General features: G+C 37.3%; 1 protein-coding gene across 5 annotated transcripts; it reads right to left on the bottom strand.

Annotated features, from left to right (window-relative positions):
• Nucleotides 1–98,336: 98,336 nt before the first annotated feature.
• Nucleotides 98,337–260,830, bottom strand: MPDZ (multiple PDZ domain crumbs cell polarity complex component). 5 transcript variants are annotated; one of them, XM_036021592.1, is made up of 47 exons: nucleotides 260,584–260,830; nucleotides 230,485–230,552; nucleotides 228,886–229,052; nucleotides 202,427–202,633; nucleotides 201,615–201,754; nucleotides 199,995–200,208; nucleotides 199,031–199,159; nucleotides 197,390–197,584; nucleotides 194,657–194,771; nucleotides 194,219–194,307; nucleotides 188,199–188,382; nucleotides 187,340–187,411; nucleotides 181,006–181,115; nucleotides 178,700–178,846; nucleotides 177,667–177,831; nucleotides 177,119–177,304; nucleotides 175,768–175,977; nucleotides 173,090–173,206; nucleotides 170,678–170,845; nucleotides 163,072–163,356; nucleotides 162,700–162,823; nucleotides 158,705–158,903; nucleotides 151,650–151,754; nucleotides 147,910–148,002; nucleotides 141,430–141,607; nucleotides 138,398–138,508; nucleotides 133,827–133,925; nucleotides 130,676–130,835; nucleotides 128,322–128,518; nucleotides 126,952–127,043; nucleotides 126,641–126,731; nucleotides 124,431–124,511; nucleotides 118,401–118,493; nucleotides 118,238–118,312; nucleotides 116,845–117,019; nucleotides 114,751–114,896; nucleotides 113,882–113,965; nucleotides 113,523–113,716; nucleotides 111,082–111,229; nucleotides 107,546–107,632; nucleotides 106,607–106,697; nucleotides 105,676–105,719; nucleotides 104,493–104,615; nucleotides 102,773–102,877; nucleotides 102,104–102,216; nucleotides 101,187–101,310; nucleotides 98,337–99,360 (listed from the first exon to the last, which is right to left on the bottom strand). In XM_036021592.1, the coding sequence occupies exons 2-47, from the start codon at nucleotides 230,498–230,500 to the stop codon at nucleotides 99,214–99,216; spliced, it is 6,195 nt and encodes a 2,064-aa protein (XP_035877485.1). In that variant the 5' UTR covers nucleotides 230,501–230,552; nucleotides 260,584–260,830; the 3' UTR covers nucleotides 98,337–99,213. The 5 variants fall into 5 exon arrangements, with proteins under 5 accessions (XP_035877485.1, XP_035877486.1, XP_035877487.1 ...); XM_036021593.1 differs by lacking the exon at nucleotides 133,827–133,925; XM_036021594.1 differs by lacking the exon at nucleotides 173,090–173,206.
• Between the last annotated feature and the right edge of the window lie 27,528 nt (nucleotides 260,831–288,358).

The raw sequence follows: 288,358 nt of genomic DNA, 5'->3' as shown, positions 1-288,358 counted from the left end.
AAATATCTGGACAAATTACAACTAGTGAAATTGAAGCAATAGTCAGAAAACTCCCAACAACAAGTCTTAGACCTATGGCTTCACAGGTGAATTTTCCTAAACATTCAAAGGAGAATTAACACCTATCCTTCTCAAACTATTCAAAAAAATTCAAGATGAGAGAAGATTCCCAAGCTCATTTTACAAGGTCATCATTATCCTAATTCCAATACAAATAAAGACACTACAACGAAAAAAATGTAGGCCAATATCCATGATGAACATAGATGCTAAAATCCTCAACAAAATATTAGCAAATCAGATCTAGCAATACATGGAAAAGATTGTATACCATGATCAAGTGGGATTTATTCCAAGGATGCATGGTTGGTACAATATTTGCATATCCATACCTGTAATACACCATATAAACAAAATAAAGGATTAAAAAAGAAACCTGATTATATCAATAGATGCAGAAAAAGCATTTGAAAAAATCCAGCACCCATTTATGATAAAAATTCTCAACAAACTGAGAATAGAGGGAATATACCTCAATGAAATAAAGGTTATATATGAAAAACCTACAGCTAACATCATACTAAGTGGTCAAAAACTACAAGCATTTCCCTTAAGCTTGGGAACAAGACAGGGATGTCCATTTTCACCTCTCTTATTCAACAGCTGAAGTCCTAGCCACTGCAATCAGACAAGAAGAAATACAAGGCATCTAAATTGGAAAGGAAGAAGTAAAAATTGTCATTATTTGCATATGACAAAATATTGTATATAGAGAATCCTAAAGATTCCACCAAAAAACTACTAGAACTGATGAATGAATTCAGTAAAGTAGCAAAATACAAAATAAATATCCAGGAATCAGATGTATTTTTATATACCAATAATGAACTATCAGAGAGAGAAACCAAGAAATGAATCCTATTTATAATAACATCAAAAATAAATAAATAGATAAATAAATTAAAAAGCCCTGGCTGGGTGACTTAGTTAGTATGAGCATTGTCCTATACACCAAAAGGCTGTGGGTTCAATTCCCAGTCAGGACACATACCTAGGTTGTGGGTTCAGCCACTAGTTGGGGTATATAAGGGAGGCAACTGATCGATGTTTTACCCTCACATGGATGTTTTTCTCTCTGTCTCTCTTTCTCTCTCTCTCTTTCCCACCTTTCCTCTCTCTCTAAAATTAATAATCATATCATGGGGTGAGGATTAAAAAATAATAATAAAATTTTTTTAAAATCTAGGAATAAATTTAACCAAGGATGTAAAAGACCTGTACTTAGAAAAATTGTAAGACACTGAGGAAAGATACTGAAAAAGACACTGTGTTCACTGCTGTCTCCCTTGTCTGTGATCTCTTACCTGGATTATTGCAGAAGCCTTCTTACTGATTTTGCTGATCATACCAGTCTCTCTGAAAGTCTATTCTCAACAAAGCAATAAAGAATATTTTAAAACATACATCAGAACATGTCGTACTTCTACTCAAAACTATATTTAACTAAAAGGCCAAGAATTTATTATGGCTGACAAGGCCCATATGCTCTAGCTTTTCATGACAACTCTGACCTCATTTCCCACTGCTTTACACCTCACTTGCTCAACCCCAGCCACACTGACCTTGCTGTTGATGGTACCAAGAACATGCACCACAGAGCACCTGGTGTGCTCTTACCTCTGTTCGGAGCATTCTTCCAGCAGACACGGACACGGTTTAGTCCTTTACCTCTTTTAGGTTTTTGCTCAGGTGTCTGTCATCTTCTCAAAGAGGTCTTCCCTAGCTGCTCAAGTAATAACTGCAACTTTCTCTGTTTTGTTTTTTCTCCATGCCATTTATCACAATCTGCACAATCTCCACTAAATGCCTAATGAATATTGCATATTACTACCATTAGAATATACATTTAATGAGGGCAGGGATTCCTGCCTGTGTTGTTCTCTATAGTACCTTCAACATCTTAAAGCTCAACAAATAGCTGTGGAATAAAAGAATAAAAGAAAAAAAGCCTGAATTTTGAATAGGTAAAAATTATGCATTAAAATATCTCTGCATATGTATCTAAAACTTCTCAAAACCACAATTGTGGCCTCTGTGTTGGGTGATCGATTATTGTAGATCGATTAGCTCTGTACATTGTTGTAAGGATATTTAAGAACAGAAAGAAATGAGATGATATTAATTTTAAAAACCTTCCCATGGTTTTTAAAATTAATTGTGCTCTCCTCATCTATAAATATACATCCCCAAACAAACCCATTTTGGGAGAGAGCACTAATTACACACCTCCCACTTCACATAAATGAGGTCTATCCAGAAGGTATCCAGCTATGTAATATGAAAAATAGAGACATTTATTGGAGAAGATACAAGTTACAAGAAATATTGTACATAGGAAAATGACACCTCAATCCCCTTCAAAGTAGACACCTTGGGACCTCACACAGTTCTCCCAATCACCTTCAGCTGCTCTGTTGTTTTTTCCTCAATCTCATCAATTGTTTGAAATATCTTTCCTTTAAAAGGTAATTATTAGCTTTGCGAAAAGCCAGAAGTCACAGGGTGCCAAATCTGGGCTGAGGGAAGGGGGCTGAGTAACTGCGTGATTTGATATTTAGCCAAAAAAAATTTGCACAAAACGTGATGCATGAGCAGGCAGATAGTTGTGATGAAGCTACCAATCACCAGTTGCCCATAATTGTGGCCTTCTGAATCATCTGAATAGTTTCCATGGAGGAACATTCAAGTTTAATGTAAAATCTGAGGGAGATTCATTGCTCTACTCAGTCAGTCATTTTGAATGTGAAGGGCACACAGTACACATGTTCACTCAACGGCATCTACTGCTCTTGACTAACTAGTACAGTGAAGTCATTGTTGATGCACACACATTCCAGTCCATTCTCCTTGGCTGTCAGGTTACATGGATGTCATGCAAACCATTCTTGTTATATTAACAATGGCTGTACTGTTTCCAGGCAGACCTTGTATCCATGTGTTATTTTCCCTTCTTCTGTAGTAGCAGATATGTTAGCTAAACACACGATCTCTGAGCTGAAGCTGAAGACCCCAGTCTGAGTTTCTCAACCTTCTTTCCATCTTGATGTTACACATGGACTAGGGTCTTGAAAACAGGGTGAGAGAGAGAGAGAAAGAGAGATTGATTTAAGTAAATATAATAGTCCTTAAAAGAAATGGACACAGCCATACATTTGTCTTTTCCATGTTTCACTGGCTGGAATAAAGATATGTGTTCGCCACCTCACTCTCAAGTATGGGCTGAAGATAACATCTGAGGAGAGCACAGTTATGACGATGGGAGAACCTCATCTCACCCATTCCATTAAACCATCAAATCTGTTACTCTGAACTGTTACAGCAGAGAAAAATGAAATAAACAAAATTCTCTTCTGTTTAAGCCAATTTTTTATTAGAGCAGTCTAGACTGGATTCTAGATAATATATTAAAAATAATCATCAAAACTCTAAAAGAAATAAAAATTCTAATACTTAAGGTAGAGAAATTATGGCAGTGATTTATTTAGAAGTAAAGTGTAGAAACCAATGTCAACTGGAATTAGAAAATTTTTAAAAATATAAATATAACATTACTCAATAGAATCCATGTGCTAGAACTGTATGCACATTATGTCATTTAATCAGTATAATAACTTCCAAACGTAGGTGTTACTATATGTGTTTCACAGGTGATACTCACAAGGATTCGAGATGTTTAGATTTTTTAAGGAAGCACTGCAAGTAAGTGCTAGAGCTGAGCCCAGTTCTGTGAGCCACTCTTCGATCTTTAGATCAATACACACTCTCCCTCCAGAGGTCTTTGAGAATTTCAAATGGAAAGTAGTTGATTAACCACTCAACAAATAGATCTCTACTCTTCCTGCTCTAGAATGGAGTTCTGCAGAAGCAGTGTGATTCAAAACCCTGAGCAGTAGATGGAATAACTATGAAGTTGAAGTCTAACCCCCAGTTTGTACGTGGATTTTGAGAGTAAGATATTCAACCAGAACCTGAACCTGTTGGCCTAGTGCCTGCTATAAGATAATTCCAATAATAAGTTGCCCTAATTGAGCTACAAATGCATTGGCAATAAGTAGAATTCTGTTCCCCCAGACACAATCCCTACTCATTTGAGCAGTCTGGAGTCAAAAGCAGAAACTAAATCCAAAAAACACCTACAGAGTTGAGGTTCAGTAATTCTACAGATATGATTACAAAGTGGATTCAAAATTCTACTGTATTTTTTTCCTGGCTAGGAAGAAGGGAGGTTATGAAAGAAGTTTAACAAAAATAACAACGGAAACTAAACTTACAGTCCTGAGGCATGGATACATGTACATATGTGTGTGTACACATACACAACCTGGGGAAGTCCTTGCATCCAAGTAAACTACAATTGAAGAGTCTAAAGCCCAGTCTAACTAGTAATCAGTGCACAATGTGCTAAGCTACCTTTAGACCTCAGAGGCAATTTGAATACTCAGGACAACTTACCTCTTTTTTAAATTTAATTTATTGCTGTGACATTGGTCGATAAAATTATATAAGTTTCAGGTGTACAATTCCATAATGCATCATTTGTATATTATATTGTGTGTTCACCACCCCAAGTCAGGTCTCCTCCCCTCACTGTTTATTTCCTCTTTACCTATTCCACCTTCCCCATCCCTCTTTCCCTTTGGTAATTAACACACTGTTTTGTCTGCCTATGAGTGTGTTTGGTTTTTTCTTAATCCCCTCACCTATTCTCACCCAGTCTCCTAACCCCCTCCCTACTGACAGCTGTCAGTCTGTTCTCTGTATCTACAAGTGTGTTGCTATTTTGCTTGTTAGTTCATTTTGTTCATTAGATTTCACATATGAGTGAAATCATATGTATTTATCTTTCTCTGACTGGCTTATTTCACTTAGCATAATACTCTCCAAGTTCATCCATGCTGAAGTAAAAAGTAGTATAGCCTTCTTTTTATGGCCAAGTAGTATTCCATTGTGTAAATGTACCACAGCTTTTTAATCTACTTTCTACTGATGGGCACTGGGCTGCTTCCAGATCTTGGCTATTGTAAATAATGCTCCAATGAACTTCGGAGTGAGGAAATTTATCTCTGGAATCTGGGTGCTTTCTCCACTGGTAAGAGCTCAATCTCAGCCTGTGAGAGTACTAATAAAGCACATAATACTTGACTTTTTATATAGATGTACCAGCCAACACCATGGTTCAACATCCAATTTAGAGTTGAACCTGTGGGCTTAACATTGCACTGCATAAAGAGAAAAAAACAAATTTTTCACTTTGAACTCTCGAATTCATCATTATGTCTGTTGTATCAAGGCAGGAATTTCCCTTCCAGACCATTTGAAGAAAATTGTTAAACCTCATTTCTCCTCCCATATCTTTTCTTTTCTCCACTTTTCCTGAAATTTCTGTTTACATTCTCAGTGGTTTGGGGTTTCCTCTAGATCGTACCAAATCAAGGAAATGTTTGGGGGACAAGCTGAAGGAATAATATGCAATGATGGACACTTAAGATTTTCTTTCCCTTCTGAAATGATTAAATTATTTGCATCATCTTCCAAAACCAGTTAGTATTTATCCAAAGTGATTGGAAAATGTAACTTACTATTTTTATTCAATACTGTGCCCTCTCTATTCAGTCTGCACTGGGCGTCTCCTAGGTAGGTGCTCATGATTACCTGGTCAATGTACATCAGATAAAACTAGTACATTATTCCTGCCTAATTCATTATGTGAGCTCTTATATGTATTTAGAGCAACTAAATTTGTTATTTATTAGGGGAAATTACAAAAATTCTCTGAGGATTAGTAAAGGTGTAAAAGGTTTCCGGAGTCATTTTCTCATTGGGAAATTCTATCTTGCTTTTGATATATGTGTGTTTAGGAAGTGAGAGGCAATTTCATGTGTACAATTCCCAAGGTGAGAAAAGACTGTAGAAGATGTAAAAAATGGGTTAAATTTTTCCTAAGCATTTTCCTCACATCTTTCAATATATTCAAATTACTTGATAAATTTAGACGGGGCTGGATAGGATTCTTTCTTCAAAAAGCTGTACACTTGGGGGAAATGTCTAGATAGAGCTTAAGAATTCAAGCGTGTCACTATAGAGATGCAGTGTAGTACATGAGAAAGAATATTTTGTGTGAGAGTTAACAATATATACAAAGTACCTTGTGGATGCTATACCTTACCTGGCAACTATTATTATAACTAGTTCTCTTATGTTTTAAAGTAGTTACAATCTATTTAGACCTCTGTTTCATTTACCTATAGTCAAGTAACAAATCACACCCACAATTTATGTCTTAAAACACCAATCACTTAGTATTTCTTGTAAGTTTATGGGCTACCTGTGTAGTTCTGCTGGCCTAGGCTGGGCTCAGCTGATCTCAGCTGGACTTAGCAGCATTCAGCAGATAAGTTAGCTGGAAGCTAAATGCTCTAAGATGCCCTGAGCTGTAGGACTGGACTCTGCTCTACTGTGGTGGTCTCTCTCAGGGCAAAGGCAAAGGTTCAAGACAGTGAGTGAAAACTTGCATGGTCTTTGGTGGCCACAGTTAAGAATTGGCATACCCTCATTTCCACTGTATACTTTAGCCTAAGGAGGTCATAAGGGCAGCCTAGATTCAAGGGGTATGGAGGTGGATCTCACCTTTTATGGGAAGAGCTGCAAAGTAAAATGGCAAATAGCATGGATCCAGGGAGCAGTGGACTACTGTAGTCACTTCTGCAATCAGTCTACCAATCCATCTCTAACATCAGACACCAAAAGTTATTAAAAAGTTTGTGAAATTTCCATGTTATTTTACATAAAATTATTTTCACCACATACCAAGATTCCTCAAGCTTGAGAGCTTTGGATAGCAGCTTTGCAGTTCAGGTCCATTCAGTTCCCTCTCTTGAAACTGGTCCTCTTCTTTAAGGGGGAAAAAAAGATGTTTCTGAAAATATATCACTGTAATTTTAGCCTTCATATATAATTTACAATTTTCACTCACCAAACAATTTTCTTGACCAAAATCCTCTGAAGTGTTCAATCTTTGGGATTCTTGGTGCTTGTTAGATATATTGTAACTATTGATTACCTAAGTGTGTCTAGCAAAACCAAAATGCGTAGGTTAGAGAAGAAATTTTAGAACTGGAAGAAATATAAAGTTTGACCTTTTAGATAGAAAAGTGTGTTAAATTTTATATAATTGTTTCCATTTTGTTAATCGTGTATTTTAAATTGACACCCATGAGTCCTCAGTGTCTGGACCCACAAAAGGACATAAGAGCAAAGAGAAGTGGATCTCCTCCAGCTGGTTTTCTCATCAGAGGGAGGCTGTGCACCGTGACCATGCAATTGTCTCTCATGATGCCTGCCCCTTCAATGGCTACCAACCCATATGAGTGAAGAAGTGAAAAATCCATATTATGAACAAGAGGTCTTCTGAGCAGAAGTAAATCTCAAGTGTGCTGCCTGTTTCCAGATGTCTGCAGATTTCTATAGGCAAAGCAATTGGAAGACACGGTCACCATCGTATCCTGCCACAGAAGCACGTTTGTGACACTGGAAATCCCACGCAACAGTCCTTTCTCATCTCTTCATGAAGTGTCAGTCTGGCAAAAGAGACCTGAGTGTTTCAGCAACATCAACTACACTGATCATAGGACCCTCAAACAATAGACTTACCTCCTCATTCATAAAAACACTGAATGAATATATTCATAAGACTGAATTTGCCAAGGGGGTGTGTGCTGGGATGGGAGTAAAAGACAGAAAACTGTACTTGAACAACAAGTAAAATTAAGAAAAGACTGAATCTGTATATAAGCCCATGTTATGAATTAAGTAATTATGGTTGAATTATTCAGAGGCATTTTGTGAGATTCAAAAAGAGTGGGCCTTCTGCCCAAAGGTCAGTGAAGCACATTAAGACACAACCCATGAGAAGTCACTAAACGTCTGTGAAAAAGATGAAAACTGTTTTTCTTGTTGTTGTTGTTCCATTTATTTACAAGATGATGATTATGGCCCCAGTTTCCACATTGCCAGCAACTTTCATGGAAGGAGAAGAGACTTATTTCAGGGTTGCTGGTGGTAGTGTTTTTATGACAATGTATACCAATGTAGAAAAGTCTTAAGTCACAATGGTGAGTGAAACTTTTTCTTCACAAAATTCATGAAGATTCAGACTGCTATGCTCTTAAGTTGCTACTTCACACACAAAATATCAAGAGTTTCATCCAGACCAAATTTTGCTTGATAAAGAAACTTTGTCCCATTTGAAAACCTTTGAATATCCCCAAAGAGATGCACAAAAATAGGAATTCTTCCTTAATGACGTTAGTATGCACATAGCAGATGAAAGTTAGAAGCTGGCTTCACTCAGAGACAAAAGCAATCTCTTTCAATTGTTGCCAATTTTAATATGATCTTCTTCTAAGTTATAAAAGAAATGTCACTAGTTCTGCAGTTGATCACACCAATTGATCAAGGTCATACTTCCTATTTTTCTCTTGCTCCCAGTTACAAATCACCCACTACTCCATCAGGTCCTTTCAGATTGGGGCTTCCTCCATTAAGGGATGTTCTGAGCAGCATTCACAATGCAGTTTGAATGCTGCGACAAGTCTGAGATTTTTTTCAAATTTTAAATTGAAAATTCTCATGGACACAATATGCACAAGTCGATATATTTCAAGGGTGGAGAAGCGTGTTGTATACAAGCAGTTTCACTGGTGTCCTTGTTCCCATTGTCAGGAGCCTCACCTTATGTGCTTTTTGGTGATAGACTATGTGAGTTTCTTTCCTATTTCTCTTTTTAACACGTTCTAATTAAGTTTATCAAATGCAAATAAAAACAGATGGCCACAAGCAAAATGTCAGGATACGTTCTAATTAATTCCTGTAAACAAAAATCTATTGTACATAGTGTTGCATCACAACATGGCGATTACAATTAACCAGATACAGAGTAGCTGCTCCTAGCATTTCACAATTGTCTGGGTGAAAAGTTGCTTTCACAGCATGATTTGATATAGAAGTAATTTATTTCAAGAAAATTTTACTGAAACAAGAGAAATATCAAGAGAAAAAATACATACAAATGACTGTGGCTTGGAAACTCCCAATTAAGAACCTTGGGCCTAAGACAAGCCTTCTATTCTTTTATTATCTAATATTTTCAAATATTTTGAAGCAAAACAGGCTTAAATATTTTAACTAATTCCTCCCTCTATATTCAGGGTCATACAATACACTGCCTATAAATTTTGGGGAAAATAATAACTCTTTTATTTTAACTGGCTTACACCCATATACAGGAAACTCTCGAGCCTTGTTATAACGGGATCTTCCCAGACCAGTATTGTATACTAATAATTGATAACCATGATAATGACTATGTGGTTCACAAAGTTTATACAAGGTCAGTGATTCATCAAAAGAAAAAAAACTGAATTGTGCACAACATATTTTTAGCTTGGAAACTCTCAAGATTTCAAATACTGCTGGCACTCCTTACCCTAATGTTTTCACCAGCCACAGCTGCTTAACCCTTTCTCCTCGAATGGTTACTTCTGGGAAAAAGCATCTAGCAAGTGCTTATTTCTTTTTTAACATCCTGTAGAAATGTGCTCTGCAAACGTTTTGACCATGATGCCCAATGAGTAACACATTTTATTTACCTATTCAAAACACACATGTGGATGTGTATATAATTTAACCCATAGAACCACTCCTATCAGTAAGTGAAATGCACTACAATATTTTCTATTAGATGCTAATCGATTATATTATGTTAACACCAGTCTTAACTCACTAAATTTATTTCAGCAACAAATAATGGGCTGCAACCTATAGTTCAGATGAAACCAGCCAAATCCCAAAAGAACTGTTTATTTCTTCCTACAAGATTAGTGGATTTACTTATTCAAATGTGTTTCTAGAGCTTATCATTTGAAAATGAGGAGTCTTCATTCTATTTTTTTTAATTTACAATTCTGAATTAACAAACACATTCTATTATCCAGAGCACATTATTCTTTGCTGGTCAGTCTTAATAAAATAATTATCATTGCTAGGAAGGAATTTTGTATAATTATTTCTAATATTCATAATAAGCCTTACACATAGGATGTATGATCTCCATTTTGAGAAAATAAGGCTCAAACAGGTAAAGTACCTTGCTGGGTCATATTGCCAGGAGATGACAGTGCCAGGGTGTGGCCTCAGGTCCCTCTGACTCAATGCCTAAAGTGCCCCTGGCATTCTCTCTCCTGCCTCCAAGATTGCCCTATAAAATGCATGCCTACCATTTTCATGAGCACTCACCAAATAGGTCTCTAGGCCACAGGTTAAAGAATCTAGGATAATGTCTCACGTGTTTCTCTCTTCCTTTGTTCAAGACACTTTTAGGCACCTTGATGAAGAACATAAAAACCCTTCCACCAAGAAGCTAAAATCTTTTAATTAAATCCCATGATGAAAGGACCAGGCAAGTGACCTGGGAGCACAGAGAAGGACTGACTTATGGATCAATTAGAACTTTGTAAAAAATGTTTTACCATGACCCATATTGGAAGGAGTGACATCTCGTCTGAGCTATAAAGGATACAAAGGATTTCAAAGGGTAAAAAATAGGGACAAGATTAGTTTAGGTCCATAAAAAGAGCTTGAGATAAATCATGGGAAGAAGGGGAATGCACTCTCTGGGGCTCAAGCAGGAAGCCAAATAAGTGAGGAAGACAAAGGGAGGGTAAAACGGGGGATGAGTTGGGAGGTTCGGGAGTCAGCCTCATTCTTGAAAGGACGGAATACCATAATAAGAAACTTGTACTGTATTCCCTGTTTTTTTATTTTGAAAGTAATATATATTGTTTCATGTTTTACAAACTTCCCTTTAAAAAGTAGATTCTGACTCTACTATCAGTCTTCATTTAGTCAGAAAAAGCAGAATCAATCAAATACAGATTTATTAAATTTGAACTATTATAAAGAGTGGATATAAACTCTAGAAATGGCTGAATACATACAATGGTATACCCACACATGTAGGTTTATCGGTACTACAATACATGTTTTAAATAACATCATATTAACATGATTTGCCAGCCTTGTGAACATTCAGTATTACGTAGGTGTACTCCATAGTTTTCTGTGGTTTTACATCAAAATACAGATATTACTGCCTAAACAACGTACTCATTCACAGTGGAAAAAAAAATTCATGCTCTAGTCTAAAATTTGAAGTAGAAACCAAACAGCCTTTTAATTTCATATAAGCTCATAAACTCAAGGTTCAAAAAAAGCTATGTCATATCTCAGAGCAGCAAACTTGCTGAGATTTGGGAACCAAGTTGAAATTCAGCCTCTCTTATCAAAGTTTTCAATTTAATCTGTTATTTACCATAACCAATCTGTTGTCTAATGACAACTGATACAATTTTCAATCTTTTATAATACCCTGTTTTTAAACTTTTTAATGTTTTTACTATTCTAAAGCGGTCCCCAAGGCATTTTCCCCATGAGCATGCTCAGAGTGAAATCCCAGCCTGGTTTGCCAGCCATGGCTTCGTCCCATGCTCGAGCCAGAGTACACAAGGATGCTGATGGTGCTGCCAGGAGTGTGATGGTTGGTCCATTTCAATGTGCAGACAAAGTAAATACTTCACTAACCAGGTATGAACTTTATAAAATCAGCCATTACTTTTTTCAGTAAAATTATGCATCATATCCCTACCACCTAACACAACGTAAGCACAGAGTATAAACACTCATTAATATCTACTGAATAAAGAACTAACTGAAATAGTATAATTTTCAGCTGGGGTGACTCTATTGTAATACTCTTTAGAAGTATGAACATGTACAGGACTTTCAAAGGGATGAAACAGACAGACCAAGAAAGAGAAACAGATTAACTATGTCTGCTTTCATTTTTTCTTATTTTAGGAAGCAAATGAATAATTTAAAGCTAATAAATGCTCTGTCATAGTGATACTTACCATTGCAAAAAATTTGGATTTTGTAAAATAAGAATGCTGTCTTTCCATCTGAGCTCTTTCCATCTTTGCTGCCCTCCTCTGGAATTTTTATATCTTCTTGTTCTCTTTTCCAACAATATATGTGTGCTTCACATTTGCCTTTAGAAAATGACTAAAGAAGGAAATTCAAACTTTTTAATTTCTATTTTGAAGTGCATTTTTATCCAAATTTATAGCACAGTCTGGGGGAAATAGCAATGTAAATAATTGCATATTTGTGCTACTTTGTAGGAGTTCCAAAGACCCCTTCTGAACAATCTAGGAAATGGTTTGTTATTTTGAAATACACATTTCTTTCCTACCATCTTACATTTAATAGTCACTTTCTTTTCCCTTAATCATATGTCATCTGCATTGCATTATGTCTGATTATCATTCAGTGTTTTAATTATGATCAACAACTTTAAAAAGAATCTTAAAACTGTACAATATTTATTCTCTAAATGTGAATTTTCATGTACATTTTTCTGCATGCTTACTGATCACAAATATATTTCTCAATTGTACCCTGTTGAACAAACTAATACACAAGAGCACTTAGAACAGTGCTAAAGCAATAGTAGCAACCCCACTCAGTGAATTCCCTGAGAGATTATTTTCCACTCTCCTATCTCCCTTGTATCATAACTATCATCTTTTATGTCCCATAAATCACTGCTTCCTAAAGCTTAATTTGCATATAAGACACGTACTTGGGGATCCTGTTACAACGTGGATTCTGATCTGAGAAGCACTGCCATTCCTCGTTTCCAACAAGCTCCCAGGTGTTGCTAATCTGCTAGTCCAAAAGAACGCTGTGAGAAGCAAGCCCTTGGGATAGTGCTGTTTAATAGAAATAGAATCCAAGCCATGTATGGGATAAATATTTTTCTAGTAGCCACATTTGTAAAGATTAAAAAAATAAAGGAAAAATTGATTTAAATGATATATTTTACCACATTAACCCAGTAATATATCATATATTATCTCACAGCATATTATATCACAAAATATTAATCCAATACATTGTGATTTCATTATGTAATTAATATAAGAAGTTCTTGAGATATTTTACATTTCATATTATACATTCTCTGCCACTTGAAGCCCAGACACCCACCGCCCAAAGGCAGAACCACCTTGCCAAACAGCAGCTCCCCCGATGCATGAGTGAGCCCTGAGAAGAGCAGAGTTGACCTACTGAGCCTGACCCACAGAACTGTGAGCTAAAAACATGGCTGCTGTTTTGAGCCACTGAGTTTTTGGTGTACAGTTAAACCAAACTGATACAGAAAGGGCTGGGGTTTTTTGATATTTTTTATTGTTTGCTTCAACGTGGGAGGTATTGTAGCATATTTGTAAACAGAAATAATGCAAAGGAAAAGAAAAATTATAATGAGAGATGGAGAAAATGTTAAGAGCAGTGTTTGGAGTGAGAGAGCAGAGGTACAGTGCAGTGCACCAGTGTGAGTACTGGCCTTGCAGAGGAGCGAGGACAAACCGCATGTGTGGAAAGGAGCTGCAGGAATGCCATGGACAAGTGAGTGCTCAGTATGATTTACGAGTTATTACTATCCTGGAGGACATGAACTTCAGACCCAGCATTTGAAAGGGGTTTTTCTAAAACCACTGCTAAATGCCACAAATCTGTTCTTTGCTTTGATTGGAATTCTGTTTTCCATCATCTCTACACATCCAACCTCATCGTTCTTGAAATACAAACGTCACCTATCCATAAAGTCTTCCCCGCCTTTCCCACCTGGAATTAATCTTATGTACCTCTGAGGCCCATAACAAGAAATTTCATATTCAATTTACAACTCTCTAACTTGTTTTGTAATTATTTGGGTTCATAGCATCTCTGCCTTAATGAGTTATAAATTGTTGAACATAGAGTTTATATCTGACTTATATTTGAATATCTATAAGATCTGCCTGAACACACTATACAATGCACAAATATGAGTGAATGAAAAAGTTAAGGTAATCAAACATTATATTTAATGAGACATACAGAACCAATGGAGATAAATTTAAAGGCTGACACAGTTTAACAAATTATTTTAGGTAACTACTGATAGTCTACCTTCGGACACTGGAAAAATATGCTAATTGGTTTCTGTACATGAATGGTCAGATTAGATAGTGTGGAATAGTTTCTCTGCAATTTCCTGCAAATGACAACTGCATTTTAATTTCTGAACTGGGGAATGTTAAATCCAGCAACATTCCTTTTGCATTTTTTTTGTCCTTTGAAAGAGCGACTATTGATTCTCTAACTGATTCCTTACAGTTCATTTAAATTATCTCGATGTGGCAGCAGCTGAATGTAGAAAGCTACCTTTGTGGACTTCAGCCAATTGTGACACAAGTGTACACAAAATATGTATAAAATAAGCATGCAAAATAGTGAGTATGATGCCTCCCACACACAGAATTTCTCCTTTTTTCACTTTTGCAGTAGAAATGTATTCTAAGCATTAAATTATTATAGAAGTAAATCCCAAATAATTCTTCTCAAGGCCTCTGATATCTACCTAATCATGAAAATTCCTCTAAAAAAGACGTTACTCATAAAGAAGAATGACCCAGTTCAGGTCTTTAGGGAAAAAGAAATCCTATTCATCTGTTAGCTGTTGAACTGACTAGTGGGGACACCACTTGAGGGACCAGAGAGGTGGCACCTGTCAGCTGTAGAGAACGCCATTTCACATACCTGTGTTGCACAGACTCGTCTTCCAAAAGGGCTATCACATATACACGAAGCAGTAAGATGAGTTCCCCCCAATAGGTGTGTCTATATGTCCTTCAAAACTTGAAAATAAGCTCCTGTAGATTATTTTCTGGTCCATTTTCTGACTATCTAAAAATGGGTACTGGCCATTCAGGATGCCAAAGCATATTGTGTGATAAAAAGGTGGGAAAGTGCCTATAGTTCAAGCAAGAGAAAACAAAAACTAGATGATCTGAGCATCCAAAGATCCAAGGTCAAAGAAACATTAGAAATTCAGTGAGATGGAAACAGGTTATCTATAGACTGAGGAGAAGAGTCCCTGAGCAGGGGAAGGACGTGAGAGAGGAGGACAAAGGGCATCAGGCATGGAGCTGCCCAGAGATGTGAACCTTCCTTTATCTTTTGCAGTTGCGGTGAATTCTTAAAGACCAATTGAGGGCAAGATTGACAGTTCGCATCTCTGGGAACCCCAGAAATTTGGTGTCCATATCCACTTGTACAATCTTTTCCAAGATTTCCCCGCCAAGCACTCATGAGAAACACAAGAGCCAGGGCAATGGTGGGTGCCTCCTTCAGTAACACAAGGTTTGTCATAGATTGAGAGTGGAGCAGATGTATTTTCAGAAGCCAATCCATTCTCCACAAACTCTGTGAACATAAGGAAATGACTGGCTGCTGCTATGAATGGGCACAAAACCTCATGTGTCCTGAACCCCTTTTAAAGTACAAAGCAAAAGCCACCTGCCACTGGAGAGTGGGAAAGAAAACATGCCTGAGCCCCAAAGCTGATCTTTCTTAGCCATGAGGCAAAGCTGACTTCCTCTGTGGTCGGGGTGGGGGGGGGGGGCCAGGTAGGATGGGAATCCTTCCACTCCCCATCCCCAGCACAGATCAGCTGCAGCTGGGGGAAGTAGTAAAAATCCTCTTTGTGCATAAAATTCTGCCCTTTGCAAGGCAGTATTCAGCTGCCAAACAGGAGAGAGAGAACCTTACTCACACTCAAGGTGTCCCACCAATAAATGACAGAGTGCAGTTGACACCAGTGGGGAGAAGCAGGACATCTGCTTGCACTCTCCAAGTACACAGAGAAGCAGGCAGGACTGCCTAGGAAAATGCTACTCTATAGGCGCAGGTGTACAGGATCCAGCTAAGACTGAGAATGGACTAGTAGGAGAGATGAGAAACCACCCCAGTTTCCCCCAGAAGCCTTGCACCAAATGACAAGGAACATTGCTGTGCTCTAGAGGAGGGGCAAGAGCATGGAGAAAGCAACCTTCTGTGATACAGGTATACAAGGCCTGCTGCGGGGGCTGATGCAAAAACACTGGAGAACACCCTCCTCCAGCACCCCAAGCTTCACACTAGCCCCAGGGAATGTAGCCAGAGGACATCTATTTGCAAAAAGGATGAACCTCAACACTTATCATGAACAAAAAATTAACTCAAAATGGATCATACACCTAAATGTAAGAGCTAAAACTGTAAAATTTCTAGGAAAAACCCCCGTGACTTTTGAAATTCAGTAAGAAGGCAAACAACCCAAAGAAGATATAAGAATGGCAAATAAGCACATAGCAGATGCCCCTCATTTCTAATTGGGAAAATACAAATTTTAAAGCTATTTTGAGATACTACTATCCAAATGCTAGAATTAGTAATATAAAAAGACTGATCAAACCAAGTTTTGGTAAGGGTGTAGAAAAACAAACTTTCATTCATTGGGAGGGGGGGAATGCAAAATTATAGTCACTTTGAAAAAACAGTCTGACCATTTTTAATCTAAAGGCAAACATACATTTACTACATAAGCCAGATATGTAGCCAAGAGAACATCAGCCTATAAAGATCTGGGTATATGTTCAGGGCATATTGCAAAGCGAGACATAACATTACTAAAACATAATTTTAGGAGAAAAAACAATGCACTGTTTGCACTGTTTGCAAGGGTGAGGGTATTTAGTGGTATATGTAAAAGAACAAACATTAAGTTGTTAACTGTGGTCATCATTTGGTTGCATTTTAGGCAATAGTGTTTTTATTTACTTATATTTTCTCACTCTTATGGTAAACATGAAATAGTTGTGAAATCAAAACGAGTATCTAAAACTCATTAAAACTCTCAAGTTAGATCCCCAGACAAAAAAAACTGACCAAGACCAACATATATTTAAAATAAATACAGAAATCCTTATTTTTAATCTGTAACTGCTACATATATGCTGAATGATTTATCAAGGAATTGTTCTGTATAACTAAATATAAAGTCATGAATTTGGTACAATAAATATGTTTGTTGAAATAACAAAAGTAGTTTAATGTCTAATTAGCATAAGGCCAACCCTCCAAAAATTTTCTGTGTAGTTTCACAGAAATATTCACAGAATATTACCAATGACACGACTCTTTCTTCTTAATAACCCTGGGACTATCTGTTGATTAAAAATAAGGTACAACTTCTAACATGAAATACAAACTTATAAAGTTTGTAGTTGTAATTATAAAAGTACTTGTTTAGCGACTCACTATATGCCAGTTCATTTAGGCAGCCAGGGTCTGTTCTTAATCATCATGATATACTACTTTAAAAAAAAAATATATATATATATATATTTATTTATTTATTTATTTTTAGAGAGAGAGGAAAGGAAGGAGAGAGGGAGAGAAACATCCATGTGAGAAACATTGATGGGTTGCCTCTCATACGCCCCCTACTGGCGACCAAACCTGCAACCCAGACATGTGACAGAAAATTATATCCACATGAATACACAAATGTATTGGTAGTAGAAAATGATTTCAGTGGGCTGTCTGTAATTTCAGACCCCCATCAAGGAGTCTCATGTGCTGGTTCTTGGAAGCTTCTGTGTTAGTTCCCCATTTTCTCTTTGCCCAGAGTGACCCAAGGCCCTCATGGGGCTTGCAGTTTCCAAGGTTAGATTAACCTCCTGCAAGGTTTCCATGCTGACTACAACTTCCCTGGGTATTTTCTATATTCTACTCCTTAGGAGATACATTCCAAACACTGTGGCTTAATGAAATATTATTAATAAACAGAATAACTGAAGGAAAGAAGAAAGTGGTCTCTCCCATGTAACTTTTGGGGAAACTGAAATGAATTCTCTCACTGACCTTTCTCCCACATTCCTGGTCTTTCCACTGGACCCAGGAGATGAGGAAAAAAAGGTCCCACCACGCCCTCTGCCTGTAAGAGTCCTGAACTTGACTAACACTCTCAGTAACAGCCTAATTAATCCTACCCATTTTTTACTGGATTTCATGTTACAGCTCAAGGCCAAGTCTGACTAATGGTTAAAATCATTAGCATGGTAAAGCCTGGCCCTTCTAAAATCCAGGCATCAATAGTAACACTGATTTAAGTAACTGAGCTACTCAAAAGGTTAAACAACACAATTTATAAATACATGGATGCTCTTCTTATTAATTATCTCATTTTTTTAGTCTTTGGGTAAAAAGTTCACATTTAATAATCTGCAGAAATTCAAAATAACTTTCGGTATATTTCCCTTTGGTCATTTCAAGGTTTGTAATGTCCCAGCACCAAATTTTTATAGTATTATTTAGCTAGTGGATTCTGATAAATATTCTGTCAGTGTTCCGGATACAATAGCTGGGATGATAAATGCCTGCGCCTCCATCTCCCTGATCAACCTTAAATTTTCTGGCCCTGTGTGAGTAAATTCTGTAGCCGGTACAAACAGAAGAAAAGTTTGGGGAAATGTAGCAGCTCAACGAATTTCTCCCTGTTTCACTTTAACCCAGAGCTTGCTATAACCAATTGTTGACGCTGAACAAGCTCCAGTCACTCATTTCAACTAATCTAGGTCTGGGTAAAAATTTCAGAATTCGAATTACTAGTTCCCTGTAGATAAAGTACAAAATCAGGGAGTAATAGATCTGGCCTCATTGTTTTTGTCTGTGTCTCTGGCCTGTTCTCAGTGTGCCCTCAATTCCACCCCCTTTCTCAAGGTCAATACTGAAGGCAATATTTAGGATCAGAGATTCATAAAAAAATCTTTACTCCAACACGTAGATGACTTGAGCTTTCCTTTTTCTTTTCTACATGACAACATTTGAAGTCCTTGAATTCTTTGATACCCTTTCCCCTAGATGATTGAGAAAATCTGTTGATAGAACAGAATACTTACATTTTAAAATCTTGTGTAGTAAATACAGAACAGAACAACTTTTAAAAAAAAGAAATATGTTTTTTTAAAGATTTGAAATTTTCTCAGTGACAAATGCTCTCTGATCTCTGGGGCAGGAGGAGTAGCCAGTAAAAGTGGGTTAAACTGCATAGCTATGCAGTTCTCACTGCTGTCTCCCTCCCTCAGTCTGAGTAATGACTACAATCACACCATAGCCCAAGTCTTCTGCCTCCGAGCAGAGTGTCTGTCCTAAGGCTGTTGCCAAACAACAAAATTGCCTCTAGTGACTATGATCCTGTGCATGAAATTATTTTCAACAGCCTACAGCATAACAGAATGTTTTATGTGACAAGTTTAAGAAATGTTTCTTATCAAGTGGCACAGGAGTCACTTTTTACCTCTGTTCCCAATCTGATGTGTCAGGTTTGAATATTTGTAAAAAATTTAAAAAAAAAACCACCAACTTTCATCATAATTTCTCTGCTTCTTCCAGATAGAGTGTCAAACTAATACATAAATAAAGTTGCTTTTTAAAGTATGGATGCCATAGTTTTGACACTGTCCAATTGTGCCTTAGACATCTACCAGCTTCCCTTGGATTATTACAAACATCTGAAAAACAGCTGAGTCAAACCCTGTCCAAGAACAAGAACCAAACAATTACAATGACAGGTAACTAATTGATAATGATGTTTTAATCCTCAAAGATACTAATTTGATGCTTGACAATATTCAGATATGTAGCAGTACAATTTGGATGAATCATTTAAGTATTGACTCTGCCCTAGAATTACATAGCACCTTTAGTGGGAAGGCTCAAAACATTTCCAAGTGTAAACCTAGACCAGAACAACAATGGGACTAACAATTGAGAATTAACAGGGGCCCATGAGTACATATGCTGTTCCCCCTTCATGATACTTGGCAGGTGGTTTACCTCAGGAACTTTTTGACAACGGGAAGTAGAGAAGGTGCTAGGCAAGTGTCATTTGAAAGAACTTAGCTGAGTTTCTTACGGTCAGGTTATGATTGGTATCAACTAAACTATTTTAATCTTATCAATTTATCATGTATTTATTCAAATGTACCCCAAGAAAATATCTATAAAGGGAGAAATTGGGTATCCTGGTAGTTTTATTAGTCAAAAATTTCCATAGTTAGCTGGCATGTCAACTCATGATAGTTAATAGCACCTTTCCATGAGGTTTTTATTTTTAGAAGAGAAAATAAGAAAGAGAGAAAATAATGAAAGGAAAGAGGAACAACTGTGAATGAAAAAGGGTCTATGCAATAAACCCACCAAGCTCAAGGGGCTGCAGGGAGGTGGCCAAAAGTAACTACACAGGCTAGTCTTATCACAAATTCCTAACTGGTCAGGCCACTGCGGGCAGTCACATCCCTTGTCTACAGCATCCTTAGCAAAGGTCAATTTTTACCTTACTTGAGCCCTGCTTGTCGTTCCTAAGCATCTAGGATAACATACTTTTGAAATGTCAGGGTAACGTCAGGCCTTTTGAAGTCATAACCCCCGGCACCAGAGCAGCACAAGAACATTCCTGAGACCCACAACCCCTCACTGCTATCTTGTTGCCCGCAAACCATCTCTGTGTGCTGTAAAAGTTAAAGGTTCACTATCTCGTACCCACCAATGTAAAGGAAGCATGTGGTTTTTTTCATTTTGCTCTTTTCCCAGTCTTAGAGATTTCTCCATTTTGCATCTTTTTTCCCCTTAATCTACCATCAGTGGATTTCATGTTCCCAATCCATGGAAGTTTTGCTTCTGGGCATGACCTCAATATTTTGGATCAAGTAAACTCTTATAAGAATTTTCCATATGCTGGAAGTTCTTTCATCAATATAACAACACAAAAATAAAAAGGAGATGAATGTGGGCACAGGAATAAGAGCAGGGGTGTAACAGCAGATTCTCTCTCTGGCAAGCAATCAGCAAAAAGGCCATATTGATTCAGGCAAGACGATGGTGGGAAGTTAAAGTGGGTAGATATGAGAAAGCTGCTAGTGTATCTGACTTCTGTATGGGGGTTTAAACCTCATGCAAAGCATTAGTTTTCCACTGCTGTGGTAGTAAATGACCACAAATTCAATGGCCTAAAACAACAGCCATTTATTTTCTCATGCTTTTGTAGGGGAAGTCCACATACAGCGTAGCTCTACTCTGTCCCTGGCTTAGAGTCTCAAAGGCTGAAATCAGGATGTGTTTGAAGGCTGTGTTCTTATTTGAAGATTCTGGGGATAAATCCCTTTACAAGCTCACTCAGGTCATTGACTGAATCAGTTTCTTGCAGTTGCAGAACTGAGGTGCCCCTTCCTTGCTGACTGTCAGACAAGAGCCTGTCTTTGCTCCTACAACGTGTCCACATTTCTTCTCATGCCTTCCATGTGGCCCTTTCAACAATGGCAACAGGCCTTCTCACATCCCACATTTCTCTGACTCCCCTTCTGCCACACTCCTCTACTTTTAAGAGCTCATGTGATTAGATTGGGTAGAACCAGATAATCCAGGATACTCTCCCTATTTTAAGGTCCATAGCCTTGATTCCATATGTAAGGTCCCTTTGCCATGTAATATAACATACTCACAGGTTTCAGAGGTTTGGCCATGGACATCTTTGAAATGCCATTATGCTACCATAAGCACCTTTGCAGATTCTCTTGTTGGCCGCTCTTCTTCTTCTTCTTCTTCTTCTTCTTTTTTGTTTCTCTTCTTCTCTCTCTCTCTCTCTCTCTCTCTCTCTCTCTCTCTCTCTCTCTCCCCCCCTCTCTCCCTCCCTCTCTCCCTCTCTCTCTCTGTCATTCATGCTGCCCTTTCATGTTAGGAATAAATGGCAACCCCACACTAAGGCCGCTGACATCAGGTTTTCTGAATAACTATTGGGGGCCCATCTGATACAGCCTGAAGTGTGAGGAGGTGTGTTTCCCATAGTTCAAGGGAAGACACCAGTATACGCCAATCTCCCTGCTCAGCGACCCCTGGGTCTCTAGCTACTGGGAAGTGGTAGCAGTATGGTATCACATCATGTTACTTCACACCTTTATTAGCTTCATATTCTTTTTCTCCCCCTTTTTATATACCCTCCACACTGGGTTCGTATCTCCTAAATAAAATATGAGCCTTTTAATCCTTGCTACAGGCCCTGCTTCCCAGAGGAGATTGACTAAGAACATTCCTTTTACAACCATCCCCTTCACAGAGGTGGACTGTGGTGTATTTATAAGACAATATTTGATCTATTGGATGGACATTCAGAGAATACCACTGCCCCAGAAATAAACAATTGGGCTAGTAAACACTAATCTCTGTTTCCCTGCAGCCAAAATGGAGGTGATGGGGAGAACCATGGACACTGAAAAGCAAAGAAAGCTGGACTACTAAGGGAGAAAAATAGATAAGAGACCACAAGATAGCACACGGATATGCTGACCTACAGACAAATGGAGTTAATGCTTACCTTTGTTCCTGATGAATTTTCAGCTTCTGTTTTCAAACCCTTGTGGTAAGATGCACTTGTATCCTTACAAAAATTTTCTCCCCTTGAATTCAGCTTGTTTGAAATGTGGCTCTGCTACTTGGAATTAAAAAGACTCTTCTAGTTATTGTTGTGATGTAATAAACTATCCCCAAGCCCAGTAGCATAAAGCCACCCTCTGATGGTACAGATCCTGTGGGCAGGAATTTAGACAGGGTGCACTGTGGGCTGCGAATCTTTTCCTAACAGCACGTGGGATCTCTGAGGGGAAGACGGGGAAGCTAGAGGTGAATCAACAGCTACAGTCTGAATCGTTTTTGAGATACCACCATTCATTTGCCTGGTGGGAAAGGCTGACTATGGTTAGCACAGCCTCCCTGTGTGGCCCTGCCACGTGGGCTGCTTGGGTTTCCTCAGAGCATGGCTGAACATTCCAGAAGATCAAGGAAGTACATGGCACGTTTGTGATCTAACCTCGGGAGTCACCTAACAGCACTGCTACTATGCTCTAATGGCTGAAGTAGTCACAAGGGCCCACCCAGTGTCCAGGAAAGGGGACACAGGTCTCACCCCACCATGGGGAAATGTCAAGGTCACATTGCATAAATAACATGTGCCACGTGAAACCTTGTTACCCTAAGACAAGAGGTGAATTGAAGCCAGGTTCTGGAGGGTTCAGTGACACGTGGGAGGTTTGGAGTCCATCCTGGAGTCAAGGTGAAGAGGAATGTTGGAGCAGAGAAGTGAGATAAGTAGCGAACTGGAAGAAGGTGGCCAGATAAAAAGTGTGTGAGAACTGTAGTCTCCTGAGATTGTCCTATCTAATACAGCCAGGACTTGTACTGTGCTTTGAAGGAAAGGCAGACCGACCCTATCATTATCTGTATCAAATGCATTCCCAGTGACTTTGCATTACTCTACCAGTGTTGCTTCACAATAGTGCTAAAAGCTAATCTGAACATGCACTTCACAATATGAGCATGCAGAATAAATCAGTAGTACCAGGGTGTATGGAATCAATTTAAAACAGTTTTACTCTGTTGGAAAGGTAATGTTTCACTGTTTATCATGGCACTGACGGCACACACAGTACCACTCCCTCACCCCCATTCAAGCTCCACATTCAAGGGTTTCTATGGCACAGGAAGCTTCAGCTTAATTAGAAAATGTTCAAATGATACATGATATTCCCTCTCTTTCTCTCTCTGCATATGATTTTAGATTTGGAATGAAAGCTTTGGGGCCAATGAGGAAAGGCAGTGAAGTAGATTATTGGTAAAATCTTCATCAAAGAAAATAGGCCAAGATAGTTCCCCAGCAGCATTACCTTTTCATTTTTCCTGTTTGCTAAAATGCTGTTTATTTTTTGTGCCATAGAAACATACATTACATCCATCAGTAATCTATAATATGACATCTGAAGACTTTTAAGAGACTCTAAAAGAATAACATCAATTAAAGAAACCATGAATTGTTCTGTATCCAAAATTTTCCCTAATACACTTATTTTACTCATATCAAAAGCTGTTTATCCAGCTTTCAACTTACTAGAAACTTCTGTGCTTAAGTCTATCAATTGCATTTATCCATTTTTTTTTGCTTAATAAGAAGGTAGAGTGATAAATTTGACGTATTGTTTTTAGGTACCCCTCTTAAAATATCACAGGGAATAATTCTGGAATAAAACAAAGGTTAAATGTACCTTAGATTTTTCCTGTTCAGTACTTATATGAAAAGAGACCTATTGTTTTATAAAAAGACTGGCTAAATGGGCTCCATGGAAGCAATATTTCATTTCCTAAAATAACTCCTCAGTTTTCATAAGGGTTTCAGTTCTGTACTTGTCATGTGCTTTACGCTGGGGAACTCTGTCATTTCCCTAGGCCTGATTGGCACCGTCTCCACTTCCTGGGCCAAGGCAGCGAACATTTCGCAGAACACATACACAGAAGGACACTACACCCTGTTTGTTTCACGTCTTTCACGATCATCTTCATCTTCCAACTGTTTTACATTTTTAAGTCTAAGTATCTCTTCTTCATGCAGGTATTAGATAAGAACTTACCGAACTGACGATTTTCATATGGCAATAAATACCTAAGCTGACTGCAATCCTACTATCAAAAGGACAAATGCCGTGCCTCCACTATCTGATCACTAAACTTTTTGAGGACTTGAACGAAACTTGCAAAAGTACGTCAGTGAATGTGTGTGTGATCTTTAACAGGCACCTTGGAAGATGTATGCATCACAGTTGTGTTACTGAGTCAAAATAGTTGATTTATCTTGGGCAGACTGTAACTGAGACATTAAACTTCATTAAACCAATCAGCAGAAAATTAAATTGTGAATAAGAACATTAGTCTTTTCTTCTTTTGTCATTATTCATTATTGTTACAAATCTAGCTACCATGTAACAGAGGGTCCCAAATTTTATGCCATGGCTGGAGTTTTCCATTACTCATTCCTTATAACTCCTGGAATTCTTGGGATTTTTTAAAATGGGGAAAACACATAAATGAGCCATTGTTTGCAATATGAAAGCAGCCTGATCTGTGGGGAAAGCACAGCTGGGTTCATCCAACTAGGCCCCTTCCTTGTTGGGTAATCTGTGGCAAGTTACTTATTCTTGCCAAGACCCACTTTCCTCAGCTAAAAGAGGAGCATAATATACCTCCCCCACACATCTTCAGAGTGAGTGTGAATTAAGACCCTCCTACATGTAAACTGGCCAGTATAGTGCCTGGGTGCTACTAGGTTTTCAATAAATGATATCTGTGATTATGATTATGTTTACCACAAGGAGATTTTATTCATTCATTATCAAAGATTTATGGATACCCACTTTCTAGGTCATGGAATGTGGAGCTTACATTCCAGAGAGTAAGTCACAAAATTAATGCCTTAAATAACCCAACCGGATGTTTTTCTTTCTGTCTTAAAAGTGAGGTCTGAGACAGCAATTAAACAACAGGGGCTGCTTTCTGCTGTGGCTGCCTTTCTGGTCTCTGCCACAGAACCAGAGGCCTCAGCCTCATTCCAGGCAGTGTGTGTGAAGCTGTGGAAATAAATCACTCACCACTGGTTTGTGGGACGGAAACGACAGAGACCCCGAAGCTTAGGCACACTCAAGAGCTCATGCATGAAATGCACTAAGGGGTTAGTCAGTGGGACAACAGGCAAACTGGAAGCAGAGAAGGCACATCCAGCAGCCTGCCAGAAATGTGAGGCAGATGCCTACCTGAGAGCAGACGGAAGCAAACACGGTCCACCCTCACATCCTCCGTCTCTGTCCCCCACGTGTTCATGTGCAGCCTCACACAAACTGAGGAGCAGAAGATACAAACGCAGGTGAGCAGCAGGCTTTATTTTCTGTTCCAATGAGTTGAAACAGTGAAAACAGTGTCATCGAATTTCTGAGGTCAAAATGTTAACTCACAGTTTTTCAACCTGTACATTTTTCTGTGATACTCAGTGGCTACAAATAAACAGTGACAGCATTTGAACCCATTTTGGGTACACAGAGGAGACTTGATTTTTCTCCTATCACTGCCTTCAGAATGCAGTGGGCACCCCCTTTTCCACACCTTATAGATATCTCCTCACTTTCTGGCCACATTCAGATATTAAAATGTCAAGTCTGATCTGATTTTATTCAAAGTGGGCTCTGTTTGTATGTTCATTTTTCATCTGCTTTGAACAGCACAGAGGACAAGGGATGATGGGAAGGGACAATGGGATAATGGGGCACCTGGGTGGGCTCTTTAGAGTCCCTGATGTGGACAGTGCACTCATTAGCAGCCCTCTTCAAATCCTTCTTTAGCTTAGGTACATCTTCAACCACTTACAGCTAGGGGCCTGCAGGCAGGACCTACCAGGTGGCGCAAACACCCACAGCATTTTTTGCCACACCAAACACGGACCTACAGTTTCCTCTACTGTGAGCCTCTCTCTTTCCGCACGTCTATTTCAGCCAGTTACTACTTCTCTAGCTAAAAGCAGGCACTGATGCACTGTCATGCTCCCAAATTTCTGGGGACATGTCAGATTCTCCAGCAAGAACTCCTGTCACCCAGCAGCATCCTGGTGGCTTCACAGGAACTGGCCTTAGTGTGGCTAATCTCACCCCTTCTCATCTAGAAGGGAGAGGTCAGGTCCTAGTTTCCCTAGGTAGCTCCATCTTCTACATTGTATTCTCTTAGACCTTCCCAGATTTTGGACTGCATGGGAGTGTGATCAGGTAGACAACTCCCCAGTTCTCTACAGGGGAAGAGAAAAGTCAAACCCTCTCTACTCCTAGGAGAATGCCTTTCAAGGATCCTCCTCTTTGAGTCCCAGATGTGGGTAATAATCACTAGACCAGTTCTCATTTATGAGTTCCGTATAAATGCATCTAGCAGCTAGTTCTTTCCAGAATATGGACTTATCACTGTATGTTATCCTAAATTTGAGGCTTAGCTGAAATTCCAAGACAGCAAGAAAACCTCATTCTGTACTCTATTACTTACTAGTAGGTTTACTTGAATTATGATCTAAATTGAAATACTGTTACAGAACAGAAGGAGTTCATCCACACAATGCTAGCAGAGCCAAACACTAAATGCTGAGAATTACAGTGGAGAAAGTTTGGCTATATTACTGATGAATGACACCACTCAGGACAACAGAAAGCTAACACTCAAAAGACCAAACTCCCCAATGGCATGCAGGTCACAGATACATAGGGTGAAGTCACAAAGCACTGTGAGTTAGGGATTCAAGGTTGTGTTGGGAGCTGATGGGTTGAAGGTAAAATCAAAGTAACAAATCATATTTCTTTAGATCTTGAAGACAGTTCTGAGGCCTTTCTGACGTCTCTCTGTCCAGTCTCATGGGAAAGGAGCCAGGACATCACCCCACCTTAAGCTCAGGGACTGAATCATAACTTAGGTCAAGATGTTATTTCCAGCCTGCCAGAGGTCCTCACCACGTGATTATTAGTCAGGTCCAGGCTATTGTCATCTGCCTCAAGGACTGCTGATTATTCAGGGTAAAGACTGGGTTTCTAAGGGGTTAGAGAAAGGTTGGGGGTCTGGATATGGTTTCTTGAGCTAGGATTTAAAGCTCAATTAAATCAAAGTCATAAGGACCCTCATTTCAATACCAATCAAGGATTCTAAAGACTGAACACTATAAGAGTTGATAAGACTTCCTTGATATTTTCTTTTCTTTAACAGGGATTTGTTTGAATAAAAAGCTGCTTGCACTCTACCGTTTTTCTCAGCAATGGGTCCCCTTTTCTTCTGGCATTTCTTTGTTTGTAACACCAGACTTTCATCTTTAAAAAGAGAAACAGAGAAGCAAAGGCTCATGGGGGAAAAGATGAATTTTAGATGATAATATTAGCCTATTATTCTGAATTTTCCATGCTACTTTTCCCCCAAAGAAAATAAGATCTCAGCTGATATATGATGGTTCTCACTTTTCATGATGTGACCTACATCTTTCAATGGATATGTGCTTGTAGGAGGATTAGGGGGGAATATATGTGAATTTATCCTGAATAAAAGCAGAAGTAATCTTCTCAGAAGCAGTATCATTCTATTCTACATACAGCAAAGTTTTCCCAGCTGATCCTGAACCAGCACTGACACACACAGCCTGCCTGACGTGGGTGGGTTGGGATGACACCCTCAGGTATCAGTCTGCAAAAGTAGATAACCTGAGGACAGAGAACCTTTGAAGCTCTATGCTAGGTGCCTGGAGATCTGCAGAACCCAGGAAGCTGAGTGATAAAAAACATCCCTGTCCTAGCCTAAGGGCAGGGTCAGATCCCCATCATAGAGGTCTGCATTTCTTAGAGGATTTTCATAACCAGTCTGTAGTTTTCTTAACCCTGCTTTTAATCACACACTATGGCTGCATTATGTATTAATTGTTTTCTTCTAATATACTTACATTCCACATTTGAGTTGGAAAGACTATAAATGTTGTTTTCTTACCTTGAGACAAATATCTTGCCTGCTGTAGCTACAGTGTGTTAAAAGTACAACACAAAAGAATGCTATGTACTTGATTATAAGATGGACACTGGCTTGTTAAAATTTTATTCTTTAACACCCTGGCACTGTGAACAGTTTTCACAGCTGTTGGTGAACTAGGCCTTAAGCAGGGGAGGGTGGCCGTGTGAAGCACATGTAACTGTGGCACTTGTTTTCATTAACCAGAAGTAGCGGTGCTGTGGGACTTAAGCCATAATTCATGCCTGAGAACTAAAAACATCTACATAAGGGCAATGCTCAAATAATCCAATTGTCCTCAGGCCCCACCAAGTATAAGGTAAAATGAGTGAGAATAAGGTAATATTAAAAACCACTGTCTCATTTGAATTCCTCTTCAGCTTTTCCTGGTGCCACCGCACGCTCGCAGCTGCCACCATTGCCCTCAGCCCCTGCAGCCTCCTTTCTCTACTTTCCTCTTGTAACAGCTTTCTTTTTTTCAGTGTAGGTTTTTTTATTTTGGTCCCCAATATAACAAAAAATAAAAAATAAGATCACGGAGAACTTCCAAGGTTTACATTTTACAGCTTCAACTATACAGAAAAAGATTAGGCCAACCATCTCTTGAGCCAAATGTAAACTCTAAAGGCACAAACTTATTGGACCAGTTAGGGTAGCAACCAGCCCCTGAGCCAGTTAGCTGTAGCATCTTGGACACAGGCTGCTTCTGTCTCTGTGGTAGCTTGAGAATTATGAGAGGTGGATACCACCTCAATCCAAGGAGATGTTTCCTAAGGAGCAATAAGGAATTAAGTTTTCATTCTTTCATTCATTCATCTACTATTTGCCAGACATTTTACTAGATTTGGGAGATAAAACCATTAATGAGGAGGATAATTCCTGTCTAACAGAAGCTATGTGTTAAGGTGGAGAATGATATTAAACAATAAACAAGAAACAAAAATTCAGTAAAATAATAGTTACCATGAACACTTTTTAAAAAGATATTGACAGGATCATTTCTTGCCTCTTCTGACTTCTGGTGGCCCCAGATGCCCCTTGTGGTAGCGTAAGTCCAGGCTCTGCCTCCATTTTTTCCTGATGTTCTTCCTTCACTTTTACATGACCTATTTCCTGCATCTTCACTTGGCCATATTCTCGTAAGGACATCAGTCATGTTGGATGAGAGGCCCACCTTTCTGTAGGAGGGCATCCTCTTAAACAAACTAATTATATCTGCAATAACTCTATTTCTGAATAATGTCCCATTCAGAGATATTGGGGGTAAAGACGGCAATATAACTTTCTGGGTGTGGACACAGTCAACCCACAACACTAAATAATTTCAAATTGTGCTTTAAACAGGTTGTACCAGTGTTCACTTCCAGTAACGATGTATTACAATTCAGTTTTCCACATCATGAACATTAGATTTTATAAATGTCTAAATTTATGATGACAAAATGGTACTTCCCTGTCATATCCTTTTGATTACTAATGAAATTGAACATCATTTTATATGCATATGGGCATTCTAATGTCCTCTTTTGTGAATTGCTTGTCCATGCCCTTTATCTATATTTGTGTTGGGTTGTTTGGTCATTTTTAAATTGATTTGTAGGAGGTCTTTATAGTTTGGGGATGCTAATGGTGGCAACTTAAATGCCTGCTGCATTTTTCATATTTAACAACTTAAACTTAATCTTTAATGCCACTGACCTACTCTGTTAACATAAAACAGGCAGAAATGAGAAGTTGGAGAAGGGGGAGTAATGTGTAGCACTTGTCAACTACGGTGCGAGCATAAGAACAGAATTGGTTCACACACACACATCTATACTGACTAATTATTCTTATTTCCAAGGTGAAAGTGCCACTCCCAGACAAGCAGACAAGGTTCACATGAAGCCAAGTCCCTGAGTAGAGGGCCCAGAGGGATCTTCATGACTAAGAACAAGATTCAGGGGAGGGCCAACCCGAGCCTCAATAACTATTTTCAATAATTTTCTCTATTCTTCATGTAAAACATTACTTTAGAGCTAATGAAAAAACCTGAGTGTCGACATGCTGAGAAATACCATGTGTGTTTAAAAAAAGACTGGGGTATTTAAAGAAGCACATGGAGGAAGACACCAATAAGAAATCTGAATTCGGCAATAGATAAAAGCCAGCTGACTTCCAGAGTCGGACCTGTTTGCAAATATTTAGGAATGTGACTAGAGGGAAGAATATAAAGATCTCTAAGAGAAAAAGGTGGTTGTCTTCCCTTTGTGCTCAGGAGGATTTTAGAGATAATGACTTCTTAAAGTATGATTTGTCCATTCATAAAAGTGCATAATATATAGATATATATTCAAATACAAAACTGAGAAAGTATATGCAAAATTATACTACTAAAGGGGAAGTATATTTCTTTCCGGTCTTTTTATAAAAATATTTTTTACTTTATTTTTAGAGAGAGGGGAAGGGAAGGAGAGAGAGAGGGAGAGAAACATCAGTGTGTGGTTGCCCCTCATGTGCCCCCCACTGGAGACCTGGCCTACAACCCAGGCATGTGCCCGGACTGGGAATCAAACCAGCAAGCCTTGGGTTTGCAGGCCGGCATTCAATCCACTGAACCACACCAGCCCAGGCATTCTAATCTTTTTTAAACATAAAATTTTGTTTGTCTATTTACATATTTGGTTGACTGGTATATTAATCAGGGAAAGTCACAGGTTATGCTGTAGTAAAAAGAAATTACTATATATTATTCCTCAGGTATCAGTAATTTTTATTATCTAAAAAATTACCTAAAAATTATTATCTTACTATAACAAAGGCTTATTTTTTGTTAACTCTGAATGACAGCTCACTATAAAAAATGTGGTTTCAGAACTCCTTTCAGTGAAAAAGTAGAAACAGAAAATTGCACTGAGGCTTTTTTGTTCACATTTACAGACACGATCTTGTCAATTCTCCCTCCTTCCCCGCCCCCACCCCCCACCCCCCAGTTGCAAGGGGTCTGGGAAGGGTAATCCTCCATATGCCCAAGAAGAGAAGAGAACTGCATACTGATAAGCATTATAATGCCCATCAGAGTCAGTATGGTTTTTTTTTTTTTTTTTTGGACTGGTGGTGTTTGTTCTTGTAAATGGTTTCTAAGAAATTTGGCCTTGTATCTTTTTATCTTACACAATCCAGACTTATCTCAGAATTGTTGGGAATGTCCACGTGTAATTTCATGTTGGTACTTTTTAAACTAAAGCATATTATGTACTAATTCCTTTCTGGACAGGACTGGCGTAATGTCCTATCCAACATAACTGACTCCATGAGCAGCAGGCAGCCCTGGAAGGTTGTAGGCAAGGAGTGCTCCATGGCCATGACCTCTGTGAGCTTACATCTTATTGAATTCCAGCCCTGACATTCCAACTACACAGGAGTGTCACAGCCTTTAAGATTAGAAAGTGATGCATTTAAATTTATTATGAATTTGAACTCTATTCCTCCTCCACAAATGGGTCTTCCACATTTGATTTTACTTTTTAATAAATATATAGCTCTTTCTTCTTTCCTCTAAAGAAGTAATTAATTAGCCACAAGAAAAGTTGAAATAATCCAAAAGATGTATGGGGTGGGAAAAGTCATTTTCAGATTTAATAATGTCAAATGTGCATTTTCACACCTTTGGGAAAGAAAAAAAGAAAGCTAACACTAAATTTTAAGAGACTGACTTTTGATCTGTTCTATCTATTTTAAGAACTGTCACTTTGCCTTTACAAATGGAGAGATGTGATGGAAATTCATACCTTTATCACTGGACACAATAATCACTGCTCATAGCCCTACCTAGCATCTAGTGATACTTCAGTTTAACTTCAGTCTGTTTCTCACACATATTTTTATTTGAGAAGAAGAAAAGATAAAATGTATTAATCATGCATTTAGGGCTTTGTCACCTAAAATTTTTAAATGTTCTTAATTCAGCCCTGCCTGGGTGGCTAAGCTGGTTGGAGCACCATCCCATGCACCGAACTCTGTGGTGCAAGCCCCAGGCAGGGCACAGGCCCAGTCTGTGTGTTCAGTCCTGGTCAAGGCTCATACAAGAGGCAATCTCTCTCTCTCTCTCTCTCTCTCTAAATCAATAAATATATCCTGGGGTGATGATTAACAAAAGAGAAAAAGAAGAAAATATCCTTAGTTCAAACTAAATGTGCTTGATGCCATGGTTCAGTCTAATGCCATCTTTACCACAGCTTTAGAACTCACTAGAGGAAGTTATCTGTTCATTCTCCTGTCAGTTTGTATCATTTGTTAACCAACCTCTTTAATAAGGAAATGATTACTTCTTTTAATTTAATTGGGTGTTTAATGTTCTCATCTAATTGATATTGAACTACCTGGGAGCAGGAAGTATATTTTACTTCACACCTAAAAGGAAAACTGTATTAGTTTCCTATGACCATTGTGACAAATCACCACAAATGGTGTGGCTTAAACCACCAGAAATCTATCATCTCAAAGTTCTGGGGGCCAGAAGTTTAAAATCAGTTTCACTGAGATAAAACTGACGTGTCAGCAGGGCTGCCCCTCCACCACAGTCTCTAGGGAAGGATTTGCTCCTTGACCCTCCCAGCTTCCCGTGGCTGTCAGCATTCCTTGATTTGTGGCCACATCATTCCAATCTCTGCCCTGTGGTGACACTGCCTTCTTCTCTTCTCTGTGGGTCTAATCTCCTTCTGCCTCTCTCTATAAGGATGCTCCTGAAAACATTCAGGAATTCCTCAGATAATCCAGGATACCTCCATCTCAAGAGTCTCATCACATCTGTAAAGATCCTTTTTCTAATAAGGTAGCATTTACTGGTTCCAGAGATTAAGACATGGGCACATGGTTGGGAGCTGTATCAGCCTACTACAGATCTCACTCACTGCCCACCTGGGAGCACAGTCCCTGGAATACAGATGGCACTCGGGAACATCTCAAGAACTCTATCTTCCTGTTTTCCTGTCTCTCTGGTTGCAGTGTTTCTTATCTCTACTTCTCCTGGGTGTTTTCTACTTCTGTGGCTCATTATCAATGCCAACCAAATATGGCAGCCTTCAACCTAGGAACTACATAATTTTGCATTCCAGTTCTCCACAAATTACTAATTTATTCTTTCACTGGTCTTATTTCAAAATTCATGAGAAAGATCATCTCATCTACTCATCCTTTCTGTCTGGTATTCACTACTTATGCAGACAGTTTACGCCAGAAGAAAGATCTCAGGATTATAGACTTTTCAGATTCTCCCCTAAGGAAGTGGAGCTGGGAGGGACGATAACTGTACTTCTGCTGTGGCAGAGGGGCACTTCTCTAATTTTGGAGATGCAATACTAACTTCAGAGGATAGGTTTGCTAATCAGAGTTTTAGGACCTACATTAGAGGAAATTCCCTGAGTCACACCCCTTCCCTTTGTTTTCTGCACACCATCTCCAGAAATCTGGGGACTCTTCCTTTTCTGGGTACACTTTGCTGGGCATCACAAAGATTGAACCTTGGAGTCTCTATAGGTTCAGGGCAAGATGCCTGATTTCTATCCCCATTAAACTATAGAGATAGTTTAATCTCTATCTCTATGCCCATATATGACACCTTTCAACAAAAATACATTCTCCCTGCTTCTGATTTTTCTAGCTTCAGTAGGGGAACATTGTATCTTAATGTATCATTCCCCACTAACTCAAACAACTCTAACTAATGTACAAATATACTTTTAATGAGTAATTAAGAAGTACTATAAATTACTACATGAATAGATTTTATTTTCACTCCAAAGTAAATCATATGATGCACTGTGAAATCCAATAATAGAAACAGAAACAGGAATTTAAAAAGACAGAGAAATTCTATTTTTTTGTTGCCAACAAGCTGGAAATCCCCTTCAAGAAATATTTTTAAATTAAGATAACAGCTGGAAGCATTTAGATATTCCAAAATACTTCAACATTCCTTATAGACTAACATTTGCAGAAGATTTTTAATAATGTATTTTAAAAAGAAACAAAGAGTGGGCCCATCAGCAAAGTGATATTTAGGAAAAAATGCTCTCTTATTTCTAAGTAAAGCAAAGATCATAGATATTTGGCTCCACACAAGCCTTTTCTTCTGAATCTTCAAGAAAGTACCTATGATTTGTGCCTGCTGCTCCTTGGCCCTCCCCCTGGCCCCTGCCACCTCCACTGCTATTTTCAAAGCGGTATAGGCAAGAGAGGAAGGGCATTAATCTCACATATATTGAACCAGTAATGAAGTAAAAAATGTTTATGGAGTTTCCTCTAAACATTTTATACATGGTTTTGTCTGCTATTTTACAGTTTGGACTTTTTAAAACTTTGTTTTCCCAAGAGACTCATAAGCCTCCTCCTTAAAATGCTTCCATCCTCTTTGCTTAATTCCTCTTAAAATTTCCCAGGACATTCTTAGGCTCCCTGAGAGCAGACGTTAATTTTCAGGAAGTTCATTAGATTGCTGTGAGTGAGAGCTGTCCTGGGCACTCAACACAGAATATCTGCCTTCTAGTTGAGATGGTGCCTAGTCTGAAAATGTGTGTTACTTTAATGCCTCTGGTTGCCCACCTCTGCACTGAACATAAAATATATGTCGCCTCAAGCTTAATTATTGTTAATTAAGCATGCTCACTTCCTCTTATGAAAGGTAGTACTTATGGCTAAACTATAACATTTATATGTTAGTTATAAATTTACTTTATGAGGAAAGCACTACAAATTCTTTGAGGAAAACAATTTTTTCCTGACAATATTCCACTTTTCTCTCCAATTTAGAAACTTCCCCAACAAAGACTGATGTAAGAACAAGACAAAGAATTCATAGTTTAAGAATTCTGACTAACAGGAAGAAAGTCAGGTTAGGGGACAGACACCTTTTATTTCTGATTTACAAATTCCAAGTTCTTAAATTTGTTTTTTGTTTGTGTTTTTTATTAAGAATATTTTATTGATTATGCTTTTGCAGTTGTCCATTCCCCCCTTCTTGGTCTCCCTCTGCTTGGTACCCCCATTCTCTCTAGCTATCCCCCACCCTTGGTTAATGTCCATGGGTGGTGCCTGTAAGTTCTTTGGCTTCTCTACTTCCCTTACTATTCCCAACATCCTCCTGTTTATTCTGTACTTACCAACTATGCTTCTTATTCCCTGTACCTTTCCCCCCATGTTTTCTTTTCAAAGCTGGGTGTTTAGGTTGCTGTTAGAACACACCTGTGTCCTTCCCCTTCAACATTGTGTTGGTTACATGGGGTCTTGTACCTTTCCATGTAAACTTCAGGGTCAGTTTGTCAATACCCAAAATAACTGGGAGAGATTTTGATTGGGATTGCACTGAATCTATTTATCATCTTTGGAATGAGTGAAATTTTGACATTATTGAGTTTTCATATCCATGAGCATTAACCATTTCTCCATTATTGAGGTCTTCTTTGATTTCATTGATCAGAGTTTTGTAGCTTTCATCATACAGATCTTATAAATATTTATTAAATGTATAACCTAAGTGTTTCACTTTGGGGGGTGCTAATGTAAATGATATTGTGTCTTCAGTTTCAAATCCCACTTTTGCATCACTACTGTATCAGGAAAAGATTGGCTTCTGTTTATTAACCTTGAATCCTACAGCCTTGCTACAATTGCCTGTAAGATCAGGAGTTATTTTGTTAATTCTCTGGATTTTTGACATAAAAGATAGTCTCACCTGTGAACCACAATAATTTTATTTTTTCCTTCCCATTCTATATACCTTTTGTTTCCTTTTCTTGTCTTATTATATTATCTAGGACCTGGCTGAGCTAGGACTGGGCCAATTTTAATGTAATTAAGTAACTCCATCTTTTTCCTTATAATATCTAAATATAGGACAAAACAAAGAAAATCATGAGCATGAAAGAGGTTCAAGTTTATAAAAATATGGCAACAATAAAATCTCTTTTTAAAATTGTATGTGTTCTACCATCTGTGTTTTTTGTTGTTGTTGTTTATGTTTATAGCTGAACCCTGCTTTTGAGGCAAAGAAATAGTTTTGGGCTTGCACTCTGACCTGTGTGAGGCCACTCAGTCCAATAGCAGTTTTCCCTATCATGCAAGTGGGAGACATCCAGAGCCAGCACATTCTAAAAGGAATAAAACATGAATGACTCATATTATGCAAATGCCAACAAGACTTCCAATCAAATGTATTCATTTAAACTGGGAAATAAGTTCATGAATGATCATTTAATCTGTCAGCGGTATGCAGCATCCCTAGTATGTGATTACTGTGGAGGAGTGTAAGAAGCTCCTTAGAGAAGGCAGAATTAGGTAAAAAGGAGTTTGGAATGGTCTGTAGCCTAATGCCTGCCTGGAGACGTACTGAGTGAGGTACAGTCCTTAACAGGATCTGAATAGATGATTGTGTCTTAATTACTATGAATATGAATAAACTAATAATTTCCCTTCTCTTACCATCATTACTATGACTTTTAGCATAGTTTTTATTCAGTAAATACTCAAAATATTTGATGAAATTGTTTTCTGCCTTTTCAAAGGTATCCAAGTCAAGTGTCAGAATCAAATTCTTCTAAATGAATTGAATTGTTAGTTTTGTGGTTTATTTGGGGGTTTCCCACACATCAAGTGCCATGTTGAGCAAAAATTACCCCTAAGGGGCAATTTTATGAGGATGATGGATAGGTAATGCAGGTGTGTGGAAATTTTAAAACTAATTGAAAGATAAATGCTCTACTGCTTTGCCCTGGAGCCACACACAGAACAGCAGGTAATTCATCTTTGCTTTTCTTTATTCCCTTTTCCAACATTTTCTTTGCCAATAGATAAATCTCTTTATTTCTTGTGCATTTATAGTTTGGCATTTTAAAATTTTCCCCTATTCATTTCCAAACTCTATTAAAATTGCCAGTTTTGTCTTAGCCTGTTAAAAATATTGGTTTGTGGTTGCTTGCGGCTTTATATAAAGCAGTCACTGGTTTTCAACATAGATAAGGATGGTATATAAAACTTCAGTCCTAAGTAGAAATATTTCTCTACCACCAGCCAATAGTCCATGTGTGCATTATCAGAACTCACCAAAACTTGGTGATGAGTGATGATGGTTAAAACTTTCAGTTTCCAGGATATCCTTCTACTTAATGATTGGAGTATCTCTTATGGTGAGCATTATATTTAGCATTTCTAAGAAAGAAAGAAAATCTCTGTGCTCAAGATAGTTATAAATTCTTTGAAAAGATGTCCACATGTGAAAAGTTGAACAATAGGAGAATTAAATAGCTATTAGCGCTGGCTGGGTGGCTCAGTTGGTTGCAGCATCATCCTGTAAACCAAAAATGTTGCCAGTTGGATCCCTGGTCAGGGCACATACCTGGTTGGGGGTTTGATCCCCAACCAGTCAGGTGTATGGGAAGCAACCAACTTGGTGCTTCCCTCTCACATGAATGTCTTTTTTCTCTCTCTCTCCCTTTCTCTTTCTCTAAAATTAATAAAATAAAAACATATCCTTAGTGAGGATTAAAAAATTAGCCAATCAAAAAACAGTGGAAGAGATGTTTCCAGGAATCACACATTAATATAATATAGGCAACAATACAAAGACATTCAAATAAATTCAGAGAAAACTGTAAGGAAACTCCATCAGAGAATGTTCCATTGCTGGTCAGACTTAAAAGGTGGGTAGGATTTAGAGAACAGAAGATAAGGGTAAATATGTGACTGAATGAAGAGAATAAATGGTCTGAAGAGAAATGTTGGAAATAAGAATGTATTAGAAGAATAACTTTATCATACTAAATAGGGAGATCAAATTTAGAATGTTCTCTCTAATATCTAATGGCACATTTAAACACTTCTTCCTTTGTGTACTGGGGAACTATTTTAATAATGTTATAATAGAGCATATCATATAGCTCAATATTGTTTTATGGACTCATTCTTCAGTTCAACTGAGATTTCCCAGAGGCTAGGGCTGGGATCCTTCTCTCCATCACTACGAGTATCAGTATACAACCTGGTACAGAAAAGTCACTCACTAAACCTTCGTTGAATGAAAGAAGGCAAAAGAAATACTGATTGATTTTCCTATTAGTAAAAGTCATAGTTTTCCATTAATTACTGGAGTTTACATTCTCACTAAGAAAGGCATAAGATATTTGAAGAGTCTTTGGTTTCAAGTGAAAATCTATGTCTTTTCACTAAAAAGGAATTTATTGAAAAACATTTGAAAATGTTAAGTTAAATATATTTAAGTAAGTCTATTTTTAGGTATCCATTCACTCAACAAATACTGAGTACATCCTATGCACTGGGCACAAATCTAGGGAAGTTGAATAAAGATAAAGTAGTTAACAAAATAGATTCAAGAAATCTCTGCTTTCTTGGAGCTTATATTCTAGTAGAGGGAAACAGAACAAATTTAAGTGAAAGTTCCAATGTGTATGATCATTTGAAAAAAATGACTAAAACTGTTTATCTCATCCTGTATCCACATCCTTAGTTGTATGCCATCATAGTGCATGCTCACTCTGATTCTGTGCTTGGCCATGTGACCTGCTTTGGCCAATAGAACATTAGCAAATTGAAAGATGAGAGATACATGCTGTAGTGTGAAGATGTGCCAGTCGTTCCGTGGGTGTCCTCCTACATCAGTCAACCTCCAGGAGACCTGTGAACAAGCCTAGCCTGTACCAGTAGAACAGTCTAGATGACCCATGGTTGGCCACAGACACAGGCATGAACTCAGAACAGATTAGATAAATGCTATCCATTTGAAGCTTCATAAATGTTGACAATTACATCCCATGAGAATTTGAAGTTGTGTGTTAATATAGTACTATTGTGATAATGGTGATTAGTGTGACAGAGAAACAGAAAGCTGAAAAGGTCAACAGGAAGTACCAGCAGGGAATAATATGCAAGATTAAATAAGGTAATCAAGGAAGTTTTTACTAAAAAGATGAAATTTCACAAAAGACAGAGAAAGTAAGAGAGGGACCCAAGTAGGTGTCCAGGAGGCAAGGGGGAGAGTTTCTGGTGGAGCGAACAGCGTGAGCGGAGGCAGCCTGGTGTGGGCTGTCTGAGGGCTGACAAGGAGGCCAGTTTGGTCACAGACCAGAGGGCAAAAGAGTGATGAGGGAGGTGAGGTCAGGACTGTAAAGGGAACCAGGCAGACCCATTTCTATAGAGCTCTAGAAATGTTTCAAAGCCTTAATACACTGATAACCTTGTGAGTTTCCAAAAGGTTAAAATTCCACAATTCCTCAACTCGTTTGATGATCCTATACCTTTTTCACAGAGTGTCTCAAAGCGCTAGAGCTCTGCAGAACCCACCTGTGGGAAGTTTCCATTTTAGGGTCCCAGGCAAGGGGGAGACGGTATGAGAAAGGCTGAACTGAGCACCCGACCAAACCTTCCAGAAGAGGTGGAGTCTGCTCCAAATCACGCTCCTGCCGTGATGGGATCTGACATGCAGCAGATATATTGGCTTTTTTCATTAGACAAGTTTCATATGTGGCATATTACATCATCACATAAATGTTCCAAATGAAATAAAAATTCAACTGAAGAAATTGGACAGTGTGTAAAAATGCACAGAAGTTATAAATCACTGAGCCTTCCAAGCACTCCATGAATAGAAAACAAGGGTAAATTCTCCAGATGTTCCTAATCCACATCGTTAGGATGGAGGGCCAATACTTTAACCTGTCTCGGCAAAGAACATCTCATTTCTAAATAAAAGGCAGAGATGAAATTGCTGCAATGATTTTAAAGATGGATTAACATTTAAGTAACTTACATAAAAATGCACATGGCCATTAATTTGTTACAGGAAGGAAGTATCATCTCAATTCAAGGTCCCTGACATCAGAGCAGTTTTCTTGTTTCTGCTGAATGTAAGACTATGTTTATGTGAAAAGAGACTTTTCGATCACACTGTATTCCTGAATCCCAAACTCCCCTGCCCCCTCCCTCTTCATTACACCATGTTGCCCCCACTCCTTCCATCATAGCTGCTCCTTCTGAGAGTAAGAAAACATTTTACAGGTGTGAATGAGTAGCATATGCCCTCAAATAGAATCCATTGTGTTATGTTTAATCTGTGAAATCTCTTGGCCATCAGAACCACTTGATCACTTAGTTATGTCTCCCATATTTTCCCTGTCATATTATATATGAAATAATGTGGGTAGAAACACTTCACTGTAAACCAATCATTTCATAAGGAAACTCGTTCCCTAAACAGCACACCCCATACATCTAACAAAATTGCTGTGTAAGTGCAAAGTACCTAGCTGGAGGCTGAAAGAGGCAACTTTTCCTTTGCTCCCCTTAAAGATCCACATCCCCTCCCTCGGTGGCAAGTCACACTCCTTCAGTTCCTTTTCTGCGGGACAGAAGGAAGACTTCTTCTCCCTGCTCCCGTTCCACATAGCTAGTGTTCCACATAGGTACCGACTTACCAAACACCTATAAATGTCAGAAAGCAGGGTATACAGGAGAGCCAAATGCAAGCCCCTCAGATTCTCCTCTGTAGAAACCTGCTGTCCACCTTCTTCCCAACACGGGTTATATACTGCCTCCTAGGATGGGGCCCACCCAGCCCCTCTACACGTGAGCAAGGCACTGCCTCCTGCCAGATGGTGGACTGGGAAGACCTGCTTAATCAAGTAGAAGATATTGATTGCTTACCTGAGAAACCCTGTCTGCTATGTCCTCAGAGAAACCTAAACAATGGCACTGATCCTGGCTACAAGGCAAATACACTATAGTTAGGGGAATAGGATAGTGTTCCCGTGTACAAAACATTCATTAACTGTTCTAAATAGAGTTGTTCAGATACTAACATTACAGAAGTTCAGAGACTAAAATCTGTTACTTTGGGATAAGTCAGGCCATTGGGGAAAACATCAGAGATGAGGAAACTTATTTCAGCCTCATAACATAAGCCTAAATTCAGTTTGGTGGGTTGAGGGACACACAGATGGGCACAAGCAAGGCTTTTGATGGTTATTCCTTCAAAACAGAAAACTGTTTTAAGTGTGTCAGGAACTATCTTAGGTGGAAAGAGGGTAACAAACCAGCTAGAATGCCAGTTCCCTTGGATCTTAATCTAAGAGGAAAAAACAACAGACAGGCAACTTTTTTAAAAAAATAAGCATCACATTCAATTGTGATAAGTATTATGAAGAAAATAATAAGCCCAGGCAAGAGATAGCAGCTTTAGCCAGGATGGTCAGGGAAGGCCTTCCTGTGCAGGCGCCGTGTGCGTGCCACCAGGACCGGGGCGCGGAGGGTGGGAGGCAGGACTCCTCAGCTCTAGGTTGCAGAGCTGTGACATCTTGAGAAACATTGAAAGGTGGTTGAGAGGGAAATAAAAATACCACGTTCTTTTCCATAGAGACTCCTTTGGGGGCTTCATGACACACAGCGTGGTAAAGACCCTTGGGAGCCCTGCAGTGAAGAGGACCTGCCCATTACGACGCTTCTCCACTGTGCCTGAATGTAACGGCCACGTCTGGGCAGTGGTGTGGATCTGTGTGTGGGGTGGGGGAGTGGAGGGGCAGGTTGTGACATAATAACATTTCTGCTATTGGTTCTCAAAATACCACTTAAGACTAAACTGAGTTTGAAGACTCCCATAGACTAAAACCTGAATGGGGCTCCCTATAGTCAAGCCGTACCGCAGCTTGTTTGGAGTTTGATCTATAGTAAACGGGAACTATTTTAATTGTTGAAGAGGAAATCCACAAGGAAAGACTATGTGTTTTGAAATTGTTACCCTGACAGTGATGGTGCTGAGTGGGGTTTAATGAAGGAGAATATGGGACTAGGAACCCTAGTCAGGAAACTACTATTCTGGCTTCACCACGCACGCTTGAACCAAGAAACGGTGAAGCGGATGAAGATAACGGGGCAGATGTGAAAAACTAGGAAAAAGACTTTGCCAGCTGAGTGGGTCTCTCATCCTGAACGTGGGAGAAACGCTAATTAGTGAGTTGGAAGCAATGGACTGGTATTGCGATGATGGGTCAGAAAAACCAAAAGAAAATTAAATAACATTTTACAAACAAACAAAGTATAGGCAAAGATAGAAAGATGAAATGGCAATGAGGACTGAAACAAAGTGTGACAGAAATGACCAGGAGTGGAAACCTTGGAGTTTACTATTCCTTTTGTACAAAGAAGCTACTGGGGTCTTCTCAGCAGGAGCAATGTGAAGTGTTTTAGTAAGCTGCACTGGGTACCAGTGTGCAGGGTGGATCTGGGCATGGAGATAGGAGGTGCCATGAAGGTAAATTTCCAGAGGCCAGGTTGAAAATGAGCAGTGTCTAACAGAGAATGGAACGTGGGAATAGGAGAGGAAAGAGAGGCTAACGCTATCTCACAGGTGGAGTCTGGGAAGGGGTTGGGACCAACCGTGTAGCAGACACTGGTTGGGAAAGAAGAGACAGGTATGATGGCATCTTCATCAGAACTAGGAAGGTAGGTTACACAACTGATTTACAGCTAAGGGTGGGGGCCACAGGTACCTGGCACAGATTCTCCATCCAGCATGGATGGAACATGCTGAGTTTGACTCTCTGGCGGGTTATTCAGGGAAGATGCTCTGCAGCCCAGTCTGCAGTGGAAGGGACCTGTCAGGCCTGGAGCTAAAGAGGGCACAGAGGATGAGTTTAGCACAGAGGTGAAGACTGTCTGACAAAACTCTGTTTTGCCTCTATGGCAGGGGTGTCAAACTCACTTTTACCGGGGGCCACATCAGCCTCAAGGTTGCCTTCAAAGGGCCAAATGTAATTTTAAGACTATAAATGGAACTACTCCTAAACTAGGGGCAAGGAGCTCAGCGCTGCCACCAGGTAGAAACGAGGTTCCAGGCTGGATAAAACAAGGTGGAGGGCCAGATTCGGCCCATGGGCCTTGTGTTTGCCGCCTCTGCTTTATGCCCTCTGTGTGATTCTGCACATTACTTCTCCTCTCTGTGACTTGCCTTCCTCTCGAATAACATGGGAATAATACCAATTTCATAACACTGTTGCAAGGGTTAAATAAATTAGTGTACATTAGACATTGAAAACAGTATCTGGCTTGCAGGGTTTTCTAGGACCACAGTTATGCTATTGTTTTTATTGTTGCAATCATTTCTATTAAATGACATGGATGAGGGACTTTTAAAGCAATGAGTTGAAGTAAGAGTCTGCAAATAACTTTTTCTACTCTCAGTATTTAACTATAGAAATCTTTATTCTTCATGAGAATGAGTCAATACTGCATATTGCTATGGAGTTTATATTTTGATTTTCAGATCCAAGCTCAGAAAAAAATAGCATATTAAAGGCATGATATACTATACTGCTGCCTTGTGAACAGAACAGTGTTAGTTCTTTGTGACAGTTAATTAGACCGTTATTGTAACATATAAGGGTTCAAAGAGATGAGTGGAGGGGAAAAATCACTTTATTCCTGAAGATTCTATTTCAGCTGTTTACCTTATTGATGATCTTCATCAGACTCAGCTCAGACACATTAGGGTTAGAGTCAGAGCAAGGGAAATTTTAAAGCAATAAGTTCTCCAAAGATATATGACTATGAGAACATTTGCCATTTTTTAATAGAAAAGCCTGTTTACTTTACACTGGAATGTTCACCAGCTATTGCTGCAGCAAAACTGCGAAGCTGGCTGGGCGCTGCTGCTTTAAAAATTCATGCCCATTAATCCAGACGGGCTGTCAAAGTGGCCCTTCCCAGAGGAAGGGGTGGCTGCGTCAGTGCACCCTGTGCTGTGGTGCAGCGAGGGCGCTCCGTGGGTCCAGCTGGTGATGGTCTTGGGAAGCAGCGAACACCCTGAAGGACAAACGCTCACGTGAGAACAGCACGGCTTCTCTTTCAAAAGGAAAAACAGTTGGTTCATGTGTCTTACATGCAAAAACCTCAAAAATAAAGTCACAAGACCTGCTTTGGGTGACTTTTGAGTGCCTGAAAAATATTTTTAATGTGTATTTTAAATGAACACTCAGTTCTTTTACTGAACCTTTCCTATTAGTGACAAATCACATCTGTTTAAAATTCTGACGACACATTAACTGTTCTATCCTATACATGAGCATATACAGATTAGATTTCTGTCTCTTTAAGGGTTTAAAACAAAGGTACATGAAATAATTTTTAATACCTCAATCTTGTTATCAAATATATGTAGACTGTACATGTTTTAGTAACTGCAACCAGCTCAGATAAATATAGAAAGATGCCCTGGTTGGTCTGGCATGGTGGATTAAGCACCCGCCTGAAAACCAAAGGGTTCAGGTTCCACTCCCAGTCTAGGGCACATGCCTGCGTTGTGTAGTTGCCGCTCGTGAGCCAGGTCCCCAGCAGGGGGCGCGCGAGAGGCAACTACACATTGATGTTTCTTTCCCCCTCCCGTCCCCTCACTAAAAAAAAAAAATAAGTAAATAAAAGCTTCAAAAAACAATTGAGGCAGAAGATATTTCCCGTTGTTGATCCTAAGTTTCTACTTTGGGGCTTTTTAAAAAGATTATGGGGGTTTTTTTCCCCACTTAAGTAGTACTGTGAATTTGAAGATGTTTTCCCTTTAAATTCATACAAGGCATAAAGATGGTTTGGTGTTTAATGTTTGAAACACCTGGAGCTAAAAAAACTGCTACGGCCTAAAATTTATAATTATATTTTATATGAAATAACACATGACCTCTGCCTTCAGTTTAATAAAAATCTCCCTGCAAATTTGAATGGAAGATTCTTTTCGGAATCTTCCAGGAAGCTGACATGCTTACAGGCATAAAGGGCACTGGGCTGGCTAGTTTGGGGTGGGAGGGGCGGGGGTGTCATTGAGTCTGAAGGGGAGGATCTGGGCTTCCTCGTGCCCTCTTCTTTGACACGAAGTCCACAGTGACTTAGCACACGCAGGAGTGAAGGAGTATTTTCCAAAGTCTTAGTAGGGAAGATGATCTTTTTCTAAACGACAACTATGAAGTCTGAGCACCGGAGAACAAGACCTGGTGAGAGGATCCTAAGGTGAGATGCACTCATGGTTTCCTCAAGAGCTTCAACTCCTTGAGAGCAAACCGTATAATAGATTGCTTTGTCCAGTAAATTTAACAAATATACATACTCTGCTCACACACACTATCTTTTTCTAGCTTGGTTGTGAGACCAGTCAGATTACTCACATTTTCTCTCAATTTTAGGGCACGAGAAGAGTCCCTCTTTCCTGCCCTGACTCCCCAGTGTTGGTGCAGAAAGAGAGCCAGCTCCCTGCCTGCGGGGCCGAGGCTTCGTCCTCTCCTGGTGCCTGTGACCACTGAGGCCAGAGGCCAGTGTGGACACAAGTTTGCTGCCAACTGCCTGGAATCTTCTCACCTGATTATAAAATTCTCAGACTGTTCATATGCATCATTTGCATGACTGTGAAGCAGTCAGGGGAAACTGAGATTGGGAGGGGGATCTGACATATGAAACATTAATAGAGTCGAAGTCAGAAGTCTCATCCTAACTTCCCACTCTGTGGCTTAAGGGATAAATAAAACCCAAGTGCCCTTCAGAGCAAAAGGAAGTTAATTTACCAAAACCCCTGAGGAAGTCAGGTTGATTTCAAATCTTAAACTAATTTGAAATAGTTCAAAATAACTGTTTTGTAATCTAATAAGTGGGGAATGGACAAAATGGGTGGGAGATACATAATGAAAGAAATAAACAGGCTAAAATGTAAAAAATAGCTTGTTTTACACATGTCATACATAACATTTTTTCCCTTGATGGTTCACTTCCCACACATAAGTTTAATGACAGAAGAAACGTGGTCTGTCTTTCCCCTCAGTGTTTGTAAGTTCTGTCCCTTATAAGTGTGCCTAATGTACAGCAGGGTCCCAATAAATAACTATTGAATTGAATCAATTAATTAACAATTATAGCCAGGTTTTACAAAGGGTATGAGCAAGTGACACAAGTAACAGGACCGACACAGGCTTTCAAGGCAGCAGTGCGATTACAGCGCGGGGTGAGGAAGGGGGTGTGATGGCTGCTTCGACAAACCTTAGATGCTCCCCTTGGGCTCCTGGAGCAGGCTGTCCCCATCCTTCCTGCATTGACAATATCATTCTAAAGTTTAGTCCACAGGTTTTACTAATGAAGATGTCAGGAATCCCTTCTGCTTTTAGATGAAAAAGAATTACAGGGAGATATTGTTCTTGGGGTTTTTCAGGACCTTAGGATGGCTTTGGTTTATTATTCTGTTTTTTTAACGCAGTGGGGAAACAACTGGTTTCTTCCTCTGAAGTTCCAGCGATGACCACATGATGGCGCTGGCGCTGCACCATAAACAAGCAGTTAAGGTGTGGATTCTTAAGGTCCCTCCAGGTGCCTCCCGCCTCCTTTCCCTGCCCCCACTCTGGCTGTTTCCCTTCAGGTCCTCCTTCATACACATAATACTTGCCAAGAAGCTGTCAGGCCGGAACTGGGTGCTGCCCACCTGAAGTTGGTATTTTCTTTGTTCTCCAAAAGGCTAAATTCTATATATTCCTCCAATCTGAAAAAGTATCCAAGAACATTTTGAATGCTGTTTAAAGCTGTGCACTCAGTTTGAGGTATTAGTCTTTTTATTTTGCACTCAATTGGCTCTTGCCAGTGACCTATTCCTTCCTAAACAAAATAGCCAACAGAGTAAATTATGTCCTGATGAGTTATTAAAGTCTTCCCAACTAAGGAAATTGAGACCCAAAGCTTTGATAATGTATAAAAAGTGTACTCTTGCACAGTATAAGGCATGTGGTTGTCCACATTTAAGATAGATTAGAAAAGTGATAGAGCAAAAATAAATTACGTAACAATCACCTCCTTGCTAAGAATTAAGAGTTCAGAAAGCAGATACCTAATGTGATTTTCAAAAACAGAAAAGGGGTAAAATTTCCTTAAATTAAACTAGGACTGTCTTTTATTTTTTAATGAAGATAAACATATGGAGAAATGTTCCCAGGTTTGTTTTTATTAATAATTGTATCCACTTAGGTAAAGAGCCCAGTGAGTTTCGACAAACGTGCACACACTACGGTGAGCCCCACCACAGTCAGGCCCAGAACCTCCTCGCCGCCTGGCAGAGCTCCTCTGGGTCTTCTCAGATCCGTCCTGCCCCTCACTCGCCTGACCTTTATTTCCTGAGCAAAATGTTGCCTGACCTTGACTTTTACATGAATAAACTCATACCATGTAAATACTCATTGTGTCTGGCTTCTTTTGCTGTTTTTGTTTTGTTTTTGATCCTCATCCATGCTATGGAGTGTATCAGCAGTTCACTCTTTTTCATTGCTAAATAGCATTTGACTATACATATATAACACTTTTAATTCATTCCGTTCTTGGACATTGGATTTGTTACCAGTTCTGGCTAGTGTAACTGAAACTGCTATGAACATCCTTATATAAGTACTTTTGTTGACATATGATTTCATTTCTTCTGGTTAATGTCTAGGAGTAGATTTGCTGGGCATGGAGCAGGTGTATATGTTCGAGGTTAAAAGAAATTGCGTTTTCTGAAGTGGTCGTATTAGTTTCCTAGGACTGAGAAGACAAAGGACTACAAACTGGGTGGATAAAAACGACACAAGTGTATTGTCTCGGGGTTCAGGCAGCCAGAGCTGCTCAGATCAAGTCGTATGATGTCAAGATGCTGCCGTGGCCAAGCTCCCCTATGAAGGCTCCAGGGAAGACTCCTTCCTTGCCTTTTGCAGTTGCTGCAGTTGCTTAGAGTGCTCGGCGGAGGAAGCGGAATTTTAGTCTCTGCCACCATCGCCACACAGCTTCCATCCCGTGTGCTTCCTCTGTGTCTGTGTTTCAGTTTCCCTCTCCTCCTAAGGACATCTATCACTGGATTTAGGGCCCATCTTAATCCACTGTGACCTCATTTTAATTTGAACACATCTGCACAGACACTCATTCCAAATAAAGGTCAAATTGTAAGGTTCCCAGTGGACATGCATGTGGGGGTGGGGAGGCTATTCAACCAAGCAGAGTGGTTGGTTGAACAATTTTACACCTCCCGTCAGTGCTTGCGGGTCTAGTTGTTCCACATCCTTGACAATCCCGAGTGTGGTCACTTTTAAAATTTTAGCCATTCTCATATGTGAGTAGTGTAATCTCATTTTTCTAAATCCTCACCTGAGGAGATATATAGACACACACACACACACACAAATATATATATGTATGTGTCTATATCTATTTCTACATCTATATCTATATCTATATACATATGAGAAAGGGGAGAGAGATATCGGTTGTTTCTCTTACACACCCCAACAGGTGATCAAACCCACAACGGAGGTGTGTGCCCTACCCTGGGATCAAACCCACAAGCATTCAGTGTATCGGATGATGCTCCAACCAACTCAGCCACCGGCCAGAGCTCATTTTGGTTTTAATTTGCAATTCCGTTATGACTCAATGTTGGGCATCTTTTCACATAATTGTCATTTAGGAATCTTCCTCTATAAAGTTATTTAAGATATTTTCCTTTTTAAATTTGGGTTGTCTTATTTTTACTGATTTGTAGAGAGTTATTTATAGAGTAATCAGGCTATGAATCATGTCAGATATGTGTATTGTCCAACATTTTCTCCCAGTCTGTGGCTTTACTTTTTATCTTTTTATTTTCTTCCTTTTTCATGTCTTTTGATGACTAGAAGTTTAATTCTGATATAATACAATTTTAAACTTTCATTTTATATTTAGTGCTTTTTGTGTCCCCCACCCCCCAAAAGTCCACTCAAACCCATGGTTGTGAAGATGTTATGTTTTCTTCCAAATATATAATAACTAGCTTTTTAAATACTTAATTTTTAAAAATTCATTTCTTGCTAAACTTTTAAATTTTCTCTAAATTGCCTTAACTTAGAAAAATATGTATAACAGACTTAAACCAGATAAAATATTATTTTGGAAATCATCCAATCCATTTTAAGCTCCTCTTCCTTGGGGGGGGGGAACAACTTTTCAATAATTCAAGTCTGGGAAAGAATTTTTCTGACATTAGAAAAAATGTACATACTTATGATAAGTAAAAGCATAATTTCAAAAATGTTTTAGAAGATTTACTAAAAAAAACATTAATTTCCACATTCATTTAACTGTTAATTTATAGTCTTATTAGACTAGATCTGATAAAAAAATACTACCTAGTTATTTTAATTCCACATATTCAAATTCTTAAGAATTAAAAACAAATCTACTTTAATCACATCACTCTCATTCCTCGATCCACTCTAATTACACATCTGCACGATATGTGCGCAGAGTGCCTGAAAAATGCACCAGGCCGAAGGAAACACGTGCCACACTTCATTCTTCAAATGCATTCCGTCTTAGGTAGTTCTCAGTCATTTTTGTGCTTCTCTCCACATGAAATATTTCAGTGTCCAGGAAGTAAAAACCTGCAAACAAATCCTCCATTGTTGTCCTAGCTCCATGTTTCTTTACAACTTCTTGTCCCACAGCAGTGGTGCATTTTGAAGAAAGCAATTCAGCCCACAGCCAGACCTTACCTGATATTACGTCACTTTAACCTAACCTCTCCCAAATGTTCAGTGCATAAAATACTTGGATTATAACATTACGGTTTTTTATCTTCTCAACTCCAAAGTGATGAGAGCTGCAAAATTAAAGAATTATTGTTTACAGCATCACAGTGATTCAAAGAAACCTGCAACTCTTGCCTGATCGTTTGCACCGTAGTGCCATGTAGAAGGTGCCATCTTCTGGGATTTTCAGGGTGCACAGAGCTACTTGCGATGAAGACTGTCTCCTCATTATTTGGGTAAAAGAAATAGCACCTTTAAAAAAGATGAATTTAAATTTGACTCCAAGCACTCATCCCAAAAGGCTTTCTGGAAATGCAATCCCAGTTGGAATTGCGACTTTCTTCTCCAAGGTCAAAAATATTGCCACAGAGCTCGTAGTTTTGTTTGGCATGAGCACGGGGAGCACGTGAGCACCAGTCACCTGAAAGCAGCTCAGAGACTGCGACTGGGGCTCTCTCTGTCATCGCTGCATCTGTGCGGTCCATGAGGCACATGACCTTTCACCCAGAGTGGGAACCTCATTGCCAGGCCACTTTCCCCTTGAAGTCCCTCTCTGATACCTTCCGGTCACAGTCCCTCAGGCTGGAAGGCTGGCTTTGGGCTTCCCATTTTTTACATCACTTCGCCCCTGTTTGGGGCATAAAGTTTTATGTTTTAATGTGGGAAAGATAAAAAGAACACGGGTAATTTTTTCCATTCTCAATAAATCTTGTCTTTCTGTTGCCGGGATGAGACCTCAAAACTTCTTAATCGAAGTAGCAAGGCTAAATATTAACTCTCCTTTTATGTTACCAGAATACAGTTCTTACGTTTTTCCCCACTCCTCTTGCCCCTAACACACACAGCTCACTCGGCCCGGCAGGGGTTAACCCGAGGACCGCGTGAGCACCGACCGCACAGCACGCAGAAGGCAAACACAAGCAAGCGGAGCACTCATCTTTCTAAGTACGCCTCTCACGATTTCTCTCCTTCAATGCCTGCCAGGACCAGTTGAAAGTTTTGCAGGACCATGCAGGTGAAAATGCAGGGTCCCTTTTAAAAAAAATTGTTAAAAGTTTCAAAAGGTAGCAACAGAGCATAAAGCGAAGGGCGAGTCCTTCTGTGACTGCCTGGCTCACAAGCCCTGCAGCGCCTTAGTTCGGGCCTTCATCCTCCGGCTTGTTATCCAACCACCTCTCCTACGACGTCACGTTTTGTCTTTAGACTTGCTCCCTTCCAAAGCGTCCTGTACACACCCTCCATATAAAATGTCCCCAAGCAGGCGTATGGGTCTGTTACATCCCTGTTTAACCCCTTCAATAAATCCCCTACAGGACAATGTCCAAGTTATGCACATGGACTTCAAGGCGCTCCTCTATCCGGCTTCTTGTTGGCTGGTTATCTCCATCTTTCTACTTCCTGCTCCACACGCTAGGCTCCTCCTCCGTGTCGAAGTGCAATGCCATCTAGGTATCATGGGCTGAATCTTCAAACCACCACAGACAGTAAGAAAGACAACACTGGACCGTGCTACACACAGAGGCTCCATTTCATGTTGACAGACATCTGTCCTTCTAGAAGACACACAGCTAGCACACATGTCAATTTGTCGGTACAGGAAAGGTCAAGAAGCAGCAAATCAAATGATGTTTTAAATATGCTTGAGATTTGTAGACACTATTGATATTCTTTCCAATCCTACTATAGTACAAATTCTCGAGTGGCATAGATTTAGAGATTTCATCATTCATATTTGTTTTTACTATTTTGTTTGGTAATCCTTTGAGCAAATTTTTTATCGTACACTTGTATGTGTCAGCTACTTTGCTAGGTGCTAAGGCCAGAAAGATGAACACGATAAAAAGTATGTAATTCTTTTTTGCAAGGAAATGATAGTTTAAAGAAGATGAAGAAGACAATTTGGTTAACAAAGCAGTTACAATATAATATACTGTGGCCAGCATTTACTGACCCCTTACAATGAGCCAAGTACTGCATTGGGAATCTCATATGTGCTATTACGAATCCTCAGAAAAGGTGGGCAGGAAGGGGTTTGGTGGGGACTGGTTGAAAGAAGGTGAAGGGATTAGACAAAGAACATATATGCAGGACCCATGGGCATGGACAACCGTGTGAGGATGGACTGTGGGGGTGGGCTGGGGGTAGGGGAGGGCAAAGGGAGAAAATCAGGACAACTGTAATAGCATAAAAATAAAATATTTTTTTAAATGTGGGCATTCCTATTCTTATGTGACAAATTGAAAAACAAGTTTCCTAGAAAATAAGCTTGTACTTAAATCCAAGTGTTTTGATTCCAAAGCCTCTGTTCTTTGCACTACGTTACAAGACTGTGTCTTATGTATATTAAGAATGGCACCCTAAAGCTAGTAGTATGTAGTGACTAGCCAACCCTATTCCAGGTTGTCTAATAAACTAGACAGAAGATACAGAGTGACAGGCCTTGTGGACAGGAGTGAAGAGAATGTACTGCCAGCCTCCAAAGAATGTCATTTTCCGCAACTGCAAATAGTGTGGAAGGAACAGCCAACATACGAAATAGTAACACGTGGAGCGAAGAAGTGAGGCAAAGAGCCACATGTCATAAGGGCTTTTCGGGCCACAGAGCGAGTGTGGCCTTTTTTCGGTAAGTGATGAGGGGTCCACTAAGAGAATTTAAGTGGGAAATGACACATCAGGTGAATTTTAGAGAGATATCCGCTGCCAATTTGGAGAGAATAGATTAAAGGAGAAAGAGACCACAGGCAGAAAGATCATTCAGCAGGCCACTGTATTCTAGGCAAAAAATAAAGTTAGCCTGAACAAAGTCAGTGGGAGGAAAAGAGGGAGCCCATTTCAAGAAATATATAGCAAGAAGAGAGCTTTGGTGTCCAATTGAATCAGGAGTTTTTGATGTATGCAAAAAAAAATCTAAGAAGACTCTAAGGGTTACTAACTTAAATATTTGAGTGAATGGTTTTTTAATCTAATTGCTCCCTCAGACCTACAACCCCACGTGGACTTTTAAAATTTTATCTTCTGTTATAGTCTTCCAGTTAAGAACTCATAACTGCCTTATTGTTTTCTTTATGATTGAAGCAAACCATCATCCTTTCTTTTCAGAATCACATTATTTTGTTGCTGTTGTTCCTTTTGTAGTGGAAGGCCTGCGTGAGTTCAGTAGGAATACCTTCCTCTCTTCTCAGTTGTTCTGTAGGAAGCCAGGTGCTGCTCCAGGACAAAGGCACCCACAGTTCATCCATGTGGGAAGTCCTTCCATTGCTACAGGTCCCCACAGTGCCCACAGCATCTCCACAAACGTTTTCTGTCTGACCCCCTGAGACAGCTAGAGAAAAATTAAACTCCTTATTCCAAACTGGAGACAATGAAGCTTTCAGAGAGTTTGTGCCATTCTTGTTCAAGTAGGGACGCACCCAGGTTTTCTGAAATCATGTCCGTGAGCCTCTCTTCCCTGTCCCAGACAGATCTGAACTTGACTGACAGGAACAAAGTCACTAACATGTGCACCGGAACTAATCATGAGACTTTAAAAAAAAGACAATAAGGGACCAACAAATTTTAGAATCTGGAGAAGCTAAGGCTCAAGCCAGTTTCTATTAAATAAGGATTCATCTGGTTACTTGAATTTTCTTCTCGCCCTCCTGAGACATGTTGTGTGGTTGGATTCAGGCAGTTTGCACAGTGTAGTGAATCCACTAACTGCTCCTCTGCTCGCTATCAGCACAAATGACTGCGTTGGTGGGAACTCCAACCCAGGGAATAGACTATGAAATTGGTATTGAAGCTTTGGCAGCAGACGGACTGATCAGGATCCTGAATGAAAAGCTCAAACACAAAGCACAGCTTGTTTTGTTTTGTTTGGTTTTTTAGACAGTAATTTCTAGTGGCGGAGACAGATGTTTCTTGAAGTGGCAAGAGATTTGCAAAGCAGAATGTTATAGCACTTACTGTAATTGCTTTATTAATATTGTATGTGTTTACAGCTTCTATCTTTTGGCTTGTGGCACCTCTTACTTTAAATGACTTTGGGTTTCCTGATGACTGGCAGTTAATCTTTCCTTCAGAGACCCTTTGAGCCACATACCCAGCTTTGCTCTGCAGAGTGAAATATTTCATGTGCAGCCGTATTTTTGTTTGCTTTTATTACACCGAGAAGCCCTCGGGGGGCACTGGAACACCATCAGAGACGGCAGTCCTATACATGCAGAAAAACCCCTTTGCTGAGAAATGAACACCCAGGCAGGTACATGTCCACCCCTGCAACACAAATGATCTACGTCTCAGGACTCAATGTCAGCTACAGTAGTGCAAGAAAGATCTAGGAGGTTCTAATTCAGGGTCTTGTAAACACTGGATCCATTTGAAAGAGTCAAGCGTGCAAGGGGTGTATCCTAATAACCCTCTTTTTGGAATTTGGCTTATTTTGCTTTGAAAAGTAAAGACTATAGTTTAATTCTCTTCCAATGTGTTACTAAAAAGAGGGAAGAAAAATGAATACAGATATAAACCAACAAATGAACATTAAATGTGGTGTTGATACTTTCTGCGGTTGGCTAATTGCCCATCAGCGTGGCTTCTGGCCATCCCTGCTTATTCTCTCCCAGGCTCTCTCGCTTCCCTGTGAACTGCGCACTGCACTTTCTGGGAGGGGGGAGGGGGAGAGGCTTTTTTAGGGGAATTTTAGTCTAACTTTTGTGGTTGACATCATTATTGTTGGAATTTGCATCAGAATTGCCCCTAATGACAGCTTGTAGGTTAAATGCAAGCCCCACTCAACCAAAGGCCAGAAGAGGTGAGTGAAAAAGTAGCAAAGCCACCAGAAGATGCTGAACCCTCGGTTATTTCTGAGAGCTGCTGGGACTTCCCTCTGAAACCAAGCAGCCACGGAGGCCTGAGCTGGGCGGGATGCATCTGGCACTGCCTTGTGACAGTGAAATTCCTCTGTGCAACTACAAGTGAAGGCCTCCATACTTCAGTCTTGAAAGAGAAGCATCTTTCTTTAACTCATGTCTCTAGGAGAAAGCCTTCTCAATATTTAATTTTAATTGACTATGTCACTCTTTTTCATGCAAAGAAATCGTCCTCCAGTTATGCATAATTCATTGCAGTGGACAAGACCTACATCAGTTTTAGAGGAAGTGCTGTTGAGAGGTGCAGGAGGTGCAGTTCTTCCCTGTGATATTCGGATTGAAGCATTTTTAAATCAATCAACACAGATTGTTCATATATAGACAAATTATTTGATAGAAAAAGAAAACACTAAAATGGCATAGGAACGTAGGGGTTTGAATATGCACCATGTGCAAGCAGCACAAATAAGTGCAGCTTAGAGCCGAGCGCAGACACCTTCCAGTGCTGCAGAACCTCGGTGCCGCCGTGGCCCTGCAACAGTGTGTGTGAACCGGCCTTCAGAACAGTGAGAGGAAAAGAAACAGGACCGCGTGTAGCATATATATTTCACAGATGCCCCATTATTTATTGGTGCCTTTCATTTGCAAATATGAAGAAACTGAGTCAACAATTGTTTTTAATTCTTATGGTCACAAAATATGAAGTGATGAATAATTACTGGACTCTATATTCAACCATGACAACTCGACAGTCACACTGTTTTTATTCTTCCATAACATCCCTCTCCCCCAAATTTAACTGAATTCCTCTCCTTAGAAAAGACAAATGCTACCCTGCTAACACAAATAATAAACAACAGGAGATAAATCTCTCTATTGAAGCTACATTTCAGGTACTTAAGCTAATAACATCTTGCAGGTAAACAGATTATTTATGAAGGCCAGGTTAACATATAATATTATTAAAATACTGCCATTCCCTCAAGCTGTTCCACCACACAACCAATCTGACACATTACCATACTGCATAGTGAAAAGGCAGCGCTTGCGACATTCTCCCCAGATTTTGTTTCATTTAAAATATTGTGTACAAAAAAAGTCATATTCAAGATACTGCTTATCCACATCCCTCAAGTGCTTTGACAGCTATAGACTTTTTTTTTTAGTAACCGAGCCATGTATACATGCATTTGCCACCCCCCTTCCCTTTTTTTTTCTTTGGGTATCTCATAGCAGCATTCAATTTCACTTTTCCTTATGGTTATAGTTGGTGCTTACATTTGTACTTTTTTTTCTGTGTGATAACCAATTTTACAAATGGGCACTACTGAGCAGAAGCTACCATATCTTACCTGTGTCTTGTATCTGGTGTCTTCCTGGTATACAGTGAACATTTTTCCAGGAAGGAAGGAAGGAAGGAAGGAAGGAAGGAAGGGAGGGAGGGAGGGAGGGAGGAAGGGAGCGGGGAGGAGAGAGAGAAAGAAAGAAAGAAACTCCTGGATATTTTCCGTCCACTTTCTCATTTTTTTCAATTCCAAGATGTGATTTCTCAAGAATACTATGTTCCCTGGGCTGATGAGGATTCTCTTTCAGTGAAACCACAGGACATAGCTGTTGGGCACAGAAACTAAATGTCATGAATTCAGTGCCCTGCCACTTGGCAGGAAACTCTGGCTGCAAGCTTTTCATCTAATGTTTTTTTCACCTTCATTCTCTTATTGTGCTTTTTTTTCAACAAAATTTAGACAGTAATAACTAGTACATTTACACACCACAGTTAATGATTGTAATAGTATAAGGTAAGAGGATAAATACTTATTAACACAAAAAAGTACAGTATAACCCTACAATGAATACAAAAAATTATTTCAGCAGTTAATGAAAACATGGATACATTTGACAGAATTACTTAAGGGAAGATAATCACTCACATGCCTCCTGGGGGCAAATTAACTGGGTGTGTACGTGTTTAATCCTTTCAAGACTGTAAAGTATAATTGTTATAAACTACCAACCTCCCTGCCTCCTACCCGAGTCTGACTAGGCACCCCCAGTTCTATCTTACCTTCTGGTAGCTAATTTGAGTTTCTCTTCCCAAGATGCACCACAATATCTGCAGGAAAGGAGGCTAATAATGCTTTCCTGGGAAATTCTGGATTCTGTTCCCTGGGGTTAATTGTTGATCGAATAATGGACAATCAGAGCTGTAGCCATTTGGATGAAGATGAAGGAGGCGGGGCCTGTGGAGAGAACAAAGAAACAAAGGACGTTTTCAGAAAATGTTCTATAAATGATAAAAACTTATTTCTCATTATTAATACTTTGATGTCCTTTGCTACTGAACTCTGAATTAACTTGCTGGTCTATCCTTATTAAGTAATGTATGTATAACTGGGCTTTCCACCATCGTCTTGCTCCTTGCTAAGCCCGCCACTGACAAAGCTTTCCCTGGAATATCCGGAATATGTGCCCTCAAGGCAGAGGTATTCATCATGTAGAGGAAGCTAATCTATCAGTCCTCAGTGAGTAAAATAATCTTATTTAAATATATTAGAAGGTAATTTAATAAGATGAGTAAATGAGCAGCTTAGTGCCAGGATCTGACACTTTCTGATTAGAAATGTCAGGAGAGTGAAGAAGTTCTCTCGAGACAATTAACTTGTAAAGGAAATTCATTTTATAGTTCTAGCAATTTGAGATGAATCACTTAACTGCTCTGGCCCTCAGCTAAATCATAGCATCTATAAAAGAATGAGGTTGGGCAAGGAGGCTACAACTCTAAAATTATTTAAGTTATATTTAATATTTGTGATGATTAGCAAAAAAGAAAAAAATATCTTAGAGTTCTGATCATATAGACTAGACTTCATAAAAGTAGATTTCAGTAAGTTATATATAAAAATATGTGGGAGTCTACTGTCAGAATATATAAAAATGTCCCCAGGAATGGATGGGAGACACTTAAATTTTCATGCAAACACAGAGAGGAAGAAAAGAGAAGTAACTGAAGGAACTGTGCCCTTGCAAACAGACATTTCCAAACTGAAAATGGGATTCAGACAGCAAGAGGTTTACTTGGGGAGAAGGCTCGGTGATGCCTGTGAGAGGCAGAAGGAGAAGGAAGTGGGCAAGGAGAGCCAACAGATGGCAGTGCAGATCTGCACCTGGTGACAGAGACACAGGGAGAGGGCAGGGAGGAGGCAGGGTGCGGCAGAAGAGCAAGGGACACACTCTCAGCTAACCCAAAAGGGCCTGTGAATAGAAGATTGTTGATTGGCCCCATCCCACCAAAATGGCCAGGTCCGAGAGCCCCTCCGCATGCTCAGTCCATTGGCTGGGGGCTTCCCAGACTGTGCAGCCTTGGCCCAGAGCTGAGGTGGGGATACCCCAGTTTTCTTCTGATTGGCATTTCCCTGATGACTAGTGGTGCTTTGCATCTTTCCATCTACCTGGTGGCCATCTGTGTGTCTTCTTTGGAGAAGGGGGGCTATTATTTTTTTTAAAGCAAGTTTTGGAGAGAATGTGGAGTAAAGAGAACTGTTGTGCACTGTTAATGGGAATATAAACAGGTATAGTTGCTATTTAAAAAACAACATAGAGGATCCTCAAAATATTAAAAATAAAAATGGCCTTATGATCCAGCAATCCTACCTCTCAGTATATGTATGTATTTTAGGGAATTGGAATGAGGGTCTGGAAGAGAAATCTGCTTTTCCATGATCATGGCAGCATCATTCACCAAGTCATGGAAGCAAAGTAAGTGTCCATCAATAGACAGTGTGAACTGTTTTAATTGCGTACAATGCTAGTCTTCCATTGTGCTCTAAGTGTTGAATCGTGTCCTATATTGTACTGGGTGTGAGGTGCTGGTGCAGCTTTTCTAGTATAAGCACATTGTTGACAGAGTCAGTGCCAATGGATTCAGTTCAAATGCCTTTTTTTCTTATGCACCAACTCCACACTATAACATGTTTATTTGAATACCTTAAGAGAACATTATAGGTTATTATATCTATGCATGCCCAGTTGATAACTAAAGTCAATGCTTTTATCATGATATTATTATTTTTCTAACTTAGCTATATAAATATGAAAAAAATTATAATTTAATATAAAGACATAAGCAGAGATATAAAGTTAGTAATATGACTGGAGCAATAAAGAGAAAAAGAAGATTGATCACAAATATTTTAAGTGGAAACTGAAGTTTGCTGGGGCAAAACAAGAGTTATATAAAATAAAAAAATAAGACACATGACTGTGCACTTGTCAACACCTGTACAGAGTGGATGTTTCAGTGAAGGCTCAGGTGAATAAGATTAACATTTGAATTAGTGCATTTGAGAAAGAATATCGCCATCCAAAATGCTGGTGACCTTCATTCAATCCCTTAAAGGACTTGAGTAGAACAAAAGACTGACCACCCACAAGCAAGAAGACATTTTCCAGCAGATGGCCTTTATTCAGAGTTGAGCCACAACATCAGGTCTTTCTTGAATCTCTAGCCTGCCAGCCCACCCTACAGATTCTGCGCTTGCAGCCTTCATAATTCTGTGAGGCTATTCCTTAAACAAATCTCTGCACATGTACATGTCCCATTGGTGCTACTGGTCTGCTAACTCTGACTAATGCACACTGAATCTGACACCCTCAGTGGGCCACCCCACTGCGCAGCTCCATCATTCTTTCATTCCTACAGTCAGAGCAAGGAATCTGAGAATGTCCTAGGTGCTAATACCCTTCCTTTGAAGTTCCCTTCTGGCGCCTTTGTTTCTGAGAAAGGCTCCCTCTAAAAACTGTCCTCTCTGAGACTGAGGACCTGGGTTCTCATGGAAAGGAGAGTTTAAGGTTAACATTTGCAAAGCAGAGAGTTGAATGGGCAGAGCTCTACTTGTTAATGCTCCACCTCTGATCCTCCTCCTGGCTCTGGGTAGATGCTAAAAGACAAGACTAAATTTGTGACTAAATTCTCACTCCTTTCTCTCTAGGCAAACTGCAGACATTCATTATTCATGAATAATAGGCTTTTCTGGATTGAATTAATTATGATCATGTTTCTATCTCTGCTACTCATTTTTAAAGTGGATACAAATATCTTCACATTGTTTCTTCTCTGAAAACTCAAGTAACAAAGGTTTTCCTGGATGGGGTCCTCAGCTGACATTTCCCGCAGCAGCCCTTTGCTGAAGGGCACAAATCCCCAGGTCTTTACAGACATACATGCTCTATTCAGTAGGATTTGGTTCCTTGAGCATAGACTGATAGCGTCTGATCAGAGGTTTTTAGACTCAGAACTACCTTCCGGGTGATGAATATATTTATTACCTTGATTGTGGGTATTGTTTCCCATGTGTATGCCTATGTTCACACCTATCAAATGGTATACATTAAATATGTGAACTTTTTGGATATCAGTTACATCTCCATAAAGCTGTTAAAAACAGCTGATGGGGTCATTGATATTAAGGTGCTCCCATTTCTGTTTTGTCTACCTGTGTTAGTCAGACATTTAAGAGATTCATACTACTTATGGTCTTAAGTCTTAAGATTTTAAATGGAAAATTCAAGCACTCTATCACTTTCTTACTTTGACTTTTTTCAATTCCTTTGTTAATGCTAACGAGTCACCTTGCCCAGGATTCTCAAACCTTTCCCATCCCGGGTGAAGATTCCACAGAGTAGACGGCTCCCCCTTTTCACGGTTTCCTTCTGTACGATGAGCCTCTTCAGAGTCACCTGCCCCAAACGGCTTCCATTTCAGGTTCTGTTCCTCCATTATCAGCTCTCCCTTGAGTGTTCCCCACACACACCCTACAATTTCTGGCACTATCCTTTATGGTCTAACTCTACCCCTGACTGATCTTAAAGGCCAAAAGACTCCCATGTTTAAAAAACTTCAAAGTTTAAGCAATAATGAACTACAGGAAATTATGTCCAGATGAGAAGAGGAGGCCCTAACAATGGCCCATTGACCGCATTTAAAAAAAATGCCAACATTATAAAAGATACACCTGAGGAAACTAAAGAGACACACTTCAGAGGAGACTGAAGGGACACAGTAAGTAAGTACAATGAGTAAACTTTGAGTGGATCCTGCGCTGGAGAAAAAACGTGCTGCGAAGGATATTTCTGGGTGGGCAAATTGACAAAACTGAAATTGAGATGGCAGGTAAGTTAAAAGTAGAGGGCTCATGTTGATTTACTCAAGGCGATAACTATGCTGTGGAATTTTCTTTTTCGTAGGAAATACACACTGAAGTATTTAGAAGTAAAGAGTCATGATGTATGCAACTGTATTTCAAAATTTGGGACAAAGAATAATTTTCATAAGATAGAAAGAGGGCAAATAGAAGAAATGATAAACACTAAGTGAATCTGGGTAAAGGGTGTTGGTACAACTTTTCTGTAAGTTTCAAATTATTTTCTAATAAATGGTTTTAAGAAATGGCCCACCTATCAGGCCCAGCAAGTTTAAATCCCTTTGAGATGAACAGATTCTGATGCCCACAGCTGTCACCATCACACCCAACTCCTCAAAGTGAGAAATTTCAACCTGTAATCAGTTTTATAGGTTCTGTCTCAGACAAAAACATTGGGCCCTTCTTCTTAAAACCATGGCTCTAACATTGTCAACATGGGTTTTAAGTAATATTGGATAAAATAAAATAAAAATAAAAATATACACTATATATAAAGATGCAAAAATTTAAAAAATCACATTAAGCCCTGGCTGGTTTGGCTCAGTAGATTAAGTGCCAGACTGCAAAGCAAAGGGTCACCGGTTCAACTCCCAGTCAAGGCACATGCCTGGGTTGTGAGCCAGGACCCCAGTAGGGGGAGTGTGAGAAGCAACCACACATTGATGTTGTTCCCCCTCTCTTTTTCTCTCCATTTCCCTCTCTCTAAAAATAAATAAAGAAAATCTTTTTTCTAAAGATCATGTTTGAAAAAATCACATTAATATCATGATTTGAAACCCTTACTCTGTAACATGCCAGCTGCATAACTTGAGAAATGTTATTTTACTTCTTTCTTTTTCAGTGTCTTTATCTGGAAAACAGAGATAAAAATCCTTGGTCACATGATAAACAGTAATTATGATTAAGAATACTAATAGAACCAATGGCAGCTTTACTGGACCTGAAATGTCTCTATTCAGAAGAATCCATGTTTTTTTCTTTTTTCTTTTTTTTGAGTGTATCTAGTAAGCTCCTAGCTCCACCATCCATGGGACATAGTCTTGTAAGCCTCCAGATTGATTCTCCTTACCAAGGCGCAGTGCTCCATTCTTCTGTTTCTGCAGGTAAGTATCAGTGCCCTGTAAAGTGACCTACTGAGGACCAACCCTGAGGCAGACACGATCCACATGATCCCCCAGAGAGCCCTTTCCCTCAGGTTCTTCCCTTCCTTGGGCCCCCCTCCCAGTCCCGGGTTAGCAGATTTGACTTACCTTCTATTTCTCTTCAAAGCTTTTCTTCATTAGGATAACCCAGCCCTATTTTCCTTTACCAGGTCTCTTGCTCACCTTTGGTATGTCTCCCTTAGTCTTCATTTCCTCTTTTAAGAACCAATTTATGATCATCACTTTCTTCTAACAGAAACGTTCTGTTGCCAACCTTTTACAAAATAGAAACAAGTACACAGCACAGGTGTCCGATACTCTGCACTCTCTGTGCATTGATGGAAACATCTAGAAAGAAATCGATGGTTGCTCGAGGAGCATGAATTGCATTTGGAAACTACAGACTGCAAAATTCAGGGAGGAAGGATGGGCTTCACCAGATTTTTGAGTGAGGAGGTGGAAATTCCCAGTTTGGAAGCTTAAGACAATGAAACACAAGGCTCTATTCTGTAGCCCCAGGCTAAATATTACGGAATGATTTTCATTAAAAGGGAAAGAACACAAAGGTTTTGGCACTTGATATACATACTTGCAAATACATATCAAAATACAGACATGTTTTTACAGAAGTTTCTTTTTAAGTGATTTTTGTCTCAAATCCATTTTTCCAGGTGTTACTTTTAAGAAATCCTACAGACTTCACATTTTAGAATAAAATGACATTGAGAAACAAGAAAAACTTTTCAAATCACGTCTCTGGAAGAGTAATATAATGACCAATATTTCTTTTCTCTGCCTCCTTTCTCTAGAAGAGAAAATAATCATCTTTATTTTCAGGAGTTAGACAAGGGATTTCAAGAATGGAACACAGGCATTGGGAAAATGTACATCAGACCTTTGAGAGGATCTAAGGGGTCAATTAGTTCAACTCTCCCTCCTACATAATAAGAAACTGGGGCCCACGGGTTTGTCACGAGCTCCACGGCCTGCGCATTTCACCCGTTCCTCAGCCTTGTCTCCAACATGCCTGCCCTTCATCGAGGCCTCTTTGGGGCTTTCTAGAATACTATATTAAAGCACTTATTTCTAGTCTAACTGTTTCCCTCCTGCTATATCAAGATTCTTTTCAACTCTAATGAGAAAGATCACATTCTTGTTCTCTGATATAGAATTTGACAGCATTTGCATCTACAAGTCCCTCCTTATTCCTTTTCTTTACCTCTATTTTTCTAACATTATTGAACTGCTAGTACTGAATGAGAGGAATTATGAAAGATGCTGAGGACATAAAAATGATTAAGTTAACATCCCTGCCAGAAGGAACTCAGAGTGCTGCTCGAGCTACTCCTACTGTCGTTAGTGAGGGTATAGCCCATCTACCAGTTTGCAATTCTCTTGGATCTTCTTGCTTTCCTCTATTTGATGTGGACATGATCTAGCTCATATTAGGTTGTATTTGTTTACATGAGTGCTAATACTGTCTGCCATCTCTTTGTTCTTAAGTCTGTCCATCCAACCATTCATCCCATCATTCTGCTGCCTAGGGCAGCAAATTGCCTGATTTATTAGTTGGCCTAGCATAGACATGTTTAATTTTATCACCTATTTCTCACAATAAATGGTCTTTTGTCCATAGGGTAAATAGTTCTGAGTTATGTAAAATGAAAATCTGGCAAACAGTGGTTTTCCACTTGTCCCCTCAGGGATGATCAGTTTGTTAGCTTCCTCTGTCATTTTTAAAAAGCTATAACATGACATTTAAAAATAGTACCATACAATCAAAGCTTCTCAAAATACCAGGAAAGAATTGGTAAACCTCTAGAAACTTGAGTCTTCATGTTCTTAATGGTTAGTCTCTTAATTAACAGCTTAGAGATCCCACCCGCTGTCAAAATAATTGTGCCATCTTTTCACTTAATTTTTATGTGACCTCAAGGGGCTCCCAGTTCTTTTTTTCCTTCTTGGAAAGAAGGAAACTCACTTTACTTGTCACATTACCGGTCTCATAAAGTGTTTCAATACACATTTTGACTCAAGGGACAACTGAAAAGAAGGACTGTTTGCTTTCCTACAATGCAAGAGCCTTGTTGACAGGGAGGAGCTCTGGAGAAAGGGAGCAGCCTTGTTAAAACTTTGAGCTGTGCTTGAACACATCCTAAAATGATTAAATTGTCCGTTCCGGTTATAAATTATAAGCTGAGTAGTATAAAGCCAACTCCCATTGACCAATAAAATGAAAAATATTGGGGTAGGCCAAGTACTAGTCTTCTGTGAACTGTTTCTTTATGAATTTTGAGGTGAACTGTTCTTTACAAGTGATAGTAAACAAAAGTTAGATTTAAAAAAATGCCTGGAGGATACGTGATTCATAAGAATTATGGAATCTATTTCTGCCTCCAGATAAAGACTACTGATAAATTATATGCACATCAAATGTAGCTACCGATCCAGTAATAAGTGTTGATGTAAAACAAAACTCAAAATATCTTCTTCTGCAGCCTGCAACTTGCAGTTCATCCTGATAGCTCTATGTTACTCAGACTTCAATCAAGGGGGAAAGTCTTTATCTTTTTAGATTAAATAGCAACAACAGAAAGCTCTGTATCTATCTAATAAGAAGGTATCACAGTTCCCATGAGAAAAATGGGTTCTGGGGGGGACAAGATTTTCCATGATCCTGTCCTCCAAAAGGTTGAACAATTGGTACTGCTAAAGAAACTATCAGATGATAACAGCAATAAAAGATGATCTTAAATGCTTGCATTCACGGTGTTTTATGAAAACCACAAAATTTGTCTACTTTCACTTTCCTTTACATAATCATATCTGGTCTTTTATTTCTACCTGAATATTTCTATGTTTGTTCTTTGTTTTCATCCCCAAAGTACTCTCATTTTGAAAACTTTGGTGAAAAGGCTAACCTTTTGTGACTGCCTTAGGTTTTCACTATATTCTGAAAATCTAGAAAATGCTATGTAATAACAGGGCCCCCAGTTTGGAAACTGGAAAGCTGGTTGCATGTCTGCCTTGAGTGAGCTGTGAGAACGTGGGGACTCACTTACCATCTCTGCATGTGAGAGGACTGGCCAGGATGACCTGACCAGTTCCTCAGAGTCGTAAGTTATGTCTTTGTGAGCTCTATCCTTGCACTTCTAAGGCTCATTAAAATTACTTCAAGGAAATAAAAATAAGAGAGACATGTCCAAGCCCCATCCCCAGACTTTCTAATCTGATTTATCTAGGGAGGGACCTAGCCAAGTATATTTTTAAAAGAGTCCCAGATGATTCTAATGTGCAGCCAGGGTTGATAACCACTGCTCCTTGGACCCGCTCAGGCCTCTCACTTCTCAGTACTGGCTCAGTTCTCTAAAACCCTGCACAATACTCTGGATCATCCAACTTAGCATTTCTTTTTACTGCTTATTTCAGTTTTCCTTACCAGATTATAAATGTCTTTTTCTGTTTGATCACGGAGTCTACCACTGCTCACAGAATGTTCTGGAAAAAATTCTGAAGAACAAACCTTTTTATTGTAAGTATTTTTGAATGCAAAATCTATATAGTTGTTGGTTTTATAAAGTCTAAATGAGGTTAAGTTTGTCTGGGTTTCTATCCTCTCTTAAAGCCACCCCCATTTATTGTAGGCTACTAATGAGATTCCTGGCTAGACTGTGAGCTCCATGATAGCAGGGGCCAGCACTGGTCACCTTTGGGTCCCTACCACCTAGTGCCTAGTCAGACCAGTGGAGAAAATGAGTAAGTCATTGTTGAATAAATAATTTAATGAAGGAATAAGTACTTGGATAAATACTCATATGAGTCTACTGATTTGTTCATGTAAAGTGAGCATACAGTCATCGGTATCCTGAGGTGGTGTGTATACTATGTGCATGTGCTATACATGTACATGTGTGCACACACATGGGTGTATGTGCATGCATGTGTCTATATGCACGTGATAGTTGTGTGTGTTTTTCATATGCACAATCACTGTGAGCATCCTTAAGAGGATCCAAAACTTGCTGAGTATTCGAAAGGATCCCTCAGCACCTCTTGGTTCTGCACAGCTGGTAGCTCTGCTCTCTGTAGCTATAGTCCTGGGAAATATGGTATTAATACTGAGTGAACAGATGGCGTAGGGTGTGTTACTTAAGACAGTTTTGCCAGGAGGTAAATTTATGCTTTATAAATGTACTTCAAAACTATGTTATTTGATTTAATCACTTAATGCAAAGACAGCTGCATACTATATTTGCCTTAACTGCAGTTATATGGGTTATCTGCCAATCTGTTAATTATAGTATTTTGAAAGGCTTCAGGAAAACAACAGTAATTATACAGATTGGGGTGGGGGAGGAACATTTTTGAAGCCTAAATTCAGACATTCATTCCCAGCTAACACAAACTTATTGAAGATTTAGAAAACCTGTTAGGAAAGTGGGAGTAGATGTGATGGTTTTCTTTTCAAAGCAACTTACGACTTACGTGTGTTCCCATCCTGCATTAGTTACCAGGGGTAACCACCGGGGGAGAAGGGAAGGGAGTGACACTCCAAGCGGACAAAGCTCCAGCCCACTCTTGGGTCTTTGAGCAACTGGTCAACTCCTTAAAATTAAAAAGAGGGGGGAGGTGAAAAAGAGGACAAAAAGAAGAGGAGGAGGTTCCACTTTAAGTATATACGCTACTCACCCTTGACTTCTCATACTTTTCCCTGATATGCTAGCTCCCTGAGCTCTTTGTACCTTTCTCTGTGAAACAGTTGCAGTAATGATTAAGCAGATGTAATCAATACTTTATAAAGGAAGAGGAATATTTTTAAGCTCAGTCTGACAACTTCCTTTTCTTGCCAAGGACTAGATACCACATATTTGCAGAAGTCTGGCCCATTTCCCCTATCCCCTGGGAATTCATGTTCAATGAATTTCATTGCCATTTTGAGAACAAGATTTACTGTGGGCAACTGTACTGGCATAAAAGGATTAAAGGGGACCCAGGCTGTCGATCAGAGAATTCTAGAAAAAGCATTACAGATCATCTGGTCTAACTCTCTCATTTGCCCAATGAGAAAACTGGGGACCCAAATCCTTAACTGACTTGGATTCCCAAATTAATGAAGAAAAAAATGGGAACTTTGACTAGGGAACCTCTTCTATCGGCTTAGGTTCTTTTTAAATGCATCATGCTGCCTATGGAGGCTATGAAGTGACAGTAACTAAACAGCAAGAGCACCGTTTATTTCCCTATGCTAGTCCAAAGGAGAAGCCAGTAATAACAATATGTGCCCTAGTTGGCTGCCAAGGGCCTCCCTGTTCCACAGCCTCCAGTGCCATCCACACAGAGAATGCTACCCTATGCAACTGTGCATCCCAGGCTGAATGCTGTCTACTGTGTGCTAGACACTATATGTAAGTACTTTCCAAACACCATGACAATGAAAACAGTGAACAACTTATGGTGCAAACATCGTTTCATACATGCCACAGAGGGAAACTAGTTCCAGAGGCTGAGTACTTTGCTTACAGTCACATAGCTGATTGCTAATGCAGTCTCATATTCAGATTTGGAGTTACTGGAACAAAGGCACTGCCTTCCCAAGAAAGATTCTGGTCATCTGAGCAGCTATTTCCAAGTGGATATGCTGATACACAGCTGCCCATCTGACCTAGAGGAGCATCATTACTTCTGACTGTGTCAGGTGGAAGGAAAGGTTAAAGCCAAGGTTGGCAAGTGGAGGAGGATTAGAGGGGGATGGCTTGGATGTTGATACTTCTTAAATCTTATTTAAGTGATTATTCTGCCTAATCTACAAAGGAGTTCAGAAGTGCTTCTATCTTCAGCGGCTCCTAGTATTTCCATTTCCTTGAGGCTATTTAGACCAAAGTCATAAAAATGACAATCTATCTGAGCCTTCATACTTCTGCTTTGATGGATTTTTATATAAGAGGGCAAATATATTTTTTAAGATTTTATTTATTTATTTTTAGAGAGGGAATGGAGGGAGAAAGAGAGAGAGAGAGAGAGAAACATCAATGTGCGGTTGCTGGGGGTCATGGCCTGCAACCCAGGCATGTACCCTGTCTGGGAATTGAACCTGTGACACTTTGGTTCGCAGCCCACTCTCAGTCCACTGAGCTACACCAGCCAGGGCTAGAAGGCAAATATTTATTAAATTTGTAAAATGCATGCCTGTGTTTGATCCCAATTTTCATATATTTGGGGCAATATTTTTATTACTATTCTTTGGCTACTGCTTTCTCTCTTCCTTTTCTGACTTTTTGCCATATCTCAAATTTTAAAATAATTATTAGTCATCTTTAAATGAAGCAAGTTTATCCTCTACTGGTTATTAAAGAAGTTCATACATGAGAGGCCAGCATTCCAAAATACGAGAAATTCTTTCTGGTTTATACTGAACTGCTTAATGGCGCAGGACTGAGTGCGTGTGTGCTTATTTCTTTGTGGACTATAATCACTTGCAGAGAAGTTTCTCTTGTTCCAAAGAATGCATTGTCCCTAAGAGGCTGTGTAGACCCTGGGGAATTCAAGCTGTTTAGACATTCACAGCCCCATGTAAAAAAATCTAGGTGTACTCTGGCATCCTCATTTAACCAGCACTACATCTGGCAATCCTTTTCTTAGACACTGTAATTTAAAGTAAAAAGAAAAATCTCCTACTGTCATCAAAGTTATAACCTGTGTCTGCATCTACCATTATCGTTGTTGGTTTGGAGTGACTTCTGAAACAAGGGAGCAAAACCAACTTTATTCAGTCTACCAAATGGAAGCCTTCGCTTTATAAACCACTTTGTTTTTCTTATTTATATTTCATTTTAAAAAATCTAGTATCTTTTTTTAAAATACAGAAAAACACCAGACCCACTCAAATGTAGCCAACTGATTTTTATCCAAAAAAAAAAAAAAAAGGCAAAGGCAATTCAATAGAAATACTATAGTCTTTTCAACAAATGGAGCTGGAACAATTGGACATTCATATGCAAAAATGTGAATCTAAACACAGATCTTACATCTTTCACACAAAAACCCTCAAAATGGATGATGATCCTAAATGTAAAATGCAAAACTGTAAAACTCCTAGAAGATAACATAGGAGAACTTACAAATGGCCTTGACTTTGGGAATGAGATTTTACATGCAACACTAAAAATATGAGAAAATACAAGAAAAAAATTGATAAATGGATTTTACTAAAATTAAAAACTTCTGTTCTCTGAAAGATATTAAGTGAATGAAAGACAAGGCACAGACTGGGAAAAATATGTGCAAAACACTTATCTGATAAGTGACTTGTATTCAAACTAGACAAAGAACCCTTGAAATTCAACAATAAGAAAACAATTCAATTTAAAAATGGGCAAAAGATCCAAATAGACATCTCACCAAAGAAGATATACAGATGGAAAATAAGCAGATGAAAATACTCTCAATATCATATCTCATCAGAAAAAATGCCAATTAAATCAACAATGAGACACTACTACATGTTTATTAGAATGGCTAAAATCCAAAATTCTGACAACACCAAATGCTAGTGAGGGTACAGAGCAACAGGAACTCTCATCCATTCTGGTGGGACTGCAAAATGGCACAAGCCTAGTGAGAGAAAGTTTGGCAGTTTCGTACAAAAATAAACACAGTCTTAAAACATGCCCAGCATTTGTACTCCTAGACATTTACTCATTTGAGTTAAAAACTTATGCCCAAATAAAAAAACTGCACCTGTGTGTTATGCACATTTATTCATAATCATCAAAAACTGGAAGAAACCAAAAAGCCCCTCAATATGTGAATGGATGACCTGTTTGTGAAAGATGGAGTCTAACAAGGTTACAAGCAATGACAATGTTATTAGCATATTGCATAGTTTCCCAAGATAATTATGTGGAAGAATGCCTTCATTTAGATGTTTGAACACTGATTTTAATAAGAAATATTAACCCGTTCCCTCATGCATACATATAAAAAGAAAGAATGGTTGAGAGAGATGAGGGGCCAGCTAACAGGAACCTGACAGAAGAGATAAGGTGAAAAGAGAGGAAATGCATGGGATAGCAGTAGAAAGAAGGGGAAGGGAAGTAATACCTGTTTATTTGTAAGCCTTCTTATTCCTGATGAAATAAATAGTGTTAGAACTAGGTTAAAATTAAAGTATTATATTCATGCTAAAATCATTCTTCTGTAGAATACAAATGATACTCTGCTATAAATTTCATGTGTACAACAGTTTTGGGGTGATCATCTCTATTGTTTAGTACAGTCTGCAGTCCAAGCTTACATAGCCTTTGTTCACAAAACTCCGTTCTCATGGATTCTGCTCACACAGAGCCACGCCTTCTGTACTTTAAGTCACCTTAGAGTGCCTCTTAAGTCTTTACACAGAAAAACTTCATATAAGTGATTTAGAAATGGATTAATCAAACAAAGAGCATTAGTTACCTAGTGCATGCCCGTGGCTGCCTGAAGCACAAGCTAGAACAGGGAGTTTAGAATGCAGCTTCTGTCTCAGTAACTCAGTCTCCTTGCCCAGATAGTAGAAAGGATGCTATTGAGAACAACAACACTCCTTCTGAAGAATGAAAATGGCATTCAGCCATGGAGGCTTCAGGGCATTAGGGCTTGTGCTGCTTATGGTCCGAACAAAGTACCTTATCATAACTGAACCCCATTGGATTCTTGTGGCTATAATGTATATTAATAATTCTGAATTCTCTACAAACTGCAGAGACCTAAATATTCTACTAACACTTACATTCATTGGCACTACTTGACTTTTTTCCCTGTCTTATTTCCCCAACTAAATAGTAAATTTCTTAGATTCAGGAAACATGTGTGTTCTATTTTTTGGCTAATAACACCACAGTTATTTAAACACATTATGTGCTGAAGAAATGTTTAATTGAATTTTTTAAAGTTTCACATAGATTCAATTTAAATCTAACTTAAATATATTCAAAAGCATATGTGGTACAGGATGTAAATTTATTCTGTTTCTCCTTTTCCTTCTTAAAAGTATTATTCTTGTTTTAAAATCAATTTCAAAACTATACCTTAAAATAAACATAACTGCCCTTCTCTTTTTATTTTCACCAAGATTATAAATTCTCTTGTATTAATAATGTCATGGGCTATTCACTGTTTACTTTAGTTACTGTTCAGTTCTGTGTGAAGATAGTTATTATGATATATAATCATATGGATTTTTAAAATTTTGATATACCCTATAAATGAACACTTAGGTGTACTTTTTAATTTCAGTATTGATTCATATTTTGACATATCTGTAAATGTATCTAGAAATAAAACAAAATCTGACAAAGACATAAAACAGACTTTTTATAGAACTGTTGTCTTTCCATAATACAATTTACACATACATTTTTAAAAATGAAATCATAGTTGTAGGCTTCCAAATTCTAGCCATGTTGAAGTAACTGGAATTAGACTTGCCATCCGGCTGTTCAAGGAGAAATAACCTATAGACTGGACAAAATATAAGCCTCAGCTATAGTCAGATGGTAGAAAACAGACAGTACAGGACTATGATCTAGGAGGTGAAAAACAATTCTGATGATTCCTATGCTCACCCTTAAGCTTTTTTTTTTTTTAATGGACCATAGTGCAAGAAAACAGAACACAAGCAGGGCACACACAACAAATCCGGAGTTTGGGAGACTAGAACAACTTGAGTTTTGATGTAGAGAGATGGGAGCTATGCAGAAAATATATCCAGAAATCTGAATGGGGGACCTCCCGAATCTGTTCCTGAATGTAACATCACACATGCGTAGGACAGAACTCCGCAAGGGAGCTGCTGGAGTCCTGGAAGATGAAGGCTTGTCAGAGGTCCATGGGCTGGGTGGCAACACACCATCTGCCGGAGTCTGGTCCCTGTTGAAGCTCCAGGCTATTCAGTGTGGACACTAAAAGATGTATGCTTTAGCAATGGAGTCAAACTAGCCACAGAGTAAAAGCTATTCTAGACCTGTGCTAATAGTGCTTAAAAGCAAGACTCTAAGGTCTCAAGTTGACAGTAAGTTACTTAACTACCTGTCAAAACCAACTTCACTAGTGTTGAAAAATGGCAATGAAATCAAGCATCTGATTATATGTAAAAATAACCTATAGTAAACTTCTAGAAAGGAAAACAATGATTTTGAGAGGGCTACCATATAGTCAAAATTTATAAGACAGCAAAGAAGCAAAACAATACAGCCTTTATCCAGGAAAAAACATGCAGAAACAAAAATAATGGTAGAATTAGCAAAGACATTAAATGAATATAAATTTGCTCAAGATTTAAAAGATGATTAATCTCATAAAGGAAGAAAGGGGAGATATGAAAATATTGCTTTTAGAATTGAAAAATATCTGAAATTTTAAAATTCACTGGATGTGGTTAATAACAGACACTGCAGAAGAAAAGGCCACTAAAATTGAAAGTACAACAACAGAAACTGACAGAAGCACAAATAGGGGAAAAAGTGGAAAAATAAACTGAGATCAAAGGACCTGTAGTATAACAGTAAGTGATCTAATGTACATATAAGTGGAGTCCTGGAGGAAGGGTGGTGCAAGAATATTTCAGTAATAATGACCAACTTTTTTCGAACTTGGTGAAATCTATAACTGTAACACATACCAAGCACATAAACCAAAAGAAATCAGCAAGGCAGGGAACCCTAATCAACTTGCAGAAAAACAGCTATAAAGAGAAATTCTTAAATGCAACTACAGAAAAAGTGATCACACTACATATTAAGCAATAAAGATGAAAATACTTTAATATTTCTGGGCAGAAAATGCACAAAGGAAGATGTATTAGTTTGCTATGGCTATCACAACAAAGCACCACAGACTGCAGGGCTTAAACCACAGAACTTTATTTCCTCACAGTTCTGGAGTCGAGAGGCCCAAGAGGAAGATGTTGACAGGTTAGTTTCTTCTGAGGCCTCTCTCCTTGGCTCATAGATGCCATCTTCTTCTGGTATGTTTACAAGGTCTTCTTTCTGCATGTTGGTGTCTGCATTTCCTCTTCTTATAATGAGTCCAGTCATATTGGATGGAGGCCCATACAAGCTCATTTTCCCTTAACTATCTCTTTAAAGGCCCCGTCTCCAAATAGAGTATTCTAAGGTGCTGGAGGTTAGGACTACAATAATGAAATTACATCTTTGAAATAGGAACTGTAAATTACAACTTTTAATCTATAATTGTAGAACCATTGAAAATTGTCATTTAAAAGTAAAGAGAAAATAAGAACTTCTCATACAAAGAAAAGCTAAGAGGATTCCTTAATCCTGTGCTATGAGAAGTTCTTCAAATATAAAGAAAACAATACAAGATAAAAATTCAGATACACAAAATGAAGGAATTCTGCTTCTGGCAAAGATGCAGTAACAGATCATATTTATTCTCCCACGTGAAATTACATGAAGTGGACAAAATGTAAAATAAAGGTTTATAACACATTGTACATGAGGTCAATGACCCTGAGAGGTAGGAATCCAAGGAGGTGAGTTTCCAGGCTACAATGCAGGGAGGGAAAGCCAGGCATCGCCCAGTGGATTCTCTGAGTTAAGAAGACAGAGGTGAGAGTCTAGTGAGACCAAAGTGGCTATAATTTTCAGGACAGAATACCTGAGAACAGAGAGCTACACAGAGAGAAAACTCGGGAATCTACCAAGCTACCTTCAAGTATTTAGCTGAGTACTGACCAGTGTATATGTGTGAGAAACTACCTGAGGTTGTGGAAAGAATTACTTGAAAGAATTAAGATAATAATGCCTGGGACTCCCTCAAAGATGGGAGTGTTCGTATTCCCACCAGCCATATGGAAACCCTCATGATTCAGGAGGCACTGGGTGAAGTACACAGAAACAGTAATTAGCTCTGAACTGAGCACTGTTCCATTGTCACCTAACAAATCTTAAAAAGCAAGACCTGGAAGGATCTACCTGTTTCCAAGTAAATTAACTGTGTCCAAGACCAAAACTCAAAAATATTTATATAAAATATAAAAAACATCCAGCACCTCACAAAAGAAAATTCACAATGTTTGACATCCGACCAGAATTACCAGGCACACAGAAAGGTAGAAAAAGATGACCTTTAATGAGGACATCAATCAATCAGTAAAAACTGCCCAGAACTGACTTAGAGAAAAGAGACTTTTAAAATATTAAAAGAGCACTACAGTAACTGAGGGACAAATTTGAGAACCTAATATCAATAGTCTAATTAGAGTCCCTAGAGGAGAAGGCAAGTAAGGAAACATTTTTGAAAAAATAATGACTAAAACATTATTTAAATTTTATTAAAATTACAAACTTATAGATCCATGAACTCGTGGTATAAGAAATATTAAAAATATTGCTCAATACCAGTAGTAAAGAAAAAAATCTAAGAAGCAGTAGAAAAAAAAACATTTTCTGTACACAGGAACAAAGATGACAGATAGCATGTGTCTGATCAAAACTCGCCTATTTGGGAAAAGAACTCGGTAAAATTCTTTCAAATAGTAAAAGAAAGAAAAAAACATGCAAACTTAGAATTTTATATCTAGTACAAATATCTTCAAAAGTAAAGGCAAAATAAACATTAAAAAATGATCAACAAACCCATATTACAAGAAATGTTAAAGATATCCTTCAAACAGGAGAAAAATGATACTAGATGAAAGTATGGATTTATAAAAAAAACCTAAAGAGCAATGGAAAGGATAATTACATGAATAAATATATATACACTTATAGTCATTATAATCTATACTTATGATTTATAAATATTTATAATTATACTATATATATAAATATTTGAGGTTTATTTGTATTTAATTTTTTCAAAGATAATCAACTGCTTAACAAAAATAACAATATAGTGGGAAGTTCATAGAATATGTAAAAGAAAATTATGAGAATGTTAGCACAAAGGTCAGGAGAGCAAAAAATGAAAGTATACTACTGTATAATTTTTATACTAAAAATAAAGTGGTATAGTGAAATTTGAAGATGGAGAGCAGTAAGCTGAAGATGAATACTATAAATCACTGTGATAACAATATTGATACTTATAGCATATAACTAACAAGGAAATAAAATGTAATTATAAGAAATGTTTAGCTGGTATAAAAGGAGGTATAAATAAACACTACTAAAAAGATTATTCAGAATTTTCAACCTTATAAATAAAAGAAGCCCTTTATGCATAGGGATATGGTACATTATTGTTTTTTTAAAGAAACAATGATAAACCCTTTAACTTGCAAACAGAATTTTTAAAAAATCACTAATGTTGAAAATTGTGAAAAAAAAAAACAATCATTAAGCATTTGTCTACTATTTTTTATGATTACAAAATGGCCAAAAAAAGTCCCCCTTCATCCCCTTTTTGGTAATGTGATCATATGTGAGACAGGCCCAAGTTTACCAAGCAAGGGGAGGATCACAAGTAAGCAAGATAATGGATTGAAAGCCAAACAAATGGTCTAAATATACCAAATTAAAGGAAGGGATTGTCTGATTTGATGTAAAACTAATGCCCACTATATGCTGTCTACAAGATATACACTTCAAATAAAAAAGACAATTAGACCCTGAAAGGACATACCTGGAAAGCTGATGAATATTTTATTACCATCTTCTCCTGAGATCTCCCCTAGAATCCCCACCCTTAAAAGCCCTTAGGACAGAGGACCCAGGGAGGTTTCCCTCCCAGGAGCACATCTACTGCCTTCCCCTCCCTCCCTCTCCTCTACCCCCAGGAGCTTTACTTTTACCTAAACTCTCTTCTAAACTCCAAGAGCCCCTGCTTTTGCCTCTGTAATTTGTTTCCTGGGCCATTTCTTTTATCCTACACTTCTACCTCTGTGACTTTCTCAACAAACTTTCTCTTAAAGCTTAAAAAAATAAGACAATTAGATTAAAAGTAACATGATAAAGAAAGATATGTCAGCACAAATAAAAAACAATCTTAAGTGGCTGTATTAATACCAGACATCATGGATGTCAGAGCAAAGAATATCCCCAAGAGGACATAGCAATCTTAAATTTTCTTACACCTAACAACACGGCTTCAAGATATAAGAATCAAAAAGTGATAGACCCTCAAAGAGAAAATAGACAAATCCACAATTTCAGTAAGACACTGAAATATCATGCTCTTAAAAATTAAACAAAAATGTAAACAGAACATCACTAAGGGTACAGAAGACCTGAAAAGCATTATCAACCAACTTGATCTATTTGACATTTGCAGACCACCATCCCCCCCCCACCCCCCCGCCTGTAAGAACAAAAGCCTCATTCAGTCATCATTGATGGCCTTTCCACCCAATACACACATGCACAACACCCAGGCCCAGATGACTTCATGGGCAGATTCTATTTAACTGACAAGGAAGAAATAATACTGATTCTACATAAACACTTTCAGAAACTTGAAAGGAGAGAATATTCTCCAATTTATGTATTTATTTTTTCTATCCAAACACAAATTTAATGGAAATTTCTTGTGTTCTCTTGGGTTAATAAATCACACCAGAAATCACAAGTTAAAATTAAAGATATTGGTAATATTATAAATTAAAATTCCATATCATTAGCCAAATGTTCTCAAAAAATAATTCTTAGTCTTAAATAGAAACAAGACTAAACATTTTTAGAGATTTCTTTTTTTACTTATAAAATTTTTATTGTGTATTCTATTACAGTTGTCCTATTTTTTTTCCATTTCCCCCCCTCAACACAGCCGAGCCCTCTCTCCCATAGTCAATCCCTTCTCTGTTGTCCATGCCTGTGGGTCATGCATACATGTTCTTTGACTAGTCCCTTCTTTTTCCTTCCACCATTCCCTCCTCACTCCCCCCTCCTACAGCTGCCAGTCTATTATGTTAAGTCAAATCCAATTTATTTTATGAGGGCCATGTTACTATGATATCAAAACTCATATCAAAATATAAAGACATTACAAGAGAAGAAAATTATAGACTGATATCCCTCATGAATATGAATGCAAAAATTCTAAAAAAAACTTTTTCAAGTTTAATTGAACAATATATAAAAACCATAATACATTATAACCAAGTTGGGTTTACTCCAGGAATTCAAGGTTAGTTGAGCATTTGAAAATAAATAAAGTTAATTCACCATATTAATAAAGTTAATAAAAAAGATCAATTCAATTGACTCAGAAAAATCAATGGATAAACTTAAAAAAATTGATAAATATTCCCAGAAAACTAGGGGGAAAAAATAAACCTCCTCAGCTTGTTAAAGAACATTAACAAAAACTTACATCCAATATCATGCTACATTGGGAAAAACCAGACACTGGGACAGGACAACAGTATAAGCTCTCACCTGCTACTTACCATTACAATGAAGATTCTGCCTATTGCTATGAGGCATGAACAAGAAATAAAAATTGTCTGGATTGAAAAAAAACAATAAAACTTGTTGATTTACAGATGACATGATTATCTATATAAAAAAATTAATGAAATCTACAAAGAAGCTCCTAGAACTAATAAGTGATTTAGTAAGTTTGCAGAATACAAGAGTAACACACAAAATCAATTTTATTTCTATACACCGGCAATAAACAACCAGAAATTCAAATTTAGAAAAAAACACCAGTTACAACAGTATCAGAAAATTTAGGAGAGATAAATGTAAAAAAAAAAAGATGCAAAAGACTTGTACTCTGAAAACTATAAGACTACAAAAGATTGCATATAGAAATCAAAGAGACTTAGATAAAGAAGAAATATAGCTTTGTTCTTGAGTCAAAAGATTCACTGTGGTAAGGGTATCACTTCATCCCAAATTGATTTACATATTCAACATAATTCCATTCAAAATCTTCAAGGGCTTATTTTATAGAAAATAAACATTTAATTTAAGAACTCATATAAAAATAAAATGTACTCAGAGTAGCCAAGAGCATTTTGAAAATTAAGAAACAAAGTTGGAAGATTGATGCTCCCCCATTTCAAATGTTATTTTAAAGCTAGAATAGTCAACACAGTGTGATATTAATGTAAATATAGAACATAAATAAGCTCACATGTATGGGAACAACAATTTTTCACAAAGGAGCAAAAATAATTCCATGGGAAAAAAAAAGACAGTCTTTTCAACAAAAGTTCTGGATCAACTGAATATCTATATTCCAAAATGAATTGGGATACATTGGGATATTTCACACAATATGTAAAAACTCAAAATAAATCATAGATTTAAATATAAACTAAAAACTGTTAAACATTTAGCCCTGGCTGGTGTGGCTCAGTGAACTGTCAGCCTGGGAACCAAAGGGTTGTTGGTTTGATTCCCAGTCAGGGCACATGCCTGGGTTGTGGGCCAGGTCCCCAGTAGGGGGCACAGGAGAGGCAAACACACATTGATGTTTCTCTCCCTCTCTTCCCCTGTCTCTAAAAACAAATAGATGAAATCTTTGAAAAAACCTATTAAACATTTAGAAAATAAGACAGAAGAAAATCTTTGTGACTTTGGGTTAGACAAAGACTTTAAAATATATACCCAATTCATGAGCCATAAAAGAACAAATTGGTAATTGAACTTCATCAAAATTAAAACTGCTACTCTTTAAAAATTACTGGGAAGAAAATAAGGAGAAAAACCATAAAATAGGAGGAAGAATTTATAGATATATAAATGTATTTATTTCATATGAATATTATATGAAATAAAGAACTTGCACCCAAAAATATATGATATATAGAAAGAACTCTCAAAACTCAATAATAATAAAAGAAGCCAATTTTTTAAATGATCAAAAGAGATTTGGACAGACATTTCACCTAAGAAGACATACAAATAGTAAATAAACACATGAAATATTGCTTAAAATGACTATTCATTAGAGGAATACAAAGTAAAACAGCAAAGTAAAACCACTACATACCTATCAGAATGACTACAATTAAAAAGACTGACCATATCAAGTGTTATTGAAGATACAAAGAAACTGAAACTCATATTTAATAGTGTGGTACAGTTTGGAAATTTCTGATAAAGATATACATATATATTAGAATATATAAATGCTACTATATTTCCATTTTATATATACATAAATTCTACTATATACAATTCTGTTGGGAACTGCCCTGCCTGATTTCAGAAGCTGTAACCCCCTCCCCCGACCCCCATGGCTAAGGCTGAGTGAGTGACCTTCGGACCAGAAGCCACTAAGGAGACAAAGCCTATCTCCCTGGCAGGAACATTCCTTCTGCTCCTTTTAGATCACCCTGCCTGGCCCCCAATGCTTGATCGGTTATCCAATGACAGTTAAGATTCCTCAAGGGGGGGAACGACCTAAGACAGGCACTATCACAGGGAGCCCCCAGGGAAGGACTTGGGGGGCTATAGCAAAAAGAGGTGATAGACTCTCTCCCCTCAGCTTTGACATAGCCTGAGTCCTCATTCTGTCTGCAAGAAGTTTCCTAATCTCTTGGCTGCCTTACTTCCCCTTCCTGACTTAAGCCTGAAACAATGACAGAGGGTGGTACAGCTCTGTGCTGGAAAGGGCAGGTTTACCAGGTGATCAGGCCTAAAAAAGAATATATAAAATCCTGTGAAACCTGCTTTGCTAAGAATGCTCTCAATTAAATGATAAGGGTCTGAGCAGGAAATTAGTTTGTTTCCCAAAGTTTTGTAGCCCTTTAGCTAGCAGACTCTGACTCAGCGTAAGCCCTAGTAGTTCTTTGTATGCTATCTATTGTTTGATCTTTACTGCCTGACAATGACTAATGAGCTTTACCTATATTCCTGCGCAAAATGAACTCAATAAAAACCCATTGAGGAAAAGGCTCCTGACCCTTCTCCTTTGAGAGGTCAGCCACCTCTCCTCCCCAAGCAGATCATGTCTTGGTAGATTTATTCTCATCTGTGGTGGTGGCCAGGTGGGGGCCTGTGGGTGGAGCCCCCCCTAATTCTACTGTAGGTTTCCACCAAGAAAAATAAAAATGTCTTATGGACACAAAACTTTTTTGTGAATTTTCTTAGCATCTTTACTCCTATTAGTTGAAAAGTTGAAATGAATTATTTTGGCTACAGTCTGTCTGATTCCTGACCACAGCACACATTCAATAGTGAGACCTACATCATTTCTATACTTAATGTAGCTCAACTTGTCCTTTACTTAAAATAAATTAATGTCCAGCCCTGGCTGGTGTAGCTCAGTGGATTGAGCGTAAGCTGCGAACCAAAGCATTGCAGGTTCGATTCCCAGCCAGGGTACATGCCTGGGTTGCAGGCCATAACCCCAGCAACCGCTCATTGATGTTTCTCTCTCTCACTCTTTCTCCCTCCCTTCCCTCTCTAAAAATAAAATAAATAAAATCTTTAAAAAAAATAATGTCCATCAAAGAAATAATAGAAAAAAATCCTTCTAGGGATGTGCCAGTTTGCTTTCAAAACAATCATTTATATAACTGAGATTAAAATATAACTGGCCTTTTCAGCTGAAGCAGATAAAGATCTGGGCTGCTGAAAGTTGCTTGGCTTCTGCTCTATTAAATAGCTGCAGCGTCACTGGCACTCACCAGGCGTGAATCTTTGCAACCCTCTAGTTGGAAGACTAGCAGGACAGGTGCATTCCCAGTTTTAGTGATGTGGTTGAGGGTATGGTAGCATCCGTAGGTACAAAAAGGCTATGCAATGTTTCCCATTAGTAACAATGATCCTTTAATTTGGCTTTGTGCTTTTAGTCCCTGATTTAGTCCAGGCTATACCATTTCCCAGCCTTGGGGTGCAACTACAGCTACAGTTTTAGCAAAGGCAAGAGTGAATATGAAGTCAAAGCTGTGGCTTTGATTCTCACTTTGGCCCTATTTAAACTGTAAGACCTTTAAACAATTACTTACCTATATACTCTTTATTTTCCTCTTCTGTAAAATGGAGGTCGCTGTTCCTACCACACTAGTGTTTTAAGTATTCAGTTTTATAATGCATGTGAGTGAATCAAGTCATCATAAGCCCAGAACAGGCAATGGTTGGACAGGAAATCACAGTCCTGTGCAAAAGGCTGACATGTTGGATGACACCCAGGAAGAATGCTGCAGGTAACAGAGGATGACTGGAGGACTGTTCTGTGCCACGCTCAAAGAGGACTAATTGACTGTTACCCCAGGGAAGGCTGGACCTCAAGTTCAACAGAGGGAACCTGGGTGAAGTAGTAAAAGTTGGAATGTTAAACTGGATTAAACATTGGGTCAATCAAAGTCATCCCCTTTCCAGTTTAATGTTGTGAAGTATCTCATTTAAGCATAATCTTATTAGTAGAAAGGAAGAAAGACTCTCTACCCCTACCCCAAACCCCAACCCCCACAAAAAGCCTTCCTTGGTAAAACTTGCCAAATAAAAATCTTTTTCAAACTGGCAACATTCATGAGATAAACCCGGATTCTAACAGGTTTCCATTTCTGGAAAAATCACTTCACCTAAAATAGCAATGCTCTCTTTAAGGTCTAAGGATTTGTCTTCTGCTCTAAGGAGACATAGGGGGCACATTTGAGGTTAACTTGGGTTTTTAAAAAAGAAGTGTTAGAATTCTCTGTAGCTCTCTCTCAGAGTGTCTTTTGAGAATACTACAGGATTGCTTTGATATGAGCACTCTGTCTCTTTAAGATCATGTCCTTGTAGTTCCCGAAGACGGCCAATGCAAACTGAACATTGCATGACTAATAACAGACTTACACACAAGGGAGAAGGTTGAGCTGAGACAGGATGATTTTTGTCTAAAAAGCTCTTATTGCAAAGCCTTTCAGGAAGTTGCTTGTCAAGCCGTAGGCTACATCCAGAATCAAATCCCTTGCAAATCTCCAAAGTGAACTAGTGCAGGAGGAGCAGGGTGCCAAAACTCTCTGTGGGAGTTACAAGGAAATTTCGGTGACCAGATATAGGGAATCCAGAGAAAATTCATCACCACCACCAGTAACTGACAACACTGTCTCTAAAACACTCAGTTTGCTTGCAATAACCTCAAACTTTGTTTAAAAATTCCCCACCAAAATAATTCAGTTCATTCTAACTGGAAAACAATGTATCATGGAGCACTTTTGTGAGGACAGTGGAAACTTTAACAAAAATTAGCAAATGAGAGTGCTAAAATTAATTTACCTTAAAAAATGCTAGCAATAACAAGCATTTATTAATCTAGAAAATTTAGCTTCTGTAAGGAAGGGATAAGAGTTCCCAGCATAGTGACTGGAATTCAGATACATCTAACAGATGCTAATTTTTGTTCCAACAAATTGAGTACCTGCTCTATGCCCAGCGCTGTTGGGGGGAATAAACATGCAAAAGTGTAGGTGAAGGTCTAACCATGTGCAACCTAGTTTTCTAAGGAAAGCCTGTATTTCTTCAAATGTCTCTATAGGAATCCATCTTCAGCAAGAAAACTACTACTTCTTTAAGTATATTTATTCAAAATAATTAATTATAACTATTTCAAAGCCAGTGATCCCAGATAAGTTTACCTTTTTTTTCCTGCAGAGAAAATCTTATGCACAAAATGGTGAAGACTGCTGTGATAATCACTGATAGAGCTGGAAGCAGAAACTAGAAAAATGATTTTACTTTTATTAGTGATGTGTCACAACATAGCCATTCTTTATTGGATCAAACACAAAATAAGCACTCATAAAATCTATTTTCAACTGAAGTCAAAGAAAAATCTCAACCAAATCTTTCATTTTACCAGAAATAAAAAAGTCATTTTTTCTTCTAAATTCTAACAATTAAAGCAACAATAACATCAATGGAAATCCTGGCTTCTAAGTACCAAGTATTTTCTCAGGCTATTATTTTGTGTCCTTCACATAAAATTTATTCTTTGGAATACAAAAAGCTTGGCTTTATCCTTTTTATATTTTCTTACTTTAACGTTAGATTTTCAGGAAAGGGAGATTTCTTAAAAACTGACTTTAGAATGAACTGACGTACTGCTTGGTATTATAATTGTTTCAATAGCCACAGGAAAGCTTGTGGATATACCCTTCTCTATGCTTTAAGTATTTACTTCAAAAAGGACTAACTTTAGTCAAAACAAAAAGAATATAATCACATCCTCAAATCTGGAAAAAGGTATGTCTCACATTCTACTGCATTGTACCCAGGTATGTTTATGAGAAAATGTAATATATTTTGGAAATAAAAAAACAGCCTTTTTTCTGAAGAGTCCATTCAGCCACTCCAAATGGGAAGGATGGGCTGGGGTTGTGGGGCAGAGGGGCGGGTAATGTAGAGCAAAGGTGAGGCACCATGGACTCTACTGTCCTCTGGTGGTTGTACTCCAGAAAAAATAAAAATGTTTCATAGATTCCGTTTATTCTGTGGTGGGTTTACTTTCCCTTTGAGAGTTTAAACTAAACGGCGAGTTTTTTATACAACTGACAACATTTCCTAAAGTTTCAGGGACAGCCATGTTTTGCTTCATCATTCATAATCATTACTATGATTATTACTTGCTCCTTTATTTTTTCAGGCCATTGAGGAAGCAAACTGGATACAGACTCAGCACTATAAAGGCAATGCTGGAAATCCCTCCCAGCTAGTCTAGTTTTAAGCAGCTTAGTTTTATAACCATGTACATATTTTCCCCAACTGCCTCTATTTCTCATGAATATCTAGCTTCCTGTGTAGACCCTGCAGCTCCAGCAGTGAGATGCTCCAGCCCAGTGGGGTCACTGTTGCTCTACGTGTGCACAGGGGAACCAGCCAAGGCTGTTGACAACAGAACTAAAGGGCTGATGCTCCTGGGTGAGCCGATATTTTAATGTGGGTGTGAGGCTCTTTCATCTGTTCCATTTATTTATTGAGTCTCAAAAAATGTAGGCTAATCCATAATTTATTTATTCCTTGTACTTTAAAAAAATTACACTGCAACATCTTAATAATATTCATCACTAATCTAAATTTATCAATTTGTAATACACTTCCATTTATTGAATGTCCTTTATAATCACATTTTTCCAACTGACTATACATGCCCAGCTACTTCTTAAACTGCACAAAAAATGGTTCTGTCTTATAACTGATAGTGCAATAGCTATTTCATCAAGCTTTTGTAAGGGACTGGTTATCAACAGTAGCCACAGTAGAAGTTTCTGGTTAAGATGGTGGAGTAGAGAAATACTGTATTTGGTTCTTCCTATGACAGCACCAAAATCACCAAAATTACAACTAAACTAGAGAACAACCACCATCAAGAACTGCCTGGTATAAGGGGCAGAGATGTATAAAAATGGGCTGGCCTCACACCCACATGGGGTGGTTAAATAGTGGAGGGCTATCTCGGCTATGGAGGTACGCCCTGAGGAGTGAGGAATCCCAGTCCTACACCAAGCTCTCTAGCCCAGGTTCCCATGTTAGAAAATAAATGCTCCCTTAACTTCTGGCTGTGAAAACTGGCTGGGAGTGTGGCTGAGTGAGATGGAGGCTTCTTAAGTCCCAGGCATTCCTCTTAAAAGTCCCACACATGGACTTACTCTCACTTACTCACTCTGAGTTCTAGGACTGGGGCAGCAGCTATAGAGGTACCAGGGACATACAGGAAGGAACCGAATTGTCTGGCATCAGGGTGAGAGCTGGAGGGGAAGCTTTCTTCCAGATAGAAGTGCTGACAGAGGCCATTGCTTATGTGCTGAGCCCTCCCCCGACAGAGCTGACAGGCAGGATCCATATCTGCATCTCCATCAACCTGGCTAACACTGTTAACTCCATGCTTAGTCCCTAAGACCCTGTCCTACCCAACTTGCAGGGCTCACTCAATCCACTTTCAGTGGCTTTTTCTACACAAAAGTACTATCTTGACTCATGATACAGAATTTATTAAAATCTCTCAAAGGTCCATAGATCCCTCACAAGAGGCGACTGCCCTTGCTTGGTGTGCCCTAAACTTCCTGTGAAGCAGCCCCAAGCATAGCACTAATGACAGTTGGCCTTGGTTTTCAGCTTGGCCTCTCCTGGGCACCTCCCAGCTCAGCACAGGCTCCATACCATCTGCAGATCACTTTGTAGCTCATACCATGTAGCCCTGGGCAAGGCAAAGGCAGTGGCTGGGAAGCCCCAGAGTCAGCACACCCAGTGGACAGCTTCAGACCATGTCAAAGAACCACCCAATGACCTCCACAAGTGACACACTGAAGGGGTGGACTCAGCGGGCACCAGAGCCCTGATGAAGAGTCCTGCTCTGTGGGGTGGGCTCCTGCACATCCGCTCCTCCACTGTAGTTGTGGCCAGTCCTCACAGCTCATGGGCCTGGGGGATCAATCCCTCCCATTGATGTACCAACAGCAATCAAGGCTCAATTACAATAGGAGTGTGTACACAGCCCACACAGGGGGCATACCTGAAGCGTCCAGCTCAAGTGACGAGGAGGTGGTACCACTGGACCCTATATAGGACTCCTACTACATGAAGCCATCCTACCAAGACCCAGAGACATAGCAGTTTTACCTAATACACAGAAACAAAAACAGGGGTATAGCCAAAGTAAGGAGACAAAGAAACATGTCCCAGATGAAAGAAGAAGACAAAACTGCAGAAAAAGAACTAAATAAAATGGTGACAGGCAATCTGCCAGATGTGGAGATCAAAACACTGGTTAATAAGGATGCTCAATGAACTTAGGGGAAGAATATATCAACTCAGTGAGGGCTTCAACAGAAAGATACAAAACATAAAAATGGGCGTAGAAAACAAAGAAGAACCAGTCAGAAATGAAGGATACAATAAATGAAATGAAGACTATACTAGACAGGATCAATAGATTACCTGAAGCAGAAGATCAAATCAGAGATTTGGAGGATAAGGTAGCAGAAAACACCCCAAAAGAAAAAAGAATCCAAAAAATTGATGAAACTTTAATTCCAAGCACACCAATATTTGTATCATGGGGATACCAGAATAAGAAGAGAGAGCAAAGAAATTAAAAACCTATTTTTAAAAACTATGACTGAAAGCTCTCCTAACGTGGTGAGGGAAATAGACACACAAGTCCAGGAAGCTCACAGGGTCTCAGACAAGATTAACCTAAAGAAGCCCACACCAAGACACATCATAATTAAAATGCCAATGGTTAAAGTCAGAATTTAAAAGCAGCAAGAAAAAGACAGTTAACTACAAGGGAGCTCCTATAAGACTGTCAGCTGATTTCTCAACAGAAACTTTGCAGACCAGAAGGAATTAGCAGGAAATATTCAAAGTGATGAAAAGCAAGGACCTACAACCAAAATTACTCTACCAAGCAAAGCTACCATTTAGAATTGAAGGACAAATAAAGAGTTTCCCAGACAAGAAAAAGCTAAAGGAGTGTGTTACCACTAAACCAGTATTACAAGAAGTGATAAAGGATCTTCTTTCAGAAGTAGGAAGAAGTATGAAAAATAAAATGGCAATAAATTCATATCTATTAACAATTATTTTAAATGCAAATGGATTAAATGTCCCAATCAGAAGACACAGGGTGGCTGAATGGATGAGAAAACAAGGCTCATGTACATGCTGTCTATAAGAGCCTTACTTCAGAATGAATGACACACAGACTGAAAGTAAAGGAATGAGAAACACCTATATTTCACAAGAGTGGAAACAACAGCAACAAAAAAGCTGGGGTAGCAATACTTACACTAAATAGACTTTAAAACAAAGGCTACAACAAGAGACAAAGGACTCAGCAATTACACTTCTGGATATTTATCTGAAGAAACCCAAAACACTAATTTGAAAAGACATATATATCCATATATGTTCACTGCAGCATTATTGACAATAGCCACGATATGGAAGTAACCTAAAAGCCATGACTAGATGAATGGATAAAGAGTATGTGAAACATATATAGAATGGAATGTTACTTGGCCATAAAAGAATTAAATCTTACCATTTGTGACAACATGAATGGACCTAGAGTCTATTGTATTGAGTGAAATAAGCCAGGAAAAGACAAATACCATATAGTTTCACTTATTCATGGAACCTAAAGAATAAAATAAATGAACAAACAAAAGAGAAACAGACTCAGAGATACAGAGAACATTTTGATGGTTGTAGAGGTGAGAGTGTTTGTAGAAATGGGTGAAATAGGTAGAGATTAACATGCACAAATTGATTGTTACAAAATAGTCACAGGGATGTAGAATATAGCAAAGGAAAAATGGTCAGTAGTACTAAGAACTATGTATGGTGCCAAACAAGTACTAGATTTATCATGGTCATCACTTTGTAAGTTATATAAATGTATAATCGCTTTGTTGCATACCTCAAACTATGATAAGATTGTACATCAACTGTAGTTGAAAAATAAAAACATTTAAATTAAATAAAGTGTAACCAGAGTAGTAGTAAAAGTACAAGGTATGTCCAGAAAAAGTCCAGCCATTGTTTCTATAACTAGAATGTTTTGCACGACATTGATGTAACCTGGCAGCCAAGGAGAGAGGACTGGAATGCGCATGTGTGAAGAAAGACAACTTCACTGTACTAGTCAGTGCGGGCAGTAGATGCTGTTGAGTGAGCACATGTACTGTGTGGCTGTTGCATTCAAAATGACTGAGTACAGCAATGAATCTGTATCAAATTTTGCACTAAGCCTAAACATTTCTCTGCAGAAACCATTCAGATGTTCAGAAGGCCACAGCTATGGGCAACTGGTGATTGGCAGCTTCATCACGACAACATGCTTACTCATGCATCACATCTTGTGCAGAGTTTTTTGGCAAAGAATCAAGTGACCCAGATGACTCAGCCCCATACAGCCTAGACTTGGTACCCTGTGACTTCTGGCTTCTCCCAAAACCAAAATCACATTCCAAAGGAAAGAGATTTCAGAACTTTGATGAGATTCAGAAAAATATGAGGAGGTGGCTGATGGTGATTGGGAGAACTGTGTGAGGTCCCAAGGTGCCTATTTTGAAGGGGACTGAGGCATCATTGTCCTATGTACAATGTTTCCAGTATCTTGTATCTTCTTTAATAAATATTTCTATTTTTCATATTACATGGCTGGATACCTTCTGGATAGACCTCATATAATTTGTTTAATTTTTTTTTATGTAATTGTCCCAAGACTTAGTACCTGAGATGATAATAAACTGACAGGAAGATTTGCCTTATAATGCCATAAGGAAGGCAAACAACACTTAAATCAAATCCAACTCACAGATTCCATTCAAGAAACAGTAAACTTTAATACTTGCTGAGCAAAGAAAAAGTTGAATCTAACAGATCTTTCAGGTAGCTTCCTGCTGGAAATTTGTATATACTGATGACTATGATGTCTAATGACTTTATGCTTGAATGTTTTAGAGTAAAGCTCAATAAGTTAATAATAATAATCAGGTATTATTCATGCATCTCCTTTATCCCAACTTCAAATGTACAATGTTAATGCTTGGCTAATTTCCTTCAATTAAAGAAATATGATAGTATTATAAATTATTTAAGTATTAAATTCTTTTGAAAACCACTTTCAAACATACCTGTTAAATTAAAAGACTCACTCATTGTCAGAAAACCTGAGTTTTAGTCCCAATTTTATCACAGATTATTGGTAACTTTGAGGATGGCTCATCTATATTAGTGGATTGGGTTAGATTCTTCCCAAATTTAAAAATTTTTATCTTATTGAAAATCAAGATTTTTCAGGCTTATTTAGTATTGTCTCTGGAATGATACCATGCCAGACCCACAGTAGATGAGCAGGGTTTGATCAAATATAACAAGCCAGAGAGATGTAGGGTACTGGAATACTAAACCATCTCCATGCACAAGTACTTTCCAAATGAGAACAGCCAACTTGGAAACATACTTGACCATTAAAGGACTGGCTTCTACTCTACACCCTAACATTACAATATCAACTAACTCATTTTGTTGCAACTCAGTGGGTATGCCAAAAGCTGACTCAGTATCTCTCTCCCTTTCCAAATCCACACTTCCTGCAGAGTGGGGGATGCACAGAGGGTTTCCTTCTCACCATTCACAGCTCAGCTAACTCCTCAAAAATACCTTCCTTGCTTTCAACTATACAGTTCCTTTAGAGGGAAAAACCCCAACACTTTCTCTTTAGATAAGAAAAATAAAACATATTATGACCATCTGTGTGATAGATCTTTTACATCCTATGGGGGTAAAAAGCTAAACAAAGCTCAATCCTTCTGTCCAGAAGTTCAAAATCTGTTGAGAAGAAAATACATAGCTAATCAACTTTCTCAGATCAAAATCTGGTACAGTAGAGGTGTGTTTCCTGAAAATGAATTCCTTGGAACTTGAGTCTCACCAGATATTTTTGGTCAGTTGGGTTTGGCAAGTAGTATTCTATATTTAGTGAAGGCTTATAATGTATTGCTTTTTTTTTTTTACCATTCTGATAAGTCTGACATGTAATAAGTCACTTTAACTACGTTTAACCAATGTCCTAATAACTTATCTTTGGACTACAGAAGCTTTTTGTTTTATAATAAGTAATATTCCAGAGATAAAAAATTTTATAAGCATTAGAAGATGAGTTCTGACTAATAATAGTATTTTCTGAGTGTTCTAGGTGTTTTCTGCAAGAAGCACTTTAACACATATTAGCTCATTAAATAGAAAACTTTGTGAAGAATAAAGCATGTAAGCTAGGCCTTGAAGGATGAAAAACTCAGGGGCATGCTGAAGAAAAGGACATTCCAGGAAAAGGTAAGTACACATAAAACATGGAAGGGAGTGTATACGAAATGCATCTGGGAATGTTTGGACAGGAAGAAGCCCACATTTAGCTTTCATTTGCAATGGTAGAAATTTTATCAGAATAGGTTTCCTCTAAACTAACTTTTTCCCTTCTTTATCCCTTCCTTCCATTTTCTGCCATCACTCACATCACCACTGGTACCAAAACTCCTGTGCCAATATTATTTTCAGTATAGTAATGGAACCCAAAATGTAAACAAAATAAAACAACATAGTGCCACCATCTTTTATAAAATGGGTAGGTCCAAGATAGTGATGATAAAAATGGTGGAAAGATCATACTTGAGAATGAGTATAGGTATATTCTCTAATGAATCTATTGTGTGTGTTTTAACTTTTAATTTATTGATTTTAGAGAAAGAGGAAGTAAGGGGGGAGAGAGGGATAGAAAGATAGATAGATACATCAGTTTGTTTTTCCACTTATTTAGGTATTTACTGGCTGATTTTTATGTGCCCTGACTGAGGATCAAACCCATAGCTTTAGTGTATCAGGATGATGCTCTAATAAACTTAGCTACCTGGAGAGGCTATTGTATATATATTAAAACTATACACCTTAAAACAAACAAAAATATATATCATCTCACAGTTTTGGGGAAATTAGATATATGTTATTCTATTTGTTAATAAAGTCTTGGATTAGTAAAATGATTCATTTCCAGAACTATATACCAGGAATGTGACAGAATATATGTTTAGATATTATTGGTTAATTCGATAACTTTTAATGAAAATAGTCATAGATATATGTTTCAGCTAATATGTAATAACAATGATATATGCTTTAAAACTTTACAAACTTTCATGTTCATTAACTATTTTGACTTTCAAAAACATGGACGATATCCCCACAAAGAAATACAGGGTCCATCACAAATAACACCCCCCCTTTTTTTTTCTTGCAAAATCTTTTATCACAAAATCATGAGCATATAATTCTGTAACATAATGATATCACACTCAAGGACACTGTATGACATTTTTGTGAAATGTTCACATTAAAACTATAAATTATACACCCATATTATGACCCACCTAACCACACTCACACAGGTGTTACTTCTGCCAGACCTTGTGTATTTAGAGAAACTAAATATCTGGCCCTAGTACAGAATAGGTTCATGGCTTACAATCACATTTTTTTCCTCCTTCAAATCTGGAACATTTTTTGCAATCCCATTCAAAGTTTTTAGAAACAAAATTTCTAGTCTGTTCAGTATTCAGAATCCCCATCTGAAAAGTTAAGGTACTATTAGTGACTTCTTTTTTTCATTTGCAAGTTGAAAAACAGACAATCTCTCTGAGTAGCAACATGTTGATAAGGGTATCATAAAAAATTAGCTCCACGGTCATAAAGAAAACCCCTTCTAGAAAACTAATCTACCAAACTAATTTATTTTTTGTTCACTACCTTTTGAAAAGGGATTGTACTTAAAAAAGAAGGATGAAAATAAAATTTATCCTAATTAATTTAACACAGAGGACTGGGGAGATTGTATGGGTAATGGGTATTGTACAATTTCCTGTTTACTTTTAAAACTAAATACTTGGTTTATTATACAAGCAATGGGGCTTTTAGACTGACTATGAAACCTCCTAGTAGGTTTAATAACTCCCATTCCAAATATATCTTATTTAAAAAGTTAAAGAGTGGCACATTCACTTCACCAACCAATGAGATTCTGCAGTTCTCAGTTCTGCTCAGATCATTTTTGCTTGCTGTTCTAGTAGAAATTGAGGAAATTTCTAGAATGAGAAAAAGAGGGCACTTACAAGTTTATTATTAAAGTCGGGATGTAAATTAACACTAGGGATTGCATACTCAAGATCATCTCCACAGTTCCACTGTGTGGATCATCACAGCCCTTAAATTATGCTGTCTTCACTATAATAACAATATTTCTGCCATTTATCAAGCATCACCACATGCAGATTCTTCATCCCATTTGATATTAGTGGAGCTGTGAGAAAGATGTTCTCGATCCCATTTTACAGTCAAGGAGACAAAGGCTCAAAGAGGTCAGCTGCCTTCTAGTCAAGAGCCAAGCCAGGGTATGAACCCAGGGCCCTGAGATTTGGGAACTCATGCTGTTCACACTACATTTCAGAAAAAATCTAGTTCCTTTAGCATAAGGCATTAATCAGCTATGACTTACATTCATGCAAGGGAGTCAACATGCATGTCGAGACATTCATGACTTTGTTACATAAATACCTATAATGTACATAAAGGAAAAGCTTTAGGAAAAATTTAACTACTGAATTGAAAGAATAATAGGTTCCTACAAATAAATGCAAATGGATGGGATGAAAATAATTCTCATAGTTTTAGTCCTCCAAATGACAGTAAAAGCTATAAAAATTTAAACATATAATTTATTTATTAACCCTGAGATTAAAGCAGAAAGGATGAAGAAATTCTATGTTCCTTACCCTTTAAAAGAAATAACTTCTTACAAAAATGAGCCAGCATCTTTCATCACAAAATGAACACCCGCACCAAATCTTCTTTTTGATGGAAACTGTCTGAAAAAGAATATTTAACTTTTCCTTTGTTTTTAAAATGTTAAGTAACAAACCTAAGAAAAATAATAGAAAAACAAATACTATAAAAAATTTAAGATCACCCTCAAGCTAAAAGGAGAGGTTGCTGGTTGTGCTTTCACCGTCATAGGGATCCAAGGGCGCCAAAGGGAGTCCATAGAAATTCGGATTCCCTGGGAAAGGAACTCGTGAACTTTCAAAACGTGCAGTGACATCTCTGAAAGATTTGTAGCAAAAACACATTATCTATATGCTAAATTATAGCAACATATTTTCTAGAGTAATTACTTCTTAAAAAATTTAACAAGTTTATAAATACCTGAGTAATAATTGGCCAATTCAGTTTGTGCCTAGAGTAAGAAATCAAATTAACTTATATATGATTCTATTAGTCAATCTATCTTTTCAACTCATGTATAAAAATGTAAACTTACATACTTCCTTATTGGTTTGTTAAGAAAATTTTTCTAATGGGACTGACACATTTTAATACAGAAAGGACAAAGACCATGATAATAATAATGACTTGTTTTAAAAATCAGGTATTTATTTCATTTAACTTACAGAATTGTGGTTTCTCCCTTTAAAAAATTAGGATGCTAGGCTGTGTTCTGTGTACTGTGTTGGTATACACCTGTGATTTTTCACCGGGTACGCTGCGAGAAATTTTAAAACATGTAGTACCTGACCGTTTAGTCAGGGGCACTGAGCTCTTCTCCCTTAGAATGTCAAAAAATTACAACACCCAACACAACAATAGCCGTCTCTTGTGAATTAATCAAAATTATGCCTATTTTTTTTTGCCAGATTGGCCAAAAATGTATTTTTTTGGTGTGCTGCAGAATTTTAATTAGTGTATGTGTGCCATAAGATGAAAAAGGTTAAAAACCACTGCCTTACACAGACTTGTCTGGGGCCGGTGAATGAACATACTTTATACTCAGTTGAGAGATTTTTATCAGTACACTTAAAGGCAGCAGGGTGCATAATTAGGTATGCCTGCCATCTGTATAGCCCTCCAGGTGCAAGAGGCATTAGCTTTATTTAATATTACCACAACATTAATTTTACTCCATTAATTTATGTCATTTCTCCTTTATTTCAAACTCAGATTGCCAAAACTAAAGCATTGAAGGTGATGCCCAACTCTGGTTTTAGTGAAAGCCTTAAACAAAATCGTCAACAATCTCATTAACTAAGAACACGTTTAAGAACAGACATTGATCAGCTCGGATTCGCCTTTTCAAAGAGTCTATAAACAAAACCTTTCTGATTTTGGTATAATAAAGTTTTTCCAAAGAGAGAGTAGATCACGTGGTCATCATTTTAGGAAGGACTGACAAGGCGCTAGAAAATACTGAATCACGTAATGAAGAAAGCACGCCACTTCAGTTCCTTCAAGCCCAGGGAGACTCTGCGTGAGTCACTAGCAGCCTTGTAACATGTGCCAGTCACCCGTCGTGACAAAGTCCTGATCCTTGTTGGGCAGCAGTATTCTTCATAGAATTTAAGAGCATGATCACTGCTCATAGTTACTTTATATTTATGCAAACGTATTTATTTTTAACTTTTACTGTTATTTTTTTAATCCTCACACGAAGATATTTTTTTTAACATTGATTTTAGGGAGACAGAGGAAGTGGGGTCGGGGGGAGAGAGAGAGAGACACTGATCAGTTGCCTCTTGTGCTTGGCTAGATGGGGGTGGGGGCTGAATCCACAACCTTTGGTGTATAGGATAACGCTCCAACTGGGCACCGGACCAGGCCATGGTTTCTCCCAAATGTATTACTTTTTCACTTATAGTAGTGAGATACAACTCCTCTTTTAAGCACATTTAAGTTAAAAAATTATTTTAAGTAAAATATTTAATAATTAATAAGTCTTATATAAGGATATGAGAAACACCAGGAATGATGTACACAAAGCAAATGAAACTTTGGCCCACTTTGACTTGCATCCCAACTTCAGAAGAAAAAGATATGATCACACGAAAGTGAAAATTGAAGGCAATTGAATAAAACTATTGAATTTATACTATTCTATGTCTTCCAAGATATAATAGGTACCACAACTATGACCATTTCTTGATAGCTAATCCTGTATATTGTATTAATGCTCTATATACAGTAGTGTAATTTCCAAAGCAAGGTAAAAGCACTTTATTTTATTAACTTTTAAGTTAATAAAATTTAGGGGAGTGGAACTTTGAATGCCAAATATTTCAAGGTAGACTCAAGTGAAAAAATCTTGATTTCCACTACATTGATAACAAAAGAAGAGAAAGTATGTTTTCCCAGGGCAACTGTGTGTGTTTCTGAAAATATGCACATAAGGTGGAGGAGAATGGGAAGTTACGAAGAAAAGATCAGAAAGTATTCTCAAACAATACAACTTTCTGAAAAAATGTCCAATGGTAAATGAACATGTAGAAGCTCTCTCCTTGAAGCTGCGTGAAACACTCTTGATGGTAGTACTTTTGGAAACTTCAGGACACATTTTCACTGAGAGAATTCTGAGATCATAATCATAGATTTTCCTCCTTCTTGACAGAATGCTTTCTAAAGGCCTACTATTGAACTCTCTTTACTTGACTGGTAAGTATAATTCTTAGACTTACAATTGTTTTCTAATTTACAAAAAAAATGTATACTGTGGAATACCTGTATTTTGAAGGGAAAAATGAAGCTGCAATGTCAAAGTATACAAAAATCATTCCAAGAACTTTTGCTATGCTTAACTTTCATGCTCTTGCATTTAGAAATTTTCTTGCTGCCAACACTTTTTTCCTCTTGAGATAACTGAGACCAATCCCGCCTTACAAAAAAATCTCTTTAGAAAGGGGTAAAGTTAAACATTGATTCCTAATAGACAAAGTTGAGGAACATCTTTGCACAAATCAAATGCATTCCAGAATACTCGCTGCTGACATGAAACCACACACCAGGACTGCTGAAAGCAGGTGATGATAGTTTCGACATTCCCACACTTAGACCAAAAAAAAAAAAAAAAAAAAAAAGCCTATTTACTTCTGTCTCCCTGCAGGCATCCTTTCGACTGCTCCATTCACTCTGACAAGAGATCTGAATAAAGGCTCTCTAAATCACTGCAAAGCATTCATTCTCAGACAATAAGCTAGCTGACCAGATTGAAACTGTACATCACAGAGCAGGGAAGAGCTTCCTTTGCTTCTTCTAATCTATCAAAATCTGCATTATCAAGATTCTTTTTTTAAAAGACTTTATTCATTAATTTTTAGAGGGGAAGGGAGAGACAAAGAGAGGGAGAGAAACATCAATGTGTAGTTGCCTCTCACGTGCCCCTCACTGGGGACGGACGTGGCCTGCAACCCAGGCATGTTCCCTGACTGGGAATCGAACCAGCAACCCCTTGCTTTGCAGGTTGGCACTCAGTTCACTGAACCACCACACCAGTCAGGGCTGCTTTATCAAGATTCTTAAAAACAAAACAAGAGAACAAAACAAACCAAAAAACTCCCCCAAAACTCTCCTTTGGCTTGTTTTATCCTTCACAACTTTTAATCTTTTTATGCTTCCAACTCAATCTTTGTTCTCATATGACTGGCTATATACCCCACTGCTACTCTTGCTGTTACATATCAGTCAGTGTTTAAGTTAAACATATAATCATCATCTTTTAGGAGGGGTCTAAAAGAACACCAGAAATGTGTGGTATTCTCTATTGTGATACAATTGCACACACAATTCTATGGAACCAATTGTGGTCAATCCCGTACTGAGTTGTACATGACATTAACACTGTAACATTCATGTCTTCGATCTCTTTACTCAGGTCCTTTCTTCCTTCACTAGCTAGAACACTTTTATTTCCAGAAAAAAATAATAGAGGATGTATAAGCTTTTGTCACTTCTTTCCAAAGCTGATGAATCTATATTCTTTTCCTCTCAATCTTTTTCTTTCTCCTTTCCTCTCGGTTCCTCCCTCCCTCTCTTCCTTTCATGTGCTTCAGTTTTGTTAATTAACAGAAATTCAGGAGGGGAGCTTTCCCTGAAGTGGTTTTATATTCCTATAGTAGCATTCCACTGCTCCTTTTTTGCATTTAGTATGCAGACTGTAGCTAGCTAACTTAATGCCATCAAATTAATCATGATCTACAATTTAATCATTCATATGTTTGACAAAAATGTATAGAGCCTCTATTAGCCAGACACAATGATAGCAGCCAAGGATTTAAAAATATTTAAAATACTGTGTTACATGTAGTTTCCCAGGACTCCCATAACAAAATGTCACAGACTAGACAATTTATAACAAAAGAAACTTACTCTTTCACAGTTCTGGAGGCCAGAAGTCTGAAATCAAGGTGCAAACAGCCAAGTTCTGTCTGAAGACCTTAGAGAAAAATCCTTCCTTGTTTCTTCCAGCTGCTAGTGGCTCCAGCAGTTTTTTCTCCCCATGGATTTACATGGATTTTCACTGCAATGTAGTATGACCTCACCTTCACTAGTGTATCTGCAACGACCCTATTTCCAAATAAGGTCCCAGTCTGAGGGTACTGGTGGACATGAATTTGGGGGGATGTTATTCAGGCTAGTAGATACCCACCACGCTGTTCTCCTTGGGATACTCCCTCATATTTACTCAAATTTTAATTTGGTTATACCATAGTGTCCTTCATAAAAATCTTTGCTAGTTAAAACTTATAAAAGAGGGTAGCCCAGCTCCAGTGGCCTACCAGGCATACCTTCATGATGAGGGACCAGCAAGTGATGACTAAGAAGCTAGATGTGTCACTGGGATAATGAAATGAGTTTTGCTACAGTGAGTATCTCGGTGTACAATGATTGGTTAAGGGGAGTTATCTCCCAAGTTGCCGCACGTGTAGTTTTGTCTATTCATTTTGTACAACTAAGAACTACAGAGTTTTTATTAAAAAGAAAAACTGGATACAACTTTTGAGATAAAACAACCTATCCTTTTACAGGTGAGATGAACAAAAGGGAATGCCCATGTTCATGAGCTAACTAAGGATGGCCTCAGCAGAACCAAGGGTGCCCATCCATGCTCAGTGTTCAAATCAGACTTCTCAGGCTTCTGAATATAAATAACTTTATTATGACTTTTCCATCTGAGCACTTCAACTCTGACTACCCTAAAGAACAACTTATAATATCACTACATTAACAGCATCTCTGAAAAACATACACAGACAGAAAGGAGACCTCTCTTTTTACAACGCTGCTTGTCTTCTTCTGCTCCACGAGGAGTCTCTGGGTCTTTAGTATCAGTAAAAACTCAAGATGTAATGTAGAGAATATTGAGCTTTTCATAATAATGTTGTCTGAAGCTCCTCTCATTGTAACCGTGGACACCGCATGTTCAGTTAGACATGATGAAAAACAATTTTAAATTGTAAGCTTTGAACAATGTAATAAAGCTTTTCCCCAGTAACAAGAACAAACAAAAAACATGCCTGCTTCTTTATTCGTGCACCATGAAACTTCTTTATTCACTTCAATTCTGCATTCACACAAAAGTGCTGTAATAAAATATCTGTACACTACTTCTGTTACAAATATAGATAATATTTAAAGTGACTTTATATATTCTAATGTAGGAGTTTCACGCTCTAAAATGGGAATGAACACATGATAATTTCTCACCAGTTGTCTCAATAAACAGCTCCATCTGTTTCCCTTAGTCTTAAACTATTGTATTATAAGATGTTAATATAGAGCAATGAAATGAAGTTATGTTAATTCTGTTAATTTTTCTATCAATTTTCTAATGGCATACAACCAAAATAATTACTAACACATTGCTTTTTTCCCTGTCATTAAGATTAATCCTAACGGAAAGCCAACTGCGCAGTGCGCTGACACGGTTTAGCATTGCGTCAGTGAAAGCCAGCACTGAAGGTTCCGAGAGCTTTCGCTCCTGCACAGTGAGCACAGCTGCTTTCCAGAGAGCACCAGTGGGTGCAGGGGAGGCATCATCATTTTACCTGCAGAGTCCTGGAAATACTTCTAACAGGTCACGAATGAAAATGAACACGGAGATATGCATGAAATGTGTTCTTACATACTTAAGGACATTGCTTTTATCTGCTCTTTACACCACACTAGAAACCCACTCTAGGAAGGAAATATTTATGTGTATATTAAAGGTGGGAGATGCGACTTTTTATAATTGTCAAAAATTTTAAACACTGAGTATTTTTAAAGATTTTTAATAAAAATTTTTTAAGTTAGTAATAACGAGAGGGGTAGATTGACAAAATATAAGAAGCTTTTATAAAGCTTGACATTTTCTTCTTTATTTTATATTTTCACTTTCACCCTAACTTACTGAAGCCATTTCTCTTAGGTTAGCTTTAGAATTCTTTTTTCTCCCTTTACTAACCAGTTCAGCACACAATAATTTTCACCCATGTTACCATGAAGTGTCAGGTATCTTCCTGGAGAAAGAATGATTTAACTAGGCAGACAGTCCCACCTTTGAGTGCATGTTCACAATGTACAAGGAGAGAGGGGACATGACGCTTAGCTATCAGTGAGAAAGTTGTTCCCCTGTGAGTGTCACACACCTAACTGGTGTTTCTCCCTACAGTTCTGAAGAGCAAGATGAACACAGTATGGGAAAAGCCTCCTGAAGGACCAGTCCCTTTCTCTTTACAGTGTGACATGCGAGTGAGCGGGGGTGAACTTCAGGAGAGAACCACCAGCGTGACAGTGCCTTTCGTCCGCTTGAGGATGGCAACGGCTTCTTCGTGGGTTACCCCTTCCAGGCTCTGCCCATTGACAGCAATGATCTGATCACCCCTTTTCAGACGCCCATCTTCAGAGGCTGCTCCCTGCAATGACCAAATAGGCCTGTTTACTTCTCAGAAAATGCTGCACAACAGAAAAAGATCTAAACCAGAATTCAAACTGCTCCGCATGCGCGCACACATGGCTCTTGGGGCTCCACGGGTGCTCCACAGCCATTGGGCAATGATGAACACACACAAAGGAGGTCTTTCTCCTAAATGATTTCAGCAATGAAATTCCTATTTGAGAGAGAATTTAGCAGTCAACGGATTAGCTGGTTTTCTGGCTGCTCAGCATAGCAGGTGGGAACCCAAATTAATGAAGAATATTGGGAGTTTGCCTGATAAAATGGTTTCATAGAATCTAGGATTTCCGATCCTATAAAGAAGACCTACGAAAAGGAAACAAAGGATCAGGTGGGAACAAAAGCAGGTTTGCAGGACAAGGGCATGAGGTTTGCAGAAGCAAAAGCCCACATGTATGTTGACAGGGGCGGGACAAAGCCCAAACCCCGCTAATTCTAACACAAATGCTCTCTGTGATTTCATAAAGGCAGCTCCGACTTGTTGGCTCTTTACTTCCCAAGGGGGTAGATGGAGTCTTCATGTTCTTTGTGGGCCTAATGATTAAGTTTAAACACAGACATTGCTGTTTAAAAAGGACCCTATCTTAAGGCATGCTGAGGGTAGGCAATTATGCAATTACATATAAAATTAAAATACAAAAAAGTTAATGAGGAATCCATAATGATGAAATTCTTAAAATATGTTCTAAGCAGCATGCCTTAAATAAACTGTTCCAAGGCTGAGGAAATGACTGCATGCCTCTTCTATTCATTGGCAAATGCTGTTTGTATTTTTGGACCTACTAGTGGCTTTTAAAAATCTCATAAATTAAGGCTATAGCTTGACTGCTGTAGATACAGCACTTTAAACTGGTTAAAAATAATATTTTTTCAAAGTGACAGAATGAAGCCTCCATTGGTGGGCACTTCATAGAACCACAGCACTAATCTCCAGCCCCTGTATCACATCTTTCCAAAGGTTTGATACATTTTACTCCTTTGGATTGTAAAACTTTGAGATTCTGGATTTTCTCCTGCAGGAAATTTTGTCCAATTTTGTAGTTCCTCAAAAATGCCTTAAAATATATTAATAATAAATATATGGGTTTAAATTATTTTAATAGCTTCACCAATGTTGCAATAACTTCATTCTTATCCTAAGCATTCTTAACACAGAACAGGTTACTATATAATTACAACTATATACTAATGGGTTTCCTTTTTTTCAATTAAATTCCTTAACTGTAAGTGCTGGTTTAATGTAGGTGATGGAGCTTCTGGATACTCTTCAAATTATTTTAGTTACTATTTCTCTACTTTACTCAATGACATTAACTGTAAAATAAATGTTCAATTAGTTAATCTGCATATCCATTTTGTGTACTTTTCTGTTCCTGTTTTATATTGCACAACAGTAAAAGAAAACAACACACACAGTAAAAGAAATGCCAGCACTTTATAGCACACATATTTAAAAAGTCCTATTTTCAAAAGACATGCAATCATATGCCACTTATTTTTAAAAATATAAAATCAGTCATTACTGTCTAAAGTTCATTAATATTTTTATGCATATTGTCAAGAATTCCCACGGAATTTCAATTTGAGCCTATTTTCCTTTAAACATAACTAAGCCTCAAATTGGACAAAAATATTTAATGACCTGTTCCTGTAGGGAGCTCCAGAAGAAAATGACCAACTGTTAACCATTTGGTGTTACCTCAGGCCATAAACTAATAGGCCAGCTGCTGACCACTATTAACGATTGTTTAGGGAAGAAGGGGTGGTTAAAATCTGCAATCTTACCTTCGCAAACACTGTTTTAACATAAATGGGTAAGTCTCCATGAGGGCTGCCATACCCTCCTACTATACTGAAGCCCAAGCCATCTGGTCCGCGGTCTAGTGTAATAGACTTACACTGAGGAGGTCTATAGCAAAAGAAAGAAAAAAAAACAGTTTTTGGATTTTAAAAAAATATATATATTCTTGTGAACCAGCAAGTTAAGGGTTATCTAACACCAACCTAGAACGAGTACCAATGTCCATGTTACTGGCGAGTGTATTACGGGTGTTTTGGCAGGCTTAAATTCTCAGTCATTGCTCAGTATTTTATATTTACATACTCTAATGAAATTCTACTCAACATCCTAATTCTATTACTCACTTAGGGTTCTCTTAAACTAACATATTCACAGCATGTGCTCACAGCATGGAGAAGCTCATTCTTTTCCCAAGTTATTCAAAGTCAGAGGTTTACGGTCCAGAGGACCATCATGGAATAACCCACAAACATCAGCACTCCCATACTCAGAGAGGAAAACCAATTATGAAAAATGTAAAAGCTGCACCAAATTATTTAAGAATTCTAATCCACTCCTCTCTTCTCTTCTTTCTATGTTCTAATTCTTTTGTACTCAAGCATTAGATACTTGTGATTTTTTTAAATCAAAAAAATGATTCAACGAGTAGGAAACGTTGAATAGATCTAACTTGCTCCATGTCACACAGGGCAGTGATAGAATAAAAAGTGCTCCCCAAAAACTCAGAGCTGAAAGTGTGGGAAGGGCAGTGACATGTCTATCTGTCTTTGATAAACTAAAACCATACCACAATTATTTAATAGCTTAGAAACACTTGATTTTCATATTTCACACCTCATCTCTTACTATTTCACCTTTATGTGAGCAGTAGGGACATACAAACCATAATATATGAGCTCACCCCAGATCGTCCTGAAATATACCGCTTGACGTCAACCCAGAGAAAGAAAGGCTGGAGCTGGCCGGCTCCTGCTGGTGACCTGTGACCACGCTCACGTCTCCTCCAGCAACCACCTGAGTGCAGGAGAAGCACAGAGAGAAAAACACGTGTTCATGTGGCTGGGTAATTGTCCTTCAAAAAAGAGCACTTGGATTAAAACATGTATTTTATTGTCCACTTTATCAATTCTGTTAACATAATATACAGCCAAAGAGAAAGAAATTTCACAAGGTCGGGAGACCTCTTCAACTGGCAATGAAAATATTCTCCTAGTTCAATTTATCAAGTTCCCTGATGGGTTTCAAACATGGCCTCACATGCCATTAATTTCTAAAGATCTTCAGAATACAAGCCACTCACACCACTTAAATTCTACAATTGATCATTCGCCGCTGAGCCCTGGTATCTTTTTTCCTTTCAAGTGTGAAACAATAAATACACTGGGATAAATGTGACAGAACGAGTTTCTTACTTACTCTCTTGGAACTCTCAACGTAATCATTTATGTTCCAGGGAAATAGTAAATGAAATCATAGCAGGAGAGTTAAGAGTTTTTACTGGCTTAACATCAAAGCTCCTGTGTTTTCGAGCTACCTGTATTCTGAATAGTGCTTGGGAGAAAAATCTTACCTGCATTTCAATGGAGCCAGGGGTACTTTTCAGTAAGTTAACTGCTTGGGTGTGAGTCATGCCCTCAGTGGATGTGCCACCAATAGTGACAATCCTATCCCCAACCTGCAAGGGGGAAAAAGACATAGCCATCTGCTAAAGCAGCTACGCGGAGAGGGACACTGAGACATGAACAATCATTTCCTTTTCTACCGTGCACATCACATATGTAGCGCTATCAGCAATGAAAATCGACCCAAGGAAACCACTAATTCCCATGAAGCTGCAATCATAAAAAGAAGATACGCATAATGACTAAGTTCTACGGTCTCTGGGGAGGGGGGGAGATCACTCTTCATTTCTCCTGGGTAAGACACTGCTTCCTATTAAAAGAAAAAGATATCTGATGTCATTTGGAAACCAGATTTTCTCTGGAAGTTACTCTCATGCACATTATATGTGACTCTAAGGGGCGTTCAAGCCGAGATCCAAAGGCCGAGTTGGCCCATGGCCTCTTCTGGTGAACAGAGTTTGCTATGCTCATTTGGATGCATTTATGGGGCAGAGCTCAGGAGTTGTAACAGAGAATCCTACGTCCAAAAAAGCCTAGTACAGCCACCACTTGGTCTATCATAGAGAAGTTTTCAGATCCCTGTGCTGTCTAACAAGCTTTGTAAGTGTCAGTCACATATTTAGATATCAGAGGAGACTGAACCATTCCCAATTTAAAGACTACTTAAACTAAGTGAAATAATCCAGTCAGAGAAAGACAAATACCACATGATTTCACTTATATGTGGAATTTAAAGAACAACTGAACTAACTAACAAACAAACAGAGACGAACTCATAGATGGACAGCAGGATGACAGCTATTGATAGCGGGGAAGGGAAGGGAGGGGAGGAATCTAGCAAAAAGGTAAAAGGATTATGGACAAGAGACTGAAGGGGGGAGGAGGGTATAAATGGGTTAAATGGTAATAGAAAAATATGATAAAAATTTTAAAAAATAAACTAAAAGGTAGCCATGTTTCAAGACCATTTTAACACATGAGGCCACACAGATTTTATTTTGTAGAAAATTAGTTAGTTGCTAGTTAGCATAAATTCCATCATGGTGTTCTACATTTGAATAATCCCTTGACTTTGAAACAAGTTTTATATAGTTTTACAATTTATGTCACATTTACAAGGTGGAAAGCAAAAGGAGTTTTACAGTTGTAGGTACATCAGTTTATTCTTGTATTATTATTTATGAATCAGTGTATTATTTATTTGTATTATAACTATAAATAGATTTCTATCCCCACCTATATGTTGAACTTCTGCAAAATTGATAGGGCAATGAAACATAAAAAATCATTTTCAACTTCATAAGGTTAAATCAGCATTTAAACAAATAAAAATGTGTAAAAAAATTTCCACCTCATACTGTTGTTCTGAAGCACTTTGTTTTCTTTTAACTTTTATCAGAGTTTCAAACAAGTAAAACAAAAAAAGGTACAACAGTAAATCTTCCCACTTCATTTGCTTGAAAATTTGTATACAATAGCAAATTCTCTCTTCTAAAAATTTTCTTCACCTTTTACTCAAAGCAAAGCTGAGGTGTGCTGTGAGTGGATTATCTGATTTACAAGCAGATAAAAACATTTAAAACCATCTGCAACCTGTGGTCAGATTCAAAAGGTTTATCAAAGCTTGCCAAATGTGCTGGGACTACCAGAGCAATTAGATAAACTTACTCTGAGTTTCTGGGTCTGAGCTGCCACTCCATTCGGGTGCATCATGGCGATAAATATAGGAACATCGCCAAGTGGGCTGCCTACTCCTCCAGCAATGCTGATTCCCAACGAATCAGAAGGCCCCTGCCATGGAAGAGAGAGTTTGGCCACTGTGATATTTTTAATTGACTTTTGGTTTCTTTGGCACCATATTCTATCGTTAACTCTGATCCTCTAGGTGTGAGGGTGGAAAATGATGCTCAAAAAAATTGCATTATTTTATTTGACACAGGTCCTTAGTGTAATTTAGGAAAATAAGCATCTGTAGAAGAAACCATACATGTTAAGTGAAAATCATATTGTGGGGACTGATGAAGAGCAGGTAAGCTGATAAAATGAAAAAGGCACAAATTTGGAAATCGGAGGGACTTGTGTTCAAAGCCAGGAAGCTGCAGTTACAAAACACTGGAACCTGGAACTTGTCCTCTCCTTCCAGTGAACCACCAGGTCTTCCCTGACTGAGTAGAGACGACAGCGCCTCTCACAGAGCACTGCAGTGAGCTCCAAATGAGAGGGTGGCAGCACAGAGGATCTACATGAGAGTTCAGCATGTAGTAACGGCTCAGTGAGTTGTGGCTGCTTTTACTGTCTCTCTTGTACACAGCTGTCAGGGGAATCTGCTTCAGGAAGACAGGACATATCTGCCAAAGGCAAAGGCTGACTTATTGGTATGAGGTCAGGCAGACTTTGTGTGGGGCTGAGCTGATGCCAGTCTTGACAATACAGAACGTGCCAACAGTGACTTTTTTTTAAATTTATTTATTTTTAGAGAGGAAGGGAGGGAGAAAGAGAGAGAGAGAGAGAGAGAGAGAGAGAGAAAGAGAGAGAAACATCAATGTGCAGTTGCTGGGGGTCATGGCCTGCAACCCAGGCATGTACCCTGACTGGGAATCGAACTTGCGACACTTTGGTTCGCAGCCCGAGCTCAATCCACTGAACTATGCCAGCCAGGGCCCAACAGTGACTTTTTAAACAAGGTACTATGATGAGAAAATTCAGCAAAGACTGCATTGTGTTATTCTAACTGTGATTCATAAATAAATTTTCAGATGGGACTATGAAAAAGTAAGATAGCTTAGAGAAAAACATACACAGATGCCTCTAATTTCAACACAATATTCATTTTCCCAAGTCCCCGAGTTACCTTTTTTATTTCAACTGTTCTTAATCCCTGTATTTCGGATGCTACTATAAAGATGAAAAAGATAAAATGTGGTTATTAAAGCATTTTTTTTTTCATTTAAATTTCAGTGCATGTCTGGAGCTGGCTGGGACTAGATGGCATACACAAAATTTTTTGAAAAGGTTCTCACAGTTGCTGGTACACATGATTACATCTGTCCCACAGAAACACTCTATTTCTCCAGTTGGAAAAACACACGCACCATCCCATGCCTTCCTTCTTATTTTAAGCAAGATTATATAACTGTATAATCCACTTTGAGTGAGACGAGGACAGTATGTGTTCTGGACAGAAAGACACATGTACACAGCTGAGGGGAATAAAGCCATGGGTGCACTGAAAGCACTCATGGATGTAAGTGCCTGAATTTCTAGAATATTAGTCATATTGCAAACAGAGACTGCCATATGGTTAGTTTCTTCAATTTGAACAACTTTCAACGAATGCTTCAAGCCAAAAAACTCTCTGCATCATGATTTCATGTAATTAAAACACAGGAGGATCATATTAATTTTCTCAATCAAACTTTTTGCAATTCTCATGGAAAAAGAAGGCTTCACTTAATGGCCTTTTCTGATTTACTGGTGTTACACTAAACTGAGAAAGGAAATAAAAATCAAACACACCAACAGGCTGAGGGATTACAATTCACAGGAGCCTGATTCTAACATCCGGTGTATCTCACCGGGCAAAGCAGCAGTGGGAGAAGCAGCCACAGGCACAGCTTCCTGCTGTTCAGAATTTTTGCCGGCACACATCTCTCTGCCTGTGTTAGCATGTGGAATGATTTGGGGAAGAGAGCTCAGGGGTAATTTAAAACAGGGAAGAAAATCTGTGTTGACAGCCAAAATTCAAACCAGTAAATCATGTTTAAATGGCAGGCCCATCTTACGTGCATTCTTCTTCGAGCTCCTTTCCAGCGACTCAGATGCACTGGACGCAGAGGGCGGGAAAGTGAAGGATGACAGGCTGCATTCGCTCATCTACAAAGACAAAACAGTGACCTTAGAGAGTTTTGGAAGTGATGATACCCCTTAAATGCCACTTATTTCAGAATTCAATTATTTTAATGCATCGAGAGAGAAATACCTGTTAAGTAATACTGGCATTTGATAATTTGATAGGCATTTAAACAGCTTCTAGTGATTTTTTCTTAAAGGAAGAATTTGCATAGTGATCTAAAATTGAAGTGGAAAGGATGGATGAAATTGATTCCAACCTACCTAAAGTTTTGGTGTATTTTCATAATCTCATTCGAGGTAACCCTCTTTAAATGTCAATTGATGCTGTACACAGATGGGGACTTACAAACAGTAGCACTGGGACCAGTGACAGGATACCAATGGCAACCATCAAGGGGTCCATATGGGGTTTTTAAGGACAGGTCGATGAAAATGGGCTGCTGTCATCAGAAGACAAGACCAAGGAGGGCTTGCCAAGAGACTTGAACCATGTTAACGCTATACTTTCATACATGTGGAAGCATCTACAGTATACTGCTTGGTAAATGTTTGTTATAAAACATTTTAAAATATATTATTTTGGTAGACTTTCATAAATTAATTGGTATGAGATTATGGAAAAAAAATCATGTTAGAAAAGGGATTAAGTTCCTTCCAATTCTTACAAACTACTCAAGAGCTACACCTTGCTTACCTGCCCACTTTCAGCTCTTGCTTTTCCCTGTCGCAAACTCTGCACCCCACTCTGCCAGGCTACCAGAGAGCCAGGCCTGTGTCCATGACCCTGGACAGACCCACAGTCAAAACTGTTCTTGAGTTCCTTTTGGCATGTGAACTGCATTCCCCTGATGAATCTCCCGGCTACCTACCTGGCTGCTCTGAGAGGGCCTCCTCTCTGAATGGAATGGTCCAGCTTTGATTCTTCCTACTTCCAAGGTCACTGTGCCTAGGGAACACTGGGGGAGCAGTTGTTTTATGAAAATGTTTAAATAAAATGCCACAGTCCTCTTTTGGAGCACATTTTACCCTTCAAAACTGAGTTTTGAAAAGGCTTACTCCTTTTGGAATTTCCATAGGCAAGGATACCCCCAATGTTTTGTAGAAAGAGGCTTTTTAAAACAAAACTAGTCAAAATAGTAACAACATGCAGCAACAGCAACATCAAGTATCTGTCTTACCACCTCTTAATTTACATGGGTACTCTTTCTGACAGGTAACAAGAAAATGAAAATTGGGCAATTATCTCAGGAAGCATACTGATTTAGATCAGCTAAGTGAACTAAATAACTCAGGTTTGAAAAAACAAAACAGAAACAATAAAACAACATGTTTTGCTCTCAACAGCAGACATGCAGACACACAAACACACACATGTAAACTCTCTATTGTTACAATGTGCCCAAATAAACAATACCTAAATTAGCCATTCTGCTAGCAACACCAAACAAGGAATGAGGATGCTACATAGTCTCATGTGGAAGTAGCACAAGGAGGCGTGTAAGATGTTGGGCTTCTGGACTTCCGGCAAGATGGAGGAATAGGTGGACGCACCGTACCTCCTCGTACAACCAAGATTAGAAAACCAATAATTTACAACAATAATTTACTATCAGAATAACACCCAGATCCGGCAGAGGATTTATCTGAATGGAAGTCGGGCAGCCAAGAAGTTGAAGTAGACGCATTCATCCGGACCGGTAGGAGAAGATAAGCCAGGCGGGCGCGGGGCTGGCTCGGGTTGGCGGCGCGCGGAGGTCGGGGGAAGGTTTGGCGAGAAATCGGCGCAAAAGCCATCCGGCGCACAAGAAGGCAGCGGTGATCCCTGAGTACGCAAGCTGCGGCTGGCAGACCCAGAGGGGTAGCGATTGTGGACCAGGGCAGAACTCGCGGCCCAGAAGCCCAGACAAGGGTCTGAGTCCAGGGGAACGGAACTACCGCCATTGTTTTCTCCCGCCCCGCTCCCGCCCGCCCCCACATATAACGTCACAATCTAGCGACTGGGGTGCCCATCCCCGGTGAGCACCTAAGGCTCCGCCCCCCACCGTAACAAGAGCAACCAGACCGGAAAAAAAAAAGAGAGACGGGGGGAAAAAAACCATGTTTTCAACAGAGCAGATCAGTCCCCCAGGACTCATCCTTTTGAGCGACCAAGAATTAGCCAATCTATCAGATGCGCAGTTCAAAACACTGGTGATCAGAAAGCTCACGGAACTGGTGGATTTTGGACGAAATTTAGATGAAAGAATGCAGATTACCATAAAACAGATGCAGGAAGACACGCGGAGGAGAGCCAATAGTGAAAGGAAGGAATATGAGTCTCAAAACAATACAGTAGACCAGAAGGAAGATAGAATCAACCAAGAAGGAAAGCATGATGAAATAAGAATTCAAAAAATTGAGGAAAAGATTAAGAGCATCCAAGACACCTTTAAACGTTCCAATATCCGAATTATAGGGGTACCAGAATCAGAAGGGGAAAAGCAACAGATTGAGCATGTATTTGAACAAATAATAAAGGAGAACTTCCCCAATCTGGCAAAGGGAACAGTCTTCCAAGAAATCCAAGAAGCTCAGAGAGCCCCAAAGAAGTTGGACCCAAGAAGAAACACACCAAGGCACATCATCATTACATTAGCCAAGGTAAAAACGAAGGAGAGAATCCTACAAGCAGCAAGAGGTAAGGGGACAGTCACCTACAAAGGAGTTCCCATCAGACTGTCAGCTGATTTCTCCAAAGAGACCTTACAGGCAAGAAGGGGCTGGAAAGAAATATTCCAAGTCATGAAAGACAAGGACCTACATCCCAGATTGCTCTATCCAGCAAAGCTCTCATTTAGAATGGAAGGGCAGATAAAGTGCTTCTCAGATAAGGTCAAGTTAAAGGAGTTCATCATCACCAAGCCCTTATTTTATGAAATGCTAAAGGGACTTATCTAAGAAGAGAAGATAAAGAAAAGACATGTATAGTAAAAGGACAGCAAACTCACAAATATCAACAACCACACCTAAAGCAAAACCAAAAGAAACTAAGTAAACAATTAGAACAGGAACAGAACCACAGAAATGGAGGGCACATGGAGGGTTAGCAGCAGGGGGGTGGGAGGAGGAGAGAGGGGGAAAAGGTATAGAGAATAAGTAGCATAGAATGTAGGTTGAAAACAGATAGGGGAGAGCAAGAATAGTACGGGAAATGTAGAAACTAAACTACTCATAAGTATGGCACATGGACATGAACTAAAGGGGGAAATGTGGGTGGGAGGGGGGTAAAGGGTGGAGGGGAGAGAAGGGGGGAAATGGGACAAATGTAATAGCATAATCAATAAAATATATTAAAAAAAAAAAAAAAAAAAAAAAAAAAAAAAAAAGATGTTGGGCTTCTGCAGTCAGACACACTGTTTTAAATCAGGCTATGTGATTCACTAGCTGGGTGACCTTAACAGATGACTAGCTTTGTAAGTCCTTAGTCTTCATTTTTAAGATGGAGACCATTACAGGCTATTGTGATAAGATAATCCCAAATATAATGCTTATGACAGTGCCCAGCACAAAGCAGTACACTTCCATAACTACTGGGCACTGATATTATTATGCTCCTGCTGACAGGGGCTACAAGAGCTGTTTTACTGTCAAACATGTTGATCATGAATCAAATTTTGAAAGGTCAAAACTGGACATGCAATATCCCTAAGTTGTTCTGGTTTCTTTGGGGTAGGAGGGTATAAACTTAATCAAATGCTTTCTGAACCTAGTCTATTTCCAGCTTACATAACTGCAAAGATTAACAAATTCTATACATTAATTATTTAATGTGTAGACTGATAACTCATCTACTTCAACACAGTTCTTATAAACTTGAAGGGTATCCATTACAAAAATATTTCAAGTCAATTTTTCTGTTATAAAAGCAATTCTTCCTAAATAGAATGTTTTGAAAACAAAATGAAGAAGGAAAACCAAGGATTCCATGGTTCCAATCATCACTTTGTAATTATTGTTAAAGGACTTATAAGACTTTATTTTACATAAATGTTTCTATATTGCAAATACAATTTTGTTTCACATTCTCTGCTGCTGTTTTTTCATATTAATATAATTTTCCTAAACACGATTTTAAACAGATACATTTGCCATGCATCTTTGCTACATTTACCAAAGTCTGTATAGTTACGTCAAGCTCCAATTTTTCTATTACAGATAACATTGCAGTGAGCTTCATGTGCAGCATGAAGACTTTGTGTATTGAGGATTATTTATCATGGAAATATTGTTTCTTACCTAGTATATCTTTCTTGAGAGAACATTTTAAATAAAGAGGAGTCACTGCTTTTTTTACTGTGATAGCTCCAAGTCAAAGTCCCCTGTTTTACATTATGGCACACAATTATTTTTGACATTGGAATTTTACCTTTAGCAAAGCAGCAACAGCTTCCTGGGTAGCATTACGAACATCTTCTCCATTCACCATTAATATCTGGTCTCCCTGCATCAGTCTTCCATCAGCATCTGCAATTCCTCCTTTGACAATGTCTGACACAAATACTCCGCTGTCATTTCTACAAACATAATTTGAACCTGATTTTGACTTTCAACAGTATTACTTTTTCTCAACTGTAATACAGTATTTATTTAATAAAAAGCTGACTTTTTAAACTTAAATATTTTCTCTATTTTTATGATTCATAAGCTTTATTGTTTTCAAAGCAACACTGGGGCAGTATTATTAGAATTAATTTTTGTGGTAAATAATAGCTTACATCTACACTATGAGTTCCTCAAAAAATTAAAAAACGGAATTGCCTTATGACCCAGTGATTCCACTTCTCAGAATTTATCTGAAGACACCAGAAACACTAATTTCAAAGAATATGTGTACCTCTATGTTCACTGCAGCATTATTTACAATAGCCAAATTTTGGAGGCAGCTCAAGTGTCTATTAGAAGATGACTGGACAAAACAGCTGTAGTACTTTTACACAATGGAATACTATTTGATTGTAAAAAAGAAGAAAGTTTTACCATTCAGGACAGCATGGATAGACTTGGAGAATATTATGCTAAGTGAAAGAAGCCAGCCAAACAAAGATAAATACCATATGATTTCACTCATATGTGGGATCTAATGAACAAACTGAACTAACCAGCAAAACAGAGACAAATTCAGACATAGAAAGCAGGCTGACAGATGTCAGTTGCAGGGTAGGTCTGGGTGGGAGACTGGAAGAATTGAGCAAAAAAAAAGAAATGAATGAAAGAGAAAAAACTCATGGACACTGACAGCAATGTGATGACTGCTGGGGACCAAATGGTACATGAGCTTGAAAAAATATAGCTTATGTCTTATAACATTTTTAGATTAAACATATCTTTCATAAGCATATTTATTTAACAATTATATACTGTGAGCAGAAGTGGCTTCTATTATACTTATTGTATGGATCACATGGCTACCAAATGGCAAAAATGAGATATAGGAGTCAGTCCTTGGGAACTAAATCTATTGCTATTTCTACACCACAATGAAGCCTTGTATGCATATTTACCTGTGCCTATCAAAATGTGTTGCTATTACCATCAACATCATTAATGTCATTGAAAATGAATAGCAAATGTGTATCTCAAGCTAAAACCATTTACTGCCCAGAACTTAAGTACCTGCCTTTGCTGTGCTATCTTTTATTTTAAATCATTACAAATCTAACTTCCAATCAAGAGAGATTTATGCATAATGAACAAATACTAATCTTGTTCTAATCTTTCATTCAAAAACTATAAATAAACCAACAACTTCTTGCTGAGACACAAAGGTTACTATAATTGGCAATGTTTAGTGAAAGGTGAATTGCATCACTTGTTTTTGCCAAGGTGGCAACCTCAGGCCATTTCACCATCTGATCGTGTGCTTCCCCAACTTTATTTTTTTTTTAAGATTTTATTTTACTTATTTTTAGAGAGAGGAGAAGGGAATGAAAAAGAGAGGGAGAGAAACATCAATGTGTGGTTTCTTCTCACGCACCCCACAATGGGGACCTGGCTCACAACCTAGGCGTGTGCCCCGACTGGGAATCTAACTGGCAACCCTTTGGCTCCCAGGCAGACACTCAATCCACTGAGCCACACCAGCCAGGGCTGCTTCCCCATCTTTAGGATAAAGGTTTAGAACTTATTGTACTATATATTTGTTAGTATTTCCTATATATACACACATATTTAAATAAGCTTGGTACTGAATTTACGTATATTCACCAAACTACCACCCTGCCTCTATCTTTACAGTGTTCCCTTTCGATGGCATACTCTGTTCAAGCTGATCCTCCTCCTGGAATGTCCTCCACCCTCTTCCATAAACCATCATTTATCACTTTTAGCTTCAGCCTAGGCACCTCTTTTTAAAGGAGTTTTCCTAATCTACTTCCCTTAAATAGGATTGTTTGGTCCATTTCTCCTCTGCTTCTGTGGATCCCCACATACATTTCTGTCACTAATCAACAGGTTTCTTTGTTGCAAGAATATATTTAATTCTCGCCAAGCTGTGAGTTTTCAGAGGTTGGGAACCATGTTTTAGTCGTACTTAACTCTGCTCCCCAGAACCTAATATATTTCCTGGCACACAGCAGGTACTCAGAAGTAACAAATGACTTTTTTTCTGGTGCCTTCAAAAGCCCTCAAAATACTGACTGAAAAAGTTCAAAACCAATGTCTTTTGATGTTTCACACTGAGTGGGCTGACAATAGCTACTTACAGAACACTAGCTGTTGATAAAAATTCTACTATAGCTAGGACTCTTTAAAAGCCCTTAAATGCAATAATTTCCAATAGGTCACTGGACTTGCCCTTTTCAGTCTTACCTTTTACCAACAATGCTTAACCCCAGGCCTTTCCCAGGTTTCTTCTGCAGCTCAACAGTGAGGGTGTCACACACGTCCTCCTCTTTGTATGGGGCCTCGTCTCTGTAGAGTGTCAGGCGTACTCTTTGTGGTGTCTGTCTCAGGACATTTATCGCTTCATCGTGTGTGGCCTTTCTCAAGTCAATTCCATTCACCTGTATGGAAATGGGACACAGGACCAGGTGGGTTAAGGAAAGGGAAGAAAGAAGGCAGAAGGGTGTGAGGGAGGGAGGAAAACAGAAACAAACACAGTAGGAGCCCCCTGCCCAGAGTAGCCGTTTCTTTGCTAGCTGTAAAGGCCAAGCACACAACATTTGTACCTCTAAAATCTGATCGCCGGCCCAGAGTCTTCCATCTTTACATGCTGCTCCTTCTTCATAAACTTCATGGATAATAATGGCACCCTAAGGACCCAGACAAATCATACACGTACTTTATTCCATTTTCCATAGGAATGATGAGCAGAAATGAAACCAAAACACACTGCACTTTTTACAGACAGTGATAAGGGTTATACACTCACTGGATTCATATATGAGACACATCAAAATTCAAAGAAAAATATAACAATATAATTTTTGCTAAAAAGGTTCACAGGAGCTTATACTTCTAATGATAGGGAGGCTTAAAAATTATAAAATATATAAATCACACACATATATTATGGATACATATCATCTTTTGTATCCCATATGAAATGACAAAGCATATTTGACATTTAGAAAATTTGCCTACAAATTATCCACAGACTCCTCTCAATATGGGTCTAACTGAACCATATCGAGTCAGTAAAAAGAAATTAAGATACAGCAAGGACTAGTGAACTCATAGAAATATTCTGAAACTTAAAGGCTGCAATCACAAGTTGTACAACAGAATCTTCTGTTTGTTTTCTTTTTTTAAACTGAATTTATTGAGGTGACACTGGTTAATAAAATTATACAGGTTTCAGGTGTACATTTCTATCATACATCATCTGTACACTGTATTGTGTGTTCACTACCCCAAGTCAACAGAAAATGATTGAGTCACAATTGGCTTACTCAAAATAAAAATATAAGTACCTATCCAGTTAAATATTTGCTCTGCAAATTAAAATAACAAGAATGGCACATTTTTGTAAGATGTTCTCTGTCATTTAACAGACTGAGAGGAAGCCCCCAGAGGACGACCTCGGGTGTGCCCTCACCAGCAGTGTGTCGGACCCCCCAACGATGCTCAGGCCCAGCCCCGTCCGCCCTTTGGAGATCTCAATCGTCGTCTCGCAGCCTGGGATGATGGGGCAGGTGGCAGGGTCAGAAGCAAAGACTGCTGGTGTCGATGACCTGCTTGTACCTAAAAACAAGTTAGAATGAAACAAAACACAAATGAAATTGATTTGAAGGCACAGAGAGTAAACCCGCCACCTTTGGGAGATGAAGCAGAAAAATGAGCCCAAGACTGGGACAAGACTTCAAACTCACCTTAATCTTCTAGTGACTAAACTATCAAAACAAATATGATTAAATTCTCATTGTTAATTTAGAGTGGCAGGCACAAAATTACCTGTTAAATTATTTCTTGCACTATTTCTGTATTTTTAAAGTTGCTAGAGATAACATGTGTAAAGGAATGAGAACAGAAGAGTTGAACTAAATCTCTAATTTCACCGATATTCTACATTTCACCTGAGCCAAATAAACTTCTTATGAAATCATGATTTGTAAAGCTCAGAAGTGAGATGTGTGGCAGGCCCCACAACACAGTCAGGGAAGACCACAAAACGCACAGAATATCAACAATTTTGTCATGGTGCCTGCCTCTCAGGGCTTCTCTGTTTCTGTTCTCCACTTCTTGTTATTGTAGAGCATCTCTTCTCATGTACTCAAATCTGAGCATTATGTAGCTGCACTTGATAGCTGAGTTTATAATCAAGTGAGATCACTTGTAGTATCTTTCCTGTGTCTTCCATGATGTCTTATAAATACATATAATACATCTTGGTACATACATGCTCAGAATTGAAGCAATCAGAATAGAGTATGAAAAACTGAGGCTAATGTAAGTTCACATCTCATTTTATTATAGTCTTCATATCTTATGATTTATGATATGCCAAAGAGCATAAAGCGAACAGCACATTTTAAGCAAGCTGGGACAGTTGGTAAAGTAGCTTTAGACCAGATGCTCTCTTTTAGGAAATCAGAGACAGACTAGTTTCCTGCTCCTGAAGTGGTAAAAGTAGGTGTAAGATATTTTCTTTTATGCTAGATTTTTGTTTAGCTTTTCATATTTTGATAGACAATGCTATTTGGGGATGAATATAAAATTAAAAATGAGAAAATTTCCATGAAAAATGTTTGACAATTCAGTGAACTATCCATTCTTTTGAAATAAATACTTTAATCAGATATGTTACTTTAAGACTATTTGTCCAACTATATTACAAATGTTTTAAACTGTTTCCTTTTTTAAAAAAGATTTATTTATTTTTTAAGAGAGGGAAGGGAGGGAGAAAGAGAGAGAGAGAGAGAGAGAGAAACATCAATGTGCGGTTGCTGGGGGTCATGGCCTACAACCCAGGTATGTACCGTGACTGGGAATCGAACCTGCGACACTTTGGTTTGCAGCCCACGCTCAATCCACTGAGCTATGCCAGCCAGGGCCATAAACTGCTGTTTCCTTAAACAACCTGTCAGAATAACTGAATGTTACCAAAAGATATCTTTTCCCCAACTTCAGAAAATGTTAATGTGTTTAATTACTTTTCTTCAATGCTGCAAAGCTTGAAATTTATTAACTACTAGTGCAATTTTTCTTAAAAATAACTGGAAGTAATAATTTGTGTCTCGACATACTAGAGTGGCATTGAAATGATAACGAAAGAGTGTTGTCCCATGGACCACATACAACCCTTTCATCTGACAAGACCTATTGTTACATCCCAATAACGGGACTCAGATCGACCACAAACATGCACTACAAGGTCTAGCATTTTTAAGAGTTTCTTGTAGTACCAGGCACCAACTGATTCCACTGGTGAAGTGGTATCATTGTATCCATTTTCTACTATATCCATTTAGAACACTGAGGCATAGAGAAGCTAAATTACTTGCTCAGTGTAAAAAAAGAAATGTGCAAAATGTTTTTAAATCATCAGTCAGATACCTGGAATCAAGGTACCGAGTCCTCTGACTGTGGCCTTTTAAACACTGAGCTCCAGGCAGGAGCTGGCTCCCAGGGGAAGACCTGCTGCCGGATCTCAGTGCGCGGCAAACGCAGGACTCACACGGCCAGTCCTTACCTCGGACAGGCTCCGGTTCCGGGGAGCCAGCTCGTGGAACCATTGCAGACTGGGGACTGTTCTTTTTTTCTTCACTGGTTGTACCAGCTGCTGAAGCAAGAGCCTGGGAATCTGGATTCTCAGAACGAATGGTAAGTTTCACTGTTGTCTTTGCTGTTTTCAAAAGGCTAATAAACTGGCAGGGGATGGGTGTGGAGGGGAAACAATATTCAAAGGCAAATTAGTACACTTATGCAAATAAGCCACTGTTATAGTTGGAATCTAAAACTGTACAATTGAGAGAGAAGTCAGAGGCAAATCCTTTCTTTGTCAAGACTTGAGGGGTCAAGCTAGAATGATCATTCTTTCTAGTTTCTCTACTTGCCTCATACTGATTAAGGCCACAGTTAACTTCTATTTGCAAGTCTAGTTCTCAGTCATCTTCCTTATATAAGTATACAGATTTCAAGTTTTTGTATTTTCAATTAGTTTCATCCATTTTTTTGGAGCACTGAAGCTTAGAATATACATGGGGTATTTTACCCACATCCTGATTCTACAGAGAATCTGAAGTAGCTTACACAAAAACTTTTAATAAAATAGAAACCCTTATGTTAAAAGTAGAGTAAGGAAAACTATGCAACAGAAGAATCAAGCCAAACAGAAAGTTAGAACATAGACATCTGAGTTAAAGGATCAATGCATACAATTATTAAAACAGAATGAAAAAAAAAATCAATTTAAGCTTCTTGCTGGCCAATGGAGAAATGGAGACATTTGCACAACAAATCTCGAGAGAGACATAGTGCTTTCCCTGGCACTTCTGTATCAGAGGCCTTGACTGAGGTTCCTAAGGATTATGAACCCTTTTGAGGAGGAAGAATCTCAGGCACAAATAACTGTTAACCCCAATTAGAATTATGCATTTTTGTGAACTAACTTCTACTGGCTTTACTTCACTTAGTGACTGAGTGCTAAACTCTGTTTATCAAGCAATATACACAGTGGCTAGTCAGTTATGGGAACAAACATTCATAAAAATATCCCTTTGGTCTTAAAACTAAGTTGACCTTTGCTTAGAAGTTTATACTTTTCCTAAGGGGAAATGGAAATGATAGGAAATGGTATTTATATAAATGTCCACTGAATACCAAATTTTTACCAGATAACAGAAATTAGCTCAACATTGCCTTGACTGGAAAATAGAAAATAAAAATTGAAGAACTTCCAAATAACCTCCTCTCTTCCATAGGGTGTCTGTGTAATACAGCTACACAGCTCCAACTCCCTGGGACCAGCGAGCGCACGCGCGTGCACACACACACACACACACACACACACACACGTCAGCCATGACCAAGGGCAGCTTCACAGCACCGTTTGCTCTCTTTTTTTTTTTTTTAAGAAAAAGTACCTTTTCAACAGGATAGCCAACAACAACTTCATCATCTATAGCCAAGATTTGGTCTCCAACTTGGAGCCGTCCATCCTAAATGGACACATGGAAGATTTGAGTGATTTTGCAGAAGTAACTTCCTCCTCCACCACGGTTAGACATGATAAAGTTGAAGCCTCACCTTGGCTGCTACCCCATGCTCTGTTAAGCTCTTTATGATGACCCCGCTGAGCGTGTCCTCCTCACTGATAGCAATGCCCAAACCCCCTTGATCCTAGAGAAATAAAAACAAGACCAGGCAGAAAATTTGAAACACTAATTTTATCCCAATGGAAATGGCCCCTAAGTTCTGAATGTCATCTTCTTTCCAGGGACTAAGAAAGAAATTTAAACTGTTCTAATGTCCTTTACTAGAAATCTCTTTTTTTCTTATACAAACTTTCAAATTTTTTAAATAGGAATAAATAATCCTCCATCAAATATTTAAATAGATGATGGAGCAAAAGTAGGTTTATAGTTGTTCATACGGAAAATAACACAATAATATAAGAGTAAACCGTGTTTTGCATACTCATAATTGTAAACCTGCTTTTGCCCCACTCTGCATTTTCATTCCTCCTATATGCCTACTATCTATAGTATCTTTAGCATATATATCCAGCAACATATCTCTAGTACCTTTAGCAAAATATCCTGCAAACAAAAAAGCATTCAATAATTCAATGAACATACAGTGTTTGAGAATTTAATTGGGTGTAACTCGCTAAGTCAATCAAAACCAAAGTATCCCCTGCTTTCTCTTTCTGGCCCAAGCTTAGAAAAACTACCAAGACGGGCTCCTCCTCCCCTCTGCACATCTCTTTCTTTAGCGGCTAGACTGCAATGACTGCTGTATGCTCTGTCCTTTCTGCGGCTCAGTAGGTTTCTCCAGGGATTTGTGTTTTGATGGGGTACAGAATGAGAACATTCTCAACCCTGAGCCCAAAGATGTGCACTGGAAACCTGGCAAAGCTAGGCAGCAGCATCTACTGTGCATTTTCCACATTTGCTCTTATCAAAACCAAAAGTTCAATAATACTAGCTTTTACCTTTCTTTACTATTTATGTTCATAAAATTAAATAGGGTTCTGAACATTTTTGTTCTGGTTTGAGCTGGGATCCTCTTCTACTACAGTCTCCATCCAGGAAAATACGAAGCAACAAGATAAAGGGAGCCTCTGCATATTTCCTCTGGAAAGTTGACACAGCAGCCAAAGCTCGCCCTTGGGCATTTCGGGTCATGACCAAGACACCCAGGGGAGGCTTCACTGACATTGTAAAGAGTACCAAGGCTGGCTTTTCTGAGGCAGACTATTATTGCCTGAAGACTTTCAGACTGTCACTGTGCATCTCTCAGCCACTGCTCTCTTCCCAGGCAGTGAGTCATGTGTATGAGACAAAGCTGCACTTTTAGGGTGAACAGAGCTTGGTTCTAATATACTTCCTGCCTAGCTGTAGAAATTTGGACCCGCCACTTAAATCTCTAAACCTCAATTTTCTTTTCTAAAGACAAGCCAAAAAAGGAATAGTAATACTTGCCCAATAGCAAGGTGGCTGTGAGGATCAAATGTAGTAAGAAAGGGCTTGAAAAGTTGATGCATTATACAAGTGTTGTTATTATACATACATTTCTCCCACTAATAACACTACAGGATATACTCAAATTTACCTCAGATAAATTCTTTAAACATGTCAGTATTTTCAAACCCTGAAATCTGATCTAGTAGTCAAAGAATCAGGCTTAATAAATAGGAAGGTCAAGGTTCTACCAAACTGACATAATCCCAATGCCAATGCTAAATATAAATAATTCAGTTAACCTCTATTTGGGAATTTCCACACTAAAGGTCTTTCTAATTATTACAAAAATACATTTGTTTGAATAAGTAACACTCTGTATCTACAATGATTGTATGTATTCAAGTCAGATCTGATTCTATTATTGTCTATTCACTTAAGTGTATTCAGTGGGCATCAGCTGGTTGTTTACCTAATGATCATTCTCATCTTACTGCCTTAAACAAACTCACAGGTTTTCAGTAGAATATCCAGTCCCCCTTCCCCTGCTGCCTCAAACAACATATATATATATACGCCCCCGCCCCCCTCTTTGCCTATGTGTTTACTGGTGGTGTTCAAACATGTTCACAAACCCTTGGATATTCTTCCCTTCAAGATGGGATTCCTGAGTGTGAGCTGGACTTGGCAAATTAATGCAATAAATACAGTAAAGCAGAAATGATAATGTGCCATTTCACAATGAAGTCAAAAAGGGCCTAAGAACCTCCTCTTGCTCCTTCTCTTGGATCACTCACTCAGAGAAAAGCCGCTGCCATATCATGAGGACACTCCAGCAGTCCCGCACAGAGGAAATACGGACTCTTGCCAATAGCTGTCAGAGTAACAATTGTGACTGCATATGGACCCTCCCGCCCCAGTCAAGCCTTCAGGTGACTTGCAGCCCTTGCTGGGAGTTTGCTGGCAACTGTACAAGACAGTCTGAACCAGATAACCCAGCTAAACTGCTCTCAAATTCCTGACCTGCAGAAACTGTGAGAATAATAAATGTCTATTGTTTTAAGTAGCTAGTTCTGAGGTAATTTGTTATGCAGCAATCGATAAATAGCTCCAAGGATGGCGTTTAAGTCAACTGCACGATGTTATTTCACAGCAACAGTCTCAGCTCAGGAGAATGTATGTGATCTGAACTGGTTCAGTTAGGATGAATCTCGGGACTTTAGCTCAGAATTTTGGGATACTTGGGATACTCTCTCCCTCAACTCCTAATTATATGTGAAAGAAGTAGCACCTGAGCCCAACTATGGTTCACAACCATTCTAGAACTATGAGGAAGACCCACCTTGGGATCTAGCTGACACGGTGGATGGCTATGGGGGGAGAGCAAAGGACTGGTTCTGATGACCCTGCTGCGCCACAAGATCAACCCCCCGGAGCCCGTAAATGTCCTTCTTTAGGAGTGAGGAGTATGTTTTTTGTTATTTGCAACAGGCAGTCACAAAAGGAACAATACACTACACATTTACATGTATAAATATGCCCCAATCCCACTTAGAATATTACGAAACAAGTATGTACACATCTCTAGACAATTTATTGATATCAAGGCAGGAGGACATATAAGTGAAGAAGACAAGGTGAGAGTGTGCAATTTCTCTTCTAGCTGCTCCACTTTCCACCCTGCTTCTGCCACAGCACATTTAGTCCTTAATAAAAAAAGATCTGAGAAACATTGTTTTGAGCTAGTTATAAAAACACCACCATAAAGGGAATGTGAAACAAATTAAGGAAATATATAAAGGAACAGTTGTATAATTAAAGAGCTAAAAATGAGTAAACAGGAATTAAAAGTCAAACTAAACTAAACATGCTACTCCATTATCAGGAGAACTACTCTGAAGTTGGAAGATATCCTAAATTCAGAAGAAGAAAAACTTTTAATTGTATTTGAAGACTTTCACATATAAAATTGAATAGATATGAAACATATCTCTGGCAGTCATGTAAGTCTGTTACTTGCTTTTATGCATATGTACTTTCCTACAGCAAAGTGAGCTAAAGATAAATCTTTAACCAAAGATATTTGTCTCTTAAATTGAACTAGCATTTCAGTCAGTCCACTGAGTGTTCATTTATGAACACATATACATTATGAACTTTTTGTTTATATTTCTAGTTTCCCACTTAAAAAAGAATTAAAAGAAAAAAGAAGATAATCGACCTGTCAAAAGAGTTTCTAAGAAGTCAAAACAGAACTCAGAATGACCTGTTACATTAGCTCCCATTTTGAACAGTTACAAGAACTGCTCTCTCCTTCTCGACTCTCCTGCCTTGTCGTCTTTCCCCTGTACACACACTCCGTGTAAGCGGCTGTCATTCTTCCCTCACGAATGCTTAGTATGAACTAGGGTACACCATACTATGTAAGGTAATAGGAGAGGGAGTTTAAGAGTTACTTCTCTCAATATGCAATTTAGATGTGTAGAAAATATACCCACATGGAAGTTCAGCATAAGGGAGACACTGTTGGGCCATGCATGGTTAAATGACGAATAAATGAAGACATCAATAATAAGCATTATATAGGCCAGAATATTGAAGAACTATTTCAAAATAAACAGAAGATCATGCTAGGTCTTGAGTCATGTGGGATTTATTTAAACTAAACTAAAAAAAAAAAAGGCAGAAGGACATTCCAATGTAAGCAAAGACAAGGAGGGATGAATTCTGAAAATAATCTCCACAGGCTCTTGATTCAAGTTAACTGTAATGAAGTAAAGCATCTTATAAAGGAACTGCAAAAGGCAATGCAACCCTGAAATCAGCAGTGGGAAGAGGAAGGTGCTAATTAGCAGTGGAATGAGGGATTCTTGAATATGCAGACTTCTTGGTAGAAAAGAAAGAAGCTTCAATGACTTTTCTTCTTTTCCCTCTGCCTATAATATAAGTGGCCCATTAAGAAAGACTTCTCTTAAATGAATATGCAGGGTTATAAAAACAAAAAACAAAAAACAAAAACCCCAGCAAAGTCACAGTATTTTTTTCTCCTAAATGCTTAACAAGGTCTGACCATGTGCCAGGCATTATGCCAACCACTTTATAAAGAACTCATTTAATACTTAAAGTTATTTACATCAAAGATCATATTATCATATCCAATTTACAGGTGAAAAAACTGAAGAAAATGTAGATCACACAATGTGTCAAGTATACAAGGTCTATCCAGAAAGTACCCAGCCATGTACTATGAAAAACAGAGACATTTACTGAACAAGATACAAGATACAAGAAACACTGTACACAGGACAATGATGTTTCAGTCCCCTTCAAAGTAGGCACCTTGGGACCTCACACAGTTCTCCCCATAGTCATCATCTACCCCACCATATTTTCCTGAATCTCATCAAAGCTCTGAAATCTCTTCCCATTCAAAGGTGATTTTAGTTTGGGAAAAGCCAGAAGTCACAGGGCACCAAATCTGGGCTGTAGAGGGGCTGAGTCACCTGGATGATTTGATGTTTTGTCAAAGAACGCTGCATGAGATGTAATGCATGAGCAGCCACATTGTTGTGATGAAGCTGTTGATCACCAGATGCCCACAGCTGCAGCCTTCTGAATCATCGGACTTAGTATCCATGGAGCAATATTCAAGCTTAACACAAAATCTGATGCAGATTTGTTTCTCTACTTGCTCAGTCATGTGAATGTGACAACCACTCAGTACACACGCTCACTCAATGGCATCTACTGCCCCCACTGCCTAGGGCAATGAAGTAGTCACTGTTCATGCAGGCACCCTCCAGTCCACTCTCCTTGGCTGCGAGGTTACATCTATGTTGCACAAACTGTTTTCATTATATTAACAATGGCTGGCCTTTTTCTGGACAGCCCTTGAATACCTGATGAAGAACAGATACAACTCTGACAGACTGCCGCTAAATCTCAGGTGTTGTGGCATCATGCTGCACTGCCTCACAGCTGGAGAGTGGCTGCATTTTATGTGAATATCCTCCTATCCCTCATCCCATCTCCTTCCTTCCTCTTATCCCTCAGCACTTCACTACTCTTTCTGCTCCTACTCTCATGCATCCTGTCCACCTGCAGGCTAGCATGAGCCTACAGCACCTGAAAGCATTTATAGGTTTCTATTCAGCAAACCACTTCTTGAAAACCATCATTTGAACCTAAGGTTTAGATCTTTTCAATAGCAAATAACCTCATTGGTATCTATCAGTGAAAGTTCTAGTAATGTGAGCTTTCAGTTTTATGAAGGAAAAGGACTATAGCTTCTCTTTCTTTATTCTTTGCTTTTCCCCACTGCAGATCCTTCGTAAATAAATCAAAAGAGGGACCATGAAATTTCAGATCTTGGGCTACCATAAAGGAGGAAAAGTGGGGTCCCTGCTAAAGTATCAGTTAGCAGAGTGCTTCTGACATGTTAGCATTCACTAGAACACTGAAACATGGAGTGTGGGGCCCACCCCAGAGTTACCCATTCCGTAGGTCTGAGTGGCCCCAAACAACTGCATTTCTAAGAAGATCCCAGGTCATACTGATGCAGCTGGTCTGGAGACCACACTTTTGAGAACCAGTGGGTCAGAACAGTGGTGTGAGGGGACTCGCATAATTTCATTCTAATTCAAAGCAGATTTACCTTGGGAAGCTCCAGGTGTTGGACATTTTTAAATGAACTGAGGTCCACAGCTGCCTCAGAAGTTGCAACACTTGGTTCAGCCTGACAGAGAGAAAGAAATGGCAAAAACAGTAAGTGTTACGCGTTCTTGTTTGTTTAAATACAGGGGCCACTTATTCACAATTATTTCATATATTGCAATTCATTATTACTATTTTAACATTTTATTACATTTATGAACAGTACATTCTCTTCAAAATACTAATGAGGTGTGATTAGACAGCAATTATTTTAGATCACAGAGACACAATATGGTTTTCAAACTGCCTGGATTGACTCTATAATGCAATCTACTAGCAATCCAGCCACCAAACAGTGAAACTCACCGACACACAGAACACCAGCAGGTGTTTCTTTTTTTTACTGTGTTAGTTATGAAGTGATTTTAGAAGCTATTAAATGTTTTCCCTGAAAATTACTAAAATACTCTTCATTAAGGAATATATTTGGTACAATCCATATGAAAATAAAATTTTCTCCTTTACAATCATAAAAAACCGCTTCACTCAGTTTACCATTAGGGGCAATGACTCAGTTCCCCAGGATGAGACAACAGGTTACACATCTATCTGATATATAGACAAAGCCTCATGTTTATATGTTTATTTAGGGAACAGTGTTTCCTTTCCTATACCTTCTCCCACTGATAATCATCATGGTTCTTCTAATTTTCAACTTTTCCTCTTTCTATTATATCCTTCTAGTCATCTGAAACATGCCTCCAAAGCTTAACAAATAAGAACAGAACTTCCACCAAAAAACTCTGCATTTTTTGTGTCACCCCCTAGCCACTGCCTTTTTTTCTAACTTCTTACTCATATTTTGCTTTCTCAGGAATCACTAATAATTTCCTAACTGCCAAGTCCAATGGACTTTCTTTATTCATCTTCTTATTGGGCCTGTTTGCAGTATCAAAGTTGTAGGACATCCTCTTCTTGAAATGTGCTCTCATCAGCTGCCATGCAACATGTCTGTCTGGTTCTTCATCATCTCTGACCACTCTGTGTGAGACAGGAACACATAATCCTGTCCTTGGCCCTCTTCTCTCTAAATGTTCTCTGTAGGTAAGAACCTTGGCTTTCATGCCAAATCTGCACCTAAGGTAATCCATCTCTAAGCACTAGGTCAAATGTATACTATACTTCAATTTTAAGCTGACTCAAATACATGAGTTCTAGTTTTATGAATATTTGTTCCTCCTTTAATTTTTAAAAAAACTTTAGTAAATGTCAGCCATCCCTCAAGTCACCAAGTCAGATATCTGGAAGCCTTGTACATCTTATCTGTTTCATTCACCAGTCTGTCCCCTGCCCAAAATATAGGACCTATATATATATATATATATATATCCCAATAAATAAACAAACATATATATACCCAATAAATATATATATGTATTTATCCAGTAAATATTTGTTGGATAAATAAATTCTCAACCATTCATCTTTCCCCAATGAGTACATTTAGCTGTGGATGAAGTATCTAGCGAGGTCTTACTCATATGATGTATATGATGTAACCATTCCTTTTTTTTTTTTTTTTTACATTAGTTCAGGACCTTGTTATCCACTCTGATAATTTTCTTACTCCCTTTAACTTAACTTTTCTTTCCTGCAACCTCTGATTCTTCTCTGCACCACTTCCAAAGAAGTTTTAAAAAATACAATTCTCATTCTTTGAGTACCTAACAACATGGCCTCAAAGTAAAGTCTTCATCACAGTCCCATAATCTGACCCTTCTTTACCAGCTCCCATTCCCCACCTCTTACTGTTCAGTATGCCCTGCAGTGTTAAGTGGTCTGCATTTGCCAGAGTTTCTACACCATTGCTCATTCCATGCCATCTACTTGCAATGTTTTGTCCCCAAGTCTTCTCTTTCCTACCTACAAGTAACCTCCTCTCTGAAGTCTTATTCTCACTTTGTCTCCAGGGGTGGAACTGACACCTCGTCTTCTACCTTCATTATCCTTAATGTAAACTCTACTACTAGCCTTCATGTAAGTGGTGAGCTTACTTACTCGAGTGCTTCTTGTACTAGGCTATATAAACTTCATGGGGGCTGAGGCTATGACTTATTTATCTTTGATAGCCTGTAAGGGTTCTATACTTGTTGAATTAATAAGTGGTATATCAATTAAATCTTCCCAGAGAAGCAAACATGTGCTACATACCTCCTTATTTTGAAGATTCTCTGAGGTAGAAGACAAAGCTTCCACTGTATTTCCAGGACATACAGCCATCTGACTCACTGCATCTTTATTTCTAAGAGAAAATACAATGACCTGTCATATCGCAATGATTCACATTATTTTCAATCTTTTACTTTGAGATTCAAAAGGATTACTAGAGAAAATTCTATAATTCCAAAGACCTGGAACTGTAACACAAACACATTTATATATGCTTTATTTTCATTCAAAAGAACTCAGAATTGAAAGGCTAACACAATGTATTTAGTAAATCAGAAAAAGAAAATGCTCACCTGATAAAAATTATTTTTACTTTAGAAGGGGCACATTTAATGATTGATGAAGCATTCTGATGACTTCTTCCATATAAAATTTGACCATTGATCTATGGGGAATAAATATCATTAATTGAACTTGTAATTTTAATTTTGGAAATTGTTATCATCCTAGCTAGCTCATGAAAAGCATATTTATTTCTTACTTTAAATATTATATATATTTTATGTTTATATATACACTTGTATAATCTCTTTCTCAGAACATGAACTGACTTTGAAAAAGCTCATATTAAAAGCCAACATTAACCTGGCTGGCGTAGCTCAGTGGATTGAGCACGGGCTGGGAACCAAAGTGTCCCAGGTTCGATTCCCAGCCAGGATACGTGCCTGGGTTGCAGGCCATAACCCCCAGCAACCGCACACTGATGTTTCTCTTTCTCTCTCTCTATCTCCCTCCCTTCCCTCTCTAAAAATAAGTAAATAAAATCTTTAAAGGCCAACATTAAAATGATGTCATACAGTCTGACCTCCCTGAACTAAAGAGGCAGTAGTTGGACTGAGAGTACTGTAGGAGAGCAGAGAGTAAATTTCTTGGCGGGCATTGGGCTTCAGCATGTTCTGTATAAAGCAAGGGCTCTGTGGAAGCACTTGTGACCTGCACAGAGCATCCCAAGAAGTCCCCTACTGTTATAGTTTCTACTTAGTCCCAAAACTCAAGCCCTGGGCACAGGCCACTGGGAGAAACAGTGCTCACAGATCCAGGATTTGGGCAGCACATTGTGTCTGTGAAGCACAGTACAGAGTACTGAGGCAATATAAAAATATGTGGATCCCAACCTACAGGAAGCAAGGACAAACAAAACAGGCAAATTAATGCTAAACACTATAAAGTATGATCCACAAATTTATTTTGTGTGGAGGGCTAAGTTACTGTTTTAGTTATTTAGCCTTAACCTTGACCCCAATGCACCCAACATCCATCACTCTACCATTAGGAATTCAGCTTACAGAATGTCTAATGGGTTAGTCTCATTACTGAGGAATGATTGGTCATTTGGCTTTTCAAAAGCTCCTAATAAATGCAGCACACACAAAAAGGTTTGTTGAAGTGTAATCTTTATTACTGTCTTGAGGCAAAAATTGTTTCTGGTGCTACACAGTCATGACCTTTAAATGTAAGTTAATGGGAACATGGACTTTCCTTAGCAGAGATTTGGTTTAGTGTGAAATTTGCTGTAATGCATCTATTTTATTAGGCAAGCAATAGTTTTCTCCATTACCATATGAGGCCCAGGTGAATTTTCTAGAAACTGCTGATTCCATTGCACTGATTCCACTGCACCGATTCCACAAAAGTAAGTTCAGCATTTTCCACAAGAAATTACCTCTAGAAGCTCATCTGCAATCTGTAATCGACCATCTTTCCCAGCTGCTCCATTTGGATCAATCCCCACTATAAAGACACTCATTCTGGATCGGTCTTTGTTCCCAGCAAGACTGAGACCCAAACCACTACGACCTTTCTCCAGTTCAATCATATGTAGCTCGCCTGTGAGAGTTCCATAACGTTCTCTGATATTTTCTACACACAACAACAACAATAACACAACATTATAGGTGTTGAGAGTTAATTCACAGTCAAATACTTTACTACAGAAGGTTACCTAGAATAGCCTCAAAAGGGCATCATTTGTACTGGAATAATGCTTGGTAGTTAAGAAAAGCTAAATATGGCCACCAGGACTCAAGACTGGTTTCTTGGAATACCCACACTTTGAGGCATTTTTTCCCACTCAGGGTGCAGAGAGTACAGTATCTGATCAATTGGTTTACTGGGGTGAACAGGTCCAAGAGTGATTCATATTAACAAACTCAGACTATGATTGATTAAAATAGAAATTTAACATTTGCAGAGAAGAAAACATCCAGAATATTTATCTTCATTGGTCAGTGGAAGCCTTTCTCCCATAGGAAAACCTACAATGCATGTCATATCATGTTGGGCAATTGCTTGGCCCACATTTCCAGAGAAAAGGGAATGAAATTTGTTGTTGTACAGAGTCATGAGGCCAGGACTCATCAATGTATCTGCCCCAGCTTTCAGACATACATCCTAAATAGATGAGACCAATCCTATCTCCCATTCCCCAAATTCCAAATGTAGGTGCCCCGTGTCATGAGCCCAGATGAATAATCAGCCAGCAGCAACACTAATTGCCAGGTATGTGACAGAGCCGTCTTCAAGGCCCAGCCCAACTGAGCCTTGGTAGAGCCCAGTCTACCATAGCACCTTGGGCAGATTAATAATAAACTGCTTTCTCAAGCCACTAAGTTCTGGGGTAGCTGGTGATATGACAATAGGTAACAAACATTCCATTTAATGTTTTCCTCAGAGTATATTCTGGCCACTTTGGTGGACTAGCAATATATGCTAATTTCACTGGAAATAGACTGTGAACCGCCCCCCCCACCCCCAGTTTTTGTCCATGTATCCTTTATACTTGTTCCTGTAAACTCTTCCCCCTTTCCCCTGAAATTCCCTTGAAATTCCCTCCCTTCTCCCCTCTGGTCACTGTCAACCTGTTCTCTATTTCAATGTCTTTGGTTATATTTTGCTTGTTTGTTTGTTTTGTTGTTTAGGTTCCTGTTAAAGGTGAGATCATATGGTGTTTGTCTTTCACTGCCTGGCTTATTTCGCTTAGCTTAATGCTTTCCAGTTCTATCCATGCTGTTGCAAAGGGTAGGAGCTCCTTTTTTCTTTCCACTGCATAGAATTCCATTGTGTAAATGTACCATAGTTTTTTGATCCATTCATTTACTGATGGGCACCTAGGTTGCTTCCAGAACTTGGCTATTGTAAATTTTGTTGCTATGAACATTGGGGTACATAGGTTCTTTCGGATTGGTGTTTCAGGATTCTTAGGATATAATCCCAACAATGGAATTGCTGGGTCAAAAGACAGATCCATTTTTAGTTTTCTGAGAAAATTCCATACTGTTTTCCATAGGAAATAATTATATATTTAAAACAAAACTTTTTAAAGCACTAACACATTTATAACTCTTGAGTGAATTTTTACTATTTCCCTGTAAAATGTTTTCTTTCCTCAGAAAACAGAGACACCTCAATCATCCTAAAAATAGCTGCTGCCTTTGAATGTTTTCTGTGCATCAGGAGTTGTGCTCAGCACTCTTGAGACATTTAATCTAATTTACAGTGAGCAAGTGGAGATAAAACTGCACTTTAAAAAGAGGAATAAACCATGAAGCTAAAACATAGAGGTGGTTAAACAATTTGTCAAATGCCCCAAGTTTTTATCTCAACAATTGTACTACATTACCACCCTAGTAGAGAAAGCAGCAGATTTCAAGGCATAGTATCAACGACAGTCGAAGCAATCTGAGGCCTAGAGAGGGGCGATGACTTGTTGAAGACCACAAGGTCGTTGGCCCAGTAACAGCTTCTGAGAGAGCGCCGTGTCCTTTCTAATTCTCATATAAATGGCCAAGTGAGCTTTAACAGAAATGTGGACTTGAATAAAAGGAGGAATATGACTTCATGCCTTAGGAACTCGTGCTATATTCAAGAAAAAACAAACTTATTTTTTTCTCCACTCAAAACTGCAGTATTTATAACTAAAGCTGAAACATCTCTTTTCATTTAGGGCATAAGCCTTGAGAACCACAGAGCTCTTTTAATACCTCTTACAATTAAATGCATTACAAAACAGCAACTTACTCCAGCTATACCCAAACTCATCCTCTTTGTCCACTTCTGAGACTTTGCTCGCAGATGATGGGGCTTGGTCACTGCTCATTTCTGCAAATGCTGAAGGAGGGGGTGGAGGCACACTGCACAATGGAGCCTTTTCTGGCTCTGTTTCAGACTGACTGGGTGCCTGTGGGAACAGGAGGAATGCAGTGGTTATGTGCAGCTTAAGGAGAAAAAAGTTAAGGAAAATAAGAGAATAATGTCAAAAACAAACAAAAAAAACTGGCTTTGAAATATCTGACACATAAACAGTGGGAAATATAAATACACATGTAAATAAAATGGTAGACAGGATTCAGGTACAGTTTACAAAAACAAAGTGGGATGTTCACAGAACAATTCATTACATTATTATTTGGTATTTTAAGGTGATGAACTATTCAATTTTAAGGCTTAAATAACTTAAGATAAAAAATTATACAAACTTCCCCCTTTGGAAAATTTCATTCACAATTTATTATGAATGTCCAGGGCTCTGGGCAAGATTTGGGAGGGGTCTAGAAAAGGTTTCCAAGAAACTAGAAAAAAATAAAGACAGTAATCAAACAACCAAAGATGTTCAAAGCTTGCTAGTGAGACTGTACATAAACAATTTTCTATTGCTACCTGAATCCTCTCTCCAAATGACTGTGTGAACAAATCCACGAAAATGAACATCACACATGCATGTTCATCTCCCAGGGAGCTAGCTTGTTAGCAGAGAGCACACAGACTTGGATCTGAGGGGCTCATCTTAAGGGACAACACCATTGTTCCCTTGCCAAGGTAGCTTGCAAGGTGAAGGAGAAACATGGGAGAGTATTTTATATAAACCCAAAGTATGGTATACTTGCTGTCATAGGTCCTAATCCAAAAAAGGACTTGGCTTCATCAAGTTATAGAGCATCATACTGAATATTAGAATTTAAAAGGATCTTAGGTCACTGAGTTCACTTTGCAGATTAATAAGCCAAGACTGTGTGAAAAGTCAAAGATTTTGTTCAAAATCACACAATGGTATGTTCTTTTTGTTTAATTCTTAACCCGATCTAATGCACTTTCCATTACACCAGGTTGTCTCCTCCAATTTCCATAGTAAGACCGCACCTGGTCCAAGAGTCAGACATACCCAGCTGATGTTCTGACCCTGGCATGACAGTGTCCCTGGAGCCTATGTTCTCCTACCTTCTTTATTTCCCCTTTCATCCTATGTAAAAATCCCTCTAATACACCTCTAATACACTTTATTTGATATGTGTATATTTGGGAAAAAATGTGAATTAAAAACAAAAAACCTCTTACAGAACACACTAAAGGATAGGCAAGCACAAATACTTGGGGATCATTAAGTGGTGTCAAGAATCAGAATACCACAAAATATACCAAATACTAAAACTATGGCACTGAGTGTAATCTTTCTTCAATGACTCAGAAAGCACTTCAGGATTGTAAATTAGCCCACAATGATCACAATAAACATGATTTACTATTTTCCTGGCAAAGCACAGGAAAGATGAATGATAGAGACTTACGGGACAACAGATTTTCAAGTTACAGAATGTTTTGTATTAAAATGTCCAGCTTACACACCACTGGTCAGACAGACAGGAATTACTAGTACAAACTATACCCTTGTCATCTTTTAAAATGCTGGGCCATAAAACTCTCAGATTAACAATATACAAATGAGAAATGAAGAAACAAAACTCATTTGACATACTAAGGTTCATTAAACATACTAGGTTGGGGAGTATGTAATTTAAAATTTTTCTGGCTAAAATAAAAAAAATGCTTTTCTGTAACAATGAAAAATGTTAATAAGCATGAATTAAGCCCATTTCATTTTTAAAAATTAGAACAAAATCTAATGTAAATTCATAATTTTAATAAATTTATGGGTACAAATTTTTAGATATTGCTTGCTATGTAACTTTTCTGAGTAAGTATTTTCCTTAACAAACAAATAAAACCTATGGTGTACAAACTGTTCAGGACCTTAGACTGTGAGCAAACTAAAATGGTTCCCTAACATAGCCAACGAATTGTAAAACAAATACAAGTTTAAATACATTTACTGAAGGCAATTAGGTGTTCTATTTTACTGCCCCTAAGACATTCATTCTGAGATTGAATAATTGGCTTGTTGCTAGCACTTCTTAAAATTTTTTTAATAAAAATACAACTCTTTAACCAAGATCATTCAGTGTTCACTGGCAACAATGTAAATTAAGTGCACCTGAAATCGCGCCATGCCATGTATGCACATGGTATGATGTACACACACAGCACACTGTAACACACCACTTACTCATGGAAACTTCTCATTCAGACAAACCTTAAATGGTGTGGGAGCAAAAGGGTTAGTTGGGGAACAACGGAGGATAACTCTACTTGAATTCTGTAATTCCTATAGTAACAGAAAATATATTCCTTTAGATACATTATCTTTGGTTTTCTTCGTTACAATAACAGGAAATTCCAATGAATATTCATAAAATGCTTCCTGAAAGAAATTGTTTACAGCTTTCTTCCTTTTCATGATTAAATTATACATTATTAGTTCTCGTAAGTTTTTGTGTGAGTTTCGGACTTATAATTTCAGCAGAACGTGAGAACACCCAAGCACAGTTTCACATGTGCAGCAGTGGTTCCCGGGCTCCTGACTCAGGTACCCACATGGACACAGTACATGAATATTCATGGGACTCTTGTAAACACATGACTTTCTGTGTTGTGATTAACTCACAGTGGGGATTTTAGGGCAACCTTGCATAAGTCTATTCAAGACTTAAGCCATTACAAGGCTTTTAAAAAGTTATATGTGACAGTATTTCATATATTTGGCAACTAGCAAAAACTTAAATATCAGAACATTTAACTCACACCAAAACACAGAAAAGGCACTGCACTCACAATTTTCCCTTACCCTTCGGAAGGACCATCTAATTTCAGCTACAAAATGAATATGCTCTGGCAAGAAAATGTACTTAAGAAAGGATTTACATGCCCACTCCAAACACACAGTTGTTTTTTTTTTCCTGCTCCAATTTTGTAAACAGTGAACTGGGACAAGGCACAATAGTAACAAAGAACAAAACATTTGCAAAAGGCAATGGCAAGACAATGGGCATTATCCAACCTTGTCAGCGTTGAACTGCAGAGAGTCAGCAAATGGGTTAGTGCTGCTGAAGCTGAACTTAGGGTAAAGGTTGTGCGGCAAGGAAGGCAAGGGGGGTTTCTAAAAAGAAACATAACAGGCGCTAAGCGCAAAGAAATGTATTCCAGACAACTCAGTTTTAAGAACAAAGTACTTACTGATTTCAGTAACTGCAGAAAACTAGATCCTGTCATATTGTCAGATCTACTATAACACCACCATCAGTCTGAAAAAATGTTTACCTCTAGTGACCTGAATCTGCACTTCTATCTAAAGCTGGCCACCATCCCCACAGGAAATGCATCTGACAGATGGGTTCCTGAATTCTTTTATTCTCACTAAGCGTCTTCACTGCCAGACAGATGCATGTGTATTTGTCAACTTTATATACTAATATATATTCTATGCAGATCAATAAACACGTTTCAAACTAAAATCAAAAGTTTTAAAAATGTACGTTTAAAAACAAGTATTATGCTTTTTTTTGATAAAACAAAGAATGGTTTATCTGTTTCAGAATGCAAATTAAACACTTGTCTGCTAATTCACCAGTAATCTTCATTAGCCTTTTATTTTGTTTCCTGGTAAGGTAATTTTCATACTTTGACTAGATATTAAGATTGCTTAAAGTTAATATTTTTTTTAGTTAAAAAAAGATATCAATAATTTCTAAAAAGTGAATCACTGTACAGTGATGTTTCTATTTCTGCCCACTATTTAAAGTAGAAATATTATATATACATATATTTAAAATTCCCTATAAAAGTTCCCAATTCTTATATATTGGAGAATTTATGGGGCTTTGCAGGACACTTGAAGCCCTGCCCCAGAGTGTCTCTCGTAGATGCTAGGGCTCGCCTGTGTGTGGCACATGGAGCTAGGACTGCTGGGTTTGAATGTACTTATTAAAGGCAGGATGACTGCCAGACAGAATTTAACATTTTCATAGTTTAAGGGAAAGAAAAGCAATTTCCTTACCACAATAAATTCTCCTTCTCTTCATACCCGCTATCTTTTCCTTTTATTGACTACATCTTTCAAGGGAAAATGCAGACATTTAAAATTCATTTTGGCTCCAATTAAATGTTTGTGTTACTTCTCTCTATAAAAAAGCTCTACTGGCAAGCATCGAGAGTCGGGAGACTGTCACGTGACACCACCCTGCCTGGGAGAGCACTCTGCGAAGGCTACCCTCACTCAGTACGCCTGCACTGAAGTTCACGCCACATTACCCTTTCAATCTGCTCTTCTGCAATGTTTTTCCTACAGAGAGAAGACAGAAAAAAGAAATGGGCACAATGACATTTCTGTTCATCTCAACGTTTGCTCTGCTTTTCAGTTTAAAATGTCAACTCCTGCTTTACAAAAAAAAAAGATCACAAATGCCAAGGAATGTGACCATATAGTATGATGGAAGAAATGACTAGGCAGAGATTAAAAACATATCCTAGGCAAAAAAAAAAAAAAAAAAAAAGTCAATGCTACGGATGGTAAAGATTATTTCTAATCCTCATATGAAGAAGTTTTTTGGTTTTCCATTTCCTTTATAATTCTGTAGAATAATATAAAATAAAACCATACTGTCAAGAAATAGAATATTTAAAGAGAGCTCTAGTTTTTTTGCTTGCCTGCCTTCCTCCCTTCCTATTTTTTCTTTTAATTTGCAGCTCTTATAGGATTAGAATTTGGCCCTGAGAACAGAATGTAAAAGTAAAGAATGAACACAGCAAGGGAAGTGGTAGATCACTATTATTAAAGAAAGATTTATAGAAACAGACTATATTTCTTATTAAAAAATCAATGATGAAACTTCTGTTATAGCTCCAAGGGCTGATAAAAATAGAAATGTTATTAAATAAGAAGCAGCACAGGGAAGACAAAAACATTCTCTGGCCCATATTAATAGGGCCCGCCCTTTCCTACAATATAGTAGGACTGAGTTCTGGAAAGTGTCACACTGGTGGAATTATCAGGGCTAGAACTCTGGGAAGTTCTGGATCTTGAACAGCCTAAGAGCCTATGTATGAGATTTTCTTAAAGCTTTATTATATCCATAAACAAAACATTTACCATTAAGAAACTTAGTTATTTGTGATTTTTTCCTTTAGATTATAGTAGATTCAATTTATTTTCATAGGAAAGTAAATCATTGAATACAAAATATATCTCATTTTAAATGCAAAATTAATTACAATTTCCTAAAACAAAATGCATATGTAGAAAAGGAAAAAAGCTTCCTGTACCCATCTTAGGTTTTCAGCTGGATCTCTGTAATAAGAGACAGATTAACAAGAGAAAAGTGTACATACTGATTTAACATAAGTTGCAAGTGACATGGAACCTTCATAAGGAAATAAAGACCAGGAGAAATGGTTAAACCTGAGTGTTGTTACACTAGGCTGGATGAATAGTTGATAGTCGTGGAAAGTATCACAAAACAAAAGAATAAGAACTTAGTGGAGTGAACTGTGGGAAACTTAGCACAGTCTGTCCAATCAGTTCCCTCTCAGCATCCCTCCATCTTTTCTCCGGGGACAGGAAGGGCGCTCTCACAGGAGGACCTTACAACCTGCTTCAGTGTAAAGGGGAGGTCAGAGTCATGCTAGCACCTGTCTTTTCCCAAATTCCTTTAGCTTAAATATTCAATACCCAACATGCCATACTTTGGGGTGGCATGTCCTGAAACCTTACTCAAGCAACATTTATCCTGGAATAATTGGTACAAAATCAGGCATCATTATAACTCAGATAATAAAATAGGAATATTTTCCAGGTGCAGGAAAAAAAACCCTTCCCAGCTCATTAGAAAATGTGACTGGCACAGAAATAAATATTTGTAGTTTAAATTTTTTTAGAAGTAGCATTGAGAATCCTATTCAGCAGTTTATAGTATCATCCTAAATGATATAAAAGTTTAAAATTAAAAATAAAACAAAAAAGAAATACGGAAAACCCACCCACACAAAAAATAGCTTTAACTTAGACAGCCATTTACCAACACTATCATGCTGTGTCTATGTTTAACACAACAAATGGAAACAAATGTAGAAAGATTTATAGTTATTTAAACAAACTGAATAGCATTTGAAAAGAATGCGGTATGATGCAGCCCCACCATTTGGCAGATTTTCTCATCTGAATGAATAATTATTACCTAACAATAAACAACTGAATGATTAAAAACTGCAGATGTGAAGATAAATGCTTACATTATAAACAACTAAATTCATTTCTTACAGTAAACTCAGAGCAGAGCCACACACCTGTCTCAACAACAAAAGGAACGACCAATAGGATACATCTAGTCACTTTATTCAATGACACAGATTTTGACAGTTACTTTGATCTCATCTACAGAGCTGTTTGCTACTTTCCTACCATCATATTAAATTCTTAATTTTAAATTCTGAAAACTACCTTAAGTTCTTAATTTTAAAAGTTAAATGTATTTTATATAGTTACATATTTTAAGTTTTAGATAATCCTTTTAACTCCCCTCACATATGCTGACCTTTTTCTTTAAAACACAATTGACTCTCAAAGCTAACACGCAGGTATCTCAAAGAGAGTCAGCAGGTCAGGGGTTCTCAGCTTCGATCTGGAAGTGAGCCTCTCTCTCAGCTTCAGGACACTCGGGAAACTCTGGCAGTGGTGTGCAAACCTTTCAGTGAACATGTGTGTCTCTGAAGAACTTTCTAAAGGCTATGCAGCCCAGATATATTTAAGAACTGCTGCACGTTAAAATATTTTCCTTTTTACTGAGGTATAAAGAAGGAATAGAAAAATAGTTTTAATTCTTGGCACAATTTTCATCTTTGGCAATATTAGGGCATATCAAACATACAAAGCCTCACTTAGTATCTTCTCCCTCCACAACATTCACTAAATGCCTTAGAGTTTTAGAAATAATTTTGAAGCCATTTTACCTGTGATGGCTGATGGTAAAATGGGTTAGTAGGTTTCTGTCCACCAGGGATGAAGCAGCAATGTAAAGCTATACAGTGATTGAAGCTGGGAATCAGCAGTTATGAAATAACTCATATAGAGACATACAGCTTAAACAAAATCCATCATGTGTAAATGTAATGTTCAGTGGGACAGATAAATACATTAAGATCATTCACTGGTGATCATGAAATTTCATAAACTGAAAATTCTAAGGAAATCAATTTGTAAAGAAAATGTCATCTCTCTGGCTTGTAAGGGACTCCACTGAAGGTCAGAGACTATTAACCTCAAAGACTATACCACATTTCTCTTAACAACTTACATACTTTATACCTATAATGAACATTAATAATTGTCCATCATTGGCCACCAATGAATCCTACTTCTGCGCATTTAAAATAAGCTTCAAGTGTTTATTAAACATGGTAGAAGGGATTTCCAGGACAACCCAATTAAGAAAAACAAGCAAAACAAACTTTTAACAAGTCTCCTGAGATTCCAAGACTCAATATCTTTGGGTTTAGAGACAACTTGGCCCTTGATCCATTAGATTCCAAGTTGAACACTGTTTGGACATGCCTACCTTGCCCTTTGTGTTTGCTTACCCTTGGTCTGTTTATAATGCTCTGTACCATAAAGACTACGGGGTTGCCTGCTTTCCGAATGGCTTCCACAGCTTGTTCGTGGCTTGCATCTCTGAGGTCCATGCCATCCACCTGCAATGGAAGGCCTCAGCTTAACATTTCAAGAAGCTATAGAACAACAGAACAGTTTGTGGATCTGGAGTTCTGAAGATCCTTGGAGGAGGCTCCTGGAAAATCAGTTTCAGAATCAAAAATAATTGAGACTGTATGTGAGGCTTTAGAAATTTTAATGTGGTCAGCAGACTGTGGTCCCTTGTTTTGGACACTGATTTCTGTCTCCAGTAATCAACTGAAATAATAACCAATTAGAATGAAGGCTCTGCTTCTGCTTTCCTTACACTGCTTGGCTGCTCCTTTAATAAATGTGCATAATTAAATAAATAATGTAAGGGAACTGCCTAGTAGCACTGTCTTCATCATGAATGTCATAGAAATTTTTTTTTCCAATTCATTAAGAGTGCTTTGGGAAGTGGGTGGGTGATGGCACTGTGCATTCTTCTCTGGACAGGGAAGCTTGAGGTTGAAAACAAAATTCTGACGTTCAGAAAGAATAGGTTATGGTAAGGTTAGTTTTACAAAGAATCTTTGCAGCAGACATGACAGGAGCAGGAAGCCAAGAAATTGTGCTTACTTGTTAGTAATTCTTATATAAGTAGCTTGGAAATAAAAGTTATTTTGTAACCTTTTATTCAGCATGGCTTGCCTCCGTGATGATCAGCTGAGCTGATGCACTACATGGATAGGAAGGAAAATAGTTTGAAAGGCCAAATGCTAATCCTGTCAGAAAACTGTAGGATACTATACCATTTTATCATTTCCAATTACTGCAATATGGTATATACAACAAAATAACAAAATTAGAGGGGGCCCAATTCTGGAAAACTATTAGATCTCTGCATAGAACATCATCATCTTTAAAAAAGTATATACATGAATATATACATGTAATTGAAAAACTCCCTCAGGCTGATACTTAGGGGATACTTAACATCTCTTTTCGTGCATATTACAAATGACTTCTAACTTTTATAGAATAAAAGTTAGTATTCATGTGTACTATATATATCATTAGTGGGAAAATTTAACTGGACATTAAATATCTTTGCTCACATCCAAAAAACTCTCTACTTAGAATAAAATCATTTGCAAGTCTCTACTCATCTAGTCTACATATGTTTTCAGAAACTCTTAGCAGAAATGTCATAGAATCCCCAGGATTATAGAGGCCTAAGGCTTCCTTATTTATGAGAAAATCCCCCTCACATAATAACACTCAGCAAACCACTGCTAAACAGCACACAGTACTTTACCACAAAAAAATCATTTTCAATTGGATAGGGATGTTTTAATATTCTTAATACATTTAAACAATATTTTGGTGAAAACTATGATCAATCCTTTTCATAAATAATTATAAGCATTTCTTCCTTTCTCTACTTATGTCAAAGGTACTTAATAGTGAAGTACCCATAAAATAAACTGCCTTGTGATCATCTAAAATGGAAATTTTAGGTAGAATTCTTTAAAAGGGGGCTGAGATTTCATCTGAAGAAAGGTAAGTATGTGGGAAGAGAAAAAAAGCCCACCATTCTTCCTTGTAAGTAGTTGGAGGGAAAATAAAACATACTCGGCTCTTGCTTTCTCCCAAGTCTCAATCTTCTTCCTTCTTCAGCACTCAGCAATCAACAATCGATCAATCACTCAATCCCCAAAATGCTAATTTTAAAATAATGGCTAAATTATAACCTTCTTCTAAACAATTAAGGCATTTTAATGTATAAGTTCTATGATTTTAGAAAGTGAGAGACAATCACTTGTGTAAAGTAAATATAATGGGGGCTTACTATGTGTAAGTCCCCATTATATTTAAAATTGTATAGTTTAACATTGCATTTATTTTTTGCAGAGTTGAACTTTGGAAAGAACCAAGCAAATTTCATAGTAATAAAGCAATGAGTTTCTATTTGGAAGCTGTCTATTTTAGTCTACTCTATAAATCCTGACAACTCAGAAAATCTGAATCAGGTATCTTTTTACTCTCTTAAGTACAGTAACACTATGCTTATCATGATCAAATAATTTATCACAGTGCTCTGAAGTGACCCGATTACTTGTCAAGTCTGTCCCACTTGACAGGCAGGCACGGCGCCTCCTTCCCTGTGGGACGCCCGGAGCCCGCTGGAGCACCTGGAACACAACAGTGGCTCCAGGGATACTTGTTAAGCAAACGATTGAGTGACTCCTGAGGGAAGAGTCTACTGAAACCATTGAATTTTGCTTTGAATTAAGGAATTAGGTACAATTTGATCAAATGCTTTTCTCTCATACATAACCAAATGCACGTGTGTACACACATGTGTGGCAAACACACAGCCTTGTGTGATGAATGGGCACAGCACTGAGAAGAAGGAAAATCCGAGTTTGGCCTGGGGCTGGGGGCATTTAAATGAAAGGTAATCAGGGCCTTAGCATACAAGATTTTAAAAAAAGCCTCATTTGGAAAAATACCTCATTCAACTAAGTTTACAATGAAATGATAACTGTATTTTTGAAATGAAATCTCAATTTCAACTTAATTATAATGCACATATTTTGCATGTGAATATATACTGTTAAAGAATTATTTCCCCAAGAAATCTGCTTTGCTCTTTTAATAAGAACTTAATTATTTTCTCTCAGGGCAAATGTTTTTGAAAATGGTTGGTATCACTCAAACTTCAAGATGAGAGACAACTGATACAAGTTTCTTTCTCACACTGATGTTTTCCCCCTCATTCCCTCCCTGTCCTCTCTCTCTAAAATCAGTGAGCATGTCCTTGGGTGAAGATTAAATACATTTTAAAAATAAGAAAAAGAAAAATCTAAATGCTTTAACCACAAACACATTTTACTCTAATGTTCAGTTGCGCAACCAATGTAAAGATGGTGATTCCCTTGGTAAAGAGGATGCAACAGGTAAAGAGTGTTAGCATAGAAAGCTCAGTGGAGGGTACCTCTACTATTCTATCTCCAGGTTTCAAGGTTCCATTTTTCCCAGCTGGACTATCTTCCAGAACATGCTTGATGAAAATGCCCCTCATCACTTCACCGTTGCTTAGACGACTCCCCATCCCTCGTCCACCAACAATGCTGATGCCCAAGGATTTGCTTGGTTCTCTCCAAAGCTCAACCCTGTAAAAAATAAACACAATGTTAAGTTCATAAGAAAACAGGGGAAAAGTTCATGACACTGGATTTGGCCATTTTTTTAAAAAAGAAATGACACCACAAGCACAGACAACAAAAAGAATAGCATAACTGGACATCAACAAAGTTAAAAACTTTTGTTCATCAGAGTATATTATCATTAGAGTAAAATGGCAACCCAAAGAATAAGAGAAATTATTAGAAAGTTTCTGATAAGGGATTGAACACATAGAGAACCTCTAAAACTCAACAACAAAAAAATAAAAAACATGATTAAAACTGGACAAAGAACTTGAATAAAAATTTCTCCAAAGAAGATATATACAAATGGCCCATAAGCACATGTAAAGATGCTTAACACCACTAATCATAGGGAAATGCAAATCAAAACTACAATACAATGAGATACCACCTCACACCCATTAAGATGGCTACTGTAAAAAAAAAAAAACAAAAAAGAAAAGTGTTGGCAAGGAGAAATTAGAGAAACTGTGAAGAAATTTAAACCCTTGAGCATGCACTGTTGGCAGCAATGTATAATATTTTATCTACTACTGGAAAACAGTATGGAAGTTCCTCAAAAAATTTAAAATAAAATTAGTATATGATCCAGCAATTCCATTTCTGGATATAGACCCAAAAGAATTCAAAGCATGGTCATGAATATATATTTGTACAACCATATTCATAGAAACATCATTCACAATAACCAAAAGGTAGAAGCAACCCAAGTGTCCATCTACAGGACATGAATAAGAAAAATAGCATATACAAATAATGGAATATTATTCAGACTTAAAAAGAAAGGAAATTCTGACACACTCTACAACACAGATTAATCATGAGAACATTATGCTAACTGAAATAAGCCAAATATTGAGATAAAGCACAAACTCTATAATGATTTCACTTATTTGATGTACCTAGAATAGTCACATTCACCAAGACATAAGTAGAAGGGTGGCTGCTAGAAGTTGGGAAGAGGAGGAAATGAGGAGTTATTAAATGAGTCAAGTTTCAATTTTACAAAATGAAAGAGGTTCTAGAGATGATGGTGGTAATGGCTACACAGTAATCTGAACGTATTTAATGTCACTGATCTGCACACTTATACAAGATTCAAATTGTTAAAAATGATAATATTCTAAAACTCAATGGAATGTCTTTATATATTGACTTTTCAAATCTTACTTGCTCAATTTACTAAAGTTTGACCAGTAGTAAAACAAGGTCATTTTAAATACTTCCCAATTATGTGTCTTACACATTCTGATAAATACTCATGCATTTCTGAAGCTCATTTGTCATCTGAAGTAAATACTGGACTTACATACTCCAGGCTGGGCACAGGCCAATATTAAAAATACCATTTTTTTAAGACCTCTACTATTGTAGACATCAAGTAATCAAGAAATGCAGCTACCCCTGAAAAGACAGTTCTAAGCTCAGCAACCCAATCAAGAAAAAGAACATTCCTGCACTCACTACATTAGAAGCTGACCTATGTCCAAGTCTTCCTTGCCAGTGCAGATCTGGTAACTGATAGTCAGTGGCTGCCAAGATCCTACATGATCTGATCCCACTACCATTTCCATAACAGCATCTCCCACGGCTCTCCTCTTTCCTCTGTCTATTCCAAACTCACCATCTTCTTGCTATTTCCTAAATTCAACAGACATGCACTCCTGCCTTGGGGCCTTGGCACTTGCTACTTCTATCTTGCATTCACTTCCCCTAAACACATAAATACATGAACTCATTTACCATAAATCCAAATATCTTAGAAGAGCTGTGGATGGACTGAAAGTACACGTCTTGTGAAAAGGTTGGGATATAAGGATAAGCTGATTGGCGGTGAGGGTTTTGGCCAAGATGAGGGAGCAGCTCAGGGAACTGGAGGAAAACAGAGATATCAAGCAGAGAACCTAGAGATAGTGAGACTGCAACCTGCTCCTTGCTGCAGGGAGACAATGTTGGACATTAAACAGGAGAAGAAAGCATGGTGCCAACATGCCCTCAACCTTGACATTCAAGGGGCTCAGAGAGGAGAGGAAAAGTTGGAGTGAGGCTCCAGTGCAAGGAGGGAGACCCCAATAAGAAGAGGCTGAGGATAAACTAGCACCCCAGGTGGAGTGAGGGGTGGCTACTGGTCAGACTGAGTCAGATGATGAGACACCTCTTTGATCCACAGTTTTTTTCTTTATTAGAAATCTACAATCCCAGAGACCCTACCTGTTTAGTTTAAAAACATGTCACCATGATCCTTATCTTATAAAATTTGTATGAATAGTTTAAACTGCTTAAAATTCCATTCCTCACATTCTTTCACTCTAGGAATTCTGTGAAAGACAAAAAACAACAAACTTCCTTGTCTCTAAAGCAGTTCCTACAGTAAAATGGCAAAGTAAATAGGTCAGTAAAGTTAGTCACTGTATTAATATTTAAGATGCCAGAATACATGGGTGGGACTCCTCAATTCTTCTTCCAAGAAATAAAAAGTTAAAAGACAAGAAAGAAAAAAAAGGAAGTAGCTCCTAAGGTGTTTTGTGGTTGGTGTAAATTAAAAAGTGGGTCTTACAATTTCTTGATTAAAAATAATAGCAGTAGCAAACATTAAGGGCTGATCACATGCTGAGCATTATTATCTAAGTTCCACACATTTCATTTAATTCTCACATCATCTTTATGGGGTGGACATGCCTATTAGTCCCATCTTATGAAGAAGGGGAGAAGCACAGAGGGGTTAAACAACCTTTGGATAATAGCACAAAATGCTTACAAAGGGTTTGGCACAGACAGCAGTGCTTCCAAATAACACCCCCTAGAAAAAAACGCTGTAACTGAAAAAACTGGAGAAGATAACCAAAGGTGCACTGCCAGAATGAGAGCAGTGCTGAGGAACCAGGTTCATTATTCACTGAACAAAGCATGGCAAACATTCCGTGGAAAGAAGAAGACCCGTAAAAGAAAAACTTGATAGATTGTGTATGGAGTTAGTTTTACATAAAAATGGCAGCCTTTTGTAGACTTATACAGAGATTTAAATAGAATGAAATTCAGAAAAGCAAAAGTGAAACAGAATTCTGAGGCCAGGCTGTCTAAGCTCTAACTAAGTCCCTGGGTTCAAGTCCCACTCTTTTGCTACTTGACAACTGAGTGACCTTCTGCAATCTCTTTAGTCTCTCCCTTGCTTTTCTCATCTGTCAAATGGAGCCAATAAGAATCTCTACATCAGACTGTTGCTGTAATTACTAAATTAATGAAAACACATAAAGTGCAAAACAAAGCTTTGACACACAGTAAACAACCAGTAAGTCTATATCACTTTTATTATGATTATGATTATGATTACTGAAGCAATGTGATTAAGCAACACATCAAACTTAATCCATATCACAAATGGGCAAATACAAGCTCTGCCACCTCAATCCTGTTATACCTACATGTTGTTTGTTAGAACACAGCACCATTTTCTGCCCATCAGACTGACAAAACCCTTTTTTTTTTTTAAATAACCATATGATGAAGTAATAAGGGTATAAGGAAAAGGGAACTCTCACATATTGGAAAAAGAAGAAAAACTGATACAGCCATCTTATAAAACAAGTTGACAACTTCTAAGAAAGTAAATAATACATTTAAATCTATGAACCAGCAATTCCACTTTTGGGTATATACCTAGATAAATTCTCATAGATAACTATAAGGTTTCCTATAGAATTATTATAATAGTGAATAACTCTCAACTATTCAAAATTCAATTTGAGAATAAAATGTGGTATATTTATATATTTAAGTGCACTACAACAACTAAATTGAATTAATAGATCTTTAGGAATCATAACATGTCTTTAAAATACTGGGATGAGAAAAAAGTAAGCAAGCTGGAAAATGACATATAAAACAGTATGGCACCAATATTTTAAATCAAAACCACGTGCAAAATAAGACTAACACAACTTATTTGCAATTTTAAACTTTACACTTCGCTAAAAAGTATTCTCTATTTCCACACAAAGCACAATTTTTTGAATGCATGAATAAATGTTATTCCAATGATATAAAGAATATTCATAACATGTGCTCCTCATTTACCAAAAGGTGTGGTTATTTTGGTAAGTTTCCTCATAATATTCTGTGAACATAATAATCAATGAAATTTTCCCCCAAAGTACTTTAGTGCTTCTTTACAGAAGTATCATTTTTAAAACTTATGAAAACTCAAGACATCTTCTTTCTAAACGTAGTTACTACTTTTAGAGACATCTCCTAGGCAAATATGAAGGTTAAAATTTAGGATAAAATTAGAAAATATTCCTGTCTAGAAGTTACATTCATTCTTTCTCAAAAGAAAATTTCATAATGATTTCAGTGTTCAACACCTTCTCTTTGCTTAGTTGTCAGTGATGATGATGGTGGTGGTGGTGGTGGTGGTGATGTTTGACAAGGCCAGCCACTGACTGAGTGCTCCCGTACCAGGCAATATGCTAAGAATTTTAAATGAATTATCACAGTAAATTCTCTCCACCCTCCTAATTTAAAAGATTCTATTATTAATCCCATTTTATAGATGAAGGAACTGAGGCCTAGCAGAAATTCAACAACTCATCTTAGTGTCAAAGTCAGAATTCAAACACAGCTCTTACTGACTCCAAACATTTTGCACAGTGCCTTCCAAACACGGTTTTTCCTCCCATAATATTGTTAAATCTGCTGCCCTATCTTCTGCTTTCCCTGTGATTACTGTCCTCCAACAAAGCTCAAGTCCATCACTATGGCCACCAGCTACAAAATAATTTCATCTGGCAATTGCGCTTCCACCCTCAAATGAGAAACTTAACATCTTACACTATATATATATATATTTTTTTTTTTGCCACAGACCTAGCATTTATATTCTGTTCTCAATATGGATAATGTAGAGACTGTGATTTCTTTAAGCAGGCTAAGCAGCTTTTTAAAAATTCAAATGAAGTAAGCCAGGAGGTGGAAGACAAATACCATATGATCTCACCTATAAGTGGAACCTAATCAACAAAACAAACAAGTACGTAAAATATAACTAGAGACACTGAAATAAAGAATGAACTGACAGTAATCGGAGGGGAATAACAGGGGAAAAAAGGCGGAGGGTCATCAAGGAACATCTATAAAGGACATATGGACAAATAGAAAGGGGGGTAGGATTGAGGGTAGGAGGTGGGGGTGGGTGGGGTGGGGGAAAAGGGAGATGCCTGTACTTGAACACCAATAAAAAAATAATTCATATCAAGAAGCTGTTTTGGATGGCTGGAAATGCTTATAGGGTTTTTTTGTGTGTGTGTGTGAAAGCAATGTACATTTTCTATACTTTAAACATGAATCAACCCAGAAAATGTTTCAGTGTGATGACTGCTGCTTCATATTCTTCTGTAAGCAAGAAAAATCATGAAACTATATGTCTCTGAAGACTATAAATTACTCTCCTTGAGCATTTTACTTATTCATTGTTGTAAAATATATATTAAGTTTTTACTCAGTATAAGGCACAACTATGATGGTCATCTTTAGATCTGCTCAGAGGGAGTGTCCAGTGATTATTTACATTTTACACTTAAGGAAAAATACCTTATTATTTTTATTTAATTACATTGTGCATCTCTGTATGTTACCTACCCAAGTACAGTACAATTTCTTCAAAGGCAAGATTTATGTCTTATATTTCCCTGTTACCATAAAATCATCTGCTTCTCATCTGGGTCCATAACCAGAACTCAATACATTTCTACTAAAGTGAATTTGATTTTATTTAGTATGAACACAAAAACCTGCCTTAGTGATGTACAATGATACATCTGAGCATATTTAGGACAGTCATCTTGTCCATTACATATGAAATCGGTTATAGACAAACACGGGTTTGAACAGCAACAGCCCACAGTGACAAGACGCTACTAACACAGGATCATATGGCACACATGTTCTGAATATATTGTTTCTACAAATGCTAGAGAAATTTTAAATTAACATTTGATGGTATACCTAAGATTAAACTCTACAGAAAATAACCCTTCTAACCACCAATGTTTAATTTTATGTACTCCCTAATACATGCCAAACTCTCACATACATGTTAGTTTTAACCCTGTGTGATCTATATTATCTTCTGAACCTCTCTACACATAAAGAAGCACAGGTGTATTAAATGACCTGCTCAATGTCACAGTATAAAGCTGTAATCCAGCACTTGAAACCACACCTTCCTATTTTTAAACACTGAGTAGGCTGAAGATAGACACAGTGCTTACCGCCGGGGCTGATTCCAATTGCTGTACGCTGCATTCTGAAGTTCACTTTCTTCTCCCTCTCCTTCTTCTCGCTCTGGCAATTCTGGAATGTCTCTGTGAAAGAGTTACACATTGAGTACACCCAAATCCTAGTAACCCCATGCAAGGCTTTCGTATATGTCCTTGATTGATCTGGCTAAAAAGGCAGAACTGCTTTCTAGCCTCACCACATTTAGCCATGTGGTATGTAATAGTTTACATTAAGGGGAAAATAAAAATTTTATCAAACAAAATAAGAAACTTACATTAGAACCAACCTACCCTCCCTAACTTAGTCTGAAGATACAGCTGAACACTAGGTGTCTTATCTAGTCTCTTTCCTGGTAAAACATGGGAAAATAAATGAAAAGAGAAGGGGACAGATACAGAATTTTAAAGAAAAACTATTTGACAGGTATTTTTTTAAATATACCTACCATCTGCAGGAAGATAGAGGCACCATATGAGTTATAAGCTCCCACAGCCCTGGCTGATGACCCCTGACCTAAAGAACTTCTGATTAAGCCAGGAGTTTAGCATCTCTGCTTCCTAAGAATGGACCAATTCATTCCCTTCAACTTTTGAAGAAAGATGAAAATGCTTGTGGTCCACCCCCAGCCTATCCAGGGGGGTCAGACATAGACCACTCCATACAGGAAGCAGTTTACAATGCACCCGTGTCCAAGGCCACTTTTCAATTTTGGTAGGAGTCCAGATTTTGCCAAATGCCAGGCATATAACAAAATGTGTCCAGTCAAGTACCATAAGGGCCACAGAAAATAGTTAAATCAATTATGGTGTCTTACGTTGTTAGAAGAAATTGAATTTCTAGAGAAATTTTCATATATTCAATTGAAAGCAGAGGTTAAAACAAATCTTGATTCAAAAATTATTTTCAGCTGATTTTTACAGAAATTAAAGACTCAAAAGAAAGTATATTCTCAAATTTTATCCATTCTCCACTGGAAGGAATACCAAATTCTGTCAAATGACATAATCTTTAGACTCTGAGGTCAGAAGTTGTTAATCCAATAATTCATCTGCATTTGAATGTGCTTCACAACATTTTTGGCAAGTAGATGTCCAGGCTCTTACATAAATTTCCCATTTTTTTCTTTGACCTGATTGTTAGTTTTGTTTTGTTTTGTTTTGAACTATTAAAAGGAAGTCTGTCTGCCTATACGTCCTGCCCATTGGTTGTGTGTTGGAATTTCCCTCCCGTGCAAATGGAGAAACTAGGCTGTGCATGATGCTGGGGTTCTGAGAGTCTAAGGCAGACAGTGGGACAGGACTGTTGGGAATGGAGTCACAAAAGAGGGGATTTTAAAAGTGATACTAAGACTGAAAGTGAGACGTCTGAGTGAAGCTGTTATCCAGATGATACACGGCAGAGAGATGAAAACTAGGACTGACGCTCTGGAATGTAACTGGAAAGAGTATTACAGAAGCAGCAGGTGTGGAAGGCAGACAAGAAGAACTTAGAAAGAGTCGCTAAAATATTCAGTGACAGCCATGGGCTGGGTGGAGGTCCTCACCCCTGGACTCTCACCTATAGGGCTAGTCAGAAACACTCAGAGTCTCACAGGCTCATGCTTCTTTAGCTGCAAGAAGACTAGCATCCTGAATCCTCTGATACAAAGAAGTCATTCTCTTCAAGTGATTCTGCAGTCTGGAATCCTTTCCCTATCTGAGATATGCTCCTATTCATGTGTTGATTATTCTTTACGCATCCTAGGTATGGTTTGCGGGGCTCACGTGTCCTGTGTTCCAAAGAAGAGAATGGACTGATTCTCTTCCTCTTGCACTCACTCAGCCAGGAGTGTTGTTGAATACCAATAACATTTCTGTCAACTATAAAAATCCCCTTTACATGTGCATTTAGGTGCCAGACATTGGCACAAGGTAACACAGTAAAGTAGCACTAACCTTTTAATTGAGCTCATTTTACTATAAAACCTCAGCTCTTAACCTACATGCTATGCTGCCCATATTTTTATCCTGGGCTTGGGCAACTCTTTCTTTGGATCCAATGGTTCAAAACACGGAGCCTGACTGTTTACATTCCAATCTTGGCTCTGCCACTTATTAACTATATGTTACTTGGGCAAGGTAGTTAACCTCTCTCTGGTGCAGACTCCTCCTCCATAAAATGCAGATGTTTTGTTTTGAGCGCCCTTCTATTAATAGCAAATACACTTGCTCTGCAGTGAAGCAGCCAGTCACAACACTGCACCACCTAGGCCATTCCCTGGTCTGCTGCAGGAGGCACAGTGCTGCAAGGGCCTCTCTCTCCCTAATACATTTTGAGTATATTTAAGTCCTTGGTGCTTAAAAGAATATGATGTTACTTTGGGATATTCTTTAATTAAACCATTCAAAATGACATTTCCGAAGGATAGTGGAATAACTGCTTTTAGCATTCTGACAGAAAGCATCAGGGAGCTCTAATCAATTCATGCCATTAACCCTGAGAAAGACATTCTAGAACAGAGTGTGGCTGAGCTTTGTACAGACAGGGTAGGGTGAATACTCCTCTTCCCATAAAATGCATGAGGCCTCAAGGCCGTGACGATCCTTCCCTGTATTAAACACACACCTTCCCTTCCCTAACACTTTCTGTATCACTGCACTCATGTGCAGTTTGCAGAGGGAACAGTGATGTCATATTGTGATCCTGCAGAGTCACTGGGGACCAAAGTGTTCAGGGATGTTCTAACGTTCTCTGGGGAACAGTAGAACACTTCTGAGAAGATCCCAGAGTATTTACAAAGCCACCTATGCTCTGCTGCATGCCTAAAGAGAAAGCTGGTACTCGGTTGCCAGTGCAACTGAAAAAAACAAACAAACAAAAAAAAAACAAAAAAAAACAGGCCCACAGCTGAGAGTGTAAAATGGTACATTTTACCTGGAAAAGCAATTTCACATTATTTTTCTCCCTGTCTTAAACTCAGCAGAAGCACCAAAACCTAGTTCCTGACTTTCCTAAGGGAAAAAAAGGCAACTTTTTCCTGTTCTTACTACATTGTGTGTCAAGAGCATTTAAAAGGTATATGCTCTCTTCTTCCTAATGTGTGTATGTATATATGTGTGTATATGTGTGCACACGTGCATACACATGCACACGTGTGTATATGTGCGCACACATGTTTATGTGCACACACGTGTGTGCACGTGTGTAAGTGTGCGTGTGCGTATATGCACGTGTGCATGTGTGTATACAAACATGTGTGTGCATGTATATGTGTGTGAGTATATAAAGACATTCAGGTGTACATTCTCTAAAATTAGAGTAAAAAGTAGCTATTAAAATATTTCTCAATCTGTATGTATGTTAAGAAAAGGAATAAATAAAAATGCTGAAGATGCTTCAAAATACTTACAAAGAGAAAAAGCATGATAAAATACTAAACAAACTGTAGCTTCCAAGGAATTAATGAATAATACTCATACGTAGGGTGAATTCCTCCAAACTCAGTATGTTAAAAGTGCTACCTATATTTAGTGGTATAATTAGAAGCAATTTTAGTGGAATTTTTATATTTTCCACACTATGTCATAATTGCTTAAGTATGGGGGGAGGATGAAAATTTTTTTTTTTTATGTTGAAAGAAAGGTAGTTTCTTTCATTGCTGGTCCTCTTTACTGTGGACTCAAAACTCTCCTTTACATATAATGTCGTCTACATTATTCACGCATTGTAGTAGATTTACTGTTTCATTTACCTGCCAGTATATGAAGAAAAAATATCCAGTGCCATTATTCCTCCAGGTTGTTGTCCCAGGTTTATTCTAAAATCTTCCAAATGCTCTGCAGGCACATAAGTAATTCTGGAACAGAACATAATCCATGAAAACAAAGGGAAGCAAAGCTTTGGCTAACTCTTAGGGATAGCTTCCAAAATATAGAAATAAATTATATTGTCCCTTCATCCCTACTGTTTCACACAACTCATTTAATCAGCTTACTCATCAGAGAATCCAAACTTCAACAGAAAAAGTGTCCTATAGTAAAAGTAACAGAAATTAAAATTTAAAGTGCTACAAATAAACTATGTGTTTAACCAATAATCACATGGGGGAGGAAAACAACATTATTAATATTTCCAAATGAGAAGGGTAAAACAACTTTTTGTACTTAGAAAGATCTATAAATTCTTAGGGAAAGAATTGTCAGTAGTAACATTGATTTCATCCAAAAAGCCTTGGTTTCCTTAGCAGGAACAAATTAGGCATACACTATTAAAACACTGAGTTTTTATTTTATGTAAATAATTTTGAAGTCTTCTACAATGCATACTTAATTATGGATATTAACAAGTATTATCAAAAAATAAATGTTAGTTCTATTAAGTTATGAACACTCCAAGCCTGAAGTTAAGCTGTTAGAGTTTATGGAAAGATACTCTTACTAATTTGTAGCAACTTCTTATAAGTTCATTTTGGTTTCAGAAAAAACCTATTGTTTAAACTTGAATGGTCACTTACAAATTCAACAAGTACTGGCTGAATGCCTCTAATGTGGGAGGTACTGAGTCAGATGCTGACTACTGCTATAATGTTTAGACAGTGACACTTGAAAATTCAAGTTCAGGGCTGCCCTATCAGGCTTTATAGTTGATACACTTGTTTCAGTGGGCTGTTCCAAGATACTCAAATTAATGAAAAGGCAAGCATTTGCAGCCAGTTCAGCATGTTTGCACAACTGGAAAAAGAAATACACAGAAAAATGCACCATGTAAAAATTATAAAGACTATTAAACCAGCTATCCATAACTTACCCATAAAGACAATAACTATTAAAACCTTAGCACTGGGGTGCAAGGATGAAAGGATTATCTTTTATGTTATAATAAAATAAGAATTACACCAATGTCATAATTTATTGAGTAAAGAAGGCATGTAATTTCAGTATACTGGTTATTCTATAAAAAACATTTACTCTATGAAGTCACTTAGATTTGGAATCAGAAGACACAGTTCTGTTACTCATCAGGAGTGTGACGAGAAGGTGAATCACCACCGCTCAATTGCAGAAAGGACACTGCTTTTTATGAGGATGTTGTAAACTGAGATGCATAATACCAGTGTTCTGACAGGATATCAGCTAGCCCTGTCACACCTGATCACCCTGGCAAAATCCGAGGACCTCTGGGAATCTCTTCATAACATTTTTACATAGAGGTTTACAAAATGAAGCAGGAACCTAGATTTAGGACTAGGCTGGGTGAGAGAGTTGCATTCTAATTTGGACCTTAGTCTATTCATCGATAAAAATACCTTTTCCATGGTATTAAAATACAGGGTCCAGCAGAAGTAACGCCTGCTTAAGTGTGGTTGGTAGGGTACGTGAATGTCTCGCATGAGATGGACAGCAATTTGAACATTTCACCTAAAATGTCATATGGTGTGCTTAAGTGTGACATTGTTATCTTACAGAATTACATGCTTATGATTTTGTAATACAAGATTTTGTAATAAAAGGGGCATTATGTGTGCTGGACCATGGATATTGAATAGTAAATTTATATTTATTCATTCAAAAATAATGAGTCAAAATATCTAACACACGATACTGGAAAGAAAGACTAATTGTATTTTATACAAAAAATTAAGATAAACAAAAAACCCCAAGCCTGACAAGCCTGTTCAAGAAAACTGGCATTTCTGAAGATCCAATGTGGTTGAAGACATGTAAGTAAAACCTTAAGGGAAAAAAAAAAAAAAGCCAGGGGGAGGTGTGAGGGGAGGAAGCTAAAACATGATAGTGAAAATAATGATAATTAGTTCAAAGTATTTAATTTTTCAACTGGCTTGAGAAGGAAAAAGATATTTCTGTATCAAATAATGTTTAAAGGTATTTTCCTCTGTATTTGTTCAAAGGTGGTTTTCTTTTTTAGCAAAGGGTGAGGGATGGGGAGCGTTACAAATATTTTCCTGATATTTTAGGTCACAGTGAGAAAGGTTACAGAAGGCAGAGCTTCCACAAATATTTAGCCCAACGTGCACAGCATCCCACAGTGCAGCAGCACACACGGAGCAGCCCCCACTCACGCCTGCTCACAGAGCCACGCAAAACCTCCATCTTACCGGGAAGAGCAGCACTATATACGAACTGCACAAACACACCGAAACTGCTTGTTTGAGAGCTGTGTTAAAGAATTCTTAAATGTAAAATAACCTTTGGTTAGATGTGGAGTGGAAGAAAAAGTGTAATATCAGTGATGCTGAAATGTGATATGGCTCTTCATCCAGGGCCCACACCTGCACACGCAGACAGGACTGTTCCCTGACAAAGGAACTTAAACGCTTAGGAGTTGAAAACTATGATTTTCAAATAGGTTCACAATGACTAGCGCAATGTGAAAAATGTAACAATCTCACATCTTTGTTCCTATGTAAATGAAGAAAAAAAAAGCCAAAATCTATACACTGAATCTATATCTGGATCTTTCCCTGCATCAGAATGTTACAAAAGCATGAAATGGTTTTCACAGACAAGTTGTAACACACAGCCATAATGAGCTTTTTGACTCACCGATACTCACACATAAAAGGGGGCTCGATCATCAGCAGGTGCTGTAGAAAATCTAGAATGTGAAGCATACGCCGTGGCATCTTTTTACAATTGTGTTAACAAATGTCACTGTCTTGTGCTGAATATGAGATGCACACATATGTAGTTAAAAGTGGGTGCTCCTGGTTGTTTTTCCCCCTTTCCACCTCCCTCCCTTCTACACCTCCCCCAGAAAAGCATCTGCTCTTTACTGGTGTCTATAGCAATGATTATTAACAAGCATGGAAAAATGTAACTGCAATCAATCTTTTATTCCTTGATCAGGAATTCATCCCACACTTTAGGTTAAGGCAGGTGAATTCTGATTCAGCTCAGTAATTATCTGGCAGATGTTACAAGCAGCTGCCGCTAAGCTCAAAACCCTTTCTATTATTACAGAAATATAAGAGCTCCTGGCAAGGTGGAGTGAGAAGTGAAACAGAATGCATTCTGGTGAGGCTTCACATCTGGTTTTCCACAGAAAATAATGAAACCTGGAACTTAAACTGGCTGTTCTTGAACTCTTGAAACTCAAATTATCTACACAGGCATGCATGAATGCACACTCACCAAGTTCCTAGCTCTCTATGGTAAAAGGCTAAAAAGAAATCCAGAGTGCATTGCCTGGACAAGCAGTGCTTTTCCTAAAACCAATCAGTTATGTAACTGGTCCACTAAATCTTTTTTTTTAAGTCCCTCCAATACACATCTCTACCACTGCCCCAGATGAAGCTTGGTTCATAAACAGAAATAAAAGGAAGAAACATGGATGGAACCCAAATCCAGGCAATGACTACAAAGCCTAATTAGCCAGAGGCAATGCATGGCTCCATTTGGAGTAATGGGGGCCTTCTGGGAGGATTCCTCACGTGGCTTTCAAGGTAATTCTAAACTTTCAATTTCATGAAAGCAAGTGATCTGGAAGGCACGGGGCCAAAACACTTTATGCAAAATGTGTGGAATACGCTCTTCAGCCCTGGCCAATCTAAATCACTATTTGTTTTATCAGTTAACAATTTTTTTTTCTGAAAAACATTATGATTCTAATTTCTCTCTACCATGCACCCAATGGGTCAAACCATCTGAATCACAGGAACAGTAGGACGCTTCAGAAGAAATCAAACTGTTATGATGGTATGTTTGTGAGTGTGTGTATATGTGCCTTGCATCTTCTGGCTTTCCCCAAAATTAAAATCATCTTTAAAAGAAAAGAGATTTCAGACCTTTGATAAGATTCAGGAAAATACTACAGGGCAGCTGATGGCAATGGGGAGAACTGTGTGAGGTCCCAAGGCGCCTACTTTGAAGAGGACTAAGGCATCATTGTTCTGTGTACAATGTTTCTTGTATCTTGTATCTTCTTCAGTAAATGTCTCTATTTTTCATATTACATGGCTGGGCACCTCCTGGACAGACCTCATATATCATTCATCATTTAAGCAAAAGAAATGGACATTGGACCACAAGGGATGAGAAAAGCATTCAAAGTTTCTCTTTTTTCTTAGTATAGAGGCACTGATATTTTTAATGATGTTCACTTGTACTCACATTATTCTTAAAATAATTGAGGGACTGTCACAGGATCTGATAATCTGTTCCATCATACAATAAAAGTTAAAAGGCATGCAAAATATAAAAGTCCCTTAGTAAAATTCTGCCTCAAAATAATACTTTTTTATGAGAAGAATCTACTCTAAGCAGTAGAGATTTTCTACTTTTTATTGAAGACAGAATGAAAACCAGATTGCAGATATTATTTTTCTTACTTAAGCTCTTACAATATGTACTTTGCAAAAGAATAATACAGAATGCAGTCAATAAAGTAGCATTAATACAAAAAAGTCCACCAACCAGTAATCACTGCATCAGTTTAAGGTCAACAATCTTTCCCTGAGCTCTTACTATGTCATCCCTTACACAGTAAACACAAAGACTCAATGGTTAATGTTATAGGGAAAAGCCAAACTATTACATCGATGAGGTGGGACAATAAAGTCATGAACTAATTTTTATGTTGGCTCAAGAAATGCTTTGTGACTTAAAAATGAAACCACATATATAACATGCTTTAGGTACATTATGGGGTTATGGGACAGTTGAGGCACTGCCCCCAAAAGACCCTACATGACCAACATTCAGACTATATCAACCTACTGATGAATCTCCTGGATCATGAGATTCAACAAGGGGAATTACTGCTCAGACTGGTGGTGTTCTATATGATTTTCACCATTACTGGCCCTTAAATGATTGGCCAGTAATCATTGGCCCTTAGGATCCACACGGGTCAAACAAGCAGTACACAATTCCTTACACTGAGAGCCAATCAAAACTTTTTTGTAAGATCCTAAGGGTGGACCCCTTCTGTTCTGTGAGAGATATCATTTATCTCACGCCTAAGGTTTTTGCAAGAATCATTGGAAAATTAAAATTAAAAAAAGAAAAGCAACATTGTTTGGATCACAACACTAGAGATCCACTCCAGTGGATGTACACAAGTTCCACAAATGGCCAGCCTTCCCCCCTCGCCTTGGGAGAGCTGCAGGATGGGGGACAGATGAGGGAACAAATGTCTGAATTGTGCCACCCCCACTGACCTAGTTCTAGATCATCTCCTCCTTTGATTTTGAGATAATCTAGACCCCTTCTGGGTGACACTGAGGCTGCTGTATTTCTGGAGTGAGGACCCATGTCCTTGGCCATCTGGGCTGCTCTGGTCCTCCCTTTTGATCTCCCTGAGTGGTTCCATGGGATCTTAGGATTGCTGTGTCCTCCCACCTCCTACCAGAATGGAAAGACCTTTTGGTGGGAGTTTTCTCCTTTTCTTTTCTCTTCCTAGGAAGGGGCTTCAGCCTGGCATTGGGGGACTCTCTGCCTCCATTCTGTTCACTCATGTTGCCGTTACTCTGCCAGCTGAGATGACAGGTCCAGCTCCTAGACCTTGCAAGATCTCTGAAACAGGTTTGCTAGACATGTCCCTCCCTGTCACCACATTCACACTGCCCCTGGGTGTCACTGCTGCGGCCCCTGGTGCTGCACTCTGGCCAGACACTGCTGGTGCCCAGGTGAGGAAAGACAGTGTGTCCCTAAGCACAGAGTACTTGCATGAAGCATGTTTTCAGACTCCTTCCCCACCAGCAGAAGCAAGAGAGGTGGCCCCAGACACCTCAGAGACCACGGGAAGGCTCTTGATGCTGACTTGATCTTGGTCACCTTCTTCACGGAGCTCTGTGGCTGCTGGGCTCTTCCTGTCCTCTGCCTCCAACACAGGAACGTCCATCACTTCACAAGCAGGTACAGCGCTGGGTCCCCTAGGGGTCTCAGGGAGAACACCAGGTCTTCCCAGTGTGCAAACAGATCTTCTCTTGCATAGGACGAGGGGCATAATTGTAGATAAAAAGCATGGCCTGTGGCAAGTTTCAAGTGGGGCTGTTTTTGTCATGACTGTATATGGACAACTGTGCAAACTTCAAAGGAAGCAGCCTGGCCAACTCCATTCTCTTCTCTGACTTCAGAAGTCATGTCAGTCATGTTGGCACCGACTGTGTGGCTGACAGCTAGTTGTGCCAGTGGCATGACATCGGGTATTGTGAGGTCGGGGCTGCTATATGTGATGCCCGGGGCAACCATTTGCACACAGTTGTGCCTATCAATAACTTCTCCTCTGCTGATCTAGTTGAAGTTGCTCTCAAATAAGGAAATATGCTCAAACACAGGAACTTCTCTTGTGCAGCTACCACTGCAGCTTCCCTGTGGGGCCGGGGAACACATCCAGCATGTGGCTGCTCTGGGTACTGCCCTCCGAGAGTGTCCTGTTGCTACTCATGTGTGCCTTTCATTAAAACCACTGTGTGTCCTCTTTGGAACCTCCCCCTTGGTCTGAACTGCAGCCCCTCACAGGTCACCTTTACGCTTTGCTGTCCACCTGCAGCCATGTCTTCATCTCCACAGCTGCCCCCACAGGAAGGGGCAGTTACTCCATCTGGGGGGAGAGGGTATGAGGCACACATGCACAGTCCTAAAATATTTCCACATTGTTATCCTAAAGTGATTATCTAAAATCAAGAACTATTCAGGAACAGTCAAATTCTTAAGTGACTTATATTAAATAAGTAATTTTTGTATATCAAACAGAAGTATGTTCTGAGAAAAAAAAAACAACTCTGATCAATGATATGAAATTCCTGAATTTCCCAAGACAAAGCAGGGTCCAAATGATACTTACTTTATGTCGGGCCCAATGAGAGAATGTCTTCTCAACATGGCTCGTGCCTGGGCATTGGTTAAACTGATGGTAGATTCTTCATTAATAGACAAGATGCAGTCTCCAACAGCAATCCTGCCATCTCGACTAATGGCACCTCCGTGAATAATGCTTCTAACAATCATTCCCAAGCCATCTTTATTAGCACTTACTGTCATCCCTATGGTAATGGAGGAACAGAGATATGCATTAACTTTGCGACTTTCAAATTCATCTTATTTTGAAAGTCACATAACCCCTATGAATTAGGAGTAACTTTTCCTTCATCCTCACCCAAGTATATTTTATTATTGATTTTAGAGAGAGGGGAATGGAAGTGGGGCTGAGAGAGAGAGACAGAGAGAGAGACATGGATGTGAGAAACATCAATCGGCTGCCTCCCATGCATAGGCATGTACCCTAACTGGGAATCGAACTCGCAACCTTTTGGTTTATGGGACAAAGTTCCTACCTCTTGAGCAACTGGCCAGGCAGAGCTAACTTTTTCAGCCAATAATAAACAATTGAAGTGAAAGAAAATTTTCTAACAAAAATATTTTAAAGTAAATTTTAAAGTGTGAAATTATGTCTAGAAACAGATGCTCCCTGTTGAATACATTAAAGATTAAACAGGTCCACAGGGCAATGAATGCACCTTAGGCTATTTGATGTGTTACCCTTACACAGAAAGCACTGCCAGGGAGAATATTTTGACAATATCGAATGAATTTTATAATAGGAATTCATCTCGCCCTGGCTGGTGTGGCTCAGTGGATTGAGTGCCCGCCTGCAAACCAAAAGGAGTTCTCCTTGGACATGTATCAAAGAATGAAGGAGAGGACCATGGATGGAAAATTAGTTCAATAAATTGAGAAACTGTGTTACTTTATTCCCAAATCATATGTTCATTCAGTATATGCTTATTATGTGCTTACTATGTGCCAAGTATTATGTTGGTGGCTTGAGATATAAAGGCATAACACAGAATTACTAACCTCAAGAAGTGTGTATTAGTCTTACTCTCAGTGCCTATCACGGTGCCTGAATGTATAGTAGTCTATTGAACTAAACTGCTGTGAGCTTAATTCTACTCTATTCCCATTTTATCTTCAAATCTGAACCTGAAGTTCTACAATCTCCAGATTTGGATGTTTAATTGCCCTCCTGACATGTTCCCTAGATGACCAATAGGAAATACAACCTTAGTATGTATAAAGTCAAATTTCCAAGTCTCTACCTCCCCTATTTCTCCATTTGTCTTCCCCTTTTTTGGTGCTGACGCCACAATACTACTCTCCATTACTCAAGGCAGATATGTTGAAGACATTCTTGATTACTACCTCTTTCTCACCTCTTATATTTAATCCATCACCAAGTCCTGTTATTTCCATCTCCAAAACTTACCTTGAATCCATATGTCTTCCTCCATTTCCTTACTAATCCTATACTGAGCTAGCACCTTCTCTTGCCTCACCTCTCAAAACAGCCTCCAAACTGGTCTCCTGGCTTCCACAGCGTTCTTCTCACAGCAGGCAGGGGGATCATTCAAAAGAGATAAGTCACATCATATCCCTCCCTTGCTAACAACCCTTTGATAACTCCCCTTTTTGCTAGTATACAGCATACCTACAATACCCGGCACAGTCTATAGGGCCCCTTCAACATGCACCCTTCCTTTTTCAATACAATGACCTCCTTGGCTCCCTGTGCTCCAGCCACTGTGTTTCAGAACTCACCTAGCCTCTCCCCATTTCAGACTGACGGCCTCTTTCATTCGCTCCTGCACAGCTAGCTCCTCACTCTTTAATGTCGCTTCCTCAAAAAGGCATTCACAACAAACCTCCCCTGAATTAATGTTCCCTTCTTATCCTACCCTCACTCTATTTCTTCGAAAATATAAAAACTTTTTAAGTTAACACTTTACATAAAATAATGTTAAATCACAAAAAATCGTGTGCTATAAGTTCCTTTAATTAAACCAGATAAAGAGAGATATAAAGCTATAAAAGTACTTATAAAAACTTTTCAGAGGTCAGATTATAAAATCAGATGTACTCAAATCATGGCTCTGACAAGAGCCTTCCTACTGTTTTCCATGTAATTCACAACCTATGCCAGAATGATCTTCCTAAAACACAAATCCCACCATGTCACTCTTCTGCCCTGCATCCCCACTGTGTATAGGACTTTGAGCTGTGCCAGTGTTACAACAGAAGTCCTGTGTCCTGCACACGGCCCACCCAGCAGCTGCCTCCCACCTAGCCGTCCTTTAACCTCAATTCTCACTTTGCTCACCTTCGCATCACACTTCATACCAAACAAAATTCAGTAATGCTTCACATTTCTCTTCCTTAGCTCTTGTCGATTCCAGCTTTTCCCAATTCTTCAATTACATGGTAAAACTCTACTTCTCTTTCAACAACTAAATCAAATATCTTCTCCTCTTTGAAACCTGTGTAAACTTCACCACACACTCTGAGAGTAGGGATAAGCTATTTCCTCTTTTAACCTTCAATGTTCTATGTATGAGTGTCTATCATTATATGTAATGCTTTTAGGACTTTATGTATTAACTAGCTAATTTTCTTAAACTCATAGAACATGAGTTTATACACAGTGGCTAGAATACAGAGAAAAAAAAGAATGTTTGATAGTTGAGTAAATATACTAGAATAGAGTTTCTTATATGGGCTTTACAAAATCTGTTTTATGAGTTGGTCAAAAAATGGGTTCTATGGCCAATGAAGTATGAGAAATGCTGCATTCCATAACCTCTTCTTAAAGGTCCACATACACATCTGAGTATTAAAGATAGTGATATAATATAAACAGAAAACTGTCTCCTTAAATTTATCACATTTTAAACTTTAAATTTGGAACCCACTTATAACTCCTATTTATAGCCTATAGAACTATTTTAGTGACATGCTTTCAGAAATATTGACAGATGAAATACTTGACATGCTTTGTTATATCTATGTCTCAAAATTAGTGAATTATAGAAAGTTCTTTAGCTTACATTTTATATAATTTTATTAAATGTAATATATAAGAAATAGTATAACTAAGTAGAAATTCTCTGCTGTAATTTTCTATTCAGCTGCTGTTGGGAGTACCCAGCCACCACCAAATGGAATGAGGTATCACTGTAAAGGGTACTGGTTGGTTACATCATGGAAGGAGCAGAATCTCCGGTACAGAGCTAACCAGTCTTGGATCACACTCTGCATTCATATGAACTGTTCTAACATACTGCTTATCGTCACAGATCATTAGGAACAGAGTTGAGTCACATGACTGCTTAACTCAAAAAAAAAAAAAGGAACAAATGTGTTCTGCCTCAATATAGCTTTAGTTGTTGTAATTAGTATTTTATTTTTATAGGAAGTCTGCTTTTCCCAACTCTGAAGACTTTATGATTATTAACTAGCTGGAACCTTTTATGGGTAAGAAAGGACAAAAATCCTGCCACCTGGAAAGGACTATTATAACTTGCATTTATATTTTGGTGGTGGCACACCTGGCTGTCTTTTTAGTCTTTCTTTCAGTGAATGAAAGAAATTAAATACAAACTGACTTATGCATAACTGGTAACATTCAAAGAAACTAATAATTTGCTTTTCCAAAGAATTGAGAACTCCAAATTGCTGACTTTTCATTTTCTAAGAATTCCTTTTCTGATTTTCTGTTTCATACACAAACAATTCGTATATCTTTTACTTGAATGTAAATGAGACTACTGAATACTTTTAAATAATTAGGAGAGTAAGGGATTTAAACGAGTCCGAACTAAACAAATCTGTTCATCATTTCAGAAAAAATAATGAGCACACCAAAAAAGAAACCATAAAAACTACAGGAATATTTATAACATCTATTTTCTTATCTATAGCCCAAAATATCAAAGCCAGGTTCAATTTTTCCTCTTTGCAAGGGAATTTGTTTGGGAAGATTTGTGTGGAAAATAAGAAACTTACCTAGACTAGAATTGCCTTTTGCTATAATAATAGTCCTCTCAAAAGATTCTCTGGACATATTGTGAAGCATGACACACTCAGCAGCAGAGGCCAGAGAGTTCTGTTGATTTAAGAACTCAGAGCCCTGACGGAGAGAAAAAAATAAGTCACATGAAAAGGAAAACTAGACTTTGGAGTATGATTTCAACATATTCTCTAACTGACTGTGCCTTATTCAACAAGAATCTGTAACAAAAACAAGTTCATAGGTTGCCTTCTGAACAATCTCTGTGGCCGGAGAGCACTATCTCCAAATGGGGAGATAGATTAGCCAGAGTGCTGCACTGTCCTCAACCTCATTGTTTAACACAAACCATATCTTTAAGACATTACCTTTCCAGCTGAATCAGGTAGCAGAGGAGAAATAAGTTCTGCACTTGATATAACTTCATTTGGGAGGTGAGATTCAGTCCACACTCTCAGGTTTTCACATTCATACTGTTGTTCAATAGCATTTGCAGGCGCATAATCATTTATGGTAAAGCCAGAAACAGGCCTCATGCTCAAGTCTCCTGAAGGTGGACTCTCACCCTGTCTTTGCAGGAGACTCTGGGTGTACAATTCTTCCAAGGACATGTGCAGGTCAAGTACTGGATCTGAAGAATTTTCAGTAACATCCTGATTATTAAAGAAAAAAATAAAAAATTATGGCCAGAATTACATCAATGTATGATCCTTTCTTAATGAACACTATTTACTGGAAAAAAAACCCTCAATGTAATTGTTCAGTACTTAAAAACATTAGCAAACATACAAATTCTTCACTTAGGTGACGTGCATATACCTTTATTTTTATAAATGCTTTTCAATGTATTTCCTGCAATCATACATCTTATGTTCTGCTGAGTTATACTGCACAATGTACAGTATATGAGATCATTTAGATATAAAAGTATGTTCTATTCACAAATAACATCACTTGTGTTCAATGTACATGGGAAAGCAAGTAATTTATATTTCCAAGTCTTAGTTCCAATGAGCTTGAGTTCCTAAGTATCACAAGACCAAAAGCATACAGAGAATGACATTAATTGATTCAGATTAACGAGAACCTTCTAGAGAAAATTATTTTAACATTTATAGGTATTTAGGAAAAGAACAGAAAGCCACACTTCATATTAGTGTAGGGAAAATTTTCACAATATTATGCAAGATATAACAGAAGAAATGCTAAGAATGGATATTATTCTAACCCATTAGAAGATGTATGTTCTAACCCAGGCTGTCTCATTAGCAATCTGTACATCACAGAACTTCTTTTTGCTTTATGTTAATTTCTAAAATTCCCTAAACTCTAAATTCTATAAATCTACTCATACATATACCCAGGTATCTACTTACAATTTTCTCTTCAATTCTTTGATTGATATTTTTAAAGTATAAGAGTAGGGTGTGACTACATTATCATTAGAAAAGATTAAAGCCATTCAGATATATGCACACTATATTAAAGTATTCCTTTGTGGCTCCTACTTCTGGTCCTTTCCCCAGTGAAAGTAGCTGGCTTCAGTTGTGTGTTTATCAATTACATTTAAAAAATTCACTTGATATATGTAATTCCAAATGCACACACTTGCACATCCAAGCACATATACTTCATTTTTAAAACCTAAACTGAACCATACGCTACCCAGTAGGTTTTTACTTGCTTTTCTGAAGTATCTTTAATAAGAGATTCCCATGTCAATGAATAAAATCCAACTTCAGTCTTTTTATGGTTACGAAACACTCCTAAGTATGAAAGACTGGAGTGCAGACTCTGGAGCCACGCTGCCTCAGTTCAGGTGCTGACTCCATCATCAGTTAGTTCTTTGAGCTTTGACAAGTTACTTAAATATACTCCATGTCTTGGTTCCCTCGTCTATTAATTAGGGAAAATAACAGGACCTGGTTACAGGATGTTGGGAGGACAGAGAGAGTTAATACCACAAAATACTAAAAACATGCCTAATTTAACAGAAAATGCCCCACAATTGTTAGCCATTGCTGATATTTTTATTCAACATCTTTGTGTACCTGTGGAAATTTATTCAGGATGAACTTCTACAATTAGAGCAGTTGTTCAAATGATACACACACTTAAAATGATATGCACACATATACTGCCAAATGGTCTACCAATCTTCTCTCACAAAAAGGGAACACTAGAGTACCTATTAAGTAATCTTCACAACTGTAAATTAGCTTGGCAATTTGAGTTGTAAGAAATACATGCATTCGTGTTTTAGGGTTTTAATACATGTGTCCCTGACAAGTAGTGAGGACATGCCATTTGTATGCCTCCTGTGAACACTCTCTTTGTATACGTTATCAAAGATTCTATCTGATGGTATTATTGTGATCATTGATATATTTCAAATATAAGGTCATTGTGATGTATACTGGAAATATTTTCCTAGCTTGTTAACTCTCTTTTAAGTCTGCATATGATCTATACATGCAGAAATTAAATTTTATATGTAATCAAGAATCATGAAATTTATGAAATTTTGTCAATTTTTTTGTGATTCTGGGTTTTATATGTTGTTCAGTAAGTCCTTCCTCTACACAAAGTAGATGAACGTTTCTAGTAACCCATCTAGGGCGTGGTATGAGATACAGGGCTCTCTCTTCATGTGTTCTAAGTGGGTAATCAGTTGCTCCAACACAATTACACTCCTCTCCCCAAATAAAGTTTTCATCTCTCTAGATTTAACATATTGATGGGACAAAGAAATGAGAAAAGCAGGAACATCAAACAAGCAGATAACATCTTTAGAATCCTCAGGAAAAGAAGATAGGAAAGTATCATCCTCTGTACTCCTAAAGCCTAGACAATAACCGGCTAGCTCCAATATCCAACTTTGATCATTTTAGTCCTATTAAAAATAACAGTGTACTTACTAAAGAAAGTGGTTAGCTTCTGTATTATTAAATTAATTATGATAATTAGCAATAAGTCAGCTTTCCCACTCCAAAAAATAAAGGTAACAATAAAAACTACTTTTCATCAGAAGGAGGTCAAGCTGCCCTTGCTGGCTGGGGTTTGCTGTAAATCCTGTAACAAATTTCCATGCATTATTCATGAAGGAGTTAACACAGGCACAGAAAAGAAAGAGCTAATCAACACAGCAGACAACATAAGCCTACTTAAGAAACATTTCTGGTTGCTGAACAACTAACTGAGTTTTATTTTTAAAAGTCTTACAGTGATTGTTTGGGGGAGGGGAATATTAGGGAATTAAATGGTAATGAAAAAATACAATAAAGATTAAATAAAAAAGATAAAAGCAGCTCTTTCCCCATATATGTCCAAAAATAACCATAATTTCTCACTGCAACCTAGTATCTAAATGAAACTGAGATACCAAAAATCTACCCCAATATGTTCTTGTACTTGATATAGCTTGTTCTCTGGAGAAAAAAAAGGGGGAAAGGTTAAATAAAAATGTCAAATTTAGTTGAAAATAGGTCTATTTCTTAAAGGTAATGAATAAGCTAAGGTTGTACTTGAGCACATCATTTACCCAGGTAATATATTTACATAGACTAGCTTAATACTTAAACTTTCACTGGACACAACCTGCTTTCCTTCAATAAGCAGTCGACCACAGAAGTCTTCTTATTACTTTTCAAAAATATACTACAAGCATAGCTATTGCAACTTACATTGTTCCCACACTCTTTCTGAGTTAGGTTCCTTTATTGTTTATATTCTAACTTTACTAAGCAAAAAGGCAACAGCTTTTATACCTTTGAGAGCTTCCATTTTTATCATTAAGATTTTCACAATCACTCTCATCATTTGACTACAGTAATTTAATTAGGTTTTTAATACTAACCCTCCCCTAAAAAAACCCCAGACATTTTAAACATGAATGTAAAGCCAGTAACATTTTATGTTACAAAATGACAGGTGAAGGCTGGTGGATTTGTTATGGGAGAAACTCAGTTCTTGCCGACACAGTAAAGAATTACAGATCAGCAAGCCTATTAGCATGCAAGCAAAATTTATTAGTGCTAAGTTCTAATGGGTAAGCAAAAATAAGGGTGGCAAGAGGACAGATGTCCAGCACTCAGGTGGCCAGAGCCACTCCCTGACCCTGCTGGCCAAAGGCTAGCTGGCCAGGGGCCCTCCATGTAGCAAGAAAGGGCAGGAGAGAGGGTCCTTTGTTCTGAGGACTTATATAGCTGGCAGGATGGGGTGAGGGAGTTACTTGTGGATTGATGGATAAAGGTGGTGCCAGCTTTTCCCAGGGGAGACTTGACTGCCCAAACGTAGGTATGTGTGGCAGTCTGTTAGCCTGAATCCCTATTTTGCTCTAGACTCCATTTGTTCATTTTGCATAATGACTAGAGGCAGGCAGTTAACCAAAGTGGTGTTATGGGCTTTTTCTTTGCTCACTGTAGATCCCTTCCTTCCTCCTCCAGGCCTTGGAATAAATACACGGTCCCAAGGTTTTCTCTTTCCCAGCTAGTGGAGATGACACACAAAGAATTTCAAGGGCTCCTCCCTGTCCCTTACACTATCACAACTTTGCTTGTTGCTCAGAATGCCTGGCAGTCTTACTGAATCAGGCTCAGGACTACTGAGTCAATGGGTGAGAGACATGTTCCTTTGCTTTTAGCCTCCTGTATTAAGTTCTTTTGTCAGATTGCAATGCTGAAGGCCCTGCCTTTATTTCCCCTCTGGCCACTCATTCCTAACTGCTACCGTAACAGATTATATATATATATATATCTGTAACTATTTATATATCTACAGATTATATATATATATGTATCTATTTATATATCTATATCTATATATCTATATATATATACCATAAACTCCATTAGCTGTGCTTGGTGTACAAGGTACAAAAAGGAGTTTCTCTCTTGACAAACATCAATTTCAACTTTCACTAGAATCAGCAGCATTTCCTACAGGTACCAGAGCTCAGAAATGAAGGACAGGCACCAAACTGGTGACTGGTCAACCCTGGAGCGAGTGAGAACCATGAGTGCACCAGGAAGGGTGGGGCCTGCAGGTGAGGATTAGGAGAAAGGGAGACTCATTACACAGCTATTAAGTCTTTATTGGGCATATTTTTAAGCCAAAATAGGAAAAAATAAATGAAAGCATCCTCTTTCCCAAGATATGTTGATCTTTTAAACAAAAGTTTATAAGCATTTAAGTCTGAAAAGAATTATTTCTGCATTTGTTATGTCTTTGGAAGGAACAAGAAAAAGGGTATAAAAAGATTAATCATAAAGTTAAAACCTAAAACAGTAAGAAAGGAAAAAAAAAACCCACTGGCTTTTTGCCTTTAAAATCCACCTTTCAATGGCCTGCCTCTATTAATCCAAATGCATGGAAGCAGCTATATTTTTAAGATTTTTTAGTAGTGGTTATTTCTCTTAAATCCTTAACTGATAATTAATCAAATTAAGCAAACTCCTTTAAAAAGAAAAACACAACAAAACAGGCTCCTTGATGGGAATGTTTTGTACAGAGGAGCTCTGCATGGGGCTGCAGCCCTCTGGGGTCTGAGCTGAGGTCAGGGCCCAGGCTCTGCACTGAGTAAGCCCTCCCTTCAGGGTGAGCTCCTGTTCTGGGCACCTAGTTCCTACAACTTCTAGCAAACCTGACCAAAGTGAAGGACCTCGCATCAATGTAAGGAGAAAGGTAAAACTACCTGGCGCTACCAGACACAACTCTAGCTACAAGATTATTACATATTTAGCGAAGTCAAGAACTTGAGGAATCACTGAGATCTTCACCTTCTATTTTGTCTTTTTCATATCAGTATAGAGGATTCTTAGTTTTACTTAAAGTCATCTGCTATACAATCTTATTTTATCAGTTAAAAAGTCCTAATGTGAGCTCACTTTTCTTTAAGAAAAATGGTCAATTCTAAATTCTAGAACAAAACTGCCATTCTGTCTTTTTAAAGTAAATTTTGTGAAAAGAAACAGAAAGATGAATGCATCATCTAACTTTTTATTTATTTACACACAATTTTCTAGTAAATATCTAGATGCTAAAAGATGCTACGGAAAACAAAACCAAAACCAAAACAGAGTTTTACCACATTGTAGGAATAGTCCTACTTTCAAAGAAAACTAAAAGCACACAAGAGTTTTACAATTTGATTTAAAACACCCTCATTAATGTGTTCTTTGTTGTTTTGTAGTTTAAATATTTCAGTTGATAAGCCAGCTTGCCAAAATTTGCTTCACAAAAAAGTAAACTCCTTGGGAATTAAGAAAAAGAAAAAGAAAGGAGGCAAACAGACTTCAGTAAGCCAATATGTTGTGTTGCATACAGCCAGCATTTGCCCTGTAAAATATATGCACTTCTCAGTATGCAGATTGCGTGATACCTTTAAGTAACAATTACAAAGTTAAACAATGCAATCTGTCCCACTGGCAAGAATTGTGCTATGCTGTGGATTAGGAGATTCCATTAGGAGATGAACTCAGCTTCCAGCCCTGAGGCAAGGAAAGACTGAACATGGTCCAGACAGGATGCAGTCAGAGAGACAGTCTCAGGTGTGGTGAGAGGAGCAGCTGCTCCATTCAAGATTATACCTTGTGAACCAATTCAAAAAGATTGCCCAGCATCATTTGCAAGGATAACAGGTGTACCTCGAACATAAAAGAAAATCCTTCAATATCTGGCCAAAAAACCCAAAAACTTGTTAATTCAGGAAAGGAGGAAATCTGTGCTAGACCTACTATGAAATACTTTCCAACTCATTCAAATTTCCTTCCCAATGAATTTATGTGGAAAATACATATTTCATATATTTAAGAAAGAATTACTGGCCAGGCTTTTATCTTAATTTTTATTGTTATCTGTGGGATATTTCCAACGTAGAAAAATAAAGAAAATATATCCACATATGATTTTTTTGCTCAGATTTATAGATAATAACATTTTGCCATATTTTCTTCAGTCTCTGCCCAGTTAAAATAATACAATGTATTAAGCTACATTCCTATACTTCCTTTTTTCTCTAAGAATAACTTATTTCCTGAGGTTGAAAAGTAACATTGCCACAGAGTTTTAGTTTTTTAAATACATACATATACTCATAAAAATACACTGTATTGCTTTGTATAGAAAAAATATAAACAATGCCAACACCTCAACAGAAAGATAAGCAACCCATTAAGAAACAGTCAAAAAATATGAAGAGGCCATTGATGAAGTGAAACCCAAATGGCCAATGTATTAAAAAGGCACTAGTAGTAATCAGGAATCCCAAATTAAAATCATAAGATACCATTTCACACCCAAAACATTGACTAGGTTTTAAAATATTACTTATTAAACATTTTATGGCATGTCACCAAGAAAATAGAGTTGGAGCATTTATGTCAACAATCTATTTCTAAAATGCAAATGTCACAGGTATGACAAAAAGTAACTAACTTAATTCTTCATTCACATCCAGTGACTTAAATATACTTTGCTGTACAGTATGATTTTTATGTATTCTTTGGCATCATTTTATATAAAAACATATGACAGCATTAAGTTTAACTTAGCTAGTAAATATTAAATACAAAAATATTTTATTATCCAACTTTTCATGAAAGTCAGTTTTAAAACCAATAAGAAAATAATTGTAATTTTCCCAAAGTATACTAGGGAAAGTCCAGCTAAAAAATGAGATTGGAGAAATACATTTCATGGTTGTCTTTGTAACATGAAATCTTAATCAAAGCTTTGAACCACTGTGTCTATCACTCTGCATCCAGACCGTAGAGTTAAATAGCCCCCATGAGTCTAAGAGTTACCCAATCAAAACTACCTAAAGGAAACTGCACTTTAATCTGATAATGAACCCATGATTTGAGAAACATAATGTCTCCGACATGTTACTCCTATAGCTCGACTTCCCCTAAACAATGATCTCTGGAAAACCACACACAAGGTTCTCCCACAGATGAGATGACATTTCCTTCGTACCTTGGGGGGAGATGATGGAAGGGAGGGGCCGTAGTTCAAGACATCACTACAAGCACTGCCATGAAGAGATAAAATAGAAGCTGGTGTAGAGTAGATACTGTCATTATCAGGAGAGTACTGAGACTCAAATGCAGACTCATTTGCTAGGTCAGCATCATTTGTGTCCACCTAGGAATAAAAGCAATAGCATCAGTTGAAAATTCTATTCTATTACATATATGACAAAGTCTTCACTTAAGACTAACAGGCATACTGAAATCATTCCTTATCTATGCTGTTTTCTATATAACCTTTTTACCGCATAACAGACTGACTAATGCAATAGAAGAGGGATGCCCACCATCTGCAAGGGAAGTTGGCTTGAAGGTTATTTTATTCCATCAATAAAGGGCTAAAGGTAACCATTAATAAAGGACCTGGATCAATTCTAAGTTTGAACAGTTTCATAAATTAAGAAAAATATTTGCTTTTTTTCTATTTTACATTACTTTTAAATAATACCTGCTCAACTCCTAGAATTTTGTAATAAAATGAATGAGGTCATCACTTTTCCTCATGGTTTCCTTTTGGTTATTCAACCAAAATAAACTTCTTCAATAGCACCACTAGGTAACAATCTATTTCTAAATCTCACTAAAAACATATTTTGTTTAAATTATCTTTAACTGGATTTAAAAACCACTCAAGCTACAAACTTGGAGCTTGATGGTGATCATCAGAAGCTAAAGAGAAAAATCTGTCATTTCCTGCTGAAATCACACTAACACACAAGGTGCTCAGTTATGATCTAGGCATGGTAAAACTGTGTTATAAACTGCTACTGTTTGAAAACCCATGTAGAGTGTGGTAGGGAATTTTACTATGCCTTATCTAAAATCCTGTGACTATCTTCTGTAGAAAACCAAATGAAAGAATCAAGACATGACAAGCTTGAAGTTGTTCTTATAATTCACTCACTGTTACATCTTAGAATGGGTAGAACTGACATAAGTATTCTCTAATATTACCTTCTCCAATATTACCAATATTTTGTTTTATTGGCAAAATCCCATATGTTCTATTTCTTTGTGATTTCAACTTACACATTTAGCCAGGAAAAGTTATAAGCATTATATAACATTATACCAAGTCACATTCTTGTATAAACAGGACAAGAAAACAGATGGGCCATTTCAAAATGAATTTCTCTAATAATACAGTCCAGCACAAATAACACCCCTTTTTTATTACAAAATCATAAGCACGTAATTCTGTAACATAAAAATATCACACTGAAGCACACCATATGACATTTTAGGTGAAATATTGAAATTGCTGTCCATCTCACGTGAGACATTCACGTACCCTACCAACCATACTCAAGCGAGCCTTCCTTCCACCAGTCTCTGTGTATTTCAATACATGTTCAAACTCACTAGCGAGTAACTGTGTGGCGATTTATCTTTTATGTATGTACATTATGTACAACAATCTAAACAGAAAATATTTAACATCTGTTATCTACATAGATAATATTAACTAAGCCTCAGATCATGGATTATAAGAGAAAAATACTTGTTTTAAGTAACATTAAAGAAAAATATCTCAAAACAGTTTGCATACCTTTCATTGATGACTCAGAATCTTAAAAGAGAGCCCAACAATCAATTTATTTAATTATTGTAGAGACAAAAACACCAGGATCCAGAGAAGTTGAATGAACAATGTAAAATTATATAGTTAGTTAGGGAGAAAACCAAGGACACATACTACCATAAGATGCTGAACTCACAGAAAAGTGAGACTACTCTTCTTTTTGATTGGTAGTCATCTAAGGAGATTCAAGAAAGCCATGACAATTCTAGGGAAGAAATGATTTCTCGGGGCACTTTCAGACAACGATGTATCTGTGACCTGCAGTATTTCAAAAAGAATTTTCTATGGCTGGCTATTATTGAATACGTTTAAACCATAGTATTTAATGTAGTCCATGGAATTCTAAACTATCTAGTTTTGAAGTGTTAACATAATATTAACATAATTCCCATGAAGACCTATTACCTGATCAAAAGGTAGACAAAATGCTGATTTCTGGCTACATACTGAAACAATTAAAAGGGTATCTACAGATACTCTGGTATACAATTAGAGCAAATAAGTGCTCCGATAAACTTCTAGTATGATGTAAAGATTAATTCTACTTGTTGACATAATGCCTTGCTAAATAAATTTTCCTCACCATTTCAACAGTTTTCACATATGATTGTTTTTATTCCCATTTTGAATTTTTAGAACCATTGGAGTTGATGAGAAAATGTTTAGTTTTCCAAAACATAATGAACAAGGAATATAGTAAGACTTTAGAATATTTTGAAAGGCAAAAACAATACATAAGAATTTTGAAAGAAAGCTTGGTAAGTCATGGCCACTAACCAGAGCCAAGTCAGCCCTGAAGAGGGCTTTGTCAGCCAGCCCTTCCTCCTCACAGGAGTGTGGGGGGTAGAGAAAGGAGTCCTCCTTAGCAGAAACATAACCTTCTTCTGGTGAGAGCTGCAGGGAGAATGAAACTTAGTGTTGGAGGATGAAATCATGAAAAAGAAAGGAGAGAGGGAGACAGGAGAAAAAGAAGAGAAGAAGAAAATATGGGAAAGTTTTCAAATGATACCATATGACTTCAACATAGAATGACAAGCATAAAATATGATATTTATATTTAACAATTTTGTTAAGATACAATGAGGATACTTATTGCAATACCAATATCATCTGTTAGAGGAGAATCCCTTTCAACTGATTTTTTGATTCTTCTTATATAAGATTATCAAAATTAACAATTTTTTTATAATAATCTCCTGTTCAACTTTTTACCTGGCAAATATTCTGGCTAAATAAGGCAACTTTTATGTATTAAAACATAAAAGAATTGCAAAAGAATCAACTTGTGTCATGCCTTACTAGGACATTACTTTAAGGAACGCAATTTTACTTGACAAGAAATGTTAGTGAACTCTACAATGAAGTCTCTCAATTTAGCATGGCCTTTAAAAAGCAAAAGGCAAAAACCAAAAAACTATATGCATGCCATCTACTTAAATTGCATCCTGAGCTATTATATTATAACGTTGATCATACTAACAGGAAACCTAACATTCCTGTTCCAGCCTCAAATGAAATGTTAGCATACTCAGATAATTGTAATGCCTGTATCATTACCCTGCATCATCAATACATGCAGAAGTATTTTAGAAAAAAACTTTCTCTTCTTTTTTACACAAGCTTATAGTAAACCTCACCTTATATAAAAGATATTTATCACATTAATGCAATGCATATTGAATTTGAAATAGCAAATATTCTCGTAAGACAAATTTATTTTAGAACAAGCTAAGACAAGAAAAAGTCTGTTTCCACATAACTGGCATAGTTCTCCTAAGGGCAGTAAAAAACACGTAGAGTCATGTTCGCCATTTTTCTTTGTCTTAACAAAGACCAGAATCAAATGTATGGTTAATCTTAATACACAGGGTGGAACAAAAGTAGGTTTACAGTCATGGGTATGCAAAACACAAAAGTTTATTCTTACATTATTATTTATTAATTATTGATTACTTTCCATACAGAAGCTGTAAACCAATTTTTCCCCACCCTGTGTATGTAGAGTCCTATAATGACCTATCTTCATTCTTATATTCCCCTTTGTATGGATCTTCTGATTTCTTTAATCCTGATTTGATTTCAGGTTAGTTAGGTGAAACTATTTTCCTTCTTCCCTTCTCTCCCTCTTTCAGTTTTCGTAAATATATTTTCATATGTTACCAATTCTTTGTGGAGTAGAAAGTGAAGAACAAAAAAAATTAATTAACATTTAAAACACTGGGGTCCAGCCTTGGCTGGCGTGGCTCAGTGGACTGAGCATAGGCCTGAGAACCAAAGGGCTGCCAGTTTGATACCTAGTCAGGGCACATGCCTGTGTTGAGGGCTGAGTCCCCAATATGGGGGAGAGTGAGAGGTAACCACACACTGATGTTTCTCTACCTCTCTTTCTCCTTCCCTTCCCCTCTCTCTAAAAGTAAATAAATAAAACCTTAAATAAAATGCAGGGTCCAGCAGAAGTAATGCCTGCTTGAGTGGGGTTGATAGGGTAATAATGTGACTGTAATAATTTATAGTTTTAATTTGAACATTTCACCTAAAATGCCATATGTTATGAGTGTGATCTTGTTATGTTACAGAATTGCATGCTTATGATTTTGCAATAAAAGATTTTTTAGTAAAACAGGGGCTTTATTTGTGCTGGACCCTGTATATTGACAAAGCTTACTGTTTGAACTCATTTGACAAAGACAACAAATTTTTATTAGATGTTTATGCAAATATGTCCATGTGTTTGTGTTTCTTTAAGAGAGGGTATATTTGCCCTTTCACTTTAAACTATATTTTATAAGCTAAAATAATCTCACAAAGACAATGTCTCCAATATTTCACTTCAATTCAGTCATAAGTGCTATGTTGCAATCACTATACCTAATGAACATATTGACATGTAGTCTGTCATTAGCTATTTTCACTGTTGCAGTAATTAATGACATGAGGGCTATAACCCCCAGGGGGAGAGTCACAAGCTGATGAACCCATTTTGGAAAGTTCAATTTCTTGCTTTGCAGTAATTAGATTAAAAAAATGTGTTGAAATCGACAGAATGTAGGACCTAAAGCCACTTTACAGAGAGTCTACTTTATCCCACACTAATTAAAGATTCCTAATCAATTAACGGTTGTTGATGCTATTAATTTCTCTAATATTCCACTTGGTACAGATATTTGATGGCACATTTCTTTGAAAATATTTCATTCTGCATCATCATGACATTATTATCAACTAAAAAAGGTAAAAAATGAAGTACAAAACAATGTTGTAAATTTATTTCTGAACCTCCTGTTTTATTTCATCATTAAAAACAATCAAAATTAAATCTTTACTCTCTTGGAGCCATAACCATGGTGATAAAAAGTACCAAAAAGTCATGATTCAATCATATGAACATATGAAACTAACAGTAAACCATTTTGTTTGCAAATATAAAAAGGAATCAGTAAAATCCAAATTCTTACTGGTAAAGGCTTGGAAACTCCTATTTTCACAATTCCTGACGGTGCACCCTTCAGTGCCTGCACAGCTTCTTCAAGACTGCTGTTTTCCAAGTTAACCTCATTGACAAACATGAGTCGGTCTCCAGGAAGAAGTCGTCCATCCTTTTCAGCAATGCCACCAGGCACCAAAGAACGAATTACGATCACAGTGCTTGCTGGATCAATTGGATCCTGAGAGAAGGGAAAAGAAAAGAAAAGAGAAGGCAGACCTATTTTACACTGAAAATATTTTTACAAGTTGCCCTTGATTCCCCGAGCTATAATGGATGAGTAATTATTTCAGGTGTCTTTAAAAGAAATTTCATTAATACTTCTAATGAATTATCTGGGCTAAGGGTTACCTCTGTTTTAGAGTTTAGGAAGAGTTCACCCTAAACAAGGAACCCTCACTTGTCACCATTCCTGCATCAACCTTTCAAATTACATATAACTTTGAGAGAATTTTAACTTTTGATAAATTGTCATATTTTATAACTATCATCTGAGGCTAGACAGATATCAGATATATGAATTACTAAAAATCAGCATTTGGTAAATAGGATATAACTGTTCTGGAACGTCAGTAGATGTGAGTAAACTGAACATGGCAAGGGACACCTTTTGAAATAAGGAAATATAAAAGGAGGCCATAAAGAATTTGGTGATGCACTGTAACATATACAGCAACCTTAATATCAGCACAAGGCTCCAGAATCAGGACTGCAAACAACAGAACCCCCAGGAGTCATCGGAGACAGCGTCTGGCTCAGTATTAATTAATGAGGAGCAACAGCTGCGTCCATCTGACCATCCAAAGCATCTCCTCAGCTACACACAACAGGACAAGACGTAAGGATGCAGGTCCCATGTGAACAATTTAAGTTTGTTCATAAACTTACTCAAATAATAGAAATGCTAGAATTAATAATATAACTGATTATACATCTATTCTTCACTTCAGACAAAAGCAGTAAGTATGTGATACTTTTTTTCTTATCATTAAAATATGAACCATTAGTGCATAGAATTACAAATAGTTTGGACATACTCCCAAATGTCAAAAAATATTCCTACAATATTCCTAAAATGTACTCTGCATGTTCTTCAAATCCACAAGAAGTGAAATGTAAAAGAACTCAATGAATGCAATGTTAAAAAGAAATCCTTTATGATAACCAATGAATCATATAAATTACTATTTTAAAAGATTTATAAAAACAAGAAAATGTCTTTGACGATTGAAATATTATCTCCTTTTTCTCTACTACTAACAATATATCATTAGTATATATTATCTTCATTGAAATTTTTGTTAAAAGTAGGGTATATTTACCTGATAATCTAAAATGCTAAAACCAAGTCCTCTGCTCCCTTTCTCCAGCTCGATGTGCTGAATGTCAGCCTCCCACATGGCCAAAGGTCCTTGAACCTTCTGTGCATTCTGAACCACATCAGTCATCTCCAGCACAGGATCCTCTGTCTCCGAAGACCCGATGAACTCGCCTAGATCTATATGAGGCTGGTAATAGACAAGACAGCTCTTATTTCAGAGGCACTAGATTAGCAGATACACATAACACTACAAAAAAAAAGGGAGATTCTCAGCCTCTTTCCAGAACAAAATACTCTCAAATAAGAGTAGCAACAGCTTATCAGGAAACCTTTAGGGATGAACGTCATAATTACTGAAAACTGTTAGACTAGAAGTAATACCTAACATGTAACGGGAATTAAAAATGTATGGTTCAAAGACCTTATATACAAATATACAAGGGTTACATCTCAGCACCATGACTGTGAGTGATCTTCACTTTTTTCATTAATGAAATGTAGGCTTTTTATTATATATTCAGATTAGTCTCATATCCACATTCCCAATACCTTTTCTGTTATTTCAATGTCACATAAGTCCAGGCTATCCAATTCTGATTGGGTGGCAGGTGGCACAGTTCGGCGACAGCACACCATGGTTACTTCTATAGGCAATTCCTTTAAAATATTCACCACATCTTGGTGATTTTCCCCAAGCAAAGTTATGCCATTCACCTGTGGCAAATGATAAGTTGTCCAAGAAATAACATTTCATAACATCAACATTCTTTTAAAAACAAGTTTCCATTAAATAAATATAAATTTTACTATTACCATAGTTCTGCTGTGCTCAGAACTACAGTTATATTTGTAATAACACTATCAAAAGCAATTTACATGCAAGTAGAGTCTTACTGGAATCGCACCTTCTAAGGCACTCTTGGATAAATCACTAGCTTCCATCCGCATTTAATCTGCCAGTGTAGCAGTTTGGAAAAGAAGAGTTAATAAAAACTTTCCCAAATGATGAAAAGAAAAAGAAATTATTTTAAAAACTGACATTTTATACTATTATTAAGTGAAAAAAAATCAAAATGGAAAATGGTGCAGAGTGTGCACTAGCACATTTTTTTAAGTGGGGCAAAAGAATACATTGAAACTTTCTTGTTTTTGCATTAAAAGTATCCAGAAGGTTGCTCAGAAACAAACGTAAGAGTAGTTAACTATTGAAGGCTGATGGAACTGAGTGAATTGGACAGGAAAGAGGCTTTTACTGTAAAGCTTTTCATTCTTTGTGATTTTGAAATATGTAAATGTATATTCTAAAAGTTGACAATATGTTTAAAAAAATTAAAGAATTTTTTGTAGTTTTCTGGACCTAAAACAGAAAAATAAACTCAGCGTGAAACTAGGTCTGAAAATCAATGTAAAAATATGGATTTGAATTTTCTGCTTTGGGTGGAATTTTAATTGTAGATCTCTCTAAAGTACCCTTCGGAGGAGACATTTATAATAAGAACTTGCTTATTCACCACATGAAGCCTCCCGCAGCCTTGTAAGAATCTTAGCTGGGGCAGAAGAGGACAATGGTACAGCTCCTTACTTCCAACAGCTCATCTCCACTGAAAAGCTTCCCACTGTGTCCAACAGGACCTTCTGGTAGAACAGACCGGATAAAATGGTGTCCCACTGTTGCTTCCAGACTTATCCCCAACCCGCTGTTCTCACTGAACTTGCTCACATGGGCCACCTGAAAGAAAAATCATCACAATTATAATATTCTTTCATTTTTTAAATTCTCATGTATGCATTTTATGTTACTCAAAACAAGTCAACTTTCTCACAAAAGCTTCAGAAACCTTATTGGAAAGCTGCAAAATTTTGGAGCTTTGTCTTTGGAAGCGTACTAATATCTATCAGTTTCATGAACCAACAGAAACCAAAAGGAAGAGGCAAGAAGCAAAAAACCCAAGGAAATTTGCCATGTCTACAGATAACAGCAGTCTAGAAAATGCACACTTTGCATTTACTATGTGCCAGGGACTGTGCTAACCCCCTTACACAGTTTACCTCATTTACTTCTCGTAGATCCAATTTCTATCCTTGTTTCCCAGATTAGGCAGGTGAGATTCAGAGAGTTACCTTAACCACAGTCAGTGAACAGCTGGAAAAGAGCTGTGAACCTAAGCAGATTGAACCTATAGCCCACAGACCTCGCTTACACTGTTTAGAGGGACAACACTTGTCTTCAAAATCAAATCAAAGCTTAAAACAGGGGAATGACCTTCCTATTTCCTATGATACACACAAAATAATGAAGAATGTTAGGAAATCACCCATTTTCATAAAGACTCCATTCGTTGTAACATTAAGATTGGAAAATTGGAAGTATACTAAAGATGACCTATTTCATCCCTGTATTTTACAGTTAAGGAAACTGGGGATAGAGAGACTGAGAAAAATGCTGCTTAATTACAAAAGATCTCTTTCACATCTTAGTGGTAATGTGTGCAGGGCTATTATCAGAAACTACCTCATCTGACTTTGAAATCAAACGCTGGATGGAACCTTCTCACTCCTAAAAACCCATTGCAGACAACTCTTCCTCTGAGCAGACCCCCAGGTTCCCAAGTAATGTCCATCGACCCTCCTCTCCACTATACCACCGCTCCTATGATTAGGTTTGTGCTGTAAACTACAGACAGCAATTTAAAGTTGGATCCCAGTCTAACTTACCTTTGTTGAGGGCCAATAAATAGTTCAGTTCTTTCATACACCTCAGACGTGCCCTTGACAGACAGGTAACACTGTGAGGGCCACCCAGAGGCAATGTGCATGAAGCCTATGAAAAGTTCCCAGTCTCTAACACTGCTAACAAAGCGGCAGGTCCAAGGGTTCCGTTCATTATTCAACCATCCCAGAAGTGCAGTCTCAGCTATGTGCCAGCCTACCCCGCAGGAGGAGTTCCTCAACTTTCTTTTCATGTTATGTTAACCACACTTAAGATGGACCTTCCTGTATTTTTCCCTGACTTGATTTAAAATGGTAGTAACAGCTGTACTCATTTCTTAATTGTCTGTTAACTGTCTTGAGTGTTTAAAAAAAAAGATCGTTGTCATGAGGATTAAACGAAACATGAAGAACACTGCTTGGCACAAAGCTCAATAAAAGCTAGTTATGAATATTATATGAATCTATTTTCTTTTATCTCTTCTAATCTGAAGTTATTTAAACATTATAAGCAATAAGAGAAATTCTACCTAACCTAGTACTACATTTTTCCTTTTGAAATCCCTGAAATTTGCTGTATACCTAAAGATTGATAATTTGTGTCACCTTTGTTAAATCTTTTTAGGATGCCAACAACAACTGCTATAATGGTTATGCAAACTATATTAATAAACATAAAACACTCAATATGGCATAAGTTATACGAAAAAAAGCACGTAGAAATAAACTTCTCAAGGAAAGTAAATTCATGAGTGTGATAGAGAGTAGGAAAAAGTCTTTACAATTTTATATACAAATCATAATTTATTTTTCTTTAATCTTTAAATAACTGCTATTATTCTTTTATGATTCTTTCTATAAATCCCAAGTTTAAGAATCAGGATAAAAACCTCCCTGTATCTATATAAGGTATACTACAGTCAGAAATATTAAAACATTGATAAATTATGAATTCTAAAACTTCATCCCATTCATTTCAGTTCCTTGGTTACTATCCAACTTTCTTTCTCCAACCTGAATTTTTTAATACCTGAATCAGCACATTCAGCACTCCAAAAACAGTCCGGTGCAACTACTACTTTTCAAAGACTCTCTTTGATTATGGTTTTTATTGCTCTCATGAACTTCCTGCTAAATACAGTTATAAGTAAGGAAGTTAGGGAGGGTAAAGTAACCTACCACAATTTCATAATTAATTCCCATAATCCTTTGCCACTTTGCCAGCAGGGCAGCTTCCTGTTGTTGTGTGTCTTCTACTTCTTCTATCTCAGCTAACAGTAATGGATAACCTAAAATCGTCAAAACAAGTAAGTTAGTGACAAACTACAACAATTATCCTCATTTTAACACTCTTTTTAAAAAACTTTAACATTCTATACCAGGGATCAGAACTTGTCTATTATACAAAGTCTAACTCATCGTCCAATATATGAGTTACTCTGTTTCTCTACATATTTTAATAATTTAATTTAGAACCCTATCATCCTTATGTTCCAACACTATTCTCTTTTAAGAGGCTATTTTTAAGCCTTTACTATATTTCCGTTGAAGTATTTATTTACAATCTAACATTTACTTAAAAAAATGAGGGCCCCGGATGACTCCAGGTTTCACTGGGTGGTCCTTTGGTGACACTAGTAAAATACATGCTACCTTTCATGTTGGTTTACCTATTTCACTTTTATTTGGTTCTACAGAGTAAAGAAGGATCATGCTGCACCTTAGCAAAAAGAGGCAAGTAAAAGAAACGAACAAATAAGATATGCAACTCCATGTACAATGAGCAAATAAAATAAGGAAAAATAAAAAACTGAGAATGCACATTAAAATAAAAGCCCATAATTGGTTTGCACTAATTGGCAAAAGGAAAATAAAAAAATTTTTGAAAGAAAATCACTAAACAAAATTAACTTAAAATATTTAGCTAAAGTAAGAAACTGGTTGAAAAGAATTTGCAAGTCATATTCAAAGAGTTCCATATTGCATCATATTTATTATTCATAAAGCCTATCTACTTTTTTTACCCTCACTTGAGGACATTTGTTTTTAAAGATTTTATTTAGTTTTAGAGAGAGGGGAATGAGGGAGAAAGAAAAGGAGAGAAACACTGATGTATGAGAGAAACATAAATCAGTTGCCTCCTGCACACGGACTTGGCCTGCAACATAGGCATGTGCCCTGATGGGTAATTGAACCTGAAACCTTTTGGTTTGTGGTATGATGTACAACACACTGAACCACACCCGTCAGGTTATAAAAGTTGTCTTTTAAAAAATCTCCACAAAGCATACTCTAAATTAATATTTTAATATCCCTTTTAACATTCAAATTTCAAATTTAAAGAGTGTTCTAAAATTCAGATTTTTTAATTAACTGCCTCCTCTACAACGGAATAATGAGCTTTCACTCCAGGCCCATTTTGCAAATTTGTTATGCCTTAATTTAATAAAGTGATCTGGTTTCTCCTTGAGAAATTGAAAACAGTAAAATATATATGTATATACATTTTAATTTAGAAAGTAGTCCACCCAAATGAGTATTTTCTTTTTAAAAGTAAATTCAGTCCAGAGAAGGATAACTATGACACAGGGATAACAAAGGTTATGTAGACCCTTTCAACCTGATAAGGGTTAGAAAGAGGAGAGTCAGCTTAGAGTCCTATCCCCTCCCAAACCCCTTTTCTCTGATTCTGCTGTCCTTACAAAGGTGGGAAGTAATTCAAGCAGGGTGGGATTCTGAATGCAAAAAGTGGGGAACCTTATGCTACTGATAAAAAAATCTGAAATGTGTCTCCATACAATCACAACCTACAGTTAACAACTCTCCAATCTCCCCCTCTCCCAAATGCCCCAAGACAAGATTTAGGCATGTTTAAAAAAATCCTAAAGTGCAGTCTTCTGATTTTACTGAGGGGTCAAATGACTCCTTGAATCTTGAGAAAGAAGAACAAAGCAGGAGGGATCACCATACCTGACACCAAACTATATTACTAGGCCACTGTAATCAAAATAGTCTGGTACTGGCATAAGAACAGACACATAGATCATTGGAACAAAACAGAGAGGTGAAACATAAAGCCAAGCCTCTATAGTCAATTAGTATGTGATGACAAAGGGGACAGAAGCAGTAAATGAAGTAAAAATAGCCTCTTCAACAAATGGTGATGGGATATCAGGACACCTACAAACAAAAAATGAAGCTCAACCACCAATTTACACAATACACAAAAATAAACTCAAGATGGATAAAAGACTTCAATATAAGTCATGATACCATAAAAGTCCTATAGAACATAGGCAGGAAAATCTCAGATATTCCATGCAGCAATATTTTCACTGATATGTCCCCTAGAGCAAGGGACATAAAGGAAAGAATAAACAAATGGGGTCTCATCAAAATAAAAAGCTTCTCCATGGCTATAGAACATATCAACAAAATAAAAAGTGAACCAACTGCATGGGAAAAGATATTTGCCAATGATATCTCAGAAAAGGGTTGATCTCCGAAATATATAAAGAACTCACACGACTCTACTCCAGGAAGATAAAAAATCCAATTAAAAAATAGGCAAAGGACCTGAACAGACACTTCTCCTAGGAGGACATACAGAGGGCCCAGAGACATATGAAAGGATGCTCAGTATCATTAGCCAACAGAGAGATAAAAATTAAAACCACAATGAAATACCACCTCACACCACTCAGAATGGCCATCATAACCAAATCAACAAGCATTAAGTGCTGACGAGGATGTGGAGAAAAGAGAACCCTAGTACATTGTTGATGGGAATGCAGACTGGTGCAGCCACTGTGGAAAGCAGTATGGAATTTTCTCAAAAAACTAAAAATGGAACTGCCTTTTGACCTGGCAATACCCCTGCTGAGACCACACCCTAAGAATCCTGAAACACCAATTCAAAACAACCTATGCACCCCAATGTTCATAGCAGCACAATTTACAATAGCCAAGTGATAAAAGCAACCTAGGTATCCATTAATAAATAAGTGGATCAAAAAACTATGGTACATTTACACAGTGGAATACTACGCAGCAGAAAGAAAGAAGGAGCTCCTACCCTTTGCAACAGCATGGATGGAACTGGACAGCATTTTGCTAAATGAAATAAGCAGGGTGGTGAAACACAAATACCATATGGTCTCACCTATAAGTGGAACCTAATCAACAAAATAAGCAAACAAGCAAAATATAACCAGAGACATCAAAATAAAGAACTGACAGTAACCAGAGGGGAAGGGGGATGACAGGGGAAAGAAGGGAAAAGGTCATCAAGGAACAGGTATAAAGGACCCATGAACAAAGCCAAAGGTGAGGATGATTAAGGGTGGGAGGTGTGGGTGGGTGGGGCAGGGGAAAGTGGTAGTGGGAAAATGGAGACAACTGTACTTGAACAACAATAAAGTTTTACTAAATTTTTTTTTAAAAAGTAATTTGGGAGCCTTGATTCTGAGTCTAAAGCCTCTCCTGTCTAATCCTTCTACATATGCATATGCATATTCTCTAAAGAAAAGTAGATGGTCTGAGTCTCCACAACAATCTCCCATCCCCAACCCCACCCCCACTTACTATCTTAGGCTTTGTGCTTTGAATACTGTTACCCTTTCCCCCCACTCCTGATAATTCATGTCAGCCTAAATAATTTCCTCACCTAACAGTGTAATAATGGTAGAATGTTATCAACATGTGTGAATCTTACACATTTCACTGCCAGGATATATTCGCAAATACAAATACTGCTTTAAAATAAAAATTTCAAGTAAAAAGCAAAGAATTTAATAATGAAGTAGTAGATATTTTAAAGAACTACAATGTTTCAATAAAACTGTTTCATGAATTGACTTCCAGCCAAGATGGAGGCATAGCTAGGTATGCTTTACTTTCTCGCACAAGAAAAAGAAGGACAACAACAAATTTAAAAACAATAAATAACCAGAACTGCCAGAAAATCAAACTGTCTGGAAGTCCAACAACCTGGGAGTTAAAGAAGAAATATTCACCCAGACTGGTAGGAGGGGCGGAGATGGGCAGCCGGGGCAGAGAGGACACGCCATACGGTAGACCTGGCTGGGCAAGTGGCAGCTGGCAGACTGGGTACTCCCACATTCACATGCAGATAAGCCAGGAGGCACCACTGGGAAGTGAGACATACCAGGCAATCCAGGATTCCAGTGTGGGAAAATAAAGCCTCAAAAACCTCTGGCTGTAAGAATCTATGGGGGCTGTGGCAATGGGAGAAACTCCCAATCTCACAGGAGAGTCCACTGGAGAGACCTACGGGGTCCTACAATGTATACAAGTCCACCCAACCAGCAATCAGCACCAGAAGGGCCTAATTTGCTTGTGGGTAGTGGGGACAGTGACTCAAAGCAGGGCAAGACCTGAGCACTGTTCCCTCTCTGATCCCTCCCTCACATACAGTGCTACAATGCAACAAAGTGGGTTGCCCCACACTGGTGAATACCTAAGAGTCTGCCCCTTATGATGTAATAGGTGCACTGAGACAAAGAAATATGGCCCAAACGAAAGAACAGATCAAATCTCCAGAGAAAAATACAATTAAGTGATGAAGAGAGCCAACCTATCAAATGCACAGTTCAAAACACTGGTAATCAGGATGCTCACAGAAATGGTTGAGTATGGTTGCAAAAATAGAGGAAGAAGTGAAGGCTATATAAAGTGAAATAAAGAAAAATATACAGGGAATCAACAGTGAAAGGAAGGAAACAAGGACTTAAATCAAGAATTTGGAACAGAAGGAAGAAATAAACATTCAACCAGAACACAATGAAGAAACAAGAATTTTAAAAAATGAGGAGAGGCTTAGGAACCTCTGGGACAACTTTAAATGTTCCAGCATCTGAATCATAGCGGTGCCAGAAGGAGAAGAACAACAATAAGAAATTGAAAACTTATTTCAAAAAATAATGGAGAACTTCCCCAATTTGGCAAAGGAAACAGACTTCCAGGAAGTCCCAAAGAAATTGGACCCAAGGAGGAATATACCAAATTACATCATAATTAAATTACGTAAGATTAAAGATAAGGAGAGAATCGTAAAAGTAGCAAGACAAAAGGAAACAGTTATCTGTAAAGGAGTTCCCATAAGACTATCAGCTGATTTCTTAAAAGAAACCTTCCTGGCAAGAAGGGACTGGCAAGAAGTATTCAAAGTGATGAAAAGCAAGGACCTATATCCAAGATTACTCTAACCAGCAAAGCTATCATTTAGAATGGAAGGGCAGATAAAGTGCTTCCCAGATAAGATAAAGTTAAAGGAGTTCCTGTCACCAAGCCCTTGTTATATGAAATGTTAAAGGGACTTATCTAAGAAAAAGAAGACCAAAGGTATTAACAGTAAAATGACAATAAACATACAACTATTAACAACTGAACCTAAAAAAGAAAAACAAAAAACAAACTCAGAAAACAACCAGAACAAGAACAGATTCACAGAAATGGAGATCACCTAGAGGGTTATCAGTGAGGAAGCAGAGGGGGGAGAATGGGTGAAAAGGTTCAGGGAGTAAGAAGTGTAATTGGTAGGTACAAAATAGACAGGGGGGAGTTAAGAGTAGTACAGGAAATGGAGAAGTCAAAGAATTTACATGTATGACCCATGGACATGAACTAAGGGGGGGAATGCTCGTGGGAGAGAAGGTGCAAGGCAGAGGGGCATAAAGGGAAGAAAACAATGGGACAATTTTAGTAGCATAATCAATAAGATATATTTAAAAATAATAAAAAAATAAAGTGATTATCCATAGAAAAAAATAAAATTGTTTCATGATGGGCAGGATTCAAATGAAGGGAGATCAGTCTTGGATTTTGTTCAGTGGATTTAAGTTACCAACATACCTAAAGCAACCTGACAGGTAAGGAAAGCACACAGCACCCAGTCTAAAAAGATCACAGCGTTCTTATATAATTACATATTAAAGCAATGCTGCTCCAAAAAGTATTTAAACAGCTTGATTAACTCCAGGTTTATAGTGAAAGAAATCTCAGAAAGTTTTCTCTCTAAAATTCCTTTCCAAACCAACCTTGCAATATTAACATTTAGAGCTTTTAAAATACTGAGAAGGAAAACCCTCCCAAAATTGGAGTTTCATTCATATTAGCCTATGGTTTAAAGATTCCCTTGTGTTTATTTTAGAAATGCTATATAATTTTCTATTCGCTTCGTTCAGTAAGTACACACATGGTGGCCATACAAACCTGAGGGGATTGAACTCAGGTTTCTGACTGATCTCTAAAGGGTCTTGGTCAAAAAATGTAGAAGAGACTGACCCAGCAACAAAGTATGCCAGCTTTACCTGAACTATTTTAATCTGCTAGAGCGATTAATCAGATCTATAAGTAAGGGTGTACAGGCACATCTTTTTTTGATTTTTTTTTGTAATTTACAATAGGTCCATAGAGGCTTAATCACATTTTTAAAAATCATTTCTGTATAAAAGTATATAAAGAACAAAATAACCTGGCTCCAGTTGTTTACCTGCTTTTTCAATTGGTAATATGCTGGTATTTCTCCTCAAACATAAAGAATGTTCATCTTTTTCATAATTTTCTTAAATAAAAGAATATTTTAGTAGTTATATTTATAATATAATCATTCGTCTGAATTTTTCAAACCCTACTGTATATATTTGAACCCCTATATGAGAAATTGTTTTTCACAGGTACTCTTTAATAACCACATATTCTTAAAGGAAAATTCTCCTGTTAATGGGACAAAGAAGTAATGAATTTCTCCTGTGATCTGCCTCCTGGTACTCTAGTACTGTAATAAGTAGTTCATGGCATCAATACCTGGATGGTTAACAGTGTGAGAAATGACGCAGCACCTTCAAACCAACAGCCTGACCTCTACCAATAAACCCTTACCCCAGTGAGCTCCATGGGGGTTTCAGTAATTTCCAGAGATACTCATTTATAAGCAGACTATGAAAGACATTACTAAGTGGGAAATTAAAGTTGATTTCTTCGAGGAAAGGCTGAGGAGTTAGGCACACCACAGGGCTCACACACAGATAGTTTCCCCCTAATGAGAAAACGTGATGATGGCAGGCAAAGGTCTGTCAGGGGTAGAAAGGTAAATCCCTACGCATGTTTCCAATGCAGAAATGGTGCCGGAATAAATAGGATAAGAAGTAATCTGCTTTATTCAGAAGCCCATTCTATACCTAATTGACATATCGTTGTCCCAGTTAATCCTGACTGCATTAAATTTCCTTTTTACTGGGTTCACACTACATAGTGAGAGCTAAAAAACAGTTTTTAAAATAATTAAGGAATTAGAAAAGAATTGAAATGATGGAAGGGCATAACTGGCAACCAGATGAACTTGGAATTACCTTTGCTTATGCTGGCATTAACAGGACACAAAACAGCATCTTTGGTGCCATCCTCCCTGGACTCGAGCTCAGCTTCCTGCTTTGCTCCCCTCCTCATTAGTGTCAGGTGCACAGTTTGTCCTGTGTGTCGCAACACCTCCACTGCTTGTTGATTGGTAAAACCCTGAAGGTTTGTGCCATCCACCTGGTAAACACAAGGCAAGTTAAAGAATAAATGGATATTACCATTTATTATCATTTCACAAAGTATGTCTTTAGTGCTTGTTAATGTAAACAGAACGTGGAGTGAGTATCCCTCTAACTGGGGGATAGGCTAATACCTGTTTAGAGACCAGTACTAGCTCTCATTCACTAGAATCACTCAGGAGGGTTTTGTTTATTTTGTTTAATGCAGATTACTGGGCCTCACTTCTAGAAATTATAAGCCAACAGTTCTAGGGGGGCCCAGTTTTCTTATACCTCTTAAAATATTTTTACATTCCTCAGGTGATGCTGATGCACAGTCAATTCTGGAAATCAGTATTATGCAGGACATAAAACTACAGGAGACAATGGCAAAAGTGGTCAATGGAAGTGCTAATTATTTTCTAAAATCATTTATATATGCTTCAAAAAAGAATGCCAGCAAAACTGCATTCCTTTTCATTTCTTTGCCTCTTCAAAAAAAATGTATGTGGGTTTCCCTTTTTCTAGTTCACAAATAACAAAACATTTAAAGATGCCTCTGTGAGCTTTCCAAACAGAAGATATAATCATATAACCCCACTTGCTTTTCACAAACATGCCTAGGGCAACGATCCAAATCTCTCTCTGAATGGCTTAGAATGGCCTGGATCACTATCCTCACCTCCCATCACCCTGAATGATGTGCTTATTACTCTGCCCAGCAGTCCCAAAGGGCTTATTTCCATTCCTCCAACCTCATGGCTCTCTTCAGCCATGAGATCTCTGCAAGTCCTGCTACCTCACTGCAGACTCTCTGCCCAACCAAAGTGTCTTTCCACAGATGACTGGAGAAAGATGTGGTATATATATGCAATGGAATACTACTCAGCCATAAGAAAAGATGAAATACTACCATTTGTGACAACATGGATAGATCTTGAGAATGTCACGCTAAGTAAAGTAAGGTGGACATAAAAAGTTAAGAACCACATGATTTCACTCATATGTGGATTATAAAACTGACAGCAACAAATGAACAAACAAGAAAAAAACCAAAAACTCACAGATGCAGATTACAACATGTTGGTTACCACAGGGTAGGGGGTGAGATAGTAGTCAAAGAGTAAAGGGATCACACACACAGCAACAGAAGATGATTTGGCTTGGGATGGTGAACACACAATACAACATACAGATGATGTATCATAGAATTCTGCACTTGAAACTTATAGAACTTATTAACCAATGTCACCCCAGTGAATTTAATTAAACAATAAAATAAATAGTGGCACACAAAATTCAGTGCTAAGTAATAAAATAAGTTTAATTCTAACTTGAATAGTATTACTGCAAAACAAACATTTCAAGCCTTAGTTCATAAAAGACAGAAAGATGAATGTCACACAGTTGTTGGTAACAGTAAACAACTGTAAACAACTGTTCATTTATAAGGATTGTCTAAATATACCATGATAGATCTACATGTGCTAATATGATTATAGCTCCCAGGTATAGTTCTAAGTAAAACAAAATATTTTTAAAAATGTATGAAGAAAGATAATATGGCCCTACTTAAATACAGATACGTGATACTTTCCGGAATTTTAAAACATAAACTATTAATAATGGTTTTTATGAGAAGGTTTATTTTTAAACTATGTTCAAATTTCATATTCTTTAAACCTCAAGGACAAAAGTTAATCCAAGCTAAATAAACATGTTATTTACTTTCAGGGTAGTGAAGGAGAAAAACACTTGCAAAAATCTATCTTGAGTTTCCATAAAAATTTCTAACATGCATAGAACTTAGGCTGGAAGTTTTTAACTACAAAAGATCTTTATTACTCAACTTTCAAAGTGAGTTTCATTAAGAAAAATCAAATGCATATGATTTTGTTTACTTAATAGCAATAAAATACAAATACGTAAAGAAAAAAGTACATTTTTCCTTTATTTTGAAAGCTTGATGACCTAAATTTAAAAATATATTTCTTACCCAAGTTTCAGAGATGGCGGTAGCACAGAACAAATTGCTATAATCATAGCAATTTGCTATGGAATAATCATAGACTTTTAAATCCAGACTTCAGTTCGAGTTCCTCAGTATCTTCATCTGTAATATGGGAATAATGATACTTCCCGAAATTACAGTACATGGTACTTTGTACTGGGAAGATACTCATCAGCTTGCATTATTATTAAAAGGGTGAAGAAGTGATTAATAAGCCTGAAAATCCCAAGCCTTCATGGGAGCAGCATTTCTTCAATATAGTAAGTCCCATCCTACATATAAGACAAGGTCACCGAAGTCTAAACCAAAGCCCAGGCCAGTGCTGCTCCCTCATTACTGAAGGAAGAGAGTTAAGACATGGCTTCAGATCCAATGGTGCCATAGACAAGACTGCAGTGGAAATAGGTGCCATGGCAACAAGAGATATAAAATTAACAGGAACAATTACAGGGTGAAATACTAGTTGGAGAAATTAAAAAAATCATAGCTCCTTAGCATCCTCAACTGGCTATCTAAGCCCTCCTCAAACACAGCCTATACCTGTATGTATAAAAATTCACAGAATATCAAAGGCAACATTTGGCACCTTTCCATATTTACATACTTATTTAATAATATTTTAATCAATCATAACCCCTACTGCTTTTAGCCAGGATTATGTACATTAATCTAAAAAGAATGAGTATATATGGTTATATCTAATGACAAGTTTGGTCAACTTGAGATTCCTTTTATAAAGTAATGCTTACATACTATATATAAGTGGGGCAAAATGTATTCATTCACTCTATTCCCCTTCTCTGTAAGGTCTATAGTGAAACCCCAGGAGTCCACAGAGCAAAATTTGTGAAACAGTAATCCTATAACACAGAAGTTTTAATGCCATAAAAACACTTTCTCAAAATAAATAGTAAGAAATGATTTCTTAATCTTCCCACCATCACAACTATAAAATGAAAATATAGTATAGCTCCAAATAGCTGTTACCAAAAAAAAAGATAGAAAACAAAACAAAATACTATAGTTGTGAAAACACAACCATTGTGAAAAACTTTACTATCAGTATCTCAAAAGTCCACAAGATGGTGATATTTTGCACTAAATTAATGCATAATCAAAAGCATTTCATGACGTTTCCTAAGAGTTTCAGGTGCTTCTAAGAATGTTGCTAAAAATCAGAAATCAGAACATTAATGATGGTAAAGAGAAGAAATTTTATTGAAAGCAAGAAAACTTTTCATAAGAAAGGTGCTTCCATTTTTCGGTCAACAATTTCCTTTATCACTGCCTTTGCCTGAGCAAAATCATATTTGATGATCCACTTACATAAGAATGAAAATAACGACATGGTATAGAGAAGCATTGTGATTCTCTTTTCAAATGTGTGATCATCAGGCCCTTAATAAATATCTGCTTAATTAATTAAATTGCATTTATGTGCAAAGTATTATGCAAAATACTTAAAATAAATTACTCATTTGTTTTACTAAATACTATACAAGGGTCATTTCCTAATCCCAGTTTTGTAGGTGAAAGGAGTTTGCAAAACAAACATAAAGTTGTAAGAGGATTCAGGGACTCCACTCCTAAGTATATACTCAAGAAATGAAAACATACATCTACACAAAAATGGTACATGATAGTTCATAGAGGTGTAGAAAGGTGGAAACAACCCAAATATCCATGAACTGATGAATGGATAAATGAAATGTGCTATATCCATACAATTGAATAGCACTCAGGTATAAAAAGAAATGAAGAATTTCTTCTTATATGCTACAACACAGATGAACCTTGAAAACATTATGCTAAGCAAAAGAAGCCAATAACATAAGATCACTTATTGTATGATTCCATTTATATGAAATGTCCAGAATAGGCAAATTTATACATAAAGTAGATAGTTGTCTAGGGTTGAGAGGATGGGGGAATTAGGGAGTAACTGCTAATGTGTATAAGGTTTCTTTTTAGGGTAATAAAAATGTTCTAAAATTGATTGTGATAATACACACTGAATAAACAAAACTACTGAATTATACATTTTAAATGGGTAAATTTTTATGTGAATTAAATCTCAATAAAGTAAATTTATAAAAACTTTTCTAATGGATTACAATATACAGCTTAGTGGGAAAAACAGAAGCTATGTTTCCAATTTTTAATTCAGTATCAGATATGGATTTAGAGTCTGTATCTATTCACTCTCTCTCCCTCCCTGTCCTCCAAAATAAAATACTTAAAGAAGTTAATTTTCATTGTATGTTAAAATGGAGATACCACGAGGAAAATTCATTCCCAGGAGACAGCCAGTTTAGGTGACAAGCACACCTTGAACTTTATAGTAGATTTCAAGAGGTGAACGGGTATAGTTAAGAGCTTTATGGAATTAAGTTCAAGAACTCAGGGAGCTGCAATGTAGAAGCAAACGGCAGAGATAAAGGAAACCTCTACTTTTTCTGTTAAATATAACAAAAAGAAAACATGTAACATACAGTTTACCATCTTAACTATTTTGAAGTGTACAATTCAGAAGTGTTAACTATTTTCACAGTCATACCACAGGTCTTCAGATGTTTTTCTCTTGCAAGGTGAAACTCTACACCCATTAACAAGAGCTCCCTATTTTCCCTCCACCCAGCCCCTCACAAAACCATTTTACTTTGTGCTTCTAAGTTTGACTACTCTAGGCACTTCATATATGTGGAATCATACAGACTTGTCCTTTTTTGTGACTGTATTATTTCACTTAGCATAATGTCCTCAAGGTTTATCCATGTTATAGGATGAGACAGAACCTCCTTCTTTATATCACTAAATAATTTTCCATTGTATAATATCACATTTTGTTAATCCATTCATCCACTGGTGGACATGTGAGTCACAATGTTGCCTTAGCAATTGGGAGTAATGCTGCTATGAACAAGGACTCCTCTATCTTTTCTACTTTCTCTCTGTTATTAGTATCCTGAGGAAATAAAAGAAACTTAAGTATAAGCAAACACATATTAAGATAAATTGGCATTCCCCAATATGTCTGCTAAAGAATATTAACATATGTTTGAGGATAGAAAGAACTCATGATTACAAAGGTTTAGGAAACACTAAATTAAAAGAGTTAAACAAGTTTCTCTGCTACAGAACTTCTCAGTCTTTGATTTTTCAATGTGCTCTGTGAATCCCTAAGATCGCCGGCAGTTTTCCTCAAGTTGTTAACCAGGAGGCCCCTGGTGCAGCACCTTTTGCATTTGTGTTCTAAGGAGAAGTTACGTAGTCCCATTTCCACTGAACACTGGACTGAAGTCAGACTGTCTTGAACACTGCCTTGAATAGCCCATACACTCAAAACATACTGATGTTACTACAGTAACAATCATCTAAGTAAGAGAGGCTGGATCTTTTCTATATTCTTGTATATTCTTAGAGCTAAACATAACCCTGGTCATGGAGTCAACAACAGCAGTGTCATTCTGCTAACAAAAAAATGAAAATGCATCCCAAATTCATATTCAAATAAACTAAAGATTATAAAAACATGTGGTCTTTGAAGTGTCTACAACTAAAGTGTAATTATGATATTAACGTAAGTGTAACTATAATATTAATGTTACAACCCAAAATCAGATGTACCAGAAATTATTCAATAATGAAGTCCCACCTTTTGAGCTGAAATCAGTACGCAATGCTCTACCTCCACAAAATAAAACTGGTCATTGTAATGAGAGCTTTAAATCATCAAAGCCAGCTAATGTACTGAGCTAAATGTAGTTCTCAAAACTGAGTAAATTAGGAGAATGCATTTTTTAACCATGAGAATTAACAAAGTAAAATTAAATGTGTTACTTACTGCTATGATTTGGTCTCCAATTTGGATTCTTCCATCATGTTCAACAGCACTGCTCTTTGTAATGCTCTTTACAAAGATTCCTGAAGGTTCTAAAATTGAAAATAGTTTTATTTTTACTATTTATAAAGATCACTCAAATAATAAATAACATCCATCATCCATTATCTAAATATAAAGTCCTAATTTTGAACAAATATAAATTAATAAGCCGCACAACTAAAACCAGTAGTAGAAACTTAGGCTAGAGAATAAGACAATAATTTTGTTTATCTTAAATACAAAATCAGAATCATATACATTCAATTATTCCTAGAAATGTTTCAATCTGTTTATCCATCAATATAAAAATACATGATGTTGAGAAAATATTTCATAAGATAATTATATTAGAGACAATTGTTAAATTAAAAAAAATAAAATATTAATGTTTAAAACTACCTAATTTTTTATCTCCAATGTAACCAGCAATGGTAATTCCTAATCCTTGGACATTTTTAGTGAGTTCTACATCAAATGTCTCACTTTCTTCACTTTTCTGAGTGGAAGCATCAACCTAAAATAAAATTGATAAATAAATATACAGAAAAATAAATGTAAACAAACAAGATAAGCTCAAAAGACTACAACCTTTATTTAGAAATAATAAACTGTAATTAGTTGTCAGAGAAGTCTGCTGGAGGATAATAACATAGATTACTCCTTCAATCTTGATGACATGGACTAACATCAAATTTGTACTAAAAAGGTATGTCAGCAGTAAAGCGGAACACACACCCTTACCAGAGAAATACATTATTGTTTGCGTGTACAAAACTTTAAAATTCAAACAGTTTCTTATTAACAAACTCCACTGTTAGAGAAGGCTCATCTTCATTTTTAAAAGAGGTAGGAGTCTAAAAGAACTCATGCTTTGAATTCAGAACAAGTTCAAATCTAGCTTTGCCACTGAATTTTTCTAAGCAACACTTTGTTCAACTGCCTACCAAAAATAAAACAGTATGTCCAGCTAACATTTACTGAGAAGTTTCTTTTTAACAAGCAGCTGACATATCTTAATTTATTTACTCCTTAGAACAAGCCAATGAGGTAGGCACAATTACTGTCAATTTTTCTCTGGGGAAATTGAAGAACATAAATTTTTTCAATGACAAGCAGTAAACGTTCTAGCAGAGGCAGAACTGAAATGCAGATGGGCCGGTTGCCGAAACCCAGTTCTTAATTGCTATGCCATACGTGAAACCCCTAGAGGACTGCAGAGGCCATCCTGTCTACTCAGGACATGTTGCTGCTATTACTATAGTAATAGTTGATTCTCACACCACGAATATGACAATCACTCCTTCAGACACATTTTTAACAGACTGATGATTTAAGAAATCAGCAAGATTCACCAGTGACCTATTTAAAATGGTCCCTGTATTCGTTTTGTAAATTCATACTTTAATATAAAAGCTATCTATAAGGAAAGTATGCCTTTCTGCTGAGTTCCTTCCATCCTTCAATGAAAACCAAAGGCAGTGTTCTCTAACATGTATCACTGGTGTTAATTATGCATTGGCCTGAAGGGTAAGGGCCCCTGAACTAAGCACTAGTGGACTAGTGCAGTAAGGTATCAGTGAGCTACGGTATTATATACTAGTGTAGTGTCAGCAGATTGCAGAGAACCTAAGACTGTCACAACTGAATGAAGGCTAAGGGTTCGAGTGGACATGCTGGTAGGGGCTAGCTGGTAATGTTCTCTGATTTTCTTTAAGAAAATATACTCTCTGAGTATATCTCACTGATAGCCCACCTAAATGAGATATAACTTTATGGTAAAGTTTCATTTAGTTTTTCTCACTGCACATAATTATCTGTGCAAACTTAGCAAAAAGTTTAAAGTTTAGATAATTACAAGAAAATGACAGGATGAAATCTGCTTCAATTGAAACAAATGTGTTTTCTATTTTTAATAAGACTTATGCGAGCGCTATTTTAGAGGGTGGCAATTTGACTATCGAATGGTTTTAAAAGGGGCACAAGCTTCAGAAATGATGATATGCACAGAATAGATATTTTTCTAAGCTTTCAATTACATCAAATGGTTTTCGGTATTGCATTCATTTATATGTTGCTGAATAAATGTTTTTGTTTACCACAAAGAATGCCACTTAAATACTTTCATAAACAAGCTTTCTTTCTTTACTTCTTTCTCTCTGCAAAAAATAGCAACCAAACTCAATCCTAAAAACAACAGAATCATGGAAATTTCAAGTGTTCTAATAAAGTTTCAAAAAGGGCTTGTGGAGGAGGCGAGGATACTAAAAAAAGAACTTGAAGCAACTGGTTAGAAAACACATTAATAGAATAAATCACATAGATGCATTTAGCTCTGTGACAAAGGAATGTAGGACTTAACATTTGCTATAAAGCTTATCTAAAAATTGAGTGTGATTCTCTTCAATATTTAAGATTTTCTGGAAAAAAATTGTTTTGTAGATATTTTATCTACTACAATCATATTGTGACCTGAACTATTTGTGGTAACCACATTCTAAAATTCTGAAATTGTTTAGCTTTTTTCATATCAAGTTAAAAATAGAGATGGAATGCTATACATATGAATCAAGTTTTCGTGATAACCTCAAAAGCATAACTTTTATTTAAAAATTTGTAAAAACTGGATCAAGAATAGTGCCTTCTCATTACAAATCTGATAACAGTTGCTTGACATTCCTTAAAACAATGATATTAAAAGATTTTAGTGAGTGTTATTCATCAGCACTGCCCCCAAAATAAAAACACTATAAAGAAAGTTGTTGTAAGGACATGATTAAAACTTACAGCCCACCTCACAGAGAGCCTTTTAAGAGAAAGAACTAAACGTTTTAGGTATTAGTTACAAGTAATTTTTAAAAACTTTTCCATAGTGCAAAATATTATCCTCATAAATGTGCTACTTAGGAAAAAAACATAAAATAGTGATCTAGAATTTTTTACACAATCTATTTTTCATCTCTTACATGTTATTCCCCAAAACATGACTTGTGCCAAAATACCTCTACATTTGAATTTTGTTTCATTGTTATCACTAATACATAAACATTATTAAATCTAGTTTCAAAATAAACATCCTGTCATGTCAGTGCTATTGACTATAACCTCCCCCATTTGCTGTTCTCACGGCCTTACCCGCATCTCGGGTGTAGAGCATGGGGATGAGCACACAGTGGGCGCAGCCGGTTCCTCCATGGCGCCTCTGGCAATCACCAGTTTCACTCTGTTCCCACACTGCCGGAGGACTTGTGCCACCTGCTCACTGCTCATTCCTGCTAGGTCAGTGTCACCAATCTTTAGAATGTGGTCTCCACTGCACAATCGCCCATGCTGAATAAGAAGAGAGGGATTTATCAGGCTTTATTATTATTACCTTCATCAGAGAAATCCTAAGTGAGGGAAAGGGAATAATTTAAAAAAATGATGACATGAAGTATCAATCATGGGACACTAAACATGTGGTTGTGGTTTCTACTGTTTTTAAGTAACTAAAATTTGCAAGTATTCCTTAAATTGATAGTCAATATGAGCTTTTCAATTTGATTTCCACCCACTAGATACAAGAAAATATTCTTTTTGTGAATTTTTTTAAAGTATAGAAGGAGAAAATGCCATTAAACAAAGATGAAGTATAAGTAATTATACAAATACATATTGCTCAAAATATGGTACAAAACACAAGAAAGCACAGAATTAATACAATTTTCTGCCTTGCTATTTAACTTATAAATATTTCTAAAGATTTCATTTGCAGAAGAAATCATGGTGAGATAAACGCAGTCTCACAAGCCTCCATAAAAATGGTGGCCACTAGAAATTTGTGCAGTGATGAAAATGTTCTGCATTGTCCAATATGGCAGCTACAAGCAGCATGTCGCCAGTCCAACTGTAATTTTATTTAATTTTAATTCATTTAAATTTGAATTTAAAAGTGACATGTGGCAATTACCCTCAGTACTGAATTCTACAGCTACACACTGAAGGTAAAACTCATTTATCACAAGCCTGTTAACTACGGGAATCTCACTGATGCCACTACAGACTGGCTAATATTAGAAGAAATAACGTTTATAAACTATTGTGTTACTGTCAATACCTCTATTGATAAGACTGAAAATATATCTGATTTTCATTTATGAATATGACAAATATTTGATAAATCTGACTCCTAAAATCAAATATACATGCAACAGCAAGTATCTTTGTAAACAAATTGTTATAATCAAGGCAAAAGACACATTAGCAATACTTGTCTAATTAAAATATAAATCATAATAAGTAACTACCAATTTCTTTTATATATATTCCAACATCACAGCATAAATAGCAATTCTGTGATGAGCAACTCTAAGTGACAAAAGCAGACTGTGCTTCATATACAAAGATGACACCTGTGACCCACCACTAAAAGGGCAAGATGAACCTTATTTTTTTTCCTACTATAATAAAGTATTCTTTCTGTAACATGTAGGGACCATGAAACAGTTGACTGGGTTTTTAGATATGATTTGTGATCATAAAATAAAGGACTGCTACCTCCACAATGATCAAAAACCATAAGCTTTCGTCTGGGTCTATTACTTTAAATTAGTAACATCCCCATTTGAAAGATATTTCTCCCCAGGTCTAAGAAAACAGTTTCAGGACAGCCCAGCAAACAGAAGATTATAACTCAGCTTCTTTGGTATTACTAAGGCCAAAGTTTCTCTTTCCTGACAGAGAACATAAAAGACGAAGCCATGCTATTTGACAGAAGACCCGTTGGAAGTGGCTTACCTGATCAGCCACCCCTCCGGGCAGAATGGTCTTCACTATCACGCCAGTTGCTTTGCCTCCTACAATGCCAAACCCCAGGCCAGATCCATCATTCACCAATTCAATGGTTTCCACATGCTGCCAGTGAACCTGAAAACAAAGCTCCTATAAGCATCTGAAAAAACTTAAGGAAAACTAAAGTTTTCATTGTAGCTGATATTTTTGTGAATATTATTTTGTGAGTAATATTAAGGAACTGAGTTCAAACATAATGAGTCTTAATAAATGTACCTTTTGTTTAGTACATTTCCCTTTCAACAGACTGTTACTGCACAATCATTCTCAAATTATCAATACATCATTATAGTGATCACACTTAACTAGGTAAAGACGGTGATGATTTGTGAGATCCTTTGTAAAGTATTTTTTAAAAAGAAAAAGATTAAGGAAAAACTTTTACCTATTAAAAATATTTTCTGCATAATCCTGCCTTGCAGGATTCCAAATTAGATGACTTCTTCAAGTCACTGAGAGCCTGCCTAACAATAATACATGATGGGGCACAAGTAAGTTTATAGTTGTTCCCCTGGAAAATAACACAGTCATTAATAATAATAACACAAGAATGAACTCTGTTTCATGCACTCACAACTGTAAACTACTTTTGCCCTACCCTGTACAAGCTACAATTTACAAAGCAAAATCAAGATGTTATCTGTCTACAGTCAATTTGGTTAAAGGATTAAATTTTTTTCATTTGAGGCATGCTGTCAAAAAATCAACTTCATAAAAGTAGTAAAAACTGTTTTAGAAGCTAGAAACTTAATCACAATTAAATAAAAAATATTCCAGGCTACAGGGGGATAAAAGAATAAAAATGCAAAACCTCAACACAGACAAAGAACCTAAGGAATTGCAAACCTGGGAAAATCAAAAAGATCTGGAAAAATATGTTCTGTTCTTTGTGAACACCTTACACACTCACCGGATTAGAGTGAGCTGAAATTGTGCTAGCCGCAGACGGGGACCGGGAGATGATGGGGCTGATGAGCTGAGGCAGCGAGCCTCTGGCAATAACCAGCTGGACATTTTCTTTGGCTTTCTGAAGGATGCTGATAGCCTGCTGATGTGTGATTGTCTGGTCAAGTGCCTGTCCATTGATAGCAAGGATTTGATCAGTTTCCTTCAGTCTTCCATCTCTATCAAGAATGAAAAGTGGAGTAAAAGATATCTGACAGTTCCCAAGACAACGACAGCTTTTCTGGCATATATTTTCAGGTTATTTTAATTCTATTTTCTAATGTGCACACATTTAAAGCTTTTTCTGGTACTTCTATATTTAAAAACCTATACTTTGCTTAATATCACTAATCATTAGAGAAATGAAAATAAAAACCACAATGAGATATCACCTCATACTTGTCAGAATGGCTACCATCAATAAACCAACAAACAGCAAGTGCTGGAAAGGGTGTGGAGAAAAGGGATCCTTTTGCACTGTTGGTGGGAATGCAGACTGATGTATCCACTGTGGAAAGCAGTATGTGGGTACCTCAAAAAATTAAAAATGGATCTGCATTTTGACCTAGTGATCCCACTTCTGGGAATATATCTGAAGAAACCCAAAACACTAATTAGAAAGAACATAAGCACCACTATGTTCACTGCAGCATTATTTACAACCACCAAGATATGGAGGCAACCCAAGTGTCCATCAATAGATGAATGGATAAAACAACTATGGGATATTTACACAATGGAATACTATTTGGCTATAAAAAAAAATTTTATCCTTTGTGACAGTATGAACAGACCTGGAGAATATTATACTAAGTGAAATAAGCTTGTCAGAGAAAGACAAACACCATATGATTTCACTCATATGTGGAAACTAATGAACAAACTGAACTAACAAGCAAAATAGAGACAGACTCATAGATGGAAAGCAGGATGACACAGAGATGGAAAGCTATGGGAGGAAGTTAGAGGGTGGAGGGATCAAGCATAAGGGAAAAAGGACTCACGTACATGGACAAGAGTGTGGTGACTGCAGGGAGCGGTATAAGGGGACTGAATGGTAATAGAAAAAGTACGATAAATACAATTTGACTTCAGTTGATCTACCCCAATCAATTCCTCCCATTTAAACATCCTCTTCTTTCAGATACCCACTCAACCTACATCTTGGATGTTCCTACCTTCCACAAATGAAAGCAAAGATGTATATATTTACTTGTTGTTTTGAGTATATTAATAAAATATAGTTCAAATTATCATGGGATATATATATTTTTTCTAAATAGTCACTTTTAAATCTAATCAAAAGAGCCCATTTACTAACATTGAGAATACTACCCTAATCAAATTTCTCTTTCCTTACTAAAAAGGGATTAAGTTATGTTTATATTTAAAAGCTACTCTCTTTTCAGCAGGACTTACTTTCCATCATAGAAATGTTAGTGATAATATATTTTTAAACTGGTAATATCATTACATTTGAATTTTTGTTTGTTTTTATTTATTTTTGCTTCTCTGAATTCTCCCAAGGTGATCAGCACCTCCTGAATGTGGTATCAAACCAAGAGAAGTAGCCCATCAGTCTCACCTGTGAGCCACACTGCCCTCTTGGATCTCCTGCACAAATATCCCCAGTTCCCCCCGGTTTTCACTCCTCAGTCCCACAACACTGAAGCCGAGGCCTCCGCAGGGAGGTTTGAGGAGCTCAAACACTTCTACATGGCGACCCTGTCCAGGATACAAAGCAAGAAATAAAACCAAACGCCAATTGCTATACTAACAGTCATCTTATTAGTGACACCATTTTATTAAAAAATAAATTTAAAACATCTTTTCTAAGATAACATTTATCCTTCATCACCTAGAATATGGGTGTCAAACTCATTTTCACCAGAGGCCATATCAGCCTTGTGGTTGCCTTCAAAGGGCTGAATGTAATTTTAAGACTGTATAAATGTAACTACCCCTGAACAGTTAAGCAAGAGCTCAGTGTTGGCATTGGGTAGAAACAAGGTGCCAGCCGGATAAAAAGAGGTGGAAGGCTGGATTCGGCCCATGGGCCTTGTGTTTGCCACCTGTGACCTAGAATGAGACATTCTATTTATCCTGAAGAATATTTCTGGAACATAAAATATAATATTCAGTTTAAATTTGTTAATTTAAAAAAAGTAATAGAAAAATTTCTGAACTACCCAAACTCACACAAAACCATTTTCATTCCAATTTGTTTCACATGTTATAAATGTCTTCATTAATAATATATTTAATACTACATTTAATAAAATATATATTTAACATGTTACATAATATAAATTTATTAATATTCTTCAATTTATCCAGGACTCCATTACAGTCTTAAGATACCGTACATTGTATAGTAACAGGAAAAAATGTCCGTACCTGGGCCATATTTTTAATCAGTTGATCAAATTCATCACAAGCATGTTTCCCATTGATGTGTGGAGTACCTGATGCTGTTGTAAGGGCTTCCAGATTGCCATTGTTTTGGGATGATAAAAACGATTCATGCTGCACAGCTGTAGCTGGGCTGAGATGCGGAATATGGGCACAATCTACATTTGAAATGGCCGACGCTGCAATGTTTACCTAAGAGTAATATAGACATTAACAATTTTGACATTCCACAAGCTATTTCATAAAAACATCCCAACGGGAGTAATAATGAAGTATATGCCAAATTTCAAATTGTCCATACACTTTAATTCGGTAACTCTATTTCAAGAAATTTATTTTAAGGAGAAAAATAGAATAACACAGAAAGTCATATGTATAAGGATGTGTGATGCAGCACTATTTATGAGACAAAAAATATTTTAAACTAATTACTTCCAGTGTTCAACTCCAGGGTACTCATTAAAACACAGCAAAAACATACTCATCGATACACAAACTATTAAGTGAAAATGACTACTTATAGAATATGTATAATATAATTCAATGTACTTTAAAATATGTTTATATTTTATATGTTTATATATGTATTAAACATCTGAAACAATATACACCAAGCAACCAATATAACACTAGTTGTTCCTGAGAAATTGGATTCTGGGGATTTCCATATTACTTGAATTTTTAAAATAGTGTATATAGTAAAGAACTTGATTTTCCCCAAAGAGAGGTCTGGCCTTTGTCCCACCTCCTAGGAAGTAACTTTTAGAGCCTTGAAATTTCCTAGGTGATAGGAGTAGCTTTGTTATTCTTGGTGGGCTCCAAGGTCACATGATATCAACTCAAATTCCGAGATTGTGTTAAACTATGTGGGCAATCAATCCAACCTGGGAAATGACGTCCAAATAAAAACTCTGAACAGACAGCTCAGGTGAGCTTGCTAGGTTGGCAATACTACATGCACACTGTCATGCATAGAATTGGGGGAAGAGGACACTTCCAAAGGAAAATAAAAGCTTTGATTTGAAATCTTACCAGGCTCTACATTGTGTGTCTTTTCATTGAGCCAATTTTTGACCTGTATCCCTTCCATAAAATAGACCAAAACTATGAATTTAATAGCTTTCCCTAAGTTCTGTAGGTCCTTCTACTGAACCTGAGGGTAGTTTTGGGAATCCCCTGCACTTGCAGTTGGTTCAGTCACTAGTCTGCTCTTGTGTATATTCTTCCCTCTGACTTTGTATTTGGAACTTAACTCCTTTGCTGTTGGTCTCAAAGGTCTTGTGCAGAGTTGCCAGTCTGGAGGACTGTGCCTCCAACCTCACAGTTTGGCAATTCCAGGTACAATGATAAAAATAAACAATGACAAAAAATAATTCCATTTGGGAAAAATATTCTATAATTACTTTTGTGTGCCTGCTATAAAGAGCTCAAGTTAAAGCAAAGCAATTCACAAAACAGTGCAAACAGTCAATCCTGACTTCACATTTCTGTAGAGTGTCTGGAATCTAACTTTTTATCTATAACTACTTATTAGAAAGGTTACACCAATGCTGTTTTTGGATCGCTCTCTGAACTCATCCTCTAGCACTCCGTCCTTCACCCACACAGCTCCAGCGATACTGACCACTTCATCTTTCCTCCAACTGCCAAGCTACTCCCCTCTGCCAGTCAGGTACATCCTTCCCCCAGGTAGCTACACACTTACTTCTTTCATTCAAGTGTGCTCAATGTCACCGCAGAGAAGCACTCCCTGACAACCATATCTAAAGAGTCATTCCACCACTATACTTCATACACTCACCCTGCCCTATTTTTCTTCATGGTGCTTATTACCACCTGGTATGCACCCAATTGTCATGGAGCTCTGATACCAATCTGCCAAGACAGACTATAATGGAGAATTTTTCCAGGGGAGGAATTTGACAGTTTTATTCTCTATTACATACTCATTCTCTAGAAGAGTGCCTAGCTAGCACAGAGTTGGCATTTAACACATATTTGCAGAATATGTGTTTATTCATTTTATAAAGATCTACTCTGATAAAATCTCCCCAATGACCTTCCAAATATCTTTATTTTCAGTTTACAAATGACAAAATTAACAAAGTGACACAGTGTAGAGCAGACACAGTATAAATGAGCTATATTTTCATCATTGTGTTCTTATCATCTTTGTTTTATACACAGTCATTTGAAATATCATTTCTGCAAATAAGATATTAGGTAAAGAGCTTCTAGCACAGAAATCATCAAAGTATTTCACAATACATCACCTATCTGGCCTAAGAGTATGTGACTTATCCTTAAAAAATAAAACAGAAAAATAAGTAAGTTACCAAAGTTACCAATAATTCAACCACTATAATGGTTTCTACAACCACAAATGAAAAAGAGATCAATGTGCTTAAGAGAGGCTTTTGGGAATCCTTTCAGATCCTTATTTTTAAATCTACAGCAGGTATGATCAATTATTTTTTCTAAAGCAAGCTTCTTATGCCAAACCTGATTTTTTTTTATCCTGAGCCATGGCAACTTCAATACAGTCTGCCAGCAGAAGCTGCAGTGCTCAGGTTGAAGCAGATGGCATAATGAAATTTGTCACAGGCTGAGGATCCCACACATGAAGACCTATGGTATATTTCATAGGAAAAAATGTTTGGATTTCTTCTATGGTAAGCCAGAATGAACAAATCACATTCTAAGGACTGAGAAATCTCTCCATATGAAGTTAACTGATGAAGTATAAGCTCTGATAATATGTAAAGCAAGGAGCTGAGGGTATTCCAAGAGTAAAGTTATAGGACCAGAGCAAGTACAGTATTACGATATGAGAATGTATAGAAGTGCTAATTATCTGTATTTTCTCCAAATTATGTTAAAGGTTTAACCCATGTCAATGACTCTTCCTGGCTCCTCTGAGCCCTTGAGCTCCACATAAATGTAAAAGCAAGAATAAAGAGATCACACACTTAAAAATTACAGTTTAATTATATTATTATACAAAAGGCTTATTTCAATAATTTCTAATTCATATACATAAAAACCCACAAACTCCCCTTTTGATTCTGCTATCACTTTATTGAAATGATTTCTGAACTAATTTGCCTGAAAAATCAGAATGAATCTTATTTTTCCTTGATAGGCTTGTTCATAGCAGACACAGTATAAATGTTTAACGAAAAGAAGCTGACTCCCATCTTGGTTTATAGAATATTAAATAAACACAAGAAAACACAACTATCTGGTGGTTTTTACATACAGATAAACAATCTGTATAATTTATGGAAGTTGCTAGCAAGAGTCACCAAATAATTATGTGTTCTCTATTTAACTTCTGGCTGAGTATTTCAGTCTAAAAAGGGCTTTTTTGTTCTTAGTAAATAAACATATAACTTAACTAATAGGTTTTAATTCATTCTAATACCTAAAACATAAGTAAAGATTTTATAAAGTATTCTATTAAAAATTTGTCAAATGCTTTGTGAAAGGACAAAACAAAACACCATTTCAACATTTAGAAGTAGAGGTGAAGCCCTTACAAGATGCCATCAAAACCAGTAATTGGTTCATTATTCTAAAAGGTCAGATAAAGCAGAAATAATAGCAAAGGACAGATATATAAGTTAAGAACATTATTTTAATTTAGAAAATATATATTCATTCACAAATATCTTAATTATGGAAGGACTCTACCTTCTCTCTTACATAAACCAAATTCATATAATATGACATTATTTTCAAATCCAGCCTCAACATGGAACAAGAATTTGGACACCTAAGAAACAATTTCATTAAAAAAACCTAGATTTTTATGTGATCTTTCTTCAATGTTTTACAGTTTGATAAAACATAACCAATTCATCAAGAATAGTTTCATCAATTCACATATGTGGTCTTTGAAAATATTTTGAGTTTTCATAATTTTTGGCATAAATTTTATGTAATAAAGTCATGCAATTATAAAAATAATTATAACTGGAATTAATAGCTATAAAGTGACTTTTTGATAAACGTATACTCACTTGGTAAGTGCTTCAGAAGCACAAACAAGGAAATATCTGAATAAACAAGTATTTAGTGCTCTGGGCGAAAGCCTACATACAATGTAGAAGAAATGGACAGTCTCCTTTCACATAGAAAGTTACTTATTTACAGGTATGCTGAAAGCATTCCTTCTTCCATAGTAGCATCCCAACAAAATAAAATAATCTTTAGCTCTATATACAATTAAGCTCACCTTGTGGGAACAGCAGTATCAGAGAAATCCTTCTACTGTGATCAATTAAAACATTTGAATAAAGAACTATTTTTCAAAAATAAGCTAGAAATGTACCAACAAGAATACAACACTTTTGTCATATTCTATGCATTGGAAGCAGATCAATAAGCCTGGACAACACTCAGGGAGAAGAGATCATACAAAAGTATGAACACCAGGAGGTAGGGATTATTAATTAGTGTCCACCTTAGAAGCTAACACAGTGTACCATAGCAAAGCAGCTGAAATCTAAGGCAAAGGAAAGATAGATCTTCAGAGCTGCCAGAGGGGAAAAAAAAACCACTTTACCTTCCAAGAAAAATAAAGCTGACAGCTGATTTAAGTGAGTCAATGAAAAAAGACAATAGAATTTAAAAATTAAAAATAAGAACAAAAAAAATGGACAACCTAGCACTTTCAGAATACCTCCTTTCCTCCCCACACATACTCACACACAAAATATTGTGTTGTCTCAGATTTGTACAAAAATTAGCAAAACGGAATTTTAGGCAGAAAGAAAATGATCTGTGATAAAATTTCCTTAATGCATAAAAGAGTCAAGAGCAGAAAAAAAAATTTAAAATGTGAGTAAATAAATAGAAATTGCTTAAAACAAGGAATAACCTAAAACTTGTAGTTTTAAATATATGTAGACTTGATAATTATACAAAAGAAAGGGGTAAGGTAAATGGGGTTAAACTGCAATGAGTTCTTTGCATTTTTCCAGGAAGCAGTGAGAATACTAATTTAAGTAAAATAAAAAAAATTAAGGATACCTATATCTGACAAAGGACTCATAGCTGGCTTATATAAAGTCAAAACTTAATAGTTAAAAAATATATATCCAACTAGAAAATGAACAGAAACATTTCAGTGAAGAGGATATATGGATAGCAAATAAGAACATAAAAGATGTTCAGCATCATTACCCATTAGAGAAATGCAAATTAAAAGCACAAAGAATATCACTATACACCTATCAAAATAATTAAACAAAAAATAGTGGCAACGCCAAATACCAAAGAAGATGTGGAGTAAATGGACTGCTCATATATTGCTGGTAGCAAGGTAAAATGGTAGAGCCACTTTGAAAAACAGTTTGTCAGTTTCTTAAAAAAATATTAAACATACATTTACATTATGACACAGCAATTATACTCCTGGGCATCTACTATAGAAAGATTAAAAATCTATGTCCATGCAAAAACATGCTCAAAACAGCTTTACCTATAAAAGTAAAAAAACTGAAAACAAACAAAATGTCTCTCAATAGGTACATCCAAACCATGGAATAATATTCAGCAATAATAATTTTTTAAAAAACTATAAACATACACAGTAATTTGGATGAACCACAAGAGCATTATGCTGAATGAAAAACCATCTCAAAAGGTCATATACATTATGATTGCATTTTTATAACGTTCTTGAAATTCCTAAACTTTGTACACAGATAGAAATGGTTGCCAGGTGACAGAGATGGTTTGGAAAGGGAGCTGGACATGACTATCAAAGGGTAGACAAGGGAGATCTTTTGGTGATGGAATAAATATGTACCTAGATTGTGGTAGTGGTCACACAAACCTACACGAATAATAAAAATGACACAAATTGAAAAAAACTAATGCACATTATACCAGTATCAGTTTCCCAGTTTTAATATTTTGCTACCATAGGAGGGAATGTGGGAAAGCATATATAGAACCTCTCTATACTACAGTAAAAACTTCCTCTGAATCTAGAATTATTTCAGAATAAAAACTTTTTTTAAAAAATTGTCTCAGATCAAAGATATTTACTGTAGTCTTTAGAGTAACTACGAAGAGAATAATAAAATTAAGAAAAAATAACATACTAAGAGAGGAAGAGGATGATAAGACGGTAACACAAAAAAAGATAAAAATAAATAAAACCAAAAAGGAAAACAAAACATTGTAAATTAAAATAAAAATGTATCCATAATTACATTAAATATAAAAGGGTTAAATACACAAAGTAAAAGACAAACTGCCAGACTGTATCACACAATAAAAGGCAAATACATGCTGTTTACCAAAGATACAAGTTAAAAATAAAGATAAAAGATAAAGAAAAGATGAAAATAGAAAAAAATGATACACACACATACATTAACCAGAAGAAGGCTGATACAGCTAAACTAGTATCAGACAAGTGGACTTTAAGGAAATAAGCATTACTGGGGACAAATCACACAGAGATAAAGGGTCAATTCAGTAAGAAGAGAAAACAATCATAGTAATCTAAAAATACAATATCAAAACATGTAGGGCAAAAGGACTCAGAATCCAATGACAAACAGCCAAACCTACAATCATAAGTAGAGATTAAACACATCATCTGAGTAACTAATAGAAAAAATCAATAAGGATATAGAAGATCTAAACAATATTCTAAACAAAACTGACATAGCTGAGCAATATGGAATGCTGTACTGGACAACTGCTAAATGTACATTCTTTTCAAATACAAAAGAAATATTTACTTAAAGTACATATTATCAAATCTCAATGAATTGATATCATACAGAAGATGTTCTCTGATTACAGAAGAATTAAGCTAAAAATAAATAACAGCAAGGTAAGTCAACTGAGCAATACATTTCTAAATAAACCAAGGGTCAAAGAAGAAACTGTAATAAAAACAAAACATTTAAAATTGAATGATAATAAAGATATAACACACCAAAACTGTGGGATGCAGCTAAAGCAATGCTAAGAAAGAAATTTATGGACTTAAATAGGCTATTGGAAAAAACTATAAAAAATTAAGAATTAAAAATCAATGAGCAGAGCACATCTGTCACAAAGCTAAAATAAAATAGTATACTAAACATGAAAAAGGAAATATGTTAGAACAAAATTCAAGAAAATAGAAAAAAACACAATTAAGAAATTCAGCAAAACCAAAAGTTTTTCTTTAGGAAGAAGAAAAGATTAATGAAATTGAGAAATCTCCAGCTACATTGACCCAAATATATGCAAAAGGCATAAATTTCCAATATCAGGAATAAAAAGAGGGATCTAATTAGACTCTGAAGGTATACAGTGATTAACCTTTTGGTATTTGAAAAATACCAAATTATATGAAATAAACCAAATTTACCAAAATATCAGTCATTTTGTATCTACTAATGAAATTGAATCCGTTATTAAAAATCTTCTCACACACTAAACAAACCAGGCCTACATGATTTCATTGGCAAATTCCTCCAAGTATTAAAAAAAATCAACACAAATTTTATAAACTATTTCACTGGCATAAAAAAGTAACTGCTCTCAGCTTTTGAGGCCAGCATAACCTTGACACAAAAACCTAACAAGGACGTTACCAGACAGGAAAAATTATAGGTATAAAAACACTGATCAAGAATGTTAATGTACTAAATCCAAAGATATAATAATTTTCCAAAGAAGATAATAATTTTAAGTAAGTTGGGCACTCCAGAAATGCAAGGTTAAATTAACACTTAAAAATTACGTTTAACTTATCATACAAACAATAAATGAGAAGAAACACAGGGGATTCACTCATTAGGTGATAGGGAAAAAAGCAGTGGATAAAATGTATACTCAATAGGGAAATACCGAAAGCTCTTAACCCTCAAATTGATGGTGACACTGTGATATCCGCCATCACACTCCTCTTAGGCTCCAGGTTTTAGGAAGTACAATAGGATGAGAAAAAGAAACAAAAGGCGCCCTACCTGGCATAGCTCAGTGGATTGAGCATGGGCTGGGAACCAAAGTGTCCCAGGTTCGATTCCCAGCCAGGGTACATTCCTGGGTTGCAGGCCAGAACCCCCAGCAACTGCACACTGATGTTTCTCTCTCTCTCTCTCTCTCTATTTCCCTCCCTTCCCTCTCTAAAAAATAAATAAATAAAATCTAAAAAAAAAAAAAGAAATAAAAGGCATAAATACTATAATTGAAGAAATAAATACTGGAATTATTTGCAGTCGACACATAATCGTGTATACTGAATACCCAAGTGAATCTACACATAAACTATGAACTTTAATAAAGTTGGTGATACAGTCAATATAAAATAACCAACCAGAGACTAAAACCTTTTTAGAAAGATTCCACTTAAAATATAACAAAAAAATTTTTTTGACAAAACTGGAATTCAAGACACCCACACACATGACCACCTGAATCACAACAATGGTGCTAATGCTAACAGAGAAAAGGTTGATGGTCTTCTCAGTAAACGGTTCTGAGTCAGAGGTATGTCAAATGGAAAATTACAAACACACCCATGAACATACATTCTTTATCTCTACCTCACACCACAGCCAAAATTTAGAACACACTACAAGCTTCTGAGAGAAAATCTCCACATCCTTGGCATAGTGACTAGTTTCATTAAGTAGGACCAAAAAGGCCATACCCACAGAGGAAAAGTTGGGGAAATGGGACTTGACTAAAATTTAATGAAGATATATACACATAGTAAATCAGTAAGGCTGACAAACCAATAGAAAAGTGGGCAAAGACTTAAACAGGAACTCCACAAAGGAAACTATGCAAATGACCAATAAGCATGTGAAAAGGTACTCAACATAATTAATTAGAAAAATGCGAATTAAAACAATACATTAGAACATATGCCCAAAGCAACTAAAATTGGAAAATATGAAATTTGAAGCTGGTGTGCCAAATGTAACCAATGATGTGAAGCAATAAGAATTTTCACAATTTTAGTAATAGCTACTTGAAAAAAGTTTGACAGAATCTACAAAGCTGATGTATGAAGGTCTGTCCAGGAAGTATCCAGCTATGTATTATGAAAAATAGAAACATTTATTGAAGAAGATACTAAACACAAGAAATATTGTACATAGGACAATGCAGCCTCCATCTCCTTCAAAGAAGGTGCTTTGGGACCTCACAGTTCTCTCAGTGTCTCTTCCACTGTTCAAAATACTCGACAAAATCCTTTTGGAATTGCCATCAGCTGCCCTGTCCTATTTTCCCAAATCTCATCAATGGTATGAAATCTCTTTCCTTTCAAAGCTGACTTTAGTTTTGGGAAAAGCCAGAACTTGCAGGGCACCAAATCTGGGCTGTAGGGGAGCTGAATGTAGGGTAAGTGGAAGCAGTCTTCACCCAGAGGTATGGGTAACTAAGGGAAGCAGCATTCCCATGGCCTTGGAGGGGTCTGATAACTAGTGTTCTCATAGCTGTGAGACTGGGTCCGATAAACTGTTCCCATAACATGAGTGGGCTTGCATGCACAGAATTATGCTATGTTATATAATTTCTTGCATCTTGCCAGCTTTGTTCCCCTCTAGTACTTAAACAGGTAGGGACTCCCTGCTGGGACAGGTGCCATGACAGGTGCCACGCTGGGGAGCAAGGGCTGTGATATGAGACATTTAGATATACATGCAGCTTGCAGCATGCGTGGCTCACCCATCCCTGAATAAAAGCATGCCAGACATCCCAACTGCTCCATGTATATTTTTCCATCTGCACAAATACCATGAACCTGCCTGGCCTTGAAGGGTGGCAACACACTAAGTCACCTGGTGATTTGATGTTTCGCCAATAAACTGCACGAGATGTAATGCATGAGCAAGCACATTGTTGTGATGAAGCTGCTAATCACCAGGTGCCCATAGCTGTGGCCGTTTTCATATTTCTCAACCCATGAATAACAACATTGAGGTAGTACTCATTAGTCGTATGGCCTAGAGGGGCATACTCATGTTGGACCACACTTTCCCAATCAAAACCCATAGTTAACATGGTCTTGATCTTGCTGCAACTTTGCCATGACTCCTTCAGGCAAGGAGACCCAGGCAACTTCCGCTGGGATGACTGGCCTTTGTTTCACAATGGATCACAGCCATAGATTCACCATTAATCTTTGGTTATGACGTTCTTGAGGAAATCTGTTTTGTTGGTAGCAGTTTCAATCAAGTCATTAGCAACTGCAGCACAATGTTCCTTCTGCTCTGGTAGCAGAAGCTGGGGAATGAATTTTGCCATGACACTTTTTATGCCAAGTTGCTGCATCAAAATCTTGGACACAGTTTTTGGAGTCCCCAGGTTAACTTCTAGTCTTGCAGAGTCAGTCACCAATCTTTGTTGATTGCAGCCTGTACATGTTCAACATTCTCAGGTGTTCTGCTTGTAACAGGCCTTCCACAATGTGGATCACTTTCAACAGATTCTTGACCATCTTTGAAGCATTAGTGCCACAATTTTATTTGTGCTGCACTCATTGCATTGTCCCCAAAAACCTTCTGAATCATCTATTTTCTGTAGAGGAATGTTCAAGCTTAATGCAAAATTCGATGCAGATTTGTTGCTCTACTCACTCAGTCATTTTGAATGCTATAGCCACACAGTACACATGCTCATTCAACAGTGTCTACCACCCCCACTGACTAGTACAGTGAAGTCATCGTTGTTCACACCTGTACACTCCAGTCCACTCACCTTGGCTGCCAGGTTACATCGAGGTTGCAAACTATTCTTGTTATATTAACAATGGCTGGATTTTTCTGGACAGACTTTGTACATACTTAAGATGGAAAGATTTCACTCTTAAGTAGATATCCAAGAGAAATGCACACTTATGAACATCAAATGACATGTACCAGGCAGTTTTACTTATAGTAGCCAAAAACTAGAGAAAACAAAATTCCAATCAACAAAAAATGGACAAACACATCCTAGTATATTCATACAATGAAAATGGAAAAGAACTTCCACTGCATATACTATAAATGTCACAGATATGAAATGAGAAAAAGAAGCCATACACAAAGAATATATATAATCAGGTTGCATTTATATAAAATTCAAATATGTATCTATATGATAAAACTCAAAACATCACATGATCTGACTTACATGTGAAATCTAAAAAAGCTAAATTCATTGAAACACAAGAGATGGGTGGTCGCTCCAGGTTCGGGAAAGGGGTACATGAAGAGATGGTAGTCCAGGGGTACAAACTTCCAGTTACAGGATAAGTTACAGGGATCAAATGTATATCATGGTGACTATAGTTAACGGTACTGTATTTTATATTTGAAGGCTGCTAAGAGAGTATACCTTAATGCTTTTACCACACACACACACACACACACATGTTGTTATGTGAGTTCATGGATGTGTTAACTAACCCAATTGTGGTATTCATTTCATAGTGTCAAAGTGTCAAATACATGTTATATACCTTAAACTGGGATGTCAAACTCATTTTCACCCAGGGCCACATCAGCCTTGCAGTTGACTTCTAAGGGCCGGATGTAGTTTTAGGACTGTATAAATGTAACTACTCCTTAACAGTTAAGCAAGAGCTCACTGCTGCCACCAGGTAGAAACAAGATGCCAGACAGATAAAACAAGGTGGAGAGCTGCATTTGGCCCACAGGCCTTGTGTTTGCCACCTATGCCTTAAACTGGCACAATGTTATATGTCAATTATATCTTAAATAGGTCAGAAAAAAATAGTGATTCCTACAGGGTAGAGGGTTAGGACTGACTGAGGAGACACCAAAAGTACTATGGAGTAGTGGTAACTTTCTATACTTTGATTTAGGTGAAGGATTGATTATATGTGTAAAGTTAACTCATTAAAACAAAAACCCTTGAGCTCTATAATTTTGCTCTTTACTGTATGTTACTTCTCACTTTTTAAAAAGTTTACAAAATAAGTGATATGATCAGAACACAGAACCTAGGCACTCCAATGGATGATACACAAGCACCTCTGTCCATGAAAGTAAAAACAGCCTCTACAAACTATTCAGATTCTCTGAACTAAAGTTCAATTACCAGGCATTCACCTTAAATGGTGAAGAATATAAAAACTAGTTATCTGAGGATGAAGCTTACTCTAATATTGTGACGGATGACCCTCCACAGGCTTCATATGGATTCAACTGGCTAATTTCCATTCCCAGAATAAATCCTTTAACAAGTACTCAGTCAAGATGAATACTATGAAAATGTGTTAAATTTTTCTCCCCTAAAGACTATGAATTTTTAAAAACTTGTAGTCACTTACAGATCAAATTACAAGACAAGAAAATAAACATTATGTTATACTTTTACACTAAAATATTTGGACCCATCCTGGCACTAGGCTGACACATAATTGAGATTTCAAAATTACAAATTGCTTTATAAGTTTTTCAATAATACCTATTCTATAAAATTAATGTCATTCCAAAATACTCAAAGAAGTCAATGCCTTAAATATTTTAAAAACATTTCGATAATATAAATGTGCTCTGTACACTTAGGCTTAACCAAATTTTTTTCAAATACGTAGATCCACTTAACTAAATTTGCTACAAAATATTGAAATATTGTCTTCTTAAATTTCATCTATCCCTTCTGGGTTGTTAATTGAAAAGGAAGTTAATATCATTACCTCTATTTTAATGGCTAACATCAATCTTTCCAAACTACTTATACAATTGTCTACAAAGATGACTGCTTGGGATCAAGCTGAATTTCCTTGTGTTTTTATTACTGCAACCTCCTCTCAATGCTTAGTAGAGCAATGAGAACAAAGTGATCCGAACACTATGTACATTTTATGGATATTACATTTCTATCATTTAGAAGCTCATATATTATGTTGAATTAAGCAAGAAAAATGACCACTGCTTTTGCAACCCTTATTTCATAGACTTTAAACAAATTTCGCAAACATATAATGCTAATTCAATTTCCCATTTTTCATTTGTTTGTTACTCTTTAACATAATCAGAAATAAGAAATGAGGCACTCTCTGGGGAATCTGACATAACAGGTGCACCTCACAGAAATGCAGACTGTTTTTTTAATTTGCACCTTGTCTCTTTTTCTTGCAGAACACACACAAAAAAGGAATTTGCAAAAATGCTGTAAAACACTCTCTGGAACTGATCCCAAATACAAAATGGAAAGATGGATAGGCTGCTGAGAGTATTCAACGAAAAACAGTACCTAAAATGGTAGCAATCACAGGGAAAAAAATTTATACATAATAGAACTGCATTTCAAGTTTGGAACCAAGGGAGGCCTCCTTTTCCATAAATCTTTCAGTGAAATACTGATTAGAGCACAACTCTGATGCATTATTGAACAGGCAAACCCTTGCACAATAATTGATGGTGGCACTTTGATTTAATGATCCTTATTTTTAAAGCTAATTAAAAAAATTGAGTTGCATGTTCAAAGGGGATTAGCTTAAAGTGACGAGACTATTTTGGACATAAAGTAGCTCACAGCTCCTAAACTAAACAAGATACAAAATGTAGCAGCAAGTTATAAAAGGGAGGGGGGGACATTTTCAAATGAAATAAGCATAATTTTACATTTATTATGAGACCTTACTTTCATTCATTCAAATACTTACTGAGCACCTTAAACATCCAAGATACTGGGCTCTAGGTGATGGTGATTATGGTTTCCACAATCACTAATACATTAGGTATCCTATAAAATTACTCCACCAGGATTAGTTCATGAACCTACTGAGACAAAATACTTTACTTTTATTAGCTATGCCTATTGAACAGCAAAGCATATGGTGGCCTAGAACCCACACAATAATTTGCAGATATTTTAAAGTGGATATTGACTACCAGTGGCTGCTAAATTTAAAAGATAAGGAGATTGAATTTAGAAAATAATTCCTTAACCAACTGTTTCACAAACCATAAAAAAAGAATGATTAAAGAGTCATTCTGAGTAACCAAACTGTAAATTTCCTCCTGCTGCCCCTCCGTACACACGAGTCCATAGTTTCAGGCCGTATATTTGTCTTAAAATTCCCCTGTGCGAAAAAGGATAAACTATCAACCAAGAGACTCAAGATGGAAAGCCAAGAACACTTAAAGAAACACTTCAACACTTAAAAACAGAAATGAATTAAAGATTATATAAAAGTCTTGTCTTTTCCCTTTTAGTATTTAGACAAGTATACGAAGATGATCAACATCTACCACAGCAGTGCTGACTGCTATAGTTTATTAAATGACAAGCTCAAGTACAGACTCTGTACTTCTATACAATGTCATCAACTTAAGCGAAAGGCCAAGTAGCAGATTATGCTATTTTATAATGTTCTAGTTTCCCCACAAAGCTGCATCTAAAAAGATTTTATTTCTTCTTGAAATTCCATCTTAAAATATATTGATTAAAATCAAGCCACAATGCATACTCACTAAAATGTTGAGTTCAGGCAGCATAATGTGGAGTTCTCCATGTATATTTCATAAACTAGTTTTTTAAGGAAGGTCTAAATTCAACTAAAATATTGAGAAATATTTTATATGAAAAGAGTCATATATCACTCCACCACCAATTTCCTAAAACATACATGAACACCTGGATAAAGACTACAAAATAAACTGAATTGAAAGCAGTCATAGTTATGTTTTAAACTGCATTTTACATTGTTATAAAAAAAGAATTTTAAGCTTACTGTTTTAAAAAAAGTTACTTCCTATTGTGAAGTAAAATATAACAGCATATTTTAACATATTCCCAAACCTTCTACTAAGATTCCAGTTCTACAAATTTCAAAAGAAAAAAAGGTTTCTTTGTCATACTGTTTGATCTGTTTTGATAACACCTTTATTTTTTATTAGCAACATTGTGGGAAAGGTGTCTGTGGTAGGCTGATAAAGAAAAAGATGACATTCTTTTCAGCTCTTCTCATCAAGAGCAATAGCTTATTTCTCCATCCATCGAATCACTTTAAAAGTTCTTGATGAAATAGTAAAACTATTGATCTTTTTCAATCTTGACTCTTGAGTGTACAGTGTGTCTTTTCAAGCACTGACACTGCATACAAAATAAAACTTGTTTAAAGGTAAAGCACTATTGTTTGAGTTGCAGGCTGAACTACCTACTTTTTTCATGCACATATTACATGAAAAAACTACTGAATATCAAAAAGTGATTATGCAGACTTAGATATGTATATGGCAGATAATTTCTTGAAAAAGAAAATAGTAATCCTGTCACTTCAAGAAAACAACTGATAGCAACTGTTGCCAATAGTAAAATTTGAGCTTTCAAGTGACAATTAGAATTTTGAAACTTAAAACTGCAACCTTAAGATTGACAACTTTCCATGGTGTAAAGACTCTGTTGATAAAATGGGAAGCTATCCTACCAAGTCTAATTTTTTATATTATACAATAAAATGTAATTTTTCCACTTTTCAGATGACCAAGATGATACAAAATTATACACAGGCGTAAAAAATTCAAAGAGTAAGAGGGACACATTTTATTGTAACTAAATACAAAACTTTTATTGGTTTGGTTTCAGATACTTCATTGTAACTAATTTTTGAGAAACTACAAAGAGCTTAGGTGCTGTATCAAAGAAGGATATCCACAAATATCTAAAAAGGCTATACTGTTATGATACAAATGTTGGAATACTTGAAGTTGTTCCAGAGGCTCCTTAACTATCCTCGATTTTTTGGATTCTTTTTCCTTCTTGCTGTACTGGTTGGATGTCTTTTTCTTCCTTACATTCTAAATCATGCATTTGATTCTTAGCTTCATCCACTCCACTGCTGATTCCCTGTAAAATGTTCTTCATTTCACTTAGCATCTTCTTTATTTCTCAATGGATCATTTTTATGCCACTGAAGTACCCACTGAATTCCTTGAGCATCCGTATAAACAGAATTTTGAACTTTGCATCTGATAGCTTATATCTCCATTTTGCTTAGTTATTTCTCTGGACTTTTGTTCTTTCTTTCATTTGGACCATATTTCTTTGTCTCCCCATTTTGGCAGCCTCCTTATTCTTGTTTCCATGTATAGGGAAAGCTGCTTTGACTCTGCGTCTGGATAGTGTGGCCTAATGTAGTAGGTGTCCTGTACGGTCCAGTTGCACAGCCTCCCCTACCCACCAAGCTGGGTACTCAAGCTGCACCCTCCGTGTGGGCTGAATACTCCTCCTCTTGTAGATGAGTCTTCATTGCTGTCAGCAGGTCAATAAGAGGTATTTACTGAGCCTAGAAAGCTGGCAGGACTAGCTGTGACACCTAGCCACAACCACCTCCCTCTGTGGCTTGTGGAGGTGGTTGGGTAGTGCTCCAATTTGGTATGTAACTGTCTGCTGGGTGCCAACATTTGCATTATAGGTGTGCCAGAATGAGAAGAGAAAGAGCAAGAAATTGGAAACCTATTTGAAAAATAATAAAAGAAAACTTCCCTAATTTGGTGAGGGAAATAGACATACAAGTCCAATAAGCACAGATAGTCCCAGAAAACATGGATGTGAAGAGGACATCACCAAGATACATCATAATTAAAATGCCACAGGTTAAAGGTAAAGAGAGAGTTCTGAAAGTTGCCCTGGCTGGTATAGCTCAGTGGATTGAGCACAGGCTGTGAACCAAAGGGTCACTGGTTCGATTCCCAGTCAGGGCACATGCCTAGGTTGCAGGCCAGGTCCCCAGTGGGGGAGACACATGAGAGGCAACCACACATTGATGTTTTTCTCCCTCTCTCTCCTTCCCTTCCCCTTGCTCTGAAAAATAAATAAATAAAATCTTTAAAAGTAAAACATATAGTTGCATATAAAAGAGTTTCTATAAGCATGTCAGCTGATTTCTCAAAAGAAACTTTGCAGGCTAGAAGGGATTGGCATGAAGTGCTCAAAGTGATGAAAAGCAAGGACCTACATCCAAGATTACTCTATCCAGCAAAGCTTTCATTTAAATTGGAAGGGCAGATAAAGTGCTTCCCAGACGATGTAAAGCTAAAGGAGTTCATCATCACCAAACCATCAGTATATGAAATATTAAAAGAACTTAAGAAAAATGTAAAAACTATGAACTATTAAAACTATTAAAATGGCAATAAATATATAACCATCGACAAATTTAAAAAACAAACCAAGCAAACAAGCAGAATAGAAACACAATCACAGATATGGAGAACTTTGGGATCTTGGCCAGTGGGGAGGGAGAGTCTGGGGAATGGGAGGAAAAGGTGAAGGGATTAAGAAGTACAAATTGGTAGTTACAGAATAGGCATGGGGATGCTAAGAGCAAGTACAGGAAATGGAGTGGCCAAAGAACTTATATGCATAACACATGACATGCACAAAGGAAGCATGACAGCAGAAGGACTGTAGGGTGCTGTATAGAACAGTTCCTGACACACAGTAAAAACGTAATACCTGTTCACTGTGATGAGGAGGAGGAGGAGGAGGAAGAGGAAAAGGAACATCTTATCAATATGGTTACCAAGAGAAAAACTTTTTTCAATGTAATTTCTGTTACTTGGCTCATTCATGCATGTTAAAATTAGATATTTCATAAGGAAAGATAAATCAATGTACCACAGTTCTGGATAGTTAAGAATATTCATGTATTCATTAATTAAGCAATCATTTACTGAATTTGAGCAAAGTTATCATGTTAGGTATAAGTAGTCAAAGATGAATATGGCATGGTTTTTATCCCCAAAGTATTAAATGAATTCCAAACAAATCTAAAATACAATTAATTCCTAAACTGCTTTTTATGCTTGTTAAGAAAAAATGGCAAGCGGAGCACAGCATAGACACCACAGTCTAGACATGTGTGTTGATGTGCATTTGCAGAACGTCTTTTCTTTATTTAAATCTCAACACTTCTGTGCTTTCTTAGCAAAACTTCCAAGGCAAAACATTTAAAGAATGTAGCTTAACCAAAAATAATATTCTTATCAAAGGATGCTGAAATTTTCTATATCAAACAGGAGAAGATATCAAAATTAAGTTAATCTACTTTAAATGCCAAGACAAATAGTAATTCAGAAAATGAAAATTTAGACAAACTACATGTTAGAATTTTTTCAGTTGTTTCTCCTATCAGTCCCACATTTCTAGAAGACACATAAAACTGATTCACTGGTCATAGTCTGCTTAGAGAAAAATAAAAATACAACAAAACCCTACAGAAAAGTACAATATAAATACAAGGATTGTAAAAGTAAGTTAATAGTTGTTTGTATGGAAAAAGACATGCAGATCATGATTGTGACAATAGCTTTATTAACTCTGTTTGGCATTCTCACAACTGTAAACCTACTTTTGCCCACCACTGTATATGAAAATGAACACATGAAGACTAATGTTGCTTTGCCATATTGTCCTTTCATTCCACTATCTATATTTACTTTAAAATCAAGTACAATTATAAATAGAAATGAAATGAAAGTTCTAGTTTATATTTTAAGAGCCCTATAGTTAAAATTTAGGGGCAGAATTTAAGAGAAATGACAATAAACTTGAGTGTAGAAAATATTTCGTTTAAGTGCATTTCTATTTAAGAATACTACTGATTCTTTTTTCCAACCTATTTGTTCCTTTATATTAGGGAACTAAGGGTTTAGAAACAGTATAAATTAAAAGTAAAAACATTGGCTTTGGGGTCAGAGAAACTTACATTTTCCTCTTAAATCTACAAATGAATAGTCTGTGGTCCAAAATGAGTTACAAAACCTCTCGAAACCCCAATTTCCTCACAACAAAGATAGGGACAACCCCACCTTACTCTGAACTGATGGACTGATTAAATGAGACAAAGTTCACACAGTACACGGGGGTTTCTTAAAGGTGAATGTTACTGTTACTAAAGCTTCAAATGTAAAATGACTGTTCTTACTACTTGGGTTAAAATTTTATTTGGGTTATACCCAGTAAATTTCACATTTTTTCCTCCAAAGAGCATTTAACTTTGTCACAAAGATACCACACAATTAGCACCATTTGCTGTTTCAGACACACATGCATACCCAATAGCAAGATGGTGTTGCATTTTAATCCAGCACTGTATAAAAAGCATGAACAGTGCCTTCTTGCCCAGGATAAAACAAGAATTTTAGTCCTTTCAAAGGCTCTATATTTACAAACTTTTAGTTAAAGGAACAAACATTTAAAAGCTGTTATTGTACCAAAAATAAAGTATTTGAAATTCCTACAGTAAATAAACTTTATGGTAAATGCAAAAACATAAGAATCACTCCTTTTCTTTAAACTTCTAGACAATGTACATTAAAGTCTCAAGAAACAGACTCTTTTCTGGTACATGGCTGCAATACTCGACCACAAAAGTCAAACCACTTCAGGGATAAGAAAAACCTTTCTTCATTTTCATAAGCAATATACACAGGGAAAAGTTCCAGTCCATTTTTAGATAATTTCTGTTAACGGGAATAAGGCATATTTTTTTTTCTTTTTCTCCTCCCCCACCCTAGTGACACCAAGTCATAATTTAACTTATGCATTCTTGAGAGACAGGAGTCATTTCCCCTTTACTAACTGCAAGCCTACAGATGAATCATCTTCCTTTCAGTCTCAAATTAGAAGCCATAGAGAGAAGGGTCATTTTTTTGTCACTTATATAAGTAATAAAATAAACCTGAGGAAACAGCCATTCCTGTTATTGGAGACAGGAATTGCACAAAACAGTATTTTTCTGAAAACAAAACTCAAAACAGGGCAATAAAATGCTCAGCTATCAAAATTCTTATCTTTCCATATACAGAAACTAAAAGCAAAGGAATAGAAAAAGATATTTAATTTCATGCAGATGCAAAGAAAAAATAAACAATGCAATTAAAAAATGGGCAGAGGATCCAATAGACACTTCTCCAAAGAGAACGTACAGATGGCCAATAGGCATGTAAAAAAATGCTCAACATCACAAATCATCAGAAAAATGCAAATTAAAACCACAATGAGATAATACCTCACACCTGTCAAAATAGCCATCATCAATAAATTAACAAACAACATGTGCTTGAGAGGTTGTGGAGAAAAGGGAACCCTAGTGCACTGTTGGTGGGAATGCAGACTGGTGCAGCCACTGTGGAAAGCACTATGGAATTTCCTCGGAAAACTAAAAATGGAATTGCCCTATGACCCAGTAATTCTGCTTCTGGAAATATATCTGGAAAAAAAACCCCAAAAACACTAATTTGAAAGAATACATGCACTTCTATGCTCATTGCAGCATTATTTGCAATGGTGAAGATTTGGAAGTAGCTTAAGTGTCTATTAGTAGATGAGTGGATAAAAAAAAAATCTGTGGCACATTTACACAATGGAATACTACCAAGCCACAAAAATTTACACAATGGAATACTACTCAATAGTAAGAAGAGGAAGGAGGGAGGAGGAGGGAAGCAGAGGAATAACCTTACCCTTTGCAATAGTACGGATGGGCCTGAAGAGCTTTATGTTAAGTAAGTCAGTCAAAATAAGACAACAGCCTTATCATTGCATTCATATGTGGAATATAAAGAACAAAATAAACTAACAAAGAAAACAAACAAACTCATACATAGAGGACTGACTGATGGCTGTCATCAAGGAGTGTGGTTGTGGGGCTGTGTGAAAAACACAAAGGGATTAACCAAAAAAGGAAAAATAAAAGCCCCATAGACACAGTGAGCAACTCAGCGAATACCAGAGGAAAGGGCAGCGGGGGTGGGGGTGGGGTGGGGGGGGAGGAGTAAAAGAGGGGAAAGGGAGGACAAATGGTGATGGAAGGAAACTTGACTTGGGGTGGTGAACACACAGTACTATATACAGACGTTGTATTATGTTGAAATAGAACTGTACATGTTAAACATATAATTTTATTAATGTTACCCCAATAAATTCAATAAATAATTCTCATCTTTCCATCGATCTTAAAAATAAAAATTTAAGAAATTATCAGTTACTGATGATACTGCTTAAAAGTAGCATACCTCTACACTTGGTCCATAAACTTGACTTGGCAGTCTACAAATACATACCTACTGATGGTGGCCCTGCAGGCACACCCCAGAATAGCACCCCCAACTGATATCTGATATCAGATATTTGAAAGAGACTCTCTAAAATGCACAGTATTTCTCTAGGTTTTCTAAAATTAGCTCCTGTTTTAAGACAAAGCATCAGAAAATAAAATACAGGTTGTACATTTCCTCATGCACCCTCTGGAAGAGAAACCATCACTTTAGTAAGTTTGAATGTGATGTATTCTTACTGTGTATTCTTAGTGTTGTTCATTGTTAAAAATATGAAAGAAGTGTTTCTTAGAAGAATAATGCATGTATTTACAATTATAATTGAAGGTCTTACCTATCAAATTGTCATTAAAACTCTTTCCTTAATTTTATATCTTTTTACAATTTTTTAATGTGGAGAAATTTAAAAAGTTATAAGTGATTTAAAAAAAAAACCCTAAATTACTAAATACTTCACAATCTGGCTTGCAAGTGTTCCTCTTACCAACAACCTGCATATATTCCATTTCTTTGATAACACAGGTCTGTATGTGACTATTTCACACTCAGCAGTGCACACTTTATAGAGACAATCAAGCATGTCTCTAGACATTGCCAAATGTCTCCTAGGAAGGGAGAATGCAAAATCACACCCAGCTGAGAACTGTTCTGTACCCATGTACACACTAATCCCACTACCTGAAATTACTTTCCCCGCCTCTATGGAAAATTCTTAACCACTTTTTAAGACCTATGTTATTTCCAGTGTGAGCTTTTCTTCTAGTCCAAGTTAGAAATTCCTTCCTCTCATACCACCTACCTTCTTGTTGTTCTATTTAATTACAGAAGCTTATATATGTTCTATTTCCCCCTCTGGATAGTGAGAACCTCTATCTTATTTATTCATTGTATTTTTATTGATTTTAGGTGTTCAGTAAAGTTTTATTAATAAATGATTGTGAGCCTCCTTTTATGAAGCATCCTTGATATAACCCTCCAATCATTGCCAAGAGAAAATCTGGCTCAATGAATGATGTCTCACATTGAGCAATACAAAATCCCCCAGTTTTTCTGCTGTTATTTTGCCAATGCACACGGGTAATAAAAATTAAATGATATAATTAACTTTAGTAACCCAAGGTGCTGGAAAAATATAGTTCTTATATTTTTATTTGATATTTGTTTAGATTTATCTTTGAATCAACTATTAATCAACATATGTTGCCATCAGAGGTTGTATCAAATACCTTTTGGAATGTGAATAGTAACACTTAGAGACATAGAAATATAAACCAAACTCAGGTTAAACTTAGAAACCAAACTAAGGTAAAACTTATAAGCAGATATATAAATCAAATTTTATACCATTAAGACTGTATTTCAAAAGTAAAAATAAAAAATATAATATTCATCAACACTGAACTTGACGATCTTGAAGTAATTTCCAACTTGATTTTATGTTAAATCAGTACCTCTCCAATTATTTCAAGAGATGTCAAAAGTTACAAGGAAACATTAGAAAATCTGACTTAATTTTGTGTGTGTGTAATATATGCATCTACATGACGTGTGTGTCATGTGTGTATGTGCATATCAAAACTTTTCTGGGAGAAAGCGGAATGAAGTAGGAGTCTGGAAATATCAAATAACAACAACAACAAAAGAGTGTCACACTCCAAAAAATTTGGAAATCACTACAAGGAGAGTGCTCTGAATATTCTGTGCCTCGGGGCTTGTTTCCCACATCAGCAGTTCTTGTAATCTGAATTAACCCATATCTTTTCTTCAACCTTAGAATTCATCTCTGTTGGAGAGAGAGAGAGAGAGAGAGAAGGAAGGAAGGAAGAAAGGAAACAAAGACCAGCAATATAAATTTTCAAATATTAGTCCCAAACTTATAACAAAAAAATAATTTTAATCCACAGTTTTCTTTTCTCACAACTGACTCAGGGTAAAAAGATGTTTCCTTTAGTGCCTGTGGTTAATTCATAAGGCAAGGCAATTAAATCATCAAGAAAGGAGCATACACCTATACAGGACTGGAGAAGCATCATAGAATAAATATGCAAATCCAATTTCCTCATGGCTGACAAGTTTCTATTATCAAACTGCTAACGTGTTTATTTGCCCCTCAATGGCTGGATGTTTGTCATGAATACGCATTGAGCCCTGCAGTTAGTAGCTGTGATGGCTAGGTGACAGGGAGGACACTACTGGAGAATTTGCACTTGACAGATCATTGACACACAGTCACATTTGTTTTTTTTTTCTTCTCTTCACTTAACAGGAATCATGCAGTAGGAAATAAACTGGAGCCATTAGAGATTATTCAGGTTTAATAGCACATATCCTTTTAGTTGGCGGTTAGAACAATGCACAATGTGGCAGAGTTAAACAGAGGCATCAATTATACTCTCAGTCCTGTTAATATTTCTGACAATATTTAAATAGCACATCCCTTCAGGGCATGGCTTTTCTTTGCCCTCTTAGTTACACACCTGTCAAGTGTTTAATTTGCCAAAGGGAAACAGTGTGGTATCTAAGAGCAGTCTTAATACTGAAGAAGCAAATTAGAAAAATTAAACATTATTGAAGAGACGTAATGAGGAGGATCTGAGGGGCAAAAATAGTAGGCTTAATTCAACATGGCATGTCAGCATCTGTCATTAAAGCAACTATATGATCATGTTCTACAATATACTGCATATACCTTGAGCTTTTCAATTATTCTCTCCCTTTGCTTTTCAAAAGACAGGAGAATTACGGTGGAAAAAATTTGGAGGGACCAAATATACCAATAATACTAACAAAGATGAAGACAGTAACTTGCACCTACTGTGCATATAAAATTATCCATCTGAAAACATAATCTAGGTATAAGGTAATAAACAAAAGCTAGCCACTATTGATCAGATCTGTGTAGTTACTGGTTTAAAAGCACAAAAATATTTCATTCTTTAGGTGCACTAATTAAATATTATACTATATATTAGCAGTTGGTAAACTATACAGAGAATTTAAGTCTAACAAAGTTTGGAATATTTGTGTTTAAACTTTAATACAGAAAATAATACAAATTTCTGAAATTGTACTCTAGTCATACAAGACAAAACTCTGGTTCAATAAATGAATGAAGTTAAATTAGTAAAGAATGGAGACTAAGGTAAAGAATCAAAACAACTGAGAGGTTGTCACCTCTCCTGAAGTTGTAACCTCAGGAGGTTAAAAACCACCTGAGTGGTTTTACCAAAAATTAAACTTTTATCAGCTAAGGACCAAGTTTCTGCCTTTAGGGGAAAAAGTTATGTGAGACGGGCTGCACAGTCAGAAATGGGCAAGGGCAGTGCCTGGCAAGGCCAAGAAAACTGAGTTCTAGTTCTAGTCACTGGCCCTCCCTTAGTTGTCATGAGAAGCACAGTGTGGGTCACAGGGTTTCCTCGGACCCTTTCAAAACTTGAACAAGTGACCTAAGAGCCAAAAGTCCAAAGGTATGTGAGACATGTTTTCAGAAGTCACCAACCTCACAGTTTACTTAGTCCTGAAATATATCAGTGTCTACCATTAATACCAAAACAACACCACACTGTGTATAGTCACAGACGGTGACATACGATGATACTGTGCTTCACAGATTTCCGAGGAGGCTGCAGCTGAATCACACAGGGCTGAGACGGTTTTGGAGCCCGTTCCCTACTTGGAAATGGTAAAACCAGCTCAGCAACAAGTAGGCCCTTCTATGCCCTCCCTTGGGCAGCCCTGGCAAGTGCAAATGCTACTCCACTTACATCAGGCAGACCATAAGGGGCATTTTTACAGTTATCTCACTGAATTAGTGGTATTTCCTGACATACTTACTAGTACTTTTTGTTTCAACTTTTCCTCTCATTCTAATCACATCTTCATAATACAACAAGGGAGATGGCACCTGCTCAACTTCACATTCTCGGAAAAACCAGTTTTTCACATCATAATCACATTTATATTCAGGATATTGGTTTCTCCAAAATCTTGCCCATCCATTCTGAAAATGAGTGTCTAAAACCAATTTTTTCAATAACTTACAAAGGGGACAAACACAACTACATATAACAAAACACCTCTTTTTCATAATTCATGATGATAACTTTAAAAATCATTAAGTAGAAATTCACTAGAGAAAAATATTTTTAAAAATTCTTCTTCATTTAATTTGTTTGGCTACCAACATATCTAGATTAAGAAGTTTCATGACATTGCTACTATCTGTTTGGGTTATTTTTGCATTTGGCACACATTTGAAGTATTTTTAATTGGAGCTGTTCTTTCATTGAATTATAAAACTAGTCTTAAGTTTCATTTTTAACCTTTTAATACAGAATATATGCTACCAAGTCATCCACTACCATTAAATTAATGCTAAAAATATTAGAATGGGAATTAACTTGGTTTGAAAGCATAGACTGACTTCCAACCTTGTGAGGGTAACAACCATTTTAAAAATATTTTTTTGCCCTGGTGAGTGTGGCTCAGTTGGTTGGAGCGTCACCCCATAACCATAACATTGTGGGTTAGACTTCTGGTCAGGGCACATACTTGGGTTGTGGGTTCAATCCCCAATCTGGGCACATACAGGAGGCAACCAATCAATGCTTCTCTCTCCCCTTCCTCTCTTTCTAAAAGCAGTGAGAGAATGTTGAGTGAGGACAAAAAAGAAAAATCACTTACATATTTTTTTAAAACCTGAGAAATGGTGATTTAATTAGTAAATTCAAATAACTGACTTCAATTTTAATTCTGTCATTGTGATATATTTCAGCTTTAATATAAATACTAGGGCTTTTTAATGCTCATGATTTTTACAGAGAAAACTGTTACATTTAGAAGTTCTAATGTTTATCACCATCTGATGCTGTCATGGAAGGAATGGCTACTTACACTCCTTTAAGAAGTGCGAACTGCAATTCCTCTAACTGATGACAGTGTAATTATTCCTTTTACTGTTAAAATGGAGGTGATTTCCCTTCTTCACACATGATTACACATGCAAATCAAGGCTTATCTGAAATCTTGTAAGTATACTGAATGTCTGAATCCGAATGAGCAAGATCACATGAAGCTTTGGTGATGATGGAAACCAAGTCTATAGCCAACCACTCCAAACATATTTTATTATCCCTTTCTCCTGTAGAGGCTCTTTTGTTAGCATTCACACAACCTTCAACACAATGTCATATCATCTACAATATACAGCAACAACCATTACAAAAATAACTAGGGGGGAAAAAGCCACAGTGAATCTGAATGTCTCCTTTGGAGGTTTAAATGACTTCATTAACTATTCATTAACACATACAAAAATCACCCTTTCAGAAAAACGCCAGCCTTTCACAAGATCTATGCCAAGCCGTGAATGCCAGCTTTGGGTGAGTGATGTCCTACCTGGTCTTTCAGCTGCTGCACAGAAGTCTGAAGGCTCAGAATCTGACTGAAGAGTGGGCTCTGCAAGACTGACTTGAGAAGGTTCAGTTTGTCTTCATTTGCCACGTCCCCACGCTCTCGCAGCTTGGCTTGCAAGCGCTCTGCGGCCTGCAGGGCCCGGTTTTTGTCTACACCGAAGAGCAGCATCCATCAGTAACAGGATTCAAACACACACATCAACCCATGCTTATAGAGATCCTACAACTATTCCTTTTAGAAAGCATAAACTTGACTTAGAAAAAAAAAGGAGGGACTGAAACATGTCACTATAAATATGTCCCTCAAACTTGAAATTTCTTGTAAGAAAGTTTGTTTGCAAGCAGGGAAATGATTAGAGTGTATGATAGATACATGCAACTAATTTTAAAGTACAGAAACTAATTCAGATAAAGTATATCTGAGTTCTAATGCCAGCTTTTTCTGCTTTAATAAAAACTATTGAGACTAAATGCTCAGTATTCCTGTCAATGCTGATATTTTCACCTACTAAAAATTATTTACAAGAAAAATTAGAAATATAACTCACATATAAGTGAATATGGATAGTCATCACATACAAAATATGACAATGCCATATATTGAAAAGAAAATCATCCTCTATGTGAGAATTTACTTGAAACTATATCACAGTAATGCATGTATCACTTCAAAAACACAAGTTTTTAATACTTTTAGAGTTCCCTCAAAATTTAAATATCAAATTTACATATATAATTTATAATTATGATAATTCAAATATTAATTGACCATACTTAATGTACCAGACACAAATCTGCAAAATAGATAATAGTAATAATAATCCCAGCATCTTACATGTTCCACCAGATAGTGAATTTCTACCAAAAATAATTAAAAACATCTCCCTAAGCACATATATGTGTGTGCACACACACATTGACTCACTCCCTCGTCTGCTCTCTCTTACTTAAAAGTGAAGCCAAATTTACTTTTTAAATGGAGCCTGTTCAACTATATGCCCTAAGATTATATATTATATATATATTAAAATATATTTGCCATATGATAGTACTCAAAAACAATGAGAATTAATTATCGCCAAAGGTACTTTCTATAATATTAAATATGGAATTACACAGAAATTGGGACATTGAAACATGAATTAATGTTCACCATGAGTTCACGAAAACACACAAATTTAAACGAGCAATATTTGCTCATATGCAGAAATTTAAAAGCAAATTATAATAAAGATACAGATGAAACTTTATCCTAGGTCCTATTTCCCATGGTATCGCAGAATAAAAAGCCACCATTAGGTTCGTACATAAGAACTGCATTTACATTTAAGCATAAAACTCAAAATTAGTAAAACGTTGCATATGCTTTTAACTTTTGTTTATAAATGATGTTTTTATAACACATCAGATGAAACTGTACAAAGATAGAAACACATTACCTTAGTTTAATACTAGTGAATAAAAACTTTTAAAAATCAAGTTACGATAGACTCCTGCTACTTAGAACATACCATATTTCAAAGATTCTACTGGAAGGACTTTCAATTCTTATTAAAAATAGTCAGAAAGTAATAGGTCTTACCTATAGTGTCTAACATATTTTTTTAATGTTCAGTGTTCTTCTCTATAAACAGCAGCCAAAATGGAACTCTGGGGAGAAAAAAAATGAAACAGTCATGTTTTATCAGAACTTTAAAATTATATTCTGAAACTATATACTATAGAAAGCACTTGATATTACTATAATTCCTCTTACCATTAAAATTTGTTGACTTAAAAGACAGTTTTCCTTATAGGCGAAAATATCTTATTTCGCAGGTAATACTTACAAGATAAGGTTAACAGCATAAAATCTCTTTTAAATAGATTACAGACATATGCAGAATATTTCCTTTAAAGCTCCTTAACACAGCTCACTAAAACCTTGGATTCATTTAAAGATTCTTACTCTCAGAGTAAAAAGCTAACTTGACTCTGCATAAGAAATTCTGTGGGCAAAAAATTAAAGTGTAAAAAGCAGAAGGTGTGATCCTGGCCTTGAAAGTTCACAGTGTAACTGTGAAGACAGCACATCCATACCAATCAGAAACGAACTGCGACATGCTAGTAGTACACCAGCCACTGGGAGGTAGTGTGGTAAATCGTGGGCAAACAACTGAATAAAAAGAGTGCTACATTAAAAAGAGATTCTTCAAAGGTTTTCAAAATACTCTCCTGGCTATAATATTCTCTTCTTTCCCATAAAAAAAAATAAACAAAAAATCATAAACTTCTTAAATGCTACAACTCACACAGATCTCATCTTTCTCTGACAATACTTGTCTAGACAGTTTTAAGTACTGAATTCAGCTCTCCACTAACAAAGGTCACATCACTAACCCATCTTTAATTTTTGCTGTCCACCAATTTTGCACAATATCTCCACAGTTAAGTCTACCATTTGTCTTGCAGAAAAATGAGTCATCGGGAAGTCAGTAATTCCTTCAATGGAGAAAAGAATCTACAACCACATCCTTACTCTCATCTGGAAGATGAGAAAGGGGATTTCTCTGAGGAGGAAGAAGTCAGTCGCCTCCTGTTATTTCTTTTAAGAGAAATTGCGTTTGGAAAGAAGGGGAGTATGTGAGGTATATATGTGAACACATGCAAACCATCAACACCTGCAATTAGCTCTGGGTAATAACAGAGAACAATACTTATTGACTTTCCTTACTCCAATTTAAAATATACTATTGAAACCACCAACTTCATTTCAAGCAGTCAAAAGCTCAGCCACTGGCACTTGTTTTAAAACATGCCCTGGTGTCAAGAAGGCCCTCACTTTAACCTGGAACTGAAACCTAAAAGCAGTGTGGCCTTGAGCAAGCGGCCTACCATCTGAACTCCAGTTTTCCAGAAAACATACTTATTCATTGCATATATTATGATAAATTAGATAAACAAAATATACCAATTTCCAGCTCACTGCATAAATCATAACTATGAAATATATATGCAGGATTAATGTTGAGATCACAAAGATGAGCACTCCAATACCAGGCACTTAATGGTTTCATGGGGAAAAACACAGGGAGATCTTAAAAATAAGATAGTCATGTTTTTTTATTCTTACTGACAAGGAGACTATAACATTCCTTCATAAAAGAGCATATAATTAGGTTTCCCCTCTCAAAAAAATTATTAACTTCTAACAATTAAAAACTTCCCAACATAAGGAAGCCCAGATCTATGTAGGTATATTTAATTAAATTGCCCAAGGGGAAGCATGGCAGCAATGAAAGAGCATGGATTAAGGAGTCTGAGGATTTCAACTTGAACACTTACTAGCTATATGTGTTTAAGTCACTTATCTATCTTTTCTGAATTTGAAAATCTCTTAAAGTTCAGAAAGGGTAAAATTATATACATGAATGCTTGGTATACACAATAAAATTTGGTGCTATTCTCTTTCCCTTATAAAATGTTAACTCAGAAAGATAGGCTGTATCGGCATGAGGTGGAGAGGGCCACCCTTTGAATTTAGAGACCCAGTGATTTAGAAGGAGTCTGCAGAGGAAGTATAGGATAGGCAATTCCCAACTAAGAGAAACAGTGCTGTCCAAGAGTTTACCTACAAGCCCATTATGTGAAAAAAGAATTCATCCTTTTCAGATAAATTCTTATGATCATAAAGGTTTTTTGTTTCTGTTTTTAAGGCTCAAGTTGCAAGTCACTGATACTAGCTCCCAGATGAAATCTCTACTCCTCTGGATTTCAGTGATAAAAAATTAGTTTGTCTGTCTTCTCTGCTCTGATGTCCCTAAAACAAATACATGGAACAAATACATGGGTACTATACAAAGCATATCACACAATTAAATCCTTTAATCTTCACCTAATCCATTCACTTGAGGAAACTAAGGCACAGAAATGTTAATTAACCTGCCCAAGGTCATACAACTAGTAAGTAATGGAGCCAGAATCTGAGCCCAGGCATTCTAGCTCCAGAGTCAATTAACAATTTAACTTCAATATCCTGCACCTCTTGATAGAAAGATGATTTACCTTACCATTCTCTCCTCTTTCCAAGTTCAAAACTGTGTAGACCCTGCCCCACACAAAGAAAAACTAAAGGAAGAAAGAGGAAGATGACTTGTGTATAAAGTCTAGTGAAATAAGACAGTCAGAGGAAGACAAATACCATAGGATTTCACTAATATATGGAATCTAACTGAACTATGAGACAGACTCACAGAGAGCAGGTTGACAGCTGGGGGTGTGGTTTGGGGGGTGGAGAAATCAAGCAAAAAGGAAAATGGACATATGAATATGGACAACAGCATGGTGATTGTGGGGGGAGGGGAGGTGGTAGAAGTAGAAGAGGATAAATAGCAATGAAAAAAATAGAATAAAAAATAAACTACTAAAAATAATTATTGATAATAATAATAATAAATTCAAGGAACCAAAATGAATAAAATCTGAAATGAACTGGTGTCAACAATACAACATAGCCAACAACCCATATAAGATATGAACATGTCAGAATTAAGTATTTTGGAAACTATGGTAGATATATCAAAGAAAGATCAGTAATATTCACCATTTATATAAAGTTCATGTATGTTTAAACAAATCACTTTTAAAATTCAAGTTTTTAGAGAAAAGCTCCAGAAAAAAACAAGCCTCCTTATATTAATATTCAAAGGACATTAAGAAAATGGCTATTACATTTCAAGGTAAAAATCCCTCAATACAAGGATAAGAATATTTATTTAAATAGCAAAGAAAATACTAGTTCTCTTCTAGCTACTCTTGATGTATATTGTGTTTGTGGCCATATCATTCATTATCTGGTTATAACTGAACCTTTCTGTTTCAGTAGCCATGGCACTGAGAACTATTAGACATATCAATAGTGACTTAGTTAATTCAGTACCTATGAGGAACTACAGAGCCAGGTACATTACATATACACATTACATCAGGGCTGCAGGAACCCTGACCATCTTGCTCTCCACAATGTCCTCCACTGCCTAGCACATTATTCTCTCCATTTTCCAGATAATACAACAGAGGAAAGCAGAGGCCGAGGCCTTACTCAAGGCCACACATCTAGCCAGTAAGCTAGAGAACTCTCATTTGAATCCAACTTTGCCTGATTTCAAAGAACACACTAATTCTTCTATCACACTACCTGTATCTGCCATACTGTCTTGAAAAAAAAATCACATGGTATAAATACATTGTTGAATGGAAAAAAAAGTCCAGGGCAATGCATTAAATTTCTAGTATTTATATACAAGGGACAGAAATGTTTCTGTAGGTGTAACTAATATAAGCATGGTTAGTAAAGCATGGGTTATTTTTACGAGCTTTCTAAAGACTAATAATAGAATGTGAGAAGCTGGAGGGCATTAAGAGACATTTATTTTGCACTTCATTTCTTCTATATTTTTTTAAATTTTGTATCAATATAAGGCTGCCAACATTAGCAAATGAAAATACAGAATACCTAGTTAAGTTTGAATTTTTGATATATGAAAAATTTTGTAGTATAATTACATCCCATGCAATACTTGGGACATACTGTATTTTTTGGACTATAAGATGCACTCCCCGTGTCCCCCCCCCCCCCAGCAAATTTGGGAGGAAAATGCAGCAGCGACCCTGCTCCTGCCTCCTGTGACCCCATTCCACTACCACTCCCCCACAGTGAGCCAGGTAAGCTACATTCGGACTATAAGACATACCTCCTTTTCCTCCCAAATTGGGGGGAGTGTGTCTTATAGTCCAAAAAATACGGAATTTATACTGATCGCCAATTTGTTGATTACATAATTCAAATTTAACTGGGAATCTATTACTTTATCTGGAAAACCTATTTATCCATATATTAGCTTAGGAAAAAACTCAATTTTTCAAAATCATTTTTAATTTAACACCTTTTCAATTCCTGAAAAACTGTAAAATAATGACAGAGTTGCCAAATCCCTTAGAAATTTCTAAAGATTTTAGCTGTGATCATACGATTTTCCAAAAATGGGTCAGCAACACTAGTTTCAACAGAGGATAAAAATCGAATAGGATATTTGGTTTTATTTAGAAACAGAAATGTTATAATTGACTAATCATTTTACTTGTTTCAACAAGTTGTACTGGTAACATGTAGGCACAGCTTTTATGTAGTAGACAATCAGTGCTTAAAACATAAAACAAATCATTCTGCCCAATGCAGATTACATGGCAACTAACAAGTGAAAATATGTTTTATGCTAAAAATAACTCTAGTAAGAGAAACTGTCCCAAATGCATACAATTTTCTAGATATCTTAAACAATTCTGACTGTAAGAGGAGTACAATATTAAGAGCTTCTGCAATGGTTTGTGGCTTGTCAAAGTTGCTCAGCATCTGTTACCGCATTTAAATTTAGCATTTGTCTCGTTCATAGCTGCATCAGCACTACCTGAACTTAGCTCTCAAATGTGAGGCTGTAGTCATTTGCAGGTACTTTGTCATAAATTCAACTGGCCATGACAGCAACACTTACCCTTTCAGTAAGAATTCATATTCTAGGATAATGTTATTGAACTATTGCTCCAAAAGGAGACAAATGACACCAGCATCACGCAGTCATCCAAGAGGAAACACTCAGCCTCTTTTTAGCAACTTCTGCCTCATTTTTATAGTCTTGATCAAAAGAGCAGTTGTGAGCAATATTTTTATTTTGCAGTTGGCATTTATGAATCTTTTTTAATTCCTTCAATAATAATAATGTCTATTATTTTACTCTCCCAAATCAAAGACAATCAGGTATCAAGAAACCTTGTCTTTACAAGATATTTCAAAATACTGATTCAAAATCAATAGTCTTGTCCTTCTTTTATAAAATGGAAAGATAAATTACCCATCCAAAGTGAAAATGCCAAGGGGATCAGAGGATTAGAAAAGAACTCAAGTTCTGTTATTACTGATTCGACCACACATGGGAAGCCTACATGAATGACGTTGTTGAGTGGCAGAATTAGAGAAATAAGGGCACAGTCTGGGAACCAACAGGCAAAGTGACTGGAAGAAAAAACCCTGTAAACTGGCACTTAAAATACAAGATGACATAAGGATACCACACCCAAACGAAAGAGACAGGAAAAGCTTCTGAGACCCCTGCAGAGAGTCCTAAAGAACAGATGGGACTTAGGACAGAAAGAGTGATAAAAGAGGTCCCCACATAGAGGCAAGGATGCATCGTACCTTCTGAGAACTGCAAGTAGTTTCTTGCATCTGGATTGAGGTTGAAGGAGGAGGAAGGACAGAAGCAGACATGATGAGGGTGCTGCATACTGTTCTTAAAGAGTTTAAATATTTAGCTGTGAAAGACCTATGAGAAGCAAAAGAAACTGGGAAAAAAGGCCAGATACCAGACAATTTTTAGAAATAGGGATGAAAGTGAAAAATAAATAAAAATGGGGGATGGATTCAAGAATTAATTAAGAGCCATAAGCAACAGGACCTGGCAATATGGATGGAACAAAGATGAGTCTAGCACGAATCCCAGCTTTTCTGTTTCAGTTACTGACTATCCAGTCAGTAATACCAATCACCTAGACAGAAAATATAAAAAGAACAGCATATCAGGGGTATGACTCTTCTAGAAATAAAATCTGTCCTTATCAAGAGTCTAAAAGGCTGAATCATTGTACCTTATAATGCTGCCACGGACTGAATTATATGCCCCCAAAATTCATATGCAGAAGCTGTAACCCTCAATGTGACTGCATTAGGAGATAAGACTTCTATGACCTTATAAGATAAAAAGGAGAAGATATCACTTGCTCCCTCCCCTCCTTCTTCCTACCCCCTCTCTCCACATGTAAACACCAAAGAAAGGCCATGTGAGGACACAGTGGCTATCCACAAGTGACGAAGAGAGTTTTCACAAAAACCAACCTCTGCAAGACCTTGATGGCAGACTTCCAGCCTCCAGGACCATGAGGAAATAAATTTCTGTTGTTAAGCCACCCAGTCTATGGTATTTGCTGTGACAGCCCAAACTGACTAATATACAGGGTGGGGGAAAAGTAGGCTTACAGTTGTAAGTATGCAAAACACAAAGTTTATTCTTATATTATCATTTATTAATCATTGTATTATTTTCCATATGAACAACCATAAACCTACTTTTGCCCCACATTGTAGATTTCAACTTTTCCACAGCCCTTACACCAAAAAACACATTAGTCACTATGACTCTCCTCTCCTCCAATCAGAACCCATGGAACAAGGGCTGGGCACCTCACTCAAGGAAAGACAATCTAAGTGCTGACCTGAAAGGTAAAACTGGGCTAGTCTCTCTTGGGAATTTGAGAAACATTCTAAAAATAAACCAACCACTGGTAGAGCTAGAGTTGAAAAGAAAGAAGAGGAGTAAAGAATGAAGAGGCACATGCAAGCCTATGTTATGAGAGAGCAAACAAGTCAGTTGATAGAGACAGAGAAACAGAGCTTCAGAGAACTAACACAGCCAATGGCAGGGAAACAGAATAATTGGTCCCTAAGATGCAGTCACTGACACTCCTCTGTCTTACAGAGAGCTCCATTTTGCCAGAGGTAATTAGTATGAGGTTCTTTGTGCTATGAAACAACCTGCTTGGTGTAGCAACCCACCATCACCTCCCAAATAACCGGATCCCTTCACACACCCCTCTTAACAACAAGTATTCTTTCTCCATATGAACACTCTACTTCCAATAAGGATGAGAGATATAAAGCAAAGATAACTTTAATAGGACCATGGAGATCATTAAGAATCCTACAGGGAAGATAATTACATCAGAAAAACAAGGCTTAGGGTAACTGCTCTTATGGCAGATACATAAAATACTATGAAGTATTCAATTTTGATCAGTGCCTGAGAAAAGGTATTAGGTTCAATCAAATAAAACATTCACCCACTACTGAAAAAGGAATTTTTGATCTAACTGAGAAGGTTTCATTCTACTAATGAAACCACTAACCGTAAACATTTAAAATAATGGTATTTTTGGCAAAAATATTCCAGTTATAACAGGCTAGAAGTAGTAGTTTCACTTTAAACTCTACTAGAAAAATAAGCCAAATATGTATATCAAAAATCTAAAATATCACTACCAAACAGAAATTGAATCCATAATTTATAAACTAGGAGGAAAAAAGATGAAATAAAGAATACTCAAATAATCTGTAAGAGGTAGGGAACAGAGGGGGAAAAACAGGAAAAGAAACAGTAAACACAAAACAAGGGGACTAAAATAAACCCAGGTATCTATATTCATAATAAACACAAATGGATCAGACTCACTTATTAAAGAATAGATTCACTATCCAGATGTCAAAAATGAATTGAGACCTGTAGAATAAGTATAGTTTAATATCACTGATCTATATTTTTAAAATATATAAAATATGCTACATATGTTCTCTCATAATACTCATATGTACTACAAATATGTACATTTGTGCTCTCATAATATAAATAATTAATTAAAAGGAGACGTTCTAAAATCAATTATAATACCAGTTACTTTTAGGTGTGGACAGCTGGAAGATATAGCCTGGATCAGAGGGAGGTCAGAGGGGATTTTACCTTTCTCTATTTTTTTAAGGAAACTATACTTTTGTAATGTTTTTAAAGTATATATGTAGAAAGTAACTGGGTTGAAGTATTTATGCATGAAATAGTGAAATGTCTGGGATTTGCCTCACTGAAATGGAAGGAACAGAAGACACAAGACCTGGGCGTGAGCCAACAGTGATTACAACTGAAAGGTAATGCCAGGGTTCACTGCAATCATAATTCACTGTCATGTGCACACTGTGAAATCTGCATTTGAAACTCTGATAATGAAAATTAGAAGAATAAGAGATTGGCAGTAAACATATGAAAATATTAATATCTAATTTGGAGGATAGGACTAGGGATGATTATTTCCTTCTTACTTATTTCTAATCCCATCATCCTTCCTCAGGGAAAAAAGATTTCACCTCCAACTATTCAATTATTTGGAAATATTTTTTTTTTTACCATTGGTAAATGCTTCCAAAAAAATAATTTCTTCAGGCTAGATTACTTAACTTCCAGCAAACTGAGAGAAAATATTATGAAAAGACTTCTGCAAAAATTAGTATGTGGTAAGGAACTTTCACTTTTACCATTAAAAACAAAATTTTACTCTGATTTTTTGGAGGCTACTCTGCTAGTTTGGCCAACCAGTTTTAGATCAAGAGTCTTAGAAGCAGAGCGCACAGCCCTGGCTTAGCCAGCCCCACAGGAGAGGGAGCCACAGGGCAGGATACGATGAACACTGCTGTGGTTCTACTCGCGAACTCAAACACAGGGCAGACACCAATCCCCACCTGGGGAAAGGATGGCCAAACTCAAGGGAGCACATAAACATAATCTGTTCTGACTGAAAGAAAACTTATCTTTCATATATATTCATATGACAATATAATAGTTAGTCACATAATATCTAAGTTGATACTCTAATATGAAGAAGTGTCATAATAATCCATAACATGTAGAGATACAGAAATCAAAACTTTGACCAAGAATCCATATACTCTAAGCAAGTTTTGGTAAAACTAATATTGTCTCATTCCTTTCCCAGGAATTTCCTAATAGGAAGAAAAAAAACACTTGTTGACTTTTTGTAAAGAAAAATATATACCCGTATTTTTGGACTATAAGACCCACACCCCAAATTTTGGGGGAAAGGAGGTGCATCTTATAGTCTGAATGTAGCTTACCTGGTTCACTGGGGGGGGGGGGGTCAGCAGCCTATGTTATTTATGTTATTAAATAATTTACCACATTTTTTGCTTTGAAATTTTTTTCTTACTTTCCTCCTCTAAAACCTAGGTGCATCTTATAGTCCAAAAATTTGTTATAACACAGAAATGAAAATATTTTATTATAGATATACTTATACAACAACTATATTTATACTAACAAACATTTATTAAATTAACTTTTGTTTTGAAAGTCACTTCCTTTCATTTTTAAGACTTTTGGCCTGAGGTGAAAGGTTCCTTGTCTTTTAAAAAAGTCTACATGTTCTTACCTTAATGGCAGACTCCTTAAAGCTCAAAGTAGCTTTATAAAGACTTTTACCAGACTCACAGACACTTCTAGAATGACATATTACATTCTACGATGCTTTTAAGTTAAGCCCCCTTGTTTACTGCTCATACCCAACTATGAAGTCAATTTTATAATTAGCACTGCAAAACACGTAGCTCACAGATAAGCTGGAGCTCCCTGAGGTTTGGTTAGATAACGAATCAGTTGTGTGTACGTATGGGATTAAAATCTCAGGCTGCTGTTATCATTCAACTGACTATTTGAAAGGCTGACCTTTATTTTTTAATATACCACACAAATCAACTCTGTTTATAGTCCATTGTATTGTATTCATTTCTTTCCTCCTCCACCCTCATCCATAATTTTTTTAAAATAAAAAACAGTCCACACATACACATTAGCAAACTATGGATTCCAATGTTTTCTCTCTGGACACCCATTTTTACATATTTTCCCTCCATAATCTCATCTCTTAGTAAATCCCTATGGGACAGGAGCCCTCAATTGTTAAGTCACACCAAACATGGTGACTCAGAGAAAAGATGCAGATGCTTCTGAGAATGAAGATTCAGCCTCTTTCTCTCACTCCCAAGTTAAACTCAGGGGAATTCAGGTTTGTTGGGCAGTTTGCCCATTTGCTACCACATTTTCATGGAGGCACCAAGACTCAACAGGCCAGCATATTTCTTAGGCAGAAACATGCAGGGAAATCCCTTCAAGGGCTGTCCTCGCAGGCAAACACTGGGTAGACATCAAACTGCATAGGCCTATAGCTAGCTGCTCATAAAGCACTCATTCCAGTCACATAATGTCCCTGGGGAAGCTGAAAATGTGCAGAGGGATTAACTCTGTGCGGCAGAATTCCCTGGTGCAATTTCTACACTGGCAACAAGGACTCCAGAGAAATTACTTTGGCTTCCAGCCTCCTGCCCTTTTGCTGCCTGGAATGAGGCAATTCTCCAGGTAAGACTATGTCCTTGGTGCTTAGGAAAAGCAGGGATACTTAAGGTGTCCCCATGGGACCCAAAACATGGCCAGCTGCTGTACTGCATTAGGACTTATCAATTGCTGGAGGAGGTAACAATACAGAAGATATCTGTCACTTCTCAGCCCCCTCTCAGTGACAGGATTTTCTCTGAGTTTGTGAGATCTCAGTGTTGATACTGGGGCAGAACAATATGTGGTTTTGTCAGGTGTAACTGAATGATTCCTCAGGGTAAAGTCCTAAAGCAGCAATTTTCAAAGTTTTTCATTTCACAGCACACATACACTAAATTACTAGTTCTGCAGCACACCCAAAAATATTTTTTCCTATGTGACCAAAAAAATTGGTATAATTTTAATTTATTCCCATCAAATGGCTATTATTATATTGTTTTTTATCATTTTTTTTCATTTGACAATCTAAGGGAAAAGAGGTCAGTGCCCCTGAGTAAATAGTCAGGTACTTACTACATGTTTTAAAAAATTTTGTGGCACAGTGGTTGAAAACCTCTGTCCTAAAAGATAGATAGTGAATGGGAACAACTTCTGTAAATACAGATGAAACTGGAATTAGGAGGTGAGAGGGTAGATGAGAACATTACAACCATGGCACTTTGACTTATCTACCCACCCAAACTACCTTGATTAATGCCCTTCACCGAAGGTCATTTCCTAGTGTTAGTCCTTATAACTTTTAAAATAACTCTACTTCCACCATTTCCCCATTATTGTTCCAAATTGTTTCTCCAGTTCTGGAATCTTTTCTACAAAAATTATGAAGAGTGTTGTCTATCATATCACCTATTCAGCTATCGCTGAGTTATAAGTACTATACATAATTAGATATTTTTATCCTTCCCTATCAATCAGTGCCTCCTGAATTCGGTTTGTGCCTTTCATAATTTCCCTTTTGCTGAATTTGGACAAGGGTAAAGATAAAGTTTACAAACCTTACTAAAAAAGTGACAGGCTCAAATTTCTGAGAGGAAATCCTCTGGGAAGAAAACAGCACATTAGTGTGATAGTGAATATGGCTGTTTTTCTTCCCTGTACTATGCCTGTGGTGGCTAGTACCAAAGACAGCAGCTATGCCGACATCTTTGCTCAGAGAAGCGCTACATGGGAAGGGCTCATGAATGATCCCATTCTCTCACTTTCTCTGAGCCCACTCTTTGCACTACTTTTCATACAATACTTTTCAGCCAGAAAAAAATTATAAATTTATTTGAAATTATTAATGCCTAATAAATTATTAATGCTTAATAATTTAAAATATCTTATCTGAAGACACAGAAAATTTTGTGAGCTTTTACCCTTTCTAAGACAAGTTGCTAATAACATTGCACAGATGCAGAAATAGGTCACAGAGATTACTAACTTTCCCAAGCTCACATAACTCAGACATTTTTTAAGCCATCATATTTCTACAGCCATTAGTATGTGGCAGTACTGAAAATTCTATGTAATAGAACATCAAAATTATCTAAAAGCTTCAGCCGAAACTAATGTAATTCAGCTGTAAGAAACTTTGGGGGCAGAGAAGAAAGAAAAATGGGCTTAAAACCCTTACTCAATCAGACTGCATGTATATCCTCAGTAGATAGTCTAAGAAATAAATTGTTAAGTTTTCCATGCAATTTTGCTGATTAAAAAACAACTTTATTCTTCAGGCATAAATTTATCACCAAGTACTCCCTTTAAGATATAAAAGTTTTCACATATATATTCACTACTAGATGTCTAAAATGCAGGCTTGGTTGTAACTCACAAATGAAAGCAATAATTTGTTATCTGACTCTTTTTAAAACTGCTAGTCAATAACATAATAATACAACTGCATTTAAGAATTGACTGCTATTGCATTTACTATAATAATGATTTCTCCAGAGAATAAAATAGCCTCCAATTTTTAGTGCAATTTTTAGGCAGTCAACCACCACTAATTTTACTGTTTGACATGAAATCATTTATGAAATAGCCTGCATATATTCTTGTCTCCTTAAACAGAGCCATGCATGTTACACACACATTTCCCTTAATACTACCAATAGCTCCGTATTAGATACACCCAACTTCAGGTAAGAAAACTCAGGCTCAGAGAGATAAAGAGTTTTCCCTTACATTCATGAAGCTTATAAGCAACGGAGCTAACATTTAAAGCCAACCCAAGTCTGATGACATTAAAGCCAAGTCCTTTCCACCAAATCATAGCTCTGAGCTCTAATAATAATAATAGTAAAGAAAAGCAAAAAGTTATTTACCTTTAGATTAAGTAGTCCCATGCAACTATGCTTTCAGAGTTCCCAGACTGCTTTATAAACTTCTCTTAAAAGAACATGTCACCAGATCTCGGCAGGCACCAAACCCTGTGGGGCAAATCTGCTTAATGGGGTCAGCCCCCACACAGCAGCTTGTACACTGTAGTCAGGGTCAGTCCTCACAGCCAGACAACCTGAGGGCTAGGCCCACCCATGGATGGGCCAAAAGCAATTGAGACTGAACTTCAACAGGAGAGCTCACAAAACCCATGCAAGGGGCATTCCTGGAACACTTAGCTCAGGTGATCATGGAGGCTGAACCACTGAGCCACACAGGACATCTATTTCAAAGGTCACTCTACCAAGATGGGTGGTGGTAACAGCAGATCTACAAAGCACATAAAAATAAATAGAGAGGCAAGCAAAATGAGGAGACAAAGAAACATGCCCCAAATGAAAAAACAGGATAAATCCCTAGAAAAGGAACTAAATGAAATGGAGACAAGCAACCTAGCAGAGAGTTGAAAAACAATGGTTATGAGAATGCTCAAGGAACTCAGAACTTCAACAAATGAATAACCAAAACACCCACCTCAGAACAAAAGATACAAATAGAATAAAAGTATAAGAATAGGAAAAGATATTTATGCAAATAGAAACAAAAAAGCTGGGTTGCAATACTTATATTAGACAAAATAGACTTCAAAACAAAGGTTATAGTAAGAAACAAACAAAAAGGACATCACACATTGATAAAGGGATCAATCCAATTACGGGACAGAACTCTTGTAAATACTTATGTAACCAACAAAGGGGCAAACATTGCTCCTAAATATATAAAGCAAAAACTGATAGACATTAAGGGAGAGATCGACAGTAACACAGTCATAGAGGCTTTTAAAGCCCATTGACATCCATGGATAGATCATCCAGGCAAAAAAATCAACACGGAAAGAATACCCTTAAATGACACATAAAACAGATGAATTTAATTGATATTTTCAGAACATTTTGCCCCAAAATAGCAGAATATACATTCTTTTTAAGTACACATGGAACATTTTCCAGAATAGACCACATGATAGGCCACAGAACAAGTCACAATAAATTTAAGAAGGCAAATCACATCAAGCATCTTCTCAGACCTTATGCTATGAAACTACAAATCGATAACAAAGAAAGAAACTGAGAGGTACACAAACACATAGAGGCTAAATAACATGTTACTAAACAATGAATGAGTTAACAATGGGGTCAAAGAAGAAATCCAAAGATAACTTGATACAAATGAAAACGAAAACACAAAAACCCTAAATCTAAGGAACACAGCTCAAGCAATCCTATGAGAAATATCACAGCAGTGTAGGTTTACCTCAAGAAACAAACAATCTAACCTTACACATAAAGGAACTAGAAAAAGAACAACAAAGCCCCAAGTGAGTAGAAAAAAGGAAGTAATAAATGATCAGAGCATAAGTAAATGAAAGAGTATTAGAAACAATACAAGAGATCAATGAAACCAAAAGCGGGCTCTATGAAGATAAACAAGACTGACAAACCTTTAAATACCATCATCAAGAGAAAAAGAGAGGTCCCAAATAAATAAAATAAAAATGAAAGAGGAGAAGTAATAAGTGACACCCCAGAAATAAAAATGATTATGAGAAAATATTACAAACAACTATATGCTAACAAACAGGACAATCCAGGAGAAATGGATACATTCCTAGAAACATACAATCTTCCAAGACTGAATGAACCAAGAAGAAACAGAAAATCTAAACAGACTGATTACAACAAACAAAATAAAAGCAGTTATCAAAAAATTCCCAGCACACAGAAGGCCTGGACTGAATGGCTTTACAGGTGAATTTTACCAAATATTCAAAGAGGAACTTACACCTACCCTTTTCAAACTATTCTAAAAAATTAAGGAGAAGGGAGGACTGCCAAACTCATTTTTGAGGCCAACATTATCTTATTCCAGAACCAAATAAAGTCACTACAGAGAAGGAAAATTACAGGCCAATATCCCTGATGAACATAGATACAAAAATCCTAAACAAAATATTAGGAAACAGAATTTAGCAATACATTAAAGAGATTATATACCCTGATCAAGTGGGATCTAATCCTGGGATACAATATTTCTATAATATCCACAAATCAATAACAAGATACACCACATAAACAAACTGAAAGATAAAAATTATATGATATCAATAGATGCAGAAAAAGCATTAGACAAAATCCAATGCCCATTGATTATAAAAACTCTCAGCAAACTAGGAACAGAGAGAATATGTCTCAATATAAGAGTCATATATGAGAAACCCACACCTAACATTACACTTAACAAAAACACTAGAAGTGTTTCCCTTAAAATCAGGAATAAGACAGGGATGTCCACTTTCATCTCTCTAATTCGACACAGTTCTAGAAGTCCCAGCATTGCATTCAGACAAGAAGAAATAGAAGACATCTAAATTGGAAAAGAAAAACTAAAAACTGTCATTAACTGCAGATGACATGATACTGTTCATAAAGAACCCTGAATATTACACCAAAAAACTACTAGAACTGATATGTGAATTCAGTAAAGTAGCAGGATACAAAATAAATATTCAGAAATTGGCAGCATCTTTAGACACCAATAATGAACTATCAGAAATAGAAACTAAGAAAACAATCCAACCTTTTATTGCATCAAGAAAAATAAAATACACACAGATAAATTTAAGGAAATAAAAGAACTATACTTAGAAATTTATAATATACTGAAGAAAGAAACTGAAAATGATAAAAGTTAATGGAAGTATATACTGTGCTCATGGATAGGAAAAATTAACATCATTAAAATGTCATACTACGCAAAACTCTCTATAGATTTAATATAATTTCTATCAAAATCCAATGGCATTTTTCAAAGAACTACAATAAATAATCCAAAAATTTATAACAAACCATAAAAAACCCCAATAGCCACAGAGATCTTCATAAAAAAGAATGTCAGATGTATCACACTGCCTGATATCAAACTTTACCCCAAGGTTATAATAAACGAAATATGAAACTGACATAAAAACAGACACACAGATCAATAAAACAACAGACAGCCCCAAAATAAACCCATACCTTTATAGTTAATTCATCTATGACAAAGGCACCAAGGACATACAATGGGCTAAAAACAGTCTATTCAGTAAACGGTGTTGGGGAAATTGGACAGATATATGTGAAAAAATGAAACTAGACCACCTTCTTATACCATATACAAGAATAAATTCAAAATGATTAAAGACTTAAAAGAAAGACTCAAACCATAAGACCCTTAAAAGAAAACAAAGGCAGTTGAATCTTTCACATTTCTCTCAGAAATATTTTTTCTGATATATCTCCCCAAGCAAAGCAAACAAAAGGAAAAAACAAACAAAAAAACCCAAATGGGACTATATCAAACTTACAAGATTTTTCACAGCAAAGGAAACAATCAACAAAACAAAAAGACAACCTACTCAATGGGAGGATATATTTGCCAGTGACACATCCAATAAGGGGTTAATATCCAAAATTTATAAAGAACTCATACAACTCAACACCACAAAAAAATCCAATTAAAAATGGGCAAAGGACCTGAATAGACATTTCCCCAAAGAGGACATACAGATGACTAATAGGTATATTAGAAGATACTCCATGTCACTAATTGTCAGTAAAAGAAAATTAAAACCACAATGAGATACTACCTCATACCTGTCAGAATGGCTATCATCAGTAAATCAACAAACAACCAGCTTTGGCAAGGATGTGGAGAAAAGGGAACCCCCATATCCTGTTAGTAGGAATACAGATTGGTGCTGCCACTAGGAAAAACATTATGGAGTTTCATCAAAAAATTAAAAATGGAACTGCCTTATAATTCAGCAATTTCACTTGTGGATGGATATTTATCTGAGGAACACTGAAACACTAATTCAAAAGAATAAATGCACCCCTATGTTCATTGCAATGTTATTTACAATAGCCAAGGTTTGAAAGCCACCCAAGTGCCCATCAGTGGATTAAAAAAAGTGTTACATTTACACAATGAAATATTACTCAATTACAAAAAAAAATCATTTGTGACAGCAGGATGGACCTAGAAGGTATTATGCTAGGTGAAACAAATCTGTCAGAGAAAGACAAATACCATATGATTCCAGTTACACGTAGAAGTTAAGGACCAAAACAAACAAAATAGAAACAAGAGGGTTGGGTGCTAGGTGAAAACAATGAAGGAATTAAGAAGTATAAATTGCAAGTCACAAAATAATCACAAGGATGTAAAGTACGGCATAGGGAATATAGTTAATAGTATCATAATAACTATGTACGGTGCCAGGTAAGTACTTGAAATATCAGGGGGACCAGTTTGTAAAGTATGGTTGTCTAACCACTATGCATACATGTGAACCTAATACAAAATAATATTAAATGTAAACTGTAATTGAAAAAAAAAAAAAAGAAAAGAACACACCACCATTTTACTAGTTGCAAGATCCTGGGCAAGTCACTGAACTTCTCTGAGAGGCTACTATAAAGTGGGCATTAGCAATAACATAATACGTAAAGTGATTAGAAGTAATAGGCATACAAAAGCTATTGCTGTCATTATTTTGTCCTCTACTAATGTTTAGACACTAATCTCTCCACTTTGCTGTTTCCAACTTGCTATCAGGTTAACCATGTTTATTAAATAAGTAACTCCTTAAAACAAATAACATTTGACCATTTCTGGTCTGGGACTTGCAAATTGTACCATGTTTTACCTATGCAGTAAATAGAGTACATGGCTTTAGAACATCTCCTTTCCCATTGCCAAAAACTATACATACTTTTTGTACTACTGAGGAACCTCAAAATCGCCCCTACAATACTTCAAAGGGGTAGAAATGAAGTCAATAATTGCAAACTCCAAAATTCAGTTGGCAAAAAAAAAAAAAACAACAAAAAAAAAACAACTGACACTTAAAGGTGTTGCCTACCAGAAAAGACAGATAGGGAGGGAATAGGTTTGATATATGGCAAGACCCAGATAAAGAAACAGGGGAGGAAAGGCAGAAGAAATAATGAGGTGAGGAAGCTAAAAGGGAGAAGAGATAAAAAGATGGAGTGGCAGCAAGGTAATTTAGAAAGTGCTTAAAAAATTCCTTAGCATTCACCAGCCTAACAGGAGCAGGAGCCAGGTGTTACCTGAGGTTATAGAGGCACAGGAAGGACTGAATCATCTCCCACCAAAGTGAAACCTGGCCTTGCTTAGAAAGGCTTAATTATTATTAACAACAGTATTAGCAACAGAAAGGCTAAGTATTCTTTCCTAACTTTAAGAAAATCAACAGCAAAACAATGGTATAAATGTATTTATACAACGCATTTTAAAAAACCCTCTGCATTACTTCAGCAAGTTTTAACTGTGCACTTCCATCTCCCTAGGCATGGGGCACAAGGAGATTTAGCATGAAGATACTTGCACAGGGTCCTTCCACTCTCATTTAAATAATTTTGCACTTTTATCTAATTTTGAATTTGTAACTTTGGTTTTTTATGTAAGAGGATCATCCCAAATTTTATAAACTCTACCCCTCCAAATCTGTACCTTCCTATATCTGAAGCATATGACAAACCAGAACAAGGACAAGTATCTAACTTCTGAGCTATGAATCTAGTGGAAAACAGTAATTACACTGCAATATGATGCAGAAATTCTGTGAGAGTCCAGAGGAATTCAATGCTGTCACCATGAGTCAGAAAAAATTTGGAGGAAACGTGACAGGTGATTGTCCTGAAGGGTGCACAAGTTAGGAGAGTGTGGGGAAGAGCCACAAGAGGTAAAGGCATCTCTAGCTAAGGGTAGATGTTTGCCAAAGCAATGAAACCATAAAGAAAACAGAATTTACAGTGATCCGTCACCTATCATGGGAGTTATGTTCCAGAGACCCCCGCGATAGGCGAAATTCTGTGAAGTAGCAGTGTTATATTTATTTTATTACTTATATATATTTTAAGGGTTTATAAACCCTTCCCACACTCCTATAAATCTTTCTCACTCTCTTCTTAACCTTTCCCACATTCTTATAAACACTTCATATGCTCTTAAACACTTTCTACACTCTTAAACCTACGTAATTTTAACAGCATATGAAATTCTATATGGTTACTCACCAGTGAAGTATACAGTTGTCCCTTGCTATATTGAGGTTCACTTACTGGGGCTTCATTGTATCGCCCCATTTTAAAAAACCCATGATACAGTGAAGCCCCAGTAAGTGAACCGCAATATAGTGAGGGATAACTGTAATGACAGTGGTTCTACTGTACTGGGCTACCAAACTAGACAGAAGCTAGAAAAGCAATGTTTTCAGCTTCATCGGGACTTTGCCTGGAAACAAACTGTTTAGATACAGTGGCGAGTGGAGGAGGGATTACTAAAATTTATATTCTGGAGAAACAATTCTGGCAAAAGGGCAAATAATTCACCAAAGAGAAAAAAAAAAAACTAGTGATAATACAACCCGATGTTAAGTTGTTAAAACACCTTAATCGAAAAAAAATGTAAGCCTAGATTAAGGCAGTGGTAAGGAAAATGGAAGGAAATATACTTATTAGATAATCAAGACTATTCAATGGCCACTAGAAGTATGTTCAGGATAGGTGGAATGAGTGAGGGACAGCAACAGACACTGACTCTCCAAGATTCTAATCTTGGAAACTAAAAACACTGGGACACCCTTAACTTAAAGAATAACCGCAAAAATAGCAATGTTATCTGTTTTCAGAAAAAGGAGTGGGGATGTATTCCTTAGAGACATAGAGCTTGAAATGCCTTTGGAAAATAGGAATTATTAGAATTTAAGTTCCACGAGGGTAGTCATTTTTGTTGTTGGCTACTTATCCCCACCCCCCAGAGGGTTATATCCCAAGCATCAGAAATAGTGGCTGACCCAGAGTAGGCACTCAATCAATATTTGTTGACAGAATGAGTCAATTACATCTGTGGATCTAAGGAGGAAAGAATTTGAAACACAAAAGCAGGGAATCACTGGCTTCTAGGTGTTGCTGAAGTTAAAGCAGATTTGATCAGAAAGAAGGTAGAGGTGAACAAGAAGGGTGAACTGAGGTAGGGAACACTGGCAAACATGAACATTCAAAACTATACAGGGTCCGGCAGAAGTAACGCCTGCTGGAGTGTGGTTGGGAGGGTAACAATATGGGTGTCATAATTTATAGTTTCAATTTGAACATTTTACCTAAAATGTTCTATGGTGTGCTTGAGTGCAGTGTTGTTATGTTACAGAATTACATGCTTATGATTTTGAAAGATTTTGTAATTAAAAAGGGGTGTTATTTATGCCAGATCCTGTATATTACATGAAAACCAGAATTATCTTGTAGAGGGTGGGCCCCTTATAGTACAGGTTTCCCCCACTATGTGAGTGTCTAGGAACCCATCTGTTGTCAGTGTACCAGCTGACATTGTTGTGAGAGGCTGTGTTCTGCTTGAATGAATTTATTTGAAGACTCTTTCAGTGTATTCACCCATTTCATGATGGGTGATCTGTGACCACACCTGCCCACACCATGTGGAGTGTTCAGCAGTTTTTGATCAAAAATGGCATGTCCCCCATGTCCCACCCTCCCTTATTCACCTGATATTGCCCTGGAAGACTTTTTTTGTGTGTCCCTGGATAAAAAAAACGTTTCTCAAAGGGAAACATTTTGCCCATGGGAAGAAGTGAAACAAAAAACGCCAGAAGCACTAAAAGGCATCAAAATCAACAAGGTCAAAAACTGATTTGAGGAGTGGAGAAACATCTTGATAGGAGTGAAGTTTAAATGTGTTAAGAATAAATACACAATTTTTTATAAAGAAATTCTGATTTGGGGAGGTCTCTCCTTGTATTTTAGAATTATTTCAGTGGCAGAATCAGTTAGAAATAAACACCCTTCATGTTTGATCATGCCATATCACCTTCAAAAGCACTCAACACAAGGCCAGGAAGAGTGTTACCATTTGGCTGACACTGCATAAGGCTTACTTGACATCGCTTTGGTTCCTATACCAGCATGAAAACAAACTGCATATGGAAGATCACCTTAATAAGACCAAATTAAATACACAAGATAAAATATCTTAAGTAGATTTCACATAATTACCTATAAGGTCAATGAAAAATCCCAGTAGAATAAAAAACATCCAAACAAGTTCCAAGATGAAATAAAGTCTATATATATGGAGAGACTGTATCTTAAAAATATAAAATTGGCCATAATCCTCTCTTATTCACCTTCACACTAAATCAAAACATTCACCTTTGGATCTTCTGTTGAAGAACTATGCATATACTCAAGAAATTGAAAGTTGTTCACAATTATAAAAGCAATGTTTCTCATAATCTGTACTAAAGAATTACGAATTGCTGACAGAGGAAAACCCTCTATTCCTCAGTCAGCAAAGAGGTATCACTGTCACGGTGTGAGTCAACTGATAATCTTGTCAGTCGGTGACAGCCTATGGTGCTGAGAACACTCAGCAAAAGGAATGACAGTTTACAGCATGCTGGCAAGGTTCCAGTCCAGATACAGGAAAACCACATGAGGAAAACCAAATTAATATGAACTTACCTGAACACAAACCTTAGCGTGTAAGATAAACAAGCATGGACCAATTCAATCCCCGTATTAATAATTCATAGATAAATACAACGGACTACACTATTAAGTTACCACATGTAATTCGATAGGACGCACTAGGGCCATCTTGTCAACTGGAATTTTCTCTCTGAAAACATTTTAAAAGGTCTTATTCCCTTTCAATAAGCATGACTATTTGCTTCTTAATTAAGTCACCTACTATTCATTAACTACATTCACTAACTGTATTTTACTATGTTACTCAAAGGGCCAAATGTTAATAAGGTTATAAACCAACTTTTACTTTTTTAATAATCCAGACAGCACATCTGCCTGAAATGTTTTGTTTTTGCCACGTAATTTTAATTAAGTGAAGAGGAAGTAGAGACAAACATATAAATCTTATAAATGACCCCAAAAGTCTGAATGATTCCATCTAGAATATTGTGTTTTCACAATATAATGCTTTTCTCCACTTCCATTCTCGGTATGTTTGAGGATCTTAGTTGTAACATATACTGTGTGGCAATTATTTGGATAATTCAGGTACCAAATTAATCCTTTAACCCATTCACTATATGACTGTCATATAAATTTGTCATAAGCAGTGACAGATAAATCAGTCAAAAGAAGCAGGAAAAACGAGTGAGTCGGGAGCATCAGGCAAGCCTTCCAGGAAACAAAGCTTTGGGCCTCTGCTGGACACACACTCTTCCCAAGACAGCACACAAAGCTTTCCAAAAGCCTCAAGACTTATGAGACTTTTTTTAACTTAATCACTCAATATATTTAAAGATGAGAAAATTTTAAATCGCTTCATTTTACAATCACCAGTAGGTTTTTTTAGAAAAATATGACTTAACATAGTTTAAAACTTCAAGGAACATTAAATAAGGGAATTTAAATTTTATCCAAAAGGGGCATGAATTTAATTAAGAAGCCTAGAAAATACTGTCAAACACAGAAGTCTGACACGTACAATTAACACCAGGAACAAATACCTTGCAAGACAGTAGACAAAGCACAAAAGAATCCTAAACTGTTTTAAAAATTCCTGAATGATATATCCATACAATGACCTAGTACTCAGCAATAAATAGTAATAAATGCTGAATACAGGCAACACAGATAAATCCCAAAATAGAGTGAAAGAAGCCCAACTAAAGACAGAACACAGTGTATGATCCTATTTATTTAAAGCCCTAGAGAATGTGAACTAATCTATAAGGACAGAAAGCAGAGCAAACCAATGTTTACTCGGAGATGGGTAGGAGGTGAGGCTGGAAAGAGTTAAATAGGGGCATGAGGAAAATTTCAGAGTAATGGGTATGTTCAGTCTTGATTGTGCAGATGGTTTCACACAGGCCAAAATTTCACAAATTATATACTTTCCATACAGGCAGTTATAAAGTATACTTCCATAAAGTATACTTTCCATATGTCAGTTATAAAGCATACCTCAATAAAATAATTAATCAATCCCTTCCTCTGACTTGAGAAGAGGGTAAAGCCAGAATGCCCTGAGTTCAACACCCAACAGATAGCCACTGAATTTAATGGAGCCAGCCAGGGAGCAACAATCCAGGCCCAGGGGCTGTTTCTTCTTTTATTTTCTTCCCTCAAAACAGGTGTACAAATAATGGATTGGCCAAAATGTTCATTTGGTTTTTTCTGTAAGATGGTTCTACTAGTGTTTAGTGGTCTTTAACCTCATTCAAAACAAGTTTGTTAGACTGTATCATGACAGCCATCATATCAGCATACATTTAAAAGAGAAGTTATCAAAACTGGTGAATTTTTGTATAGCCATTTTTATACTGAAGATGGAGGAAAATAAGCAACATTTTCAGCATAGCATGCTTTATTATTTCAAGAAAGCTAAAAATGCAACTGAAACACACACACACACACACAAAAGATTTGTGCAGTGTATGGAGAAGATGCCAAGACTGATTGAATATGTCAAAAGTGCTTTGCGAAATTTGGTGCTGGGCATTTCTCGCTGGATGATACTCTGTGGTTGGGGAGACCAAATGAAGTTGATGAAGATCAAATTGAGACATTAATTGAGAACAATCGACATTGTACCACAGGGAGATAGCCGACATACTCAACATATCCAAGTCAATAAAGTTATTGGTAAAAATGAACAACGTATCTTTTATGAAAAAACAAACAAACAACTAAACAAACTTTCTGGCCAACCCAATACTTTGTGACTTAGCCTGATCCAAAATATATATTCAGCAGATTATTTCAGAATAAAGAGGCATTCAATGCTGCACTTTTCTAAATAGGAAAAGAATGACTACTTACTACTCCAAGGACACCAGTAAACGTGGTAAGAAATGGGCAGGGTAAAAAGACAGGTTAAACTCCAACTCCACTGAACCCTACAGCAGAGGCCCATCTAAGCCCTTCAGTAGGAAACAAATGTTTCCCTGAGGCTGACGACTCACTTGACTAATGAAAATGAAATACCCATGAAGGGTGGGGGGTGGGGAGACACCTAGCCTAACACTGTATGATCTTTATCCAGTAGTAACCTAGACAAACACTGTTAAGGGGGCCTAGCAAAGTTTAAGAAAAGCTAGGCATACCTTGTACAGACCACATAGTATCTTTTAAATTGTAGAACAGTATTTTTAACTTTAGTTTTCTCTCATCACAGTTTTGTTAGGTTAGTCATATTGTATGAGCAGAATATTTTCTGCATCCAGTTCCCTGGAGCAGGGCATGCCAGGGACTACCCAATTACATCATGTGAAGTTATTCCAAACTTAACTATAGGCCTATGTCACAAATAATTTTAAACAGAGGTTGACATTTAGAAATGCACTCTCCACTGGTGTCCTGTGTGCCATGAAGCAGCCACTACCTCCTCAGAGTCAAGAGATGTTGGTTCAAACAGATGCTACTAAAGAGATGGATGTTCAATTATCTCAGATCCTATTTCCTCACTGAGGAAAAGAGCCATCAGTGAAATCTATTGATCTGCACCTCTACCTATGGATTTGTTTTATCAGAATAATTTAAGCATTCTCAGTTAACAAACACGTGTTTTTTTTGCGAGGGCATGGGATTGTACCTCAGTAACAGAATTACAGGTAAATGTTTTGTTTCTTTGAGCTAGATTATATTTCCTAAATAAAAGGTGAAGCAAAAGTAGGTTCACAGTTGTGAGCACATGAAACACACAGTTTATTCTTATATTATTATTTATTAGTTATTGCATTATTTTCCATAAGAAAAGCTGTCAACTTACCTTTGCTTCATTATGTATTTTTAAAATAATGTTTTTATCATCAAAATAGTTACTAAAGAAATAATCACCTTACATATTTTACTATAACTAGCTTTAAAATGTAAGCCACACACTAAATGGTACAGTACCTCAAAACACAAACTATCAATATTAAATCATCAGCACAACCTAAATAAATTTTTCCTTAAGATTTTTTTTTATTTTCTTCCTTTTTTTGTGGCTGATTTTTTGCTTTTTTCTTACAAGTATTTCCTTTTTCACTTTCCCCTCATGTATTTATCTACAGCACCTTAGATCTTGAGGAATAGAGTGTTTTACAACAAAATAACAATGTATTTTTCATAAATATAAATGAAACTAAAAGAGGGATAAAGATGTGGATTCCCTTGACCAAATGAACTTAACCACAGCAGGTGAGGAGAAAAACAGCAAGGACTTCAGTCTCTTTTTACTTTTCTTTTTTAACTGAACTGGCCAAATTTGGAAGAATTACTTTAATATTATGATTTCAATATTTAAAAAAGTTTTCATTATTTTACGAAATTGTCTATGTATTGTTTTTTAAAGCTTTTATTTTTCCAAAAAAGGAAAGACTTCTGGGGTGAAAAAAATTATGCCAAATATTTGCCCACAAAATAGGCACAGGATACGCATATAGTCTTTAGATTAATGTAATTTAAATAATAAAAAATGCTGCTTTAATTAAACTCCAAAACCATCATGAGATGTTTACAACACTAACATTTCATCTTTCAAAGGTAACATACTACTCATTTTCAGGAGATAAAAGAAATATTTTTAAGAAAAGCAATGCTTTTACGAAACATTTAAAAAGAAAACTAAAGCTCTGTCTACAATAAGGAAGGGCCCATTTCCCAGTAAACACCAGGAGAAAGAAAACAAGTGGCTGCAGGCCAAAGTGAAATACCTTTTCCTCAAATAGCAGTTTCCCTTTATTCACAAACATCAAATTACACAAAAATGCTTAGTTATACCACCTCAATAGCCTCCTACATAACACGCCTCCCTATGCTGAACCAGTCCATTCCAGGTCTCACCAGTGTGCAGCCTACAGTCTGCAAAGGCCTCACGGTCTCCATCAGAACTCTCTTCTGGGTTGACTTATGTCCCCAACCCCCAAATTTATATGTTGAAGTCCTAACCTCCAGTACCTCAGAATATGACTGTATTTAGGGATAGAGTCTTCAAAGAGATAACTAAGGTTAAAAGAGGTCACTGGGGTGGTCCCCAACCTAATATGACTGGTGTCCTCATAAGAGATTAGGACATGGACATGCACAGAGGGAAGGCCATGTGAAGACAGAGGGACAGACAGCCACATTCAAGATGCCATCTACAAGTTGTCAGCAAGCAATCCTATGTTAATGTCTACTTTTCTTTGAATTACTGTAACTTTTACTACATGTAAAATCTTTTTATTCTTTCCTCCGTGTCTGTTTTTGCAACTAAGACTGTAAGCTTCTAGAGCAGTATATTGATTGTGTGTTCTCCCCAGCGCCTAGCCCAACACAACATGCCTCCCAATCCATCTATCTCTATCTACTAAATGAGTAACTACCTCAGATCTCAGGAAACACTTCACAGGAAGGCTGTGGATTACTGATCATTGGCCTCCTTCATAAGGAACTACCTTTAGTAGTTCCTTATCTCCTTTTTATTTGCCCATATGGAACCCCACCATAATTATTTAATCTCAGTATATCAGCTTTTCCTACTAAATGTAACTTCTCAAATGTATTTATATTGATGCTGTCCTATGAATGACACTAATTTACAATACAAAAACAATACCGTTCTTGTTACAAGTATGGAGTTAATATTGCATATAACAATGTAACTATAACCAACAAATTCCTAGTTTAGGCCAAATGTGTTTTTAAAGCAGATACAACTGTTTGGGAAACATAATGATGATGCAAGATTCCGTCATGCACATGGACCATCAAGCAGTCCTGAATTCTACAGGAAGTTGTCTGCTTCTTTACTTTAAAGTATAGTATCTTTACTGGCAGATGAGTTGTTACTACAGCATATATGAGGACATTTCTGGCCCAATATATCAACTTTGCCTCAAGATATTTTATGAAAGCCAGAGTACTTTGTCCATGTTACATACACAAAATAGACCCAACCTGCAGAAGTCATAACAAAAGAGTCAAGTCTATGATGTCAGACTTGGGTTGTAATCTGCAGAGAATAATCTGAGAATAATTCTGAAAGAATAAACTCAGGCAGTTATCTTGGTAAATTCATTGTTACAGGCCAGCTTCTAATTCCTTCATCTTAACTCTAGACAACAGGTTCACTTCTTTATTTGTAAAGCAAAGTCTTCCCACCCAGCAGGTAAAGGCCTGCATCAATACAAAATTACATACACTTCAAGGATTTCTATGAACCTGTTCTGAGCACCTCTAACTTGCAGAGATACAATAAACTGTGGAAACAGCCTCTACTCCCTCATAATATATGTGCATTTAAAAGGTATCTAATTGCAATGACATTTTTAAGGGCCAAACAGGGCTATGTCTACTGATAGGAATTTCAGGCAAAATAAACACTGACATCCATCTAATCAGGCTTAGTACATAAAAGGAAGTGTGTTAAAGGGAGAAGGAAGAACAAAAACAACAGGAATACTGAGGGAGCCAAGGAATAATGCACATGGGTTTGGGTTTATTAGTGATATGGTGAGATAAACTCCATCAGTTTTTTGTTTGTTTTAGCAAATGAGGTAAAGAGGCATGGGCAAGAGTCAAGGGGACTCCCCAAACTAACTTAGTCTAAGTGACATGCTTGTGGAGAGGAACCCATGGGAAGCCCCAACTCCTCCTTCTCATTACCTAAATAAGCAAAACTACAGTCTTCAAACCGGCTCAGGGGACAGAGCTGCTCAAAGTCCCTTGAACTCACCGCAGAACACCTTGAAACATGGCTACATTAAATTTAAAATAATAGCCATATTTCCACTAGTCAGAATCACTAGTTTCTAACAGAGAAAGATACCAAAAACCTACAAAAAAATCGAGAATGAAATTTGGAAATGAGAAAATCCAAAACATTTATTTAATTTGTCTATTTTTTGAGGAAAAGTATGCCAGTTGTGGGGGGCGCACCAGAAACAGGACCTGAAAGGCAATGAAATGAAACAATGCACCCATGACAAAAGGGAGTATTTAAGCAATACCTTTAAAGTATGGCTTTGGCTGGCAACTTTTTCTGTACAGAGTAACATAGTGAACATTTCCGACTTCAAAAGCTATACATCTCTGTCTCGACCATGCAACTACTCAACTCTGCCCCTCGCTGTGCAAGCAAGCAGCCGTGCACAGTGTAAGAATGAGACACAGACAACAGGAATGTGGCTGTGCTCCAACAGAACTTTAACATGGACACTGAAATTTGATTTTCATATAATTTTCATGTATAAAATACTCTTTTCTTTCAACAATTTAATAATGTACCAACCATTCCTACCTCCTAAACCTTAGCGAAAAACACCAGTGCAGTAGGCAGATTTGGCCTATGGCCATTCGATTTACAGACTCTTGTTTCAAAAGACCCCAAGGTGAACTCTGAGCAGGGACAGAGCCCAATCTAGATAGATCCTCCCATTTGTAAACTAGTCTATTAACAGCATGCCTGGGCATCCCAGGCAGGATTATCCCCATTGTCCTCTAAGTCTTCACCTTTTCCTCTGGCAAGGCAGAGCTTCCCTCCAGAGCTGTGCTCTGTATTAAAAGAACTTCCAAGTTTTGTTGGATTTTTAAATGCAACTGTAGCCCTGGCTAGTGTGGCTCAGTGGATTGAGCGCTGCCCTATGAACTAAAAGGTCGATGGTTCGATTCCCAGTCAGGGCACATGCCTGGGTTGCAGGCCAGGTCCCCAGTACCGGGGGACTGGACAGGCAACCACACATTAATGTCTCTCTCCCTTTCTTTCTCCCTCCCTTCCTCTACGTATAAAATAAATAAATAAAATCGTAAACAAATGAAAAAAATAAATGCAATTGTATACTTAAATTCTACCATTCGCTAAACACACACATTACAAATGTAGACGAATCAACTCTAAAAGTTCATTAGACATCTATAACAAGCTTCTACATGTAAAAACTCCCAAGCCCCGAACCATCGCCTTGTTAGTTTTTCCGATCAGATGTAATTTATTCTGTAAAATGTAACCTAAAGGAGGAATGTCTGCGGAAACACAAAACGGATGGCTACACCACAGCTGTCCACCAAAGCTGGATGACAGACCACTTTTCAGATTCTTCCCCTCTCAACATCAAAAGAAAATGGAGGGGTTTCCTTTTTGGCTGGGGAAGTCATGGTCATCCAATCTAATAATACCCACGAAACCCTAGTCGCCACCCGCAACCTCCCCACCCAAGGCACACAGCGCCCATGCCCGGGTTCTTCCCAAACAGAGTGACTTCAGCAGCCCCACACGCAGCGATGGATGGAGATGCCCCGCGACCCCCAACTCCCCCTAGCCACAGTGCAGCCGCAGCCTCCTCCCGCCACCGCTCGGCCCCTCCTCTTCTCCGCAGCTTCAGCTTCAATTTCTAAGTGGTCTGCAGGAAAGAAGAGACCGACTTCCGTGCCTCTGCAAAGAACGCAAGCAAAAATTTACACCATCACCACCGCCAACGCACACACAGTTCCTCTCAACACAAAGCGTTTCCGAAGAGCGACTCCCCGGGAACATCCGGCATCCCAGGGCGGCGAAATCACAGACAAAAGCAGCCCATCGGGGCGGGGGGGAGAAAGTGGGAGGCCAAGGCAAAATGTGGTACCAGCAAGAGCAGCAGATAAAAACGTACAGGCGCGGGGTGGGGGGGAGCGGGTACCTATTAACGACACTATCTGGGCACTACGCCCCCGGGAAGAGGGGGTACACGAGTGTGGGGACAGTTCTCCCCACCCCGCACAGCCTGGCACCGCGTAACCGCGGAGAGGGCATCCGGCCTGGGGCGCGTCCACCGCAGCGGAGAGCAACAGGCTCCCCAGCTTGCGAGCAAGCGGCCCACGCGCCAGGCCCGGGTCCCCGTTCTGGGCACGATGCCCCGGCAGACGAAGGAAAGAAAACTTTGGAGCCACTGCAAGTAAGCAGAAACAAGGGGCTGGGGGAGGGGAGAATGAAACGTCTCGGAGTAACGTTCGCTGGCCGTGCGAGGAGCAGACGAAAGAAACTTCCAGACCTTATCCTTTAAAAAGCCAGAGGAGCAGCGGTAGCAGCTCCCCGGGCCTCGCGGGGTGGGGCCAGCACGCCCGCCGGCCGACCGCCCGCGCGCGGAGCCCCGGGCACCCGCGCACCCCGGCCGGACGGCGCGCGGGTGAAGCGCGGGAGCGCGCTCCGGCCTCCCGAGCCCCGGCGCCGCTTACCCGGCTCGCGGCAGCGGCCCCGCGCGGGGACGGAGCGGGGCAGAGGCTGGGGAGCCGGGGTTTCCAGGGACTCGGAGTGCCCGGCCTCGCCCACGTTCTCTCTCTTCTCTTCTCAAGTAACGGCCCGTCGAGGAGCTTCGGGATGAACGCGCAGGCACACTCACGCGCAAGCAAGAAACTTAATCCCCCGCGGCCGGACCCCAACCTCGCGCTCCGCCGCGCCCCCTCCCCCCGCCCGCGCCGCACTTGCGCCGACAGAGGCTGCGGAGGCGGCGGCGGCGGCGGCGGCGGCAGCGGCGGGCCCCGGCTGCCAGAGCTGCGTGACGCCTGCGGCCGGCGGGGCGGGCGCGCCTCGGCCAATCAGGGGGCGCTGCCCTGCTCGCGGTCCTGGGTTTTAAACTGGCTCCGGGGCGCTGGTCCCGGGTCGTGGGCCGTGGGCTCTGGGAGGCAACCGGGCGACATGCAGAGCGGCGCGTTAAATAAAGGAATCATTATATTGTACACGTTTGTCCCACGCAATGTTTGTGACATAGTTACACTAAAAAATATTTTTCGTTGTGTATCTGAAATCTGAATTTAATTGGGCGTCCTAGATTTTAAGTAGCTAAGTCGATTGATCCACGGAAACTGGCAGCCTCTGTTTCTAGTTATAGCGTCTTAAACATTTTTTAATATGTGGACTGCCCTGTGGGTGCTCTCTACATGGAAAACTTACTAAAGTGGTATGGAATGGTGATGAGAGACACAAATGAGAAGGCAAGGTGGGGCGGGGGGAAGTGGAGCTAACAATCTTACTTTCTAAGTTACTTTTAACAAATCACTGTTCATTCTTAGAGATATGATACGATTAAAAGATAAACATGGAGGAAAGGTTCAGAATTGCATGGTGATGGGAAAAATATTTCTACTTTGTGCCATTTAAGGATTGTCTTTCCTTAAAGGGGGAATAAATGTTGATGGAAGGAGACTTGACTTGGGTGATTATTGTAGTACTGTGCATCTGAATCCTATATAATTTTATTAATCAATATCAATGCAATAAGTTCCAATAAATAATAAATAGGCATAAAAAGATTGTCTTATACCCTCAATTCCTGAATTCCAGTAATCTTTTCTGTGGAAGAAAATTGCTCCTTTTCTCAATACATAAATCTGATATCAGAGTATACATCAAAGAATACTCAGAAATTCAATTGAAAACATTTAAAAGAATTTATTTTAATATTCTGAATAAAAATTCTATTTTCTTTGTCAGACATAATTTTTTTTGTCTGTTAAAAAACACTTGTATTTTTCTGATATTACCCAAATATTTGAAAACTAATGCAGTTTAAAACATATGCAAGACTTTGGAGGAAAACTGATTTGAGCTGCTTTTTAAGTTAAAAATTTTAATTACATTTTTCCCATTGCCATTTGACCCCTTATATCTCCCTCCCCCCATAGCAATCACTGGATATTGTCAGAAAGCTGCAAAACATATCGTTTGCCTGTAAATGATGGGGTTTCAGTGAAGTGAACCTAGTGCCCTGGGTGGACACTGTGCCATCCACCACTGTTGGGAACTGCCCTACCTGGTATTAGAAGCTGTAACCTCCGCCAAGGCTAAGGCTGAGGCTGAGGGAATGACCTTGGAACCATAAGCCACCAAGGAGACAGGCTTATCCCCCTGGGAGGAGCGCTGCTTCTGCTTCTTCATCCATAACTGGCCCCCAATGCTTGGTCGGTTAGCCAATGACAGGTAAGATTCCCCAAGGGAGGAATGACCTAAGACAGGCACGATCACGTGGGAGGCCCCTAAGAAAGAACTTTGGGAGTTACAGCCAAAGGGTGTGATGGACCCTTGCCCCTCGGCTTTGACACAGCGTGAGTCCTCATTGTCTGCGAGAAAATCTCCTTATCTCTTGGTTGCCTTAGTTCCCTTGCTCCACCTAAGCCTGAAACAATGACAGGGTGGTGCCGCTCTGTGCTGGAAAGGGCGGGTTCCCTGGGTGATCAGGCCTAAGAAAGAATATGTAAAATCCTGTGAAACCTGCTTTGTTTAGAATGCTCTCAACTGAATGATAACGGTCCAAAGAAGAAGTAAGTTTGTTCCTTAAAGCTTTTTACAGCTCTTGAGGTATCTGACCCTGACTCAAAATAGGCCCTCAGACTTCCTTGTTACCTATTGTTTGATCCTTACTTCCTGGCAATGAGTAATGAGCTTTACCTGAATTCTTATGCAAACGAACCCAATAAAAAGCCTGCTCAAGCGGCCTCGGGGGGGGGGGGGGGGGGGGGAGGGGCGGGGATTGAGGGGCGGGAACAGGGTACTATCCCTTAGGGGTGTCCTCCCCTGGGGAGGGTGGCCGTAGTGCTCTCCACTAGAGAGGGTGGCCATTTCGTCCCTATTTCTCCACAGGACTCGGTTGTCTCTGTGTATGTTTTTCTTGTGTTTTGACGAGCCATCCACAGCGTTCCGCAGTCACTGCCGGTCGGTGGCCATGACACACCACAAGGCCCCTTGTGCTTTCGCAAGCATGAGCAGTGCAGATTTGCCCACTGGGGAAATGAAAACACTGACTAGGTTGCCTCAGAGTCTATGGATATTCATCTCCTCTGGGTCCTTTGCAAATGAAAGTGAAGTTAGGATGAAGGGAAGTTAGGAAAACTCATTCCCTTGAATTTTCAACACATCCTGAAAACTTCTATCAGCGTTTTCAAGTACCCCATTCCTAAAAACATTTGCTCCACATAACTTTTGCGTTTTTGCCTGTAGAGTTATCTCAAAGCATCCCATTTGGAGAATTCCAATGTTTCCTTCCCTTTGAATAGCAAAGCACTTAAAAAATCAAGTTTTCTTGAGCTAGGGAGAGAACCTTTCTCCCCATTTTATTTTTCTCCTGTTACCACCTTTCCTCCCCTCCTTCACAGTTCAAATTCTTGAGATCAACCAAATGCATCTGGCTTTCTACCAAAATCACTGCACTGGAAGGGCTCTTACTAGAGAAAGTGATGAACACCCACTACTGAAATCCAATGCATATGCTTCACTGTTCACATTTCTTGTCCTCTCAGAAGAACTCATAATGGTTAGTTGAACATTCTCTTCAGAAGTACACCCCCCACCAATTTCATACAATCACACTTTCAGTTTTGCTCCTTCCTGTTACTTAGAGGAAGATGTGTGGGACCTGAAGCTTATATAGTTTGGGTCTCTGCTTTAAGAAAAAAATAAAGATATCTTTCTTTTGAAAATTTTACAAAAACACATGACCTTGCAAACATGTCTCTAGGGCTCCTCCCAGGCAAGAATTCGACCCAGAATCTTAAGCTTCATTAGTTTCAAAGTAGATTTGCCTGTCATCCAGTCACTCACTCTTCAATCTTTACCAACTATCCTCCTCTTCCTAACCTTTAAATGCTGGAATTTCATGAGGGAGAGACCCTCTTTTCTAAGTTCATTTTCACTTGTAGCTTATCTATTGATCAAGGATTTCAAAATTTTCATCTTCAATCCAGACTTCACCATATATCTGAGTGTTTATTCAGCATCCCTGTGTGCTTGTCTCAAACATACATTATTCCACCTGGAACCATGGTGTGTCTACTCAGGCCTGGTCATCTATCACAGTTCAGCGACTCAGTGAATGGCTCTGCCATGGAGAGTGACACAGAGACATCACTTCATGACTCCGACAAATTAAGTTAAACCCATTGTGACACACTTTCATTGTATCCTATACTTTTGCTTCACAATATTCATCCTACTTTGTCATTGTATAGTTTTGTAATTACTTATGCAATGTCTCCCTTCCCCCTTAGACCATCAACTCCATGTAAACAGTTACCAAGTCACACTTTCATCCCCAGACCCTAGGAAGATGCTTTGCACCCAATTGTCTGTTCAAATAACATCTGCTTAAAAGATAGAACCTGGCACTTCCAACTTAATCCATCAAGACACAGAGAACACTTCTAGTTGCCTCCCAAGTACACATTATTTGTTCTGCTCTAACAACCGGTCATCTAGAGGTGGACAGCAGGCAGTCCCTCATGGCTACATGTTACTGAGGGCTCCAGGGTCAGCACTGTATGAACAGAAGCCTTTCCCAAGGACTTGGGGAATGCTAATTGTGGGGCAATGGATTATTTCCATACATTTACCAGCCATGACTCTTATTACTAATGCTTCATTTAAGTGAAAACTAGATGGCATGTGTGCATCTCCCTCTGCCTAATTTACAACAATATGCAGTTTTAATCTGTTACAGTTTGCAAAGGCTTTTATATTCTATCTGCTGGTTCCAACTGGCCTCTAATTTCTCAAATGAAAGAAAGGAGTTTGGGGTGTGTTTTTTTTCAGTTTGTTCAATATTATAAAAAACATGTTTATGCAATCATTAACTTTTTTTCCTCCATCGAAAACATTTAAGATTTTTTTTAAAAAGATGAAGAAGAAAAAGGAGAATATTAGGATAATGAATGTATGTGTGTCTAGGAGAAAACTATTAGGAGGGAATGGCTAAGAAAGAATCTCAGGCATGATAAAAATGTAAAATTATATCTCATTCGAGAACATGTAAAGTTATCAGTCTCTATTCATACAACAAACTGTTTATAGAAGAATAAAGACACTGAAACCTAGAGTGTGTGTGATTGGGTCTCATCTCTCTAAGTGAGAAAGAAAAGGTGCCGGGAGGTCATGACCATCTGACCTTAAATTCCTTTCCTTTTGTACCCACAGAATTCTAGCACAGTGAGGAAATCATGGGAGAAAGTGCTGGGACTGGGTTATTTTGGGGGTGGAACACATCCAAACGCTGTTCCAGAATCTCTGACTCCAGTTACTGCAAGCTAGCTAGAATGCCATTCTGAAGTCTCTGTCCTCCATGTTATGGCAGCATAAGTCCATTTTCCAAACAAAGTCAAGAAAAATCAGATATAATGATAAGTGGAAAGAGCTTTCTCCAGTTACACAATATCTTTTTGGTAATATCCATACTTTGTGATGGCAAAAAAATAATGGAGATAAGAAACTGAGTTTTGAGACCACCACTGTGTCCCTGGATTACATATTATCTGAAGTCCACCCCATCTCTTATATTTCCATTTACATGAACCAATAAACCTCCTTTACTTCTTAAAGTAGTTTGAATTGGGTTTTCTGTTATATGTAACTAAAATAGTTCAAACTCATGTTACATATGTATTAGGCCATCCACAGTGAGCTAGACAGGTGCTTTTAAGTTTCAAAGAATACATGAGATTACTTCAATGGGAGCTTGTTAAAGAATAATTAGGATTATGATGAAGACAGAGTTTCCATAGGTAAAACACACTGAAAAATGTGACATGTTTCTGGTTATATCATAAGCACACAGAGAGAAATGGAAGGTCATTTCAGAGGATGCACCTCTAGAGACCAGGTTTACTTAGAATCTTTGCAAGTCTACCATAATTAGGACTCAGTATACCTGTCCCTATTTATCTTGCTCTCCTTTTGCTTTTAACAATGTTCATTTAAATTGGTTTCTAGAAAGTCTGGTGATCCTTAATGTTTTGTAATATTTAATAATTAGGAAGTAAACAGCTTTAGAGTCTGTTTGTGCTGGAAAGTTTGTGGACTCATGGGTTTTACTTGTGAGGGTGCAGTATTACTCAGGAGCCTCTAAAATTCAGGATGAGGACATCTTTGCTCAGTTCTATTTGATATGTTTAGAAAGGACATAGCTGGGTGTGTGTCTGAGAAATAGGTGCCTGTCTTTGAGGAGTTCTGTATAGAAGTGCTGTGTGTGTGTGTGTGTGTGCATGCATGCATGTGATGGTCCTGATGGCAATGTTGATTGTTCCAATTCTTGTGTTTCGCACCTGACATTTTATTTCTACTCTCCACTGTACCTGGTATTTCAGTGTTCCCAGCTTTTTTATTAGAAAGATTCCTTCCCTCCAGCCATAGTACTCTAGGACCTAGGACAGTGCTTCTCGAACTGTGAAGGGTCAGGTATTTTTTGTTTTTGATTTCCAGTGTATCACTGACCAATGAACTTAAAATGAATTACTAGAAAGATGATTACATATTTGGATGTTTTATCATTGATAATGGGCTATAAAAATCTTTAAGAAAATGTTTATTTTTCTGTGCACCAGGCTATAGAAGACACTTTGGGGAGAAATTCTCCAGGATCTTGTTCCTAAATATGGTCCATAAATCAGACATATATATATACATTGCCTGGGAGGTTATTAGGAACACAGAATTTCAAATATCACCCCAGACTACTGAATCAGAATCTTCGTTTTAACCAGGTTTCCAGATGATTCGTATGTACATTAAAGTTCTTGGGGAGTTTCCACTCTTTCCTCTGTGTTTTGTCATCCAGGAATGTGCTGCTACATCTCTCCAGAAAGGTTTTTTCTTCAGAGCTTCAGATGACTGTATATACTCCTCATTTGCATCACTGATCAAACATCACCTCTGTAGAAGAGGCTTCTTTGGCTCTCCAGCAAAAGTAGTGGCCCCTTCCATGTCACTTTACCCTGTATTATTTTCTTTATAGTATTTATCACTTTCTAAAATTATGTCCCCCTCCTGGTCTCTCACCCCCAGCTAGAATGTAAGCTTGATGAGAGCAGAGATTTTGTCTCATTTCCTGTCTTTTACTCTGTGGGAGCACAGTGCGGGGTACATGGGAGGCACTGCCTACAGCACTGTCTGCACTCCATTTCTGGTTATTTCATGACTTCTGCTGACTCCTGGCTCTGACTGCCTAAGTCCTTGTGTTTATTGCTTTCTCTGTGTGTCTCTCTGAATTTGTAATAAAAAGCCAACCTAAATTGACTCATAAAAAGAAAGGATGCTGGCTTATGTAACTAAAAAGGTCCAGAGCTAACGCAGTGATCAGGCATGGTTTAGGGCTCTGGCCCCATAATGCTCGACTTTCTTCCAGCTCTGCCCATCTCCACGTGTCAGCTTCCTGTCCAGGGTAGCAAACAGATGCCCACAGGTGTTCCAGCTCTCGCACTCACACAGAATGCTGTCCAGAGACTATCCATTGCTATTGCTTTCCATTAAAGAGTAAGTAAATTTCTGTCCTCCAAACCTCCTGCAATATTGCTCCAATATTCCTTAGACTGAATTGGATCACATGCCTGTTCTAAAAACATACACACATATAGAGAGTTGTATGATTACAAATGATAAACTGTACAGACCTTAAGTACACAATACAGTAACTTTTGACAATTATATACATCCACGTAGACATCAAACAAACCAAGAGGTAGGATATTTCCATCACCCCAGAGGGTTGCCTTGTGTCCCTTCCAGTAAACCAGATGGATAACAGTGCCAACCCATACTGAAGTTAGAAGCAAAAGGAATGATCAGCAATACTGATCCTGTCTTTATTTACAGTGTTAATACTTTATTCATCATTTGTATTTGTTTTGCTCATTTAAAAATTATTGCACTAAGATATTATTTATCTTGTTACTGGGTATAATTTTTTGTGCCCCCACCTTAAATTTTGCTCCCACAGTGAATGCCGCACTCACCTCAGTCACCTCTCCCTATTTGCAGCCATGCCATTAATGACCCCCTCTCTCTGCCTCTGTGCCTCTCTCTCAATATGACTTCTGCCGATGGCCTCTGCACATGACAGCCTCGGAACAGCTGAACTTCTTACATGGTAGCTGAAGACTCCCAGAACAGGTACCTAAGAGAAGCCAGCAGGCCAGCTGCATCTCCTATCTGATTTAGCCTTGAAAGTCACCTAGTGCAACTTCTGCCATGTTTCACTTATCATGGCAGTCACAAATGATCAGGCATAAGGACAGCCGACATAGACTCTATCTCTTGATTAAAGGAGTGTCAGAGAAATTGCAGACATATTTTAAAACCACCGTGGCCCCCACTGCTTTTGCAGCCAACTTAGAATACACATAGCCCTTATTTTCTAGTATGAAAAATTTCTATCCAAACACATTTTTGAAAATTTAATTTTACATACAATTTAAACTATCTCCTCTTTGCTCCCAGGTTTAGTTGGACAGTGTTGGTTTTATTCACTACCTTCTGTCCATTCACTCACTGCTGTTTCTGGCTCGTCCAAATTAAAGGTAAGAAGTTGGGAATGAGATGAAAAGGAACAAAATTATCTTTTTACTTGGCTCACTGTTGAAAACTGTCTTCCATGGCAGATATCCAAAGGCTTACTCCTTCTCTTATGGGGTAATTCAGTGAGTTATTTGGAGACCTCTTCCACTCTGGCTCCTTGGACATCTGCCCATTATGGGGATGAGACATTCCTGCTAACCTCATAGAATTCCTTTTCATCTCCTGCTTCCCTGGTACACCCCACACAACTTCTTCCTACTGGGCTCCACGTATCCAGACAGGCAGTTCTCTTGGGAATTACTTTCAAAATGGTGCCAGTCTACCCCTCGCTACTTGAAATGTTTCAAGTTGTCTATATGACACCAAAGAGAAACTCAGCAACCCACTTCCATCCACATCTGCAGAGTGTCCTGGGACCTGTTGATCACAGGCAATTCTAAAGCTTCTCACATTCAGACTTCTCAAGGGGAAAGTCAGGAAGTGATCTCTGGGCTCCCCAAACTCCAAAAGACCCACATCAAGTTCTGTGAAGGTTTTCTCACCACACTCTGCTTCAATAGCTGCACAAGGCAAGGACTAAGTTTTACATACAGTTCAGCAAGTCCACAGCCTGGGAAACAAAATACTGCTCCTCTATCAGACAAATTGGACTTGGTAAGTGATTCTTTTAAAGCTCCTCTGACTTGTCTGGGGAAGTAGTGAGGAAGCAAGACTCTTCCCACACCCAGGAGTGAAGGAGAAACATACTGTACTCTTACTAAGTGTGCAGTTTTCTTTAAAGAAAGCCCCACTCTGAAAACTCTCCTTTGAATTCCTACTCTTTTTTTTCTTGTTTTAATTTATTTTCTTCCATCACCATTTATCCCCCTATACCCTCTTCCACCTCCACCCACCCACCTCACTTCCCAATTACTACACTTGTTGTCCATGTTCATGAGTTCTTTCATTTTTTCTTTTTTTGCTCAGTCCCTCAACAGCCCCCCACAGCACACCTCCTCCTTAGAGCTCTCAGCCTGCTCTCCATGTATGAGTCTGTCTATATTTGCTTGTTAATTCAGTTTGTTCATTAGATTCCAAATATGAATGAAATCATATGATACTTGTCTTTCTCTGACTGGCTTATTTAATTTAGCATAATGTTCTCTAGGTCTGTCCATGCTGTCACAAAGGGTGAAATTTTCTTCTCTTTTACTGCTGAGTAGTATTCCATTGTGCAAATGTCCTATCCACTCATCCATTCATGGACACTTGGGCTACTTCCATATCTTGGTGATTGTAAATAATGCTGCAGTGAACACAGTGGTGCTTTATGTTCCTTCTAGTTAGTATTTAGGTGGTTTCCTTTGCTGTGTAAAAACTTTTTAGTTTGATGCAGTCCCATTTGTTTATTTTTTTTCTTTTGTTTCCCTTGACTGAGAAGACATGTGTATATTGGAAAAAATATTGCTATAAGAAATGTCCAAGATTTTACTGTCTATGTTTTCTTCTAGAATTCTTATAGTTTTGAGTCTAACATTTAAGTCTAAAATTTTAAGACACTGAAGAAAGAAGATACAAATAAGTTGAAGCATATACCACGCTGATGGATAGGAAGAATTAACATTATTAAAATGTCCACACTATCCAAAGCAATCTACTCAACACAATTCCTATGAAGATACCAATGGTGTATTTCACAAACTAAAACAAATATTCCAAAAAATTTATATGGAACCACAAAAGACTCTGAATAGCAACAGGGATTTTCAGAAAGAAAAACAAAGTTGGAAGAATCATGCTACCTAATATTAAACTACACTATACATTTATAGTAATCAAAACAGCATCGTACTGTCATAAAAAATAGACATATAGATCAATGGAACAGAATAGAGAGCCCAGAAATAAACCCACACCTTTATAGTATTTGACAAAGTAGGTAAAAACATGCAATGGGCTAAAGATAGTTTATTCAATAAATGATGTTGGGAAAATGGGACAGATATGTTTTAAAAAATGAAGCTAGACCACCTGCTTACACCACACACAAGAATAAACTCAAAATAGAATTCCAACTTTTTAAAAATCATAGCCTAGAAGTCAATGATAAATGAAGAGTGTCAGGATCAATATTGCAATGCTTAGTAAGTGCCATGGGGATGTGGCTAGTATTCCTGTTTATGATATGTGGATAAAATATCTCTGGGTCTTGAGATATAGAACTTAATCAAAGCTTCAAGATAGAAATGTCCCAATCAAAATGATAATGCTTCTGTTATCATATATTAAAGTTACATATTATAGTGTCTGTTGCTGGATCATATTCCATCTGTATCATCTCTTATCTCCATATTATGTTTTAATTATAGCTTTATAACTAAAAACATTTTTCTTAAGATCAGGAACAAAATAGTGATGTACTCTTTTCTGCTGTTATTCGACATAGCACTGGAGGTCCTAGCCACAACAATTGGACAAGAAGAAGAATTAAAAGGCACTGAAATTGGAAAGAAAGAAGTAGAACTGACTTTATTTGCAGATGACACAGTACTGTATAGAGAGAACCCTAAAGATTCCACAAAAACTACTAGAACTGATAAATGAATTCAGTGAAGTAGCAGGATACAAAATAAATATTCAGAATTAGTTGCATTTTTATATGCCCATAATAAGCTATCAGAAAGAGAAACTAAGAAAACAATCTCATTTATAATTATATAGAAAAATACCTATGAATAATTAACCAAGGAGGTAAAAGACCTGTACTTTGAATATTTTCATACACTGAAGAAAGAAACTGATGAAAATAGAAATAAATGGGAGTATATACTGTGCTCATGGATAGGAAGAATTGACATTATTAAAATGTCCATACTATCCAAAGCAATGTATGTATTCAACACAATTCCCACCAAAATACCAATGCATATTTCACAGGACTGAACAAATAATCCAAAAATGTATATGGAGACACAAAGATTCTAAATAGCCACAGCATCTTGAGAAACTAGAACAAAGTTTGAGGTATCATACTACTTGATATCAAACCATGCTGCTAGGGTATGCTAATCAAAACAGCATGGTACTTTCATAAAATACACATATCAAGGGAACATAATACAGAACCCAGAAATAAGCCCACACCTATATGGTCAATCTATGACAAAGGAGGCGATAACATACAATAGGGAAAACTGGACAAATATGTGCAAAAAGAATGAAACTACACCACCTTCTTTTGCCATATACAATAATAAACTCAAAATGGATTAGTAAATTTTTGTAAGGCTCAAAGCCACAAAACTCCTAGAAGAAATCATAAACAGTAAAATCTCTAACATTTCTCTCAGCACTATTCTCTTCTGCTCTATCTCCTCTGGCAAAGGAAACAAAAGAAAAAAAAACTAATGGGACTACATCAAACAAAAAAGTTTTGGAACAGCAAAGGATACCACCAACAAAACAAAAAGACAACCTACTGAATAAAAAAATATTTTCTCCAATGATACACCTGATGATGGTTAATATCCAAAATTTATAAAGAACTATACAACTCAATACCAAAAAACAAATAATCCAATTAAAAAGTGGGTAGAGGACCTGAACAGTCACTTCTCCAAAGGGGGCATACAGATGACCAATAAACATATGAAAAGATGTTCAACATCACTAATCATCAAAGAATGCAAATTAAAACCACAATTAGATATCACCTCAAACTGTCAGAATGGCTATCATTAATAAGCCAACAAAGAAGTGTTGGTGAGAATGTGGAGAAAAGGAAATGCTTGTGCACTGTTGGGAATGCACACTGGTGCAGTCATTGTGAAAAACAGTATGAAGTTTCATATAAAAAATATAAATGGAACTTCCTTATGATTTAGCAATTCCACTTCTGGGTATATATCCAAAAAACCCCTGAAACACTAATTTGAAAGAATATATGCAGCCCTGTGCTTATTGCAGTGTTATTTACAGTAGTCAAGGTATGTAACCAACTCAAGTGCCCATCAATAGATGAGTGAATGAAAAAGTGGTGGTACACATATGCAATAGAATATTACTTGGCCATAAAAAGAATGAAATCTTACCATTTGTGACTGCGTGGATGTACCTAAAGGGTATTGTGCTAAGTGAAATAAACCTTTCAGAAAAAGACAAATACCATAAGATTTCACCTATATGTGGAATTTAAAGAACAAAATACATGAACAAACAGAATAGAAACAAACTCATAGTTGCAGAGAACAGACTGACAGTTACCAGAAGTGAGTAGGTTTGAGGGGCTGGGTGAAAAGGTAACAGCATTAACAAACTGACAGTTACAAAACAGTCTTGGGAATGTGAAGTGCAGCACAAGGAATGTAGTCAATAATGTTGTAATAACTACGTATGGTGCCAGGTGGTTTCATGAAGTATTGGAGATAATACTATAAAGCACAGGCTGCACACACAAGGCCTGCCCCGTTTTATTTGCCCAACACCTTGTTTCTACCCAGTGGCAGCACTGAGCTCTCGCTTAACTGCTAAGGAGTAGTTACATTTATACAGTCCTAAAATTACATTCGGCCCTTTGAAGGCAACCCCAAGGCTGATATGGCCCCTGGTGAAAATGTTTGGCAACCCTGCTATAAAGTATATGACTGTCTAACAATTATGCTGTACAACTGAAATTACTACAAAATAATACTGAATGTAAACTGTAATTAAAAATAAAATTTAAAAAAATAAATGGTGCCCCCTCTCTACTATTTTTCTCAGCTAATAGAAGAATTCTTTAATCATACACTTTAACTTATGGAAATCTAGAATATTAAATAATCCAAAACATAATCCAAATGGGAATTGTAGTTTGCTTTTTGTTTTAATAGAATCTGAACTTATTTACATTTTTTACACCTAACAACAATTTTTACTGGCTAACAATAATTGCAGATTTTATGGAATCTACCCTTTCAAATTGAATACTTAAAAGCAAGACAGTATTGGTTGTAAGATGTCTTTCTTTCCCAAAGTTCTGTTAAAAAAATGCAGTAAGTTAGCCAGCGGCCACCTGTTAGGTTAAATAATGATAAAGTGTTAAGTGAATTATCAGATCTGCTTTCTCATTTATAGTTTTAAAATGCTTAGAGAAAGTTGGACACCGGATGAGAAAGAGTAGTGAAGAGGAGAATAGAGAAGTAAAACAATTTAAAATTATATGCTGCATTATGTTATTATTTATAGCGTTTAAAGTATTTGCCTTCCTACTATTAGTTATTAATCTTCCCATTGTGATGATTGTTGAAATAGAATAGAATACATATGGAAAAAATTGAAAGATTCAAATTATCCATAGACTGAATAATTACCCTCTGAAGGGTCTTAATCTTTGCTGCAAGAGGATGAGGTTTTGCAAGAACATAGACATTATATATTATTTAAAAAGTATATAAAATGAATGAACATAGTACATTATTAATAATCTTAGTTCAGTAATGAGATTGCAAAATTGAAAAAGTGAAAAATTTGACAAGAGAAAACTTACATAATTGGTAACATTATTTTGAGGGAAGATTTGAGTTTCTACTTTAGAGGACTTTGCCTCAGCATTTTTGTCTGAATATTGGCTCTTTGTCTCTGTGATACATGCAATGGTCTTTGTGAAATAGTTGAATTATTGAAAAACATGCTATGGTTTATGAACAAGTATGAATTTGTTTATATTTGATATCAAGTAAGTTTTAAGGGGTTTTAAATTTCATATTGCAATTAGATTATGTATAAATGACAATATGTGAAGATTGAGCTTCCATAAATAATATTCAGTATAATTTTGGTATAAGATAAAATTTAAAAAGAGATTAATATGATATATATGTAGTATACAAAAGTATTATACTATATGATACTTATATATGTAGCATGCAGATTCACTGAATAAGCATTATTTAGCATTTATATGCTAAATAAGCATTAGCTAAAGATTTTTTAAATTTTATTTTAATCATTGTTCAAGTACTGTTTTCTGTCCTTTACTCCCATCCCAGCCAACCTACCCATCCTTCCCTACCTCCTTCCCATTTCCACCTCCCCCTAGGTTTTTGTTTGTTTGTTTGTTTTTTTACACAGACACATCAGGTAAACTTGGTAGAGGAAAAAAAGGAACAAGACTGAGTAAAAACTTCTATGTATTCACTCAAAAAACCAGTACAATTTAGAGCCCAGAAGAAGCTACTACTAGGTTACTGAAGTCAGAAAGGAGAGATCTTATTTTATTTAAGACACATTTTCACCCTCTATTGTTTCACTTCATTAAGTAATGAATAACCTTGAATGCAGCAGGGATGGGTGATAAGAGAATAACTACCACTCGTGTTTAAATAAATGATAATGAAGTACTTGGTATGAGCCAGGTACTGGTATTGTCACAGAAGCGGGGACAACAGGAACTTCTCCTCCCAGGGCACTCACATTTCAGAGAAAGGCCGATGTGAATGGATGACAGCAATATAGACCTGCTGCTATAATATCCATGAATACAGGACTGCTGGTAACATTTTTCTAAAGGCATTGGGCAGCTACTGAGGAATTTTAAGACAGGGCAGATCATGACCAACTTTACAAATCTTAAAGACCAAAAGGCAAATGGAAATTATCTTTTCAGGATCAGGTCTTCTTTCTCCCTTTCTTTTTGGGTCAAGTGCAATGTGCTTTCAGCCTTTGGCGAGGCTCAAACTAAGAGTTTAAGGTAAAGCACAGAAGGAGTGAGCCCACTACAGAGAGGTGATTACAAACATGGAGGTGATAGATACCTCAAAAATGTTCAGGAATATTATTCCCTTTCTATGGCCATGTTCATAGCAGCTTTAACCCAAAGTCTGGTTTTCTCTCATTATGTGTCCAGAATCTCTGTAGCTTGTGAAGCTGATCCAGTTACAATCCCCTATTACCTCTGATTTTAGAGCTTCTTAGGGTCCCCAATGAGATATCTCTCAATACCTATAAATGCCATTTACAGGTACTGTAAGGTACCTGTACTGTCAGGAATTTCCCATTACCAACCCCTCTACTACCAACACCACAACTACCATTTCTACAGTCACCTCCACCACTACACAGCTCCATAACCAGCATCACCATCACTCTAACAAACACCAGCATCCTCCATGACTTCCTGGTTCATGGATTGTATGTCTGGAAAATATTAAATACCCCATTCTGAGCCCTATTGGATCACTCTGTACACACACACATTTTGGTGTGAACTGGGCATACACACTTCCAAAATTAAATCCTGGGGTAATTTCTTTCCCCTCAGTGAAAACAGAGAAAACTACTAAAGTTGGCTGTAGTTTCTTATTTGTTCAACCCCTTTGACTTGATTTACTATTGGTCCATGTCTCTATATATCTCCTTCCTTCTTTTCACATTTTGCAGGTAGTGTTTTTCTTCCACATCCAACCTCTCTGCAGAGCAATATGTGATCATAGAAAAACACAAACCCTGACTCACCCATCAACATTTCATTTTTTCATTGCTCTGTTGTCATTTTACCCAACCAACTTCTGTAACAGATTGTCTAAATAGTTCAGATCCAATGAACAGTTTCAGATAATGTCTCCTACCTGAAGTTTTATTTTTTCTTGAAATAATTCTTCTTCCCTGATTATTTCTTCTCAATCTTTTTTTTCTGTAAATTTTTTTTGTAAATTTTATTTATTATTCTCTGCTTTGGTATTTATTTATTTTTTTATTTAGAGGTAGGGTTCTTCAAAGCCTTCAGACAAAAGCAAGTTATTTCTTTGTTAAAATAATTGTACCTTCAAAACTTGACTTTTTGGTAGTAGCTACTTTGTCAAAATAAAATTTAAATTTATACATTTTGTCATCACTCAGATTCCCTAGGGAGTTTGAAGTATATTGGGAAAATGGCCTTGGGATCAACACCTGGGTGAAAGGGTTGTGAAGGAAAGAGAAGCAGGCAAAGGAAGGTGTTGAGTGTCACAGTATTGAGACAGCCCTCAGCAGATCCTGCAGGATCTGGAACTAAGGTGACCCTTTAGGTTGTCCCGGAGGAAAGGGCTTCCAGCCTTTCATAGGCCTATGAAAATTGCCTGACTTTCTAGACATTATTTCCAAAGACTGTTTCAACATCATCATCTCGCCTATATTTTTGTGGATTTTCTTAAACAAATTTATTTTCAAGATATTTTCTTAATTCCATAGTCTTTTTTCAAATAAAATAGAATTATTTTGAGTGGGTTTTGCACACTTTTCCTTCTCTCCATACAAAATGACACAGTGCAAAAAAAAAAAAAAAATCAGTGCTGAGTAGAGCACAGCAAGATTAGGGCACAGTCAGCTCATCAAAGTTTTTTCCCATGGATGAAGACGAAGGCGTGACTGAGTGAAGCCTGGAAAAGCAAGTCCAGAGGCAGAAGCAGAATAACAAACAGGAAAGGTATTTGGGTATCAGGATCAGTACAGAAATTGGAGTGGGGAAGAAACTGGAGCAGAGCAAGAGTAAGTTGGAAACAAGGCAATTGCTGCAAATAGCACCCAGTGACCACAGTTTACACTTGTTTTCAGTTAGCCCTGACTGTGTGGTGAATGGAATTATCACTGTGAATTAAAATGACACAAAGAGAGGAGACACTTTAATATTTGGGTTTATTTCAAGAGAAATAGACTAAGACTAAATCATGCAAAATAGAAAATTTGAACACATTGACTACCAATAAGAAGGTTAAATTTGGTCATTGAAAACCTCCCAACACTTCTTGAGTTGTGTCCTTTTGTGTTAAAGCAGTAACATAATAAGAAAAGCAAAACAAAACAAGAACAAAACCAAAAAAACCTCCCAACAAGCAGAAGTCCAGAACTAGATAGCTTCACTGGTGAATTCTCTCAAACATTGAAAGGAGAATTAATACTAATCCTTCTCTAACTCTTCCAAAAAATAGAAAATGAGGAAACACTTCCAAACTCATTTTATGAGGCCAGCATCGCCCTGATAACAAAGCCAGAAAAGGAGAACACAAGGTAAGAAAATTGTAGACCAATATCCCTGATGAAAACAAAGGCAAAAATCCTTATAAGGTATTAACAAACCAAATTTAGCAATACCTTTAAAGGATCATACACCTTGATCAAGTGATATTTATTCCAGGGATTCCAAGATGGTTTGACATATGTAAACCAATCAATGTGATACACCACACTAATAAAATGAAACATAAAAATCATATAATCATCTAAACACATGCAGAAAAAGCATATAACAAAATTCAGTATCTATTTATGATAAAAACTTTCAATGAAGTGGGTATGGACAAAAAATTTCTCAATATAATATAGGCCATATATAAGAAGCCTACAGTTAACGATATGCTTAATGATGAAAATCTGAAAATATTCTTCTAAGATCAGAAACAAAACAAGGATACCTGCTCTCACCACTTATTTCAATTTAGCCAGAGCGATTAGATAAGAGCAAGAAATACAAGGCATCCAAATTAGAAAGTAAAACTGTCATTGTTTGCAGAGGACAAGATATTATGAGGTCAGTCCAGAAAAAGTTCAGCTATTTTTAATATAACAAGAATGGTTTGCACAACATCAATGTAACCTGGCAACGAAGGAGAGTGGGCTAGAATGTGCATGTGTCAACAATGAGGACTTCATTGTACTAGTAAGTGAGGTCAGTAGAAGCTGTTGATCAGTAGAAGCATGTGTACTGTGTGGCCATCACATTCAAAATGACTGAGCTAGTAGGATTATGAATCTGCATCAAATTTTGCATTAAGCTTGAACATTCCTCTGCAGAAAATATTCAGATGATTCAGAAGATTTGGGGGGATGATACAACAAATGCAGTGCAAAAAAATTGTGGCACAAATGCTTCAAAGATGGTTGAGAATCTGTAGAAAGTAATCCACATTCTGGAAGACCTGCAACAAGCAAAACACCTGAGAATGTTGAACATGTATGGGCTGCAATCAACAGAGATCAGTGACTGACAGTGTGAGAAGCTCATCTGGGATTGCAAAAATTGTGTCTGAGATTTTGATGCAGGATCTTGGCATGAAATGTGTCACAGCAAAATTCCTTCTGTGGCTCTTGGTACTAGAACAGAAGGAACATTGTGCTGCAGTTGCTAATGACTTGGTTCAAACCACTACCAATGAACCAAATAATGACCTATCAGAAAGAGGAGTTAAATAACTCCATTTAAAATTGTATCAGAAAGAATAAAATACCTAGGAATAAATTTAACCAAGGAGGTGAAAGACCTATACACAGTGAAGAAATTGATAAAATAAATTGAAAACAAAAATAAATGGTAAGATATTTCTTGCTCATAGATTGGAAGAACTAACACTGTAAAAATGTCTGACTACTCAGGGCAACCTAATAGAACACAAAAGCCTAACATTCGTATGGAACCATAAAACATGTGTTCCTCGCCTACATTTGCAAACAACATTTTTCAGAATCCTTGGTCAACTGGCTTCCAGCTCAATTCCACAATGGAAGGACAGAAAGAGGCAGAAACCAGTCTGCCCTCTTTCTCTTTGCTTTAGGCAGCTTCTGGCAGTACCTATCTCCTTGGAGTTTCCTGCTACCTCTGGATGAATACAGAGGCCTCCATTCATACTGCTCTTGAGCTCTGGTTAACCTGCCTGACACCTATGCCCTTCATCCTAAGGGCACTAGAGGATTCCTGATGTAAATATGTGAGAAGTCTCACCATTACCTCTTTGGTTTTTCTGATGTCTTTGTAGTTCATTTCTCATACTAAATGCCTTCTACTAAACAAGCTGGTATAGGTTCTGTTTTTCTGCCTGGACCCTGATACAAAATTAGAATTGTACTGGTATTTTTTTTCCATCTCTTTTATTGGCAATTACTTCCCACTACACTTTTTCTGGGATCTTGCACACCATTCATTCACTCATTCAACAAATATTTATTATGCTACCACCAAGTGCTAGGCACTGTTCTAATAGCTGAGGATACACATAATGGTGGGGAAAAATCAGCCTTGCTCTCACAGAGCTTGCATTCTATTGTGAGGTTGAATAAGCAACTGTCCCTGTTTGATGGGGATGGAGGGTTTCCTCTGGATGCAGGGCATTCAGTACTAACACGGGGGACATACCAGGCAAATGGAGATGGTTGGGAGGGTTGTGAGGGAGGTAAAGAAAAACATATAGTTTTTAAAAGTCAGGTGGTGATAACATGTAATCATTATTACCTATGTTCATGGATTAAAAAACTCTTGAAGAAATGAAATTAGCTCTGGCTGGCATAGCTCAGTGGATTGAGCGCGGGCTGCGAACTAAAGCATCGCAGGTTCGATTCCCAGTCGGGGCACATGGCTGGGTTGCAGGCCACAGCCCCCAACAACCACACATTGGTGTCTCTCTCTCTCTCTCTCTCCTTCTCTGCCTTTCCCTCTCTAAAAATGAATAAATAAAATCTTAAAAAAAAAGCTCTTGAAGAAATGAAATTGCTCATCTTAATTCACATAGAATTAAACTGTGTAATGGATTTCATACTATGCTGAGAAACTGGTTTAAAACAATGGGAACAATCTAGATAGTTTTCTTTATGAAAATATATAATTGCAATGTGCAAAAGTAGAACTTCATGGTTTCTTAACTTTGTATAATTTCCAGTCTCTAACACTGATGATTTCTTGGGCTTACTATGTTGTCCTGTATGGGCAACTTAATAATTTGCAAGTTAGAGTTTTTTGTTTGCAGCACAGTTACTTTGTTGAATAGGATAATTATATTTGGTTTTTGACAGTCAACAACATTATAGCCCTAAAGTGACATTTATAAAGTTTATACTCTTTATTTTGTAACACCTTAAATAGGTTTCATAACAAATGTTTCTATAGAAATTTCAGTTGAAAGGCAAAATGTGTTTGAATATATTCTTCCAAGTTAAGCATTTTCAAGTTATGGCATTTTATCAAAGTATTTTAGTTCTCTTTTGAAATTCCTACTAAGATGTCTAAATAAGAGCTAGGTTTGAAGCCTAACATACATTCTCCTAGAACTTATATATATACTCATATGTCTGTTAGTGCAAGTAAGTAATATATATACTCATATGTCTGTTAGTGCAAGTAAGTAGAGCTATCACAGACATACAAAAACCTAGGCACATGTAAATCCCAACATATAATGTTGGGCTTTACAAAAATATTATTGATCCAGTCCTTGTACTGACACTGTTGATATAGAATAATGGGTCTGTGATAGGTTTCTGATGCTTCACTAGTACCACACAATCAACAATATTGAATTTATAATGCCTCTTAGAACCTGTTTGCCTCTGCAGGACTGCAGCCTCTCTTATTATTTTGTGTTGTTCCCTGTCTGGTGGTGAGTCATCTAGGCACAGGAACTTAGCCATTACAGTCTTTTTATAGCACTTCTTGTCAATACTCCTTTGGCTGATGGTCCTCCCTGTGGGAATGCTACTCTGCTGGGCATAGAGAGTCTCCTGTGGCCACCTGAACCTGAGGGCACCTTGCATGGATGCACTGTATGGGAAGTCAACTGTATGGCCCTAGGGGAAGTCAACATCCTAGGCCCCCTTCCCAGCACTACTAATGCACTTGGTCTAAGAGGGAGCTTCCCACCTGAACATATACCATACACAATCAGAGTTTTAGCCCCTCAGAACTCTGGGTGGCTGGGCAGGGTCGGTAGGGGGATAAAGAGCCCCTGGGTTGGTGTCCTTTGTCATAAGCAGTTTCATCCACTTTTCCAAGAGTGTTAGAATATTATTCATTTCTATGTAGCAATGATATAAAGTATGGTACTGGCTAAGAAAACCTTAGAGGAACAAAAATCCTTGATGTTATTCTAATCCCTCTTATAGCCACATTAAATCAAGTAGTGAGGCTGGGTACATGAGGAGGTAACATCCTACTTCTTAAGGATGCTCATCTCTTCTCTGCTCACCTCAAATACACAATAAAAACAATTCATTTCCACAAAATAAAAAAATAAATGAAAAAAAATTTATTTTTCTATTTTTTTGCTCCCAAATAACTTATGAATCAAAGTTTCTTTAGGAAAGAATACCTCCCACATATATTGAGTATCCAAGTTCCAGTTGCAACCTAGCCAGACTGCTAGATTATAATAATATGCCCATTTTAATACTTTAGAATATATTCGGTTATTTTAAGCTTTTTTAAAATTAAAATTATTTAAAATATAAATTTCAGAAAGTATAGAAAGCTTATGTGACAAAATATTATTTTATAACAATTTCATTCCTTCCTCCTTCCTTGGTGATAGAACCCTGCATTTTTCAGGGTGGCTATGCATGTTGGGAAAGGCAATCCACCACAGGCCCTAAGCATGCCTGTGTGTTCTTGCTGAGTGTGCCAAGAATGCTACTGACCTAGGTCATTTTTCAGGGCTATTTTGGCAGCAAGCAGGACCAAGAGGAGGCTTGTTAACTGCTTGCTATAAAATGTTGGGTTTCCTCAAACACAGTGCTCTTCTCTTGTAATGTAACACATTGCATATGCAGGCTTTCATTCAGGCCCATGGCATCATTCCCATCATTCCCATGGGACTTCAGGTGCAAGGTAATACACACAAACATGCTGTACCATGAATAATAAACAGCCCACAGTCTCTAGTCTTCTGTCAGCATCCATGAAACAGTAACAGTATGACTTAACTGCTTGAGAATTAGATAAAATCAAACTCCAGACTTGGCAAACTCCAGACTTGAAAATGTATATTGCATCTGTGACCAGGTGTCTAAATTCTGGCTGAGGATCTGTAATTATTAGAAGGAATTTGTGACAAGGATTCCTAAAGGGTAGTAGGTGGCTAAGGTGAACTTTTTTCCTTCCTCCTTTCTGTTGTTGGAATAAAAGTGAGACAAATAGATGTCTAGCAGTCATCTTGGACGACGTGGTGACCTTGACAACAGTAGCCTATACCAAGAGCAGCCGAGAAGAAATACAGAAGAGGCTTAGGTCCCAGTTGAACTTCGTGGAGTTTTCGTACCTGTTTTAGTCTTCTTGCCTGCCTTTAGATAGTTATATTAAGTAAGAGAATAAACTGTTATGTCTATGTTACAATCCTTAGGGTTCTCCTACTTTCAGAATTATTAAATAATTTTCATACGGGGGTGAACACAAGTAGGTTAATAATAATAATAAATGCAATGATAAATTAATAAATAATACAAGTACATAAAAATACAATAATAAACTCTATGTTTTGCATAGTCACAACTGTAAACCTAATTTTGCTCACTCTTGTGTATAATAAACACCAAATGAATGAGTTATCAGTAGCATTAAGCATCTCAAAAGTATTAGTAATTTGCCCTGGCCAGGTACCTCAGTTTGTTGGAGTATCATCCCATACACCAAAAGACTGCAGGTTCAATTCTTGGTCAGAGCATGTACCTAGGTGGCAGTTTTGTTCCCTGGTTGGTGTGCATGCAGGGGCAGCCAATTGATGTTTCTTTCTCACATCAGTGTTTCTCTTTCTCTCTTTCTCTTTCCTCCCGTCCTCTCTCTCTAAAATCAATAAACTTATCGTGAAGATTAAATAAATAAATAAAACATAAAAGTATTAAATTTCTCAGAAGTTTCTCATGGCCTCTCAATATACTCATTAGTAGAGTTAGGAATCAGAATCTGTTGGGCAGGATTCTAGGCCCTAACCTCATCACTCTAAGTAAAGAAAAGCTAATTTTTTTTTATTGGTATTGTATTAGTTAACCTTCTGCTAAAGCTTTTCTTTGAAGACAGACTCCATCTCAGAAAGTTTGAAATCTACTATGTTAAGGAAATAGTTTATGAAGCGCCATCCATGATATTATGTGAACATGAAATTAGGAAACTTTATCTTAAGTTTACTAGTTGGAATTCATTTGACATTTTTGTAATTATATTTGCAAAAATAGAAAATTAGTTTTAGTTGTGATGAAATGTGTTTTGGCAATCCTAACACATGGATTTCCATTTGTAAGTAATTTTAAAAGGTTACATTCTTCCCCGAGTACACATTTTCAAGCAGCTATTATTACTACTCTACTTTATGTATTAGCATCTTGGGAAGAATATGGCCTTAATGTATAACCAGGGATTATAATGTTATCATATTTGAGATTTTTTTAAGCAACTGTTAAGAGGACTCTGCAATTACAACACATTAAAATACTTTTACTATCACATTAAAAGTAATCTTATAACAACTACTTCAGCTTTTACCATAGTTAACACAGCAAAACTTCTTATAAAATTCATATGGGGCTAAACAAACACAAAAGATTTTTTAGATGTTAACTATCTGGTATGGAATATGACTTCATTCTATTTTATTTTTTAAATAGTCATGTATCTATATCCTTTGAATTCAGATCTAATATTCAGTAATGAGAGGTGAGAAGCACCTACACAATATACTAGCTAGGCTTGAGTTGAAAGCACTAAGGCATCTTTTGATTAATAACTGTTTTTCAAAATTACAGTGGTGCTTCTAAAAGTTGGTCTAGTAAAATCCTTCAGTAACCATAATGCTATTTCTTATACAGGCAGCCAAAAGGGTGCATTTGTTTACCATTCAAAATGGCTCCGTTTCATTCTAAAAAAGGAAGGCTATGTAGCACAACCATCCAGAATCAGCAACTGATTTGACACTGAATAGACTGAGCAGGTGCCTATTCAAAATGTTTAACAGTTGGTGTGGCGTAGGCACGGGGGGAAGAGTGACAGGGTCAGATGGCATAAGATCATGTGATAGGGGAGGGGAAGTTTGTGACCATTGTTGGAAGTCATAAATACACAGGCAGAGGAGGTATTGGGAGAGGAGGCCACAGTAACAAAATTCTGGAAGTTGGAAAGAGATGGAAAGCTGCAAAACCACTTGACGTGCATTGTAGACTTAGGCACTAGTGCTTCTGGAAACCAGGTGCTTCTGGAAATGAAAGTAAAATAGTGCAAAAAGTCTGGTGACTAAAAGTACCTTTATGTAGAAATAGCTCCCAGATGCTCTAACTCATTCCACACAACTGGATTGTTCCCTCTTCCCCATCATAGCTGAAGACAGAGAGTTTATTGTTTGTGGAGAGTAAGGCTTTTGGCCTAGAGAATATTGGGCACCACTGAGGGCCAGGATACTATACTGAACATAGGGATAGTAAAGGGAAGGCTGAAAGAATAATTGTCAATATCCATAGTTTTCTCCTCAGTTCTGCTCTCGAAGCACCAACAATCTGACCTATACTCTTGAGCATGATATTACAAAATTCTCTATTCAGGAATTCAACCAATCCAAGATAAATTCTGAGAGATATTGATATTAGATACTCCCGAAACTTTTTTTTTAATAAAAAAGTTTTAGAACCTGGCTGGTGTGACTCAGTGGATTGAGCACAGGCCTGTGAACCAAATGCTCACTGGTTCCATTTCCAATCAGGGTGCAAGCCTGGGTTTCAGGCCAGGTCCCCAGTAGGTGGTGTGTGAGAGGCAAGCACACATTGATGTTTCTCTTCCTCTCTTTCTCCTTTTCTCCTCTCTTTAAAAATAAATAAATAAAAATCTAAAAGATTTTTTTTGAAGTTAAAAAAACGTATTGTAGGTTAGTTTCCTGAGGAAATAGACTCTGAAATGGAGATTACCTTGCAGGAAGTTAAATAGAGTGGGGGGCACTCATGGGAACACACCTATGGGAAGAAGCAAAGGGAAAAAAACAGGATGAGGAAGAGTTGGTTGGGCTGTGGTCACATCTCAAGCTGACAACATGGAAGATTTAAAACAGGGATGGTCCATCAAAGTTGTCCTGCATTACGACCAGGGGTTTGAGTTTCTGTGCCTTTATGCTGAGTAATCATTGGACACAGGTTGCATCCAAGGAGGGGGCATGACTTTAGCAAAGGTTTTCCCCAATTGAGGACAATTTCCAGCAAGGAGTGACAGCTGAGGATTGTCAGCAGGCAGCACTCCTAGCAGCCAGTGAAATAAGAGCTTCACTTCTGAAGGAGCTAGAGAGCACCTGGCAGTTATCCTGCAGTGAACCCCACACCTGTGCACAAGTTTCACATTAACTCTTCAATGTCTGCATCAGGCAGGAAAGGCAAGGTTTTGCTGGAATACCTCATGATCTCCCAGTCTCAGTGGGTTACAGAAATGCAGTGCTTTGCTCAAAGTCAGCTTCAATTTGAGATCTAGAATCCTGGGGAATAGCCTCTACCTGGAATATTGCTGACTTTTTTGCAGAGACAAAACAGCATGGCAAACCATGCAATGACTTGTAAGGCTCAGATGTGACAGACATCACTTGTGCTGACATTTCATTGGTTAAGCATGTCACCTGTCTAAGCCTAATGTCATAAAGTAGGAATATATAATATCCCCTATATCAGTTATCTATTACCCCCAAGCACGGTGACCTAATACAATATGTACAGAAGTATTCTTTGTCATGATTCTAAAGGTTGGCTAGGCTTGATACAGTGATTCTTCTGCTCTTGCAGTGTCAGCCAAAATCACTGAGGTGGCTGCATTCAACCAAGAACTTAGTAGAGGTTGAAATAGCCAAGATATTGCCTCTTTCCCATGAATGACAGTTGATGTCAGCTGTTGATTGAAGCACCTTGTTTCTCTTTCATTGGCTAATCCATTATTCAATAGTCCTGGAGGGCTTCCTCATATGGTAGTAAGAACACTTCAAGAGAATTTAAATAAAAGTTGTCAGCCTCTTAAGGTCTATGTCTGAAACTGGTATCCATTCTGCTGCAGTTCATCAGTCCACATTCAAGGGAGGGGAAGTAGAGAAAGGTGAGGGCGTGTCGGCAGCTGTCAATGGAGCCAATCACTATACTGTAATGGGGAGAAAAAACAAGAATTTGGTGAATGGTGATAATACCTACCACCGAAGACTCAAGGCACATTGAGGGTTTGAGGAAAGCCTTGAACACAGAAGAAATCTAAGCATATAACTTTACAGAGACCACATAGAATGAGAGAAAGAAATATAAAATGAAAACAAAACAAAAAGCTCCACTTAACATTGGGTGAAAGTAGAAAAGATTGTATTCATAAAAAAAGTAACATTATTTTTGAAAAGAGAAAACCAAAAGAGTTTTGGAATTTAAAACTAATGGTAGAAATGAAAAACTGCATTAGAAATGTGGGATTTTTATGTTGAAAATCTGCCCAGAAACAAGGCACAAGCAGAGTAAAATATAATAGAGAAAACATAAGAAAATGAGAGGATTCATCTGGGAAGGCCAAATTTTTAGTAACCAGAGATGCAAAGAGAGGGAACAAAAGAATCAAACAAATAATCCAAGGGTTTTCAGATTATAAAGCCCCGTGACAGCAAGATGGATCAAAACAAAACTAAACCAAACCATACAACTCTAAATTCCAAATATTTGGGAGAGAGGATAAGGACCTACATGCCCTACAAGGTTCTCAAGAATAGGTTTCATATAAAAGATTGAGGATCACAATAGCATTGAACTTGAGCAATAGCAATTCTGGGAGCTAGAAGACAATGACAATCAGCCTTAAAATTCCAAGAGAAGATTTCCAATTTCTAATTCTAAATTCAGTTAGATATCCATCACAACTAAGTGTGTCTAACAATACTTTTCAACTGCACTATGTCTCAAAATATCATCCTCCATTTACCAAAATAGAGGGGTAAATGAAGAAAGAGCAAGACATGGGGGCCAGAAAGCAAGAAAATGATTAGAAGAGGCAAAGGGAGATCCCAGAATGTTAGCAGCCTTGGAGGACAAACAACCCAGATGAAAAGAGATGGAATTCGTTGAAGACAATGTATTTGAACAAACTGAGGGAAGACTGACACTTCTAAGAGAGAGTGAGAGTTTACATATGAATATAAGAAGGTACTTTCATGGCTTGTATACAAGCAACAGCTACATAGCTGTAGAAACATAACCTTGATACTGAACAATATTTGAAAGTATGAGGAGGTTGTTGGGAGGCATGCAAGGGACAGAGACCGGTGAATAAACTCACTTTTGACTGTGGGAAGTCAATAGGTAAGTCCTGCAATTGAAAAGCAAAGACCTGGCAATACTGAGGTTATTCATGACTAGCAAGTACACCCCAACAGAAGTATCTAAAAGGTGGACTATTCAGTTATGTAAATTAATAAACTCTTTTTTGCTTATCCATTTGAGTTACTTTTTCTGTTGTTTTAATTTGCTTTGTTTTCCCCCTACTGATTCATGTCTAATACACATATACATATTCTCAGGTCCCACATTAGAATTTTTGAAAAAAAGTATTCTGAAAAACTTTTTAGGCACTTCTGATGCATAACTGGTTTGGAAATCACTACTTTGAAGAACAGTAATCTTTGTGAGCTGTGTTCTTTGATAAGAATTCTCATCTTTCAAATTCACATAGAAATGTAGCTCACAGCTCACATTCTAGTACATCTCTTCACATTTCTTCTTATCTTCAGCTTATGAGGCAAGATTTTATCTTATATATGCAAGTATGAAATAGTGATGATGGCAGTGGCAAGAAACACATTGCTCACTCGGGGGAAAAACACAAAAAACAAAAGACTTAAAGAAATCAGGAATTTTATTATCTGATAAACTTGTAAATTGCTTAATGTACTTTGAACTCTTGTCTCCCCAATGTTCCTTTACCTCCGCTGCCCTGTCCCTGAAGAA

This window comes from Phyllostomus discolor, chromosome 3 (genome assembly GCF_004126475.2).
Source record: "Phyllostomus discolor isolate MPI-MPIP mPhyDis1 chromosome 3, mPhyDis1.pri.v3, whole genome shotgun sequence".
Classification (NCBI taxonomy): Eukaryota; Metazoa; Chordata; class Mammalia; order Chiroptera; family Phyllostomidae; genus Phyllostomus; species Phyllostomus discolor.
The sequence above is the reverse complement of the archived record's forward strand: the minus strand, read 5'-3'. Positions and strand labels throughout refer to the sequence as shown.

Bases quoted from the DNA above. Each gene is read 5' to 3' on its own strand.
- MPDZ (XM_036021592.1), bottom strand. The intron at 177,305-177,666 runs GTATTGGGAATG...GTCTATTACCAG, and splicing joins ACATTGAAATAACAGAAAAG to CCTCATATAGATCTAGGCGA. The intron at 111,230-113,522 runs GTAAGACTGAAA...TTATGTTTGTAG, and splicing joins TTAAGCATTGTTGGTAAAAG to AAATGACAGCGGAGTATTTG.